This window comes from Nycticebus coucang, chromosome 1 (genome assembly GCF_027406575.1).
Source record: "Nycticebus coucang isolate mNycCou1 chromosome 1, mNycCou1.pri, whole genome shotgun sequence".
Taxonomy (NCBI): domain Eukaryota; kingdom Metazoa; phylum Chordata; class Mammalia; order Primates; family Lorisidae; genus Nycticebus; species Nycticebus coucang.
This window is the reverse complement of record NC_069780.1, coordinates 92,328,313-92,616,670: the sequence shown is the minus strand read 5'-3', so window position 1 is coordinate 92,616,670 and position 288,358 is coordinate 92,328,313. Positions and strand designations below refer to the sequence as shown.

Below are 288,358 nucleotides of genomic sequence, written 5' to 3'. Positions count from 1 at the left end.
TCTCCAAAGATATGGAAGTCCAAACTCCTGTTATTTGTGAACGTGACGTTATTTGAAAAGTGGATCTTTGCAGATACAAGTTCTCAAGATATGAGGATCTCGAGACTAGACCACCTTATATTGTGTTGAGTCCTGTACGTAAGGACCAGCCTCCTTATGTGAGACAAAGGAAGAGGAGACAGAGATGCGAAGCAGAAGGTGTGTGAAGAAGGAGGCAGAGACTGGCATTGTGCTGCCACGAGCCAAGACGTGGAAGGAGTGACAGGAAGTGGGGAGAGACAAGGAGGGATTCTTCTCTAGAGCTTTTGGAGAGAGCATGGCCTGGCTGACACCTTGATTTTTGCCTTCTGGCTTCCTAGAACTGAGAGTGAATAAATTTCTGTTATATTAAAGCCACTCAGTTTGTGGTAATGTGCTATGGCAGTCCTAGGAAATGAATACAGCCACCTTCCTAGGAAATTTCTCTTTGGGGAAGGAGTGTCAAATTATGGCTGCACATAAGGGTTTTGGCCTCAGGCAGACTTGCATATGAAATCACTCTGATAAAGAATAACTGATTGGGTTACATTACTAACCTCACTAAGCTTCAGGTTTCTTTTTCTTTTTCTGTTAGGGTAATAATGTTTACCTTATAGGATTGTGATAAAAATTCAATGAGACAGTCATGGAAAATGGCTGCATGTGGTGAGAGCTCAGTGAGTGCTGGTTTTATTGTTCTTTTAAAACTCCTGCTCCCCTCGAAACTAAGTGGGCAGTGCCTGTGGCTCAAAGGAGTAGGGCACAGGCCCCATATACCAGAGGTGGTGTGTTCAAACCCAGCCCTGGCCAAAAACTGCAAAAATAAATAAATAAATAAATAAATAAATAAAAAACAACAAAACTAAGTGACCCCTTTTTTGTATGTTTTGATAGCACCTGTTATAGTCTTCATTACTCTATAACCCTTTGTTTGTTTACACATCTTTTCCCTCAGCTGCCTATAAGCTCATTAAAAGCAGAGCGCTGTCTCAGTCCTGGTCATCTATGAGGGTGGTGCCACCATGGTGCTTTTCAGGAGGTCCCAGTACAGCAGTATGAAAGTGTAACAAGGTGCCTCATGGATGTTATTCTGTGACCTGCCAGTGCTCTATAGCAGTTGATCCCAAACTTTTTCATACTAGGGACCAGTTTCATGAAAGACAATTTTTCCACAGGGGATGATTTTGGGATGATTCTAACACATTACATTAATTGTGCACTTTATTTCTATTGTTATTATACTGTGATATATAATGAAATAATTATTCAACTTACCATAATGAGAATCAGTGGGAGCCCTGAGCTTGTTTTCCTGAAACTAGACAGTCCCATCTGGGGGTGACGGGAGACAGTGATGCCTGAAGTGTGTTGCTTATGTCTAGGCTACTCTGTAATCTCATTTTGGTTGCTGTCTCTGCAGAATACCCTGCTTCACAAAGATAGGATGCTGGAAATGGAAGCCAGCTTTTCAGTGCTTTTGTGGCAATCTCAGGATATCCCACCTTGACTTTGATGAGGAATGTATGGAGATTTGAAGTTGTCTCAAATGTACTTTTAAGCCCACTGTCATTGCCGATCTCAAGCAGTCGATCCTCTTCTAGCACAAAGTTGATTTACCTGTCTTATTCACAAATGGGTGTTGGATCCATTCCTTCCCAGACTAGAGCTCTTCTGTGGTTGGGAAGTGATGCTCAAACTCCTTTGGAAGCTGAGATGGGTGACTATGAGGAAGAAGATCCAGCTCTTCTCTTTCAAAATCTCTGCTAATGTTTGAAACATTTCAGAACTCACAGTGTTCACTGGTCACCCCCATAATTCCAGTTTGGCTTTGAATGCAGACACTTCATTTCCCGACTTGAATGCAGTTGCTCTCCCCTGACAGATTAAGTTCATTTACCAGGTTGAGTATGTTACACAAGTAAACAAGTTTTGCAAACTAATCTGTGTCACAGAAATGTGCTGCCGGTGGTGACTGTTTTTCTAAAAAAAAAAATCTCTGGAGCAGTTCTCATAACTCAAAAGTTACGGCTGGTGATCAACATTTAGAAACCATCTCACTTCTGCATGTAAGGCATGCGTGTTCTGCGGCCATCTCTTTACAGAGATGTGCAAACAGACGTGAGTTAAGGGGATGAACTTTCATGTGGCTGATAATTTTAATCATATTCTACAAATCATTGATTAGCTTAGAGAACATATTTTAGCTGGTCAGAATTTTTTTATGCTGATAGTGCCATAGACTCATAGTCAGAAGCGACCTCCCTGACCCAAGTAGTGAAACCAGAACGTCGTCTAATCATGGCAGCCGATCTGTCTGCACATTTACTAACACAACATGACTAATTCAGTTTTCTTGACATGCCAGTCAAAGACTTGAATAGCTCTGCAGCTATGGTGTTGGTTGGCAACAAAAGGGCACACAGCATATTCTCATGTGCATTCTCCTGAAAACATGTCACACACAAACAGCACTGTTGCCTTGTTGTCAACATCGGTAGACTCATCAACCTGGATTGTGTTGGATCCACAACACAGTGACTCACTAATCCTCTCTGATTATTGTCCTCAATGTCCTCTGGTATTTCATTAATTCATCTTGTTACAGTGCTAATCAAAAGAGGAACACATGCCACCTTTTGAACTTCACCTTTCCCTAAAAGTTCACAGCAAATGTCCTTGGCAGCAGGCAGGACCAACTGTTCACCAGCAGGAAAGGGCTTCTCCACTTCACCAGTGCAGTTAGCTACTGAGAGTGATGCTCTCAGGGCAGACATGTCTGATGCAGTGGTAGCCTTCAAGAATTGCTTCTGTTCTTCATGTTCATGCTTTTTTTTTTCTTTTAATACTTTATTCACATTTCCTTAGTGTTTTGTTTTTTTTTTTTTTGGCTGGGGCCGGGTTTGAACCCACCACTTCCAGCATATGGGGCCAGCGCCCTACCTCTTTGAGCCACAGGCACTGCCCATGTTCATGCTTTTATCTTTTGAAAAACTCCAGAGATTTTTGTTCTAATGCAGTGTGCTTGTTCTTCACATGATGAAGCAGTTTTGAAGTTTCATGGCTTTATTGGATAGCGGGTCATCACATATTATAAAAGGTGGGCATGGAGAATGTGAATCACCTGGTATAATGAACTTGTAACTTAAGTAGCACTCTCAGTATTTTCTTTAAAATGCAGTTCACTTTGTTGGCAGTCTTAGAGTCTTCTGCTGTCTCATCATTGTGTCTTTCCCCCTTTTCAAAGAATTTTTCTATTTTTGCCAGAGTTAGTGTGTGGGCTGACCTGGACTATGACTAAGACAAGCCTGCAGCACAGGAAAGAGGTGTGGATGGAAGTGGGAAATTAAATAATGGGCAGGCCACACCCCACCTGAAATAAGCAGCTGTACAATTGCAGCACATCAACTCACTTGCCACTATACAGCTCGCCACCAGGTGCCGCTTAACTGTCACTTGCCACTCCCTGATAGGGCTTTGATGTGAGCCTGCACGCAACTGATTTATTATGATCTTTGTGCAGTGAAACTTCTCTGCTAATGATGATCTGTATTTGCAGCTGCTCCCCAGTACTAGTATCACTGTGTCAGCTTCAGCACAGTGTATTGGGCCTTAGATTCTTATAAGGACTTGCAACCTAGATCCTTCATTGTGCAGTTTACAGTACAGTTCATGCATCTATGAGACTTTAATGCTGCTCATGTGATAAGATGTGGAACTCAGACAGTGATTTAAGCATCCAGAGCAGCTGCAAATACAGGTGAAGCTTCCCTTGCTCCCACTGCTCGCCTACTGCTATGTGGCTCAGTTCCTAACAGGCCATGGATGGGTGCCAGAGTTCTATAGGATTCAGGTCTACAGGGCTGATGGGAAAATTCTTGCAACTTATACACAGAAGAAACAGCAATTAGTTCATATAAATGTATTTTTTATTGACCCTATTCATTGTTGCAAACCAGTGCAGGGCAGGGGAGTGAACCAGAGTGGAATTGTTGGGGACTGAGATAAATACAGCACAAGAGAAGACACAGAGACAAAAGTTGGGATTGGGAGGTCTGACTGAGCTGATGGCTGCAGCTAACACCAAAGCACAAAATCAACTTTATTTTATAATATCTCGACAGGGTTCTCTACAGGGAAGTAGCATAGACGATATGGGGAAGTAGCATAAACAAAATACATACAGCATGATTAGAAAATGTAAAAGACTTGAGTAAAGACGAATCATCTTGTTAATGGTTTTTGCTCAGCTTTGTTAACATATGACAAGAAGTAAGAAGGGAAAGATCACAAGGATCTCTGCATAGTTCTTGAAAATTAACTAGACAAAGAAAGAACTACATGACTTCTGGCAGAGGGATAATGAAGAAAGAAATATGGTTGTTTTGAGAATGGAGGAGAAGTAGTTGGGGGTTCATTCCCTGAGTGTTCCCCAGGCTGTGGGGGCCATGCAGCCTCATGGTCCACTGTCCACAATTCATGACCCTCCTTGAGAATTTCTTGCTCTTCAAAGTCCACACTAAAATTCCCTCCTCCCTTCTCTGGCCAACCCAGTCCCTTTCTGGTGTACTTTGTGTATGTTTTTACTATGACTACTTCCCTTACAGCACTGAATAGTCCATAGGTACTTGTTTCTGGGCTATGGACTGTGGACAAGGTCCACGTATTATTCATCTTTGTATCCTCAGTGCCTGACAAGGTGCTTGAGCATGTAATAGGCAACAAGGAATATTTCATGAATGAATCAACAAATGATTGAATAGGATCTTTTTGTTCACAGGTGATTAAAAAAAGGATCCTGAGATAGTCAGTTGTTCACCCATGATTTATTTGAAAATTTGGAGTCAGAATCCAAAACTCCTAAATGCCAACTTTTATGCTTGCTTTACTAAATTGAAAAGCAAATACTTTTTTGAATTCAACATCAATTCTAATTCTTACTTGATGTTTTACACCCCCCCTACCCACAGCAAAGTTAATCCTTCACCACTTCCTAGGTATGAGCCAGTGAAACATGAGCACAGAGGAATTGCAAAGCCTGAATTGTTTGTCACGGGCTAAATTGCTCTCTTCCCACGAGGTTGCTTTCCCACTTAAATCATAATTCATGTGCTATCCTATCTTGATTTAGGCTTCAAGGAATGTCAAACATTTTTTATTAGAGGCCGCATAATGCAACCAATTTATAGAATGGCATTGGGTATAATAATCTCTTCCATAAGGCTAGTCCCACAGAGGGAAGGATGCTGTCATGATACTCTGATGAAAGCTAATTATTTCTCCCTTCCTTAATCCTTCTTCCACCATGCCAAAGAATGACGACTATCAGGAGATTGCCAGCTGGACCACTCTCCTCCTTCACGCAGATACTGACTGTCAAGAACTTTATTTACCACCAAGATGGAAAGTATCTTTCTTCCTGCCTTAGGGCTTCCACATATATTTTTGACAGCCTTTACTTTATCAAAGAAATTTTGTTAAAACTGTAGCTTTCCTTACTGTGGTTGAATATCAAATTTTAGATACAGAAGGATCTCCTTAATGCCAACTTAAAAGAAAATTTAAGGCCAAATTAGAGAAGATTTATGCTTCTGAAAGGCCATTAGTGCTATAAAGATGACCATGGCATTCCTTCAGCAGGATTTCATTAACACTGAATTTTCACCAGACACCACAGTTATTTTAGGACATTAGCTGGTATACATACCACAAGCATGTCAGGTAACAGATATGCAGTATTTATTACATATATCATATGTAATATGTATGTGTTACGACCATTGAAGGAGAGTCACTATCTATGGCTTTTCTCTGCCTTTTCTTGAAATAAAGCAGAGGTTTTGTGCCATGGCTGCACCTTAGAAATATCTGTAGAGCTTTTTTAAAAAACCCTGATAATTGGGCCCCATTCTAGCCCAATTAAATCAGAGTACCCACGTATGAGGTCCTGGCATGGTACCTTAAAAGCTCCTTACATCATTCTATTGTGCTAAAGCCACAATTCAAACTTTTAGCCAGAAGCCACATTATGGGGCTGACACAGTCTCCAGAAATACATTTGAAACAGCATCGCATGACCTTCCACTGTCAACAGGCTACCCAAATGGTTATAAATTGTGTTCATTTGCATCAGTACTCTCCCTGCTCTCCCCTGCAAACTCCTTCCCCAAGGCATCATTTCCAAACAAGTTCAAAATGCCAATTTAACTGAAAGGTCAAATCAAAGTAAGACCAGGGTGAACAGATGAGCCTGTGCTGTGGCCAGAACAGTGTCGAGCCTGAAATCAATGACAGTGACACAGCAGAAGTATTTTAGGTAGACCGAAGTTTGATTTTTAAAATTTCAGCTGCTCTTGCCTCAGCCTAGTCTGATTGTCAGGGCTGTCCTTGTGCACTTCCCACATTGCTATACTTTTCACTGATGCTTCTGCTTAATTGGTTGCATCTTCCTTGCAGTTTGCACCAAAGGCAAAGATACTAGGAAAAACCTTCAATATGTCCTGAACCAGTCAATATGGAGAGAGAATCTTTACGATCAAGTCAAGCTCTTTCTCCCAGCTATGAACCTGTGCACCAGGCCCACAGCACTCCATAAAAGCCAGGGCGCATTGCTCAGGCCTGTGGTGTCTGGTGACCTGAAAGAAGGATTGGGGCTATTTTCTTTTTAAAATTCACTCCTTGTTCTGACTCAAGTAGGCAGACAGCAGCTGTGGCGAAACTTCTATTTGTTCCTTGGTTCTTTCATTCCCTCCTGGGCCATCTTGTAAATTGGCAGTTATAAGTAATGACAAAGAGGCCCTCTCAAGGTTGGCAGGTGTGATGAGCAGGTAACATGCTGGCACATCACCTTCAGTAAAACAATCTCTCTGCTGAGGTGGGGAAAAAGCTCCCCTCCTTCATCTGTGCTCCCCAGCATGTACTGAAATCTCAGTCTCTCTTTACTATGTGCCTTGGACCTTGGTTTGATTTAATCTCATAGCTGCCTCTACTTTCTTGGTTTATAAAACATCTGAGCTGTTTAAAAGGAAGTAGAGTGAGCTGGCATACATACTGACCTCATTTTGGTAAGTGAAATCACTAGCTGGTGAAAAACATAATCTACCATGATGGAAAGAGCCACTAATGAACATCAGACCCTGGAGGGATAGAATTTGGTCCCCAAATTTAACAAGCCAGGGCTAAATCCATTGATATCTTACTGAGGAAAAAACCCAACTGTTTTATGGAGTAATTGTATTTTTTAAGTTGAGCCCACTTCATCAAATTGTCATCTATTTAAATTTAGTGAAAATAGGTACGGTGGCTCACACCTGTAGTCCTAGCATTCTAGGAGGCAGAGGCAGGAGGATTGCTTAAACCCAGGAGTTTGAGACCAGCCTGGGCAAGAGCAAAATCCTGTCTCTATTAAAAATAAAAAAAACTACCCAGGCATTGTGGCAGGTGCCTGTAGTCTCAACTCCTAGGGATGGTGAGGCAAGAAGATTGCTTGAACTCAGGAGTTTGAGGTTGCTGTGAGCTAGGCTAATGCCACAGCACTGTACCCAGGGCAACAGAGTAAGACCCTGTCTCAAAAAATAAACAAATTAATTAATTACTATTGTAAAATAGATCTGTTATTTATTTGTATTAGATTATTTTGCTCTATTTTATGAGGGCATCAGTGGTGACTTGTATAGATTTTAATCTGGTTTTCACACAGTTCATTTCTCGCATGTCAGGGATCAGTAACTGATATTCTGGGCTATTGAAAAAAATAAATTTAAATTGATAAAGGTCTTTGGCTTGAGAGTATTATAATTAAATGCCTTATTCTTTTTTTTTCTTTTTAGTAGTTATTGGTCCTGATGGTTTGTTTTGTTTTGTATTGAGTTAACATTAAGGTTGTATTTCTGTCACTAAATGCAATAATAAATTTTCTTTATCAACTCCTGGAAAAGATAATTTCATATTCATGAACTTAGATTATAATAGCTTTCTAAAGCAATATGGATTAAAAGGCAAGGTTCATAATTCTTGACTTGTTATTGAAAACAGCTAAATATAGTTTTACTCCTATCATATTGTTAGGGAGTCTTAATCCAGTGATGACTCACCTACAGACAGTGAATGAGTCAAACTTCTTTTGAAACATTGTGTTTGATCATCTTAGAATAATTTGACTATTTTATTTTTATTTACTTATTTATTTATTTTTTGAAACAGTCTCATTTTGTCATTTTCATCAGAGTGCCCAAAATCTTGGGCTCAAGTGATTCTCTTGTCTCAGCCTCCCAAGTGGCTAGGACTATAGGCACCTGCCACAACGCCCGGCTATTTTAGAGACAGGGGTCTTTCTGTTGTTCAGGCTGGTCTTGAACCCCTGAGCTCAGGTGATGCATCTGCCTTGGCCTCCCAAAGTGCTGGGAGTACAGGTGTGAGCCACCCTGCCTGGTCTAATTTGACTATTTTAGAAATGAGATGGGCTATGTGGATTGCTTGTGGTATAACCTTGGGAGTCTTTTCTGCCTCTGGCAGAATGGGATTCATCTGGAAAGCTTATATAAAGGACAATTAGCAGAATGTGCCCAAGGAATGGTGCCTCTGGTGCACAGATTGGATTGCTTTGTTACTTTTTAAAATAATAATAAAGTCCTCTAGTATTAGACATGTGGAATAATGGCCAATGATTCATTGCTTTGAAAATGGAAAGGACTCAAATCCATCTTAGCCTGTGGCTTTCTCTTTGTATTGTAATGCATGTCATCTGGCATTTCCAGTTATTATATTTGTTAATGAAAAGTCATCTCTGGGTGGTGACTGTGGCTCAAAGGAGTAGCGTGCTGGCCCTATAAGCCAGAGGTGGCAGGTTCAAACCCAGCCCCACCCAAAAACTGCAATAAAAAAAAAAAATTCTTCTCTTTGCGGTCTTTTTCTTGCCATTAGCAGCTCACTTCCAATTCTTGGAAGCAACATGGAAAGTAGAAAAGCCATGTCAAGGTTAGGGCCTAGGCTTATTTTTGGCTCATAACGAAGAATCCTGAATTTTTTTGGAAAAACTGTTGTGTTTCAGAAAATTATTTCAACATCATTGATAAACGAGTCTGTCAAGGGAAATTCCCTTATTTAGTGTTCAGCTCTCTGTTAAAGAGTGAGCCAAGAGTGTCACTGCTTTTGGTTCAGAGTCTGTGGGTTGCTTGTGGCATTGGTCTGGGTTGGTATGGATAAACAGGGTGGACTTTTGGGTATTGAGACTCAGGACATTTCAATCTAGCATGGCCAGGAATAAAAGGAATCAGCTGCTACTTGAAATAGCAGTTATAAGCAACATCTTCCAGACATTGCAATATGCAGTAACTTATTGAAAGCTGAAGTTGGAGATAGTGGTGTCTTTCATAATGGAGTGTTATTTTTGCTCCCATTTAGAGACATTTTCTCTTTTCTTTTGGGGAGCTAAATTTCCTTCCACCTCAAGTAATTATTCTATTCTCTTGGTCCCAGAAATGACAGTATCACACAAGCTGGGATGTTAAGTGTCTTTTGTGGATGTCAAATATAATAATGGAATGAAAACTCCGTTCTCCTAAGTGATGCAACAGAGAACATGAGATCCTAGAATCTGATGGAAGCCATGGTTCTTGGCTAATGAAGGTAGCCATTCCAGAAGATGTCTAATAATAAAGCAGACATTCAAAGAACAACAGGGTAGTGGTGGGTAATGGTGGAGTGAGTGACTTGCAGACATATCTAGAGAAATTCAAACCCTGGTCTAGTTATTGAAGTTAAAATGTACCACTTCCATGTCTGTGTGTGTGTTTTTTTATTTTAACAAACATGAGTCAGTTAACTTTCCCATTTGGTTTACATTATTTCAACTATGGAATACATATGTGTATATATATATTTCCACATAGTATACACAAGCTCTCTCTCTCTATATATGTATACACACACACACATATGCACACACATATATGTACACGTGCATACAGAAGCTAAAGTTATTTTGCTTACCTATTGTCTTATTTCAGCACCTAGACCTCATAACTTCATAGGTGTTTTACAAATAGCATCAGTATTTGTGCTTTGCTTTAATTGACAAATAATAATTTTATATGTTTATATGCTGCAATGTAATATTTTGATGTGTGTATATATATTATAGAATAATTAAATTAAACTAATTGATATAGGTATCACCTTACATACTTATAGTTTTTTTGCAGTGAGAACATTTTAATTTATTCTTCAAGCAATTTTGAAATATATAGTACATTATTATTTTTATTTCAGTTTAATGTGAGGGTACAAACAACTAGGTTATGATATTTGCCTTTGATAGGTAGAGTCCTTCTTGTTGTTGTGTCCCACACCCCCAAAGTGTGCCATATATCCTTACATTGTGCCCATTAATTTGGAGCACACCGATCCCCTCCACTCCTCCCATATTCCCCCTCCCTTGATCTCTCTACTCCCAACTTGAATTGAAATGAGTTTTTCTGTTATTTGGTCATGTATTAGATTATCTACTGGCTTCATATTAGCATGGAGCACATTGGATATTTGTTTTTGCTTTCTTGTGATACTTTACTAAGGAGAATGTGTTTCAACTTCATCCAGGTTAACACAAAAGATTTAGTCTCTATCTTTCTCATGGCTGACTAATATTCCATAGTATAAATATACCACAATTTGTTAATTCATTCCTGGGTTGATGGGCATTTATATTATTTCCTCGTCTTGGCGATTGTAAATTGAGCTGTGATAAACAATCTAGTGCAAATGTCTTTATGATAGAATGATGTTTTTCTTCTGGGTAGATATCTAGTAGTGGATTGTGGGATCACATGGGAGGTCTAATTGGAATTCTCTGAGAATTCTCCATACTTCCTTCTGAAGAGGCTGAATTAGTTTGCAGTATCACCAACAATGTAAGTGTTCCCCTCCAAATCTGTGCCAGCATCTGCAACTTTGGGACTTTGTGATATGGGCCATTCTCGCTGGGGTTAGGCAATTATCTCAAGGTGGTTTTGATTTTCACTTCTCTGATGATTAGGGATGATGAGCATTTGTATTTTTTCTTTTTGCAATTTCTGGCCAGGGCTGGGTTTGAACCTGCCACCTCTGGCATATGGGGCTGGCGCCCTACTCCTTTGAGCCACAGTCACTGCCCACATTTTTTTTTTTTTTAACAGTACATTATTATTAACTATAGTCACCATGCTGTGCAATAATAGAGCACTCAGATTTATCTCTCCTGCCTATTTAGTTTTTACCATTTGATCCATCGCTTCTCTCTCTACAGCCTCTGGCAACTACAATTTTACTCCCTATTTCTGTAAGTTCAACTTTTTTAGATTGCATTTGTCTGTTATGCCTGTTTTATTTCACTTAGTAGAGTGTGCTCCAGATTCATTGATATTTTTCTCAAATGACAGAATTTCCTTCTTTCTCAAAGCTGAATAGTATTCCATTGTGTATATACAACACTCCCTGTATGTGTTCATTTGCTGTTCACCTATGTTGCTTCCATATCTCAACTATTTGTGAATAATATCACAATAATGCTGAACATGGGAGTGCAGCTATTTCTACAACACACTGTTTTCAATTCCTTTGAATATATTCCTAGAAGTGAGATTTCTGGATCATATTGTAATTCTATAATATTTTTAGCTTTTCCAAGGAACCTCCATATTATTTTCCCATAATGACTTTGCTAATTTACATTCTCATGCATTCAGTTTTGAATCCTTATACAATCTAGTGACCTTTCTGTGACTTAAATTCTTTTACTTAGTCTGTACATTTTATTAGGCTATAGTTAGACTTATTAAAACAACTTTGGCTAGGCATTTAGGTCTTTTCTATGAACACCAAATGTATTCAAAATTAATTTCTCCCTGATAATTGGAAACACGAATTAGGAATGTTTTCATTAAGCTTTGTTTTTTGCATATTAAGCTAATTGGATGAACTCTGACATAGAATATTTGTCTAAAGATGTTTCTGTATCACCTCAGAACTCTGTGATGGTTCCAAATGCAAGCATAAAAGAGGCAGCAGTTCTACTAAGTATGTGTAAATTAAAGGCAAATGAAATTAACTTGAATCCTGATTATTTTACCTGAAATATGAGTTGACCCAAAATATGCTATGCATAGTTTTTCTATAGCTGAAAAATTCATAATAATTTTCAAATTTGGAATAGTTTGAAGGAGGACGATTATGAATTTCAATTCAGTTTTTCTTATTTTGGTTATGAACATATGTAACCCAGTGTCAATTTTTACGTTTCCAGTGTCTGAAAGAAAAGAAAACCATTATAGTTGACAAGCTACGCCTACTAAACAGGATTTGGTGGGAGGGAAGTTAAATACTCTTGTGAAATCTCCTCAAATGTCACTGGGGTATGGGTAGCTAAAATTCTCTGCCTTAAACATTTTTTTTTCCTCTAAGAGTTGCAGTAGCATGCTGGTGAAATATGGGCCCTGGAAATATTTGAAGCCACTTGCACAATAAATATAGGATATAACAACATTGGGATCTTTAAATATGAGGTTTTAAATAGATTTAAAAATAGCTGCCTATATTAGAATTTAAATAATAATACAGCTGCCTGTATTCTAGGTCTCCTGCAGTGCTGACTGTTCTTTTGAGGGACAGTTGATAGAACAGAGATGTTTACAGGACAGCCTAGGAACGCATACCCAGAGCATGAGCAGGAAACTTAAAGGGTAGATGAATACATAGCATTATTTTCTAAGCACTTGGCACCTTCACAGTAGATTTCTATGAGCAAAGAAATGGTTGCAATTGTAAATGACTTTAATGTGTATCATGGTTAGTTGAAACTTTAACCTTACTACAAGATACATAGGTGAATATATATTATTTTCTAAAGTTGACATGATTTGAACCAAACCATTTACTGTCATCAATTTGTCATCACAACTTAAATGGTGGTCCTGAAGTCCTTCCTTGTTTATTGATATGGTTTCACTGCAAGCCTGGAATTTTCAGTTCAGAAAGTTCACATCCCATTTGATCCTGCAGTCCCATTACTAGGTATCTATTCAGAAGAAAAAAAATCATTTTATCATAAGCACATTTGCACTGTAATGTTTATAGCAGCTCAATTCACAGTCACAAAGTTGTGGACACAATCCAAGTGCCATTAACTCATGAATGGATTAATAAATTGTGGCATATGTATACAATGGAATATTATTCAGCCATAAAAAGATGGAGACTTTATATCTTTTTTATTTACCTGGATGGATTTGGAGAACATTCTCCTAAGTAAAATATCTCAAGAATGAAAAAGCAAGCATCCCATGCATGCAATACTAAGCTGAAAGTGATAGATCAACAACTACAGGCTTATACAAGAAAAAAATAATTAAATCCAAGATGGGGGGAAGGGGAGAGGGAGTTTGGTAAGTGCCTCCCTTATGGCATGCTTCCTGGGTGAAGGGCCCAACTGAAACTCAGGCTATACCTTACAAATGCAGAAAATGTAACCTATTCATATGTACCCTCATATCTTATATTAATATGAAATTTAAAAGATTAAAAAAGAAAGTTCACACAGTCTGGTTTGAAGCAGGGATAAATCCTGACTTTTTTTTCCCCAAGACAATTTAAATCAACATCAGAAAACAACTGATTTAGTTATTTAGTTGATTTAGTTGTCATATTTATCAAAGCAAATTAAAAGAAAGATTTATAAAATTATGAAGAAATATTTTGAAATAATTTATCAAAGCCAGCCATAAACATTAAGAAATATGGCGGCACCTGTGGCTCAGTGAGTAGGGCACTGGCCCCATATGCCGAGGGTGGCGGGTTCAAACCCAGCCCCGGCCAAACTGCAACAAAAAAAATAGCCGGGCGTTGTGGCGGGCGCCTGTAGTCCCAGCTGCTTGGGAGGCTGAGGCAAGAGAATTGCTCTAAGCCCAAGACTTAGAGGTTGCTGTGAGCCGTGTGACGCCACGGCACTCTACCGAGGGTGGTACAGTGAGACTCTGTCTCTACAAAAAAAAAAAAAAAAAAAGAAATATTTTATCCATGACATATTTTAAAACATCAGGGAAAACTGTTACTAAAACTAACTTATTCCAACTAAAAATGCTTTATTCTAAATATTTTCTTCAGCAATAAAAATGTTCATTTTATAAAGAGAAATTTTGTTTAAAAATTTAAAATCTTGGGTATACTGGATGCTTGCTTTTCCATTCTTGGAATACTTTACTTAGGAGTGTATTCTCCAGATCCTTAGTAGGTGAACAACTACATACCCACACAAAAGAAAAATACATTTAAATTTAAGAAGTGGGGAGGTGGGAGGGGGAGTGGTAAGTGCTCAGCTAACAGGCACGATGTAGGGGTATGCCGCACACCTCCTGGGTGAAGGGCTCAATTGCAACTTGTACTTTACCTAACAGATGGAAACAATATAACCCAATTGTATGTACCCTTATATCAATTTTAATTTTAATTTTAAAAAGAAACAATTAAAATCCTTTAATCGTGCGTGAAACATACTTTTTATTAACAAAAATTGGCTAATATGTTGAAACAAGGGATTATGTAGACAATTTTAGTTTTCACTATTCCAGTCTTAGATGTAATTATCGAAAGACTAAAAATAAAAGACTAAATAGTCCTCTTTTTTCTCTGACAAATCGTTTACTTATGATGAATGACCAATGTTTCAAAAAGAAGCATTCATTTCAAACTATAGAAGCATTTACTGCTGTTACAACCAGAGTGCCACATCCACAGCAGTTGGTTGACCTATTGTGTTCTCTTGCCCAGGTCACTTGGGAAGATTTTCTTTACCATAGGACCTCAGCCTCTTGAAATTCACCTTAGTTGGTATCATAGAGCCATTTAATCCCCATGTCACTTGTGGCTTGTTGCCATGAGAGATTTCCTTTCTGCCCTACACATTGAAACTGAGAGGCACCAGCAAAGGCTGGGGTAGAGAATGAGGGGGTGAGGGGGAAAGAGAGGAGGCTACTTCTTCGGGCAGGAGTTGAAGCTGTGTTCAAAGCTGGGAAATTGGTCTGGAGGGGAAGCAAAGACAGGATGGACATGCCAAATGATCAGGCTTAGTGGAGTCTCACATACTATAACAGGACTACCATTAGAGGTTTAGGTGAGCAGGTTATGGGATGTTGAGCAGGGCCAGGAGCAGCTACTGGGAACCTAGTTTGGAAATATCAGCATATAGCAACCTGAAATCTAGAATTTGGATAAACTTAAATCCTAGGCAGGGAATTTCATCCTTGAAAATGGAATCTGGGTAATCTAAGAGTCACGGAGGCCCTGGGTCCTGCTCAGGAAGTCCATACTGCACTGGGATGTGGGAAAGGGCCCTATGAGGGGTAACTTAGACAATCCAGAGCTGTTATGCGCTTCCTATGCCCTGAAGGTGCTGGATTATTCCCAATTTTGGCTGACAGCTTAAAAATGGTATCACGGATGCTAGTAATGGGAACTGAGACTCACCCAGGCCTCCCATATGCTCAGCACTGATGTAAGTACTGCACAGGTGGAGCTCATTCACTCTCACCACACTTCTGCGAGGCAGGGTCTATCTTTACCTACGTTTTACAGAAGAATAAATGAAGGCGAAGCAACCTGCTCATTGGTACACAGCTAGTAAGTAGTGGTGCCCAGGTTCAAACCAGCAGCCTTGTGTGTGTGTGTGTTTCAGAGCCCATGCTTATGGCTACTTTGCCATGAGTTATTACAGCACTATTTATCATATCACTGTCGCCTGCTGTCCCAGGTTGGGATTTCTGAAAGCAGACTCTGAGATGGAGCTCAGTATGCAGAGTTATTAGGGAGGCCTCTGAGAAGAGGGAAAAATCAGCCTATGGGAAGCTCTGGAGCAAAACGGCCCAAGGGAGTTGTCCCGTGTTGGATTGAAATGGCCAGACCTGCCTCAGGAAGACCATGATCTTGGGCAAGGCAGCCCTCTACAGCCTGACTGCTGCCACCACTCCCGGGTTCTAGGACTTTCTTAAGGGGCATTCGCTCTGGACAGCACATCTCTGTGTTCATAACAAGCACACTTCTGTTTTCTGAAAATATCTAAGAAACATTATTTAAGCTTTATTCTGCTACTCCTTCCCCTTCTTCAAGCCACCTTAAATCCCAGTTGGCTCAACACAGTGCTGGTTTACACTATGTTCCCACAATACTTAATAGCTTCCCCTTTTACTCTTAAAAGTATCTTGGTTGGATGTATTTTGCCTTCTAGATGATCTTCTGTTCCTTCTTGTTCCTCTGCTATGATTTTTTAATTTAATTTCCAGAAATATTTTTTCATAGACATAAACCAAAGGCCCTGACTCTGTTTACAGAATCTTTCAAAGATAAAACAATGATCAGATCTGCCGTTATTCATCTAATGTGATAAGCATGTTACTGAGAGAAAAATTTGAAGTTTGAAAACCGCAGCTAATTATCTTTTCTTATACTAACACGAATGGGATCTCTACTACTAAGGATAAGTTTTCTTCAGTCTTATAAGATACAGTATAGGAATGGAAGAAAAAGTATCCAATGTACTCAGTCCTACTACGAAGCTAATCTATAGCTTTCATATGAAGGCTATACCCCAACTATAGCACAAGACTATGGGGAAAGGGCCAAGGAAGGGGAAGGGAGGGGGGAAGTCAAGGTGGAGGGAGGGTAATGGATGGGGCCACACCTAGGGTACATCTCAGAATGGGTACAGGTGAAACCTACTAAATGCAGAATACAAATGTCTACATACAATAACTAAGAAAATGCCACGAAAGCTACGTTGAACAGTTTAATGAGATTATTTCAGATTGTATATGAAACCAGCACATTGTACCCCTTGATTGCACAAATGTACACAGCTATGATTTAACAATAAAAAATAAATAAATAAAATAAAATTATGAAACAAAAAAAATAAATTAACCTCTGTGGTTGTAGGACCGTGGGGGTAAGAATGTCTATCATTACACATCTGATCTGTTGGTGAATGGGTCACGTAGACTCGTGTTGATCAGGGCAGAACTCACATGGTGACCACAGTCCTCTTCCTGCTTTTCTGCCATCTGTGCTCCCAACATCCCTACCATCAGGTTCAGAATGTGCTTTATAATCTCCCGTGAGCACTGGTAGCTCTCAGGGAGGAGCAAGGTTAGCTGTGGAATATTCTTATCTGTCCATTCTAGCTCATTGTCATGGAGACCCTTTCCCTTGCTTCTCCAGCAACTACCAACCGTTCTACTCCAGTGGTTTGTGAACCACAGGCTCTCTGTATCCCAATGACCATGGGATGTAGGCTGCCTCCCTGGAACTGGATGGGACATGAGGGGTTGATGGGGAAGTGGAGGAATATCACCTGTAGGAATCTGTCATTGCTCTGCCTGCTCCAAAGTTTGGATTATGACAGAAAAATAATGGTATATAATTATTTGCACTTCTCACTTATCCATGACTCTCTAGCATGAGATACATTTCTACAAAATTGAGAACGACAATTTTGTCAGAAGATATGGGTTATTGCATTAACTCATTGTAAGAGCTATTAACTTGAACTCTGAGGATTCCTTAACATATTAGAAGTACCAAAACTCATCAACATAAGTAATAATAGGTGTGTATGAAAATAACATGATTTGATTTGATGAAAGTGTGCTACCACCTCTGTACCATGCCTTACATGTATAAGAAATGCCATGGTTATAAAACCATTCACATTACATTAAATGATTTACATTAAATGAGTATATTTCCCTAGAGTCAGTTTATTCTAAACAACTGTACATTATTTATATATAGTTTATATAATATATATATATTTTTAGATACAACGAAAAGGACCAGCACTTAGACTATTAACATAGTAAGATGGTGTTAATCTACCACTTCTCTTTTCTTCTTCCCCATCCAGGGATCTCTGGATCTGTGTGATAACTATTGGGAACTGCACCATGTTTAGTGACTTTATTTTCTTAGGGCTTTCTGGCAGACAGGATGTGCAGCAGGGTCTGTTTTTACTATTCCTCTTGGTTCATGGTGTAACTGTGGTTGCCAACCTCGGGATGATCCTGCTGATCCAGATGGACCCCAGACTTCACACACCCAAGTATTATTTTCTGAGCAATCTGTCTTTCTGTGACATCTGCTACTCCTCCACTGTCTTTCCCAAGATGCTGACTGATTTCTTATCTAAGCAAAAGAGGATTCCCTACAATGCATGTGCTGTTCAGATGTATTTTTTCGGGGCCTTTGCAGATGTGGAATGTCTCATGTTGGCTGTCATGGCCTATGACCGTTATGTTGCCATTTGCAGCCCACTTCTTTAAAGGATCACCATGGCTGGGAGGTTATGTACCCAGCTGGTGGGCACTGCCTAGTTTGTTGGCCTGGTGGATTTGGCAATCCATACCTGCTGCACATTTAGATCGTCATTCTGTAGTTCCAATGTCATCAACCACTTTTTCTGTGACATCCCGTCCTTGCTGGCCCTGTCTAGCTCAGACACGTCTGTGAACGAGATAGTGATGTTCTCTTTCATCAGCTGCATTGTGGGCTTCAGCATTGTCACTGTGCTTCTCTCCTACAGCAACATTGTAGCTGCCATCCTCAGAATAAACTCCGCAGAGGGAAGATGCAGAGCCTTCTCCACCTGCGCCTCCCACTTGACGGCCATGGCTCTGTTTCATGGCACGCTCCTGTTCATGTATTTCTGACCCAGCTCCAGTTACTCCATGGACACAGATAAGATGGCCTCTGTCTTCTACACAGTTGTCATACCTATGTTAAATCCACTCATCTACAGCTTGAGGAATAAGGATGTGAAAGATGTGCTGAAAAAAGCAATAATCACTAAGTTATGTTCTGGATGAAACTATGATGTCCATTTAAAAATACTAAGACAGTTTGAGAGTTGAATTTCACCTGCTTTGACCTGAATTCCTGTAGTCTCACTGTAACCTTCAAGGTATTTTCAGTTACTTGCTTTGCACCTAAATCATGTGTAGGGTACAAAATTATTGGTTTTAGTCTTCTCTGTTTTGCCGAGAGAGGTCTTTTATAATTCCCTTTTCTATTCATAAGTATGTCCCAGATTATTATGGATCATAGCAAACCTTCTTCCCACATGAGCCTCCCTAAATTTACAATGCAAGGGTGTATTTCAAAATAACTAAGAGTAAATTATAAATGTCTCACCACAAAAAACAAGTGAGGTGATGGTTATGTTAATCAGTTTGATTTAAGCATTCTACATTCTATATCAAATAATCATATTGTGCCCCATAAATGTATGCAGTTATTATTTAATTAAAAATTAAATTAAAAAATAAAAGAAGGCAATACACTGATAATCAAACCAAAGAAATGAAAAGGTTGCTTCTAATTAGTAGCAAACTGGGTGTTCTATGACAGCCTATCTACCAAAGTACTTTGGGGTTAAGGGTAGATAATCCTTAGAAGGACTTGGCAATATAATAGTGTAATACAAATTCATTTCATGGAGTGAAAGTAGAGTCTAGGGAAGGAGATGTAAAAAGAAAAATGGGTTTAATAATCACAGTTGCTCAGATAAAGGCTCAGAGACACAAACATAGTCTGGTTTGTGTTCTTGCTCGATAATATCATTACCACGTAAATGTTCAACACAGCACTTTGAAGTAAATAAGCAGTAAATAAGTGAGGAAGAATAAATAAGGAATCTCTTGCTCTTTTAAACTCAAAGTTCCATACAAGAAAGGTCCTTGTATTGTTTGTCATTATTTCTGCTTTATTACCTATCATGTTTGGGTCCAGGTTGACATTCAAAAGTAATTATTCAATAAGTAAATCAATGTCCTTAACAAAAATTATGCAAAAAGGAGGCTTTGTAAAATTGCCAGAAGAATCCCTTTACTGTGTTTTATTTTAGTATTTCCACCTCATGTGAAATACATCAATACCTCTTGCCTTTTGACCTAGTTTTGAAGTAAGTTATCAGGGACAGAGATCATTTGACGTAAAGAACATCTCCTCGTGGACCCACTGTTCCTCACCAGAGTGCTTTGATTATGTCAGCAGATGTCCCCAGGATCAGCGGTCCCAGAGCTTTACTGAACCCCATACTCTGAGAGTAAGTCTGTGTGCTCCCCTTTTTGTCCTTATTCTGGTGAACAGGTGCAGTGCTGTCGACAACTATCCAGCACTGCACCAGGAAGTCAGCAGTGAAGAATTAGGGCCTTCTGCAAAGGCTGCTGGAAAAGGGGCCTCAATCTCCCTCAGTCTCCCTTGATGAGGTCATAGGATTATACCATTGTAACATTTAATGTCATTCAAAATTAAAAAAAATGAAATTCCCAAGTGATATAGGGTAAGTTGTAAAGTAAGAGTTATTAACATAAGTATATGTTCAGTGGAAAAAACATGAAGAACAAGTTGTATTTACATTACTCTATCATTTATAATTATCAATATTGCTTCTCTGTGTAACTATGAAATAAACTGGAATTGTAGTCTAAACAAAATGTTAAAAGTGGTCATCTCTTAATGGTTGGGTGTTAGAAAATCCTATAATAAATCTCAATAATTGAATTAAAAAAAAGATACAGTATAGGGATGACTCTTAAAATTTCTTAAGACTGGTCACATGAATAGAATAAGATTTGCTGCAATTTTTTTTTTTTTGAGACATAGTCTCACTATGCCACCCTTGGTAGAGTGCCATGGCGTCATAGCTCACAGCAACCTCAAACTCTTGGTCTTAAAGTGATTCTCTTGCCTCAGCCTCCCAGGTGGCTGGCACTACAGGCACCTGCCACAATGCCTGGCTATTTTTTTTTGTTGAAGTTGTCATTATCGTTTAGCAAGCCCAGGCCAGGTTTGAACCCACCAGCCCTGGTGTATGTGGTTGGCACCCTAACCACTGAGCTATAGGCTCCAAGCCTGCTGCAATATTTTTATGGCAATTTTGCTTTAAGAGTGGAATGAATGAAATATCTTCAGTTCTCCTAAATCTGCATTTAAATGAAGTGATATCAACATGAAAATCTGAATTTTGCTAAGGCACCTCTCCTATCCCATATCCTTTATCTTGAAACCAAAGCATCTTCACCATTTCTCCTTCAATTATTTTTGTGAATTTTAAGAGACTGTCTGTCCCCTATGACCTGAAAAATAAGTGCCTACACTTCCTTCTGCTATGGCCTCTTGTCTAAATTCCTTTGCTCACAAGCCATTAGAAAGTGGTATCTGAGCTTGGTGCCTGTAGCTTAGTGGTTAGGGCCCTGGCCACATACCCCGGGGCTGGCAGGTTCGAACCCCGCCTGGGCCTGCTAAACAACAATGACAACTACAACCAAAAAATAGCCATGTATTATGGCGGGAGCCTGTAGTCCCAGCTACTTGGGAGGCTCAGGCAAGAGAATCACTTAAGCCCAAGAGTTTGAGGTTGCTATGACGCCATGGCACTCTACCAAGGGCAACATAGTAAGACTATCTCCAAAAAAAAAAAAAAAAAAAGAAAGTGGTATCTGGCTGCCAAATGCTAATGGCCAGCACCACGGCTGCTTCTCTGACAATCCTCTCTGCAGGCTCAGGCTCCCTCTGTCTCAGGCACCTACCACCTCCTGGCCCTCACTTGGATCTGGGAAGTTGCCCCTCCCTCTCTCAGGGCTGGCTTAGGTGCAGCACTGATGGAGATCGAGTGTCCTTGAGACAGGCCTGCTTGCTCACACACCTTGGTCATAGTGGGCCACTTCTAACTCTCTGAGTGGGGCTGAGGGCACACCACAGGTTGTCCCTGTCCTCTTGCTGCTTCTCAGATTTGGTCCAGACATCTAAACACAAAATATGAAAGTTGATATTTGCCCCAGACATATTAATTAATTAAATATATGCTTGGAAGTTCACTAATCCATCAGTTTATCAAATACTAAGATATAATTTTTGAAAAGTTATATCGGTAAATCTTTTAGTGAGCACATGTTTAAAATTCTGAGACTTTTTTTAAACTTGTAAATGGTATGGAATGACAGAGCTGATTACACACACACATAGAGAGGGAGAGAGGAGGAGAGAAGAGGAGGGAAAGGAGAGGGGTGTGGAAAATGCTGAAATAGGAATGTTAATGTCCTGCAGGACAATGCAGTGATAAACCTTGGGTTATCTTTTCTAATAAAAATTATTTCTATCTTCTTTGGACAAAAATAATTTGCAGTTTATCCATTTTCTACCAGCAACATCTAATTTTTCAAAGTTTGAGTCCTAATATCTAGTAGGGCTAGGTTCAAACCCATCAGCCTCCGTGTATGTGGCTGGTGCCGTAACTACTGTGCTACAGGCACAAAGTCAGAATTCTAATTTTTGTTCGTTAGTTCTATGACTTTAAGTAACATACTTCAACAAGGGTTCATTGCTTTATCTCAGAAATGAAAATAATCAGGTGTTATGGGCTGAATTATATTCTCCCTCTTCAAACATATACTTTTTTGGGGGGTGGGGGGACAGAGGAGTCTCACTCTGTCACCCTGAGTAGAGTGCCATGGCTTCATAACTCATAACCACCTTAAACTCTTGGGCTCAGCTTCTTAAGTAGCTGGAACTACAAGTGCCTTCCATGATGTCTGGCCAGTTTTTCTATTTTTTAGTAGAGACAGGAGTCTTGCTCTTGCTCAGACTGGTCTTGAACTCCTGAATTTAAGAAATCCACCTGCCTTGGCCTCCCAGAGTGCTGGGATTATAGGAGTGATCACTGTGGCTGGCCTCTTCAAATTTATATGTTAAAGTCCTAACCTCAGAACGTGCCTATATTTAGAGATAGTATCGTTAAAGATGAGATCCTTAGGGTGGATCCTCCAATAGGACTGGGTTTCACAAAAAGAGGAAATTTAGACACAGACATGGACAGAGGGAAAATGATGTGAAGCCTGAGGATGAACATGGTGATCTAGCCGCCAAAGAGAGAGCCTTGGTACAAACGCTTCCTTCACAACGCTCAGAAGGAAATGACCCTGCCAATAGCTTGACTTTTAGCCTTTGAAGCTCTGAGAAGGTAAATTTGTGTTGGGTGAACCACCCAATCTGTGTACTTTGTTGTAGCAGCCTTAGCAAACTAATTCATCAGCAATGACATCAAGATGGTAAGTAACCTGCAGGTTAATAGCCAGAACCTGTGCCTGTACTGATTATTGTTATGGTAGCGGTTGAATATTGAATATTTTGAACACTTTGAATATTACACCTGATAATTTCTACCATGTAGACCCTTTTAAGTTACCTGGCCCAGTACCTACCATATTATAGGCACTCAATACATTATATTAATAGAATTTATAATTTTATTGTTACTGTTTAGGTTGTCAGTCACAATAAACTTAGGCCAAATAACATATCTTTCCCCAAGTGATCATCTGAGGAAACTAAATTTATAGTGTACAATAGGGTGGTTTACACAAGAATGGAAGAATTGAAAAAAGATGAGAGTATTTCTTAGGTTATAACTAGGATATAGCGTTCACGTGAAGGTCCTACATTAGTTTCATAATAAGGGTGAGTACATTGGGTACTTTTTCTTCCATTCTTGAGACACTTTACTAAGAAGAATATGTTCCAGCTCCATCCATGTAAACATGAAAGAGGTAAAGTCTCCATCTTTCTTTAAGGCTGCATAATATTCCATGGTGTACATATACCACAATTTATTGATCCATTCGTGGATCAATGGGCACTTGGGCTTTTTCCATGACTTAGCAATTAAGAATAGGGCTGCAATAAATATTCTGATACAAATATCTTTGTTATGGTGTGATTTTTGGTCTTCTGGGTATATGCCCAGTAGGGGGATTACAGGATTGAATGGCAGATCTATTTTTAGATCTCTAAGTGTTCTCCAAACATCTTCCCAAAAGGAATGTATTAATTTGCATTCCCACCAGCAGTGCAAAAGTGTTCCCTTTTCTCCACATCCACGCCAACATCTCTGGTCTTGGGATTTTGGGATTACACCTGTGGTGCATCTTACAAGGGTATACGTGAATCCTAGTAAATGTGGAATGTAAAGGTCTTAGCAAAATAACTAAGAAAATACTACAAAAGCTATGTTAACTAATGTGATGAAAATGTGTCAAACGATCTATGAACCAAGTGTATGGTGCCCCACGATCATACTAATGTATACAGCTATGGTTTAATAATAAAAAAAAAAAGATGAGAGTATTTGATAAGCCATATGCCAACTGGATATTTATTTGTTTGTCTTTTTAATAAGCAGCACCACTGATATCACAGGAAAGACCATCTTTGAAAATTTTAACTCTGTACTTCTATGTGAAAACTTCAAGAGCATTAAGTAAGAAAGTATTAGCTCTCCAGAGAATAGGACCTTCTTTCATGAGAATAGGAGCCCCAATTGTGCAATAGGAGAATAACTTGGTTTGCATTACATTTTTGGCAAGACCATATGTTTCTGAAAAACATTCCCAGTTCCGCATGTGGATAACTACATGGCACATGGCAAATGCCAGCCATTATTGTCTTAAAGCACTTTCAGAATGTTAACTAAAAATGAAAGTGTTTTCTAAGTGTGTATACTTTGTACACAGAAATATTAGAAACAATGTAATTATATGCAATGTAATATAATTGTGATCATAAAACTATTCCCACTTCCAGCGCTGGAGGGAAAATGAGCTTTGCTAATCTCATGTTTGATATGGCAGCAACTTTTGCCAATTGGCTTTTTTCCAGAACTGTTACTTGTTAATGTTCTTAAATGTGATGCTATCATCACTGTCTAATAACAGAACATTCTGCTGTGATACAAAGTGTTTAAACTGAACTGAGAAAAAACACACTGCCCCGACTTTTGAACTATTTTATTTTTTTTCTGTAGAGGAGAAGAAATGAACCAAGTCATAATTACTAGTTATTTATTTAAGTATGTATAATGAGCTATACTGGTGATCTCACACTGGTGATCAAAGGCAAGAGTTGCTCATTAAGACAATTTGAATTCAGTTTTCTCAGTGAAAAGGAAGTTTTACTAAATCTTAGGCTGCTTCCATTAACCCACATTTGGACACATATTTACCTTTTCAAAATTTTATCTTATTTCTTATATTTTTATATGACTCAAATAGGAAATAAATTCTTAGGTAGGTTCCACTCTTGTAATAGCTTTCTTTGGTCTGCATTATTTAGCTGTTGAGAAAAATAATTGTCCATAAAAATCTTCAAAGTTCTGGCATAATGTAAATGTCAAATATGTATTTAGATGAGGACTTTCAAACTTTTTTTTGGTTTTGTGGTTTTCCTGCAGAACTGTCCCCCCCCTTTTTTTTTTTTTAAAGAAGTATACATTACAGTATTTCAAATGATTGCTAATGTTGACTCAAATTTACCTAATTACCTTTCTTTTTCGCATGAGTCATGTTAATTTTTCATAATGGCAGGTATCTATCTCTGCCTCCTAAGTATTTTGCTAAATCTAGGTCCTGTGTTTTCCATACTACAGGAGTATCTTGTGAAAATCACAGAAAATTAAACTTGCTGATGTGCCATTCAGTTGATACTCCATAGAATTATATTAAAAATCTGTCTTCAATGATTACTTTCTCAGAGGTCATAGCTCCCAGCTTTTGTAATGCATACCATCAAATATTTTTTTCTGTTTACTTGGTAAAATAATATATTTCAGATCCTAGAGATAAGATATAGCTTATTGAGGCCAACTTGATCAGACAGATAAAAGCAATTCAGGTGCATATATGGATATATTTCAAAGTGATTGGTTTATATTCAGACAAAACATTAAGAAACTGCATTTATCCAACTGTTCCCAGCAGGGACAGGACACAATACACACAGGACTAATAGAAGTGGTGTAAATCAAACAATCCAGGAATGACAGCATCACACTTACAGGGAACAAAAGGTGCCTATTGATTGAATGACTCTAAAATAGTATCAATTTTGCACATATTAAAGAATTAAAGAATTACATGTAAAATCTCAAATAATTAAAAAATCTATGAAAAAGAAACATGAACACACTTTTTTAAATTTTTTTTTTATTTCAAATTAATATGAGGGTACAAATTTTTAGGTTACATTGTTCTCACTTCCAGGGTAAAGTTCCATTTGTAAAAGAGCCCCTCACCCAGGGGGCGTGTCATACATCCTCACAATGTGCACAGTAGGTGAGATCCGCCTCATGCCCTCCTTTCTTCTGCCAATAGTCCTACCCCCTCCCGCCTCCCTCTACCTCCATACTGGACTATATTTGTGTTCTATTGTTCATAGGAGCATGTAATTGTTTATATATTGATTTCATATTACTATGGAGTACATTGGATATTTATTTTTCTATTCTTGCAATATTTTACTAAGAGGAATGTATTTCAACTCCATTCAAGTAAATGTAAAAGATGTAAAGACTCCATCTTTTTTAATTGCTGAATGGAATTCCATGGTACACATATACCACAGTTTGTTGATCTATTCATGGGTTGATCTATTCATGGGTTTGTTGATCTATTCTTGGGTTGCTTCCACAACTTGGAAATTATGAATTGAGCTGCAATAAACATTCTGGTGCAAATGTCTTTGTGATAAAATAATTTTTGTCCTTTTGAGTAGATACCTAGTAATGGGATTACAGGATCAAATGGAAGGTCTACTTTTAGATCTTTAAAGATTCTTCATACTTCTCTCCAAAAAGGCTGTATTAGTTTGCAATCCCACCAACAGTGTAGAAGTGTTTCCTTTTCTCCACATCCACACCACAATCTGGGGTTTTGGGGCTTTGGGATGTGGGCTAATCCTACTGGGGTTAATTGATATCTTAGAGTGGTTTTGATTTGCATTTCTCTGATGATTAAAGGCAATGAGCATTTTTTCATGTGTTTGTTGACCATTTATCTGTCATCTTCAGAGAAGTTTCTGTTCAAATCTCTTGCCCACTTATAGAGAGGGTTGTTTGCACTTTTCTTATTGTTTAATTGGAGTTCTCTGTAAAAAGAGTCTAGTTATCAGGCCTTTGTCAGATTCATAACATGCAAAAATCTTCTCCCATTCTGAGGGCTGTTTGCACTGTTTGTGGTACCCTTAGCTGTGCAAAAGCTTTTTAGCTTGATCAAATCACAGTTATTTATTTCTGGTGTTGCTGCAATTGCTAGAGGGATCTTCCTCATAAAGTTTTTTTCCCAGGCCAATATCTTCAATTATTTTCCCCACACTCTCTTCTAGAATTTTTTTTTTTTTTTTGTAGAGACAGAGTTTCTACTTTATTGCCCTTGGTAGAGTGCCGTGGCCTCACACAGCTCACAGCAACCTCCAACTCCTAGGCTTAGGCGATTCTCCTGCCTCAGCCTCCCGAGTAGCTGGGACTACAGGCGCCCACCACAACGCCCGGCTATTTTCTTTTTGTTGTTGCAGTTTGGCCAGGGCTGGGCTCGAACCCACCACCCTCAGTATATGGGGCCGGCGCCCTGCTCACTGAGCCACAGGCGCCGCCCTCTTCTAGAATTTTTATGGTTTGTGTCTTAAATTTAAATCAATTTAAATCAACAAGAATCAATTTCTGTCAAGGTGAGAGGTGTGCATCCAGTTTTAGTTCTCTACCCGTGGATAACCAATTCTCCCAGCACCATTTGTTAAATAAGGACTCTTTTCTCCAGTGCATGTTTTTTTTTGTTTTTTTTTTTTTTTGTAGAGACAGAGTCTCACTGTACCGCCCTCGGATAGAGTGCCGTGGCATCACACGGCTCACAGCAACCTCTAACTCTTGGGCTTACGCGATTCTCTTGCCTCAGCCTCCCGAGCAGCTGGGACCACAGGCGCCCGCCACAACGCCCGGCTATTTTTTGGTTGCAGTTTGGCCGGGGCTGGGTTTGAACCCGCCACCCTCGGCATATGGAGCCAGCGCCCTACTCACTGAGCCACAGGCGCCGCCCCTCCAGTGCATGTTTTTGTTAGGCTTATTGAAGATCAAATGAGGACGTATGGCTGGGTTCATCTCTAGATTCTCTTTTCTATTCCATAGATCTACATCTCTATTTTTGTGTATTTATACTACAAGTATAGCCTTGTAGTATAACCTGAAATCTGGCAATATGATGCCTCCAGATGTGTTTTTATTTCTAAGAACTGTATTTGCTATTTGAGTTTTTTCTGGTTCCATACAAATTGAAGTACTATTTCTTCAAGTTCTTTAAAGTATGGCATTGGTGCTTTGATGGGGATTGCATTAAATCTATAGATTGCTTTGGGTAGTATGGACCTTTTAACAATGTTGGTTCTTCCCAGCCATGAGCATGGTGTGTTGTTCCATTTGTTGGCATCTTCTGCTATTTCCTTTCTCAAAGTTTCATAATTCTCTTTATAGAGATCTTTCACATCTTTTGTTAGATATATTCCCAGGTATTTCATATTCTATGGGCATACTTCTTAAATGTATCAAAACTATAAACTGATTATAGAACAGTCCTGCCATTAGGGCTCAGAAATATTTTGAATTTCTGCATGACTCTTCTTGTCTGAAGTAGTTATAGTATATTCATCTATAATGGGAAAAGAATTTTTTTTAATGAAGGGATCCAATTTTGAGTCATAATTACAAAGATCTACTAAGCTTAAATACTTAGCAGCTTTTTTGCAGATATAACATTGAAAGTATTTCCTTCCCACTATTTACTTTTGAACTCTTAAGGCTTAGTTAAAATGACATAGCTAAAATACAGTCCACTCTATCATTCAAATGGGAATTACCACAACATTCTAATTGTAAGAACTAATTGTAAGAACATATAAAACTAACAAAAATGTTCCCTTTCAGCATCCAAATAATGTGGATATAAGTAACTTACCTTTTTTCCCCCCCGACAGAGTCTCAAGCTGACACCCTGGGTAGAGTGCTGTGGCATCACAGCTCACAGCAACCTCAAACTCTTGGGCTTAAGTGAATCTCTTGCCTCAGCCTCCCAAGTATTTGGGTCTACAGCTGTCTCCCATAATGCCTGGCTATTTTTTTTGTTGCAGTTGTCATTGTTGTTTTAGCTGGCCCAGGCAAGTTTTGAACCCACCAGCCTTGGTGTATGTGGCTGGCACTCTACCCACTGAGCTACAGGTGCTGCCCAAAATAACTTACTTTTTCACTGGAGCTTTAACATTCTATTTTTTTTTCCAATTACAGATAAAGTACTGGTAAAATAAGCAATGGTGTAGCATTGCAATGGAATACTCGGAAGCTCCCTGAAAATAATAGAGTAGATCTTTATGTCCAGTATGAAAGCAAATGACAGGTTAATATATATTGTCTCACTAACGGTTTAAGCAAAGTTTAAAAATACTCCTCTTTCTACAACATTTAACTTTGAGTATTCTAACATTTTTCTAGAAGAAAATCTAGCAATCTCTAATGAAAGGTTGGGGAAAATTTCCCTTTTAATTTTCTATTCTTTTGTAATGTTTAGTTTTTTTTTACTTATGTTGATGTTTTATTACTTTTTCTTTTCTTTTTTTTTTTATTGTTGGGGATTCATTGAGGGTACAATAAGCCAGGTTACACTGATTGCATTTGTTAGGTAAAGTCCCTCTTGCAATCATGTCTTGCCCCCATAAAGTGTGACACACACCAACGCCCCACCCCACACCCTCCGTCCCTCTTTCTGCTTCCCCCCCCAACCTTAATTGTCATTAATTGTCCTCATATCAAAATTGAGTACATAGGATTCATGCTTCTCCATTCTTGTGATGCTTTACTAAGAATAATGTCTTCTACTTCCATCCAGGTTAATACGAAGGATGTAAAGTCTCCATTTTTTTTTTAATAGCTGAATAGTATTCCATGGTATACAAATACCACAGCTTGTTAATGTATTCCTGGGTTGGTGGGCATTTAGGCTGTTTCCACATTTTGGCGATTGTAAATTGAGCTGCAATAAACAGTCTAGTACAAGTGTCCTTATGATAAAAGGATTTTTTTCCTTCTGGGTAGATGCCCAGTAATGGGATTGCAGGATCAAATGGGAGGTCTAGCTTGAGTGCTTTGAGGTTTCTCCATACTTCCTTCCAGAAAGGTTGTACTAGTTTGCAGTCCCACCAGCAGTGTAAAAGTGTTCCCTTCTCTCCACATCCACGCCAGCATCTGCAGTTTTGAGATTTTGTGATGTGGGCCATTCTCGCTGGGGTTAGATGATATCTCAGGGTTGTTTTGATTTGCATTTCTCTAATATATAGAGATGATGAACATTTTTTCATGTGTTTGTTAGCCATTTGTCTGTCGTCTTTAGAGAAAGTTCTATTCATGTCTCTTGCCCATTGATATAAGGGATTGTTGGCTTTTTTCATGTGGATTAATTTGAGTTCTCTATAGATCCTAGTCACCAAGCTTTTGTCTGATTCAAAATATGCAACTAACGTTTCCCACTGTGTAGGTTGTCTATTTGCTTTGGTTGTTGTCTCCTTAGCTGTACAGAAGCTTTTCAGTTTAATGAAGTCCCATTTGTTTATTTTTGTTGTTGCAATTGCCATGGCAGTCTTGTTCATGAAGTGATTCCCCAGGCCAATATCTTCCAGTGTTTTTCCTATGCTTTCTTTGAGAATTTTTATTGTTTCATGCCTTAAATTTAAGTCCTTTATCCATCTTGAATCAATTTTTGTGAGTGGGGAAAGGTGTGGGTCCAGTTTCAGTCTTTTACATGTGGATATCCAGTTCTCCCAACACCATTTATTGAATAGGGAGTCTTTCCCCCAAGGTATGTTCTTGTTTGGTTTATCGAAGATTAGGTGGTTTTAAGATGTTAGTTTCATTTCCTGGATTTCTATTTGATTCTAAGTGTCTATGTCTCTATTTTTGTGCCAGTACCATGCTGTCTTGATCACTATGGCTTTATAGTGCAGCCTAAAATCTGGTATGCTGATGCCCCCAGCTTTATTCTTATTACTAAGAACTGCCTTAGCTATATGGGTTTTTTTCTGGTTCCATACAAAACGCAGAATCATTTTTTCCAAATCTTGAAAGTACGATGTTGGTATTTTGATAGGAATGGCATTGAATAGGTAGATTGCTTTGGGAAGTATAGGCATTTTAACAATGTTTATTCTTCCCATCCTTGAGCATGGTATGTTCTTCCATTTGTTAAAATCTTCTGCTATTTCCTTTCTGAGGTTTTCATAATTTTCTTTATAGAGGTCCTTCACCTCCTTTTTAGGTATATTCCTAAGTATTTCATTTTCTTTGAAACTATTGTGAAGGGAGTTGTGTCTTTAATTAGCTTCTCATCTTGACTGTTATTGGTGTATACAAAGGCTACTGACTTGTGGACATTGATTTTATATCCTGAAACATTACTCTATTTTTTGATGGCTTCTAGGAGTCTTGTGGTTGAGTCTGATGTTTTATTTCTCTAACTTAAAAGATGAATTTGGCTTTTAAAGGTCAGTAGCTGCTCTTGGATCTTCTTTTCTCAAAGTTGTGCCCTGGGTTGGGAGATTTTAAACAACACATATTTAACCTAAACCAGGTCACACAAAAAGCAGAAGATATTTTCTCATTTTTAAAAATCTTTTATTCCTGCTTTTCTCTATGGGTTGGCTTTGGTCCAGTTCTTCCAATGTTGTGAGGGAGACAGCTGCTGATGTGCTTAGGTGCATACTCATAGCTTCACCACAAAGGTACAAGGAGCTCTTCTCTAGTCACAGTGAAGAATGAGGGTTATCCCAGCCTGTGTCACTGGCCAAAGTTCTGGACCAATTACTGATATGAGGAGTGTTTGTGGCAAAGGCAAAACAACTAGAGCATAAGAGGGCTGCTTTTTTTCCCAGAGAAGTGACAGGTACAGAAAAGGCAAAATCCTAAACATATACACATAAGCACTATTTGGGAATTGTATTTAGATTTGGAGTGATGGGTAAAGTGTAAATTCATTTAAAGGTGCTAAAAATCAGCAATTATTTCTGATTTGTCATTATAGATTGTCATTTATACAGTGATTTTGGTCATTATAAATTTTTGTTATAGATTTTTTTCAGACATTGAATGCCAAGAAATAAATCCCTTTTTGTAGGAGGGAATAAACATTTTTATTAGCATAAGAAATGTCTTCATGTCTGAAACTGGACCTGTGCCTCTCACCACTGACAAAAAATGACTCTTGCTGGATAAAAGATTTAAATTTCAGACATGAAATAATAAAAAGTATAGAAAAGAGTATGGGGAAAAAGGCCGAAAATATTGGCATGGGAAAAGATTTTAAGAGAAAGACCCTGTGGCAAATGCAGCAACATCAAAAACAAATAAATGAGACTTGATCAAGCTAAAAGGCTTCTGCAAAGCTAATAGTACCACAGCTAAAGCAGACAGACGGCTTTGTCAGAGCAAAGATTTTTTCATGTTATGAATATCACAAAGACGGCTTTGTCAGAGCAAAGATTTTTTCATGTTATGAATATCACAAAGGTCTGGTAAGTAGAATCTACAGAGAATTAAAATTAATCAACAAGAAAAGAGCAAACAACCCCACTTATAAGTGGGCAAGAGACATGAACAGACCTCTCTGAAGATGACAGACGAATGGCAAACAAACACAGGAAAAAATGCTCACCATCTTTAATCATCAGAGAAATGCAAATAAAAAACACACTGAGATATCATCTAACCCCATTGACATTACCCACATCACAAAATCCCAAACCTGAAGATGCCAGCATGGATGTGGAGAGAAAGACGCATTTCTACACAGCAAGTAGGATTGCAAACTAATACAACCTGTATGGAAAGAAGGAAGGAGAATTGTTAAAGAACTAAAAATCAAACTTCCATTTGATACTGCAATTCCATTACTAGTTATCTACCTGGAAGAACAAAAATCATTTTACCACAAAGACATTTGCATTAGAATGTTTACTGCTGCTTAATTCACAATTCCCAAGTCATGGAAACAACCCAAATGCCCATCAATTCATGAATGGATTAGCTGTTGTATATGTATACCAGGGAGTCCTATTCAGCTGTAAGAGAAGATGGAGAGTTTACATCTTTTATGTTTACCTGGATCAAGTTGAAACACATTTTTCTTAGTAAAGTATCTCAAGAATACATATAAGAATACATATATATATACATATATATGTAAATATATATAACTAAATATAAAAAATATATATAAATAAAAATGCAGTGTACTCAATACTAATATGAAACCAATGTATAGACAACTAAGCACTCACAGGAATGATGAAATACAATTATATTCTAGCAAGGGGGAAGGGAAATGGAAGAGGGGAAAGGGATAAGGAGGGAGGGAGATTGGTGGGATCTCACCTAATTGCACAATGTGAGGGTGTTCAGCAGGGCCCTGGGTTAAGAGCTCAATTACAACTTGAACCTTATGTTATAATGGAAAACAATGTAACTGAAAAATTTGAATCCTCATATTAATTTGAAATAAAAATAAAAAAAGAGAAAGAAATGTCTTCCTGTTACAGGACTTGAGACCACTGGTTGAGATTTGAACTAGATCCTTGGCACTACAGAAAAGTGGGTACAGATCAAGGAGAGAATTGGGCAGTAGAAAGTAGAGAAGTTGAAAACTGCCAATTATGGGGACAGAGAAGAGGAAAGAGTAAAAATTACATTGTATTAATATCCTGGTAGTTATTTTAAGGACTTCATAATGAAGCAAGAGTGCCAATATATATGATAGGGAAATACCAAATGTAGTAAGGGCTTTTGTCTTTCTGCTTTCTATTTCACTCAATATACTTATGCTGAAATGATACAACCATGTAAAAGTCAGTGTGGGATTGGTGAACATAGGGAGAAGCGAGCAGAATAGGCAGACAAGAGCAGGACTTTTGTATTTAGATTTGGTTTCTGCAAAGAGCATTTTCTGTAGCAAATGCTTGATAGAATCAAAATGTTTTTGGAAGAGCAATACTGAGAAGATTCCACTGGCCTCCAAAGGCAAGAAAGAGTGATTTAATATTGATTCTGCATCCTGGTGCTGCTGTTTTCGTTAGATAGTGAGAAACTACACTTAGACTCTGAGTAAACTGAGGTGTTCAGAGAGATAGAAGAGGATTGCAGGTCAGATGTTATATCTGAAAAGTATTTTCCACAGTAAGAAACCTCACCACCATCATGAACAACACAAACATTTTGTGAACTCCTACTGTCTGACATAGCTCGGAGGTTTCTGGTATGAATTTGAATTACCGTTAGTTTGCAAGAAGGAAATTTATTAAGGGGAAATATGCTATCAGCCTCTGCTTCCTAATATAGCTTAGTAAATATATAGCCCAGGTATATTTACCTGGGCTATATATTATGGTTGAGTCAATGTTTAATATTTGCTGGCCCAAAGAGAGAGCCATCATATTGGAGCACATCCTAATAAAAGATGTCTTTTGTGACCGTCTAATCTGGGCTCTAGAATTTCCTTTGAAAACAGCATGTTCAGTCTTTTCTTGACAGATTCTTTAAAGAAATGTTTATTTTAGGATTTCAATGAAAGCAAAAGGCAGGGGAGGCAGGCCCGTAGCATTAAGGAAGGAAGAGTGAGCAAAGGGGAAACAGAAGGAAGGAGGGAAAGAAGAGGGTGAGGTGTGGATGGCGACCAAGGAGAGTTTCCTGGCACTGGAGAGATGAGCCAGTTGGAACCTTTGGGAAAGAAACCTCTTAGAATCTGTTAAGTGAAATAAACCAGGCACAAAAAGACAATTATCCTTGATCTCACTTGTACTACATACATAAGAATCTAAAAAAGTAGAAGTCAATAGAAGCAGAAGGCAGAGTGGTGGTTACCAGTGGCTGGGTGGGGGGAGAGTGTAAGGGGAGATGCTGCTCGCAGGGAATATAGTCCCAGAAAATCAAACAAACAAAAGTAAGTGTACCGTAGAACACAGAAAATGACAACCAATCAAAAGCCATCTGAAATTGTGATGGGCCTGCTATTAGAGCCAGGACAAAATTAGAAGTCACTGCTCAAGTGTAAGTTTTCCTCAAATCCCGCAAAGATGCTTGAGATAAAGGCTGTGGCTGAGCTTGTGTGAAATGGGCTGCCAGGGACCGGCAGGGCTTTCTCACAGCAATTCTTTGGGCTGTTATTCTGATGTTTCCAGCAAGTTTGAACTGTCCTGGAAGTTGGCCAGCATGACTAAGGCTGAGGGAAAGGAGCAAAAGAAGAAACAAAAATGTTAAGAAAATATGCATCACAAAAGTCAAACAATTGAAAGAAGGTAAAAGGAGTAAACAGGTGCTCTGGTAAACTAGAGCAAAATCATTTGGAAAATTATGGAGCTTTTAGAAGAACCCACCCAGGTTTCTCCTTTGGATATTATGACAGGATTATTTAAAGAAGTCTAACCATGTGGAAGAATCATGCTAGTTCTTATCTCAGTACTGTAGTAACTTCTAGTCTGTAGAAGTTTGTTGGTGTTATTTTAAATTATTTTACATTATCATTTATTATGCTACCAGTTCTTTATAACTGACTTAATCACTTGCTCTTTTGCAGTTTATGCATTGGAATGAAAATATCCTGTGGAGAAAAGTGACTTTATATTATGAGCTCTCTCTATATATTTATTTATTAATATTATTTCAAGATCGCACTTTTTTATTGTTTGACATTGAAGGTATGAAGAATTAGGTTACACTGATTGAATTTGTTCAGTAAAGTTTCTCTTATCATTGTGTCCCTTCTCCAGGAGGCGTGCCATACACTGGTAACCCCACATACCCTCTCTCCTTCCCTCTCCTCATTTTCTTATTCCCACCCCACCCCCCTACCCCCATATTAGCTCATCTACTGCCTTCATACTATAATGGAGTACATTGGAGTCTGGTTTCTCCATTCTTGTGATGCTTTACTAAGAAAAATGTATTCCAACTCAATCTAGGTTAATACAAAAGATATAAAGTCTCTTTCTTTTTTAATGGCTAAATAGTATTCCATGGTATACCTATACCACAGATTGTTAATCCATTTCTTGGTTGGTGGGCATTTAGGTTGTTTCCACATTTTGGCGATTGTAAACTGAGCTGTGATAAACTGTCTAGTGCAAGTGTCCTTATGATAAAAGGATTTTTTTTCCTTCTGAGTAGATGCCCAGTAATGGGATTGCAGGATCAAATGGGAGATCTAATTTAAGTTCTTTCAGGATTCTTCATACTTCCTTCCAAAAAAGTTGTATTAGTTTGCAATCCTACCAGCAGTGTAAAAGTGTTCCCTTCTTGCCACATCCACATCAGCATCTGCAGCTTTGAGACTTTGTGATGTGGGCTACTTTTATTCGGGTTAGGTGATATTTCAGGGTGATTCTGATTTGCATTTCTCTGAATATTAGGATGATGAGTATTTTTTTATGTTTGTTACCCATTCATCTGTCTTCCTTGAGAAGTCTCTATCCATGTCTCAGCTGATTGCACAACAACCAAGCGCTGAAAGGGTTAGGGACTAAAGCCAGTAAAGGGTTCTGCTTGGTATAATTATACCCATGAAAAGAACTGTTACTGCGAGTGGGGAAATTGGGAGTGAAGGAAAATCCGTGCCCCACCCACACTGAGCGGGTGGGACTCTGACAACCCAACCATTCAGGTGGCCATTGCGTCACGGGGGGGGGCGGCATCGGAGGCTCCAGCGGGGCTGCATAGGGGCACAAGGTTGTCCCCACCGCGCTGTGGGTAGGGGTTTGAATTGTTCCTGATGCCTCAGGTCTTGTCCTAGGCGCTCCCAGTCACAGGGGGTGAGTTGGCCCGTTCCAAAAACCAAGGGGCGGCCTCTGCCACCGCCTTCACAAAAACCTTAGCAGTTTTATCCTTTAAAGGGGTACCATTACGTTTTAGCAGTTCTTGTAGAGGGGCTTGAAGCCGCACTTGGTATGTTTCATTACCCATCTTTGTTCAATTGTCTAACGGCCGTTCTTGTCTTTCACAAGCTCAAGGACACACAAACAAAACAAAAGACAAAGTAACACAAACAGACATAATCAACACGACACTAGGCTAACACTACACTAAACTACTTCCCGCCACTGTTGTCGTGGCAAATGCCCTCTGCGCAGACCCCCGCTTTGGTCGTGGGTATAACCACCACTCTTATCGGTAAATATCCCTGTGCAGACCCCTGCGCAGACCCCCGCTCTAGTCGGGCCTGAATTCCCCCCACCAGATGTAGTGGGCTTCCCCCTGCTGTGGTCACAGGCGATTGACTCACGGAGCTGCTGACTTGGGAATTCCCGGGTTTCGGCACCACTTGTCAGGGTCGCAGGGCCGCTGACCAGCAGGGACGAGGACACCAACGGAGAAGTTGCAGCTGCTTTATTGTTGGGGTGTTATGGCTCTCTTTCTTTTCCAGCACAGCAACCCTCCCCTGCACGGCAAGCTCTCTGATTATATATCCTTCCCACATCCTCCACCCATGCATCCAGTGTATACACCCCGGGACTTTCCAGGCATTCCACCTATGGGCGTTTTAGGGGCCAAAAGCTCAGCAGTTGCTAGGGAAAGGACTTAAGATCAGGTTGCTCTACAAGGCACATGGTAGCTACTGCGTCATCTGTCTCTGGGAAGCATAGCTCTCAACAGGTTAGGTTTCTACATTCCTCCACCATGTAGGGCCATCGTCATCTTTCAGGCTCCTCCACAATTAAGTATTGTTTTTTCAAGATCTTTAAAGTATGACAGTGGAGCTTTAATAAGGATTGCATTAAAATTATATATTGCTTTGGGTAGTATGGACATTTTAACGATGTTGAATCTTCCCAGCCATGAGCATGGTATGTTTTTCCATTTGTTAACCTTTTCAGCTATTTCTTTTCTTAGAGATTCATAGTTCACTTTATAGAGATCTTTCACGTCCTTTGTTAGATAAACTCCCAAATATTTCATCTTCTTTGACACTACTCTGAATGGGATAGAGTCCTTAATTGTTTTTTCAACTTGACTATTGTTGGTATATATAAAGGCTACCGATTTATGAATGTTGATTTTGTAACCTTAGATGCTGCTGTATTCCTTGATCACTTTTAAGAGTTTTGTAGTGGAATCCCTAGTGTTTTCCAGATATACAATCATATCATCTACGAAGAGCAAAAGTTTGATCTCTTCTGACCCTATATGGATACCCTTGATTGCCTTTTCTTCCTTAATTGTGGTAGCTAAAACTTCCATTGCAAAGTTAAAGAGCAATGGAGACAATGGGCAACCTTGTCTGGTTCCTGATCTGAGTGGAAATGATTCCAATTTAAGTTCATTCAATATGATATTGGCTGTGGGTTTGCTGTAGATGGCCTTTATCAGTTTAAGAAATGTCCCTTCTATACCAATTTTCTAAAGTGTTTTGACCATGAAGGTATGCTGGATATTATCAAAAGCTTTTATTGCATCAGTTGAGAGAATCATATGGTCTTTGTTTTTTAATTTGTTTATGTGCTGAAGTATACTTACAGATTTACGTATATTGAACCAGCCTTGAGACCCTGGGATAAAACCGACTTGGTCATGATGTATAATTTGTTTGATGTGTTGCTGGATTCTGTTTGTTAGGATCTTGTTGAATATTTTTGCATCTATATTCATTAGTGAAATTGGTGTATAATTTTCTTTTCTTGTTGGGTCTTTTCCTGGTTTGGGGATCAGTGTGATGTTTGCTTCATAGAACATGTTGGGTAGTCTTTCTTCTTTTTCTACCTTTTGGAACAGGTTGAGTAATATAGGTACTAATTCCTCTTTAAAGGTTTGGTAGATTCTAACGTGAAACCATTTGGTCCTGGGCTTTTCTTTTTAAGGAGGTTTTGTATGGTTGATGCGATGATTTCAGAACTTGATATGGACCTGTTCAATATTTCCACTTGATTCTGGTTAAGTCTTGGAAGGTGAAGTGCTTCCAAGTATTTTTCAATTTCCTTCAGATTTTTATATTTCTGAGAATAACTTTTCTTGTAATATTCATTACAGATTTTTTGAATTTCTGAGGAGTGTGTTGTTATTTCATCTTTGTCATTTCTGATCGATAAGATAAGAGATTTTACTCTTTTTTTCCTGATTAGGTTGGCCAAAGGTTTATCTATTTTTTTGACCTTTTCATGAAACCAACTTTTTGATTTATTGATATGTTGTACAATTTTTTTATTTTCAATTTCATTTAATTTTGCTCTAATTTTGGTTATTTCTTTTCTTCTACTGGGTTTGGGGTTTGAATGTTCTTACTGTTCTAGTTACTTGAGATGTCCCATTAAGTTGTTAACTTCCCCTCTTTCTGTTCTCTTGATGAAGGCTTGCAGTGCTATAAATTTCCCTTTTAGGACTGCCTTTGTCGTATCCCAGAGGTTCTGATAATTCGTGTCTTCATTCTCATTTTGTTCCCCAAATTTGGCAATTTCCTTCTTAATTTCATCTCTGACCCAGCCATCATTCATCATAACGTTATTTAACTTCCATGTTTTTGTATGAGTATGCAGATTCCTGTTGTTATTCAGCTCAACTTTTATTCCATGGTGGTCCGAGAAGATGCAAGGAATAATATCTATTCCTTTAAATTTACTGAGGTTAGACTTGTGACCTAAGATGTGATCGATTTTGAAGTAAGTTCCGTGGGCTGATGAGAAGTATGTGTATTGAGTTTTGTTGGGATGAAATGTTCTGTGGATGTCTGCTAGATCCAAATATTGGATGGTTAGGTTTAAATCTAAAATTTCTTTGCTTAGCTTCTTATTAGAGGATCAATCCAACACTGCCAAGGGAGTGTTGAAATCTCCGACTATTATGGAGCTGGAGGAAATCAAGTTTCTCAGGTGTGTTAGTGTTTCTCTTATAAATTCAGGTGCATTGTGGTTGGGTGCATAGATATTAATAATTGAAATCTCATCATATTGAGTATTACCCTTAACAAATATGAAGTGACCATTCTTATCCTTCCTTGCTTTTGTTGGTTTAGAGCCTATTGTATCTGCAAATAAAATTGCAGCACCTGCTTTTTTCTGATTACCATTTGTGTGAAATATGGATGACCATCCTTTCAACCTGAGACTATATTTGTCTTTTAAGGTAAGATGTGGTTCTTGTATGCAACAAATATCTGGCTTGAGTTTTTGTATCCAGTCAGCTAACCTGTGCCTCTTTAGAGGACAGTTTAAGCCGTTCACATTAATGGAGAATATTGATAAGTCAGGTCAAATTTTGGGTGTCGAGTTTTTCAAAAGTCCAGTGGACATTTTTAATCCTTTCGCCAGTGTGGAAGTTGGAGTTTGATCAAGAGTTTCTGAGTGAGTTTACTTTTGTGGTAGAGGATTGGGTTGGTCATTATGGAGGATAGGTCTGAGAATATCCTGAGGAGCTGGTTTCGTTATGGTGAATTTCTTCAACATATGATTGTCATTAAAGTATTTAATTTTTCCATCATAAATGAAACTCAGTTTAGCTGGATACAGGATGGGAGGTTGAAAGTTATTTTGCTTTAGGAGATTAAAAGTCGATGATCACCCTCTTCTGGCTTGAAAAGTTTCAGCCGAGAAATCTACAGTCATTCTAATATTCTTACCTTTGTAGGTAATTGCTTTCTTTCATCTGGCTGCTTTGAGAATTTTCTCCTTCATATTAACTTCAGTGAAGTTAATTATGATATGCCTGTGGGATGTCTTATTGGTGTTGAGTCGTGCTGGGGTTCTGAAGCTGTCTGCTATGAATTTCAGAATTTCTAGGCATGTTTGGAAAATTCTGTTTCATAGTTTCATGGAGAAGAGCCTCTGTGCCTATCGAGGCCACTTCATCACTTTCAGGGATTCCAATGAGGTGGATGTTAGCCTTCTTCGAATTGTCCCAGAGCTCTCTGAGAGAATGATCCGTTTTTGCTCTCCATTTCTCTTCCTCTTTGAGAGTTTGGGAGCATTCAAAGGCTTTGTCTTCAATGTCAGAAATCCTTTCTTCTTGCTCCACTCTGTTACTGAGTGATTCTACTGTATTTTTCAGATGTTGGAGGGCTGCAAATTCTTGCTTCAGTGTGTCTAAGTCTTTGGTGGTTTTGTCTTAAATTCGTTAAATGCTTGAGCCAAGTTTTGAGTTTCTCCTCGAATTCCTAATTCCAACTTTTGAATTGCTGCTCAACGTTCTAATTCCAAATGTTCCTTTACTTTATTAATCCTTTTTGCAATCCAAATTCTGAATTCGATTTCTGACATCTCAGCCAGTTGTTTGTGAATGGGATCTTCAATTACATCTGCCATATCTTTCCTTGGGAGTGTTGATCTATTCTGGTTATTCATGTTATCAGAGTTTTTCTGCTGATTCCATTCCATGATTGTTTTACTACCTTTGATTTTTTCCCTGAAGCTTTGTTGAGGACCCGACAGTGATGTGGCCTGAGAAACTGGGGCCCTGCTTGGTGTAATGGGGCTAAGTGGTTCTGTCTTGTTTTCAGCTGGTTTACGTTTGACCCAAGTGAAACAGTTACTCTGGGTTGAAGTTCAGGGGATCATTGCTGGCCTCCTCTGGTTGCCTAGGGAGATAGGTGGTGTGGCTTCAGAATATCCGGGAGAAGACAGTTCTTGCTTCGAGCCTCAGGGAACTGTTGCTCTGGTGTGGTTCCCTTTCAGCTGACTGTCCTCTCCTCGCTCCCATGCCCCAGAGTCAGCACTGACCAGCTGCAGTTTGGGCACTGTCCACACCCCTTGGGAAATCACCCAAGAATCGGGACTCCTGGGGGACAGGCTCCAGACCTCAGAGTGAGAGTGGAGGGGAGTGCTGGAAGCTCAGAACTCAGCAATTCACTTTTTTTGAGAGAATTGATGAGCCCAGTTAAATTCTATTCATCTTATTTTGTGAAAATCCATTGTATACTTTTATCCTTTGCACTATTGTGGAAGCTATGTTTTTATTTTTATTTTTATTTTTTTATTAAATCATAGCTGTGTACATTAATGCGATCATGGGGCACCATATACTGGTTTTATGGGCCATTTGACACATTTTCATCATACTGGTTAACATAGCCTTCCTGGAATTTTCTTAGTTATTGTGTTAAGACATTAACATTCTACATTTACTAAGTTTCACATATACCCTTGTAAGATGCACCATAGGTGTAACCCCACCAATCACCCTCCTTCTGCCCACCTACTCCCTCTTCCCCTTTCCCATATGCTTAGATTATAACTGGGTTATAGCTTTCATGTGAAAGCCATAAATTAGTTTCATAGTAGGGCTGAGTACATTGGATACTTTTTCTTTCATTCTTGAGATACTTTACTAAGAAGAATATGTTCCAGTTCCATCCACGTAAACATGAAAGAGGTAAAGTCTCTATCTTTCTTTAAGAATACTTAGAGATCCAAAAATAGACCTGCCATTCAATCCTATAATTCCTCTACTAGGCATATACCCAGAAGACCAAAAATCACATCATAAGAAAGATATTTGTACCAGAATGTTTATTGCAGCCCAATTCATAATTGCTAAGTCATGGAAAAAGCCCAAATGGTCATTGATCCACGAATAGATTAATAAATTGTGGTATATGTACACCTTGGAATATTATGCAGCCTTAAAGGATGCTATGTTTTGTCCTTCAGCTTCTGGGTGTTTATTTTGCTGGTGGCACATTGTAATGATCAGTGTGGAGAATAGGTCTAAGTATTTTCTGTTGAGCTAGTCTTGTGGAAGATTTTCTCTGTGTTTGCATATCTGCAAAAGATTTATTTTTCCATCACTTTTGAAGCTTAGTTTAGCAGGATAGAGAATTCTGGCCTGAAAATTGTTTTGTTTGAGGATATTGAAGTTGTATGATCATGCTTTTCTGGCTTGTAAAGTTTCAGTTGAAAAGTCTGCTGTACCCAATGGCTCTTTCCCTATAGGTAAGTTAGTGCTTACTCTTGGCTGGTTGCAGAATTTTCTCTTTTATCTTGACTTTAGGCAGGTTCATTGCAATGTGTTTTGGAGAAGCTCTGGTTGAGTCGAGATGACCCAGGGTTCAATGTCCTTCTAAAAGGAGTGTGTCAGGATCTTTAGTAAAACTTGGGAAGTTTTCATTTATGATAGTCTCCAGTAGGGCTTCCATTCCTTTGGGACAATCTTCTTTCTCTTCAATGATAACTATTAGTCATATGTTTGAACATTGCATGAAGTCTTGCAGTTCTCTAAGTGACTATTCTGCTTTCTCTCTCCTCCTTTCTATCTTTTTAGCTAGGTGGTTTAACTTTAGAACTTTATTCTCTATTTCTGAGGTTCTTTCTTCTCCATGGTATAATCTATTCTTGATAGTTTCTACCACATGCTTATATTCCCTGAATGTCTCCTTCATTTCTTAAGCTTTGCTATATCCTTTCTATATTCTACATATCTGTCATCCATCTTTTGGTTCTGTCCTTCCAATTTCTTGTCCATTCCTTTTATTATCTTTATCATCCGTATTTTAAATTCCCTTTCTGTCAAGTTTCTTAATTCTTTATTTTGAAGTCTTCTGTAGTAGCTGCCTCATGGTCCCTTGTTGGATTTCCTCTGTTCTTGTTTTTCATGTTGACTGCATTTTTCTGTTTGTTCCTCCTCATGTATTCTTTCTTCTTTTTCATCTCCTTGTCCTCCTTCTCACTTCTTCATTTCCTTCAAATCACTTTATCTCAGAACTTAAGTGTTGAAATCGCCTTTTTGTATAAGGCCAAAAGGAAGAGAAGGGTAAATAGCAAACAGGGATAAACAAAAGGAAAAGAAAGAAAGAAGAAAAAAGAAACAAAGAGAAAAGTAAAAGAAAAAGATAAAAAGGAAGGAGGATGAAATAAAAGAATTGAGGAATAGTAGAGCAGGAGGATAGGAAGAGAGAATGATAAACAAAAATGATATTTACACTAGAAAAATGAAGGAAAAAAAGAAAAATTTATGGGAAAAAGCTGAATTTAAAAGAAGAAAAAAAAAAACCCCAAACCAAAACAAAGCACTATATATATTTTGATGAATTTATAGGCAAGAGTGATAGGAGAAATGGTATTGATCAGCATGTTGCTAAGACTGTGCCTGTAATTCAAGGGTTTCGAGGGGCTGGGCTGGGTTGTTTCCTTGAATTCAGGAGCTTTTTGCCAGCCTGAGCTAAGCCAGACTCTATGTCTGCCCAAAATAGGAAGAGAAAGAAATGGGCAAAAACAAAAACAAGAATGAAAAAATAAACAAAAATGGAAAAGAAAAAGAAAAATGCTGCAGTGTGGATTTACCAGTGCTGTCTTCTAAGGGCCAAAGGTAGAAGGGCTCCCTAGACCATTATCTCTTAGCCTCCTTAAGCCAGATTACTGCAGTTACCTCCCAGTCAGACCAAAGGCATACCACCCCATCACTCAGAGAAAAAAGAAAAAATAATAATAAAATAATAAAAATAAGAAGTGAGAATGAAAATTAAAAATACATTTTATCAGGGGGAGTGAGATGGCAGATGAGTAACAGCTTCTTTGCAGCTGGGGGTGCTGAGATTGCAGAGAGAAGATTCCAGGCACTTCTGGCTTGTGGGCTCTGCCCAGAAACATCCCTTTGGGGATGAGGGAGACAGTAAGAGACTTCTGGACCCCAGAAGGAAGACAAAAGCAGTGGAGAAGTGGCAAGTGGTTAGGTTCAGTCTGAGGCTGTGTCTGCCGGGGCTGTAGCTACAAGAACATTGAGATTCCCTGCATGTTTTTTTTTTGTTGTTGTTTGTTTTGTTTTTTTTTTGGACTTGGGTACTTGGTTGAATTACCTTGGGAGAATGTGGGCAAGAGTGTGGGTGACTTTAAGCATCATCCAGGGTCCATGACTGAGTCGCTGGACTAGAATGGAGCGAACAGTGTTCAGCTGTGAGCCACGCACATCCAGTGTGAGAGAGCTGCAATGGCTCTGCCTTCAGGGTCACAGAGTGAGGCCCAGGCTGGGAGACCTTGGATGAGTGATCTAATGATTGTGAATAGGGCCAATGGCTAGGACTGAGATGGAATGGAAGAGCAGAGCTTTCAGTGTTCAGCAGTAGGACAACTGCCTTGTAGCTTTGGCCCTCAGAGGCATAGAGTGAGGCTGGTTTTGGTGCACCTGATAAGTGGGCAGCCACTTCAGGAGAGATCCAAGCAACATGTGCTGTTCTGGGAAAGCCTCTGCTTAGCCAAGGTTAATGGTTTAAAGTGTTTTTTAAATGGTCCGAGGAGAGATTCAGGTTCTCAGCCCAGTTGGGATTTGAGGGCAAAGAAGTCAGCAGAGGCCTCATGTCTCCATCTTATAGAGCTATATCAGCAATGTGATTAGAATCTCATATCCCAGAAGATTATCTGTTGCCCCAAATTAAGCAATATTGGCTCCGAACCTATAGCACAGTGGTTATGGTGCCAGGCACAGGCACCAAGGTTGGCAGGTTTGAGTCCTGCCTAGGCCAGCTAAACAACAATGACAACTGCAACAAGAAAATAGCCAGGCATTGCAGTGGGTGCCTGTAGTCTTAGCTACTTGGGAGGCTGAGGTAAGACAATCACTGATGCCACAGCTCACAGCTTTGAGGGTGACATAGTGAGACTCTGTCTCAAAAAACAAAAAAAAATTCAGCAAGATATATATATAATGCTTTGTTTTGGTTTTGGGTTTTTTCTCTCTTTTTTTTTTTTATTTCAGCTTTTTTTCCCTGTAGATTTTTTTTCTTCACTTATAATTTCTTTCTTCAATAAATATAATTTTTCATTGATGCCTTCTTCAATAATAAGAACTTTATTTTTTCTAGTGTTTCTGCCCCTGTTATTTGGTTCCCCCCCATTTTATCCTGTAAGGTTTTCTGTTTGTTTGTTTTGGTTTGATTTGTACTATTTTTGTCTTTTGTCTCTCTTTGGTGAATGTGGGGTACTATGTTTGCTCAGACTAACAAAGAGCTGCTGACCTCAAGGAACCAACTAACCCAGCACCCCCAGAGGTTGGGAGTTTTTAAGGAGTGGGTCAAAGTACCCTAATGTACACATTTATTACTCCTCTCTCCCTCTTTCTTTGCCTCTCTCCTTTTTTGTCAATATTCCCTTTTACTCACCCCCTCTCCTTTCTCTTTTTTCTTTTTTTCAAATCATTTTTTCCTTTTTTCTTCTTCAATCTTCTTATACTTTTAGTTCTGTACTAAAAGGACTCATCAAAACCTCGGGTCAGAGGCATGGTAACTTAAAGAACAAGAGTAAGTGAAAGGAAAATTAGGGCAAGGAAACAGATAAAAGAAAAACTCATGAGGAAGAAATAGCAGAAAAATCCTGGAAACATGAAAAACCAGTCCAGAGCAACCCCTCCAAGGCAATATGAAGTAGCTACTGCAGAGGAGTCCACCAAAAAATTTTTTTAGAAATGACAGAAGAGGAATTTAAAAAGTGGATGCTGAAAACAATAAAGAAAATTGCTGAGAAAGTGGAAAATAACCAAATGGAAATCCAAAAACAGAATCAAATAAGAGATGAACAATATGAAGAATATAGAAAGGATACAGCAGAGCTGAAGGAATTGAAGCAGTCAATTAGGGAACTTAAAGATATAGTAGAAAGTATCAATAACACATTAGACCATGCAGAAGAAAGAAACTCAGAGATACAGGACAATGCTCTTGAGATAACTCAGATAGTTAAATAGGTAGAAAAAAGAGAGAGAAAGCAGAATGTTCACTGACAGAATTATGGGACTTTATGAAGCATACAAACATATGAGTTATAGGTATCTGCAGGAAACCCACCTAGCCTCAAAAGACAAATTAAAACCCAGAGTTAAGGGTTGGAAGAAAAATTTTCAGGCAAACGAAATTCAGAAGAAAAGAAGGGTTGCAATCTTATTTTCAGATACATGTAGATTTAAAAGCAACTAAAGTAAAAAAAGATAAAAATGGGCACTTCATATTGGTCAAGGGAAAAATACAAGAAGACATTTTGATTCTAAATAAATACTTATGCACCCAACTTAAATGCTCCCAGATTTTTGAAACAGACCTAAATTAGTCTGAGCAATATGATATCCTGTAACACCATAATAACAGGGGACTTTAATACTCCTCTTACAGAGCTGTACACATCCTCTAAATAGAAATTAAACAAACATAAGTGACTTAAGTGAGATTATAGAACAACTGTGCTTGATAGACATATATAGAACACTCCATCCCAAAGCTAAAGAATATTCATTCCTCTCATTGGCCCATGGAACATTCACCAAATTTGATCAGATCCTAGGACCTAAAACAGACCTCAGCAGAATCAAAATAATTGAAATTTTACCTTGTATCTTCTCAGACCACAAGGCAGTAAAGGTGGAACTCAACTCCAAGAAAAACATTCAACCCCACACAAAGGCATGGTAATTAAACAACTTTATTTATGTTGAATGATAGTCGGGTGTAGGAAGACGTAAAAGAGGAAATTATTAACTTCCTTTAGCATAACAGCAATGAAGACATAATGTACCAAAACCTGTGGGATATAGCAAAAGCAGTACTGAGAGGAAATTTTATTGCTTTAGTGCCTACATCCAAAAAATAGAAAGAGATCGCATCAACAAACTCATAAGCCATATTATGGAATTGGAAAAAAAGATCAATCTAAGCCTAAACCCAGCAGAATAAAAGAAATATCGAAAATTAAATCAGAGGTTAATGAAATTGAAAACAAAGGAATCATTCAGAAAATTAATGAAACAAGAAGTTGGCTTTTTGAAACAATAAATAAAATAGATAAACCTTTGGCCAGACTAAAGAAATAGAAAAGCAAAATCTCTAGTAACCTCAATCAGAAATGATAAAGGGGAACTAACAACAAAGCCGCTGAGATACAAAAGATTATCTCTGAATACTACCAGAAACTCTATGCCCAGAAATTTGACAATGTGAAGGAAATGGATCAATATTTGTAATCACAACCTCTTCCTAGCCAGGAAGAAATAGATCTCCTAAACAGACAATTTCAAGTACTGAGATCAAAGAAACAATAACAAATTTCCCAACAACAACAACAACAAAAATGCCCTAGTCCGGATGGCTTCACACCAGAATTCTATCAAACCTTCAAAGAAGAGCTTATTCCCATATTGCAGAAATTATTCCAAAAAATTGAGGAGGAAGGAATCTTTCCCAACACATTCTATGAAGCAGACATCACGCTGATACCAGAACCAGGAAAAGACCCAACTCAAAAGGAGAAATTTGGACCAATTTCACTAACGAATATACATGCAAAAATCCTCAAAAAAATCCTAGCCAATAGATTACAGCTTATCATCAAAAAAAATCATACATCATCATCAAGTAGGTTTCATCCTGGGGATGCAAGGCTGATATGCAAGTCCATAAACATTATTCACCATATCAACAGAAGCAAAAGCAAAGACCATATGATCTTCTCAATAGATGCAGAGAAAGCATTCAATAAAATCCAACATTCTTTTCTAATTAGAACACTGAAGAGTGTAGGTGTGGGTGGCACATTTCTTAAACTACTGATTGAAGCCATCTATGACAAACCCACAGCTAATATTTTACTGAATGGAGTAAAACTGAAAGCTTTTTTACCTAGATCTGGAACCAGACAAGATTGTCCTCTATCGACACTACTATTCAACATAGTGCTGGAAGTTCTAACAACACAATCAGGCAAGAGAAGGACATAAAGGAATCCAAATGGGAGCAGAGGAGGTCAAACTCTCCCTCTTTGCTGATGATATGATCTTACCATCAGAGAACACAAAAGACTCAACCACAGAACTCCTGGAAATGATAAAAAATACAGTAATGTCTCAGGATATAAAATCAATGTCCACAAGTTGGTAGCCTTTGTATACACCAGTAACAGCCAGGATGAGAGGCTAATTAAGGACACAGCCCCTTTACCATAGCGCCAAAGAAAAGGAAATACCTAGGAATATGCCTAACAAAAAAAGTGAAGAACCTCTATAAAGCAAATTATGAAACCCTAAGAAAAGAAATAGCAGAAGATATTAACAAATGGAAGAACATACATTCTACTATGCTCATAGCTGGGAAGAATCAACATTGTTAAGATGTCTATACTTCCCAAAGCAATCTACAGATTCAATGCCATCCCTATTAAAATACCAACATCAAATTCACCCACTCTTCCAACCTTTCCACTCAATGCACAGCTTCCCCCGAACACTGAAAGTTGTGGAAATGCTTCCTCCTATCCCTGGATGTCTGTGGGTGGGCCAGCTGAGTCAGACCTCCACAGCTCTGGATCACATAACTATCTCTTGCATACCACCACCTCATTGTGCTCCTGGAGTTGTTATCTTTTTTCTCTAGTCGTACTATGAGAGCTTAGCTGAACACTCTCTCTGGTCTGCTATCTTGCTCTGCCCCCTATGTGGGAAAGATGAGAAAAGTAAAAAGCTCCATTTAAATAATGACTTAAAATGGGGTCCTATTTAGAACAAAGGAAATTAAGAATAAAAAAGGAAGAATTATCTCTTTTAAGGTGAAAATTGTACTTTGGTTCAAAAGTGGTAGAGTACATTAATCTTTTTTAACATTATTGGTTATTTCTTATAATAGAATAATATCTTTCTTTCTCAAAACAAAATAATATTAAAATACTTCTATTTTTTCACTTTCATGGTTTTAATCTTCAAGATACTGGTAATTATCAGACATTCTGAATTTTAAACTAATTTTTAAAGAGTTCTCTTATTTTGACTACAGAGAATACTAACTACTGGAAATAGCAATTTCTGTCTTATGAATATTGTCACTTTTTAAAAGAAATGACTTGTTAAAAAGAGTAATCATAGAATTGAAGGTTGAAATAAAAATGCCAAACACTAGTATTTTGGAACCACTGTATTCTTACTCGTACTAAATAGAAATGTAAAATAATTTTTTAAAAATTATCAAACAATTCATTGCTTTTATAAACCCTTTTAAAAATTTTAATCATTATCTTAACTGATATCGTCGTGATATATTTTTCCAAAATAAGTTCAAAGTGAAAATTTAAATTTTGTTTAGTGAACTATTAAAGAGTAACAGTTAAGTCAGAGTTCATAAATAGTGAAGAATTCCTAAAGATTTGGAGAAAAATATTGTTGGACAGAATAGTAATTGGGTGGAAAGGGTAAATTATGTCAAAATGAAAAGATGTATTTATTAGAAGTAAAGAGCTAAAAAGTATTTCCTTCTGTTAAGTAGTATGACTGGGACTTTTTACTTGGCTGGGACTTGAACATGGCTTTTATCCTGGAACTGTAAAATGAATTTGAGGGATTGCCTCCTCTTAAATGTTAAGGAATAGTTGGAGAATTTTTGGATTGTTTCTTTAAATGTTTGGTAGAATTTAGCAGGGAAACTCTCAGGTCTTGGGCTTTTCTTTTTTGTTTTTCCCCAGAAAGTTACTTTATTTTATTTATTTTTTTAATAAGAAATCCACTTTATTTATTTATTTATTTATTTTTGAGACAGAGCCTCAAGCTGTCACCCTGGGGAGAGTGTCGCAGCATCACAGCTCACAGCAACCTCCAACTCCTGGGCTCAAGTGATTCTCCTGCCTCTGCCTCCCAAGGAGCTGGGATTACAGGTGCTCGGCACAAGGCCTGGCTATTATTATTATTTTTTATTGTTAAATCATAGCTGTGTACATTAGTGCAATCAAGGGGTACAATGTGCTGGTTTCATATACAATCTGAAATATTCTCATTGAACTTTTCAACGTAGCCTTCATGGCATTTTCTTAGTTATTGTATGTAGACATTCCTATTCTGCCTTTAGTAAGTTTCACCTGTACCAATTCTAAGATGCACCGGTATTGGGCTTTTCTTCAATGGAAGACTTTTTATTAATGATTCAATTTCTTCATTTGTTATTGGTCTGTTTATATTTTCTAGTTATTCATAATTTAATGTTGGTAGATTGTATGTAGCCAGCAATTTGCCCATTTTTAATGTAATCAAGTTTCTGGGTGTATAATAGTCTCTTATGATCCTTCGTATTTCTGTGGTAACAGTTGTAATGTCTCTTTTTTCATCTCTGATTTTATGTATTTGAATGTTCACGCTTTCTCTCTTAGTCTAGCTAAATGCTTGGTGATTTTGCTAGTACTTTCCAAAAGCCAACTCTTCATCAACCTTTTGAATTTCTTTTAAGTGTCCATTTCTTTTTCTGCTCTAAGCTTTATTTATTATTTTAAATGTTATTTAATTATATTTATTTATTATTAAATCATAGCTGTATACATTAATGCGAGCATGGGGCACCATATGCTGGTTTTATAGACCATTTGACATATTTTCATAACACTGGTTAACATAGCCTTTCTGGCATTTTCTTAGTTATTGTGTTAAGACATTTATATTCTACATTTACTAAGTTTCACATGTACCCTTGTAAGATGCACAGTAGGCCTAATCCTACCAATCACTCTCCCTCCACCCATCCTCCCTACTCCTTTTCCTCCCTCTCCCCCTTCCCCATATTCTTAGGTTGTAACTGAGTTATAGCTTTCATGTGAAAGCCATAAATTAGTTTCATAGTAGGGCTGAGTACATGGATACATTTTCTTCCATTCTTGAGATACTTTACCAAGAAGAATATGTTCTAGCTCCATCCATGTAAACATGAAACAGGTAAAGTCTCCATCTTTCTTTAAGGCTGCATGTATTTAAGGCTCCATGGTGTACATATACCACAATTCATTAATCCATTCGTGGATCGATGGGCACTTGGGCATTTTCCATGACTTACCAATTATGAATAGGGCTGCAATAAACATTCTGGTACAAATATCTTTGTTATATATATTTTTTACCACAATTAATTAATCCATTCATGGATTGAAGGGCACTTGTGCTTTTTCAATGACTTAGCAATTATGAATTGGGCTGCAGTAAACATTCTGGTGAAAATATCTTTCTTATAATGTGATTTTTGGTCTTCTGGGTATATACCTAGTAGAGGAATTATAGGATTGAATGGCAGATCTATTTTTAGATCTCTAAGTGTTCTCCAAACATCTTTACAAAAGGAATATATTAATTTGCATTCCCACTAGCAGTGAAGAAGTGTTCCCTTTTCTCCACATCCATGCCAATATCACTGGTATTGGGATTTTGTGATATGGGCTAATCTTACTGGAGTTAAATGATATCTCAAAGTAGTTTTGATTTGCATTTCTCTGATGATTAAAGATGATGAGCATTTTTCATATGTCTATAGGCTGTGTGCCTGTCTTCTTCAGAGAAGTTTCTCTTCAAGTCCCTTGCCCAGCCTGTGATGGGATCACTTGTTCTTTTCTTGCTAATACATTTGAGTTCTCTGTGGATTCTGGTTATTAAACTTTTGTTGGAGACATAACATGCAAATATCTTCTCCCATTCTGAGGGCTGTCTGCTTGCTTTACTTACTGTTTTCCTGGCTGTGTACAACCTTTTGAGTTTGATCAGGTCCCAGTAGTGTATTTTTGAAGCTGCTTCAATTGCCTGGGGGTCCTCCACATAAAATACTCACCCAGACTGATTTCTTTAAAAGTTTTCCCTGCACTCTCTTCATGTCTTAAGTTTAAATCTTTAATCCAGTGAGTCTATCTTAGTTAATGGTGAATGGTGTGGGTCCAGTTTCAGTCTTCTACAGGTTGTCAGCCAGTTCACTTAGCACCATTTGTTAAATAGGGAATCTTTCCCCCACTGAATGTTTTTAATTGGCTTGTCAAAAATCAAATAACGGTAAATAGCTGGGTTCATCTCTTGGTTCTCTATTTTGTTCCAGACATTTACTTCTCTGTTTTTGTGCCAGTACCATGCTGTTTTGATCACTATCAATTTATAATATAGTCTGAGGTCCGTTTGCATGATTCCACGTCCTTTGTTTTGATTTCTCAGTAATGTTTGGGCTATTCGAGGTTTTCTCTTATTCCATATAAAATGAAGTATTATTTTTTCAAGATCTTTAAAGTATGACAGGGGAGCTTTAATAGGGATTGCATTAAAATTTTATATTGCTTTGGGTAGTATGGGCATTTAAACAATGTTGATTCTTCCCAGCCATGAGCATGGTATATGTTTCCATTTGTTAACATTTTCAGCTATTTCTTTTCTTAGAGTTTCATAGTTCTCTTTATAGAGATCGTTCACGTTCTTTGTTAGATAAACTCCCAAATATTTAATCTTCTTTGGCACTACTGTGAATGGAATAGAGTCCTTAAATATTTTTTCAGCTTGACTATTCTTAGTATATATAAAGGCTACCAATTTATGAATGTTGATTTTGTAACCTAAGATGCTGCTGTATTACTTGATCAATTCTAAGAGTTTTGTAGTAGAATCCCTGGTGTTTTCCATATATGCAATTATATCATCTGCGAAGAGTGAAAGTTTTATCTCTTCTGACCCTATATGGATACCCTTGATCGCTTTTTCTTCCCTTATGGCAATGGCTAAAACTTCCATTTCAATGTTAAAGAGCAGTGGAGACAATGGGCAACCTTGTCTGGTTCTTGATCTGAGTGGAAATGATTTCAATTTAACTCCATTCAATACGATATTGGCTGTGGGTTTACTGGAGATGGCCTTTATCAGTTTAAGAAATGTTTCTTCCATACCAATTTTCTTAAGTGTTCTGATCATGAAGGGATGCAGGATATTATCAAAAGATTTTTCTACATCAATTGAGAGAATCATATGGTCTTTGTTTTTAATTTGTTTATGTGCTGAATTATATTTATAGATTTACGTATATTGAACCAGCCTTTAGACCCAGGGATAAAACTGACTTGGTCGTGATGTATAATTTGTTTGATGTGTTGCTGGATTCTGTTTGTTAGGATCTTGTTGAATATTTTTGCATCTATATTCATTAGTGATACTGGTCTATAATTTTCTTTACTCGTTGGGTCTTTTCCTGATTTGGGGATCAGGGTGATGTTTGCTTGATGGAACGTGTTGGGTAGTCTTCTTTCTTTTTCTATATTTTGGAACAGGTTGAGTAATATAGGTACTAATTCCTCTTTAAATGTTTGGTAGAATTCTGATGTGAAGCCATTTGGTCTTCGGCTGTTCTTTTTAGGGAGATTTTTTATGGCTGATGCTATTTCAGAACTTGATAAAGGCCTGTTCAAAATTTCCACTTGATTCTGGCTAAGTCTTGGAAGGTGACATGCTTCCAAGTGTTTGTCAATTTCCTTCAGAGATTCATATTTCTGAGTATAAAGTTTCTTGTAATATTCATTAAGGATTTTTGGAATTTCAGAGGTGTCTATTATTTCGTCTTTACCATTTCTGATTGATGAAATGAGAGATTTTACTCTTTTTGTCCTACTTAGGTTAGCCAAAGTTTATCTTATCGACCTTTAAAAAAAAACAACTTTTTGATTTATTGATCTGTCGTATAATTCTTTTGTTTTCCATTTCATTTAATTCTTCTGTAATTTTGGTTATGTTTTTTCTTCTACTTGGTTTGGGGTTGGAGTGTTCTTCCCTTTCCAGTTGCTTGAGAAGTCCCATTAAGTTGTTAACCTCCTCTCTTTTCGTTCTTTTGAAGAAGGCTTACAGTGCTATAAATTTCCCTCTTAGGACTGCCTTTGTGGTATCCCAGACATCCTGATAATTCGTGTCTGCATTGTCATTTTGTTAAAAATCACATCATAACAAAGAAATTTGTGCCAGAATGTTTATTGCAGCCCAACTCATAATTGCTAAGTCATGGAAAAAGCCCAAGTGCCCATCGATCCACGAATGGATTAATAAATTGTGGTATATGTACACCATGGAATATTATGCAGCCTTAAAGAAAGATGGAGACTTTACCTCTTTTATGTTTACATGGATGGAACTGGAAAATATTCTTAGTAAAGTATCTCATGAATGGAAAAAAAGTACCCAATGTACTCACCCCTACTATGAAACAAATTTAGGGCTCTCACATGAAAGCTATAACCCAGTTACAACCTAAGAATAGGGGGAAGGGGGAAAGGGAGGGGAGGGAGGGAGGATGTGGGTAGAAGGAGGGGGACCAGTGGGATCACACCTGTGGTGCATCTTACAAGGATATATGTGAAACTTAGTAAATGTAGAATGTAAGTGTCTTAGCCGAATAACTGAAAAACACCAGGAAGGCTATGTCAATCAGTGTGATGAAAATGTGTCAAACGGTTCATGAAGCTAATGTGTGATGCCCCTTGATCATATCAATGTACACAGCTATGATTTAAAAAAAAAAAAAAGACAATTTCCTTCTTAATCTCATCTCTGACCTAGCTATCATTCAGCATAAGGTTATTTACCTTCCATGTTTTTGTATGAGAATGCAGAATTCTGTTGTTACTGAGTTCAACTTTTATTCCATGATGGTCCGAGAAGATGCAAGGAATAATTTCTATTCCTTTAAATTTACTGAGGTTAGACTTGTGACCTAAGATGTGATCGATTTTGGAGTATTGTCTGCGGGCTGATGAGAAGTATGAGTATTGAATTTTGTTGGGATGAAATCTTCTGTAGATTTCTGCTAAATCCAAATGTTGGTTGGTTAGGTTTCAGTTTAAAATTTCTTTGCTCAGCTTCTTATTGGAGGATCTATATAACCCTGCCAAAGGAGTGTTGAAATCTCCAACTTATATGGAGCTGGAGGAACAAGTCTGTTAGAGTTTCTCTTATAAATTGGGGTGTATTCTGGTTGGATGCATAGATATTAATAATTGCAATCTCATCATATTAAGTATTACCCTTAAGAAATATGAAGTGACCATTCTTATCCTTCCTTACTTTTGATGGTTTAAAGTCTATTGTATCTGCAAATAGAATTGCAACACCTGCTTTTTTCGGATTATCATTTGCCTGAAATGTGGACAACCATCCTTTCACCCTGAATCTGTATTTATCTTTTAAGGTAAGATGTGATTCTTGTATGCAGCAAATATCTAGCCTTAGTTTTTGTATTCAGTCAGCCAACCTGTGCCTCTTTAGAGGACAGTTTTAGCCGCACATTAATGGAGAATATCGATAAATCTGGTAATATTTTGAGTGTCGAGTTTTTTGAAAGTTCAGTGCACATTTTTAATCCTTTCACCACTTTGGAGGTTGGAGTTTGATCAAAAATTTCTGAGTGAGTTTACTTTTGTGGTAGAGGATTGTGCTGCTCATTATGGAGGATAGGTCTGAGAATATCCTGAAGAGCTCATTTGGTTATGGCAAGTTTCTTGAACATGTGAATGTCATTAAAGTACTTAATTTCTCCATCATAAATGAAACTCACTTTAGCTGGATACAGGTTGAATAGTATTTTGCTTTAGGAGATTAAAAGTCAATGACCACCCTTTCTGGCTTAAAACGTTTCTGAAGAGAGACCTGAAGTCATTTTAATATTCTTCCCTTTGTAGGTTATGGTTTTCTTATGTCATGCTGCTTTCAGAATTTTCTCCTTCATATTAACTTTAGTGAAGTTAATTATGATGTGCATGGGGGATGCCTTATTTAGCTTTGGTCATGCTGGGGTTCTGAAACTGTCTGGTAGCTGAATTTCAGAATCTCTTGCATGTCTTGAAAATTCTCTTTCATAATTTCATGGAGAAGGGCCTCTGTGCCTTTCGAAGCCACTTCATCACTTTCAGGGATTCCAATTAGGTGGATATTAGCCTTCTTTGAATTATCCCAGAGTTCTCTGTGAGAATGATCTGTTTTACTCTCAATTTCTTGCCGCACCCTCGGCACCAAGCCGCAGCGAGGTGGCGCTGTCCGCGTTGTAAAACGAATGGTTAGGAGGTCTGTGCTCCCCGGAGCGAAGCCCCCAGCACCCCCAGTGTGCGCAGCGACAGAAATGTTGCCCAGCATACTGTTTTTTGACGCAGAATACCTAAAGGGTATGGCTTAGTAACTTATATGTTATGTTGAATGCTTGTTTGTCCTGTCTAAGTAATCAATAATGAACATAGTGATTTACTGATCCAGATTAAACACAGCAAGAATGGCTGTGTCAGACTCAGTGGCTCCAAGTAAGCCTGGTCAACAGCACGTCCCTACCATAAATGTCAGTGACTTGAGACAATGCAGGCACGGCAAACAAGATGTTCCAACACGACATGCACTATCACCACCTGCAGTAAAACTTTACTTAGAAAAACATCTTGCTTCACTAATTTTCGTATGTAATACAAATCAATAGAGTAGTTTAATGTTTGACAAACAATTAATTATAAATCAAAGTATAGTTACTAATAAAAGTAAAAATATATAGAAAATATATATAGAAGTAGTCAAGCATTATACGTAAAAGAATATGTTCAGCTGTTTTTAAAAGAAATTATAAGAAACTGAGAAAAATTGCAGAGCTAAAAGAAGTCACAAGCCTTGACATTCCTAGATAAGAGGAAATAACCAGGTGTTACTGATAAACCACCGCCCTCCGGAGAGCAAAACCTTGAAAAGATAAACCACCTCCCTCCGGAGAGCAAAACCTTGAAAACATGTAATGCATAATAAACCGCATATGCAGACACAAAGATAATCTACAAGCATAAGCAGAATAAAGATTACATTGTTTAAACCTTGAAAAGAAAATGTATAAATACCAACATATACTCTCAGTAAAATTTACAGCTGCTTACTTCACCAAGTGCTGTGTGCAGTCTGTCATTTATCCTGCGTCGACCTCTCAACCAACCTGTACCGTTCACCCTGAGCACCCTCGGACTGAGGCCCATCGACCGGCGGTCCGCGGCAATTTCTCTTCCTCTTTGAGAGTTTGGGAGCTTTCAAAGGGTTTGTCTTCAATGTCAGAAATCTTTCTTCTGCTTGGTTCACTCTGTTAGTGAGGGATTCTACTGCATTTTTCAGATTTTTCAGGACTGCAAATTCTTGCTTCAATGTGTCAAAATCTTTGATGGTTTTATCTTTAAATTCCTTGAATTCTTAAGACTGCTTTTGAATTTCTCCTCGAATTTCTAATCCACCTTTTGAATTGCTCTCGAATTTCTAATTCCAAATTTTCCGAGGAGGCGGAGCATGATGGCGGACAGGATGGACGTGTAGCCCACCTCTCCCAAGCCACCAGGTGAGAGGAAAGGCGGTCTGGACCTTCCCTGTGTGTGGATTATTGGAGTGGACAGACAGCTGGAGACGCCCAGCGAACTGGCGGTTTGCTATATATGAGGGGTAATTTAAAATCACAGACTCTGTTGTAGAGAATCTTCCCTGCTCAGCCGTGCCGGCCAGCAGGCCTCTCACCCATGGAGGTCAGCAGCTTGTAAATGCTGACAAAACCCAATTGACAAGTAATTAATCCTGAACTGAGGGAGGCATCCGAAAGGAGAGCCACTCAAAACCACAGGGAGCTGGGCAAACGGTTGGACAATTGAAGGGAAGGGATCCTGCCCGGGAAACAGACATTTTGAACTACCCAAAAGGGCGGGCACCTTTCCCCCAGGTGTTGGAGGGGGCTGGCAGTTCAGACTGCGCAGCGAACTGGCGGCCGCCCATCCAAAACTCTAAATCATAAAACTCAGAATAAATCCCACAAGCACTCCAACCATGGAACGGCTTGAAGCCTAGGACCTGGCTTTGGCTTCTGGGGCCGGAGCAATTGAAGGCACGGACCGGTTTTGGCTGCTGAAGCCCCGGGAACCAGCTACAGGAGACACAGCGCAAACTCAGCACCACTCCCCTTATGGCCGATTGCAGTCGCCAGTTTGCGGGGGAACCTGGGAGCAGACTGGAGGGACTTAGGAAGCGTGGACACCTGCACTGAGTGGGAGGGTTGGTCGCAAGTGCTGTCGGAGGAGAACAGCCGAGGTTGCACAATTCTTAGGCGACAAACTTTTACAGAAACTCCAAAATGGCGATCGGCCATGAAAGGTGGTTACCATGGTAACGGTATAAACTATAAACCAGGTATAAGTCTCAAAACCACCCACAGCGCCACCTGGTGTCCAAAAGTATATTGCAGTATGAATATATTCCTACGAAAGTTGATCCCTACAGCAGACATATAGACACTTATAGGTATATTTCTACCACAGAATATTTTTGCAGTTGGTGCCTTTTTTTTTTTTTTTGGTTTTCATGGGGTTTTTTTTTTCGCTTGTTTGTTTTTTTGCTGTTGTTTTGTTTTTGTCTGATTTTTCCTCACCATTTTCTTAGAGGAGATTTCGATAATTTATTATTATTACATTTTATATAGATATATTTTTTATTTCTATGTCTTCTAATTTTATTTTTTTTTCTTGTTTTTTTTTTGTTGGGCATTCATTGAGGGTACAATAAACCAGTTACACTGATTACAATTGTAAGGTAAAGTCCCCCTTGCAATCGTGTCTTGCCCCCATAAAGTGTGACACACACTAAGGCCTCACCCACCTCCCTCCATCCCTCTTTCTGCTTCCCCCCCACATAACCTTAATTGTCATTAATTGTCCTCATATCAAGATTGAGTACATAGGATTCATGCTTCTCCATTCTTGTGATGCTTTACTAAGAATAATGTCTTCCACTACCATCCAGGTTAATACGAACGATGTGAAGTCTCCATTTTTTTTAATGGTTGAATAGTATTCCATGGTATACATATACCACAGCTTGTTAATCCATTCCTGGGTTGGTGGGCATTTAGGCTGTTTCCACATTTTGGCGATTGTAAATTGAGCTGCAATAAACAGTCTAGTACAAGTGTCCTTATGATAAAAGGATTTTTTTCCTTCTGGGTAGATGCCCAGTAATGGGATTGCAGGATCGAATGGGAGGTCTAGGTTGAGTGCTTTGAGGTTTCTCCATACTTCCTTCCAGAAGAGTTGTACTAGTTTGCAGTCTCACCAGCAGTGTAAAAGTGTTCCCTTCTCTCCACATCCACGCCAGCATCTGCAGTTTTGAGATTTTGTGATGTGGGCCATTCTCACGGGGTTAGATGATATCTCAGGGATGTTTTGATTTGCATTTCTCTAATATATAGAGATGATGAACATTTTTTCATGTGTTTGTTAGCCATTCGTCTGTCGTCTTTAGAGAAAGTTCTATTCATGTCTCTTGCCCATTGATATAAGGGATTGTTGGCTTTTTTCATGTGGATTAATTTGAGTTCTCTATAGATCCTACTTATCAAGCTTTTGTCTGATTGAAAATAAGCAAATATCCTTTCCCATTGTGTGGGTTGTCTCTTTGCTTTGGTTATTGTCTCCTTAGCTGTACAGAAGGTTTTCAGTTTAATGAAGTCCCATTTGTTTATTTTTGTTGTTGTTGCCATTACCATGGCAGTCTTCTTCATGAAGTCTTCCCCCAGGCCAATATCTTTCAGTGTTTTTCCTATGCTTTCTTTGAGGATTTTTATTGTTTCATGTCTTAAATTTAAGTCCTTTATCCATCTTGAGTCAATTTTTGTGAGGGGGGAAAGGTGTGGGTCCAGTTTCAGTCTTTTACATGTAGACATCCAGTTCTCCCAACACCATTTATTGAATAGGGAGTCTTTCCCCCAAGGTAAGTTCTTGTTCGGTTTATCGAAGATTAGGTGGTTGTAAGATGTTAGTTTCATTTCTTGGTGTTCAATTCGATTCCAAGTGTCTATGTCTCTGTTTTTCTGCCAGTACCATGCTGTCTTGAGCACTATGGCTTTGTAGTACAGACTAAAATCTGGTATGCTGATGCCCCCAGCTTTGTTTTTGTTACTAAGAACTGCCTTAGCTATACAGGGTTTTTTTCCGGTTCCATACAAAACGCAGAATCATTTTTTCCAAATCTTGAAAGTACGATGTAGGTACTTTGATAGGAATGTCATTGAATAGGTAGATTGCTTTGGGAAGTATAGGCATTTTAACAATGTTGATTCTTCCCATCCATGAGCATGGTATGTTCTTCCATTTGTTAATATCCTCTGCTATTTCCTTTCTGAGGATTTCATAGTTTTCTTTATAGAGGTCCTTCACCACCTTCGTTAGGTATATTCCTAGGTATTTCATTTTCTTTGAAACTATGGTGAAGGGAGTTGTGTCCTTAATTAGCTTCTCATCTTGACTGTTATTGGTGTATACAAAGGCTACTGACTTGGGGACATTGATTTTATATCCTGAAACATTACTGTATTTTTTGATGACTTCTAGGAGTCTTGTGGTTGAGTCTTTGGGGTTCTCTAAGTATAAGATCATGTCTTCAGGAAAGAGGGAGAGTTTGACCTCCTCTGCTCCCATTTGGATTCCCTTTACTTCCTTGTCTTGCCTAATTGTATTGGCTAGAACTTCCAGCACTATGTTGAATAGTAAAGGTGACAGAGGACAACCTTGTCTGGTTCCAGTTCTAAGAGGAAAAGCTTTCAGTTTTACTCCATTCAGTAAAATACTAGCTGTGGGTTTGTCATAGATAGCTTCAATCAGTTTTAGAAATGTGCCACCTATGCCTATACTCTTCAGTGTTCTAATTAGAAAAGGATGCTGGATTTTATCAAATGCTTTTTCTGCATCTATTGAGAGGATCATGTGATCTTTATTTTTGCCTCTGTTAATATGGTGGATAATGTTTATGGACTTGCGTATGTTAAACCAGCCCTGCATCCCTGGGATGAAGCCTACTTGATCATGATGAATGACTTTTTTGATGATAAGCTGTAATCTATTGGCTAGGATTTTGTTGAGAATTTTTCCATCTATATTCATGAGTGAGATTGGTCTGAAATTCTCCTTTTTGTTTGGGTCTTTTCCTGGCTTTGGTATCAGGGTGATGTTTGCTTCATAAAATATGTTGGGGAAGATTCCTTCTTCCTCAATATTTTGGAATAATTTCTGCAGTACAGGAATAAGCTCTTCCTTGAAGGTTTGATAGAATTCTGGTGTGAAGCCATCTTGACCAGGGCGTTTTTTAGTCGGAAGCTTTTTTATTGTTTCTTTGATCTCAGTGCTTGAAATTGGTCTGTTCAAGAACTTTATTTCTTCCTGGCTAAGTCTAGGGAGAGGGTGTGATTCCAAATATTGATCCATTTCCTTCACATTGTCAAATTTCTGGGCATTGTGTTTCTGGTAGTATTCAGAGATGATCTCTTGTATCTCTGTGGCATCAGATGTTATTTCCCCTTTATCGTTTCTGATTGAGGTTACTAGAGATTTTACTTTTCTATTTCTAGTTAGTCTGGCGAATGGTTTATCTATTTTATTTATTTTTTCAAAAAACCAACTCCTTGTTTCATTAATTTTCTGAATGATTCTTTTGTTTTCAATTTCATTGATCTCTAATTTGATTTTGGATATTTCTTTTCTTCTACTGAGTTTAGGCTTAGATTGTTCTTCTTTTTCCAATTCCATAAGATCTCTTGTGAGATTGTTGATGTGCTCTCTTTCTGTTTTTCGAATGTAGGCATCTAAAGCGATGAATTTTCCTCTCAAAACTGCTTTTGCAGTATCCGACAGGTTTGGTAGCTTGTGTCTTCATTGTTGTTATGCTCAAGGAAGTTAATGATTTCCTGTTTTATTTCTTCCTGCACCCACTGTTATTCAACAGAAGATTGTTTAATTTCCATGCCTTTGGGTTGGGTCGAGCATTTTTGTTAGAGTTGAGTTCCACCTTTAGTGCCTTATGGTCTGAAAAGATACAAGGTAAAATGTCAATTCTTTTGATTCTGTTGATATTTGTTTTGTGTCCCAAGATATGATCAATTTTGGAGAATGTTCCATGGGGTGATGAGAAGAATGTATATTCTTAGTCTTTGGGGTGGAGTGTTCTATATGCATCTATCAAGCATAGTTGTTCTAGGGTTTCATTTAAATCTCTTATATCTTTGTTTAATTTCTGTTTAGAGGATCTGTCCAGCTCTGTAAGAGGTGTGCTAAAGTCTCCTGTTATGATGGTATTATCAGATATCATATTGCTCAGACTGAGTAAGGTCTGCTTCAAGAATCTGGGAGCATTTTAATTGGGTGCATAAATATTTAGAATTGAAATATCTTCTTGTTGTAGTTTTCCCTTGACCAATATAAAGTGACCATCTTTGTCTTTTTTCACTTTAGTTGCTTTAAATCCACATGTATCTGAAAATAAGATTGCAACTCCTCTTTTCTTCTGAATTCCATTTGCCTGAAAAATTGTCTTCCAACCCTTGACTCAGAGCTTTCATTTGTCTTTTGAAGCTAGGTGTGTTTCTTGCAGACAGGAAATGGATGGCTTGTGTTTTTTAATGCAGTCAGCCAATCTATGTCTCTTCAGTGGGGAATTCAAGCCATTAACATTTATTGAGATAATTGATAAGTGTGGTAGTATTCTATTCGTCTTATTTGGTGAGAGTCCATTGCTTAGTTTTATCTTTTTCATCAGTGTGGAGGTTAGGTTCTGTCCTTTGATTTCTGATTTCTTACTTTGCTGCTGATCCATTGTGGTGGTCAGTGTGCAAAACAGGTTGAAGTGTTTCCTGTAGAGCTGGTCTTGTTGTGGCGAATTTCCTCAATGTTTGTGTATCTGTAAATGATTTGATTTCTCCATCAATTTTGAAGCTTAGCTTAGCAGGGTACAGAATTCTGTGCTGAAAATTGTTCTGTTTAAGTAGATTAAAGGTAGATGACCATTGTCTTCTTGCTTGGAAAGTTTCATTAGAGAAGTCTGCGGTCACTGTGATGGATTTGCCCCTGTAGGTCAATTGGCGCTTACTCCTGGTAGCTTGCAGAATCTTTTCTTTTGTCTTGACTTTGGACAGGTTCATCACAATGTGTCTTGGAGAAGCTCGGTTAGAGTTGAGGCGACCTGGGGTCCGATATCCCTCTGAAAGCAGTGCGTCAGAATCTTTGGTGACGTTTGGGAAATTTTCTTTTACAATATTCTGTAGTATGGCTTCCATTCCTCTGGGGCATTCTTCTTCCCCTTCTGGAATTCCTATAACTCGTATGTTGGAACGCTTCATAAAGTCCCATAATTCTGACAGTGAATGTTCTGCTTTCTCTCTCTTCTTTTCTGCCTCTTTTACTATCTTAATTATCTCAAAAACTTTGTCTTCTACCTCTGAAATTCTTTCTTCTGCCTGGTCTAACCTGTTGCTGATACTTTCCATTGCATCTTTAAGTTCCCTGATTTACTGTTTCATTTCCTTCAGCTCTGCTATATCCTTTTTATATTCTTCATATTGTTCATCTCTGATTTGATTCTGTTTTTGGATTTCCTTTTGGTTATTTTCCACTTTATTAGTAGTTTCCTTCATTGTTTCCATCATTTCTTCATTGTTTTCAACATGTGTATTCTAAATTCCCTTTCTTTGATTCCTAAGATTTCTGTATAGGTGGAATCCTCTACAGTAGCTACCTCATTGTCCCTTCTAATTTTAAATTCTTCTTTCTTCTCACTTAACATTCCTTCTAACACCACTTTTTTCTCTCTTTTTTTTTCTTTTCTTTCAATTATTTTACGATTATCACTGTTTTTATTGCAGTTGTTCTTATATTGCTGTTGTCGTGGCTATTGCTTGTATGTTTATGTGTTTCCATCTATCTCTGTATCTATGTGCCCATGTGCCTGGTAACCTTTGTATCTTTTTATTTGTTCATTTGGACTCAATGAGCTTGGGGTTATGATCTGTAACCCTGAGCTCCTAACACCCCCCTCCACTCTCACTCCATGATCTGGAGACCTGCCCCCTCAGGAGTCCAGATTCTTGGCTGAACTCTCAAGAATTATAGACAGGAGCTGGACTGCAGCTGGCCAGTGCTGACACTGTAGCAAAGGAGCGAGAAGACAACGGTCAGCTGAGAGGGAATTATACTGGAGCGGTGGTTCCCTGAGGTGCAGAGCAACAGCCATCTTCAGCAATAACAAGGCCCACCCCCAGATATCCCATAGCCTCTCCTCCTGTCTTCCTGGGCAACCAGATGAGGCTGAGCATCTTCTCAGATGGCAACTACCTTGGAACAGACCTGGGACGGAAACACAGGCCCCGTGAGTAAAGGGTTTTCCTGAGACGATACCTACCTGGGTGGAACACGGGGACTAGAAAACACATCCACAGAGCTGGGAAACTCCTAGGGTGGGGCTGATCCAGAGAACCACTCTACTGAGCCTAAGACGCACCTGGCCCTTAGGGGATCACCAGCCTATAGACAAAGGAGGCCAAGAGGCTACAGCCAACATCTGATCGTGCTGCGAATACAAACCCGCAGGACTAAAGACAGGGCCTGAGACACAGGTTCTGGGAACTCAAATAAGCCTCTTCTCTGCAGAGGAATCTGGCAAGGTCAGAAACAAACTCCCACAGGGTTGTTCCCTTCACCCAGTAACATAAACCAAGGGTGGGGCTGGAACTGAGTGAACACCGCCAGCCTCCATCAAGCGCCCGAGGTTGACAGGCCACACCACTCCCCACTGGATAAAGACAGAGAATAGTGGCCTAGTCAAGCAGACATAGACTACCCTGTGACTTAGGCAGGTGCAAACCCGTGGAGTATCTGCTTACTGCAGACAACTGACTGGGTCACAGCCCTGTGCGGCTAGCAGAGACTGGGTGTGACAGAGCTGCAAGGTGGGGAAGGAGGCATCATTCTTCCCAGACTCATCTATTTACTGGTGGCTCTTCCCGACTCCACGCAGCACTGGAGCAAGCCTTTCAGAGCAGCCACCAGACCCCTGTGACCCTGTTCCCAGGGACCTCTTGAACTCTCCCACCGAGGCCGCTGCTGACTGAGACAATTGACTTGGACCTTTTAAACTGAGTCACTCACCTGGGGACTATCCAGGTGGTGCCCTGGGTGTGTGATTGTAGGAAGGTTTGATTTTCCTTTTCCATTTGTTGCCTGTGGTGGGTGGGGTGACTTAATTGCTGGTATTTCTCCACAGCAGAGACTTCAACCCAGAGTAACTGTTTCACTAGGGTCACATAGAAACCAGCTGAAAACAAGTCAGAACCACTTAGCCTCTCTACACCAAACAGGGCCCCAGTTTCTCAGGCCACAGCACTGTACGGGTCCTCGACAAAACACCAGAGGAAAATCAAAGGGAGAAAAACAATCAAGGGGCGGAATCAGCGGAAAAACTCTGGTAACATGAATAACCAGAATAGATCAACCCCCCCAAGGAAAGATACGGCAGATGTAATTGAAGATCCCATTCACAAACAACTGGCTGAGATGTCAGAAATCGAATTCAGAATCTGGATGGCAAACAAGATTAACAAAATGGAATTAGGAATTCGTGGAGAAATTCAAAAGCTGTCTCAAAAATTTAACGAATTTAAAGACAAAACCACGAAAGACTTAGACACACTGAAACAAGAATATGCAGTCCTCAAAGATGTGAAAAATACAGTGGGATCCCTTAGCAACAGAATGGACCAAGAAGAAGAAAGGATCTCTGACATCGAAGATAAAGCATTTGAATGCCCCCAAACTCTCAAAGAGGAAGAGAAATGGAGAGCAAAAATGGATCACTCACTCAGAGAGCTCTGGGATAACCCGTAGAAGGCAAATATCCGTCTCATAGGAATTCCTGAAACAGATGAAGTGGCCTCACTGGGCGCAGAGGCCTTTCTGCATGAAATTATGAAAGAGAATTTTCCAGACATGCCTAGAGAACCTGAAATTCAGATAGCAGATAGCTTCAGAACCCCAGCACGACTCAACCCTAATAAGACATCCCCCAGGCATATCATAATTAACTTCACTAAAGTTAATATGAAGGAGAAAATTCTCAAAGCTGCCAGGAGAAAGAAATCTATTACCTTCAAAGGGAAGAACATTAGAATGACTGCAGATCTCTCTGCTGAAACTTTTCAAGCCAGAAGAGGGTGGTCATCAACGTTTAATCTCCTTAAGCAAAATAACTTTCAACCCTGGATCTTGTAGTGAGATAAACTGAGTTTCATTTACGACGGAGAAATTAAATACTTTAATGACATACATATGCTAAAGAAATTTGCCATAACTAAACCAGCTCTTCAGGATATTCTCAGACCTATCCTCCATAATAACCAACCCAATCCTCTACTACAAAAGTAAACTCACTCAGAAACTTCTGATCAAACTCTAACTTCCACAATGGCAAAAGGATTAAAAATGCCCACTGGACTTTCAAAAAACTCAATAACCCAAATTTCACCAAACTTATCAATGCTCTCCATTAATGTGAATGGCTTAAACTAACCTCTAAAGAGACATAGGTTAGCTGACTGGATACAAAAACTCAGGCCAGACATTTGTTGCATACAAGAGTCACATCTTAACTTAAAAGACAAATACAGACTCAGGGTGAAAGGATGGTCATCCATATTTCAGGCAAATGGTATCCAGAAAAAAGCAGGAGTTGCAATTTTATTTGCGGACACAATAGGCTTTAAACCAACAAAAGTAAGGAAGGACAAAAATGGTCACTTCATATTTGTTAAGGGTAAGACTCAATATGATGAGATTTCAATTATTAATATCTATGCACCCAACCAGAATGCACCTCAATTTATAAGAGAAACTCTAACAGACATGAGCAACTTGATTTCCTCCAACTCTATAATTGTTGGAGATTTTAACATTCCTTTGGTAGTGCTGGATCGATCCTCCAACAAAAAGCTGAGTAAAGAAATTCTTGATTTAAATCTAACCATCCAGCATTTAGATTTAGCTGACATCTACAGAACATTTCATCCCAACAAAACTGAATACACATACTTCTCATCAGCCCACGGAACTTACTCCAGAATCGATCACATCTTAGGTCACAAGTCTAACCTCAGCAAATTTAAAGGAATAGAAATTATTCCATGCATCTTCACGGACCATCATGGAATAAAACTTGAGATGAGTAACAACAGGAATCTGCATATACATACAAAAACATGGAAGTTAAATAACCTTATGATGAATGATAGCTGGGTCAGAGATGAGATCAAGAAGGAAATTACCAAATTTCTGGAAAAAAACGACATTGAAGACACGAACTATCCGAACCTCTGGGACACAGCAAAGGCAGTTCTAAGAGGGAAATTTATAGCACTGCAAGCCTTCCTCAGGAGAATGGAAAAAGAGGAAGTAAGCAACTTAATGGAACATCTCAAGAGACTGGAAATGGAAGAACAATCCAACCCCAAATCCAGTAAAAGAAAAGAAATAACCAAAATCAGAGCAGAACTAAATGAAATTGAAAACAAAAGAATAATACAACAGATCAATAAATCAAAAAGCTGGTTTTTTGAAAAGGTCAACAAAATAGATAAACCTTTGGCCAACCTAATCAGGAAAAAAAGAGTAAAATCTCTAATCTCATCAATCAGAAATAACAAAGATGAAATAACAACAGACTCCTCAGAAATCCAAAAAATCCTTAATGAATATTACAAGAAACTATACTCTCAGAAATGCGAAAATCTGAAGGAAATCAACCGTTACTTGGAAACACGTCACCTTCCAAGATTTAATCAAAAACAAGTAGAAATATTGAACAGGCCCATATCAAGTTCAGAAATATCATCAACCATACAAAATCTCCCCAAAAAGAAAAGCCCGGGACCAGATGGTTTCACGTCAGAATTCTACCAAACCTTTAAAGAGGAACTAGTACCTATACTACTCAACCTGTTCCAAAAGGTAGAAAAAGAAGGAAGACTACCCAACACATTCTATGAAGCAAACATCACCCTGATCCCCAAACCAGAAAAGACCCAACAAGAAAAGAAAATTATAGACCAATATCACTAATGAATATAGATGCAAAAATATTCAACAAGATTCTAACAAACAGAATCCAGCAACATATCTAACAAATCATACATCATGACCAAGTCGGTTTTATCCCAGGGTCTCAAGGCTGCTTCAATATACGTAAATCTATAAATGTAATCCAGCACATAAATTAAAAAACAAAGACCATATGATTCTCTCAATCGATGCAGAAAAAGCTTTTGATAACATCCAACATCCATTCATGATTAGAACACTTAAGAAAATTGGTATAGAAGGGACATTTCTTAAACTGATAGAGGCCATCTACGGCAAACCCACAGCCAATATCATATTGAATGGAGTTAAATTGGAATCATTTCCACTTAGATCTGGAACCAGACAAGGCTGCCCATTGTCTCCATTGCTCTTTAACATTGTAATGGAAGTTTTAGCCATTGCCATTAGGGAAGAAAAGGCGATCAAGGGTATCCACACAGGGTCAGAAGAGATGAAACTTTCACTCTTCGCAGATGATATGATTGTATATCTGGAAAATACTAGGGACTCTACTACAAAACTCTTAGAAGTGATTAAGGAATACAGCAGTGTCTCAGGTTACAAAATCAACATTCATAAATCTGTAGCCTTTATATATACCAACAATAGTCAAGTTGAAAAAACAATTAAGGACTCTATCCCATTCACAGTAGTGCCAAAGAAGATGAAATACTTGGGAGTTTATCTAACAAAGGACGTGAAAGATCTATATAAAGAGAACTATGAAACTCTAAGAAAGGAGATAGCTGAGAATGTTAACAAATGGAAAAATATACCATGCTCATGGTTGGGAAGAATCAACATTGTTAAAATGTCCATAGTACCCAAAGCAATATATAATTTCAACGCAATCCCCATTAAAGCTCCACTGTCATACTTTAAAGATCTTGAAAAAATAATTCTTTGTTTTATATGGAATCAGAAAAAAACTCAAATAGCCAAGACAATACTCAGAAATAAAAACAAAGCAGGAGGAATCACGCTACCAGACCTCAGACTATACTACAAATCGATAGTGATCAAAACAGTATGGTACTGGCACAAAAACAGAGAAGTAGATGTCTGGAACAGAATAGAGAACCAAGAGATGAATTCAGCTACTTACCATTATTTAATCTTTGACAAGCCAATTAAAAACATTGAGTGGGGAAAAGATTCCCTATTTAACAAATGGTGCTGGGTGAACTGGCTGGCAACCTGTAGAAGACTGAAACTGGACCCACATCTCTCACCATTAACCAAGATAGACTCTCACTGGATTAAAGATTTAAACCTAAGACATGAAACTATAAAAATACTAGAAGAGAGTGTAGGGAAAACCCTTGAAGAAATTGGGTTGGGCGAGTTTTTTATGAGAAAGACCCCCCGGGCAATTGAAGCTGCTTCAAAAATACACTATTGGGACTTGATCAAACTAAAAAGCTTCTGCACAGCCAAGAACACAGTAAGTAAAGCAAGCAAACAGCCTTCAGAATGGGAGAAGATATTCGCAGGTTATGTCTCCGACAAAGGTTTAATAACCAGAATCCACAGAGAACTCAAATGCATTAGCAAGAAAAGAACAAGGGATCCCATTGCAGGCTGGGCAAGGGACTTGAAGAGAAACTTCTCTGAAGAAGACAGGCGCATGGCCTTCAGACATATGAAAAAATGTTTATCATCTTTAATCATCAGAGAAATGCAAATCAAAACTACTTTGAGATATCATCTGACTCCAGTGAGACTAGCCTATATCACAAAATCCCAAGACCAGAGATGTTGGCGTGGATATGGAGAAAAGGGAACACTTTTGCACTGCTGGTGTGAATGCAAATTAATACATTCCTTTTGGAAAGAGATATGGAGAACACTTAAAGATCTAAAAATAGATCTGCCATTCAATCCTGTAATCCCCCTACTGGGCATATACCCAGAAGACCAAAAATCACACCATGACAAAGATATCTGTATCAGAATATTTATTGCAGCCCTATTCATAATTGCTAAGTCATGGAAAAAGCCCAAGTGCCCATCGATCCACGAATGGATCAAGAAATTGTGGTATATGTACACCATGGAATATTATGCAGCCTTAAAGAAAGATGGAGACCTTACCTCTTTCATGTTTACATGGATGGAGCTGGAACACATTCTTCTTAGTAAAGTGTCTCAAGAATGGAAGAAAAAGTACCCAATGTACTCACCCTTATTATGAAACTAATGTAGGACCTTCACATGAAAGCTATATCCCAGTTATAACCTAAGAATAGGGAGAAAGGGGAAAGGGAGGGGAGGGAGGGGGAAGAAGGGGGATTAATGGGATTACACCTGCGGTGCATCTTACAAGGGTATATGTGAATCCTAGTAAATGTGGAATGTAAAGGTCTTAGCAAAATAACTAAGAAAATGCTACAAAAGCTTTGTTAACTAATGTGATGAAAATGTGTCAAATGATATATGAACCAAGTGTATGGTGCCCCATGATCATACTAATGTACACAGCTATGGTTTAATAAAAAAATAAAAAAAAAACAAAAACAAATTTTCCTCAATTCTATTAATCTGTTTGCAATCCAAATTCTGAATTCGATTTCTGTCATCTTGGCTATCTGTTTATGAATGGGAACATCAGTTACACCTGCCATATCTTTCCTTTGGGGAGTTGATGTACTCTTGTTATTCATTTTACCAGAATTTTTCTGCTGGTTCCACCCCATGATTATTTTATACCATTTGACTTTTCCCCTGTAGCTTTTCCGAGGACCCCTACAGTGCTACAGCCTGAGAAACTGCAGACCTGTTTGGTGTGGTGGGGCTAAGTGGCTCTGTCTTGTTTTCAGCTGGTCTCTGTCTGACCCTAGTGAAACAGTTACTCTGGGTTGAACTCTCGGCTGTGGAGAAATACCAGCAATTATGTCACCCCGCCAATCACAGGCAACAATTGGAAAAGGAAAATCAAACCTTCCTACAACCACACACCCAGGGCACCACTTGGATCTTCCTCAGGCAATTAGCCCAGTTCAAAAGGTCCAAATCAATTGTCTCAGTCAGCACCTGTCTCAGGTGGGAGAGGTTAAAAGGTCTGTGGCAACTGGAACACAGGGGTCTGGTGACTACTCTGATATGGCTTGCTGCAGTGCTCCATGGAGTCAGGAGAAGCCACCCAGCAAATAGATCAGTCTGGGAAGGTTGATACCTCCTTCCCCACCATGCACCTCTTTCACACCAGCACTGATAGTCCTGCAGGGCTTTGACCCAGTTGCCTGTAGTGAATAGAGACTCCAGTGGTTTGCACCTGCCTGAATCACAAGGAGATCTATTTCTGCTCAGCCAGGCCAGTATGCGCTGCTTCTACCTAGCAGGGGGAGGTGAGGCCTGACAACCTCAGGCACTTATTGGAGGCTGGGGGGTGTTCTCTCTGTTCCTGCCCCGCCCCTGATTGATGTTACTGACAGAACACAACAGAACAACTTTGCAGGAATTTGTTTCTGTCCCTGCTAAATTCCCCTGCAGAAGAGAAGCTGTTTTGAGCTCCCAGAGCCTGTGTCTCAGGCTCTGTCTTTGCTCCTGCAGGTTTGTATTCGGTTAGTTGTCAGTTCTAGCCTCCTGTCTTCCTTTGTCTATAGGCTGATGATCCCCTGAGGGCCGGGTGCATCTTAGGCTCAGTAAAGCTGTCCTCTGGGTCATCCCCATCCTGGGAACTTCCCGGGTCTGTGAGCGCGTTTCTAGTCCCCACACTCCACCCAGGCTGGTACCGCCTCAGGCAAAGCCTTTTCTCACAGGACCTGCGTTTCCATCCCGGATATGTTCTGTGGTGGTTGCCACCTGAGTAGATGCCCGGCTTCCTCTGGTTGCCCAGGCATACAGGGGTGTTGCTTCAGAATATTCGGGAGTGAGCTGTATTGTTGCTAAAAGATGGCTGCTGTTGTGTGCTTCAGGGCACTGCTGCTCCGGTGTAATTCCCTTCCAGCCAACCATCCTCTCTTCACTTCTGTGCCCCAGAGTCAGCACTGACCAGCTGCAGTTTAGGTCCTGTCCACACTCCTCGAGAAATCACCCAAGAATCTGGACTCCTGGGAGACAGGAGTCCAGTCCTCAGAGTGAGAGTGGAGGTGAGTGCTGGGAGCTCAGAGTTGTAGGTAGGGAACATATACAGTTTTATGCCTGGCAGGAGAATGCCGTGGCACCCTAGTAGGGGAGGTAGGTCCAGTTTTTAGAGGATCTCTCCCGTGGAGTGTAGTGGGAGGAACTTTGAACTCTGCTTGTTTGTTTGTGGGGCACTCCCAGCCATTCTCATGGGGGAGGAGACTCCCGTTTGCTTGGCAATGGATTTTGTACCTTTTGTTTGTATCTTTGGGGTCACAGCTCGCCTCAGCAGGGTTGATGTGTGTTCTTCAAACTTCTCTCTTGGTGCAGCTCAAATCCACCAGGTTCCTTGCTAAATTTCTGTCCTTTATCTCTCCTTCTGGACAGGAGCCTCTCTGGAAAGCTGGCTTCAGTCAGCCATTTTGTCTCCACCTCCTTCTTCCCCCTAGCTCTTTAAGGCACATCAATAAGTTGTTTACTAAAAAAAAATTTTTTTTGAGACAGAGTCACAAACTGATGTCCCAGGCTGTAGTACTGTGGCATTATAGCTCCCAGTAACCTCAAACTGCTTCTCTCAAGGCATTCTCTTGCCTCATCCTTCTAAGTAACCATGACAACAGGTGCTTGACACAATGCTAGGCTAGTTTTTTCTATTTTTAGTAGAGATAAGGTCTTGCTCAGGCTGGTCTTGAACTACTGAGTTCAAGGCATCCTCCAATCTTGGCCTCCCAGAGTGCTAGAATTATAGGCTCGAGCAGTATGTTTGGCTAAAAACAAACAAAAAAAGTTTTTGATGGAAACATTGATGGCTTCAACATTCCCTCTTAGAACTGCTTTTGCTGTGATTCCACAGGTTTTAATACAATGTGTTTGCATTGTTTTTTGTCTTTAGGAAATTTTTGTTTTCCTTTTAATTTGTTCGATGACATCATGTTACGTGTAATAAGGCAGACATAGAAAGACAAATGCATAATCTTACTAATCTATGGAATTTTTAGAAAAAAAATAGTTTGTATTACAGAAGGAGAGCACATTATAATGGCTACCAGAGACTGAGTGGAGGAGGGAGGGGAGGTTGGGCAACTAGTATGAAGGTTCAATTAAATATCAGGAATACATCCTAGTGTTCTCCTGCACAGTGGGGTGATTATGGTTAAAATGTCTAGAAGGAAGGCTTTTGCATGTTCTTACCACAAAGAAATAATGAGTGCATGAGGCAATGGATACGCTAACTACCTTGATTCAATCCTTGTATAACAGAGATATGTACTGAATTATCAAACTTTGACTTTTAGTTATGTACAATTATAATTTGCCAATTAAAAATTAACTAAAAAATTAAAAACACGGCTTTTATAAATGCATAGTCTAACACTTTAATTCATTGCCAGTGGCCTATAAATATTTTCCTCACTTCTGATAATAAATTTTGTTTCAAAAAATTGTCCAACAGCTCTAATTTAACATTGAAACTAAATATTGAAATAAACTAATGCATGACTTAATGCCTCACTTAGGATTTTCTATTTATGTATTTAAATTCTTCACATGGGAATTGTACTAGGGTACTTTTAAAATTCATTTCTTTAACAGATTTGTATTGAGATCTACCAACTATATGGACTGTTCTCTGCTAAATACTAACCACACAACAGAAGCAGTTCACTATTTTCGTTAATCTTACAGTTTACTGTGGGAGATAGATATTGATCAAACACAGTTGATCCTCATTATCTGCAGCTTCCATATCTGCAAATTCACTTACTTGCTTTTGTTACCATTTCCACACATGTTCAGAATGGCAAAAATTTGAGTTGCTTGATGCTTATATTTCCAGATGAGGTCAGAGAAGGCAATGCTCTGCCTCCTTGGTTGCGCTGTCATACTGTAAACAAATATTCTTTTCATGGTTTACTAGTACCAAATTTACTTTATTTTCATGATATACAAATATGTTTTTTAGAAGCACTGCTGATAATAGTAATAATCATCAAGACTGTGGCTAGAAGCAGCCTGAACAGGCCACTCTCACAGAGAAGCCTGAATGTAGTGAGTAAATATTCAACTTCAGATTAATCATTTAGAACAGAGCATCGTGAATCAGAAGAGAGGTGACAGGAGGCACCCAAAGTGAAAGAGGCAGCCTGCTCTGTGGTTTGGAGGGAAGACAACCACACATGAAGGAAAGGCATAGAGGGGAGAATCTAGGGACTCCACACTCCCCGACAATTACTGCTATCCAACCTGTAGGAGGGATGCTGTACTGCAGAAGGCTTCAGGACTGAGGTTAGGGATCTGTTTAGAGACTCTGCAGAGGCATCACTCCAGAAAGAGAGCACAGCAATGACCCACTGCATACCCTGGGTGCTGTAGCTGATGCCGTTTTAACGTTCTAGACCCAGGGGCAATACCTGTGGCTCATTGGATAGGGCACCAGCCCCAGCCCCATATATTGATGGTTCACGTTCCAACTCTGCCCCTGCCAAACTGCAAAAAAAAAAAAAAAAAAAAAAAATCTCTATACCCAGAATGCTGCATCTACCTGGGGGTCAGACCTGTTGCTGATACCTCTCCATCACCCCTGCCAGTCTAAGGTAGCAGGTGGAAGGAGGGAGGTTGGGCAATCTAGTGAGTCCTGTAGGGAGATGCCATGCACCACCAGTGCAGCTGGGGGCCTGGGAAATCTGACAATCCCTGAAGCCTGTCATTGTGGGTAGAGTTGCAGTCAATTAAGAATCTGGTTGACAAAAGCTGCAGTGAAAGTTTCAGTCTGTGCAGCTCTGAAGCCAGAGCAGGCCAACAATCACCAACACCTGAAGGTGTAGAGAATTGCACTTAAGCCAGTGCCCAGCCAACAAATGCAGCTGCCTAAGGATCTGAACAGAGTAGTTCAGTTCTCAAAGCAGAGTGAGCTGACAATCACTTACCAATAGGCACGAGTGGGATTACACTCAAGCCATGGGAGCGAACAAATACTGATGCCCCCAGGTCTAACCTCGAGGGCAGTGTAAGATGACAATCACTGCCACCTGCAGGCATGGGTTACACTAAAACATGTGAACAGCTGACAGGCCATGCAGGCCATCAAATGCTGCTGCCAAAGGATGTGAGTGGGGCTACCATCAAGCTGAGTGAGGCAGATCCCAAACCAGTGCAGCCAGATAATCACCACCACTCATGAGCATAGGTGGGGGTTGTGCTCAATCTAGTGCTGGCTGACAAATGCTACTGGCTGCAGATCTGAGTGGAGGAACTCTCAAGTTGGCTTTGTCTGAGTTACCATTGCTGACAGACTAGGTGAGACATTTACTTACTCTGCAATGTAGGAACTGACAGTGGCACTAGAGGGAACAGTGAGGCAGGAGAGCCAGGGGACCAACAGGGTTAAATGTTCATTATACATCCACACATTTCAAGCCAGGTCAGTCCTCCAGAGTAGGGCACAAATGCACTATGCATGGAGCTTTCCTTCTTTAAACTAAGTAAGAGAGTTCCCAGCAGAGTACAAGTGAACTGCAAGCTTATCCATCTTGAGCTGAGAGAAGAGATATCAGAGAAGAAGGAACCAGAGTAAGAACTATGGTGACATGAAAAGAGAAGCTGTTTTGACCTGGAAAGGAACACATTAGGTTTCCAACTAAAAACCCCAACCTACAGGAAATTGTAGAAATATCAGAGATGCGTTTCAGATTATAGAAGACAAATAAGATAAATGGGATTGATGAAAAAGTTGAAATCTACCACAAGGAAGCCAAAAATTGTTTTGGGACATTAATTAAAAAAACATTAAAGAGATAGACAACATAAGAAAAATATAACAGAATTTATAGAAACAAGTTATTTAAGGAATTTCAAAGTACAGCAGAAAGCCTCAAAAACATGCTAGACCAAGCAGAAGAAAGAATTTCAGAGCTTAAAGGCAAGCTTTTTGGACTAATCCAGTCAGTCAAAGATGCATAAAAAAGAATGAGCAGTGACTCACAGAAGTATGAATTTATGCAAAGTGGGACTATATAAGAACTTTAGGCATCTCTGAGGGAGAAGAAAAAGCAAAAAACATAAAAAACGTATTCAGGGAATTATTAAGGAAAAGTTCCCTGGTATCACCAGAAATTCAGATATTCAGGCCTAAGATGATCACTGCACACCAGGAAGATTCACAGTAAATAGAACATCTCCAAGACACATTGCCATCAGCCTGGCAACAGTCAAAATGATGGAGAAAATTGTACAAGCTGCAAGATGAAAAAAACAGCCAACCTACAAAAGAAATCTCATCCAACAAACTGCAGACTTCTTAGCAGAGACCTTTTAAGCAAGAAGGGATTGGGCCCTATTTTTAGTCTTAAACAGAACGACTGCCAGCCAAGAATTTTGTATCCTACAAAAATAGTTTCATAATTGATGGAGAAATAAAGACTTTTCTAGACAAGCAAAAACTAAGAGAATTTGTCACTACTAGACCTGTCCTAAAGGAAATAGTCAAAACTGCATTATATATGGAACAACGAAATAGATACCCACCAGTGTAAAAACAACTAAAAATCAAAGCTCACAGCTACAACAAAACAATAGCACAAGAGTAAAGACAGAACAGCAAAGTATCATCCAAAATAATGAACAGATCAATATCCTACATATAAATACAAATGCTGAATGTGAATGATCTGAGTACGCTACTTAAAAGTCATAGACTGGCCGAATGTATGAAAAAACATATTCTAAGCAGATGTCTCAGAGAAACAAATCTAAGGACTTGTAAGGACTTGCAGAGACTCAAGGTAAAGACATGGAAATAAATATTCCACACAAATATAAACCAAAAATGAGAAGATGTAGCTATTCTTATATCAGATAAAATAGACAATAAATCAACAATGGTAAGAAAAGACAAAGATAGACATTTAATAAGGGCAAAGAAAACAATTCAACAAGAAAACACACCAATCCTAAATACAGGGATACCAAAAAATGTATACACAATTTAAGAGACCTTGGTGGAAGAAAAAAACAATCATTTCCAAAATGTGTATGAGGTGCAGGTATAATGGATATACATAACATGTCTGTATACACTTGATCAGTAATGGTACCTTCAATTCAACTTTAAAAAGTAATACATAGACAACTTCTCTTTAAAAAGTATATACATTTTTTGGGCACCCTCTGCATATGTGTCCCTAACAGGAGTTACTCTCTGTGTATGTGTCTCTAACAGGAGCACCCTCTGTGTATGTGTCCCTAACAGGAGCTCTGTGTATGTGTCCCTAATTCTACTAGAATTAAGCAAAGCAATAAATAGTAGCATTGTAATAACTAAGGTGTCCAATACTCATTGACATAATTAGACAGATCATTGAATGATAAAATCAATAAAGAAGAACTGAGCTTAAATAGGTCTCTAGAATAAATGGACCTAGGAGACATTTACAGAACATTCTACCCTAAACTACTGAATATACATTCTTCTTATTAGCACATGGGACATTTTTCAAGATTGAGCATATCTTAAGTCACAAAACAAGTCTCGGCAAATTCAAAAAAATTAAAATACCATGTTTCTTCTCAGACCACAGTGTAATAAAAAAAGGAATCAATTTCAAGATAAACACTCAAGCCTACACAAATTCATGGAAATAAAACAGTCTGCTGCTGAATGATCCCTGGCTCAGGATAAAATTTAAATGGGAATCAAAAGATTCCTTGAACTGAACAACAAAGTAGATGCAGCATGCAAAATCTATGAGATACAGTAAAAGCATTCCGCAGGGGAAAATTTATAGCCTTAAATGCCTACATTAAAAAGATAGAAAGATCACAAATAAACAATTAAAGTCACATACTAAGAAGCTAGATGAAGAAGAGCAAACCAAACCCACAGCAAGCAAGAGAGAAATATTATAACAAAGCTCAAAGCAGAACTAAATGAAATGGAAACCAAAAAATGTAAATATATAGGATCAACAACAAAAAAGTTTGGTTCTTTGAAAAGATAAATAAAATCAATAGATTATTAGTCAGATTAATTAGAATCAGAAGAGAAAAAACTCAAATAAGTTCAATCAATAATGAAAAAGGAGACATTACAACTGTTATCACAGAAATACAAAATGTCATCTGTGAATACTACCAAAATCCCTATGCACAAAAACTAGAAAACAGAGAAGAAATATATAAATTCCTGGAAATACAGCACCTCCTAAATCTGTATCAGAAAAGAATAGAAATTCTGAACAGAACAATAATGAGAACTAAGATTAAAGCTGTCATTAAAAAAATCTCCTAACCAAAAAAGCCCAGGACAGATGGATTCACAGCTAAATTTTACCAGACCTACAAAAAAGAATTGATACTTTTTCTACAAAAAAAAAATTCACAGCATCCAGAAGAAGGGAGTCCTTCCTAACTCATTCTATGAAGCCTGTATCACCTTGATATCAAAGATAGAAAAGGATACAACAAAAAATGAAAACTACAGACCAAGAGCTATTTTGCACATTAATGTAAAATCCTCAACACAATACTAGCAAACTGAATTCAACAGCACCTCTAAAAGATACTACACAATGATCAACTGGGGTTCATTCTAGGTATCCAGAGACAGTTTACCATATGTAAATCAATAAATGTGATTTGTTTCATAAACAGAGGCAAAATCAATGATCATATGATTATCTTAATAGATAAAAAAAGCATTTGATAAAATCCAGAACCCTTAACTGATAAAAACCCTCAAACAACTAGGTAAAGAAACATATCTCAAAATTATAAAAGCCACATATGACAAATCCACAAACATTGTACTGAAAAGTTGAAATCATTTCTTCTAAAAACTGGTAAAACACAAGGGTGCCCACTGTCACCACTTCTATTTAACATAATACTGGAAGTCCTACGCAGAACAATCTGTCAAGAAAAAGAAATAAAATATATTCAAATAGGGAAAGAGGAGCTGATAATATGATCTTGTAGTTAGAAGACCCTAGAGACTTGAACAAAAGATTCTCTACAGTTGATAAATAAATTCAACAAAGTCTCAGAAATTACCAGAATTTCTATATACTAGCCATAGTGAAGCTGAAAGTGACATTGAAGACTTAATATCTTTACAATAAAGACAAAGAAAATAATATATTTAGGAATATACTTAACCACAAAGGTGAAAGGCCAACTACCAGAAGTAGTGATAAAAGAAATCATAAATGACACAAGCAAATGGAAAAACATTCCATGCTTATGGATTTGTAGAATCAACATTGTTAAATATCCACATAGCTCCAAATGATTTACAGATTCAACACAACCCCCACCAAAATACTGACATCACATTTTACAGATCTAGAAAAAATAATCCCTAGTCTCATTTGAAACTAGAAAAGAGCCCATATAGCCAAAGCAATCTTAAGCAAAAAGAAGAAATCGGTATGCATCACACTACCTGACTTCAAATTATACTATAAGGGTGGTACTGATATAAAAGTGGAGACAGAGATTGGATTGATGGAATAGAATGAAAAATCCAGAAAGAAAATCATTTACCTACAATCAACTGATCTTTGATAAAGCAGATGACATATACTGAGGAAGGGAAGCCCCATTCAATAAATTGTTAAGGGAAAACTGAATAGCCATAAGAAGAATATAGAAATAGGATGGGTATCTTTCTCCATATACAGAAATTAATTCAAGATGGAATATAGGCTTCCAGGTAAGGCATAAAAACATAAAAATTCTAGAAAAAAATGTAGGGCAAACTCTTCCAGACATTGGCCTAGGCAAAGAACTTATGACTAAGATTCAAAATACAAATACAGCAACAACAAACATAAATAAATGGAACTTAATTAAATTTAAAAGCTTGTTCACAAAAAAGAAAATAGCCAACAGAGTTTAAAAAAGAGTTGATATTCAATGGGTGAAATATTCACAAAATACATCCAGTTAATATCCAAAACCTACAAAGAACTCAAATAAATCAGTCTGAAATAATCCCATGAAAAACGGGCAAAAGATATGAACAGAAATTTGTCAAAGAAGACAGACAAGTGGCCAAGAAACATATGAAACAATACTCAACACCACTAATCATCAGGGAAGTATAAGTTGAAAGGATAATGAGATCCCATCTTACCCTGTCAGAATGGCCATTACTAAAAAGTCAAAACAAACAACCAACCAAAAAACCCTATACATTTGGGCATGAATGCAGAGAAACAGGAACTAATCTGTTGGGAATGCAAGTTAGTGCAGTTTACTCAAAGAAATAAATGTAGACCTACCATTTGATCCAACAATCCCACAACTGGGAAAGTAATTTTATCAAAAAGACACCTGCAATGAAATGTTCATTGCAGCACAATTCACAATATCAAAAAGGTGGAGTCAATACAAGAATCCATTAATTCACAACAGAATAAAGAAAATGTTATTTACATATACCATGGAGTACTACTCAGATGTAAAAAGGAATGAATTAAGGTCTTTTGCAACAATTTGGATGGAACTGGAGACCATTATCCTATGTGAAGTATCCAAGGAATCGAGAAACAAATACTACATGCACTCTTTAATAATTGGGAACTAAATGATGGGATACACAGAACCAAGTGATGCAAAGGACATTAGAAACCAAGAAGGGGGATGTTTAGAGGGTGTGTTAGGTAAAAACTTCAGTTACAGTGAACATTACTCTAGTGATGGTCACAGTAAAAGTCCTGACTTTACAGCCTAGGATTTGGCCCTGGACCAAAAGCGTGGGTTTCATATGGTGGTAGATGTGCTCCACAAGTGCACTGTGGCTTCTACCTACACTGCACTCTCTTTTTAGTTTTGTCAGCATAGACACTTGTCTCCCAAGATAAATTCACAAATCTTTTCCTGCCTACCCCCAAGCAACATGCTGTTTGTGATCCAGCAACAGAGCTCTGTTCTCTGATTTCTCAACTCTAATTCCTGGATGTAACAGGGAGAACTGTGCTTTTCCTGAATTGTGGCAAGTATGAGGAGACCCTTTGTAGACCCTTCTCCACTCAGACTCTTCTCCTCCTCCTTCCATTACCCTAATCACAGCTGCAGACATAGCTGTGGCAATACCCATGTGAGTCATCATGGATACTCCAAGGAATGATTGAGCCAGGGCCCTCAGGAGTGCTGGCATTGGTCAGAGGTACATCATTTAGTTTGTTTGGCGAGATCATGTGTTCCTGGATACTTTTGATATTTGTGGATGTTCATGATGTCTGGATGTCAAAGAGTTAGGTATTTATTTTAATTTTCACAGTCTGGGCTTATTTGAACCCATCCTTCTTGAGAAGGCTTTCAAAGAGAACTGAGTGTTGTATTTTAAGTCTTTGGACCCTTCAGCTGTATTGGCACTGAGTGTGTCCCAAGCCAAGTAATGTTGTGACTCTTGCAGACTCCTGGTAGTACTGCCTTGGTGGGCATAAACAAGATATGGGAGAATTCCCTGGATTACCAGGCAAAGCCTCTCACTCTTTTCTTCACTCTTTGTGTTGAGCTGCTCTCATTGGATGAGGAGTGACACGGGCACTGCCTTGTGGCTGTCACAGCTGAGACTGCACCAGGACACACCTGAAGTCAGCCCAGTCTCAGCCAAAGCCCATGGTGACTGCTGCCTGGCTACCTCTGATATTTACTCAAAGACAAAAGGCACTTTAATAAACAGGTGGTGAGTCTTGCCAGGACTGGGGCCTTCTCTACAGGTTACAGCTAGAAATCCCTTCTAGAAACTAAGATCTGAAATCATGAGTTTCCAAAAAAAAAATTAAATTATCAGTTTCAAGACTCTGCTTGGTACTTCATTTCAGTATGGCTGAGCTGGTACCCAAGTTGCAAGACAGAGTCCTCTGAACCTCCCCCTTTCTTTTCCTCACGTGTAAGAAGACTCTTCCTGCGCTGTATTGCCTGTTGCTGGGTGTGGATGATACAGACACTGCCATGGCTGCAATTACTGATGTTTCACTGGATCACATGCCCCACAAGTCCACTGGCTCAAAGCCAATATGGCCCCAGGAAATGCTGAAAGACTGTAGCCTTTGTGTCCTGACTACCTTACAAGCTTATTTTAGGCCCGAGGTTACTTTCTGTCAGACAGTGGTGGGGATAGCCAGAGCTCCAGCTTTAGGGCAGAGGATTTCCCTTTGGGCAGGCTTGCCTAAATGCTCCCTCCATGGATTCAGGCAGAATACTACCCTGTACTGTGCTCCTCTAGGACAGGGTAGCCCTGAGTTCCAGTGCAAAGTCCCAAAATGGCTTTACTGTCCTTCCCCTGGGGCCACAGATTTTCTTTCCACTTGGCACACTGGCGTAGGTAATGCAAGACAATCTCTTCTCCCTGCCTTCAGTGCCTTCTTCCTTGGTGTAATGTTAAAACCAAGTACTGTGATTGCTCACTTGAGTTTTGATTCTTCTGAAAATACACGGATACTTGTTGAATTTGTGTTTGTGCAGGGGGATGATGATTAGAGGCTTCTCTATTCTGCCATGAAGCTACCCCCCACACACACCATTCCTCTCTCATTGTATTTTAAGAACATAGATCAAATCCTGTTGCAGCAAGTGAATGGGTTTGTCTAAATGCCTTTTTTTTTTTTCCTAAATGCCTTTTCTTTTCTTTCTTTTTTTTTGCAGTTTTTGGCCAGGGGTGGGTTTGAACCCGCCACCTCCAGGACAATGGGGCCTGCACCCTACCCCCTGGAACCACAGGTGCTGCCCTCTAAATGCCCTTTTTAAAGGAAAAATGAATGTTTTTATTTTTCTTATTTTTTATTGACATAAAAGATAACTTGCTTAAAGTAATTACAGTAATAATGTATTGGTTGGTTACAGCACATGGATAAGTGAAATGAATAAATGCTTTCACTGGCAGTTTGCTTGGCAGCATATTCTTTGATTTCCCATAGTGGCCATTCAATACCTTTGCCATGCTTCTCCCCAATTTCCTTCTAGCCTCTTTTTTCTCATTCTTGTCCAATGGCCTGGCCCTGAGAGGACACCAGATGGGCGTTACCTCAGTTACCTGAACCTACACCTGTCCTTTTCCTTTTCCTCTAGACTCAGAGGATGCCAGGTCCCTCTTCTTATGAATTTGTTGCTGCATCCTTAGTCTCCAGAATTTTTCTCCTTATTGTATTCTCCAGCTCTTCTCTCTGACTTATTGACCTTCTCTAACTCTGCTTATCAGTAAAATGGGGGCAATAAAAACTAATTTACAAATGAGATCAAACAGAGAACCTATCTAAATGTTAATTTTTACTATAAAGGACTATGTATCTTCAAGAAATTGTGTTTATAGTCCAGGTGTTTAAATGTGGATAGATTTTACTGACTTCCTTAAGGCATCCCATATATATATATATGATTTTGGCCTTTGAAATGCCTACATAAAACATATAAAAATAAATTTATAAACATAAACCAGGGAAGAAAAAGAAAATTAAGTGAGTGCCAAATGGTAAGAGGGAACTGCTGAGAAAGACATTTAAAAGTTTGTAGAGATTTATTTACTGGATCATCATTTTAGATTCTTTTTACTCTCTACTTCCCCCTGCCCATAAGATGATACTTTCTTCTCCAGAGCTAATCAGAAGAATGTTTGATTTATAAATATACATATTTTAAAATTGGTAAAAATTGATGTATTGTCAGGTTTAAATTAGTAAATTGATACAGCGTTATGAATGAACAACAGGACATAAAAACGCTTTTGAGCACTATTCTGAAGCATTACAGATGCTTTTTCTGGACTAGCTGCTTATTTCCTAAATAGATTTATCTGATACCTTTTCTCATTTAATAAAAGGACGAATTGGAAAAATATGAACAGATTGTGATAACCAAAAATAAATGAACTTGACAACCTGGAAGAGAAGAAATTGCCAATAGACTAAATAATAATGTAGAAGAACTTTGGTATGCCCAATTTGTGTATGAGTAAGAAATAAAATTTTTGACATTTAAGTTTAGAACAAGCTGCCTGGAAGTGGATTTAAAAAATTAACATTTTTAATATACTAAAATATATATACTAAAAATAATGTTTTCCTTTAATATGTAATCAAATATATCTTACCTAATAATTTAAAATATCCTTTTTCAAACTAATTTAGGGTTTTCACATGAAAGCTATAACCCAGTTACAACCTAAGAATAGGGGGAAGGGGGAGAGGGAGGGGAGGGAGGGGGGAGGTGGGTAGAGGGAAGGGGATTGGTGGGATTACACCAGGGGTGCATCTTACAAGGGTATATGTGAAACTTGGTAAATGGTCTGTAAAGCTAGTGAATGATGCCCCATGATCATATCAATGTACACAGCTATGATTTAATAAAAATAAATAAATAAAAAAATATATCCTTTTTCTTTCTTTCTTGCTCTTTATATTTCTTTCTTTATTCCTTTATTTCAAAAATACATAGTATTTTGATGAGGATAACTATGAAGACTATATCCTATCTATTTCTACTTCATATTACTCATAAAAGTGACCATTTTAATCTTTCTTAAATGTATTGATTATAATGATATCTCTGAAAATGGAATCATCATCTGTTTAGAAAACTGCCATTTTATGTTTTTTTATTACCTGTTTAACCTTTGGCAACTTACTTAAATCTCTAAGCCTCACATGCCTTATCTATAAGAAGAAAATAACAATTTAAGAATGTTGTGATAGTCAAAATGAAATAATGTATCTGACAATGTGTTAAAAACTATAAATTTTTTAAACTATACAAAATAAGATCTTTTACTCATAAGTTTTACATGTTATCATTTCCCCACTCTAATCTTCTGGCATGGTATATTACACCTCCAGGCTATTAAGCTTTTATTTTTCATTCACATATTTGGCATTGTGTAGAAAAGTCCCAGCAACCATAAGCCAATTAAGCATGAATCTACTTAAGTGTTTAAGTAAAATTCTTAAAAATACGGTCCAGTATCTCTGTATTGTAAATAAAGAAACAAATATACAGAGAAGTAAAGGGAAAAACCCAAGGACAAACAAATAGCTTCTTGTAGGATCAGGATTTAGGGCTCAGGTGTTCTGAATCCCTCTTACTGATAAATATTTTGCTACTCCATATTGTCTGCCTTTTCATAGGATAGGAATGGAAACCAGTGCCTATTGACATAGCGACTTAATAATCTAGTATTTTATGTAGGTTTTCTAAAGAACAAACATTTGTTACATAATTGTGGCTGGGAATAGGTATTTAAAGATAGAGCATAATTGTTGCCCTTCAGCAATCACAATGTAATAGAGAAAGAAATATGTATGAAAAGTACTGTAATAAACTGGGATGTGTGCCTTAATGGAAATACTTACAAAAGGACCACTGACAATACTGGAAGAGAAAGCAGAGAAGTCATGGTCAAGGTAGATTTCCAAAAAAGGAGATATTTGATTAAGTTGAAGAGTAGTTTTCCGCGTGTGTGTGTGTGTGTGTGTGTGTGTATGTGTGTGTGTGTGTGTGTGTGTAGGTGGAGTAAGAGGATTGGAAGGAAATGACTGAAAGAGAACAACCCAGATACAAAAGGGCAACGTGTAAAGGGAGAGGGGGATCAGAAAGTTTTCATGTGTTCGTGAAATAGCAGGCAGCTTGGTTGTCCTGGGCACAGGGCATGAGGAGGGTCAGCAGAGAGGACTTTGGACACTAGAGGAGGTAGAGCCCACTAGTTAGGATACAGGGAATCAAGACTGAAGGCCTGCACAGCCATGTGGCACTCATACGGTGAAAGCCAGTAGGAAGCTATGCATGAGTTTGGTGGAGGGTGATTGGCCTCCCTTGTGTATTTTTGTTTGTCTTGTTTTGGTTTTCAGTGTTAAAAAAACATCCTGGAGTAAAATGGAAGAAGAATTATAGAGGTAAAAATTGGAGTGGGAAAGCAAGTTAGGAGACTATTGAGAGAAATGACAGGGACTTGATCTGAAGCAGTGACAACAGAGATGAGAGAAGAGATGACAAAAATGATAAAGGCAGGTATTGACATCCCCGTGATGCAGCTGAACAGATTGGTGCGTGGAAAGCTAAGTCATTAGCCCACGATTACACATCCAGAAAGGAAAAAAATCAAGACTGAAACACTGGTCTCTATTGATTCCAATGCCAGGGTCACCTTATAATCTGTATTCCCTTGGGAGGGAGGGTGCTAGGTTCACCTACCATGGGGACCACTGTCTTAATCACTCAAAGGCACTTAATAACTTGGGAGGTGCGGTCAAAGACAACACTATTTCTCATGTGCTATGTGTCCTGTGTCCTTACGCTGAAGTCTTAGTTCAGGTATTTTACTTTAGTAATTTCGTTTTCTTTTTTGACAAAACTGCTACAGGAGTACATTCTACCTCCTTTTTGAAAATGCTGTTACTAATGATCAAATAGTAACTTTGAGTCAATCTGAGTCCCTAAGGGAAAAAAAGAAAATGTATTTTCAAATGCCTGCCTTCATTTTTTTTTTAGTTCTCTCATGATTTTTATTTATTTTTTATTTTTTATTTTTCTTATTAAATCATAGCTGTGTACATTAATGAGATCATGGGGCATCATACACTGGTTTTATAGACTGTTTGACACATTTTCATCACACTGGTTAACATAGCCTTCCTGGAATTTTCTTAGTTATTGTGCTAAGACATTTACATTCTACATTTACTAAGTTTCACATATAATCTTGTAAGATGCACTGCAGGTGTAATCTCACCAATCACCCTCCCTCCGCCCCCTCCCCCCTCCCTCCCCTCCCTTTCCCCCTTCCCCTATTCTTAGATTATAACTGGGTTATAGCTTTCATGTGAAAGCCATAAATTAGTTTCATAGTAGGGCTGAGTACATTGGATACTTTTTCTTCCATTCTTGAGATACGTTACTAAGAAGAATATATTCTAGCTCCATCCACGTAAACATGAAAGAGGTAAAGTCTCCATCTTTCTTTAAGGCTGCATAATATTCTATGGTGTACATATACCACAATTTATTAATCCATTGGTGGATTGATGGGTACTTGAGCTTTTTCCATGAATTAGAAATTATGAATTGGGCTACAATAAACATTCTGGTACAAATATCTTTGTTATAATGTGATTTTTGGTCTTCTGTATATATACCTAGTAGAGGAATTATAGGATTGAATGGCAGATCTATTTTTAGATCTCTACGTGTTCTCCAAACAACTTTCCAAAAGAAATGTATTAATTTGCATTCCCACCAGCAGTATAGAAGTGTTCCCATTTCTCCACTTCCACGCCAACATGTCTGGTCTTGGGATTTTGTGATATAGACTAATCTTACTGGAGTTAGATGATATCTCAAAGTAGTTTTGATTTGCATTTCTCTGATGATTAAAGATGATGAGCATTTTTTCATATGTCTGTAGGCCGTGCGCCTGTCTTCTTCGGAGAAGTTTCTGTTCAAGTCCCTTGCCCAGCCTACAATGGGATCACTTGTTCCTTTCTTGCTTATACATTTGCGTTCTCTGTGGATTCTGGTTATTAAACCTTTGTTGGAGACATAACTTGCAAGTATTTTCTCCCATTCTGAGGGCGTTTGCTTGCTTTACTTATTGTGTTCTTGGCTGTTCAGAACCTTTGAATTTTGATCAGGTCCCAGTAGTGTATTTTTGAAGCTGCTTCAATTGCCCAGGGGTCCTCCTCATAAAATATTCACCCAGACTGATTATTTCAAGGGTTTTCCCTGCACACTCTTCAAGTATTCTTAGAGTTTCATGTCTTAAGTTTAAATCTTTAATCCAGTGAGAGTCTATCTTAGTTAATGGTGAAAGGTGTGGGTTCAGTTTTAGTCTTCTACAGGTTGCCATCCAGTTCACCCAGCACCATTTGTTAAATAGGGAATCTTTTCCCCACTCAATGTTTTTAATTGGCTTGTCAAAGATCAAATAACAGTAAGTAGCTGGATTCATCTCTTGGTTCTCTATTCTGTTCCAGACATCTACTTCTGTTTTTGTGCCAGTATCATGCTGTTTTGATCACTATCAATTGATAGTATAGTCTGAGGTCTGATAGTGTGATTCCTCCTGCTTTGTTTTTATTTCTGAGTAATGTCTTCATTATTCGAGGTTTTCTCTGATTCCATATAAAATGAAATATTATTTTTTCAAGATCTTTAAAGTATGACAGTGGAGCTTTAATAGGGATTGCATTCAAATTATATATTGCTTTGGGTAGTATGGACATTTTAACAATGTTGATTCTTCCCAGCCATGAGCATGGTATGTTTTTCCATTTGTTAACATTTTCAGCTATTTCTTTTCTTAGAGTTTCATAGTTCTCTTTATAGAAATCTTTCACGTCCTTTGCTAGATAAACTTCCAAATATTTCATCTTCTTTAGCAGTACTGTGACTGGGATAGAGTCCTTAACTGTTTTTTCAGCTTGACTATTGTTGGTATATATAAAGGCTACTGATTTATGAATGTTGATTTTGTAACCTGAAACGCTGCTGTATTCCTTGATCATTTCTAAGAGTTTTGTAGTAGAATCCCTGGTGTTTTCCAGGTATAAAATCATATCATCTGCAAAGACCAAAAGTTTGATCTCTTCTGACCCTATATAAATACCCTTGATTGCTTTTTCTTCCCTAAGTGCAGTGGTTAAAAATTCCATTACAATGTTAAAGAGCAGTGGAGACAATGGGCAGCCTTGTCTAGTTCCCGATCTGAGTGGAAATGATTTCAATTTAACTCCATTCCATACTATTGGCTGTGGGTTTGCTGTAGACGGCCTGTATCAGTTTAAGAAATGTCCCTTCTATACCAATTTTCTTGAGTGTTCTGATCATAAAGAGATGCTAGATATTATTAAAATCTTTTTCTGCATCAATTGAGAGAATCATATGGTCTTTGTTTTTTAATTTGTTTATGTTCTGAAGTATACTTACAGATTTACATATATTGAACCAGCCTTGGGACACTGGGATAAAACCGAGTTGGTCATGATGTATAATTTGTTTGATGTGTTGCTGGATTCTGTTTGTTAGGATCTTGTTGAATATTTTTGCATCTATATTCATTAGTGATATTAGTCTATAATTTTTTTTTTTTCTTCTTGGGTCTTTTCCTGGTTTGGGGATCAGGATGATGTTTGCTTCTTAGAACATGTTGGGTAGTCTTCCTTCTTTTTCTACCTTTGGAACAGGTTGAGTAATATAGGTACTAATTCCTCTTAAAAGGTTTGGTAGAATTCTGACATGAAACAATCTGGTCCCGGGCTTTTCTTTTTAGGGGCATTTTGTATGGTTGATGCTATTTCAGAATGTGATATGGGCCTGTTCAACATTTCCACTTGATTCTGGCTAAGTCTTGGAAGGTGACATGCTTCCAAGTATTGGTAAATTTCCTTCAGATTTTCATATTTCTGAGAATCAAGTTTCTTGTAATGTTCATTAAAGATTTTTTGAATTTATGAGGAGTCTGTTGTTATTTTGTCTTTGTCGTTTCTGATTAATGAGATTAGAGATTTTACTCTTTTTTTCCTGGTTAAGTTAGCCAAAAGTTTGTCTATTTTATTGACCTTTTCAAAAAACCAACTTTTTGATTTATTGATATGTTGTATAATTCTTTTGTTTTCAATTTTATTTAATTCTACTCTAATTTTGATGATTTCTTTTCTTCTACTGGGTTTGGGGTTGGAATGTTCTTCCTTTTCCAGTTGCTTGAGATGTCCCATTAAGTTGTTAGCTTCCTCTGTTTCTGTTCTCTTAAGGAAGACTTGCAGTCATATAAATTTCTCTCTTAGGACTGCCTTTGTGGTATCCCAGAGGTTCTGACAATTCTTGTCTTCATTGTCATTTTGTTCCAAAAATTTGTTCCTTCTTAATCTCATTTCTGATCCAACTATCATTCAGCATAAGGTTATTTAACTTCCAAGTTTTTGTATGAGTATGCAGATTCCTGTTGTTACAGACTTCAACTTTTATTCCATGGTGGTCCACGAAGATGCAAGGAATAATTTCTATTCCTTCAAATTTACTGAGGTTAGACTGTTAAGATGTGATCGATTTTGGAGCATGTTCCGTGGGCTGATGAGAAGTATGTGTATTCAGTTTTTTTGGGATGAAATGTTCTGTAGATGTCTGCTAGATCCAAATATTGGATGGTTAGGTTTAAATCTAACATTTCTTTGCTCAGCTTCTTATTTGAGGATTGATCCAACACTCCCAAAGGATTGTTGAAATCTCCAACTATTATGGAGCTGGAGGAAATCAAGTTGCTCAGTCTGTTAGAATTTTTCTTATAAATCGAGGTGCATTCTGGTTGGGTGCATAGAAATTAATAATTGAAATCTAGTCATATTGCATAGTACTCTTACGAAATATGAAGTGACCATTCTTATCCTTCTTTACTTTTGTTGTTTTAAAGCCTATTGTATCTGCGAATATAATTGCAACACCTGATTTTTCCTGATTACCATTTGCCTGAAATATGGACGACCATCCTTTCACCTTGAGTCTATATTTGTCTTTTAAGGTAAGATGTAACTCTTGTATGCAGCAAATATCTGGCCTGAGTTTTTGTATACAGTCAGCTAAACTGTGCCTCTTTAGAGGACAGTTTGAGCTGTTCACATTAATGGAGAATATTGATAAGTCTGGTACAATTTTGGGTATCGAGTTTTTCGAAAGTCCAGTGGACATTTTTAATCCTTTTGCCACTGTGGAAGTTGGTGTTTGATCAAAAGTTTCTGAGTGAGTTTACTTTTGTGGTAGAGGATTGGGCTGGTCATTATGGAGGATAGGTCTGAGAATATTCTGAAGAGCTGGTTTGGTTATGGCAATATTCTTGAACATATGAATGTCATTAAAGTATTTAATTTCTCCATCATAAATGAAACTCAGTTTAGCTGGATACAGGATCCGGGGTTGAAAGTTATTTTGCTTTAGGAGATTAAAAGTCTATGACCACCCTCTTTTGGCTTGAAAAGTTTCAGCAGGAGATCTGCAGTCATTGTAATATTTTTCTCTTTGTAGGTAATGGATTTCTTACACCTGGGTGCTTTCAGAATATTCTCCTTCATATTAACTTTATTGAATTTAATTACTATATGCCTGGGGAATGTCTTATTTGGATTGAGTCGTGCTGGGGTTCTGAAAGCGTCTGCTATCTGAATTTTGGAATCTCTTGGCATGTCTGGAAAATTTCATAATTTCCTGGATAGGTGCCTCTGTGCCTTCAAGGCCACTTCATCACTTTCAGTGATTCTAATGAGGCGGATATTAGCCTTCTTCAAATTTCCCAGAGATCTCTGAGAGAATGATCCGTTTTAGCTCTCAATTTCTCTTCCTTTTTGAGAGTTTGGGAGCATTCAATGGCTTTGTCTTCAAAGTCGAAATCCTTTCTTCTGCTTGCTTCACTCTGTTACTGAGGGATTCTACTGTATTTTTCAGATTTTTGAGGGCTATGAATTCTTGCTTCAGTGTGTCAAAATCTTTGGTGGTTTTGTCTTTAAATTCGTTTAATTCTTGAGACAGCTTTTGAATTTCTCCTCCAATTTCTAATTCCGACTTTTGAATTGCTGCTCAAATTTCTAATTCCAAATTTTCCTCAATTCCATTAATCTTGTTTTCAATCCAAATTCTGAATTTGATTTCTGACATCTTCGGCCAGCTGTTTATGAATGGGATCTTCAGTTACGTCTGCCATTATCTTTCCTTGGGTGGGGGGGTTGATCTATTCTGGTTATGTATATTACCAGAGTTTTTCAGCTGATTCTGCCTCATGATTGTTTTACACCATTTGATTTTTTCCCTGGAGCATTGTCGAGGACCCGTACAGTGCTCTGGCCTGAGAAACTGGGGACCTGCTTGGTGTGGTGGGGCTGTTTCTGTGTTGTTTTCAGGTGGTTCTGTTCAACCCTAGTGAAACAGTTACCCTGGGTTGAAGTCTCAGCTGTGGAGAGATACCAGCAATTAAGTCACCTCGCCCCCCAGAGCAACAATTGGAAAAGGAAAATCAAACTTCCCAAACCAAAAGGTCCAAATGTATTGTCTGAGTCAATACCTGTCTCAGGTGGGAGAGTTTAAAAGGTCTCTGGCAACTGGATCGCAGGGGTCTGGTGTCTACTTAGATATGGCTTGCTCCAGTGCTCCATAGAGTCAGGAGGACCCACTCAGCAAATAGATCAGTCTAGGAAGGTTGATGCCTCCTTCCCCATCTTCTACCTCTGTCACACACAGTCACTGATAGTCCCGCAGGGCTGTGACCCAGTTGCCTGTAGTGAACATATACTGCAGGGGTTTGCATGTGCCTGAATTACAAGGAAATCTCTTTCTGCTCAGCTAGGCCCCTGCAATCTACCTCTATCTAGCAGGGGGAGGTGGGGCCTGACAACCTCGGGCACTTGATGGAGGCTGGAGAGTGTTCACTCAGTTCCAGCCCCACCCCGATTGATGTTACTTACAGAACACAACAGAACAACTTTGTGGGAATTTGTTTCTGTCCCTGCTTAATTCCCCTGCAGAAGAGAAGCTGTTTTGAGTTCCCAGAGTCTGCACCTCAGGCCCTGTCTTTGCTCTTGCAGGTTTGTATCTGGTTAGCTGTCAGTTCTAGCCTCCTGTCTTACTTTGTCTGTAGGTTGATGTTCCCCTGAGGGCCGGGTGTGTCTTAGGCTCAGTAAAGTGGTCTTCTGGGTCAGCCCCACCATGGGAACTTCCCATCTCTGCACATGCATTTCTAGTCCCCACACTCAACCAGGCTGGTACCACCTCAGGAAAAACCTTTACTCACGGAGCCTGCATTTCTGTCCCAGATCCGTGGTAGTTGCCACCTGAGTAGATGCCGGCCTCCTCTAGTTGCCCAGGGAGACATGGGATGTGACTTCAGAATATCCAGGAGTGAGCCTTATTTTTGCCAAAAGACGGTTGCTTCTCTCAGCCTTGGGGCACCCGCCGCTCTGGTGTGGTTCCCTCTCAGCCAACCATCCTCTCCTCACTCCCGTGCCATAGAGTCAGCACAGACCAGCTGCATTCTAGGCCCTGTCCACACCCCTTGGAAAATCACCCAAGAATCTGGATTCCTGGGACAGGCCTCCAGACCTCAGAGTGAGAGTGGAGGGGTGTGCTGGGAGCTCTGAGTTGCAGGTAGAGTATATATACAGTTTTATACAGTTTTATGACTGGCAGGAGAATGCCATGGCACCCTAATAGGGGAGGTAGGTACAGTTTTTAGAGGGTCTCCCCCGTTGAGTGTAATGGGAGGACCTTTGAACTCTGCTCGTTTGTTTGTGGGGCACTCTGAGCTGTTCTCATGAGGGAGGGACTCCTGTCTGCTTGGTGATGGATTTTGTACCTTATGTTTGTATCCTTGGGGTCAGAGCTTACCTCAGCCGGGTTGATGTGCATTCTTCAACCTTCTCTCTTGTTGCAGCTCTAATCCACCAGGTTACTTGGTAAATTTCTGTCCTTTAACTCTCCTTCTGGATGGGAGCCTCCTGTGAATGTTATTGAGTGCCTATTCTGTGAGTAAACACCACATTACCTCCTCAGGAGATGAAATCTCCCAATAGCAGCTAGAGCCCAGAACCGTTTGCCTTCATTTTTTAACAGACCAGAGTGGTAGAATTATTTCATTTGTCAAACTCTTCCCTTTTCCTTCCTTTCTCTCTATTTTTTCTATCTTTTTTCCTTTCTTTTTCACTCTTTTTCTCTTTTCATCTTTTTGTTTTACTTTCAGAGTAGTGGCAAATAATCTATAAAGATAATACAGGTTAAAAGTAGTTGATACAAATTTTAGTAAAACCAAAACCTTGGATAGTACTTGGAATTAAAAAAAATTTTTTTTCATGTAAATGAAATTTAAAATGTACTGCTTAATACATCTAATCTCTAATAAAATATGTAGATTGTGAGTTTTTATTCCCTTTACTTGAATATTAATCTTAAAATAAGAATATCACACTTAGAACTCATGCAGAGTTTTGTAAATGTAAAGTAGAACTTTAATTGATAGAAGATCATATCATGATTCTTTGAATCCCCGAGACTAATTACCTACTGAGGAAGAAATTCAGGTACCTTACTTGGGGGCTGTTGCCCGGGATTGAAGATCTGTGGCTGAGAGAAGATGGATGACTTAAGCCAGCTTTCCACAGAGGCTCCCATCCAGAAGGAGAGTTAAAGGACAGAAATTTACCAAGTAACCTGGTGGGATTAGAGCTACACCAAGAGAGAAGTTTGAAGAACGCAAATCAACCCTGCTGAGGAGAGCTGCAACCCCAAGGATACAAATAAAAGGTACAAAATCTATCATCAAGTGGACGCGAGTCCCCTCCTCCATGAGAACAACTTGGAGTGCCCCACAAACAAATGAACAGAGTTCAAAAGTCCTCCAACTAAACTCCACGGGAAAGACCATCTAAAAACTGGACCTACCTCCCCTACTAGGTGCCACGGCATTCTCCTGCCAGGCATAAAACTGTATAAAACTGAATATATTCGCTACCTGCAACTCAGAGCCCCCACACTCCCCTCCACTCTCACTCTGAGGTCTGGAGGCCTGTCCCCCAGGAGTCCAGATTCTTGGGAGATTTCTCATGGGGTGTGGACAGGGCCTACACTGTAACTGATCAGTGCTGATTCTGTGGCATGGGAGTGAGGAGAGGATGGTTGGGTGATAGGGAACCATGCCGGAGGGGCGGTGCCCAGATGCTCAGAACATGAGCCATTTTGGGCAACAATAGGGCTCACTCCTGGTTATTCTGAAGTGACACCCCCTGTCTCCCTGGGCAACTAGAGGAGGCCGGGCATCTTCTCAGGTGACAACCATTATGGAACAGATCTGGGACTGAAATGCAGGCCCTGTTAGTAAAGGGCTTGTCTGAGGCGGTAATGGCCTGGGTGGAGCACGGGCCTAGAAAATGCACGTGCAGAGCTGGGAAATTCCCAGGCTGGGGCTGACCCAGAGGACAGCTTTACTGACCCTAAGATGCACCTGGCCCTCAGGGGATCATTAGCCTATAGACAAAGGAAACAGGAGGCTAGAACTGACCCCAAACCATGCTGCAAATACAAGCCTGCAGGAACAAAGACAGGGCATGAGGCACAGGTTCTGGGAACTCAAAACAACTTCTCTTCTGCAGCTGAATTTATCAGGAACAGAAACAAATGCCCAAAAAGTTGTTCTGTTCTGTCAGTAACATCAATCAGGGGCAGGGCTGGAACTGAGAAAACCGCCCCAAGCCTCCATCAAGCGCCTGAGGTTGTCAGGCTTCACCTCCTGCTGCTGGATAGGTTGTCAGACTTCACCTCACAGTGCAGCAGCCTGGCTGAGCAGACATAGATGTCTTTGTGATTCAGGCAGGTGCAAACCCCTGGAGTATCTGCTCACTGGAGGCAACTGGGTCATAGCCCTGTGGGGCTATCAGTGACTGGGTGTGACAGAGGTGCATGGTAGGAAAGGAGGCATCAACCTTCCCATACTAATTTATTTGTAGGGTGGGTCCTCCTGACTTTATGTAGCACTGGAGCAAGTCATATTTGAGTTGTCACCAGACCCCTATGATCCAGTTGCCAGAGACCTTTTAAACTCTCCCACCTGAGACAGGTGCTGACTGAGACAATTGATTTGGACCTTTTGAACTGAGCCAATTGCCCGAGCACTATCCAAATTGTTCCCTGGGTGTGTGCTTGTAGGAAGGTTTGATTTTCCTTTTCCAATTGTTCCCTGTGGGGGGTGGGGTGACTTAATTGTTGCTATTTCTCCGCAGCTGAGACGTCAACCCAGATTAACTGTTTCACTAGGGTTGGACAGAGACCAGCTGAAAACAAGACAGAACCACTTAGCCCCACCACACAAAACAGGTCTGAAGTTTCTCAGGCTGTAGTACTGTACCGGTCCTCGAAAAAGCTCCAGGGGAAAAGTCATACGGTGTAAAATAATCATGGGTTGGAATCAATTGGGAAACTCTTGTAACATGAATAACTAAAAGAGATCAATCTCCCCAAGGAAAGATATGGCAGATGTAACTGAAGATCCCATTCATAAACTGCTGGCTGAGATGTCAGAAATTGAATTCAGAATTTGGATTGCAAACAAGATTAATGGAATGGAAGAGTATTTGGAATTAGAAATTTGAGCAGCAATTCAAAAGTTGGAATTAGAAATTTGAGGAGAAATCAAAAATTGTCCAAAGAATTTAAAGACAAAACCACCAAAAATTTTGATGCACTAAAGCAAGAATTTGCAGCCCTCAAAAATGAAAAATACAGTAGAATCCCTCAGTAACTGAGTGCAGCAAGCAAAAGAAAAGATTTCTGACATTGAAGACAAAGCTTTTGAATGCTCCTAAACAATCGAGGAGGAAGAGAAATGGAGAGCAAAAATGGATCATTCTCTCAGACAACACTGGGATAATTTGAAGAAGGCTAATATCTACCTCACTGGAATCCCTGAAAGTGATGAAATTGCCTTGCAATGCGCAGAGACCCTTCTCCATGAAATTATGAAAGAGAATTTTCCAGACATGCTAAGAAATTCTAAAATTCAGATAGCAGACAAGTAGAGAACCCCAGCATGACTCAGTTCGAATACGACATCCCCCAGGCAAATCATAATTAACTTCATTAAAGTTAATATGAGGGGAAAAATTCTGAAAGAAGCCAGATGTAAGAAATCCATTACCTACAAAGGGAAGAATATTAGAATGATTGCACATCTCTCTCCTGAAAATTTTCAAGCCAAAAGAGGTTGGTCATAGACTTTTAATCTCCTAAAACAAAATAACTTTCAACTCCACATCCTGTATCCAGCTAAACTGAGTTTCATTTACGATGCAGAAATTAAATACTTTAATGACTTTCATATGTTGAAGAAATTTGCCATAACCAAACAAGCTCTTCAGGATATTCTCAGACCTATCCGCCATAATGACCAGCACAATCCTCTACAACAAAAGTAAACTTACTCAGAAACTTTTGATCAAACTCCAACTTTCACAGTGGCGAAAAGATTAAAAATGTCCACTGGACTTTTGAAAAACTCGGTACCCAAAATTGTACCAGACTTATCAATATTCTCCATTAAAGTGAATGGCTTAAACTGTCCTCTAAAGAGGCACAGGTTAGCTGACTAAATACAAAAACTCAGGCCAGATATTTGCTGCATACAAGAGTCACATCTTACCTTAAAAGACAAATATAGACTCAAGGTGAAAGGATGGTCGTCCATATTTCAGGCAAATGGTAATCAGGAAAAAGCAGGTGTTGCAATTCTATTTGTAGACACAATGGGCTTTAAACCAACAAAACTAAGAAAGGATAAGAATGGTCACTTCATATTTTGTAAGGGTAATACTCAATATGATGAGATTTCAATTATTAATTTCTATGCACCCAACCAGAATGCACCTCAATTTATAAGAGAAATTCTAACAGACATGAACAACTTGATTTCCTCCAGCTCCACAATAGTCAGAGATTTCAACATTCCTTTGGCAGTGTTGGATAGATTCTCCAAAAAGAGGCTGAGGAAAGAGATTTTAGATTTAAACCTAACCATCCAACATTTGGATTTAGCAGACATCTACAGAACATTTCATCCCAACAAAACTGAATACACATACTTCTCATCAGCCCACGGAACGTACTCCAAAATCAATCTCATCTTAGGTCACAAGTCTAACCTCAGGAAATTTAAAGGAATAGAAATTATTCCTTTCATCTTCTCAGACCACCATGGAATAAAAGTTGAACTCATTAACCACAGGAATCTGCATACTCATACAAAAACTTGGAAGTTAAATAACCTTATGCTGAATGATAGCTGGATCGAAGATGAGATTAAGAAGGAAATTGCTACATATTTGGAACAAAACGACAATGAAGACACAAATTATCAGAACCTCTGGGATAGGGCAAAGGCAGTCCTAAGAGGGAAATTTATAGCACCACAAGCTTTTCCCAAGAGAACAGAAAGAGAGGAGTTAACAACTTAGGGGAACATCTCAAGCAACTGGAAAAGGAAAAACATTCCATCCCCAAACCCAGTAGAAGAAAAGAAATAACCAAAATTAGGGGAGAATTAAATGAAATTGAAAACAAAAGAATTATACAACAATCAATAAATCAAAAAGTTGGTTTTTAGAAAAGGTCAATAAAATAGATAAATCTTTGGTTAACCTAACCAGGAAAAAAAGAGTAAATTCTCTAATTTCATCAATCAGAAATGACAAAGACGAAATAGCAACAGACTTCTCAGAAATTCAAAAAATCCTTAATTAATATTACAAGAAACTTTATTTTCAGAAATGTAAAAATCTGAAGGAAATTGACCAATATCTGGAATCACGTCACCTTCCATGATTTAGCCAGAATCAAGTGGAAATATTGAGCAGGCCATTATCAAGTTCTGAAATAGCATCAACCATACGAAATCTCACTAAAAAGAAAAGCCTGGGACCAGAGGGCTTCACATCACAATTCTACCAAACCTTTAAAGAGGAACTAGTACCTATATTACCCAACCTGTTCCAAAATATAGAAAAAGAAGGAAGACTGCCCAACATGTTCCATGATGCAAAAATCACCCTGATTCCCAAACCAGGAAAAGACCCAACAAGAAAAGAGAATTATAGACCAATATCACTAATGAATATAGATGCGAAAATATTCAACAAGATCCTAACAAACAGAATCCAGGAACACATCAAAGAAATTATACATCATGACCAATTCTGTTCTATCCCAGGGTCTCAAGGCTGGTTCATTATATCTAAATCTATAAGTATAATTCAGCACATAAACAAATTAAAAAACAAAGACCATATGATTCTCTCAACTTATGCAGAATAAGCTTTTAATAATATCCAGCATACCTTCATGTTCAGAACACTTTAGAAAATTGGTATAGAAGGGACATTTCTTAAACTGATAGAGGCCATCTACAGCAAACTCATAGCCAATATCATCTTGAATGGAGTTAAATTGAAATAATTTTCCACTCAGATGAGGAACCAGACATGGCTGCCCGTTGTCTCCATTGCTCTTCAACATTGTAATGGAAGTTTTAGCCACTGCAGTTAGGGAAGAAAAGGCATTCAAGGGTATCCATATAGGGTCAGAAGAGATCAAACTTTCGCTCTTTGCAGATGATATGATTGTATATCTGGAAAACACCAGGGATTCTACTACAAAACTCTTAGAAGTGATCAAGGAATACAGCAGCATCCCAGGTTACAAAATCAACATTCATAAATCAATAGCCTTTATATATACCAACAATAGTCAAGCTGAAAAAACAGTTGAGGACTCTGTTCCATTCACAGTAGTGCCAAAGAAGATGAAATATCTGGGAGTTTATCTAACAAAGGATGTGAAAGTTCTCTATAAAGAGAACTATGAACCTCTAAGAAAAGAAATAGCTGAAAATGTTAACAAATGGAAAAATATTCATGCTCATGGCTGGGAAGAATCAACATTGTTAAAATGTACGTACTACCCAAAGCAATATACAATTTTAATGCAATCCCTATTAAAGCTCCACTGTCATACTTTAAAGATCTTGAAAAAATAATATTTCATTTTATATGGAATCAGAAAAAACCTTGAATAGCCAAGACATTACTCAGAAATAAAAACAAAGCAGGAGGAATCACACTACCAGATCTCAGACTATACTATAAATCGATAGTGAGCAAAAGAGTATGGTATTGACACAAAAACAGAGAAGTAGATGTCTGGAACAGAATAGAGAACCAAGAGATGAATCCAGCTACTTACCGTTATATGTTATTTGATCTTTGACAAGCCAATTAAAAACGTTCAGTGGGGAAAATATTCCCTATTTAACAAATGGTGCTGGGCGAATTGACTGACAACCTGTAGAATACTGATACTGGACCCACTACTTTCACCATTAACTAAGATAGACTCTCACTTGATTAAAGATTTAAACTTATGCCATGAAACTATTAAAATACTAGAAGAGAGTGCAGGGAAAACCCTTGAAGAAATCAGTCTGGGTAAGTATTTTATGAGGAGGACCCCCCCAGGCAATTGAAGCAGCTTCAAAAATATACTACTTAGACCTTATCAAACTCAAAAGCTGCTGTACAGCCAAGAACACAGTAAGTAAAGCAAGCAAACAGTCCTCTGAATGGGAGAAGATATTAGCAGGTTATGTCTCTGACAAAGGTTTAATGGCCAGAATCCACAGAGAACTCCAATGTATAAGCAAGAAAAGAACAAGGGATCCCATTGCATGCTGGGCAAGGGACTTGAAGCGAAACTTCTCTAAAGAAGACAGGCGCATGGCCTACAGACATATGAAAAAATGGTCATTATCCTTAATCATCAGAGAAATGCAAATGAAAACTACTTTGATATATCATCTAACTCCAGTAAGATTAGCCCATATCATAAAATCCCAAGACCAGAGATGTTGGCGTGGATGTGGAGAAAAGGGAACACTTCTACACTGCTGGTGGGAATGCAAATTAATATATTCCTTTTGGAACAGTGTTTGGAGAACACTTAGAGATCTAGAAATAGATCTGCCATTCAATTCTATAATTCCTCTACCTAGATATATACCCAGAAGACCAAAAATCACATTATAACAAAAATATTTGTACCAGAATGTTTATTGCAGCCCAGTTCATAATTGCTAAGTCATGGAAAAAGCCCAATTGCCCATCGATCTACGAATGGATTAATAAATTGTGGTACATGTACACTGTGGAATATTATGCAGCCTTAAAGAAAGATGGAGACTTTACCTCTTTTATGTTTACATGGATGGAGCTGGAACATATTCTTCTTAGTAAAGTATCTCATGAAGGGAAGAAAAAATATCCAATGTACTCAGCCCTACTATGAAACTTATTTATGGCTTTCATATTAAAGCTATAACCACTTATAACCTAAGAATATGGGGAAGGGGGAGAGGCAGGCAGGGAGGTGAGAGGATGGGCAGAGGGTGGGTAACTGGTGGGATTACATCTGTGGTGCATCTTACAAGGGTACATGTGAAACTTAGTAAATGTAGAATATAAATGTCTTAACACAATAATTAAGAAAATTCCAGGAAGCCGGGCGGTGCCTGTGGCTCAGTGAGTAGGGTGCCGGCCCCATATGCTGAGGGTGGCAGGTTCAAACCCAGCCCCGGCCAAACTGCAACAAAAAAATAGCCGGGTGCTGTGGCGGGCACCTGTAGTCCCAGCTACTCGGGAGGCTGAGGCAAGAGAATCGCTTAAGCCCAGGAGCTGAAGGTTGCTGTGAGCTGTGTGATGCCACGGCACCCTACCAAGGGCCATAAAGTGAGACTCTGTCTCTACAAAAAAAAAAAAAAAAAAGAAAAGAAAATTCCAGGAAGCCTATGTTAACCAGTGTGATGAAAATGTGTCAAACGGTCTATAAAACCAGTGTATGTTGCCCCATGATCGCATTAATGTACACAGCTATGATTTAATAATAAAAAAAATTTTTTCTTTGAAAAAAATATAAAAAAGAAGATCGTATCATCAGCAAAAGTGATATGCTGACTTCCTTTTCTTGATCTGGATACTCTGTATTTCTTTTTCTTGCCATATGCTCTGGCTAGCACTTCCAGTACTATGTTGAATACAAGTGGTGACGGTGGGCACCGTGTCTTATGCCAGGTCTTAGGAGAATGTTTTCAACTTTTCTGCATTCAGAATGATGTTGGCTGTGGGTTTCTTATGTATGGCTCTCATAATTTTAAAGTATGTTCCTTCTATGTCTAGTTTGTTGAGGATTATTTCCCATTAAAGGATGCTGGGTGGTAGGGGCACCTGTGGCTCAGTGAGTAGGGTGCTGGCCCCATATATCAAGGGTTGTGGGTTCAAACCTGGTGCTGGCCAAACTGGAAGAACAACAGAAAAAGCCAGGCGTTGTGGTGGGCGCCTGTAGTCCCAGCTACTTGGGAGACTGAGGCAAGAGAATCGCCTAAGCCCACGAGCTGGAGGTTGCTGTAAGCTTTGATGCCATGGCAGTCTACTGTGTGTGACAAAGTGAGACCGTTTCTTAAACAAAAAACAAGAAAGGGTGCTGGATTTTTTTTACTTTTTTCTACATCTATTGAGATGATCATAAGATTTTTTCTTTTGCTTCTGTTTATGTAGTGAATCACGTTTATTGATTTGTGTATCATTTATTGACTCATTCTTGTGTCCTTGGGATGAAACCCACTTGATCATTGTCGTTTATTTTTTGAGGTGCTGTTGAATTTGGTTTGCTAGTATTTTACTTAGGATTTTTACATCTATGTTTATAAGGTATATTGGTCTATAGTTTTCTTTTTTTGTTGTGTCCTTTCCTGGCTTTGGTATTAAGGTGATACTTGATTCATAAAATGAGTTGGGGAGGATTCCCTCCTTTTCAATGTTATGAAATAATTTCTGTACTATGACTGCTGGGTGTTTGTAGGTTTGGTAGAATATGGCTGTCAATCCATCTGATCTGGAGCTTTTTAAGTTGTTGGAAGATTTTTTATTACTGCTTTGATCTTGCTGCTTTTTATTGTTCTGTTCAGGAGTTCTAGTTCCTCCGGACTGAGCAGTGGGAGGTTATGTATTTTCAGGAACTTGCCTATTTTCTATGTTTTCTAGTTTTTATGTGTAGAAATTTTCCAAGTATTCATGGATGACTTTTTGGTATTAATTATACTATCTCTTTCTTCATTTCTGTTTGAGCTTATTTGGTTCTCCCTTCTTCTGTTCCTGGGCTATTTAAGAAGAGGTCTTCTAGTTTGTTTAGCTTCTCAAAGAGTGGGTCACTTACTTTTTTATTTTATTTTATTTTTATTTTTTAGAGACAGAGTCTCACTTTATCACCATTGGTAGAATGCTGTGGTGTCACAGATCACAGCAACCTTCAACTCCTAGGCTTAAGTGATTCTCTTGCCTCAGCCTCCTGACTAGCTGGGACTGCAGGCACCTGCCACAACACCCAGCTATTTTTTTACTGCAGTTTGGCCAGGGCTGGGTTCAAACCTACCACCCTAGGTATATGGGGCCAGTGCTCTACCCAATGAGCCACAGGCGCCACCCAGGTCTTACTTTGGACAGTAAGAAGGAGTTTAGGAGATTGTAAAAACAGAGTCAGTGGTTATAAGCTGATTGAAGACAAATTTGACAAAAACTTCCCGGTGTTCTCAGGTACAAATAAATAATACTTTGTGTCTGTATTACTCAGGATTCTCAGGAGAGGGGGAGAGAGAGAGAGAGAGAAAGAGAGAGAGGGTGTACATGGAGAGAGAGAGAGCTTTTTATTTATTTTAAGGAATTGGCTTATGTGACTGTGGATACTTGCTTGTCCCCAAATCTGTAGTGAAGTAGCTGGCAAGCTAGAGTCCCAAGAAAGGGTTTCAGTTTGAATTCAAAGGCAGTCTGTTGGCAGAATTCATTCCTGCTTGGGGAAGGCCAGTCTTTCTAGTAAGCCCTTCAACTGACTGACTGGGGTCCACCATATTATACAGGATAATCTGTTTTAATCAAATCCGCTAATTTAAATGCTGACCTGAGCCAGAAATATCTTCACAGAAACATCCAGAATATTATTTACTAAAAATCTGGGCACTATGGTCCAGCCAAGTTGGTTACATAAAGGTAACAATCACTCCATCGCCAAAGAACGATTTGAGCATTAAATGATTTAATACATGTAATATACTTAGGACATTGTCTGACACATAACATTCATTAAATGCTAACTTCTATTAGCATTATTGATGTTTCCAAGCAGTCACATTGCTAAAGTATTATTGGAAAAAAATGAGTATTGTTTCACAGCTTGTATAATAAATATTTCTTAAAAGAAGAAATGCTTCTACTGTTAAAATGATGAGACATTTTGAGTGATCATGAAAAACAGCAAACATGATGTAGAGAAGTGCTTCCCAGCAAATTGCTGCATGTTTTCATTCAAATTGAAACTTTGCAAAGAGAAATACACTTATGTATCTATACCAAGGGAAATATTGGAATTTTTTTCTTTTACATTGCTTTCCGTGGCACATTTTAGAGATACAACTGTTTACTTTCCAGTGGTTAGAAAAGCTCGATTCTTCAAAAATGATTAGGAAAAGTGGCTTGATTCCTGTTAAAGTGAAGTTTGTTCTTTCTCTTTCTTTCTTCTTTTTGGTACTTCCGGGAAATACACATAAAATAGAGTCCCGTCTGGTAAGACCTTAGGAACAACATAGTTACTTTATTCAAACTTAGTTCAAGTGGAGAAGTTCATTACAACCAACAAAGTCACGAAAAATATTCAATTGCCAAGTGGATTTGGCTTCCTACCAAATAAATCATTCATGAGAGCGCAAGGTTACTACTTTGCCTTCCCTCTCTACACCTACTTCCTGTTAGGGTTCTTAACTCCGTGGCTTTTGCTGCTTGTACACTGATCTAACAGCTAGAGCCTAACATTCAGCCATCAGTAATCTCCTCTCAGACAGTGATGATTCTCCCCTTTTTCATTAATTGTGAATTCTCTCAAAGCTTTTTAAAAAGAAATAATGACTCGTAAGTAACTCTATACTCAGATTCCTTAATAAATCTCTTTTCCTAAAAAACTTTTCTGACTTTCCTTTTAGTTTGAAACGGTTTGAAATTACCATCTTTTATTATGAATCCCCTATAGCCTTTGAGTTGGGTTCTTTCCCCATGAATCATATGGGGCTGTGTTTCATATGTCTTGGGTAACTACACTTCAACTCTTGATTCTGTTTTAATCAAATCCACTAATTTAAATGCTCCTTTCCTGTTCACTGCCCCAGCCAACGGTCTTTCACTGCATTAAGACATTTCTATCCCTGAGAAGCTAATTCTCATTCAAGAGGATCTCACATTACCTCTTAATTTCCATTATAGTTGAAGGCCATTTGATGAGAGCAATATTTCACACAAAGCAACATTCTTTGTTGAATATCCAACCTCCTGGGATGTATAGGGTACCTATAGGATATAGGTAACTATGTACTCAGTTTGTCTGGGAGCCTTTAAAGAAGGTCTCTTGGTGAAGCAGGATCCCTCATTAGTACACTGAATATGATAAGAGCTCTTGGTTTCTCACCCTGATCCTCCTAACTGGGTTGGTGTATCCATCCCCCAGTTGATCAACCTGTTGTCTACTAAGGACGTATAGCTATGGGCTGTTTTTTTCTCTGGAGATTTTCCCTTACCATTAGAAGCCACCTAGCTTAAAAATTCCTGGGTACTTATTCCTGACTCAGGAGTGGTATGCTGCCATAGCCAATGGCTGATCAACATGCAGGACTAAATCCCAGCTGCCCCACCTAAAGCTGGGACTGCTGTGCGGTGCCATGCGGACTCCAGAACTCCTTATGGGTTACACTGAAGACAGTCTCCAACCAAACCACATCTTTGCCTAGCTTTTTCCCTCTCTCTGCTTCCTCACTACCTTCAGGTTCCTCCTGAAAGCACTCTCTTAGAATCACTTGCCTAAGAGTGCACTCCTCAACTTACACAACTAGCATATGCGACCTCAAGCAGAGGAAGGAGTTTTTTTTGCAAGATTTGATATATTTCAATTTTTTTAAAAAAGCATTCAAACAGTCATAATGGAGAAAAATCAGAATGTTGACTTTTTGTCAAGTGAATTTCACATTGTTTTTGTTGTAAATAACAGTGGGCAGGGCACCTAATCTCGAGTGCTCTTAGAGTGCTTACTCTACATATCTCAAGCAAGCATTGTGAGTGGGAAAGAATGTCTGTTGCATGCACCATTTTGTTTAATGTTCATTCAAAGATGCATGCCTCTGTGGATTCATGAACTGGAAAACACATACAAATCATATAATTCACAAATGTAAGTATGTGAAATCTCATAACTACTAATGATCTTCCAAAAGAAGTGCATCAGTGAGTTGTTGCTAGGTGACAGTTCCATATCCATTAAAGGCATTTTGCACTTGGCCACTCTAGGAGAAAATTCTAAGGTGGGAGGTGTGGTATCTTCCACATATTAAAAGAAGGTCCAGGATCCAGCCAGAGCTGTGAGCATGTTTTGCTGGGTGTTCTTTCTTGAAAACTTACCTCAAGGGCACGAAAGAAAGTTTATTCTCCAAAGGCAGTAGAATTCTAATTGACCATGGAACTGTTCAAATTAGGAAATCCTCTTCAGTTTTGTATAACCCAGAGCCATGTCTGTCTACACTCATATCTCACATGTAAGGCCCCTACTCTCATCTGTGCAGGGCATACTCTCTATTTATAAAAGTGACACCTTCCTTGTTCTCTTGCATATTCTATGATTCTGCATTGATTGATGGGTTTTAAACCCCATCTCAGGGCCACCTCTAAACCTTCTCATGTGGCCTTGGAATTTGGATTCACTTGATTTGATTCCCTGTTCCTTCTCTTCCTATTCCTCTTCCCTGGCTCCTCAAAGGAACTCCTACAGATGAATAACATGCTCCGACATATTCCAGGGTGAGGGCACCAGCAATGTCTCATTCTCAGGCATACCACTTCCTCACAGACAAGGTCTTCAATGTATTCTTAAAATAGAATAAAATAAATAAAACACAAGAGAAGCCACCAATTAAATGGGAGGCTTTCCACTGCCCAGGGTCCAAACAGATTAAGCCCTTAAATTCTCCACCTTGCTTCAGCTACTGTGAGATTCCCGGGATGAAGGGTGAGATGCTTTCTTGAACCTCTTGATTGACTTTACCCATCAATTGAAGGTTTTTTTTATCAGGGGAACACTAGCTTAAAAAAAATGCCCTCTGTCTGTGTTGGAATTATTAGAGCTCTGAGAACAGGGTCAAAATTCTTGCACAGGTAGATATTATTTATATTCTGCAAATGAAGATGTGGTAGTTTAGGGAGGTTAAGATATTAAGTGACATATCTGGATACAAATCTGTATGTGTCTGACAGCCAAGTCTTTCACTTATCACCCCCATTTTTACTGTCCTCTGACTACTCACATTAGCTCAGAAACTTCAATTTGCATAACATTCTTGGTGGCTTATAATATTTACCATCCCACAGTTTCCATGGGTCAGGAGACTGGTCATGGCTTAGCTGTCTCCTTGCTCAGATTCTTGAAATCTGCAGTCAAGGTGTGAACTGGGGTTTGTTTCTTTCTAGAGCCTGGTGTGCTCTTGCAAGCCATTCAGATAATTAATTCCCTTGCAGCTGTATGGCTGAGAGCCTTGGCTTTTTACTGACTATCAGCTGTGGTCCTCCCATATGGTTCTTTACCTAGGTGTTCACAATCTAGAAGCCAGTGGCTTTTCAAAGGGCAGAGGAATGCCCCTTTCCAAGGTGCTTTGATGGAGTTGCATCCATAACCTAATCAAAGACACAATGTCTTGCCCTGCTGGCACATTCTATCTATTAGAAGCAAGGCACAGGGCCTGACTACACTGAAGGGGTGGAGATCACATAGGCGGGTGGATTATTGCATGTCACCTTAGGGTGTCTCTGCCACACCCCCTTAGCAAATTTCCCACAGGGCTGCAGGTGAAGGTTAGAAAAACAGTGCAGAGCACAATAGACAAAGCTTTACTGCAGTTGTTAGTTCCAGATGCCATTTTCCTCCCCATCTATGAAGTGGGGGAGGATATTATTTATCTATTTTTCTGGGGCAGAGTGACAATTTGGCCATAAAATGCTTTGACACCCAGGATGAAAGGCTCTTTGTAAAGCCAAAGTATGGTGTTTTTTTTCCCCCCACAAAGAAAAATATAGAAAGAAGTCATCTGTTGCTAGGGAAACCACAACCTTTCACTATGCTTATTTAGAAAAGAGACATATTCAAGACTCTTCACTGTAGGAAGAGAGATTGTACTTTATGTGGTGAGAATAAACAAGGAAGAAAAATATCATTGTTCTCAAAAAAAATCCATTATCTTGTATCTTGCTAAAAATGTTTTATTCTCCAGGGTTCAATTTGAAATTCACTGTCCCCTGTCCCCACCTTGTGCCATTTTTGTCTTGCTTGCACGTGAAACTTCTTTTGAGGTCAGCAGAATCTTTGGGTCTGGGCAAAACATGAGAAGCTGAAGGGACACTGGACAGACTAGCCAAAAACCCTTCCAGCATGGCCTGGCTAAGAGGCTGTGGATCCCTCCCTTCTGTCCTCACTGTGTCTGGGCACTAAGTCAAGACAGATACTCTTCATACATCAGCAGGCTTCTTCTATTACTGCTTAAATGACTGTTTTTGTGCAGATACTATAGTTTAATTCATAGTTTGAAAAAGCAATTCTATTTTCAGGTGTCTTAAATTTCAGCTAAGATGGTTTGATGCAGTTTGACTCCAAACACTGCTTACATGAACCCTTTAGCTCCTAGTCCCTCCTTTGTAACTTAGTAGGGTGCTTCCTCTTTCTGGTACGCAAGGTCACTGCCACAGCCCTTCAACTTGCTGGACTCACTCACTGTTATCTCTCCAAATGGAGTGGAACTGCTATTCAAAATCTCTTCAGGGATATTTCACTTGTGAAGGTGTGGAGGAGAGATAGGATAGGACAAGGATGAAATAATTATAGAGTTTTCTATAGAAATACCATTATCTAACAATGGTGTTGCGTGGTATCCATGAACCCCAATTAGTCTCCTCAAAACTTCCTATTCTGATTCTGTGAAGGGTATCACTTAAAGTCTAGAGATGAAGAGAAAAGGCGTCTGAAAATTGAGGAAAATGTTATTTTGAATTGGCCCTTGTGCCACTGATTCTTCTGCTGTTAGTTGTTGTTGGGGAAAAAAAAAAATTCCAAGTGGATTTTATGTCTTTTCTTCCTAGGTAAGAAACAATTTAAGGTTTTCTCCCCTAGCCCAAAAGGACCACAGTCAGTGAGGGGGTGGGGAAACAGACATGGACTCAAGAATTCAAGTAATCCGAAACCCATCTGCTGAGTAAGCAGATCATCAAAGAGGGTTAGCATTCAGTGTGAACTATGGATTGTTCACCAATAAAAAGGATAAGTATCAGAGTTCTTCTAGTTGTCTCAGATGTCCTCTTCACATATATCTTTGCTCTGTGAGCCTGGACCTTTGTGACCTGTTCTCATGGGACAATATTTGATTCATTATTGTGGTGCCTACAGTAAAGATTGTTAATTCGAGTTGTTAACCTTCTTCTTGGAAAAATCTCAAATGATTGCAGCCATAGATAAAACTGATCTTATGCTGAATATTACAAATTTAACACAAATAAACACCAGTAAAAATTCAGGTTTTGGTTCAATATAAAAAAGTTAAAATGCAACATTTAAAACAGTGGTATGAATTATTATTTTGCTATAGTCGTGTGTGTGACACTGAGAGTGGACTGTATGAATTAGATTTCTAATTACCATTCAACCTTAACAGAAATTAAATTTATAACTTTCTATTGGAAAAAGCCATTTTAAACCCTAAATCCGCCCACTGAGGAAGTGTTACATGAGGTCATGCATGTGAATTGCTGGAAACTATGCAGAAAAATTTTATCTAGGGAATATAAAAAGGATAAGGTTGTTAAAAAAGTAAACAAGCCACAGTACTCCCTAATTTTTGATATTATTATACTAATAATTTAGAAATCAAATATTTTGGTTAGAAGCTAGGAGTAAAAAATGCTAATATTCTTCTAATTATAAGTTATGGGCAGCATAATATGTTGCTAATAGCACCACACATTTTGTTGGTATTCAGTAGTAAAAGAAAAAAATTAAAACCACTCAGCTTGACATGCTTGCATACCAATAAGGCAGAGCTGTTTTTAAGCTCTTCTTCAAAAATGAACCTGACAGGCTACCCAAAAAATATTTACTACATTCTCGCCCTCATAGATGCTGCTGGGAGATAAAAGGCATCAAAAGGGAAATGAAATGGATAGGAAGAGCAAACATAATTGGGGACACTTAACTGTGGTTAGCCTGTTCTTCCCGGATGTTACAGGGTCTAGTGGCTTGCAGTGCTAAATTGACCCATGAGCTTATTGGAGTCTATCAGCTCAGTATTTTAGATACATTCACAATTTATATTACCCTCAAGGAGAAGTAATTTCATAAACTAGAAAAGAGAATTGTAGATTTGTTTGAGAAAAATATCTTCAAACATCAAAGTAAGCTTAATGCCATATTGCACAAAAAATTTCTTTTTTCTTTTCAAAATGGTTGGAAGTTGACATAATCATTTGATTAATTGGAAATCATTTAATTATCCAGGATCAGGCCATGGTCATGATCTGCAGATTTAGCTGTTACAGGATTTAAAAATTAGATTCAATCAAGGTTTGTGGTCAGCGTATTCTAAAAGTAAATAATTCTGCATATTTTCAATCAGACAAAAGCTTGATAACCAGGATCTATAGAGAACTCAAATTAATCCACATGAAAAAAGCCAACAATCCCTTATATCAATGGGCAAGAGACATGAATAGAACTTTCTCTAAAGACGACAGACGAATGGCTAACAAACACATGAAAAAATGTTCATCATCTCTATATATTAGAGAAATGCAAATCAAAACAACCCTGAGATATCATCTAACCCCAGTGAGAATGGCCCACATCACAAAATCTCAAAACTGCAGATGCTGGCGTGGATGTGGAAAGAAGGGAACACTTTTACACTGCTGGTGGGACTGCAAACTAGTACAACCTTTCTGGAAGGAAGTATGGAGAAACCTCAAAGCACTCAACCTAGACCTCCCATTCGATCCTGCAATCCCATTACTGGGCATCTACCCAGAAGGAAAAAAATCCTTTTATCATAAAGACACTTGTACTAGACTGTTTATTGCAGCTCAATTTACAATTGCCAAAATGTGGAAACAGCCTAAATGCCCACCAACCCAGGAATGGATTAACAAGCTGTGGTATATGTATACCATGGAATACTATTCAGCCATTAAAAAAAATAGAGACTTTACATCCTTCGTATTAACCTGGATGGAAGTGGAAGACATTATTCTTAGTAAAGCATCACAAAAATGGAGAAGCATGAATCCTATGTACTCAATCTTGATATGAGGACAATTAATGACAATTAAGTTTATGGGGGGGTGAAGCAGAAAGAGGGATGGAGGGAGGAGGGTGGGGCCTTAGTGTGTGTCACACTTTATGGGGGCAAGACATGATTGCAAGAGGGACTTTACCTAACAATTGCAATCAGTGTAACTGGCTTATTGTACCCTCAATGAATCCCCAACAATAAAAAAAAAAAAAAAAAAAAAAAAGAAAGCAGAGGAGAAGATCTTTGTAATCTTAGAGTTGGCAAAGATTTCTAAAATAAAACACACAAAACACAGGCCATAAAAGAAAAAATTAATAAACTAGACTTTATCATAAAAAAAAAAAAAGTAAATGATTCTGTACTCTGCCTAACCTCATCCACACTGCTGCCTATGGGCTTGCCTTATAAATATTTTCAATAGAAATTAAGTGTTAAAATGGTGGAAAAGTTTCACATATAGGAGACTAGAGTGTTTCCTAATCTTTTACATTGGCCAGATAATGTGATGTGACTTGTTGCTACCCAGGGGAGTGATATAATTAGAGATTCCTTATCTCTGCTTTATTTTGCTGTGTGAAAGATAAGCATAGATGACACCAGATCATACTTTTCAAATCTACATTTCCTTTGAATAATATAAATTTAGACATAACATTTTATCATTGAAAGTCACCCTAGCAATCAACAAATGCTGGATCTAAGACCTAAAGAGGTGAAGAAATTGGCCTAAAGTCATAAAGCTGAGACAAAAGGGAAGGTTTTCTGGTTTCTAGCTCAGTGTATTTACAGTGCCCCACCAAGGCATCAGAAAGAGTTTTGATTATGTCAAATAATATAAAATTATTATGTGGTCCATAAGAATAATAAAATACTATTATATTCCACTTTGGGGATAGAGGGAAGTGAGGGGAGATTGGGGGAGGAGGATGTGTGACAGAAGGAGGGAGGGCATGAGGTGAGATCTCACCTAATGTTCACATCATGAGGGTGTATAACATGCCCACTGGGTGAGGAGCTCTTCTACACATGGAACTTTACCTTGGAAGTGAGAACAATGTAACCTAAATATTGTACTCTCATTAATTTGAATAAAGTTTAAAAATAAAATAAAACAAAATAACTATGAGGTGATTTTCAGGACTCTGTGAATTTTCATAGGACATGTTTTCCAAATGATTATAGAAGCTTATGGTACCCCCTTCTGCTTTTAGAGAAATGATAATATCTGTATCCGTTATTAACTTCTCCTTGCTTCCACAGTAAGTGACAAACAAAAGAGCACAAGCTGTCAGTATCTCCATTTATAAGAAACATAAAATAGTTTTAAAAGTCTCAGTAGGGAAGTGATAAGTTGAACTAGCATCAGCGTGGTGGCTCCACTTTCTCCACTTAGATGTGTTAATAATTGGTTACTTACTTCCACAGCCAGAATCTTTCATAGTCCCATAAATGTTACACCATAGTAAAACATTATGCAATTGACCCTGCAGACCCAAGATGATTAAGCAGTGATTTAAGTATTTTTTTTTTACTAAGATTAGCATATTAGAAATGCATTTGGTTGGAACTCAGTGTCTCTTCAGTGAATTGTTTTAATAACAGACACCAAAATTATGCAGTAGCCCATGGTCACTTGGGGCTAAGTGAATGGCACCAATGCCAAGCATTCCAGCCTGTACTTTTTCTTGAAATCACAAACACATCATAGACAGTTAGAACATGAGTTCATGTTTGCCTTGTCAGGTAGACTTTGACCATCTGGCACATAAAAGTTGGTAGGCTAGAAATAAGTAATATTGGGTAGAACCACTAAATGCAACAGAAGAGCTACCCTAACTCCTGCTTTTCCTTCTCAATCAGTAGTTCTTTTAGGAACTACTTTGTAAGAACTTTATTGTTTGTCCCTGACAGCCTCAGGCCATGTTGTTTTAGCTACAGATCCCAGCTACTGTCTGACTCAGACTTGTTTAGTGTTAGTCACTTGGATGCCCAGTAACCATGAAATCTACTCTTATTTATTTACATGACTGACTGAAGTTAGCTGCACAGTGGATGAAGTGATATACAGGCATGAAAACCAACACGAAAAGCCAGTGGTTTGGAAACCACTCTAAACATTTGACTATTCACACGTCTCTTTTTAATTGCTATGTTTTTCCCCTATTACCTCATGATCATATCTATGACACAATATTTGTGGATTTTAACCCCAATAAACAAGATTTTTTTTTTTTTGACAGAGTCTCACTTTATCGCCCTTGGTAGAGTGCCATGGCATCACAGCTCACAGCAACCTCAAACTCCTGGGCTTAGAAGATTCTCTTGCCTCAGCCTCCTGAATATCTGGGACTACAGGTGCCAGCCAGAATTTCTGGCTATTTTTTTGTTGCAGTTTGGCCAAAGTCAGGTTTGAACCCCCCCCCCCCCCAGTATATGGGGCCAGCACCCTACCCACTGAGCCACAGGGGCTTCCTACCCCCCGATAAACAAGATTTTAAAGAAGTAAGTAGAGATTGGTAGACCATTTTCTTCTTAGTTTGGTCACCTTAATGCTGTCACTTGGTCCACTGCAAGAATGTACGTCAGATCTTGAAACTTGGTATCTGTCTACTACCTCACCTAGATAACAATTTTCTCTGCTTGTTTTTGTGATTTGTAAACTTTTTTCATAAAGGGCTAAAGAGCAAATGTTTTAAACTTTGAAGGGCATGTGGTTTCTGTCACAACCAGTAACTACTACTATAGTGCAAAAATAGCCCTTGACAATAGGCAAACAAACAAATGCAGCTGTGTTCCAGGGACAACTTACAAAATCACATGGCAGGTTGGGTTTGGCCCTCAAATTATCATTATGCTAACTCTAGATTATAATCAACTATATGAGATGAGAAAATTTCTTTAAAATAACCCCTGACATTTCAAGGTCTTTTCGATGGACTCTTGGGAGAAGGATTCTACAGAATGAGTTCTGCCAAAACAACAATTTGTAAATTCATTTCATTCATGGTATTCATGTATGTGAATTAAGTATGTATATTAAGATTAGTTGGTGGGAAGTAAAAGGAAAAACTACTATTATTTTTTTCATTTAACAAATTATAGAAGAGTCTAGGAGTAACTCTTGCCAAGATTACAACATAAATATAACTGATTTTTCAATGTCAAAATCTAGAAGTGATCAATTTAGATCACTACAGTCTGGAAGTCTACTAAATGGAATTTATTATCCAGCTCATTAATTTAAGAATTGGCTAGTGTTGCAAGAACTTCTCTAGATATTGAAATTCTTGTTTGCATGTTGGCCAATAGAAAGATAATTTATCATTTGAATTGACTTCTTAGATTTTGAGGGAAAAAAAAAAAACCCTAATGAGAATTTCTATTTCTGGGATATGCTATTTTTCATCTGAATTTAATGCTAAAAGTTTATAATGTTAAGAGTGACATCAGCAAGATGGCAGAATAGGTATGTTGAGTGTTTGTCCCATCACCGAAACCTAAATTAAACAATCATCCTCACACCAAAGAAGTGTTTTCACAAAGTGAAGGAATCCAGGCCAGAGCTTAAAGCTTCTAGGTAGAGCACAGAAGAAAAGATGTATTGAAGAGGATAGGAAGGAGAGTTTTACATTATTAGCATCACCTTTCCCACAAACCCAGTTAGTGCAGAGTGGAGATAGCTTCTCTCTGCATAGGGGAAGGAGAGAGAAGTGAGCATCCAAATTTGCCACAGACTCAACCTTAATGCTCGATCGGCCCTGTGTCCCCAGGCTCCAGGTTGACCTGTATGGACCCTGACTCCAGCCCCACCCCAGCACTAAGCTAGCTCTTGTAGCCCCAGATTTCAGGCCCACTACGGTGCCAGGCTCAAAATTGGCTCTTGTTAAGGATTCAGGCTTGTCCCATGACCGCAGGTTCTAGGCCAGAACCCATGGAATGAAGACCTAGGCCTGTCCCCATGGACTCAAGTTCTAGACATGCCTCAATACTCAGCTGGTCTTGCAGACTCCCATGGCCTGCCCTAGGATCATATCTGCCCTCATAGACCTAGGATTCAGACCTGCAGTCTGGGAACCCAGCTCTAAGCACCATTCCCACAGATCCATGCTGTGGCCTATCACTATGGATCTAGGCACGAGGTTCACTCCATTGTCTCCCAGCTCCTATGGACCTGGGATTCAGGCATATACCTGAGGATCCAAGCTCTAGGCCTTCCCCAGAAGAATGGGTGCCTGACCAACCCATGTGGACCCAAGATCACAACCTTTTCCAGTGGACCCAGGTAACAGCCTAGTCCTGGGGACTCAGATGCTAGATCTACCTGATCACTGACCCAGGCACAAGGTCAGCAAGGTCAGTCAAAGACCCTAGCAGCAAGCCCACTTGTGGATTCTACTAGAATTTCTCGATGGACTAAGCAGTGATGGAAGGGCTTTTCTTGCCAAATCCAATCTGTAAAAGTTAGAAGAGGAGCCTACTTCTTCAAATGTGCAGACACCAACTCAAAGCCACAAGGATCACAAATAATCAGGGAAGCATGAGATTACCAAAGGAACAAAATAAAGGGTCAACTGTAACTGACCCTTAAAAAAAGGAGATCTGAAAACTGTATGAGAAATGATTCAAAATAATCATTTTAAAGAAGTTCAGTGAAGTACAAGAGAAAATAGAAAACTAAATTAAATCACGCAGATAATACATGACCAAAATTAAAAGTTGAAGGAGATAGGAACCATGAAAAAGGACCAAATAGAAATTTTGGAGCTGAAGAACACAATGACTAAACTGAAAAGTGAGATATCATCTCACACTGGTTAGGATGGCTATTATCACAAAGGCAAAAGATAAGAAGTATTGTCAAAGTTGTGGAGACAAGGGAACTCTTTTGCACTGTTGGTGGGGGTGTAAATTAGTACAGCTATTATGAAAAATAGTGTGAAGCTTCCTCAAAAAATTAAAAAAAACAAAACTACCGTATTATCCAGCAATTCTACATTTGAATATATATTCAAAGGAAATGAAATAACCATCTGGAAGAGACATCTGCACTCTCATCATTACTGCAGCATCATTTACAATAGCCAGGATAGAGACACAACCTAAATGTCCACTGGTGGATGAATGGATGAGAAAATGTGTATATGAGCAAAGGGATATCATTCAGACTTAAAAAACAAGGAAATCCTTCCATATATGACAACATAGGTGAGCCTGGAGGACAATATGCTAGGTGAAACAAGCCAGATACAGAAACAGAAATATTACACGATCTCAGTTATATGTGGAATCTAAAGTCCAACTCATGGAAGCAAAGAGTAGGACATTCGCCAGTATCTGGGAATTAGGGGAAATGGGAAGATATTGGGCAAAATGTACAAAGTTTCAATTATGGCATATGAGTAAGGTCTGTACATCTGTAGTGTTCTGTACAGTGTAGTGGGTATAGTTAATAATAATATCTCATTTCATATGGTGAAATATGCTGAGAGTAGAATGTTCTCACCACACACACACATGCAAATTACACAAATGGAATGAAGTGCAGTGATCAACTTGATGGTGATAATCATTTCATGATGTACTTATATATCAAAACATCACCTTGTACACTTAAGATAAATATAATTTTTATTTGCCACTTGTTTCGCATAAAAATGAAAGGCTGTGAATTTATAATGCTATTGGGTTTATTAAATAAGCATTAGTCAACTAAATTGCTTAAGGACAATCAGGCAGTCTGCCAAATTAAAAAAAAAAACAACTAACATTAAATATAAGAAAAGGTTTGGCATATTCTACATGATATTTTATGAATATTTTATTTGGGTTTTTGGTCTGTGCTTAGGGGAACCCAACTTATTACGTTATTTTACATCTAGAACATAAGTAAGGGTATACTGTAATATAATTTTCTTTAAAAATAAAATCAATTTTAATGTTAATGTTTTTTCAAATATATTAATTCTTGACTTTTATAACTGGTAATTATTTGCATCATGTAGAAGGTTGTTGTGAGGATCAGACAGAATGTACATGTAGCTCTCACTTTTTGTTTTAGCATTTCCTTATAACATTTCTCATTAATTGAAGATAATATGTTGTAATTTTTTTTGTTACTTTATTATTAATTTTTATTAAATCATAACTTTGTACATTGATGCATTTATGGGGTTCAGGGTACTGCTTTGATACACAATGTGAAATGTTTACATTGAACTAAGTGACATATCCATTACAATTATATTCATTTCTTAATATTTTTGAAATGTACCATTGCATCATGTGCATTAGGTGAGGTTCCCCCAAATACCTTTCCTCCATCCATCCCCCCCGTCCTCTCCCCTCTCTCTCTTATTCCCTTCTAGTTTCTGGACTATAGTTGTGTTTTGCCATTCATTCGACTAGGTAGGTGATTATATATTGATTTCATAGTAGTATTGATTATATTGGATACTTTTTTCCCCATTCTTGAGATACTTTACAAGAAGAATATGTTCCGCTCTATCCCAGTAAACATAAAAGATGTGAATTCACCATCTCTTTTATGGCTGCATAGTATTCCATGGTTAATTTGTTAATCCATTCATGGGTTGATGGGCACTTGGGCTGTTTCCATGTCTTGGCTATTATGAATTGGGCTGCAATAAATATTCTGGTGCAAAAGTCTTTGTTGTAAAATAATTTTTGATCATCTGGGTATATATTTATTACAGGAATTGCAGGATCAAATGGTATGTTTACTTCTAGTTCCTTGAGAAGTTCTCTTTTGGAACTTCTTTCCAAAAACATTGTATTAGCTAGCATTCCCACCAGCAGTGTAGAAGCACTCCCTTCTCTCCACATCCACGCCACCATCTGTAGTTTTGGGATTTTGTGATGTGGGCTAATCTTAAGGGAGTTAGATGATATCTCAAAGTAGTTTTGATTTGCATTTCTCTGATGATTAAGGATGACGAGCATTTTTTCATGTGTTTGTAGGCCGTGTGCCTATTTTCATCAGAGAATTTTCTGTTCAGTCTCTTACCCACATAGAAATGGGGTTATATATTCTTTTCGTATTGACTAGTTTGAATTCTCTGTAGATTCTAGTTATCAGACCTTTGTTGGAAGAATAACCTGCAAAAATTTTCTCCCATTCTGAAGGCTGTCTATTTTGTTTACTTACTATGCTCTAGGCTGTGCAAAAGCTTTTTAGTTTGATCAGATCCCAGTAATGTATTTTTGTTGCTTCAATTGCCCAGGGGGTCCTCATCATAAAATATTCTCCCAGGCCAATTTCTTCAAGTGTTTTCCCTGTACTCTCTTCTAGTATTTTTTATAGTTTCATTTCTTAAGTTTAAATCTTTTATCCAGTGAGAATCAATTTTTGTTAATGGTGAGAGATGGAGGTCCAGTTTCAGCCTTCTACAGGTCGCCAGCCAGTTCACCCAGCACCATTTGTTAAATAGGGAGTCTTTCCCCCACTGAATGTTTTTTTTTGTATATTTATTTATTTTTTTTTATTAAATCATAGCTGTGTACATTAATGTGATCATGGGGCACCATACACTAGTTTCATAGACCGTTTGACACATTTCCATCACACTGGTTAACATAGCCTTCCTGGCATTTTCCTAGTTATTGTGCTAAGACATTTACATTCCACATTTACTAAGTTTCACATATACTCTAGTAAGATGCACCTCAGATGTAATCTCACTAATCCCCCTCCCTCTGCGCACATCCCCCCTCCCTCCCCTCACTTTCCCCTTCCCCCTATTCTTAGGTTGTAACTGGGTTATAGCTTTCATGTGAAAGCCATAAATTAGTTTTGTAGTAGGGCTGAGTACATTGGGTAGTTTTTCTTCCATTCTTGAGATACTTTACTACGAAGAATATGTTCCAGCTCCATCCATGTAAACATGAAAGACGTAAAGTCTCCATCTTTCTTTAAGGCTTCATAATATTCCCTGGTTTACATATACCACAATTTATTAATCCATTTATGGATCGATGGGCACTTCGGCATTTTCCATGACTTAGCAATTATGAATAGGGCTGCAGTAAATATTCTGGTACAAATATCTTTGTTATGATGTGATTTGTTGTCTTCTGGGTATATGCCTAGTAGAGGAATTATAGGATTGAATGGCAAATCTATTTTTAGATCTCTAAGTGTTCTCCAAATATCATTAGAAAAGGAATGTTTAATTTGCATTCCCACCAGCAGTGTAGAAGTGTTCCCTTTTCTCCACAACCAAGCCAACATCTTTGGTCTTGGGATTTTGTGATATGGGCTAATCTTACTGGAGTTAGATGATATCTCAAAGTAGTTTTGATTTGCATTTCTCAGATGATTAAAGCTGATGAGCATTTTTTCGTAGGTCTATAGGCTGTGCACCTGTCTTCTTCAGAGAAGTTTCTCTTCAAGTCCCTTGCCCAGCCTGTGATGGAATCACTTGTTCTTTTCTTGCTAATGCGTTTAAGTTCTCTGTGGATTCTGGTTATTAAACCTTTGTCGGAGACATAACCTGCAAATATCTTCTCCCATTCTGAGGGCTGTATGCTTGCTTTACTTACAGTGTTGTTGGCTGTGCAGAAGATTTTTAGTTTGATCAGGTCCCAGTTGTGTATTTTTGAAGTTGCTTCAATTGACTGGAGGGGTCCTCCTCATAAAATACTCGCCCAGACCGATTTCTTCAAGGGTTTTCCTTGCACTCTCTTCTAGTGTTTTTATAGTTTCATGCCTTAAGTTTAAACCTTTAATCCAGTGAAAGTCTATCTTAGTTAATGGTGAAAGGTGTGGCTCCAGTTTCACTCTTCTGCAGGTTGCCAGCCAGTTCACCCAGCACTATTTGTTAAATAGGGAATCTTTTCCCCACTGAAAGTTTTTAATTGGCTTGTCAAATATTAAATAAAGGCAAGCAGCTGAATTCATCTCTTGGTTCCCTATTCTGTTCCAGACATCTACTCTGTTTTTGTGCCACTATTATGCTGCTTTGATCACTATCAATTTGTAGTATAGTCTGAGGTCTTGTAGCATGATTACTCCTGCTTTGTTGTTATTTCTGAGTAATGTCTTGGCTATTTTAGTTTTTTTCTGATTCCATATAAAATGAAGTAACGTTTTTTTAAGATCTTTAAAGTATGACAGTGGAGCTTTAGGAGGGATTGCATTAAAATTATATATTGCTTTGGGTACTATGGACATTTTAACAATATTGATTCGTCCCAGCCATGAGCATGGTATGTTTTTCCATTTGTTAACATTTTCAGCTATTTCTTTCTTAGACTTTCACAGTTCTCTTTGTAAAGATCTTTCACATCCTTTGTTAGATAAACACCCAAATATTTCATCTTCTTTGGCACTACTGTGAATGGGATAGAGTCCTTAACTGTTTTTTCACCTTCACTATTGTTGGTATATATAAAGGCTACCGATTTATGAATGTTGATTTTGTAACCTGAGACACTGCTGTATTCCTTGATCACTTCTAAGAGTTTTGTAGTGGAATCACTGGTGTTTTCCAGATATGCCATCACATCATCTGCAAAGAGCGAAAGTTTGATATCTTCTGATCCTATATGGATACCCTTGATTGCCTCTTCTTCCCTAATTGCGGTGGCTAAAACTTCCATTACAAGGTTAAAGAGCAGTGAAGACAAAGGGCAGCCTTGTCTGGTTCCTGATCAGAGTGGAAATGATTTCAATTTAACTCCATTCAATATGATATTGGCTGTAGGTTTGCTGTAGATGGCCTCTATCAGTTTAAGAAATGTCCCTTTTATATCAATTTTCTTAAGTGTTCTGATCATGAAGGATGCTGGATATTATCAAAAGCTTTTTCTACATCAATTGAGAGAATCATATGGTCTTTATTTTTTAATTTGTTTATGTGCTGAATTATACTTATAGATTTACGGATATTGAACCAGCCTTGAGACCCTGGGATAAAACCCACTTGGTAATGATGTATAATTTGTTTGATGTGTAGCTGGATTCTGTTTGTTAGAATCTTGTTGAATATTTTTGCATCTATATTCATTAGTGATAGTGGTCTACAATTATCTTTTCTTCTTGGGTCTTTTCCTGGTTTGGGGATCAGGGTGATGTTTACTTCATAGAATGTGTTGGGTAGTCTTCCTTCTTTTTCTACCTTTTGGAACAGGTTGAGTAATATAGGTGTTAATTCCTCTTTAAAAGTTTGGTAGAATTCTTATGTGAAACCATCTGTTCCCAGGCTTTTATTTTTAGGGAGGTTGTGTATGGTTGATGCTATTTCAGAAATTGATATGGGCTAGTTCAACATTTCCACTTGATTCTGGTTAAGTCTTTGAAGGTGATGTACTTCCAAATATTCTTCAATTTCCTTCAGATTTTCATATTTCTGAGAATAAAGTTTCTTGTAATATTCATTAAGGATTTTTTGAATTTCTGAGGAGTCTGTTGTTATTTCGTCTTTGTCGTTTCTGATTGATGAGATTAGAGATTTTACTCTTTTTTTCCTGATTAGGTTGGCCAAAGATTTATCTATTTCATTGACCTTTACAAAAACCAACTTTTTGATTCATTGATCTGTTGTACAATTTTTTCATTTTTCAATTTCATTCAATTCTGCTCTTATTTTGGTTCTTTCTTTTCTTCTACTGGGTTTGGGGTTGAAATGTTTTTTCTTTTCCAGTTGCTTGAGATGTCCCATTAAGTTGTTATGTTCCCTTCTTTCCATTCTTTTGAGGAAGGCTTGCATTGCTATAAATTTCCCTCTTAGGACTGCTTTGGGTATACCAGAGGTTCTGATAATTCGTGTGTTCATTGTCGTTTTGTTCCAAAAATTTGCCAATTTCCTTCTTAATCTCATCTCTGACCCAGCTATCATTCAGCAAAAGGTTATTTAACTTCCATGTTTTTGTATGAGTATGCATATTTCTGTTGTTACTGAGCTCAACATTTATTCCATGGTGGTCCGAGAAGATGCAAGGAATAATATCTATTCCTTTAATTTTACTGAGGTTAGACTTGTGACCTAAGATGTGATTGATTTTGGAGTATGTTTTGTGGGCTGATGAGAAGTATGTGTATTTAGTTTTGTTGGGATGAAATGTTCTGTAGATGTCTGCTAAATCCAAATGTTGGATGGTTACATTTCAATCTAAAATTTCTCTGCTCAGCTTCTTATTGAAGGATCTATCCAACCCTGCCAAAGGAGTGTTGAAATCTCTGACTATTATGGAGCTGGAGGAAATCACGTGGCTCATGTCTGTTAGAGTTTCTCTGATAAATTAAGGTGCATTCTGGTTGGGTGCATAGATATTAAAAATTGCAATCTCATCGTAATTAGTATAACCTTTAAGAAATATGAAGTGACCATTCCTTATCATTCCTTACTTTTATTGGTTTAAAGCCTATTATATCTACAAATAAAATTGGAACACTTGCTTTTTTCTGATTACAATTTGCCTGAAATATGGAAGACCATCCTTTCATCCTAAGTCTATATTTGTCTTTTAAGGTAAGATGTGACTCTTCTATGCAACAATTATCTGTCCTGAGTTTTTTTTTTTTTTTTTTTTTTTTTTGTGATTTTTGGCCGGGGCTGGGTTTGAACCCACCACCTCTGGCATATGGGACCAGCGCCCTACTCCTTGAGCCACAGGTGCTGCCCTGTCCTGAGTTTTTGTATCCAGTCAGCTAACCTGTGCCTCTTTAGAGGACAGTTTAAGCTGTTCACATTAATGGAAAATATTGATAAGCCTGGTAAAATTTTGGTTATCGAGTTTTTCAAAAGTCCAGTGGACATTTTTAATCCTTTTGCCAGTGCAGAAGTTGAAGTTTTATCAAAAGTTTCTGAGTGAGTTTACTTTTCTGGTAGAGGAATGGGTTGGTCATTATGGAGGATGGGTCTGAGAGTATTCTGAAGAGCTCATTTGGTTATGGCAAATTTCATAAACATGTGAATGTCATTAAAGTATTTAATTTCTCCATCATAAATGAAACTCAATTTAGCGGGATACAGGATCTGGGGTTGAAATTTATTTTGCTTTAGGAGATTAAAAGTTGATCGGGGGGGGAGGAGACAAGATGGCTGACTGAAGCCAGCTTTCCACAGAGGCTCCCATCCACAAGGAGAGTTAAAGGACAAAAATTCAGCAAGTAACCTGGTGGATTTCAGCTTCTCTAAGAGAGAAGGTTGTAGAACGCACGTCAACACCACTGAGGTGAGCAGCAACCACAAGGATACAAACAAAAGGTAAAAAATCCATCACCAAGAGGATGGGAGTCCACTCCCCCATGAGAATGGCTCAGAGTTCCCCTCAAACAACCAGTCAGAGTTCAAAGGTCCTCCCACTACACTCCACAGGAGAGACCCTCTAAAAACTGGACCTACCTCCCTTACTAGGGTGCTACAGCATCCTCCTGCCAGGCATAAAACTGTATAAACTGTATATAGTCTCTACCTGGAAATTTGAGCCCCCAGCACTCCCCTTCACTCACACTGGGGTCTGGAGGCCAGTCCCAGTCATTCAGCGGAGAGGGGACTGCAACGGAGTGGTAGTTACCTGAGGCATAGTGCAACAGCCGTATTTTGGTGACAATACGGCCAAGTATAAAACTGTGTAGAACTCTGTGTGTTCTCTGCTCGCAACCCTAGGATCCCGGTGCTCCCCGCACTCCCCACTGTTCTCGCTCAAAGGTCTGGAGGCCTGTTCCCCGGGGGTCCAGACTCTTGGGCGATTGCTCGAAGGGTGTAGACAGTGCTGGGCTGCAGCTGGTCAGTGCAGACTCTGGGGTATGGGAGCGGAGAGAGGAAAGTTGGCTGGAGGGGAGCTACACTGGAGCAGCTGTTGCCTGAGCCATAAAGCAGCAGCCCTCTTTTGCTAGCAATACAGCTCACTACCAAATATTCTGAAGCCACACCCCCTGTCTCTCTGGGCAACCAGAGACTCTGAGTTCACCTGAGGCAACTCCAACTTGCAAAGCGGGGAAACTCCCAGGGCGGGGCTGACCCAGAGGTCCTCTTTACTAAACCTAAGACGCACCTGGCTCTCAGGGGATCATCAGCCTATAGACAATACAAGAGCAAAGACAAACTGATTTCGTGCTCAATTCAGCTTCTCTTCTGCAGGGGAACCACAGACTTGTTCTGTTCTGTTCTGTCAGTAACATTAATCAGGGGCGAGACTGAACCTGATTGAAAACCCCTCAACATTCATCAAGCACCTGAGGTTGTCAGGCCTCACCTCCTCCTGCTGGAGAGAGGCAGAGCGCAGCGGCCTGGCAGACTTCCTTGTGATTCAGGCAAGTACAAACTCCTGGAGTACTGATTCAATACAGGCAACTGAGTCAGCCAACTGCAGGGTTATCAGTGACTGGATGTGAAGTGGTGCAAGGTGGGGAAGGAGGCAGCAACCTTCCCAGACTGATTTATTGGCTGGGTGGCTTCTCCTGACTCCATGCAGCACTGGAGCAAGCCACAACAGAGTAGTCACCAGACCCCTGTGATCCAGTTACCAGAGACCTCTTAAACTCTCTCACCCGAGACAGGTGCAGACTAAGACAATTGATTTGGATCTTTTTGAACTGAACCAATCGCCTGAGGACAAATCAGGTGGTGCCCTGGGTGCACGGTGGTAGGAAGGTTTGATTTTTCTTTTCAAACTGTTTGCCGGTAGGGGGCGGGGTGACTTAATTGCTGATATTTCTCCACAGCTGAGACTTCAATCCAAAGTATCTGTTTCACTAGGGTGGAACAGAAACCAGCTGAAAACAAGACAGAACCACTTAGCCTCACCACACCAGACAGGTCCCCAGTATCTCAGGCCACAACACAGTCCAGGCCCTCGACAAAGCCCCAGGGGAAAAAATCAGAGGGAGTAAAACAATCATGGGGAGGAATCAGCGGGAAAACTCTGGTAACATGAATAACCAGAATAGATCAACACCCCCCCTAAGGAAAGATATGGCAGATGCAATTGAAGATCCAATTCATAAACAACTGCTTGATGTCAGAAATCGAATTCAGAATTTGGATTGCAGACAAGATTAACAAAGTGGAATTAGGAATTTGAGGAGAAATTCAAAAGTTGTCTCAAGAATTTAACAAATTTACAGACAAAACCACCAAAGACGTAGACATACTGAAGCAAGAATTTGCAGCCCTCAAAGATATGAAAAACACAGTAGAATCCCTCAGCAACTGAATGGAGCAAGCAGAAGAAAGAATTTCTGACATCGAAGATAAAGCCTTTGAACGCTCCCAAACTCTCACAGAGGAAGAGAAATGGAGAGCAAAAATGGATCATTCTCTCAGAGAGCTCTGGGATAATTCAAAGAAGGTGAATATCCGAATCATAGGAGTTCCAGAAACAGATGAAGTGTCCTCGCTGGGCACAGAGGCCCTTCTGCATGAAATTATGAAAGAGAATTTTCCAGACATGCCTAGAGATTCTGAAATTCAGATAACAGACAGCTTCAGAACCCCAGCACGACTCAATCCCAATACGACATCCCCAAGGCATATCATAATTAACTTCACTACAGTTAATATGAAGGAGAAAATCCTTAAAGCTCCCAGGAGAAAGAAAACCATTACCTTCAAAGAGAAGAATATTAGAATGACTGCAGATCTCTCTGCTGAAAATTTTCAAGCCAGAAGATGGTGGTCACTGACTTTTAATCCCCTAGAGCAAAATAACTTTCAACCCCGGATCTTGTATCGAACTAAACTAGTTTCATTCATTATGGAGAAATTAAATACTTTAATGACATTCGTATGTTGAAGAAATTTGCCATAACCAAACCAGATTTTCAGGATATTCTCAGACCTATCCTCAATAATGACCAACCCAATCCTATACCAAAAAAGTAAACTCACTCAGAAACTTCGGATCAAACTACAATTTCCATACTGGCGAAAGGATTAAACATGCCCACTGGACTTTTGAAAAACTCGATACCCAAAACTTCACCAGACTTATCAATATTATCCATTAATGTGAATGGCTTAAACTGTCCTTTAAAGAGGCATAGGTCAGCTGATTGAATTCAAAAACTCAGGCCAGAAATCTGTTGCATACAAGAGTCACATCTTAACTCAAAAGACAAATACAGACTCAGGGTGAAAGGTTGGTCATCCATATTTCAGGCAAATGGTAATCAGAAAAAAGCAGGTTTTGCAATTTTATTTGCAGATACAATAGGCTTTAAACCAACAAAAGTAAGGAAGGACAAGAATGGTCACTTCATTTTTGTTGAGGGTAATACTCAATATGATGAGATCTCAATTATGAATATCTATGTACCCAACCAGAATGCACCTCAATTTATAAGAGAAACTCTAACAGACATGAGCAACTTGATTTCCTCCAGCTCCATAATAGAGATTTCAACACTCCTTTGGCAGTGTTGGATCAATCCTCCAACAAGAAGTTGAGCAAAGAAAACTTAGATTTAAACCTAACCATCCAACATTTGGATTTAGCAGACATCTACAGAACATTTCATCCCAAGAAAACTGAATACACATACTTCTCATCAGCCCATGAAACTTACTCTAAAATTGATCTCATCTTAGGTCACAAGTCTAACCTCAGTAAATTTAAAGGAATAGAAATTATTCCATGCATCTTCTCGGACCACCATGGAATAAAACTTGAGATGAGTAACAACAGGAATCTGCATACTCATACAAAAACATGGAAGTTAAATAACCTTATGCTGAATGATAGCTGGGTCAGAGATGAGATTAAGAAAGATCGCCAATTTTTTGGAACAAAACAATAAAGACACGAACTATCAGAAACTCTGGGACACCAAAGGACATTTATAAGAGGGAAATTTATAGCCCTGAAAGCTTTCCTCAAGAGAACGGAAAGAGAGGAAGTTAACAACTTAACGGAACATCTCAAGCAACTGGAAAGGGAAGAACATTCCAACCCCAAACCCAGTAGAAGAAAAGAAATAACCAAAATTAGAGCAGAACTAAATGAAATTGAAAACAAAAGAATAATATAACAGATCAATAAATCAAAAAGCTGGTTTTTCAAAAAGCTCAATAAAATAGATAAATCTTTGGCCAACCTAATCAAGAAAAAAAAGTAAAGTCTCTAATTTCATCAATCAGAAACAACAAAAACAAAATAACAACAGACTCCTCAGAAATCAAAAAAATCCTTAATGAATATTACAAGAAACTTTATTCTCAGAAATATTAAAATCTGAAGGAAATTGACCAATGCTTGGAAGCACATCACCTTCTAGGACTTAGCCAGAATCAAGTGGAAATGTTGAACAGGCTCATATCAAGTTCGGAAATAGCCTCAACCATACAAAACCTCCCTAAAAAGAAAAGCCTGGGACCAGATGGTTTCACATCTGAATTCTACCAAACCTTTAAAGAGGAATTAGTACCTATGTTACTCAAACTGTTCCAAAAGGTAGAAAAAGAAGGAAGACTACCCAACACGTTCTATGAAGCAAACATCACCCTGATCTGCAAACCAGGAAAAGACTCAACAAGAAAAGAAAATTATAGACCAATATCACTAATGAATACAGATGCAAAAATATTCAGCAAGATCCTAACAAACAGAATCCAGCTACACATCAAATTATACATCATGACCAAGTCGGTTTTATCCCAGGGTCTCAAGGCTGGTTCAATATACATAAATCTATAAATGTAATTCAGCACATAAACAAATTAAAAAACAAAGACCATATGATTCTCTCAATCGAAGCAGAAAAAGCTTTTGATAATATCCACCATCCCTTCATGATCAGAACACCTAAGAAAATTGGTATAGAAGGGACATTTCTTAAACTGATAGAGGCCATCTACAGCAAACCCACAGCCAATATCATATTGAATGGAGTTAAATTGGAATCATTTCCACTCTGATCAGGAGCCAGACAAGGCTGCCCATTGTCTCCATTGCTTTTTAACATTGTTATGGAAGTTTTAGCCACTGCAATTAGGGAAGAAAAGGCGATCAGTGTATCCATATAGGGTCAGAAGAGATCAAACTTTCGCTCTTCGCGGATGATATGATAGTATATCTGGAAAACACTAGGGACTCTACTACAAAACTTTTAGAAGTGGTCAAGGAATACAGCAGCGCCTCATGTTACAAAATCAACATTCATAAATCGGTAGCTTTTATATATACCAACAACAGTCAAGTTGAAAAAACAGTTAAGGTCTCTATCCCATTCACAGTAGTGCCAAAGAAGATGAAATATTTGGGAATTTATCCAACAAAGGGCATGAAAGATCTTCATAAAGAGAACTATGAAACTCTGAGAAAAGAAATAGCTGAAAATATTAACAAATGGAAAAACATACCATGCTCATGGCTGGGAAGAATCAATATTGTTAAAATGTCTATACTACACAAAGCAATATATATTTTCAATGCAATCCCTATTAAAGCTCCACTGTCATACTTTAAAGATCTTGCAAAAACAATACTTCGTTTTATATGGAATGAGGAAAAACCTCAAATAGCCAAGACATTACTCAGAAATAAAAACAAAGCAGGAGGAATTACACTACCAGACCTTAGACTATACTACAGATCGATAGTGATCAAAACAGCATGGTATTGGCACAAAAACAGAGAAGTAGATGTCTGGAACAGAATAGAGAACCAAGAGATTCATCCAGCTACTTACTGTTATTTAATCTTTGACAAGCCAATTAAAACATTCAGTGGGGAAAAGATTCACTATTTAACAAATGGTGCTGGGTGAACTGGCTGGCAACTTGTAGAAGACTGAAAGTGGACCCACACCTTTCACCATTAACTAAGATAGACTCTCACTGGATCAAAGATTTAAACTTAGGCGGAGCATGATGGCGGACAGGACGGACGTGTAGCCCAACTCTCCCAAACCACCAGGTGAGAGGAAAGGCAGTCTGGACCTTCCCTGTGTGTATTACTGGAGTGGACAGACAGCTGGAAACGCCCAGCGAACTGGCGGTTTGCTATATATGAGGGGTAATTTAAAATCACAGAATCTGCTGTAGTTATTCTTCCCTGCTCGGCGTGCCAGCCAGCAGGCCCCTCCCCTATGGAGGTCAGCAGCTTGTAAATGCTGACAAAATCCAATTGACAAATAATTAATCCTGAACTGAGGGAGGCATCCGAAAGGAGAGCCACTCAAAACAACGGAGAGCTGGGCAAACTGTTGGACAATTGAAGGGAAGGGATCCTGCCCCAGGAAACAGACATTTTGAACTACCCAAAAGGGCAGGCACCTTTCCCCCAGGTGTTGGAGGGGGCCAGCCTTTCAGGCTGCGCGGCGAACTGGCGGGCACCCATCCAAAAGGGAAACTCTAAACCATAGAACTCAGAATAAATCCCCAGAGCGCTCCAACCACGGGAACCAGCTTGAAGCCTAGGACCCAGCTTTGGCTTCTGGAGCCACAAAGCTACTGAAGCCGCAGGAACCAACTACAGGAGATAGAGCCGCAAGCCTGCAAACAACCGCGGGAACTCAGCACCACTCCCGTTATGGCCGATTGCAGTCACCAGTTTGTGGGGTAACCTGGGAACAGAGTGGAGGGACTTAGGAAGCATGGACACCTGCACTGAGTGGGAAGGTCGGTCGCAAGAGCTGTCTGGAAAAGAACAGCCGAGGTTGCACAATTTTTAGGCAACAAACTTTAACGGAAACTCCAAAATGGCGATCGGCCATGGAAGGTGGTTACCATGGTAACGGTATACACTGTAAATCAGGTATAAGTAAAGGAACCACTCACAGCGCCACCTGGTGTCCTGAAAGTATATTGCAGTATGAATATATTCATACGAAATTTGATCCCTACAGCAGACATATAGACAAATATAGGTATATTTCTACACACAAGAATATTTTTGTAGTTGGTACCTTTTTTTCTTTTGTTTTCTTTTGTTTTGTTTTGGTTTTCCTAGGGCTTTTTTTGTTATTGTTGTTTTGTTTTTGTCTGTTTTTTCCTCACCAATTTCTTAGAGGAGATTTCTGTAATTTTTTATTATTACATTTATATAGATATATTTTTTATTTCTATGTCTTCTAATTTTAATTTCTTCTTTCTTCTCATTTAACCTTCCTTCTAACACCACTTTTTTCTCTCTTTTTTCCTTTCTTTCAATTATTCTACGATTATCACTATTTTTATTGCTTGTTCTTATAGCAATAAGTTGTTGCTTAACAATATATTGTAATATATTGTAATATAAGTTGTTCTTATATTGCTGTTGTCATGGCTGTTGCCTGTATGTCTATGTGTTTCCATCTGTCTCTGAATCTATGGGCCCATGTGCCTGGTAATCTTTCTATCTGTTTATTTGTTCATTTGGTCTCAATGAGCTTGGTGTTACGACCTGCAACTCTGAGCTCCTAACACTCCCCTCCACTCTCACTCCGTGATCTGGAGACCTTCCCCCCCAGGATTCCAGATTCTTGGGTGAACTCTTGAGAGGTGTAGACAGGACCTGGACTGCTGCTGGCCAGTGCTGACTTTGTAGCAAAGGAGCGAGAAGACAACGGTCACATGAGAGGGAATTACACTGGAGCGGTGGTGCAGCACCGCACCCGAGGTGCAGAGCAATAGCCGTCTTCAGCAATAACAAGGCCCACCCCCCAGATATCCCATAGCCTCTCCTCCTGTCTTCCTGGGCAACCAGATGAGGCTGAGCATCTTCTCAGATGGCAACCACCATAGAACAGACCTGGGACTGAAACACAGGCCCCATGAGTAAAGGGTTTTCCTGAGACGGTACTGACCTGGATGGAATACGGGGACTAGAAAACACACCTGCAGAGCCAGGAAACTCCCAGGGTGGGGCTGATCCAGAGGACCACTCTACTGAGCCTAAGACACACCTGGCCCTTATGGGATCACCAGCCTATAGACAAAGGAGGCCAAGAGGCTACAGCCAACAACTGACTGTGCTGCGAATACAAACTGGCAGGACTAAAGACAGGGCCTGAGGCACAGGTTCTGGGAACTCAAATCAGCCTCTCCTCTGCAGAGGAATCTGGCAAGGTCAGAAACAAACTTCCACAGGGTTGTTCCCTTCACGCAGTAACACAAACTAAGAGTGGGGTTGGAACTGAGTGAACACCTCCAACCTCCATCAAGTGCCCGAGTTTGACAGGCCACACCACCCCCTGCTGGATAAAGACAGAGAATAGCAGCCTAGTCGAGCAGACAAAGACTACCCTGTGACTTAGGCAGGTGCAAACCCCTGGAGTATCTGCTTACTGCAGACAACTAACTGGGTCACAGCCCTGTGGGGCTAGCAGCGACTGGGTGTGACAGAACTGAAAGGTGGGGAAGGAAGCATCAATCTTCCCAGACTGATCTATTTACTGGTGGCTCTTCCTAACTCCACGCACCACTGGAGCAAGCCATTTTAGAGCAATCACCAGACCGCTGTGATCTAGTTCACAGGGACCTCTAGAACTCTCCCACCCAAGGCAGCTGTTGACTGAGACAATTGATGTAGACCTTTTGAACTGAGCCACTCACCTGGGGACTATCCAGGTGGTGCCCTGGGTGTGTGGTTGTAGGAAGGTTTGATTTTCCTTTTCCATTTGTTGCCTGTGGTGGGTGGGGTGACTTAATTGCTGGTATTTCTCCACAGCTGAGACTTCAACCCAGAGTAACTGTTTCACTAGGGTCACATAGAAACCAGCTGAATACAAGACAGAACCACTTAGCCCCTCTACACCAAAAAGGGCCCCGGTTTCTCAGGCCACAGCACTGTACGGGTCCTCGACAAAACACCAGAGGAAAATCAAAGGGAGTAAAACACTCATGGGGCAGAATCAGCAGAAAAACTCTGGTAAAATGAATAACCAGAATACATCAACCCCCCCCCCCCACCAAGGAAAGATACGGCAGAACTAATTGAAGATCCCATTCACAAACAACTGGCTGAGATGTCAGAAATCGAATTCAGAATTTGGATGGCAAACAAGATTAACAAAATGGAATTAGGAATTCGTGGAGAAATTTAAAAGCTGTCTCAAGAATTTAACGAATTTAAAGACTTAGACACACTGAAACAAGAATTTGCAGCCTTCAAAGATATGAAAAAGACAGTAGCAATTCCCTTAGCAACAGAATGAACCAAGCAGAAGAAAGAATTTCTGACATCGAAGATAAAGCCTTTGAACGCTCCCAAACTCTCACAGAGGAAGAGAAATGGAGAGCAAAAATGGATCACTCACTCAGAGAGCTCTGGGATAACTTGAAGAAGGCAAATATCCAACTCATAGGAATTCCTGAAACAGATGAAGTGGCGTCACTGGGTTCAGAGGGCCTTCTACATGAAATTATGAAAGAGAATTTTCCAGACATGCCTAGAGAACCTGAAATTCAGATAGCAGATAGCTTCAGTACACCAGCATGACTCAACCCCAATAAGACATCCCCAAGGCATATCATAATTAACTTCACTAAAGGTAATATGAAGGAGAAAATTCTCAAAGTGGACAGGCAAAAGAAATCTATTACCTTCAAAGTGAAGAACATTAGAATCACTGCAGATCTCTCTGCTGAAACTTTTCAAGCCAGAAGAGGGTTTTCATCAACGTTCAATCTCCTCAAGCAAAATAACTTTCAACCCCGGATCTTGTACCCAGCTAAACTGAGTTTCATTTATGACAGAGAAATTAAATACTTTAATGACTACATATGCTAAAGAAATTTGCCATAACCCGGCCATGTGACCTCATGGCAAGTAACTTTGCTTCTCTCTGCCCCAGTTTATTTAGATTTACAAAAGAAATATTAATAGGAACATCCCAATTAAATTAAATGATTTAGAAACATGCTGTGAATGTAGAAAGATAACAATAAATGTATACTTGGACCATTAAAAAAAAAAAAAGAAAAGAAATTTGCCATAACCAAACCAGCTCTTCAGGATATTCTCAGACCTATCCTCCATAATAACCAACCCAATCCTCTACTACAAAAATAAACTCACTCAGAAACTTCTGATCAAACTCCAACTTCCAAAATGGCAAAAGGATTAAAAATGCCCACTGAACTTTCAAAAAACTCAATACCCCAAATTTCACCAAACTTATCAATTCTCTCCATTAATGTGAAAGGCTTAAACTGCCCTCTAAAGAGACATAGGTTAGCTGACTGGATACAAAAACTCGGGCCAGACATTTGTTGCATACAAGAGTCACATCTTAACTTAAAAGACAAATACAGACTCAGGATGAAAGGATGGTCATCCATATTTCAGGCAAATGGTAATCAGAAAAAAGCAGGAGTTGCAATTTTATTTGTGGATACAATAGGTTTTAAACCAACAAAAGTAAGGAAGGACAAAAATGGTCACTTCATATTTGTTAAGGGTAAGACTCAATATGATGAGATTTCAATTATTAATATCTATGCACCCAACCAGAATGCACCTCAATTTATAAGAGAAACTCTAACAGACATGAGCAACTTGATTTCCTCCAACTCTATAATAGTCAGAGATTTTAATACTCCTTTGGCAGTGATGGATCGATCCTCCAACAAAAAACTGAGTAAAGAAATTCTAGATTGAAATCTAACCATCCAGCATTTAGATTTAGCAGACATCTACAGAACATTTCATCCCAACAAAACTGAATACATATACTTCTCATCAGCCCACGGAACTTACTCCAGAATTGATCACATCTTAGGTCACAAGTCTAACCTCAGTAAATTTAAAGGAATAGAAATTATTCCATGCATCTTCTCGGACCATCATGTAATAAAACTTGAGATGAGTAACAACAGGAATCTGAATACACATACAAAAACATGGAAGTTAAATAACCTTATGCTGAATGATAGCCGGGTCAGAGATGAGATCAAGAAGGAAATTGCCAAATTTTTGGAACAAAACGACAATGAAGACATGAACTATCAGAACCTCCGGGACACTGCAAAGGCAGTTCTAAGAGGGAAATTTATATCACTGCAAGCCTTCCTCAGGAGAACGGAAAGAGAGGAAGTAAGCAACTTAATGGGACATCTCAAGAGACTGGAAATGGAAGAACACTCCAACCCCAAATCCAGTAGAAGAAAAGAAATAACCAAAATCAGAGCAGAACTAAATGAAATTGAAAACAAAAGAATAATACAACAGATCAATAAATCAAAAAGCTGGTTTTTTGAAAAGGTCAACAAAATAGATAAACCGTTGGCCAACCTAATAAGGAAAAAAAGAGTAAAATCTCTAATCTCATCAATCAGAAACAGCAAAGAAGAAATAACAACAGACTCCTCAGAAATCCAAAAAATCCTTAATGAATACTACAAGAAACTTTACTCTCAGAAATACGAAAATCTGAAGGAAATTGACCATTACTTGGAAGCACTTCACCTTCCAAGACTTAACCAAAATAAGTGCAAATGTTGAACAGACCCATATCAAGTTCGGAAATGACATCAACCATACAAAATCTCACCAAAAAGAAAAGCCCGGGACCAGACAGTTTTACATCAGAATTCTATCAAACCTTTAAAGAGGAATTAGTACCTATATTACTCAACCTGTTCCAAAAGGTAGAAAAAGAAGGAAGACTACCCAATACATTCTATGAAGCAAACATCACCCTGGTCCCCAAAGCAGGAAAAGACCCAACAAGACAAGAAAATTATAGACCAATATCACTAATGAATATAGATGCAAAAATATTTAACAAGATTCTAACAAACAGAATCCAGCAACATTTCAAACAAATCATACATCATGACCAAGTCAGTTTTATCCCAGGGTCTCAAGTCTGGTTCAATATACGTAAATCTATAAATGTAATTCAGCACATACACAAATTAAAAAACAAAGACCATATGATTCTCTCAATCGATGAAGTAAAAGCTTTTGATAACATCCAACATCCCTTCATGATCAGAACACTTAAGAAAGTTGGTATAGGAGGGACATTTCTTAAACTGATAGAGACCATCTACAGCAAACCCACAGCCAATATCATATTGAATGGAGTTAAATTGGAATCATTTCCACTCAGATCAGGAACCAGACAAGGCTGCCCACTGTTTCCATTGCTCTTTAACATTGTAATGGAAGTTTTAGCCACTGCAAATAGGGAAGAAAAGGCGATCAAGGGTATCCACATAGGGTTAGAAGAGATCAAACTTTCGCTCTTCGCAGCTGATGTGATTGTATATATGGAAAATACTAGGGACTCTACTATAAAACTTTTAGAATTGATCAAGGAATACAGCAGTGTCTCAGGTTACAAAATGAACATTCATAAATCGGTAGCCTTTATATATACCAAAAATAGTCAAGTTAAAAAAACAATTAAGGACTCTATCCCAATCACAGTAGTGTCAAAGAAGATGAAATACTTGGGAGTTTATCTAACAAAGGACGTGAAAGATCTATATAAAGAGAACTATGAAACTCTAAGAAAAGAGATAGCTGAGAATGTTAACAAATGAAAAAATATACCATGCTCATCGTTGGGAAGAATCCATTGTTAAAATGTCCATACTACCCAAAGCAATATATAATTTCAACGCAAACCCCATTAAAGCTCCACTGTCATACTTTAAAGATCTTGAAAAAATAATACTTTGTTTTATATGGAATCAGAAAAAACCTCGAATAGCCAAGACATTACTCAAAATTAAAAACAAAGCAGGAGTTCACGATACCAGACCTCAGACTATACTACAAATCGATAGTGATCAAAACAGCATGGTACTGGCACAAAAACAGAGAAGTAGATGTCTGGAACAGAATAGAGAACCAAGAGATGAATCCAGCTACTTCCCATTATTTGATCTTTGACAAACCAATTAAAAACATTCAGTGGGGAATAGATTCCGTATTTAACAAATGGTGCTGGGTGAACTGGCTGGCAACATACAGAAGACTGAAACTGGACCCACACCTTTCATCATTAAGATAGACTCTCACTGGACATGAAACTATAAAAATACCAGTAGAGAGTATCGGGAAAACCGTTGAAGAAATCGGCCTTGGCAAATATTTTATGAGGAGGACCCCCCGGCAACTGAAGCAGCTTCAAAAATGCACTACTGGGACCTGATCAAACTCAAAAGCTTCTGCACAGACAAGAACACAGTAAGTAAAGCAAGCAAACCGCCCTCAGAATAGGAGAAGATATTTGCAGGTTATGTCCCCTACAAAGGATTTATTTTTTATTTTATTTATATTTTTTTTAATTTTTTTTTTTTATTGTTGGGGATTCATTGAGGGTACAATAAGCCAGGTTACACTGATTGCATTTGTTAGGTAACATCCCTCTTGCAATCGTGTCTTGCCCCCAGAAAGTGTGACACACACCAGGGCCCCACCACCCTCCCTCCATCCCTCTTTCTTCTTCCCCCCCATAACCTTAATTGTCATTAATTGTCCTCATATCCTCATAGGACTCATGCTTCTCCATTCTTGTGATGCTTTGCTAAGAATAATGTCTTCCACATCCATCAGGTTAATATGAAGGATGTAAAGTCTCCATTCTTTATAATGGCTGAGTAGTATTCCATGGTATAAATATACCACAGCTTGTTAATCCATTCCTGGGTTGGTGGGCATTTAGGCTGTTTCCACATTTTGGCAATTGTAAATTGAGCTGCAATAAACAGTCCAGTACAAGTGTCCTTATGATAAAAGGATTTTTTTCCTTCTGGGTAGATGCCCAGTAATGGGATTGCAGGATCAAATGGGAGGTCTAGCTTGAGTGCTTTGAGGTTTCTCCATACATCCTTCCAGAAAGGTTGTACTAGTTTGCAGTCCCACCAGCAGTGTAAAAGTGTTCCCTTCTCTTCACATCCACGCCAGCATCTGCAGTTTTGAGACTTTGTGATGTGCGCAATTCTCGCTGGGGTTAGATGATATCTCAGGGTTGTTTTGATTTGCATTTCTCTAATATATAGAGATGATGAACATTTTTTCATGTGTTTGTTAGCCATTCGTCTGTCGTCTTTAGAGAAAGTTCTATTCATGTCTCTTGCCCATTGATACGGGATTGTTGGCTTTTTTCATGTGGATTAATTTGAGTTCTCTATAGATCCTAGTTATCAAGTTTTTGTCTGATTGAAAATATGCAAATATCCTTTCCCATTGTGTAGGTTGTCTCTTTGCTTTGGTTATTGTCTCCTTAGCTGTACAGAAGCTTTTCAGTTTAATGAAGTCCCATTTGTTTATTTTTGTTGTTGCAATTGCCATGGCAGTCTTCTTCATGAAGTCTTCCCCCAGGCCAATATCTTCCAGTGTTTTTCCTATGCTTTCTTGGAGGATTTTTATTGTTTCATGCCTTAAATTTAAGTCCTTTATCCATCTTGAATCAATTTTTGTGAGTGGGGAAAGGTGTGGGTCCAGTTTCAGTCTTATACATGTAGACATCCAGTTCTCCCAACACCATTTATGGAATAGGGGGTATTTCCCCCAAGGTATGTTCTTGTTTTGTTTATCGAAGATTAGGTGGTTGTAAGATGTTAGTTTCATTTCTTAGTTTTCAATTTGATTCCAAGTGTCTATGTCTCTGTTTTTGTGCCAGTACTATGCTGTCTTGAGCACTCTGGCTTTGTAGTACACACTAAAATCTGGTATGCTGATGCCCCCAGCTTAATTTTTATTACCAAGAACTGCCTTCGCTATACGGGGTTTTTTCCAGTTCCATACAAAACGCAGAATCATTTTTTCCAAATCTTGAAAGTACGATGTTGGTATTTTGATAGGAAAGCATAGAATAGGTAGACTGCTTTGGGAAGAATAGACATTTTAACAATGTTGATTCTTCCCCTCCATGAGCATGGTACGTTCTTCCATTTGTTAATATCCTCTGCTATTTCCTTTCTGAGGATTTCGTAGTTTTCTTTATAGAGGTTCTTCACCTCCTTCTTCAGGTATATTCCTAGGTATTTCATTTTCTTTGAAACTATGGTGAAGGGAGTTGTGTCCTTAATTAGCTGCTCATCTTGACTGTTATTGGTGTATACAAAGGCTACTGACTTGTGCATATTGAGTTTATAGCCTGAACCATTACTGTACTTTTTGATGACTTCTAGGAGTCTTGTGGTTGAGTCTTTGGGGTTCTCTACGTATAAGATCATGTGGTCAGCAAAGGGGGAGAGTTTGACCTCCTCTGCTCCCATTTGGATTCCCTTTATTTCCTTGTTTTGCCTAATTGTATTGGCCGGAACTTCCAGCACTATGTTGAATAGTAAAGGTGACAGAGGACAACCTTGTCTGATTCCAGTTCTAAGAGGAAAAGCTTTCAGTTTTACTCCATTCAGTAAAATATTGGCTGTGGGTTTGTCATAGATAGCTTCAATCAGTTTTAGAAATGTACCACCTATGCCTATACTCTTCAGTGTTCTAATTAGAAAAGGATGCTTGATTTTATCAAATGCTTTTTCTGCATGTATTGAGAGGATCATGTCATCTTTATTTTTGCCTCTGTTAATATGGTGGATAATGTTTATGGACTTGCGTATGTTAAACCAGCCTTGCATCCCTGGGATGAAGCCTACTTGATCATGATGAATGACTTTTTTGATGATAAGCTGTAATCTATTGGCTAGGATTTTGTTGAGAATTTTTACATCTATATTCATGAGTGAGATTGGTCTGAAATTCTCCTTCTTGTTCGGGTCTTTTCCTGGTTTTGGTATCAGGGTGATGTTTGCTTCATAGAATGTGTTGGGGAAGATTCCTTTTTCCTCAATTTTTTGGAATAATTTCTGCAGTACAGGAATAAACTCTTCCTTGAAGGTTTGATAGAATTCTGGAGTGAAGCCATCTGGACCAGGGCATTTTTTGGTTGGAAGATTTTTTATTGTTTCTTTGATCTCAGTGCTTGAAATTGGTCTGTTCAGGAGCTCTATTTCTTCCTGGCTGAGTCTAGGGAGAGGGTGTGATTCCAAATATTGATCCATTTCCTTCAACTTGTCAAATTTCTGGGCATAGAGTTTCTGGTAGTATTCAGAGATGATCTCTTCTATCTCTGTGGGATCAGTTGTTATTTCCCCTTTATCATTTCTGATTGAGGTTACTAGAGATTTTACTTTTCTATTCCTCATTAGTCTGGCCAATGTTTTATCTATTTTGTTTATTTTTTCAAAAAACCAACTCCTTGTTTCATTAATTTTCTGAATGATTCTTTTGTTTTCAATTTCATTGATCTCTGATTTGATTTTGGATATTTCTTTTCTTCTACTGAGTTTAGGCTTAGAGTCTTCTTTTTCCAATTCCATAAGATCTCTTGTGAGATTGTTGATGTGCTCTCTTTCTGTTTTTTGAATGTAGGCATCTAAAGCGATGAAGTTTCCTCTCAATACTGCTTTTGCAGTATCCCACAGGTTTGGGTAGCTTGTGTCTTCATTTTTGTTATGCTCAAGGAAGTTAATGATTTCTTGTTTTATTTCTTCCTGCACCCATCTGTTATTCAACAGAAGATTGTTTAATTTCCGTGACTTTGGGTGGGGTCGAGTGTTTTTCTTAGAGTTGAGTTCCACCTTTAGTGTCTTATGGTCTGAGAAGATACAAGGTAAAATTTCAATTCTTTTGATTCTGTTGATATTTGTTTTGTGTCCCAGGATATGATCAATTTTGGAGAATGTTCCATGGGGTGATGAGAAGAATGTATATTCTTTATCTTTGGGGTGGAGTGTTCTATATGCATCTATCAAGCACAGTTGTTCTAGGGTCTCATTTAAATCTCTTATATCTTTGTTTAATTTCTGTTTAGAGGATCTGTCCAGATCTGTAAGAGGAGTGTTAAAGTCCCCTGTTATGATGGTATTATCAGATATCATATTGCTCAGACTGAGTAAGGTCTGTTTCAAGAATCTGGGAGCATTTTAATTGGGTGCAAAAATGTTTAGAATTGAAAGGCCTTCTTGTTGTATTTTTCCCTTGACCAATATAAAGTGACCATCTTTGTCTTTTTTGACTTTAGTTGCTTTAAATCCACATGTATGTGAAAATAAGATTGCAACTCCTCTTTTCTTCTGAATTCCATTTGCCTGAAAAATTGTCTTCCAACCCTTGACTCGGAGCTTTAATTTGTCTTTTGAAGCCAGGTGTGTTTCTTGCAGACAGCAAATGGATGGCTTGTGTTTTTTAATCCAGTCAGACAATATATGTCTCTTCAGTGGGGAATTCAAGCCATTAACATTTATTGAGATAATTCATAAGTGCGGTAGTATTCTATTCATCTTATTTTGTGAGAGTCCATTGCTTCGTTTTATCTTTTGCATCAGTGTGGAGGTTAAGTTCTGTCCTTTAATTTCTGAGTTCTTACTTTCCTGCTGATCCATTGTGGTGGTCAGTGTGCAGAACAGGTTGAAATATTTCCTGTAGAGCTGGTCTTGTTGTGGCGAATTTCCTCAATGTTTGTATATCCATAAATGATTTGATTTCTCCATCAATTTTTAAGCTTAGCTTAGCAGGGTACAGAATTCTGGGCTGGAAATTGTTCCGTTTAAGTAGATTAAAGGTAGATGACCATTGTCTTCTTGCTTGGAAAGTTTCATTAGAGAAGTCTGCGGTCACTCTGATGGATTTGCCCCTGTAGGTCAACTGGCACTTACTCCTGGCAGCTTGCAGAATCTTTTCTTTAGTCTTGACTTGCTGTTTTGATCACTATCGATCTGTAGTATAGTCTAAGGTCTGGTAGTGTAATTCCTCCTGCTTTGTTTTTATTTCTGAGTAATGTCTTGGCTATTTGAGGTTTTTCCTCATTCCATATAAAAGGAAGTATTGTTTTTGCAAGATCTTTAAAGTATGACAGTGGAGCTTTAATAGGGATTGCATTGAAAATATATATTGCTTTGTGTAGTATAGACATTTTAACAATATTGATTCTTCCCAGCCATGAGCATGGTATGTTTTTCCATTTGTTAATATTTTCAGCTATTTCTTTTCTCAGAGTTTCATAGTTCTCTTTATGAAGATCTTTCATGCCCTTTGTTGGATAAATTCCCAAATATTTCATCTTCTTTGGCACTACTGTGAATGGGATAGAGACCTTAACTGTTTTTTCAACTTGACTGTTGTTGGTATATATAAAAGCTACCGATTTATGAATGTTGATTTTGTAACATGAGGCGCTGCTGTATTCCTTGACCACTTCTAAAAGTTTTGTAGTAGAGTCCCTAGTGTTTTCCAGATATACTATCATATCATCCGCGAAGAGCGAAAGTTTGATCTCTTCTGACCCTATATGGATACACTGATCGCCTTTTCTTCCCTAATTGCAGTGGCTAAAACTTCCATAACAATGTTAAAAAGCAATGGAGACAATGGGCAGCCTTGTCTGGCTCCTGATCAGAGTGGAAATGATTCCAATTTAACTCCATTCAATATGATATTGGCTGTGGGTTTGCTGTAGATGGCCTCTATCAGTTTAAGAAATGTCCCTTCTATACCAATTTTCTTAGGTGTTCTGATCATGAAGGGATGGTGGATATTATCAAAAGCTTTTTCTGCTTCGATTGAGAGAATCATATGGTCTTTGTTTTTTAATTTGTTTATGTGCTGAATTACATTTATAGATTTATGTATATTGAACCAGCCTTGAGACCCTGGGATAAAACCGACTTGGTCATGATGTATAATTTGATGTGTAGCTGGATTCTGTTTGTTAGGATCTTGCTGAATATTTTTGCATCTGTATTCATTAGTGATATTGGTCTATAATTTTCTTTTCTTGTTGAGTCTTTTCCTGGTTTGCAGATCAGGGTGATGTTTGCTTCATAGAACGTGTTGGGTAGTCTTCCTTCTTTTTCTACCTTTTGGAACAGTTTGAGTAACATAGGTACTAATTCCTCTTTAAAGGTTTGGTAGAATTCAGATGTGAAACCATCTGGTCCCAGGCTTTTCTTTTTAGGGAGGTTTTGTATGGTTGAGGCTATTTCCGAACTTGATATGAGCCTGTTCAACATTTCCACTTGATTCTGGCTAAGTCCTAGAAGGTGATGTGCTTCCAAGCATTGGTCAATTTCCTTCAGATTTTAATATTTCTGAGAATAAAGTTTCTTGTAATATTCATTAAGGATTTTTTTGATTTCTGAGGAGTCTGTTGTTATTTTGTTTTTGTTGTTTCTGATTGATGAAATTAGAGACTTTACTTTTTTTTCTTGATTAGGTTGGCCAAAGATTTATCTATTTTATTGAGCTTTTTGAAAAACCAGCTTTTTGATTTATTGATCTGTTATATTATTCTTTTGTTTTCAATTTCATTTAGTTCTGCTCTAATTTTGGTTATTTCTTTTCTTCTACTGGGTTTGGGGTTGGAATGTTCTTCCCTTTCCAGTTGCTTGAGATGTTCCGTTAAGTTGTTAACTTCCTCTCTTTCCGTTCTCTTGAGGAAAGCTTTCAGGGCTATAAATTTCCCTCTTATAAATGTCCTTTGGTGTCCCAGAGTTTCTGATAGTTCGTGTCTTTATTGTTTTGTTCCAAAAAATTGGCGATCTTTCTTAATCTCATCTCTGACCCAGCTATCATTCAGCATAAGGTTATTTAACTTCCATGTTTTTGTATGAGTATGCAGATTCCTGTTGTTACTCATCTCAAGTTTTATTCCATGGTGGTCCGAGAAGATGCATGGAATAATTTCTATTCCTTTAAATTTACTGAGGTTAGACTTGTGACCTAAGATGAGATCAATTTTAGAGTAAGTTTCATGGGCTGATGAGAAGTATGTGTATTCAGTTTTGTTGGGATGAAATGTTCTGTAGATGTCTGCTAAATCCAAATGTTGGATGGTTAGGTTTAAATCTAAGTTTTCTTTGCTCAACTTCTTGTTGGAGGATTGATCCAACACTGCCAAAGGAGTGTTGAAATCTCTATTATGGAGCTGGAGGAAATCAAGTTGCTCATGTCTGTTAGAGTTTCTCTTATAAATTGAGGTGCATTCTGGTTGGGTGCATAGATATTCATAATTGAGATCTCATCATATTGAGTATTACCCTCAACAAAAATGAAGTGACCATTCTTGTCCTTCCTTACTTTTGTTGGTTTAAAGCCTATTGTATCTGCAAATAAAATTGCAAAACCTGCTTTTTTCTGATTACCATTTGCCTGAAATATGGATGACCAACCTTTCACCCTGAGTCTGTATTTGTCTTTTGAGTTAAGATGTGACTCTTGTATGCAACAGATTTCTGGCCTGAGTTTTTGAATTCAATCAGCTGACCTATGCCTCTTTAAAGGACAGTTTAAGCCATTCACATTAATGGATAATATTGATAAGTCTGGTGAAGTTTTGGGTATCGAGTTTTTCAAAAGTCCAGTGGGCATGTTTAATCCTTTCGCCAGTATGGAAATTGTAGTTTGATCCGAAGTTTCTGAGTGAGTTTACTTTTTTGGTATAGGATTGGGTTGGTCATTATTGAGGATAGGTCTGAGAATATCCTGAAAATCTGGTTTGGTTATGGCAAATTTCTTCAACATACGAATGTCATTAAAGTATTTAATTTCTCCATAATGAATGAAACTAGTTTAGTTCGATACAAGATCCGGGGTTGAAAGTTATTTTGCTCTAGGGGATTAAAAGTCAGTGACCACCATCTTCTGGCTTGAAAATTTTCAGCAGAGAGATCTGCAGTCATTCTAATATTCTTCTCTTTGAAGGTAATGGTTTTCTTTCTCCTGGGAGCTTTAAGGATTTTCTCCTTCATATTAACTGTAGTGAAGTTAATTATGATATGCCTTGGGGATGTCGTATTGGGATTGAGTCGTGCTGGGGTTCTGAAGCTGTCTGTTATCTGAATTTCAGAATCTCTAGGCATGTCTGGAAAATTCTCTTTCATAATTTCATGCAGAAGGGCCTCTGTGCCCAGCGAGGACACTTCATCTGTTTCTGGAACTCCTATGATTCGGATATTCACCTTCTTTGAATTATCCCAGAGCTCTCTGAGAGAATGATCCATTTTTGCTCTCCATTTCTCTTCCTCTGTGAGAGTTTGGGAGCGTTCAAAGGCTTTATCTTCGATGTCAGAAATTCTTTCTTCTGCTTGCTCCATTCAGTTGCTGAGGGATTCTACTGTGTTTTTCATATCTTTGAGGGCTGCAAATTCTTGCTTCAGTATGTCTACGTCTTTGGTGGTTTTGTCTGTAAATTTGTTAAATTCTTGAGACAACTTTTGAATTTCTCCTCAAATTCCTAATTCCACTTTGTTAATCTTGTCTGCAATCCAAATTCTGAATTCGATTTCTGACATCAAGCAGTTGTTTATGAATTGGATCTTCAATTGCATCTGCCATATCTTTCCTTAGGGGGGGGTGTTGATCTATTCTGGTTATTCATGTTACCAGAGTTTTCCCGCTGATTCCTCCCCATGATTGTTTTACTCCCTCTGATTTTTTCCCCTGGGGCTTTGTCGAGGGCCTGGACTGTGTTGTGGCCTGAGATACTGGGGACCTGTCTGGTGTGGTGAGGCTAAGTGGTTCTGTCTTGTTTTCAGCTGGTTTCTGTTCCACCCTAGTGAAACAGATACTTTGGATTGAAGTCTCAGCTGTGGAGAAATATCAGCAATTAAGTCACCCCGCCCCCTACCGGCAAACAGTTTGAAAAGAAAAATCAAACCTTCCTACCACCGTGCACCCAGGGCACCACCTGATTTGTCCTCAGGCGATTGGTTCAGTTCAAAAAGATCCAAATCAATTGTCTTAGTCTGCACCTGTCTCGGGTGAGAGAGTTTAAGAGGTCTCTGGTAACTGGATCACAGGGGTCTGGTGACTACTCTGTTGTGGCTTGCTCCAGTGCTGCATGGAGTCAGGAGAAGCCACCCAGCCAATAAATCAGTCTGGGAAGGTTGCTGCCTCCTTCCCCACCTTGCACCACTTCACATCCAGTCACTGATAGCCCTGCAGTTGGCTGACTCAGTTGCCTGTATTGAATCAGTACTCCAGGAGTTTGTACTTGCCTGAATCACAAGGAAGTCTGCCAGGCCGCTGCGCTCTGCCTCTCTCCAGCAGGAGGAGGTGAGGCCTGACAACCTCAGGCGCTTGATGAATGTTGAGGGGTTTTCAATCAGGTTCAGTCTCGCCCCTGATTAATGTTACTGACAGAACAGAACAGAACAAGTCTGTGGTTCCCCTGCAGAAGAGAAGCTGAATTGAGCACGAAATCAGTTTGTCTTTGCTCTTGTATTGTCTATAGGCTGATGATCCCCTGAGAGCCAGGTGCGTCTTAGGTTTAGTAAAGAGGACCTCTGGGTCAGCCCCGCCCTGGGAGTTTCCCCGCTTTGCAAGTTGGAGTTACCTCAGGTGAACTCAGAGTCTCTGGTTGCCCAGAGAGACAGGGGGTGTGGCTTCAGAATATTTGGTAGTGAGCTGTATTGCTAGCAAAAGAGGGCTGCTGCTTTATGGCTCAGGCAACAGCTGCTCCAGTGTAGCTCCCCTCCAGCCAACTTTCCTCTCTCCGCTCCCATACCCCAGAGTCTGCACTGACCAGCTGCAGCCCAGCACTGTCTACACCCTTCGAGCAATTGCCCAAGAGTCTGGACCCCCGGGGAACAGGCCTCCAGACCTTTGAGCGAGAACAGTGGGGAGTGCGGGGAGCACCGGGATCCTAGGGTTGCGAGCAGAGAACACACAGAGTTCTACACAGTTTTATACTTGGCCGTATTGTCACCAAAATACGGCTGTTGCACTATGCCTCAGGTAACTGCCACTCCGTTGCAGTCCCCTCTCCGCTGAACGACTGGGACTGGCCTCCAGACCCCAGTGTGAGTGAAGGGGAGTGCTGGGGGCTCAAATTTCCAGGTAGAGACTATATACAGTTTATACAGTTTTATGCCTGGCAGGAGGATGCTGTAGCACCCTAGTAAGGGAGGTAGGTCCAGTTTTTAGAGGGTCTCTCCTGTGGAGTGTAGTGGGAGGACCTTTGAACTCTGACTGGTTGTTTGAGGGGAACTCTGAGCCATTCTCATGGGGGAGTGGACTCCCATCCTCTTGGTGATGGATTTTTTACCTTTTGTTTGTATCCTTGTGGTTGCTGCTCACCTCAGTGGTGTTGACGTGCGTTCTACAACCTTCTCTCTTAGAGAAGCTGAAATCCACCAGGTTACTTGCTGAATTTTTGTCCTTTAACTCTCCTTGTGGATGGGAGCCTCTGTGGAAAGCTGGCTTCAGTCAGCCATCTTGTCTCCTCCCCCCCCGATCAACTTTTAATCTCCTAAAGCAAAATAAATTTCAACCCCAGATCCTGTATCCCGCTAAATTGAGTTTCATTTATGATGGAGAAATTAAATACTTTAATGACATTCACATGTTTATGAAATTTGCCATAACCAAATGAGCTCTTCAGAATACTCTCAGACCCATCCTCCATAATGACCAACCCATTCCTCTACCAGAAAAGTAAACTCACTCAGAAACTTTTGATAAAACTTCAACTTCTGCACTGGCAAAAGGATTAAAAATGTCCACTGGACTTTTGAAAAACTCGATAACCAAAATTTTACCAGGCTTATCAATATTTTCCATTAATGTGAACAGCTTAAACTGTCCTCTAAAGAGGCACAGGTTAGCTGACTGGATACAAAAACTCAGGACAGGGCAGCACCTGTGGCTCAAGGAGTAGGGCGCTGGTCCCATATGCCAGAGGTGGTGGGTTCAAACCCAGCCCCGGCCAAAAATCACAAAAAAAAAAAAAAAAAAAAAAAAAACTCAGGACAGATAATTGTTGCATAGAAGAGTCACATCTTACCTTAAAAGACAAATATAGACTTAGGATGAAAGGATGGTCTTCCATATTTCAGGCAAATTGTAATCAGAAAAAAGCAAGTGTTCCAATTTTATTTGTAGATATAATAGGCTTTAAACCAATAAAAGTAAGGAATGATAAGGAATGGTCACTTCATATTTCTTAAAGGTTATACTAATTACGATGAGATTGCAATTTTTAATATCTATGCACCCAACCAGAATGCACCTTAATTTATCAGAGAAACTCTAACAGACATGAGCCACGTGATTTCCTCCAGCTCCATAATAGTCAGAGATTTCAACACTCCTTTGGCAGGGTTGGATAGATCCTTCAATAAGAAGCTGAGCAGAGAAATTTTAGATTGAAATGTAACCATCCAACATTTGGATTTAGCAGACATCTACAGAACATTTCATCCCAACAAAACTAAATACACATACTTCTCATCAGCCCACAAAACATACTCCAAAATCAATCACATCTTAGGTCACAAGTCTAACCTCAGTAAAATTAAAGGAATAGATATTATTCCTTGCATCTTCTCGGACCACCATGGAATAAATGTTGAGCTCAGTAACAACAGAAATATGCATACTCATACAAAAACATGGAAGTTAAATAACCTTTTGCTGAATGATAGCTGGGTCAGAGATGAGATTAAGAAGGAAATTGGCAAATTTTTGGAACAAAACGACAATGAACACACGAATTATCAGAACCTCTGGTATACCCAAAGCAGTCCTAAGAGGGAAATTTATAGCAATGCAAGCCTTCCTCAAAAGAATGGAAAGAAGGGAACATAACAACTTAATGGGACATCTCAAGCAACTGGAAAAGAAAAAACATTTCAACCCCAAACCCAGTAGAAGAAAAGAAAGAACCAAAATAAGAGCAGAATTGAATGAAATTGAAAAATGAAAAAATTGTACAACAGATCAATGAATCAAAAAGTTGGTTTTTGTAAAGGTCAATGAAATAGATAAATCTTTGGCCAACCTAATCAGGAAAAAAAGAGTAAAATCTCTAATCTCATCAATCAGAAACGACAAAGACGAAATAACAACAGACTCCTCAGAAATTCAAAAAATCCTTAATGAATATTACAAGAAACTTTATTCTCAGAAATATGAAAATCTGAAGGAAATTGAAGAATATTTGGAAGTACATCACCTTCAAAGACTTAACCAGAATCAAGTGGAAATGTTGAACTAGCCCATATCAATTTCTGAAATAGCATCAACCATACACAACCTCCCTAAAAATAAAAGCCTGGGAACAGATGGTTTCACATAAGAATTCTACCAAACTTTTAAAGAGGAATTAACACCTATATTACTCAACCTGTTCCAAAAGGTAGAAAAAGAAGGAAGACTACCCAACACATTCTATGAAGTAAACATCACCCTGATCCCCAAACCAGGAAAAGACCCAAGAAGAAAAGATAATTGTAGACCACTATCACTAATGAATATAGATGCAAAAATATTCAACAAGATTCTAACAAACAGAATCCAGCTACACATCAAACAAATTATACATCATTACCAAGTGGGTTTTATCCCAGGGTCTCAAGGCTGGTTCAATATCCGTAAATCTATAAGTATAATTCAGCACATAAACAAATTAAAAAATAAAGACCATATGATTCTCTCAATTGATGTAGAAAAAGCTTTTGATAATATCCAGCATCCTTCATGATCAGAACACTTAAGAAAATTGATATAAAAGGGACATTTCTTAAACTGATAGAGGCCATCTACAGCAAACCTACAGCCAATATCATATTGAATGGAGTTAAATTGAAATCATTTCCACTCTGATCAGGAACCAGACAAGGCTGCCCTTTGTCTTCACTGCTCTTTAACCTTGTAATGGAAGTTTTAGCCACCGCAATTAGGGAAGAAGAGGCAATCAAGGGTATCCATATAGGATCAGAAGATATCAAACTTTCGCTCTTTGCAGATGATGTGATGGCATATCTGGAAAACACCAGTGATTCCACTACAAAACTCTTAGAAGTGATCAAGGAATACAGCAGTGTCTCAGGTTACAAAATCAACATTCATAAATCGGTAGCCTTTATATATACCAACAATAGTGAAGGTGAAAAAACAGTTAAGGACTCTATCCCATTCACAGTAGTGCCAAAGAAGATGAAATATTTGGGTGTTTATCTAACAAAGGATGTGAAAGATCTTTACAAAGAGAACTGTGAAAGTCTAAGAAAGAAATAGCTGAAAATGTTAACAAATGGAAAAACATACCATGCTCATGGCTGGGACGAATCAATATTGTTAAAATGTCCATAGTACCCAAAGCAATATATAATTTTAATGCAATCCCTCCTAAAGCTCCACTGTCATACTTTAAAGATCTTAAAAAAACGTTACTTCATTTTATATGGAATCAGAAAAAAACTAAAATAGCCAAGACATTACTCAGAAATAACAACAAAGCAGGAGTAATCATGCTACAAGACCTCAGACTATACTACAAATTGATAGTGATCAAAGCAGCATAATAGTGGCACAAAAACAGAGTAGATGTCTGGAACAGAATAGGGAACCAAGAGATGAATTCAGCTGCTTGCCTTTATTTAATATTTGACAAGCCAATTAAAAACTTTCAGTGGGGAAAAGATTCCCTATTTAACAAATAGTGCTGGGTGAACTGGCTGGCAACCTGCAGAAGAGTGAAACTGGAGCCACACCTTTCACCATTAACTAAGATAGACTTTCACTGGATTAAAGGTTTAAACTTAAGGCATGAAACTATAAAAACACTAGAAGAGAGTGCAAGGAAAACCCTTGAAGAAATCGGTCTGGGCGAGTATTTTATGAGGAGGACCCCTCCAGTCAATTGAAGCAACTTCAAAAATACACAACTGGGACCTGATCAAACTAAAAATCTTCTGCACAGCCAACAACACTGTAAGTAAAGCAAGCATACAGCCCTCAGAATGGGAGAAGATATTTGCAGGTTATGTCTCCGACAAAGGTTTAATAACCAGAATCCACAGAGAACTTAAACGCATTAGCAAGAAAAGAACAAGTGATTCCATCACAGGCTGGGCAAGGGACTTGAAGAGAAACTTCTCTGAAGAAGACAGGTGCACAGCCTATAGACCTACGAAAAAATGCTCATCAGCTTTAATCATCTGAGAAATGCAAATCAAAACTACTTTGAGATATCATCTAACTCCAGTAAGATTAGCCCATATCACAAAATCCCAAGACCAAAGATGTTGGCTTGGTTGTGGAGAAAAGGGAACACTTCTACACTGCTGGTGGGAATGCAAATTAAACATTCCTTTTCTAATGATATTTGGAGAACACTTAGAGATCTAAAAATAGATTTGCCATTCAATCCTATAATTCCTCTACTAGGCATATACCCAGAAGACAACAAATCACATCATAACAAAGATATTTGTACCAGAATATTTACTGCAGCCCTATTCATAATTGCTAAGTCATGGAAAATGCCGAAGTGCCCATCGATCCATAAATGGATTAATAAATTGTGGTATATGTAAACCAGGGAATATTATGAAGCCTTAAAGAAAGATGGAGACTTTACCTCTTTCATGTTTACATGGATGGAGCTGAAACATATTCTTTTTAATAAAGTATCTCAAGAATTGAAGAAAAAGTATCCAATGTACTCAGCCCTACTATGAAACTAATTTATGGCTTTCACATGAAAACTATAACCCAGTTACAACCTAAAAATAGGGGGAAGGGGGAAAGGGAGGGAAGGGAGGGAAAGGAGGGTAGAGGTGGGCAGATGGAGGGGGATTCATGGGATTACACCTGCGGTGCATCTTACAATGTTATATGTGAAACTCAGTAAATGTGGAAAGTAAATGTCTTCACACAATAACTAAGAAAATGCCAGGAAGGGTTTGTTAACCTGTGTGATGAAAATGTGTCAAGTGGTCTATGAAACCAGTGTATCATTCCCCCTGATCACATTAATGTACACAGCTATGATTTAATATAAAAAATTTAAAAAAGTAAATAAATCGAGGTGCATTCTGTTTGGGTGCATAAATGTCAATAATTTAAATCTCATCATGTTGAGTGTTGCCCTTAACAAGTAAGAAGTGACCATCATTGTCTTTTCTTACTTTGACTGGTTTAAAGCCTATTGTATCTATGAATAAAATTGCAACACCTGCTTTTTTCTGATGTTCATTTGCCTGAATTATAGATTACCATACCTTCACCCTGAGTCTATGTTTATCTTTTAAGGTAAGGTGAGATTCTTGAATGCAGTATATGTCTGGCCTGAGTTTTTGTATCCAGTCAGTCAACCTGTGTCTTTTTAGAGGGCAGTTTAAGCCATTCACATTTATTGAGAGTAATGATAAACCAGGCAGAATTTGGGGTATTGAGTTTTTCAATCATCCGTTGGACATTTTTAATCCTTTCACCACTATGGAAGTTAGAATTTGATCAAAAGTTTCTGAGTGATTTTACTTTGGTAGTGGAGGATTGTGTTGTTCATTATGGAGGATAGGTCTGAGACTATCCTGAACAGCTGGTTTAGTTAAGGCAAATTTCTTCAACATGTGAATGTCATTAAAGTATTTAATTTCTCCATCATAGATGAAACTCAGTTTAGCTGTGTATAGTATCCTGAGTTGAAAGTTATTTTGTTTAAGGAGATTAAAGGTTGATGACCACCCTCTTGTAGCTTGAAACGTTTCAGCAGAGAGATCTGCATTATTCTAATGTTCTTCCCTTTGTGTGTAATGGTTTTCTTCTGTCTTACATCTTTCAGAATTTTCTCCTTCATATTAACTTTAGCAAAATTAATTTTAATGTGTCTATGAGAATTTTTATTTGGGTTGAGTTGTGCTGGTGTTCTAAAACTGTCTGCTATCTGAATTTCAGAATCTCTGGGCATGTCTGGAAAATTCTCTTTATTTCGTGAAGCAAAGCATCTGTATCCTTCGCAGCAATCTCATCACTTTCAGGTATTCCTATAAGGCGAATATTAGACTTCTTCGAATTTTCCCAGAGCTCTCTGAGAGAATGATCCTATTTTTTTCTCCACTTTTTTTCCTCTTTGAGGGTTTGGAAGCGTTCGAAAGCTTTGTCTTCAATGTCGGAGATCTTTTCTTCTGCCTGCTCCATTCTGTTACTGAGGGATTCTACTGTATTTTTTAGATCTTTGAGGGCTGCAAATTCTTGTTTTAATGTATAAAAATCTTTGGTCATTTTGTCTTTAAATTCCTTGCATTCTTGAGACATCTTTCGAATTTCTGCTTTAAATTCTAATTTCATCATTTCCTTCATGTTGTTGATCTTATTTGCTATCCAAATTCTGAACTCAATTTCTGACATCTCAGCCATTCATTTGTGAATAGGATCTTGTGCTGTGTCTGCTTTATCATTTCTTGGGGAAGTTGATCTGCTCTGATTGTTCATGTTGCCAGAGTTTTTCCACTGATTCCACCTCATGGTTGTTTTTCACTTTTGAGTGGGTGTTCTGGTAAGGTGAGATTGGATTGGGGTTTCCTGGAGTTGTGGTTAACCAGCCCTTTGTTAAAGGATGTGGGACTGATGACTGCAACTTTTTCCACTTTAGTTTTGCAAAGGACCTGTACAGTATTACAGTCTGAGGCTGGGGAAACCTGCTTGGTGTGGTGGGGTTAGCTGGCTCAGTCTTGTATTCAACTGGTTCTTGTCCAATCCTGGTGGATCAGTGCTTCTGGTGAAGTCTTAGCTGTGAGGAAATACAAGGAATTGAGAAACCCCACCTCCCCAGACAACAACTGGAATGGGAAAATCGACCCTTCCTATTATTGCACAACCAGGGTATCACCTGAGAGGGTCCTTGGGTAATTGTCCCAAGTTAGGGGTTCTGAACCAATTGAGCCAGTCAGTACAAACTCTCAGGTGTGAGAGCTTGAAAGGTCTCCAGCAGCTAGATGCAGAGGTCTACTGGCTGGTCAGATTTGGCTCTCTCCAGTGTTCTATTGAGTCAGAAAGGCCCGCCCGGTAGCACAGTAGGACCAGGGGGCTGAGTCTCTTTCTCCAATTTGTTCCTTTTTCATACCCAATCACTGGTGTCCCCATAGGGCTGCAGTCCTGCTCCCTCCAATAATGGGAAGTGCCAGGGTTTAGCACCTGTCAGAGTCAAAGGAAGGTTAATGTCCCTGAGGCCCGGCCACTGCCTTCAGCTACCAGTCAGCTGGGGGAGCTGAGGCCTGCCTGCCTCGGGTGTTCAATAGCCATTGGCAAGTGTTCCACTTGGGCTCAGTCTAATCCTGGGGGTACCAGGCCAGCAAATGCTTATGTCTCTCAACCACCGTGCCTTTGCCCCTGCCTTTCTGCAGCACCAGTATCCCTATATAGTGGGCTCTGGTTTCCTCTGGTAGTGCACAGAGTTCGAGGTGTGTTTCTCCAAGATTAGACCCTGGCGTGATCACTCTATTGTTGCTGGATCTTTGTGGGAAGTGCCCCTTCACAGCTCCTCTGCCACTGTTAAAGCCAGAGAATTCTGTCTATAGGAGCAGCTCCAAGAGCATGCTGCACATGGATATGGCAGCAGGAGTACGCTGCACACAATTCTGGCAGTGTCCAGTGCCCAGTGACTACAGTAAGGAAAATGCTACTCCACTGACGATTCTGGTTGGGCAGGGCCCTGGCATGGAAGCAGGGCAGGCCAGTTTGCGGCCTTAGCTGGTCTCTGGCTTGGTGGGGTCCTGTGCGCGGTCTCACCGTGTCTTTGGTGTGGCCTTGGTGGGTCTCCAGGGGGTGCAGTGCAGTGTGTGGCCTCAACAGGTCTCTTGCTGGGTGGGGCATGGCACGTGGCCTCAGTGAGTCTTTGGCTGGGCAGGGCATGGCCTCAGCTGGTCTTTGGCTGAGTGGGGCACAGTGCATGGCTTAGGACTCATGGCATGGCTTGGAGACAGGGAGGGTGGAGGCAGGAGCAGGCACAGGGCTTCAGGTAGGGCTGGGCACTTGGTCAGGCAGGCTGGGAGGGGGAGGCACTGGTCATAAGCCTCCTCCCTCAGTCTCTGCAGGGGTTAGGGATCTGGTTTATCCTGAAGATTGTTGTCTTGGAGTTGCAGCTTGTCTCATCAGGGGGTGACCTGGAGTTATCTCACTTCTCTCTCTGCTGGGCTCCCTGTCTTCAGCTTAATTGGATGTTTTCTGGATGTTATTCTTCTCTCTGGATAGGAGTTTCTGTTGGAGGCTGTTTCCAGTTGGCCACCTTGTCCCAAATCCTCTCTGTCAATTTTAAAGCTTAGCTTAGGGGATATAGAATTCTGGGCTGGAAATTTTTCTGTTTAAGTAGATGAAAGGTAGATGAACATTGTCTTCTGGCTTTGAAAGTTTCATTAGAGAAGTCTAAAGTCACCCTGATGGATTTGCACCTGTAGGCTAATTGGTGCTTCCTCCTGCCAACTTGAAAAATCTTTTCTTTTGTTTTGACTTTGGACAGGTTTATCACAGTGTGTCTAGAAGAAGCTCTATTAGAGTTGAGGAGACCCAGGGTGTGAGTTCCCTCTGAAAGGAATGTGTCAGAATGTTTGGTTATATTTGGGAAATTTTCATTTATAATGTTCTCTAGTATAGCTTCCATTCCCCTGGGGCATTCTTCTTCCTCTTCTGGGATACCTATAACTCATATGTTTGAACACTTCATAAAGTCACATAATTCTGTCAGTGAACATTCTGATTTCTGTCTCTTCTTTTCTGCCTCTTTAACTACCTGACTTATTTTAAAGAGCTTTGTCCTCTACCTCTGAGATTCTTTTTTCTGCATGTTCCAATCTGTTGTTGATACTTTCTATCGCATCTTTAAGTTCCCTAATTGACTACTTCAATTCCTTCAGCTTTGCTATAGCCTTTCTATAGTCTTCATATCGCTCATCTCTTATTTGATTCTGTTTTTGGATTTCCTTTTGGTTATTTTCTACATTCTCAGCAATTTACTTCCTTGTTTTCATCATCTGTACTTTAAATTCCCCTTCTGTCATTTCTAACATTTCTTTATATGTGGACTCCTCTACAGTAGCTACGTCATGGTCCCTTGTGAGAAAGGTTGGGAGGGGGTTTGCTCTGAAATGATTTTTCAAGTTGCCAGAATTTTTCTGCTGCTTCTTTTTCATGAATGTTTTCTTTTATCTGTTTTCTTGCCCTAATTTTCCTTTCGCTTCCTCTTTCTCTTTAAGTTACCATGCCTCTGACCTAAGGTTTTGACATGTGCTTTTGGTACAGGACTAAAAAGATAAGAAGATTGAAGAAGAAGAAGAAGGGAAAAAAGACTTAAAAAAAGAAATAAGAGAAAGGAGAGGGGGTCAGTGAAAGGGAATATTGAAAAAAAGAAGAGAGGCACAGAAAGAGGGAGACAGGAGTAATATTGGTGTATAGTACAATACTTTGACCCAATCTTAAAAAAAAAACAAAAAAAAAACCCAAAAACCCTGGGGCTGTTGGGCTGGGTGGTTCTCTTGAGGTCAGCAGCTCTTTGCCAGCCTGTTCAGACACAGTACCCCACCTCCACCAAGTAGAGAGAAAAGAAAAAAATACTACAAACCAAACCAAACCAAACCAAACCAAACCAAACCAAACTAAAACCTTACAGGATAAAATTGGGGGAAAAAAACAAATAATAGGGGCAGAAACACTAGGAAAAAATGAAGTTCTAATTGTTAAAGAAGGCAACAATGGAAAATTGTATTTAAACTAGGAAAATGAAAAAAGAAAAGAAAGAAAAAGTGAAAAAAGAAAAAAAGGAAAAAGAAAAATCTGGAAGGAAAAAGTTGAAATTAAAAAAAAGCTGAATATTTTCTGGGCAATAGATGATCTTCTGGGGTATGAGATGTTAATCACAATGGTGATACAGCTGTATGAGATGGAGAGTAGAGGCCTCTGCTGATTTCTCAAACCCTACTGCAGGGGTCCTCAAACTTTTTTTTTGGCCGGGGCTGGGTTTGAACCCGCCACCTCTGGCATATGGGACTGGCGCCCTACCCGCTGAGCCACAGGCGCTGCCCAGGGGTCCTCAAACATTTTAAACAGGGGGACAGTTCACTGTCCCTCAGACCATTGGAGGGCCGGAATATAGTTAAAAAAAAAAACAAAAACTATGAACAAATTCCTATTCACACTGCACATATTTTATTTTGAAGTAAAAAAAACAAAATGGGAACAAATACGATCACACTGCCTCATGTTGCCTGCAGGCCGCAGTTTGAGGACCCCTGTCCTACAGGGTTAAGAGCCTATTTTTTTCCTCAGCCTGCTTATCTCTATGCCCCTGAGGGCCAAGGCTGTAATCTGCCAAACACTAAAATCTCCGCATCTCAGTCCCTGTCTTTGGGCTGTTTAGACCCTGGATTACTAGCCCAAGTTCTCCTGGCCCAATCCTCTTGCTGTGACCCTGAGGGCAGAGCCCGCAGGGGCAGTTGTCTCACAATGGCTGCCCATGCTCTATGACCCTGAGGATGGAGCCTGAAGGGGCAATTATCTTACTATGGCTGAGTGGGCAGCCCACAGCCAAACAATATTAGCTCCATTCTGACTCAGTGGCTTAGTCCGGGGCCCTAGACAATGCTTAAAGTCATCATCACTCTCACCTCAGTTCTACCAAGATAGCTCAACCGAGTGCCCAAGTCCAAAAAAACAAAACAGCTCACAGGTAAGGCCTTTCCTACTTGTAATCTTGCTATTGTTGTAGTTACAGCTGTGGGTGGTCTCTAACCAAACGAATGCACACTACCACTTTCCAGTTCTCCACTGCTTTTGTCTTCCTCGTGGGGTCCAGAAGTCATTCACTGTCTCCCTGTGTCTCCAAAGGGATGTTTCTGGGCAGATCCCACTATCTAGAGATACCTGGAGTCTTCTCTCCCCAATCTCACCATGCCCGGTTGCAAGGAAGCTGTTACTCGGCTGCCATCTTGCTCCTCTCTTCCTTCCTTCCTCCTTCCCTTCCTTCTTTCCATCATTCCTTCCTTCCCTTCCCTTCCCTCCTCTCTCCTCCTCTCCCTCCCTCCCTCCTTTCTTTCTTTCTTTTTCTTTCTTGCTTTTTAAAACAGAGTCTCATTCTGGTGCCCTGAGTGCCACAGTCTCATAGCTTACAGTAACCTCAAGGTCTTGGGCTCAAGCAATCTTCTTGCCTCACTTTTTCTATTTATAGTAGAGACAGGGTCTTGCTATTGCTCAAGCTGGTCTTGAACTCCTGAGATAAATCCATCCACCTCAATCTCCCAGAGTCCTAGGATCAGAGGTGTGAACCACTGTATCCAGACCATTCTGTAGTTTTGTTGTTCAGTTGTGTCATTTCCTGGCTTTGGTATCAACATAGTATTGGCTTCTCAGAAAGTGTTGTGTAGGGTTTCTTCCTCCTCAATGTTATGGAAAATTTCTGTAGTGTAGGTTTAAGTTCCTCTTTGTAAGTTTGGCAACATTCAGGTCCAAAACTGTCTGGTCTAGAACTTGTTTTAGTTGGAAGATTTTTTTATTGATGCTTCATTTTCAGTGTTTAATACTGGTCTGTTCATGAGTTCTATTTCTTCCCGATTTAGACTGAGGATGTGTTTCCAAGAATTAGTCCATTTCCTCTACATTTTTAAGTTTATGGGCATAAAGATTTTTATATTATTCTGAGATGATGTTTTATATTCCTGTGACATTCATTGTAAATTCTCCTTTTTTTGTTTTTAATTGATCTTATTATAGTCCTTTCTTTTATTTTTTAAGTTAATTTAGTGAGAGATTAACAATTTTATTTATTTATTTTAGCTTCTAGGTGGGAATACAATGAGGTTCCATCTTGAAATATCATTGATATTAAAATTTTGTTTTAAATGAAATCATTAAATAGCAACTAAATTTTAATGATTATTTTACACTTTTAAATTTTTGACTATTGTATAAATAAGCTACGGTGAAGCAACTGAGAAATGACTTCTATAGACTTCTTCACAATGAACAATTACCAAGTGCAGAAGAATCTTTGTGTTAGAGGATAGTTTGAGAAAGTTTCATCCTGTCCTGTGTGTAGGCCATTCACACAATTTGTGGCTGGATTAAATGCCACCACTGCAGAGGAGCTTTCAGAGACCTTAACATTCCCATCTGTTAAGGCTTTGAACTGTGTGATCTTTTTATATAGGCTTACTTTCAAGTTAGTCTATAATCTATTAATAAATTTAGATATGCTACTGAATATACACATTCTAGTCCTTTTACTGTATGATGTTTTTATTATTAAGCATTTTAACATATTCAGGTTAAGATACATGCTACTATATATTTTATGATGACAAAACATAAGTGATGTTTTATGAAGAACTGAATGAACACTTATATATCTTCAACTCATCACTACTTTTGCCATTTTACCAGGGGTCTTCAAAAGTTTATGGGAACTGTGTATTATGAAAAAACTATACACAGATTTCAAATTTTTGTACCAAAATAAACTCATATTGACTTGTTGTAATACATCTGAACAGGATATAATTTAAAGCACTAAGAAGAATAAGGCATCAGTTTGAAAAGAGTCTCTATTCAGAGTGATGTGAATTCTACTAAAATTGAAGGAAGAACACACATTAATTTTATGGTGAACCTTGGGTGAATGTTGAAATCATAGATGCTTTATGAAAAGCTTGTGAGGATTCAAGATTTCTGGCAATAGGAGGCAGAGCATGATGGCAGACAGGAAAGATGTTTAGCTCAGCTCTCTTGGAACAACAGGTGAGAGTGAGTGGGCTAGATCATTCCCAGCATGGAATATTGGTGTGGTGTGGTGTGGCAGTTCAGGGTGTGCAGCAAGGTGGCAGATTACTGGACTTGGAGTGTAATCTGGAGATGCAGAGACAGCCAGGCAACTTTTTGCACTGTGGGTGCTGCTTGGCAGGTGGCAGTGGCAACCAGCCCCCTCAAAGAGGATTACAATTCCAAGTTTGTGGAGAAACTGGGTGTTGTGTGCAAAGACTGGTGAAGTGTGGACTCCCGACTGGAATTTGGTGACCAGAGTGGGGTTCCATCTGGAATGCCACCACTGTGGTTAAGCAACAGGAGAGACACTCATACAGGAAAGATCCTGGATAGGAAGCAGCCATTGTTTTAAAATTCAGAAGATGGTGATCTCCACAGGCATCTTTCTGTGCAGGAGAGGCAGGGTGATTTGAGTTTCACCTGCAGACAGTCCTCCTACATTTGGAAGAGGACCAGGGTAACCCGCACTTCATGGGAACTGTTGCAGGGAGAATTTGTGAAACCTGCATGTGAAGATTTTTTGAAATTTGTGGAATCAACAGTTCAGCAGGATCTAAGCAACAAGTGGGTAACCAGGCAACCACCAGGAGCAATCTAAGCTGGGAAGCAAGTAAAAACCTGGGAACCACTCATGGCATCGCCTGGTGTCCAGAAAGTATAAAGCAATATAAATATATTTCTACTAAAGCCAATCACAATGGCATATATATAGTAATATGCATATATATATATATATATAAAATATATATCTTTTTTAATGCTCTTTTTCTTGCTTTTTGGGTGTTTTTTCCTTTTTTCTTTCTTACAGGAGTTGTTAATTTTTAAAAATTATTATTATTATTTTCTTTTTTTTCCTCTTCTTCCCTTTTTCTTATGGTTGCTGAGAGTGTTTACTTTAGGCTGTTTGAGTCTTTTTGTTTGTTTTTGTTTGTTTGTTTCTGTGTCTGTTTGTTTGTTTGTTTTATTTCAATGTGTCTTGTGTTTTGCTAAATCCTTGGGTCCACTATTTTCCTAACTCCAATTTTTGTTCTTTTTTATTTTTTGCAGTTTTTGGCTGGGGCTAGGTTTGAACCTGCCATCTCCAGCATATGGAGTCGTCACCCTACTCATTTGAGCCACAGGCTCCACCCTCCCTAACTCCAATTTTTACATTCAACAAGAGCAAATGGCAGTGGGGGAAGATGACCGACTGGAACCAGCTTTCAACAGAAGCTCCCATCTAGAGGGAGAGATAATGGCCTGAAAGAACCCAGCACAGCTGAAGGGCAGGAGCTGAGTTGAGAGAAGAGATTGACAATTATATGTTTTCTCTGCTGAGGCAAGCTGTGACTCCAAGGAAAAAAAATTCAGGTACAGAACACATCCCAAAGAGGACGTGTGTCCATCTCTTCCCCCAAGAGAGTTGCTTGCTTGCTGTGGGATCTCTACTAGGAAGCAGTGAACTGAGGTCCTTTTCTCTCACCCCATGGGAGCAAGTTGCTAGAGGCTGGGGCTCCTTCTCTAGAGAGTCCCTGGATGAGCCTGGGCATTCTCTTGTCTGGCATAAAGGTTGAACAAATATTTTCACTACCTCTTTGAACTCCTAGTCCATCCTTCTCCCCACTACCTCGTGATCTAGAAGCCCAACCCCTGACAAGACCAGAATGTCCACAGTTCTTTGATAGGACTGGACATTGCATAGACTGTGGCAGCACAGCTATGCTGTAACAGTGAATCTGGTAGCAGTGCTGAAAAGCACAGTGGGGAAGGTATCTGGCATGGCTTTGAGAAAGTGCAATTCAGCAGTGGGCAGAGGCTTTGTGGGTGGGCCTTTCTGATTCCACAGAGCACCAGAGTGAGTTACACTTGAGTTGTCAGTGGACCCCCACTGTCTGATTGCTGGAGACCTTTTGAACTCTTCCACTTAATCTGCATTTGTGTTGACTGGGACAATTGGTTTGGAACTCTTGACCTGGGCCAATCACCTGGGGACCCACCAAGGTTGTACCCTGGTTGTGTTGTTGTGGGAGTATGGGATTCTCCTTTTCCAGTTGTTCCCTGTGGGGAACAGGATACCTTAGTTGCTTATATGTCTCCACAGTGGGGATTTCAACCGAAAGCCACTGATTCGCTGATTGGACAAAGACTAGTTGAATACAGGACAGAGCCACTTAGCCCCATCACACCAAACAGGTCCTCAGAGTTTCAGGCTGTAGTACTGAATAAAAGCTTTGTAAAGCTCTAGGGGAAAAGCTGCAATCATCAGTCCTAGTTCTTTGGTAAAGGGCTGGTTAATTACAACTCCAGGAGTCCTCAGTTCAATTTCACCTTACCAGCTTCTCTAACCAAACAGTGAAAAATAATCACTGGGCAGAATCAGTAGAAAAATCTGGCAACATGAATAATCAAAGTAGATCAACTATCCCAAGAATGACAAAGGAGACACAACAGAAGATCCCATTCATAAATAAATGGCTGAGATGTCAGAATCAAATTCAGAATTTGGATCACAAATAAGATTAATAGAATGGAGGTAAAGTTGGAAGTAGAAATTCAAGGACTATTCAAAAATTGTCTCAAGAATTCAATGAATTCAAACACAAAAATCACCAAAGATTTTGACACATTAAGGCTAGAGCTTGCAGCCTCAAAGATTTGAGAAATACAGTAGAATCCCTCAGTAACAGAATGGAGCAAGCTGAAGAAATGATCTCTAACATGAAAGACAAAGCTTTTGAAAGCTCCCAAATGCTCAAAGAGAAAAAGAAGTGGAGAGCAAAAACAGATCATTCCCTGAGAGAATTGTGGGACCACTCCAAAAAAGCAAACATTCACCTTATAGGAATCTCTGAAAGAGAAGAGGATGTTCCAAAAGGCACAGATAATCTACTCCAAGAGATAATCGAGGAGAACTTCCCATGCATAGTAAGAGATACTGAAATTCAGATAGGAGAAAATTTCAGAACTCCAGCAGGATTCAATCTAAATAAAACGTCTCCTAGACACATTGTACTTAACTTCACCAAAATTAATATGAAGAAGAATATCCTGAAAGCAGCCAGATGTAAGAAAATTGTAATCTACAAAGGGAGGAATATTAGAATAACAGCAGATCTTTCTGTTGAAAGATTTTAAGCTAGAAGAAGATGGTCATCAACTTTCAGTCTCCTAAAACAAAACAACTTTCAGCCCAGGATCCTGTATCCAGCTAAATTGAGTTTCATTTATGACAGAGAAGTCAAATATTTTAATGACATACACCAGTTGAAGAAATTTGCCATAACTAAACCAGCTCATCAGGATATTCTTGGACCCATCCTTCATAATGAGCAGCACAATGCTCTACCACCAAAGTAAACTGACTGAGAAATTATTGACCAAAACTGAAGTTCCATAGTGGTGAAAGGATTAAAAATGTCCACTGGACTTTTGAAAAACTTGATACCGAGAATACCGGGCTTATCAATACTCTCAATTAATGTAAATTGTTTAAATTTTCCTTTTAAGAGGCACAGGTTGGATGACTGGATACAAAAACTCTGGCCAGATATCTGCTACATACAAGAATCTCATCTTGCTTTAAAAGATAAATATAGACTTACGGTGAAGGGATGGACATCTGTAACCAGGCAAATGGAAATCAGAAAAAAGCAGGTGTTGTAATTTTATTTGCAGATACATTAGGCTTTAAATTAATACAAGTAAGGAAAGAAAAGTATGGTCAGTTCATATTTGTTAAGGGAAACACTCAACACAAGGAGATTTCAATTATTTTTATTTATGTGCCCAATCGGAATGCTCTTCAATTTATAAGGGAGACCCTAGCAGCCATGCACAATTCGATATCTTCCAGCACCATAATACTCAGAGATTTTAACACCCCTTTGTCAGTTTTGGATAGATTTTCCAATAAGAAAGTACGCACAGAAATTTTGGACTTAAACTTTACCATGCAACAATTGAATTTAACAGACATCTACAGAACATTTCATCCTAAAAAAACTGAATACACATTCTTCTCATCAGCCCATGGAACAGCCTCCAAAATTGATCACATCTTAGGTCACAAGTGTACCCTCAGCAAATTTAAAGAAATAGAACTTATTTCTTGTATTTTCTCTGATCATCATGGAATAAAAGTTGAACTCACCAATAACAGAAACTTGCATACTCATACAAAGACATGGAAAGTACATAACCTTATGATGAATGATAGATGGGTCATAGATGAAATTAAGTAGGAAATTGCCAAATTTTTGGAACACAACAATAATGAAGGCATGAATAATCAGAACCTGTGGGATACTGCAAAGAGGGAAATTTATAGCATTGCAATCCTTCTTCAAGAGAATGGAAAGAGAGGAAGTCAATGAATTAATAAGATATTTCAAGCAACTGGAAAAGGAAGAAAATTACAGCCCCAAACTCAGAAGAAGTAAAGAAATAACTAAAACTAGAGCAGAATCAAATGAAATTGAAAACAAAAGAATTATTCAAAAGATCAATGAATCAAAAAGTTGTTTTTTTGAAAATTTTAACAAAATTGATAAACCTTTGGCCAACCTAACCAAAAATAGAAAATTAAAATCCCTAATATCACCAATCAGAAATGACAAAAGCAAAATAACAACTGACACCTCAGAAATTCAAAGAATCCTTAATGAACACGACAAAAAACTCTATTCTCAGAAATGTGAACATCTGAAAGAAATTGACCAATACTTGCTAGCACGCCAATCAGGCAAGAGAAGGCAATCAAGTGTATACAAATAGAGTCAGAGGAGACCAAACTTTCACTCTTTGCAGGTGACATGATTTTATACCTGGAAAACCCCAGGGACTCAATTATAAAACTCTTAGAAGTGATCAAGGAACACAGTAGCATCTCAGGATACAAAATCAATAGTAACAAATCAATAGCTTTTATATATATCTCTAACAGTCAAGCTGAAAAAACAGTCAAGGATTCTATTTCTTTTACTGTAGTACCAAAGAAGATGAAATATTGGGAATTTACTTAACAAAGGACGTGAAAGATCTCTATAAAGAGAATTATGAAATTGTGAGACAAGAAATAGCTGAAGATGTTAGCAAACAGAAAAACATACATGGTCATGGCTAGGAAGAATCAACATTGTTAAAATATCCATATTACCCAAAGCAATATACAAATTTAATGCAATGCTTATTAAAACACCACTGTCATACTTTTAAGATCCTGAAAAAATAATACTTGGTTTTATGGAATCAGAAAAAAACCTTGAATAGCCAAGACATTACTCAGAAATAAAAACAACACAGGAGAAATCACACTACCAGACCTCAGAGTATACTGTAAATCGATAGTGATCAAAACAGCATGGTATTGGCACAAAACCAGAGAAGTAGATGTATGGTACAGAATACAGAACCAAGAGATGAACCCAGCTATTTACCATTATTTGATCTTTGACAAGCCAATTAAAAACACTCAGTGTGGAAAAGATTCCCTATTTAACAAATGGTGCTGGGTGAACTGGTTGGCAACCTGTAGAAGACTGAAACTGGACCCACGTCTTTCACCATTAACTAAGATAGACTCTCACTGGATTAAAGATTTACACTTAAGACATGAAACTATAAAGATTCTTGGAGAGAATGCAGGAGAAACAAGTGAAGAAATTGAGCTGGGACAATACTTTACGAGGAGGACCTCCCTCACCCTCCCCAGCAATTGAAGCAATACGAAAAATACATTACTGGGATCTGATCAAACTAAAACACTTCTGCACAGCCAAGAACACAGTAAATAAAGCAAGCAGACAGCCCTCAGAATGGGAGAGGATATTTGCAGGGTATGTTTCTGACAAAGGTTTGATAACCAGAACCCACAGAGAATCTTATTAATAAGAAAAGAACAAGTAATCCCATTTCATTGTGGGCAAGGACTTGAACAGAAGCTTCTCTGAAGATGATAGGTGCATGGTCTACAGACACATGAAAGAATGCGCATCATCCTTAATCATCAGAGAAATGCAAATCAAAACCACTTTGAGACATCATCTAATTCCCTTAAGACTGGACCACCTAACAAAATCCCAAAATTATAGACGTTGGTGTGGATGTGGAGAAAAGGGAACACTTCTGGACTGTTGTGTGAGTGCAAGCTAATATGTCCCTTATGGAAAGATGTATGGAGAGTACTGAGGGAACTAAAAGTAGACCTTCCATTTGACCCTGCAATTCCTCTACTAGGTATATATCCAAAGGGCCAATAATCACTTCATAACAAAGATACTTATACCAGATTGTTCATTGCAGCTTAATTCATAATAGCCAAGTCATGGAAGAAGCCCAAGTACCCATCAACCCATGAATGGATTAATAAATTGTGGTATATGTATACCATGGAATATTATACAGCCTGAAAAAAATATGGAGACTTTACCTCTTTTACATTTACATGGATGGAGCTGGAACATATCTTAATAAAGTATCTCAAGAATGGAAGAAAAAATATCCAATGTACTCAGTGCTATTATGAAACCAATTTACAATCACTCACACTTTCATATAAGTCTAGATCACAACTATGGCCCAAGATGAAGGAGGGAGGAGGGGAGGGATGGGAAGGAGGTCAGATCAAGGGAGAGTGAACAGAGGAATCACACCTATGGGCCATAATGCAAGGGTACACATCAGATGTATTACTACAGATTATAAATATCTTAACACAATAATTAAGTAAAAGAGATGAGGCAAATATTAACCAGTGTGATGTAAGCATTCCTAATTCTATATGAAATCATCACATTGTACCCCATGAATGCATTAATGTATACATGATGTATGTGTTTACAATTTAATAAAATGTTGGCTGTTAAAATAATAAATAAATAAAATACAAATAAATAAAATAAAAAGTAGACCTGCCATTCTATCCTGCAATTCCTCTACTAGATATATATCCAAGAAATAAAAAATCACTTTATAACAAAGATATTTGCACCAGATTGTTCATTGTAGCTCAATTCATAATAGCCAAGTCATGGAAGAAGCCTGAGTGCCCATCGAGCCATGAATGGATTGACAAATTATGGTATATGTACACCATGTAATATTATGCAGCCTGAAAAAAGGATGAAGACTTTACCTCTTTTACATTTACATGGATGGAGCTGGAACATATACTACTTAATAAAGTATTTCAAGAATGGAAAAAAAAATACAATGTACTCAGTGCTGTTATGAAACCAATTTACAATCACTCACACTTTCATGTAAGAATAGATCACAACAATGGCCCAAGATGAAGGAGGGAGGAGGGGGGCTGGGAGGGGAGAGGGGAGGTTAGATCGAGGGAGGATGAATGAAGAGATCACACCTATAATGCATAATATAAGGGTACATATCAGATCTATTACTATAGAGTATAAATGTCTTAACACAATAATTAAGTAAAAGAGATGAGGTAAATATTAACCAGTGTGATGTAAGCATTCCTAATTCTATATGATATCAGCACATTTTACCCCATAAATGCACTAATGTATACATGATGTATGTGTTTATGATTTAATAAAAAAAATCGGCTGTTTAAAAAAAATAATAAAATAAAATAAATAAAATAAAAGTAGACCTGCATTCAATACTGCAATTCCTCTACTAGGTATATATCCAACAAACCAAAAATCACTTTACAACAAAGATATTTACACCAGATTGTTCATTGCAGCTCCATTCATAATAATCAAGTCATGGAAGAAGCCCAAGTGCCCATCGACCCACTAATGGGTTAATAAATTGTGGTATATGTATACCATGGAATATTATGGAGCCTTTAAGAAAGATGGAGACTTTACTTCTTTTACATTTACATGATGGAGCTGGAACATATCCTACTTAGTAAAGTATCCCAAGAATAGAAAAAAATAAGTATCCAATATACTCATCACTATTATGAAACCAATTTACAATCATGCACACTTTCATATGAAGATAGATCACAACTACGGCCCAGAAGAAGGAGGGAGGAGGGGGGATGGCAGGGAATGGGGGAGGTCAGATGGAGGGAGAGTGAATTGTGGGACTACACCAATGGTGCATATTGGAAGAGTACAGGTAAGGTCTAATAAGTATAGAGTATAAATGTCTTAACACAATAATTAAGTAAATGAGGTGAGGTATATATTAACTAGTGTGATGCAAGGATTCCAAATTGTATATGAAATCAGCACATTGTACTCCATAAATGCCTTAATGTATACATGATCTGTGTGTGATGACTTAATAAAATAAAATGAAAAATAAAACCCTCCTTTCTGGATCGTGAAAAAAAAAAAAGAAAGAAAATCTTGTGAGGATAATACTGTAAAAGGATAGATGAGTAATCGCAGAAGCAATAGCCAACACCATAAATATTTTAGCTTATTCAACTTACATAATTCTGACTGAAAAATTAAAGTTAGCAAACTTTGTACTCAATGGGTACTACAATCATTGTGCCCAGATCAGCTGCAGACAAAAGCAGAGTATTCAATGGAAATTTTTAAAAAGTAGGATCAAGATTCTGACACATTTCTTTGAAGAAGTGTAACAGGAGATGAAACAGCTTTACCAGTATGATCCTGAAGTCAAAGAAAAATCAAAGCAATAGCTACTAAGAGGTAGAAGTGGTCCATTCAAAGCAAAAGCAGACTGGCCAAGAGAAAAGGTCATGGTAACAGCACTGTGAGCTGCTTAAGGTGTTTTGCTTGACATTCTGGAAGGCCAAACAAAGAATGAGAACATCTGCTTATTATAATAGTGCTTTGAGAAAGTTAACCAAAAGCTTTAGCAGATATTTACCAAGGAATTCTCTTATTCATGCCTCTCATTAAACAAGGATGATTTTATAAGAGTTTTCATGGGAAATAATTAAGCATATATCTTACAGTTTGGATTTGTCTCCTTTTGACTTTTTATATTTCCTGACTTAAAAAAATCTTTAAACAGTACCCATTTTTAAAGTTAATAATATAGAAAGATGGTGGCCGAGTAACAGTTTCCCTGCAACTGGGAACAGCGAGTCTGGGGACACAAGACTCTAGGCATCTCTGGACGGTGGGATCTGCCTATAATCATCTCTCTGAGGATACAGGGAGCCAGCAAGGGACTTCTGGACCCCAAGAGGAGGAAAAAAACAGTGGAAAACTGGCAAGTGGTTGCGTGTGTTCGATCGACCTAATCACGCCAGCAAACGTACGTACAAGCAGCAGTGAGACTGCAAACTGGAAAGGCCTTACCTGTGAACCATTTCAGTGTTCTTGGACTTGGCACTCTGTTGAACTGCCTTGGGGAGAGCTTGAGAAGGAGTGTGGAGAACTTTGGGCATTGCCTGGGGCCCCAGACTGCGCCACTGAGCTGGGCGCAGGAAGCCATTGTGAAAGAACTGCCCCAGCAAGCTCTGCACTCAGGGTCTCAGAGCAAGGATTGGGCGGGTCAAAGTAACCTACTAACTGAGCAGCCTAAAGGTGGGGACTGAGCTGCCTTACAGCCTTAATCCTTCGGGGCAGAGTGAGACAGTTTTGGCACACTGGAGCCTTGGGCTGTTGCCCTGGGTAGAGTGCTGTGACATCACAGCTCATAGCACTCTCAAACTCCTGGGCTTGGCACTGCCCACACATCCATAAGAGCTGTGCAGCAATCCCTGAACAGTGACCTGCACCAACCGGGCCTCCACATTCCCTGACCAGGAACTATGGGAGCCACGCAACCCTGCGTCCTCTCTCCTGTGTCCCAGCTTCCACACTAGCCGGTTCATCTGGAAAGGGACTCTGGTAGCTGCGTGCCCTTTGGAGCCCTCCCTGCATCTGCACAGAGCTCTTCTCCTGGCCGGAGACTACTGAAGCCTTGGGTTGTCTGTGCCAAAGCCACTGGGCCCCTGGCACTCCCAGAACTGTGTGTACCACCCCCAGCCCTGTTGCTGGATCCGGTTGTGTCACAAACTGGAGCTGTTTCCACAACCAGAACTCCCTAGCTAGAGCAGCTCCACAGGAACTACACAGGGTCACTCCCTACAAAGATCCAGCAACAATAGAGTGATCCCACTGGGGTCTAATCTTGGAGAGACACCTCCCCAACTCTGAGGAAAGACAGAGGCAATGGTGAAAAACAATCATGAGGCAAAATCAACAGAAAAACTCTGACAATACGAATAATCAGAGTAGATCAACTCCCCCAAGGATCAATGGGGCAGAAACAGCACAAGACCCCATGCACAAACAAATAGCTGAGATGTAAGAAATTGAATTCGGGATCTGGATAGCAAATAAGATCGAATTAGAATTCCAAAAGTTATCTCAAGAATTCAACGGATTCAAAGACCAAATGACCAAAGATTTCAACACATTGAGACAAGAAGTTGCATCCCTCAAAGATCTGAGAAACACAGTAGAATCCCTCAGAAACAGAATGGAGCAAGCAGAAGAAAGGATTTCTGACATTGAAGACAAAGCTTTCGAACGCTCCCAAACCCTCAAAGAAGAAGAGAAATGGAGAGCAAAAATAGACCACTCTCTCAGAGAGCTCTCAGATAATTTGAAGAAAACCAATATTCGTCTTATGGGGATCCCTGAAAGTGATAAAGTGGCTTCACAAGGCACAGAGTCTCTTCTGCATAAGATTATGAAGGAGAACTTTCCAGACATGCCAAGAGATTCTGAAATTCAGACAGCAGACAGTTTCAGAACTCCAGCACGACTCAACCCAAATAAGACATCCCCCAGACAAATCATAATCAATTTCACTAAGTTAATATGAAGGAGAAAATTCTGAAAGCTGCCAGACGAAAGAAAACCATTACCTACAAGGGGAAGAATATCAGAATAACTGCAGATCTCTCTGCTGAAACCTTTCAAGCTATAAGAGGATGGGCATCGACTTTTAATCTCCTAAAACAAAATAACTTTCAACCAAGGATCTTGTACCCAGCTAAACTGAGCTTCATTTATGATGGAGAAATTAAATACTTCAATGACATTCACATATTGAAGAAATTTGCCACAACTAAACCAGCTCTCCAGGACATTCTGAGACCTATCCTCCATAAAGACCAGTGTAATTCTCCACCACAAAAGTCAACCCACCCAAAAAATTTTGATCCAATTCCATCTTCCACAGTCACAAAAGGATTAAAAATGTCCACTGGTCTCTCCAAAGGCTTATCAATACTCTCAATTAATGTGAATGGTTTAAATTGTCCTCTAAAGAGGCATAGGTTGGCGGACTGGATACAAAAACTCAAGCCAGATATCTGCTGCATCCAAGAATCGCATCTTACATTAAAAGACAAATATAGACTCAAGGTGAAGGGATGGTCATCTATATTCCAGGCAAATGGAAAGCAGAAAAAAGCAGGCATTGCAATCCTGTTCGCAGATGTAATAGGCTTTAAACCAACCAAAATAATTAAGGATAAGGATGGACACTTCATGTTTGCTAAAAGTAATACTCAATATGATGAGATCTCAATTATCAATATTTATGCACCCAACCACAACGCACCTCAATTTATAAGAGAAACTCTAACAGACATGAGCAACTGGATTTCCTCCTCTTCCATAGTAGTTGGAGATTTTAACACCCCTTTAGCAGTCCTGGATAGTTCCTCCAAAAGAAGCTAAGCAAAGAAATTTTAGATTTTAACTCAACCATTCAACATCTGGACTTAACAGACATCTACAGAACATTTCATCCCAAAAAAACTGAATACACATTCTTCTCATCAGCCCACGGAACATACTCCAAAATCGACCACATCCTAGGCCACAAATCTAACCTCAGCAAATTCAAAAAAATAAAAATTATTCCTTGCATCTTCTCAGACCATCATGGAATCAAAGTTGAACTAAATAACAACAGGAACCTGCATACCCACACAAAAACATGGAAGCTAAACAACCTTATGCTGAAGGATACATGGGTTATAGATGAGATTAAGAAGGAAATCACCATATTTTCGAACAAAGCAACAATCAAGACACAAATTACCACAACCTCTGGGATACTGCAAAGGCAGTCCTAAGAGGAAAATTTATAGCACTGCAAGCATTCCTCAAGAAAATGGAAAGAGAGGAAGTCAATAACTTAATGGAACATCTCAAGCAGGTGGAAGAAGAAGAACACTTCAACCCCAAACGCAGCAGAAGAAAAGAAATAACCAAAATCAGAACAGAATTAAATGAAATTGAAAACAAAAGAACTATACACCAGATCAAGAAATCCAAAAGCTGGTTTTTTGAAAAGATCAATAAAATAGATAAACCTTTGGCCAACCTAACCAGGAAAAAAAGAGTAAAATCTCTAATTTCATCAATCAGAAATGGTAAGATGAAATAACAACAGACCCCTCAGAAATTCAAACAATCCTTAACGAATACTACAAGAAACTCTACTCTCACAAATATGAAAATCTGAAAGAAATTGACCAATACCTCGAAGCACACCACCTACCAAGACTTAGCCAGAACGAAGTGGAAATGTTGAACAGGCCTATATCAAGTTCTGAAATAGCATCAACTATACAAAATCTCCCTAAAAAGAAAAGCCCAGGACCAGATGGCTTTATGTCAGAATTCTAGCAAACATTTAAAAAAGAACTAGTACCTATTCTACTAAACCTTTTCCAAAATACAGAAAAAGAAGGAATATTACCCAGCACATTCTACAAAGGAAACATCATCTTGATTCCCAAACCAGGGAAAGACCCAACAAGAAAAGAAAATTATAGACCAATATCACTAATGAATATAGATGCTAAAATACTCAATAAGAACCTAACGAACAGACTCCAAGAATACATCAAAAAAATTATAAACCATGACCAAGTCGGATTTATCCCAGGGTCTCAAGGCTGGTTCAATATACGTAAATCTATAAATGTAATTCAACACATAAACAAACTTAAAAATAAAGACCATATGATTCTTTCAACTGATGCAGAAAAAACTTTTGATAATATCCAGCATTCCTTCATGATCAGAGTACTTAAGAAAATTGGTATAGAATGGACATTTCTTTTTTTTTTTTGAATTTTTATAGCAGCTTTATTCATAATTACACACACATGAAATGGAAATAATAGAAGTCTCCCAGATAGCAATGAATAAACAAATTTTGGAAGATGCATACAAAGGGCTCCTACTCAGCAATGGAAAAGAAGGTGCTACTTTTATGTGTTTGAAATCGAACACATAATGCCAAGTAAAATCTAAGTTCTCTATAATTCCATTTGTATGTCCTTCTGCAAAAGGCAAAACTATGGAAACACAGAATAGATCTGTGGTTACCAGGGGCTTCCAGTTGGGAGAGGGGTTCACTACAAAAGGGCCTAAGAGAACTTTCAGGAATGGTAGAAATGTTCCATATCTTCATTGTAGTGGTAGTCACATGACTGTATGCATTTGTCAAAACTCACCCAACTAAGTTCTAGAAGAAGGCCAATTTTACTGTATATAATACATACCTTAACACTCCTGACTTTTTTTTTTTTTATTGTTGGGGATTCACTGAGGGTACAATTAGCCAAGTTACACTAATTGCAATGGTTAGGTAAAGTCCCTCTTGCAATCATGTCTTGCCCCCATAAAGTGTGACACACACCAAGGCCCAACCCCCTCCCTCCGTCCCTTTTTCTACTCCGCACCATAACCTTAATTGTCATTAATTGTCCTCATATCAAAATTGAGTACATAGGATTCATGCTTCTCCATTCTTGTGATGCTTTACTAAGAATAATGTCTTCCACTTCCATACAGGTTAATACAAAGGATGTACAGTTTCCATTATTTTTAATGGCTGAATAGTATTCCATGGTATACATATACCACAGCTTGTTAATCCATTCCTGGGTTGGTGGGCATTTAGGCTGTTTCCACATTTTGGCGATTGTAAATTGAGCTGCAATAAACAGTCTAGTACAAATGTCCTTATGATAAAAGGATTTTTTTTCCTTCTGGGTAGATGCCCAGTAACGGGATTGCAGGATCGAATGGGAGGTCTAGCTTGAGTGCTTTGAAATTTCTCCATACTTCCTTCCAGAAAGGTTGTACTAGTTTGCAGTCGCACCAGCAGTGTAAAAGTGTTCCCTTCTCTCCACATCCACGCCGGCATCTGCAGTTTTGAGATTTTGTGATGTGGGCCATTCTCACTGGGGTTAGATGATATCTCAGGGTTGTTTTGATTTGCATTTCTCTAATATATAGAGATGATGAGCATTTTTTCATGTGTTTGTTAGCCATTCGTCTGTCATCTTTAGAGAAAGTTCTATTCATGTATCTTGCCCATTGATATATGGGATTGTTGGCTTTTTTCATGTGGATTAATTTGAGTTCTCTATAGATCCTAGTTATCAAGCTTTAGTCTGATTGAAAATATGCAAATATCCTTTCCCATTGTGTAGGTTGTCTCTTTGCTTTGGTTATTGTCTCCTTAGCTGTACAGAAGCTTTTCAGTTTAATGAAGTCCCATTTGTTTATTTTTGTTGTTGTTGCAATTGCCACGGCAGTCTTCTTCATGAAGTCTTTCCCCAGACCAATATCTTCCAGTGTTATTCCTATGCTTTCTTGGAGGATTTTTGTTTCATGCCTTAAATTTAAGTCCTTTATCCATCTTGAATCAATTTTTGTGAGTGGGGAAAGGTGTGGGTCCAGTTTCAGTCTTTTACATGTAGATATCCAGATCTCCCAACACCATTTATTGAATAGGGAGTCTTTCCCCCAAGGTATGTTCTTGTTTGGTTTATCGAAGATTAGGTGGTTGTAAGATGTTAGTTTCATTTCTTGGTTTTCAATTCGATTCCAAGTGTCTATGTCTCGGTTTTTGTGCCAGTACCACTCTGTCTTGACCACTATGGCTTTGTAGTACAGACTAAAATCTGGTATGCTGATGCCCCCAGCTTTATTTTTGTTACAGAGAACTGCCTTAGCTATACGGGGTTTTTTCTGGTTCCATACAAAACGCAGAATCATTTTTTCCAAATCTTGAATGTACGATGTTGGTATTTTGATAGGAATGGCATTGAATAGGTAGATTGCTTTGGGAAGTATAGATATTTTAACAATGTTAATTCTTCCCATCCATGAGCATGCTATTTTCTTCCATTTGTTAATATCCTCTGCTATTTCCTTTCTGAGGATTTCATAGTTTTTTTTACAGACGTCCTTCACCTCCTTCGTTAGGTATATTCCTAGGTATTTCATTTTCTTTGAAACTATGGTGAAGGGAGTTGTGTCCATAATTAGCTTCTCATCTTGACTGTTATTGGTGTATACAAAGCCTACTGACTTGTGGACATTGATTTTATATCCTGAAACATTACTGTATTTTTTGATGACTTCTAGGAGTCTTGTGGTTGAGTCTTTGGGGTTCTCTAAGTAGAAGATCATGTCATGAGCAAAGAGGGAGAGTTTGACCTCCTCTGCTTCCATTTGGATTCCCTTATTTCCTTGTCTTGCCTAATTGTATTGACTAGAACTTCCAGTACTGTGTTGAATAGTAAAGGTGACAGAGGACAACCTTGTCTGGTTCCAGTTCTAAGAGTTAAAGCTTTCAGTTTTACTCCATTCAGTAAAATATTGGCTGTGGGTTTGTCATAGATAGCTTCCATCAGTTTTAGAAATGTGCCACCTATGCCCATAATCTTCAGTGTTCTAATTAGAAAAGGATGCTGGATTTTATCAAATGCTTTTTCTGCATCTGTTGAGAGGATCATGTGATCTTTATTTTTGCCTCTGTTAATATGGTGGATAACGTTTATGGACTTGCGTATGTTAAACCAGCCTTGCATCCCTGGGATGAAGCCTACTTGATCATGATGAATGACTTTTTTGATGATAAGCTGTAATCTACTGGCTAGGATTTTGTTGAGAATTTTTGCATCTACCTTCATGAGTGAGATTTGTCTGAAATTCTCCTTTTTGTTTGGGTCTTTTCCTGGTTTAGGTATCAGGGTGATGTTTGCTTCATAGAATGTGCTGGGGAAGATTCCTTCTTCCTCAATTTTTTGGAATAATTTCTGCAGTACAGGAATAAGCTCTTCCTTGAAGGTTTGATAGAATTCTGGAGTGAAGCCATCTGGACCAGGGCATTTTTTAGTTGGAAGATTTTTTATTGTTTCTTTGATCTCAGTGCTTGAAATTGGTCTGTTCAGGAGCTCTATTTCTTCCTGGCTGAGTCTAGGGAGAGGGTGTGATTCCAAATATTGATCCATTTCCTTCACATTGTGAAATTTCTGGGCAAAGAGTTTCTGATAGTATTCAGAGATGATCTCTTGTATCTCTGTGGGATCAGTTGTTATTTCCCTTTTATCATTTCTGATTGAGGTTACTAGAGATTTTACTTTTCTATTCCTCATTAGTCTGGCCAATGGTTTATCTATTTTGTTTATTTTTTCAAAAAACCAACTCCTTGTTTCATTAATTTTCTGAATGATTCTTTTGTTTTCAATTTCATTGATCTCTGATTTGATTTTGGATATTTCTTTTCTTCTACTGAGTTTAGGCTTAGATTGTTCTTCTTTTTCCAATTCCATAGGATCTCCTGTGAGATTGTTGATGTGCTCTCTTTCTGTTTTTAAAATGTAGGCATGTAAAGCGATGAATTTTCCTCTGAAAACTGATTTTGCAGTATTCCACAGGTTTTGGTAGCTTGTGTCTTCATTGTTGTTATGCTCAAGGAAGTTAATGATTTCGTATTTTCTTTCTTCATGCAGCCATCTGTTATTCAACAGAAGATTGTTTAATTTCCATGCCTTTGGGTGGGGTCGAGCATTTTTGTTAGAGTTGAGTTCCACCTTTAGTGCCTTATGGTCTGAGAAGATACAAGATAAAATTTCAATTCTTTTGATTCTGTTGATATTTGTTTTGTGTCCCAGGATATGATCAATTATGGAGAATGTTCCATGGGATGATGAGAAGAATGTATATTCTTTATCTTTGGGGTTGTGTGTTCTATATGCGTCTATCAAGCACAGTTGTTCTAGGGTCTCATTTTAATCTCTTATATGTTTGTTTAATTTCTGTTTAGAGGATCTGTCCAGCTCTGCAAGAGGAGTGTTAAAGTCCCCTGTTATGATGGTATTATCAGATATCATATTGCTCAGACTGAGTAAGGTCTGTTTCAAGAATCTCGGAGCATTTAAATTGGGTGCATAAATATTTAGAGTTGCAATGTCTTCTTGTTGCATTTTTGCCTTGACCAATATAAAGTGACCATCTTTGTCTTTTTTGACACTAGTTGTTTAAATCCACATGTACCTGAAAATAAGATTGCAACTCCTCTTTTCCTCTGAATTCCATTTGCCTGAAAAATTGTCTTCCAACCCTTCTCGGAGCTTTAATTTGTCTTTTGAAGCCAGATGTGTTTCTTGCAGACAGGAAATGGATGGCTTGTTTTTTTTAATGCATTTAGCCAATCTATGTCTCTTCAGTGGGGAATTCAAGCCATTAACATTTATTGAGATAATTGATAAATGCGGCAGTATTCTATTCGTCTTATTTTGTGAGAGTCCATTGCTTAGTTTTATCTTTTGCATCAGTGTGGAGGTTAGGTTCTGTCCTTTAATTTCTGAGTTCCTACTTTGCTGCTGATCCATTGTGCAGAACAGGTTGAAGTATTTCCTATAGAGCTGGTCTTGTTGTGGTGAATTTCCTCAATGTTTGTATATCTGTAAATGATTTGATTTCTCTGTCAATTTTTAAGCTTAGTTTAGCAGGGTACAGAATTCTGGGCTGGAAATTGTTCCGTTTAAGTAGATTAAAGGTAGATGACCATTGTCTTCTTGCTTGGAAAGTTTCATTAGGGAATTCTGCAGTCACTCTGATGGATTTCCCCCTTTAGGTCAACTGGCGCATACTCCTGGCAGCTTCCAGAATCTTTTTTTTGTCTGTGTCTTGGAGAAGCTCGTTTAAAGTTGAGGTGACCAACCATACAAGGCTGCCCATTGTCTTCATTGCTTTTCAACATTGTAATGGAAGTTTTAGCCACTGCAATTAGGGAAGAAAAGGCTATCAAGTGTATCCATATATGGTCAGAAGAGATCAAACTTTCGTTCTTTGCAGATGATATGATTGTGCATCTGGAAAACACTAGGGACTCTACTACAAAACTCCTAGAAGTGATCAAGGAATACAGCAGCGTCTTAGGTTACAAAATCAACATCCATAAATCGGTAGCCTTTATATACACCAACAATAGTCAAGTTGAAAAAGCAGTCAAGAACTCTAACCCATTCACAGTAGTGCCAAAGAAGATGAAATATTTGGGAATTTACCTAACAAAAGACGTGAAAGATCTCTATAAAGAGAACCATGAAACTCTATGAAAAGAAATAGCTGAAAATGTTAACAAATGGAAAAACATACCATGCTCATGACTGGGAAGAATCAACATTATCAAAATGTCCATACTACCCAAAGCAATATATAATTTCAACGCACTGCCTATTAAAGCTCCACTGTCATATTTTAAGGATCTTGAAAAAATAATACTTCGTTTTGTATGGAATCAGAAAAAACCTCGAATAGCCAGGACATTACTCAGAAATAAAAACAAAACAGGAGGAATCACACTACCAGACCTCAGACTTTACTACAGATCGATAGTGATCAAAACAGCATGGTACTGGCACAAAAACAGAGAAGTAGATATCTGGAACAGAATAGAGAACCAAGAGATGAATCCAGCTACTTAGCGCTATTTGATTTTTGACAAGCCAATTAAAAACATTCAGTGGGGGAAAAGATTCCCTATTTAACAAATGGTGCTGGGTGAACTGCCTGGCAACCTGCAGAAGACTGAAATTGGACCCGCACTTTTCACCATTAACTAAGATAGACTCTCATTGGATTAAAGATTTAAACTTAAGACATGAAACCATAAAAATACTAGAGGAGAGTGCAGGGAAAACCCTTGAAGAAATTGGTCTGGGTGAGTATTTTATGAGGAGAACCCCCCGGGCAATTGAAGTAGCTTCAAAAATACACTACTGGGACTTGGTCAAACTAAAACACTTCTGCACAGCCAAGAACACAGTAAGTAAAGCAAACAAACAGCCCTCAGAATGGGAGAAGATATTTGCAGTGTATATCTCTGACAAAGGTTTAATAACCAGAATCCACAGATAACTCAAACGCATCAGCAAGAAAAAAACAAGGGATCCCATCGCAGTCTGGGCAAGGGATTTGAAGAGAAACTTCTCTGAAGAAGACAGGCACACAGCCTTCAGACATATGAAAAAATACTCATCATCTTTAATCATCAGAGAAATGCAAATCAAAACTACTTTGAGATATCATCTAACTCCAGTGAGACTAGCCTATATCACAAAATCTCAAGACCAGAGATGTTGGTGTGGATGTGGAGAAAAGGGAACACTTCTGCACTGCTGGTGGGAATGCAAATTAATACATTCCTTTTGGAAAGAGATATGGAGAACACTCAGAGATCTAAAAATAGATCTGCCATTCAATCCTGTAATTCCTCTGCTGGGCATATACCCAGAAGACCAAAAATCACAACATAACAAAGATATTTGTACCAGAAAGTTTATTGCAGCCCAATTCATAATTGCTAAGTCTTGGAAGAAGCCCAAGTGCCCATCAATCCACGAATGGATTAAGAATTTGTGGTATATCTACACCATGGAATATTATGTAGCCTTAAAGAAAGATGGAGACTTTACCTCTTTCATGTTTACATGGATGGAGCTGGAACCTATTCTTCTTAGTAAAGTATCTCAAGAATGGAAGAAAAAGTACCCAATGTACTCAGCCCTACTATGAAACTAATTTGGGGCTCTCACATGAAAGCTATAACCCATTTACAACCTAAAAATAGGGGGAACTGGGAACGGGAGGGGAGGGTGAGGAGTGGTGGGTAGAGGGAGGTAGATCGATGGGATCATACCTGTGGTGCATCTTACAGGGGTATTTCAAAACTTCGTAAATGTAGAATGTAAATGTTTTGGTACAGTAACTGAGATAATGCCAGGAAGGCTATGTTAACCATTGTGAATAAAATGTGTCAAATGGTCTATGAAGCGAATGTATGATGCCCCATGATCATATCAATGTATACAGTTATGATTTAATAAAAAAGAATAGAGTTGAGGCAATCAGGGGTCCAATATCCCTCTGAAAGCAGTGTGTCAGAATCTTTGGTGATATTTGGGAAATTTTCTTTTATAATATTCTCTAGTATGGCTTCCATTCCTCTGGGGCATTTTTCTTCCCCTTCTGGGATTCCTATAACTCGTATGTTGGAACGCTTCATAAAGTCCCATAATTCTGACCGTGAACGTTCTGCTTTATATCTCTTCTTTTCTGCCTCTTTTACTATCTGAGTTATGTCAATAACTTTGTCTTCTACCTCTGAAATTCTTACTTCTGCATGGTCTAACCTGTTGTTGATACTTTCCATTGCATCCTTAAGTTCCCTAATTGACTGTTTCAGTTCCTTAGCTCTGCTATATCCTTTTTATATTCTTCATATTGTTCATCTCTTATTTGATTCTGTTTTTGTATTTCCTTTTGGTTATTTTCCACTTTATTAGTAGTTTCCTTCATTGTTTCCATCATTTCTTTCATTGTTTTCAACATGTGTATTCTAAATTCCCTTTCTGTCATTCCTAACATTTCTTTATAGGTGGAATCCTCTGCAGTAACTACCTCATGGTCCCTTGGCAGGGTTGTTCTGGACTGTTTCTTCATGTTGCCTGGAGTTTTGTGCTGATTCTTCCTCATGAGTGATTTCTTTTATCTGTTTCCTTGCCCTAATTTTCCTTTCACTTCCTCTTGCTCTTTAAGTTCTCGTGCTTGTGGACTAAGGGTTACAGGACGAGAAGTGTGAGAAGGTTGAAGAGCAAAAAAGGGATGAAAGAAAGGAGGACCAAGTGATAAGAAAAAAAAAGAAAAATGGAGAAAGGAGAGGGGGTGGGTAAAAGGAATATTGAGAAAAAGAAGAGAGGCACAGAAAGAGGGAGACATAACAATATAGGTGTACAGTAGGGTACTTTGACACATACTTAACAAAATCTCCACCTTTTGGGGGTGCCCAGTTAGGTGGTTCCCTTGAGGTCAGCAGCTCTTTGCTAACCTGATCAGAGACAGTAACCCACCTCCACCAAGTAGAGAAGAAAGACAAAAATACTATAAATCAAACCAAAACAAGCAAACAGAAAACTTTACGACATAAAATTGGGTGAAAAACCAAATAATAGTGGTAGAAACACTAGCAGAAATGAAGTTCCTGTTATTGAAAAAGGCAGCAATGGGAAATTATAATTAAACTAGAAAAATTGAGAAAGAGAAATGATCTGTATGGAAAAGGTTGAAATTAAAAAAGAAAAACAACATCAAAACAAACAAACAAAAAAAAACAACCAAACCAAAAACAAAACAAACAAACAAAAAAAAAAAAAACAGAAACAAAACCAAAGCAGTATGTATATGTCATTGAATATTGTCTGGGCAACTCGTGGTCTTCTGGGGTCTGAGATGTTAATCACAGTTCTGATACCACTGGAGGCTGCTGATTTCTCAAACCCCAGCAAGTAGACACCTTAAATCTCTCTTCAGCCCACTTAAAAGGCACTTTGAACTTGTAAACTTGCTGAGCAAAAGCTTTCCCAGGAAAGTGCTTGTCACTGGAATCACTGTGAAGTGGCTATCCCTTACCCAGTGTGCCAAAAACAGTCTCACTCTGCCCCTGAGGGTTAGGGCTGCAAGGTGGCTCAGACCCCACCCTTAGGCTACTTGGTCACTGGGTTACCAGCTCCCACCCAACTCTAGCTCTGCGACCCTGAGGGCGGAGCTTGCCGGGGCATATCACTCACAATGGCTCCCTATGACCCACAGCCAAACACTATTAGCTCCGTCTGGCTCAGCGGCTCAGACTGGGACCCTAGACAATGCCTAAAGTTCACCGCACTCCCGCTCAGGCTCTCCCCAAGGCAGTTCAGCTGAGTGCCAAGTCCAAAGACACCAAAACAGTTCACAGGCAAGGCCTTTCCGGTTTGCAGTCTCACTGCTACTGAACTTACAGTTGCGGGCGGGTTTAGACAGATTGAACACATGTGACCACTTGCCATTTTTCCACTGTTTTAGTCCTCCTCTTGAGGTCCAGAAGTCTCTCGCTGACTCCCTGTATCCTCACAGGGGTGATGATAGGCAGATCCCACCAGCCATAGATGCCTGGAGTCCTATCTCCCCAGACTCACGGTGCCCAGATGCAAGGAAGCTGTTACTCGGCCACCATCTTTCTCCGCCTCCAGAATGGACATTTCTTAAACTAATAGAGGCCATCTACAGCAAACTCACAGCCAATATCATATTGAATGGAGTTAAATTGGAATCATTTCCACTTAGATCAGGAACCAGGCAAGGTTGCCCATTGTCTTCATTGCTCTTTAACATTGTAATGGAAGTTTTAGCCATTGCAATTAGGGAAGAAAAGGCGATCAAGGGTATCCACATAGGGTCAGAAGAGATCAAATTTTCACTCTTTGCAGATGATATGATCGTATATCTGGAAAACACTAGGGATTCTACTACAAAACTTTGAGAAGTGATCAAGGAATATAGTAATGTCTCAGGCTACAAAATCAACACCCATAAATCTGTAGCCTTTATATATAACAACAATAACCAAGCTAAAAAAACAGTCAAGGATTCTACTCCTTTCACAATAATACCAAAGAAGATGAAATATTTGGGAGTATACCTAACAAAGGACGTGAAAGATCGCTACAAAGAAAACTATGAAACTTTAAGAAAAGAAAGCTGAAGATGTTAACAGATGGAAAAACATACCATGCTCATGGCTGGGAAGAATCAACATTGTTAAAATGTCCATATTGCCCAAAGCAGTATATAATTTTAATGCAATTCCTATTATAGCTCCATGGTCATACTTTAAAGATCTTGAAAAAATAATACTTCGTTTTATATGGAATCAGAAAAAACCTTGAATAGCCAAAACATTACTGAGCAATAAAAACAAAGCAGGAGGAATCACTCTACCAGACCTGAGACTGTACTATAAATCCATAGTGATCAAAACAGCATGGTACTGGCACAAAAGCAGAGAATAGATGTCTGGAACAGAATAGAGAACCAAGAGATGGATCCAGCTACTTACCGTTATTTGATCTTTGACATGCCAATTAAAAACATTCAGTGGAAAAAAGATTCCCTATTTAACAAATGGTGCTGGGTAAACTGGCTGGCAACCTGTAGAAGATTAAAACTGGACCCACACCTTTCACCATTAACCAAGATAGACTTCACTGGATCAAAGATTTAAAGTTAAGACATGAAACTATAAAAATACTTGAAGAAAGTGCAGGGAAAACTCTTGAAGGAATTGGCCTGCGTGAATATTTTATGAGGAGGACTCCCCAGGCAATTGAAGCAGTATCAAAAATACACTACTGGGACCTGATCAAACTAAAAAGCTTCTGCACAGCCAAGAACATAGTGAGTAAAGCAAGCAGACAGCCCTCAGAATGGGAGAAAATATTTGCAGGTTATACCTCCGATAAAGGTCTAATAACCAGAATCCACAGAGAATTCAAATGTATTAACAAGAAAAGAACATGTGACCCCATGTCAAGGTGGACAAGGGACTTGAAGAGAAACTTCTCTAAAGAAGACCGACACAAGATCTACAAACACGTGAAAAAAAGCTCAACATCCTTGATCTTCAGAGAAATGCAAATCAAAACTACTCTGAGATATCACCTAACCCCAGTAAGAGTAGCTCACATAACAAAATCCCAAAACCAGAGATGTTGGCGTGGATGTGGAGGAAAGGGCACACGTCTACACTGCTGGTCTGAATGCCCACTAATACGTTCCTTCTGGAAGGATGTTTGGAGAACACTTAGAGACCTAAAAATAGATCTGCCATTCGATCCTGTAATTCCTTTACTAGGTTTATACCCAGAAGACCAAAAGTCACAATATACCAAAGACATCTGTACCAGAATGTTTATTGCAGCCCAATTCATAATTGCTAAGTCATGGAAGAAGCCCAACTGCACATTGACCCACGAATGGACTAGCAAATTTTGGTACATGTATACCACGGAATGCTATGCAGCCTTAAATAAAGATGGAGACTTTACCTCTTTCATGTTTATATGGATGGAGCTGGAACATATTCTTCTTAGCAAAGTATCTCAGGAATGGAAGAAAAAGTATCCAATGTACTCAGCCCCTTTATGAAGCTAAATTATAGCTTTCACATGAAGACTATAACCCAACTATAGCACAAGACTATGGGGAAAGGGCCAAGGAAGGGGAAGGGAGGGGGGAGGTTTTGGTGGAGGAAGGGTAATGGGTGGGGCCACATCTATGGTGCATCTTAGAATGGGTACAGGCGATTGCACTAATGTACACAGCTATGATTTAACAATGAAAAAAAGTTAATAATATAAAAAAGATTTCATTAACATAGTTAAATGCCAGACCCTCAGTTCTTTGGAGATGGACTAAATAGCAGGCATCATCACTCACAAAATCTTAAGACCAGAGATGTTGGCGTGGATGTGGAGAAAAGGGAGCACTTCTACCCTGCTGGTGGGAATGCAAATTAATACATTCCTTTGGAAAGATGTTTGGTGAACACTTAGAGATCTAAAATTAGAACTGCCATTCAATCCTATAATTCCTCTACTAGGCATTTATCCAGAAGACACATAACAAATAACATATCTTTGTTATCACATCATAACAAAGATATTTGTACCAGAATGTTTATTGCAGCCCAATTCATAATTGCTAAGTCATGGAAAATGCCCAAGTGCCCATCGATCCACGAATGAATTAATAAATTGTGGTATATGTACACCATGGAATATTATGCAGCCTTAAAGAAAGATGGAGACTTTACGTTTTTCATGTTTACATGGATGGAGCTGGAACATATTCTTCTTAGTAAAGTATCTCAAGAATGAAAAAAAAAGTATCCAATGTACTCAGCCCTCCTATGAAATTAATTTATGGGTTTCACATGAAAGCTATAACCGAATTATAACCCAGGAATAGGTGGAAGGGGGAAAGGGAGGGGAGGGAGGTGGGTGGAGAGAGAGCGATCAGTGGGATTGCACCTAAAGTGCATCTTACAAGTGCATGAACTAAGAAAAATATGTTCCAGCTGCATCCAGATAAACATAAAATATGTAAAGTCCCCATATTTTTATGGCTGCATAGTATTCCATGGTATACATATACCACTTCTTTCCAAAAAATCATATTAGCTTGCATTCCCCCCAGCAGTGTACAAGCATTCCCTTCTGTCTGCATCCATGCCAACATCTGTAGTTTTGGGATTTTGTAATGTGGGCTAATCTTATGGGAGTTAGATGATGTCTCAAAGTGGTTTTGATTTGCATTTCTCTGATGATTGAGGATGATGAGCATTTTTTTCATGTGTTTGTAGGCCATGAGGTTGTCTTCATCAGAGAACTTTCTGTTCAAGTCTCTTGCCCACATAGTTTGAGTTCTCTGTAGATTCTAGTTATCAGACTTTCATCAGAAGCATAACCTGCAAAAATCTTCTTCCATTCTGAAGGTTGTCTGTTTACTTTACTTACTGTGCTCTTGGCTGTGCAAAAGCGTTTTAGTTTGATCAGATCCCAGTAATGTATTTTTGGTGTTGCTTCAATTGCCTGGGGGTTCCTCCTCGTAAAATATTGTCCCAGGCCAATTTCTTCAAGTGTTTTCCCCACACTCTCTTCTAGTATTTTGATAGTTTCATGTCTTAAGTTTAACTCTTTTATACAGTGAGAATCAATTTTTGTTAATGGTGAAAGGTGAGGGTCCAGTTTCAGCCTTCTGCAGGTCACCAGCCAGTTCACCCAGCAGTATTTGTTAAGTAGAAAATTTTTACCCTAATGAATTTTTTTGAGAGGCTTAACAAAGTTAAAATGATGATAAGTGTCTGGGTTCATCTCTTGGTTATCCATTCTGTTCCATAAATCTACCTCTATGTTTTTGTGCCAGTACCATGCTGCTTTGATCACTATAGATTTATAGTACAGACTGAGGTGCGGTAACATGATGCCATGATACCTCCTGATTTGTTTCTGTTTCTGAGTAATATATTGTCTATTCGAGGTTTTTTGCTGATTCCACATAAAATGATGTACTGTTTTTTCAAGCTCTTTCAAGTATGACAATGGTGCTTTAATAGGGATTGCATTAAATCTGTAGATTGCTTTGGGTAGTATGGACATTTTAACAATGTTGATTCTTCCCGGCCATGAGCATGGTATGTTTTTCCATTTCTTAACATCTTCAGCTATTTCTTTTCTCAGGGTTTTTTTTTTTTTTTTTTTTTTGTAGAGACAGAGTCTCACTTTATGGCCCTCGGTAGAGTGCCATGGCCTCACACAGCTCACAGCAACCTCCAACTCCTGGGCTTAAGCAATTCTCTTGCCTCAGCCTCCCAAGTAGCTGGGACTACAGGTGCCCGCCACAATGCCTGGCTATTTCCTGGTTGCAGTTTGGCCGGGGCCGGGTTTGAACCCCGCCCGCCAACCTCGGTATATGGGGCCGGCGCCCTACCAACTGAGCCACAGGCGCCGCCCTCTCAGGGTTTTATAGTTCTTTTTATAGAGATATTTCACATCCTTTGCTAGATAAATTCCCAGATATTTCATCTTCTTTGGCACTACTGTAAAAGGAATGAAGTCCTTGACTATATTTTCAGCTTGACTATTGTTGGCATATATAACAGCTACTGATTTGTAAGCATTGATTTTGTATCCTGAGACACTGCTGTATTCCTTGATCGCTTCTAAGAGTTTGTAGTTGAATCCCTGGGATTTTCCAGGTATAGGATCATACCATCTGCGAAGAGGGAGAGTTTAATCTCCTCTGACCTTATTTAAATACCATCACAATGGGGATCAGGGTTTTAATGTGTGAATTTGGTAGGGGACATATTTTGGTTCATAGTACATACACACACTTGTATGCAGATATATTTGTACATGAATCATGTGATAAAAATTGTTATTTTTTGCTTAAATAATTTTAACAAGTAATTTTCATTGTGTAAACAATACATTAACAAGAACATTAAGTGAAATCTGAAACAATTAAAATCACTAAAATAATGTTACCCAAATAGTTTTGTTTGTTAATATTCTATTCCAATACTTTTTCATATGAAAATCTATTTTTCATCATTGTAATTATAGTGCACAAATTACTTTAAACCCATGTTTAAAAAATTGACATTGGTGTATTTGTGATACATTTCTTATGATTTTAATAATTTGCAATATCATAAATTGAAAGTATGTAGAGTATATTTTTATTTACTCCTGGTGATAGCTGATTTTTTTTCTTACTTATGACTTGGAATTTGATTATAAGATTCATTACTTACTAGAAGAAGTAGTATGAAAATACTCGCATATTCTCACAAGCATTCTCTTACTAGCTATATGACTATAAGTTCAGAACTTAATTATACTACATTTTTCTCATTTGTAAAGTATATCAAAATAATACACCTATCTTTTTCTCATGACAAATGTTAAGTCCTTATACCTTTCTCCAGTATAAAGGACATGCTTAATAAATGATTATTGAATAAATAAAACTATTAACAAATTCATATTTATAATGTCTAACTATTTAAAATTTTAGACATGAGGATAAATCAACATTGGATTATTGGAGACCTGTAAACTTAACTATCAACCAAAAGATATTGCATTTCTTTTTGTAAAAAAAGAAAAATCCAATCTATGGCAGTTGTTTTTCTTTTTTTGATAGTACTATAGTAACAGATGAATAGACTGGGCATGGACGACTCAACTTTACCCATTAATGAGAAACTTCCATCGACTCAGTTGATTGCTGACAGCTATTTTCTGAATATTTACAGAAGACAGTGAATGGATGACCTACATAAAATATCATTCGTGAGAAGATGTCATTTAATGCAGTAGACCATGAAAAGTTTACTATATTTATCAAAAAAAAAAAAAAATAACACTCCCAGGGCTTTATCTTTGCTGATGATAAAAAAGAAAGTCTGTATGCCTAAAACACTGACATGCCAGACAGATGGATGTCCTATTTCAAAGTTCTCTTGCACAAGCTATGAAGAACAGCATTAGCTGACCCTCAGGGTATGATTGACTTTGCTATACAGAGTAGCAAGAGTGACCTGAATTCCACATCCATAAGTGAGACTTATGACATGATTGGAAAAGGCAAAAAGCAAAAAATTCATTAAATGCTAATAGAATCCTTAATGAAAATATCATAAGGATACAACATGTACCCATCCATGTACACATGTATGTATATGGATGCATTTGATTGTTGCTTTGACAGAAGAAAAAACCTTTGGTGTATGACTGTTTCTGATTCACAAGTGACCAAAAATTATGAGGAAAAACATATTTTAAAATCATAGCCTTATCCCTTTTTTTTGATACTTCTAATAATCCTGAAAAATTTCCCTACTGTTTATCTCATTGAGAAGAAAGCCTGAGTAGGTTGGATTTATGCATAATCATTTTCTGATTGAATAAAATTTTATGTTCCTCTGCAACCATCCAAGAGATACTGGGATTCCTTCCAGGCATATCCTAGCCTTCATTAATTTTAAGGACACCTTAAACTATGTAGATCATAGTTACTTAAGAAGAATTCTTGTACCATAAGGACAAATAAATTTTCTATTGGTTACCCAGGCACTCGATTCTATTCCAAAAATCACAGGGTATGGTTTCTGAAATTCTGAGAACTGATACTAAATTGAACACATTCTAGAATGTAGTGATATAGCTTAGGAATAGTTTATGTAAAAAATATTTCAGTATATTATTTATCATTTTTTTCCCTGCTGGAGTTGAAGTAATAAAATAAGACTTGAATAATACCATTTCCAGCTTAAAGAAAATCAGAAATAAAAGTAGAAATTGTATAGTTTTAAATCATATCTTGTATAGTTTTAAAACTCTAGTCCTATATTCAGAGAACTTGGGAAAATGAAAAGGAAAATTTATTTCACATGGAGATTTTGGGTGCATAGAATGTTAAGTTTTAATGGAACCTGGGAATCATGAGTCCCACCACATTGAAAGACCATCTTTACTATCACCCATATTATTTCGTTGTATGATCATTTATCCAACCTTTCCCTTGCTATCCTAGGCAGTCCCACAATTGGAAAGGTTGTTAGGTTAGGGAAGAGGGCAAACAGGTGGCAAAGCAGGTAGAGGAAGTGGCTGAAGGTGAAGAGTGGAAATCAATCAGAATGAAGAAAAGAAAGCAATATTAGATATTTGTGGTGAGAAACTTTTCTCTGGTCAAGCACAGTAGGGAATGCCTAGTGACCTTTACTGACTTGGAGCTCATCATCATCTAATTAGCATTACTGTTTTGACCCTTGCGAGTTTTTTTTTGTTGTGAAGGATCTGGGAAAACACATCATAGAAAGGAAATTGTTATATAACCCCAGTGTGTTATGTAACCTGTTATACAAGCATAACATCTACCTGTCCGTCAACAAATGGCAGGAAATAGCAACCAATCCCACCCAGGAGAGATGCTGAACAAACTAGCGAGCATATGAAAGACTTTGGGGTCTTCTTTACTTGTGGAGAGCAACCTGTCTATCCCTCTGAGATTTACTTCAGCTTTGCTGCATGTGTGAGATTGCTTTGTATTTGTGGTCACTCCATCACTGGCTTGACTTGGTACCAGTACTCATTTCTGACACTGGGGACTGAAGACCAGAGAACACCCTAACAGATCTGGTTGCGGGAATCACTTATATGGAGACAAAAAAAAAAAAGAAATGTCTGAAATGCTCACTAGTTGTTCCTAGATTTATCTCCTAATAGGAGAGAATATTTGTCTCTCTTTTTCCTTGAAGCCCTTTTTATATAGATATTTTAGGAGAACTATTATGCTTTTTTCCTCAATGTTTTCTTGCTCAGCTAAGCAAAATTACATACACAAGCTTTGTAGTCCAGCTGAGATAAAATTGCTCTTTGTGCCTTCCTATTTGTGTGATCTTACTGAACCTTTCCAAATCTTAGTCTCTGTTTCTATAAAATTATTACAAAGGGACTGACCTTGTTCATCTCTAAGAATTAAACAACAAGGCTTTCAACAGCTCTTAGCTACTTTTTATTTTCTTCAACCATCCCTGTGTAATGTAAATCCTATGAGCTACAATAAAGCCAGATAAGTTTGATTTGAATTCTTTTTTGATGTATTTTTTTAAAAGGTTAAGTGTTTAATTTTTGTAAATTTCTGGAAATGGAGGTTGACTGAGTGTGTGTTTGTGGTGCAGTTATGTTTCTCTGGCAACTCAGGCTCTGGCATTTTGTCTCCATCAATGTTTTACTTTCTGTTTTGCGGGTCGTGGCACTTCCTTTATTGATCCTGGACTTAATTTAAACAAGAAATTCTCTCTCTATTTGATTGTGTGAATTCACATACATACACATACCTATTTCAAATCTCTGAACATGCAGCAACTTTAATAAAGTGTTGGGAAATTAGAAGGGCTTTACTTTGTAACACATGAAAACTTAAAATTGACTATCATTTTATTCTAAAAGATTTTTGGTTTCATTCAGCCACGTGTCTTTTTGCCACCTCTCTTTTCTTGCTCTCAGGAGCAAAACCGCCAAAATTCCTGGAGATATTTTTTCCTCATTAGAATGATCTGAATCTAATTCATGAGACTTAATGCTTAGCATCTAAGAATACTAGTGATAGGTTTGTTTCTAATTAATAAATTCCTTTTGAAGGGGAACCTATTCCTTTTTAAGGGTTTGATCACAAAATAATAGTCCTACCTAGAGCTTCCCGCCTTTCCAATTTGAGAAGGCAATGTAGCTATTTATGGAAGATCTTTAAACAAGAGCAGTTTTTTTTTTTTTTTGTAGAGACAGAGTCTCACCCTATGGCCCTCGGTAGAGTGCCATGGCCTCACACAGCTCACAGCAACCTCCAACTCCTGGGCTCAAGGCGATTCTCTTGCCTCAGCCTCCCGAGTAGCTGGGACTACGGGCACCCGCCCCAACGCCCGGCTATTTTTTGGTTGCAGTTTGGCTGGGGCCGGGTTTGAACCCACCACCCTCAGTATATGGGGCCGGCGCCTTACCGACTGAGCCACAGGCGCCGCCCACAAGAGCAGTTTTTATTACTTTGAAATCACTTGCAGATGTTATTCAATATCTTTGCAGTTGCCATAAGATCAAAACTAAGATATGGCACTTATTACAGCCATCTGTTTAATGTTTTTTTAAGAAACTTCATCATTCCAGTTTTTTCATGATTATTTTTGTGACTCCAAATCCCTGCAAAGGTGAATGTTTAAAACTGTTGTCTTCCTCATAAGTACCTCATAAGTACCTAAGTACTTACTTCTTGGGTACTTGGCATAATATTTGTCACATGGTGGAGTTTCAATCAATGTTGCTTACATGAATGAAAGAACATAATTTTTAAGATGCATTAGAGAATAAAAATGCATTCTTTAATTTATTTTTAGATATGGAAGCCAGGACCTTAATATTTACATGAGGTGCCAAGCTTTCAAAAACTAAAACCACAGTGTAGTTAAGGAATATTTTGGGTATTGGTTGAGATTTCTTTCTACTACTCACATTAGAATAACAACTATTGATGAAGAATAGAACTGGAGTAATGCTATCATTTTGACAAATGTAGATAGAATTTTTACAAGACCTTTCGGTTAGATTTAAACACAAAACTGCTTCTCCCCCAGTCAAAGCTCAAAGGCCTATTAGCATAAAGGTCTGAGGGAGTGAACACTGGAGCAAGGCTGCCTGAGCTCAAATCTCAGCCCTGTTCCTCCTAAGTCATTTATTTCTGGGCAAGCTGCATGCCTCTCATTTCTTCAGCACTTTGCTTAGAAAACACAGGTTATAATGTACCCACCCTCTTGTGTTATTTAATATTTCTAAAGCTCTTAAAACAGCACCCTTTCTTTCCCACTCCTTTTTCTTCCCTCCCTCTCTTTCTCTTTCTCTTTTGTACTTTCTGTACTTCTCTCTCTCCACTCTTCCTTCCTTCCTTCCTTCCTTCCTTCCTTCCTTCCTTCCTTCCTTTCTTTCTTTCTTTCTCTTTCTTTCTTTCTTTTGTTTGTTTTAATGTGGTGGCCCCTCAATGATTGCTTTTTTCTATAATAATTTTCTACTCTATATTAGGTTGAAACAGGCAATTGGTTGTAATAATTTTTATTTCTGGCCTGCAAAGAGGCCTTCAGAAAGAAAATATGATGAATCTAAATAAGCAGGGAAACATAGTTAAAGTCATGCCCAGTTGATGTTTAAACTATTATTTAGGTTATCCTTTATTTTCTACATGGAACTCTTTTAAAAAATTCCATGCTGAGCAGCACTGTGGTAGCTATACACTGTTATTTATGCTATTTTGTATTATTTCTTTTAAGATATCTTTTTTTCACATTTCAACAAGTCTGAAACTGGGATGCATTTTTATAAATCTATAGCACTGGTAACAGGCATCAGACATATAAATCATTGAGTAGTTGTCATTGTTCATGTGTGCATGAATTTTGTTATAGCTGTTGATACTGTTCTCCAGGCACTGGAGTTATATGCATTGCCAATACTACACAATTTAATTATGATTTTAAATATCTGAAATATATTAATCTATGATGTGGCATTAAAATTTAAAGTTATAGAGAAAGGCAAGATACAGGGCAGTGTGATCTAATTTTGATATTAATGATGCAAATATTCATTATTGTAAGAATAACTGGGCGCGCTGGACTCTTCGTCGGGTAGGCGGTTGCATCTACGCGCGCACCCTTTATCCCGCTTCGCCGGAGAGCCCAGTCCAATCAGTAAGATAAGAAATGAAGCCCTGAGGGGAGACAAGATGGCGGACTGAAGCCAGCTTTCAACAAAGGCTCCCGTCCAGAAGGAGAGTTAAGGGACAGGAATTTAGTAAGTATCCTGGTGGACTTGAGCCTCACCAAGAGAGAAGGCTGAAGAACGCACATCAACACCGCTGAGGCAAGTTGTGATCACAAGGACGCAAACAAAAGGTACAAAATCCACCACCAAGCGGACGGGAGTCCCCCTCCCCAATGAGACCGGCTCTAGAGCCCCATAATTGAACAAGCGGGCAGAAATTAAAGGACCTCCCACTACACTCCACGGGAGAGACCTTCTAAAAACTGGACCTACCTCACCTACTGGGGTGCCGTGGCGTTCTCCTGCCGGACATAGGGCTGAATAAAACTTTGGGAATCCTTTGCTGGCAACCCTGAATCCCCGGCGCTCCCCTCCCGCCCACTGAGGTCTGGAGGCCTGTCCCCCAGGACTTCGGATCCTTGGGTGATTTCTCAAGGGGAGTGGACAGTCCCCTTGAGTGCGACTGGTCAGCATTGACTCTGAGGCGCGCCGAGTGAGGAGAGGGCACTGGGCTGAGGGGGAGTCACGCCTCGCGGCACTTCCTTGCGGTGCAGTGCAGCAACCCTCCCCAGGCATACGGGGCCCAAGACTGAATCAGACTCTGGCCTCCCCGCTGAGAGCTGAGAACCCCTACTCTCACTCGAGGTCTGAGGGCCTATCCCCCAGGAGTTTGGCTCCTTGGGTGATTTCTCGAGGGGAGTGCACAGTGCCTGAGCTGCGTCAGGTCAGCGCTGACTCTGGGACACGTGAGCGAGGAGAGGGCACTCTGCTGAGGGGAAATCAAGCCTTGGCGGCACTTCCCTGCGGTGCAGTGCAGGAGCCCTCCCCGGACCGTAGTATTGCGTGAAACTGAATGAAACTCTAGCTTCCCCCCGCCCCACTCCCAATCGGGGTCTGGGGGCCCATCCCCCAAGAGTTCTGATTCTTGGGGGATCTCTTAAGGGGTGTGGACCCAGCACAAACTGCGGCCGCTCAGTGCTGACTCTGGGGCGGGGACAGAGGAGAAAAGGGTCGCCTGAGTGCCCACACCAGAGCAGCAGTGCCCTGGAGGTAGATCAACAGCCGTTTTTTCTTTAACGGCAGAACACTCACTTCTGGATATTCTGAGGCCACACCCCCTGTCTCCCTGGGCAACCAGAGGAGGCCACCGGTGACACGGCTCACAAACCCAGAAGCCTCCAGGGCGGGGCCGACCCAGAGAGGTGTTCAGACGCAATTCCCCAGCAGCAAAGACGTTTGAACTCAAAACAGCCCGTCTCCTGTAGGTGACGACAGGAACAGAGACAGAACCTCACAAAGTTGTCTGTTCTGTTCTGTTCTGTTAGCAGCATGCATCAGGGACGGGGCTAAGCCTGAGTGAACACCTCCTTCCCATCACCTGCATCAAACACTCAAAGATGTCAGGCCCCATCTCCTCCTGCTAGATAGCGGCAGTCTGCGGGGGCCTGGCAGACTTCCTTGCGATTCAGGCAGGTGCAAACCCCTGGAGTGTCTGTTCACTGCAGGCAACTGGGTTTGCCATCTGCAGAGATACCAGTGACTGGGTCCGATGGAGGGGCAAAGTGGGGAAGGAGACGTCAACCTTCCCAGACTGCTCTGTTTGCTGGGTGGCTCCTCCTGACTCCATGCTGCACTGGGGTGAGCTGTGTCAGAGGAGTCACCAGGCCCCTGTGATCCAGTTCCCAGAGACCTCTTGAACCCTTCCACCCGAGACAAGTGCTGATTGAGACAGCTGATTCGGACCTTTTGAACTGGGCTAATAGACTGAGAACTCTTCAGGCGGTGCCCTGGGTGTGCGATTGTAGGAAGGTTTGATTCTCCTTTTCCAACTGGGGCCAGAGGTGGGCAGGCGGGGTGACTTAATTGCTGATTTTTCCGAACAGCTGAGACTTCAAGCCAGAGTAGAAGTTGCAATAGGATCGAACAGAAACCAGCTGAAAACAAGACAGAACCACTTTGCTCCACCACACCAGACAGGGCCCCAGTTTCTCAGGCCACAACACTGTACGGGCCCTCGATAAAACCCCAGGGGAAAAACCAAAGGGAGTAAACCATGGGGCGGAATCAGCGGAAAAACTCTGGTAACATGAATAACCAGAATAGATCAACTCCCCCAAGAAAAGATACGGCAGATGTGATTGAAGATCCCATTCATAAACAACTGGCTGAGATGTCAGAAGTCGAATTCAGAATTTGGTTTGCAGACAAGATTAATAAAATGGAATTAGGAATTCGAGGAGAAATTCAAAAATTGTCTCAAGAATTTAACGAATTTAAAGACAAAACCACCAAAGACTTAGACACACTGAAACAAGAACTTACAGCCCTCAAAGATATGAAAAATACAGTAGAATCCCTCAGTAACAGAATGGAGCAAGCAGAAGAAAGGATTTCTGACATTGAAGATAAAGTCTTCGAATGCTCCCAATCTCTCAAAGAGGAAGAGAAATGGAGAGCAAAAACGGATCACTCACTCAGAGAGCTCTCAGATAATTCGAAAAAAAACAACATAAGGGTTATAGGAATTTCGGAGAATGATGAAGTAGCTGCCAAGGACACAGAGGCCCTTCTACATGAAATTATGAAAGAAAATTTTCCAGACATGCCTAGAGAATCTGAAATTCAGATAGCAGACAGCTTCAGAACCCCAGCACGATTCAACCCCAATAAGCCATCTCCCAGACATATCATAATTAGCTTCACTAAAGTTAACCTGAAGGAGAAGATTCTCAAAGCAGCCCGGCGAAAGAAAACTATAACGTACAAAGGTAAGAATATTAGAATAACTGCAGATCTCTCTGCTGAAACTTTTCAAGCAAGAAGAGGCTGGTCATCAACTTTTAATCTCCTAAAGCAAAAAAACTTTCAACCCAGGATCTTGTATCCAGCTAAACTGAGTTTCATCTATGATGGAGAAATTAAATACTTCAATGACATTCATATGTTGAAAAAATTTGCCATAAGAAACCAGCTCTTCAGGATATTCTCAGACCTATCCTCCACAATGACCAACCCAATCCTATACCACAAAAGTAAACTCACTCAGAAACTTCAGATCAAACTCCAACTTCCACACTGGCAAAAGGATTAAAAATGTCCACTGGACCTTTGAAAAACTCGATACCCAAAATTTCACCAGACTTATCAATACTCTCCATCAATGTGAATGGCTTAAACTGTCCTCTAAAGAGGCATAGGTTAGCTGACTGGATACAAAAACTCAAGCCAGATATTTGTTGCATACAAGAGTCACATCTCAACTTAAAAGACAAATACAGACTCAGGGTGAAAGGATGGTCATCCATATTTCAGGCAAATGGTAATCAGAAAAAAGCAGGTGTTGCAATTTTATTTGCAGATACAGTAGGCTTTAAACCATCAAAAGTAAGGAAGGACAAGAACGGTCACTTCATATTTGTTAAGGGTAATACTCAATATGACGAGATCTCAATTATTAATATCTATGCACCCAACCAGAATGCACCTCAATTTATAAGAGAAACTCTAACAGACATGAGTAACTTGATTTCCTCCAGCTCCATAATCGTTGGAGATTTCAACACTCCCTTGGCAGTGTTGGATCGATCCTCCAGAAAGAAGCTGAGCAAAGAAATCTTAGATTTAAACCTAACCATCCAATATTTAGATTTAGCAGACATCTACAGAACATTTCATCCCAACAAAACTAAATACACATACTTCTCATCAGCCCACGGAACTTACTCCAAAATTGATCACATTTTAGGTCACAAGTCTAACCTCAGTAAATTTAAAGGAATAGAAATTATTCCATGCATCTTCTCGGACCATCATGGAATAAAACTTGAATTGAGTAACAACAGGAATCTGCATACCCATACAAAAACATGGAAGTTAAATAACCTTATGCTGAATGATAGCTGGGTCAGAGATGAGATTAAGAAAGAAATCACCAATTTTTTGGAACAAAATGACAATGAAGACACAAGCTATCAGAACCTCCGGGACACTGCAAAGGCAATTCTAAGAGGGAAATTTATAGCACTGCAAGCCTTCCTCAAGAGAACAGAAAGAGAGGAAGTTAACAACTTAATGGGACATCTCACGCAACTGGAAAAGGAAGAACATTCCAACACCAAACCCAGTAGAAGAAAAGAAATAACCAAAATTAGAGCAGAATTAAATGAAATTGAAAACAAAAGAATAATACAACAGATCAATAAATCAAAAAGCTGGTTTTTTGAAAAGGTCAATAAAATACATAAACCTCTGGCCAACCTAATCAGGAAAAAAAGAGTAAAATCTCTAATATCATCAATCAGAAACAACAAAGACGAAATAACCACAGACTCATCAGAAATCCAAAAAATCCTTAATGAATATTACAAGAAACTTTATTCTCAGAAATATGAAAATCTGAAGGAAATAGACCGATACTTGGAAGCACGCCACCTTCCAAGACTTAACCAGAATCAAGTGGAAATGTTGAACAGACCCATATCAAGTTCAGAAATAGCATCAACTACACAAAACCTCCCTAAAAAGAAAAGCCCGGGACCAGATGGTTTCACGTCAGAATTCTACCAAACCTTTAAAGAGGAATTAGTACCTATATTACTCAACCTGTTCCAAAATGTAGAAAAAGAAGGAAGACTACCCAACACGTTCTATGAAGCAAATATCACCCTGATCCCCAAACCAGGAAAAGACCCAACAAGAAAAGAAAATTATAGACCAATATCACTAATGAATATAGATGCAAAAATATTCAACAAGATCCTAACAAACAGAATCCAACAACACATCAAACAAATTATACATCATGACCAAGTTGGTTTTATCCCAGTGTCTCAAGGCTGGTTCAATATACGTAAATCTATAAATGTAATTCAGCACATAAACAAATTAAAAAACAAAGACCATATGATTCTCTCAATTGATGCAGAAAAAGCTTTTGATAATATCCAGCATCCCTTCATGATCAGAACACTCAAGAAAATTGGTCTAGAAGGGACTTTTCTTAAACTGATAGAGGCTATCTACAGCAAACCCACAGCCAATATCATATTGAATGGAGTTAAATTGGAATCATTTCCACTCAGATCAGGAACCAGACAAGGCTGCCCATTGTCTCCATTGCTTTTCAACATTGTAATGGAAGTTTTAGCCACCGCAATTAGGGAAGAAAAGGTGATCAAGGGTATCCATATAGGGTCAGAAGAGATCAAACTCTCGCTCTTCGCAGATGATATGATTGTGTATCTGGAAAACACTAGGGACTCTACTACAAAACTCCTAGAAGTGATCAAGGAATACAGCAGCGTCTAAGGTTACAAAATCAACATTCATAAATCGGTAGCCTTTATATACACCAACAACAGTCAAATTGAAAAAGCAGTTAAGGACTCTATCCCATTCACAGTAGTGCCAAAGAAGATGAAATATTTGGGAATTTACCTAACAAAAGACGTGAAAGATCTCTATAAAGAGAACTATGAAACTCTAAGAAAAGAAATAGCTGAAAATGTTAACAAATGGAAAAACATACCATGCTCATGGCTAGGAAGAATCAACATTATCAAAATGTCCATACTACCCAAAGCAATATATACTTTCAACGCACTCCCTATTAAAGCTCCACTGTCATATTTTAAAGATCTTGAAAAAACATTACTTCGTTTTATATGGAATCAGAAAAAACCTCGAATAGCCAAGACATTACTCAGAAATAAAAACAAAACAGGAGGAATCACACTACCAGACCTCAGACTTTACTACAAATCGATAGTGATCAAAACAGCATGGTATTGGCACAAAGGCAGAGAAGTAGATATCTGGAATAGAATAGAGAACCAAGAGATGAATCCAGCTACTTACCGCTATTTGATTTTTGACAAGCCAATTAAAAACATTCAGTGGGGAAAAGATTCCCTATTTAACAAATGGTGCTGGGTGAACTGGCTGGCAACCTGCAGAAGACTGAAATTGGACCCACACCTTTCACCATTAACGAAGATAGACTCTCATTGGATTAAAGATTTAAACTTAAGACATGAAACTATAAAAATACTAGAGGAGAATGCAGGGAAAACCCTTGAAGAAATTGGTCTGGGTGAGTATTTCATGAGGAGAACCCCCCGGGCAATTGAAGCAGCTTCAAAAATACACTACTGGGACTTGATCAAACTAAAAAGCTTCTGCACAGCTAAGAACACAGTAAGCAGAGCAAGCAGACAGCCCTCAGAATGGGAGAAGATATTTGCAGGGTATAACTCTGACAAAGGTTTAATAACCAGAATCCACAGAGAACTCAAACGCATCAGCAAGAAAAAAACAAGGGATCCCATCGCAGGCTGGGCAAGGGATTTGAAGAGAAACTTCTCTGAAGAAGACAGGCGCGCGGCCTTCAGACATATGAAAAAATTCTCATCATCTTTAATCATCAGAGAAATGCAAATCAAAACTACTTTGAGATATCATCTAACTCCAATGAGACTAGCCTATATCACAAAATCTCAAGACCAGAGATGTTGGCGTGGATGCGGAGAAAAGGGAATACTTCTGCACTGCTGGTGGGAATGCAAATTAATACATTCCTTCTGGAAAGATATATGGAGAACACTCAGAGATCTAAAAATAGATCTGCCATTCAATCCTGTAATTCCTCTGCTGGGCATATACCCAGAAGACCAAAAATCACAACATAACAAAGATATTTGTACCAGAATGTTTATTTTAGCCCAATTCATGATAGCTAAGTCATGGAAAAAGCCCAAGTGCCCATCGATCCACGAATGGATTAATAAATTGTGGTATATGTATACCATGGAATACTATGCAGCCTTAAAGAAAGATGGAGACTTTACCTCTTTCATGTTTACATGGATGGAGCTGGAACATATTCTTCTTAGTAAAGTATCCCAAGAATGGAAGAAAAAATACCCAATGTACACAGCCCTACTATGAAACTAATTTGGGACTCTCACATGAAAGCTATAACCCAGCTACAACTTAACAATAGGGGGAAGTGGGAAAGGGGGGGGTGGGTAGAGGGAGGGGAATCGGTGGGATCACACCTGTGGTGCATATTACAGGGGTATTTGCGAAACTTGGTAAATGTAGAATGTAAATGTTTTGGCACAGTAACTGAGATAACGCCGGAAAGGCTATGTTAACCACTGTGATAAAAATGTGTCAAATGGTTTATGAAGTGAGTGTATGATGCCCCATAATCATATCATTGTATACAGTTATGATTTAATAAAAAATTAAAAAAAAAAAAAAGAATAACTACAATTCCAGCAAATCTAAGTGCTTTGTGGCAATTGACAGGGTACAGAAAATGCTACTTAAAAATATGGCAAATTAACATTCCCTTCTTTTCTTTCTCTCCTGAAGCAGGCTATGAAACATGGAGAAGTCAATACTTGACTTTCTCTCTCCTTTTTTCCCTGAACACCCGCATGTGACAAGGATCCTGCCCTATACTTGGAGGGGAAGTAGTGTCACACACAGAGGCCAAGAAGAATCTGACCAAACGAGAGCTTGCAAAATCCACTGTAGTTTATTACCACTGAATCACATTCTTTTGTTCTCCAGTACCAGTTTTGCATGACTAGCCATAGAAAATACAGTTTTCTCTGGGTCTTTATTTCAGAAGGTTCTCATTTCATGTAAAATTTTATTAAATAGTTTTTAGGCTATTCTCTTATTAATCTGTCTTTTGTTATGGAGGTCTCAGTCATGAAACTGTGATGGGTAAAAAAAAAAATATTACTTTTTCTCCTCTGGAAAAGAAAAAGAGTAGGCACTCACAAAAAGATAAAGCCATATTTTATTACTGAAGTATTTTCAGAATGATTGTATCTTTCATCAAGTGATGAAACTAAAGGGAAGAGAAACTATTGAAATCTTAAGATAATATTTTCTTAATGTTTCAAAACAAAGAGAGCTTGGTATGATAAAAGAACTATTTCAGTAAGTATGAAACAAAAAATATTCTAAATGAAAAATAAAACTCTATTTTACAGTATAACTAGTACTATTTATTTTTTAAAAATAGTACATAAAGTAATGATTTATCATAAAATTAGTATTTTCTTAGATTCATTGAAGTAAGGTAAAATATTTTTTATTTGGTCAATAATTGCAATGGATTTTAGCTTGTTCAAGAATCTGCTATGTTTCTCAGGGCTGCCAAAGAAAGTATCACTAACTGGGTAGCTCAAAACAACAGCAGTGTATGTCTTTACAGTTTTGAAGGCTAGAAGCCCCAAATCAAGGTGTTATTAGTGACATGCTCCCTTGAAACCTGTACAAGAGAAAGCCTCTTTGCCTGTTCCTAGTTTCTCATGGTGGCTATTAATTATTTGTATTCTTAGGCATGTAGAAAGGAGGTCTGACAATTTCATGAACTTGTCACTGTGCCCTTACATTGGCAACACTGTACAGACAGCTGAGTAAAGGTTCATAAACTTGGTATATCAGGGTCTCACAGCTGTATTCTTATCAATGTGTGGTGGTGTCTTGTGTGGAGTTCATTATTATTGTTGCATGTTTTTGTGTTCTGTCATGAGAATGTCAGAGCTTGAATTAGAGCAATAAACAAATATTTGTAAATTTCTTGTTAAACTTGGCAAGAGTGGAAGCGAAATCAGGGACATGTTAGTCCAAGTTTATGGGGATGATGCCATGAAGAAAACGACAGTGTACAAATAAATTAAACATTTTTCTGAGGGGAGAGAAAGTGTCATTGATGAAGAGAGGGCAGGGTGGCCAGTAATAATCAGAACTGATGAAATATCAAAAAAATTCATTGAATTGTGCTTCAAAATAATTGGCTGTGAGGAGCATAGAAGACCAGGAAAATCTTAACTGAAAATTTTGGCCAACAACACATGGCTCTTGCATCACGACAATGCACCAGCTCATATGGCATTATGAGAGAGTTTTTAGCCAGTAAAGAAGTAGCTGCATTGGAACAACCTCCTCACTCACCTGATCTGAACTTTGGTGACTTTTTTCTTCATCTAAAGATAAAGGAAATATTGAAAGGAAGACATTTTGATGATATTTAGGACATCGGGAGTAATATGATAATAGCTTTGATGGCCATTCCAGAAGAAGAGCTCCAAATTGCTTTGAAAGGTTAATTAGGTGCTGGTGACATAACTTCCCAAAGAGGAAGATGTGGCCAGGTGTGGTGGCTCATGCCTGTTATCCCAGCACTCTGGGAGGCCAAGCCAGGTGGATTGCCTGAGCTCACAGGTTAAAGACCACCCTGAGCCAGAACAAGACCCCATCTCTAAAAATAGCTAGGCATAGTGGAGGGCGTCTGTAGTCCCAGTTGCCTAATGCCGCAGCCCTTTAATACAGTTTCTGTGGGTCATGACCCACAGGTTGAGAACCACTGTTCTAAGCAGATATCCTAGAGAGGCCAAGGGAGCTCAGAAGTAGATCCTCCTTAGTCTAGTCTCCCCTGAGACCACCGCCAGAACCTAAATTTCAGGCTGGTAAAACCCTGAAGCAGAGAACCAGATAAGCTGTCCCTAGATTTCTGACCCATAGAAATTATAAAACAGGGCGGCGCCTGTGGCTCAGTTGGTAAGGCGCCAGCCCCATATACCGAGGGTGATGGGTTCAAACCCGGCCCCGGCCAAACTGCAACCAAAAAATAGCCGGATGTTGTGGCGGGCGCCTGTAGTCCCAGCTACTCGGGAGGCTGAGGCAAGAGAATCGCTTAAGCCCAGGAGTTGGAGGTTGCTGTGAGCTATGTGAGGCCACGGCACTCTACCGAGGGCCATAAAAGTGAGACCCTGTCTCTACAAAAAAAAAAAAAAAGAAACTATAAAACATAATATAAACATATCTTGTTTTAAGTGGCTACATTTGTGATTACTTGTTATGCAGCAATATAAAAGTAGTACAAAGTAGAGAATTATGAGCTTCTCAGAATGGTTGTAAGAAGTAAATAATGGTGCACACAAAAGACTTGGCAGAGGCTCTGCCATATTGTAGGCACTGATCTTAAACTAGTTCCCACACACTTTCTCTGCATCCAGAATATTTCTGGAAGTTCTAGTCACTCTAACTTAAAACTAAGCCAATATATAAAACAATGAAGAAAGGGTCCTGTATAAAAATTAAGTGTAGTAACATGTGGCTAATTTTAATAGCAGTAAAACAAAATTCAAAGGAAGATTGGGCAAGAAATTAGCAGATATTAATAAGATGGTCATTTATTTATAGGATAATTATTCTCAGTTAAACCTATTATCAAGTTCCTATGCTAAAGACATTAAAATTTAGGAAGCTCCAGAATATCATACCATCATTGAATGGCTTCACTTCTTGATGAACTTAAGAGTTCCCTGTACAAAACAGAGCTGAGGTTTCATTGAAATCTGTCTGAAACTATTCCTTTGATTTGCTGCTTATATGTGTGTGTCAAGGTAGAAATAATTAATGTGAAATGTTCCCAGAAGTTTTGTAACTTTTAACAGAATCCAGATTCTAATACTTACTTTGAATCTCTCATAATTTTCTAGGTATAGCCGTATAATAGAAAGTGTATATATTCTGTGTAGTTTTAAAAATTATGTGTTTGATGATAGCAAGATATGAAGTGATTTCAACAACAAATTCAGACATTATGTCTTCATTTATGGGGCTTTGCCTCCACCAATATGTAGCAACTTGGGCCCACAGTTGTCATTAAATTCATTCATACAACATGTATTTTAAGTATAATGTTAAAGCATATATTTTTATTTCTTTTAAATCTAGTCCTATGCAAATAGCAGCCCCACCATGCCACTGAGTCTATTATGAAATGCAAAGTTTTTACTGGATTTGAACATAATTATCTATACATTGGCATTTTTAAATCCATTTTATTACAAGTCTAAAACAATTAATGACATACAATCACTACTCTTCCAGAGAGCTTGTAATCCAATCTTTTCCAAACTGCATTTCATAAAATGTTCTTTCATATGTTCTGTGTACAAAATAAGGAGAATTTCAAAGGCAAAAATCAAGAATTTTGACACGTGGTAAGGTGCATTCCAAGAAAGGTATATATTATGCAGATTTTTAAGACATTGAAACACAGTTTCCCTTTTTCAAGGATCACCTAGTAACATATACCCTGAAACTAGAATTTATCCATGCCCTGTGCCTCTCAGAGGAGAATCCTCCTCATGTACTGTACTTACATACATGTTTCTTTCCCACACTCCATCAATTACTTTTACAATGTCCTCTACTTTTCCTAAATTCTCAACTACATCAACTATTTTACAGTTGGACCTAAGAAACTGATACCCTCAAATACGGCACTGAGATATGCTAAACTGAAGAAGCCTCACATCCTCCTCATGGCTATCTCTCTACGCTCTCCACCTAACCCACAGGATGAAGTTGTTGCCTAAAGTTCTCTTATCTCCCCAGAGTCCAGAGCCCACAAAGAAGAAAACAATTGCCTCTGGTCTCTTCCCTGAGTTTTCATTAACTGAACTCAGATGCAAGAAGAAACACTGCAGTCTGTCTAACGAGCTGTGCAGACTTTTGTCTCAAACTATTGTGGGCTCTATGGGCCCATCAGATTGTGGCTCAGGCTTGTGGATGTTCTTTCAGCCCATTGAATTGCCCTAAAAATCATTTACTACTCCCCTAAGATTGTCCATGCTTTCCTAATCTCCTTTTCTTCTAGGAAGCATGTGTAACCATCTGTACCTTATTGTACGGCATGGTAGTCATTCTGTGATTTTCCCCTGTGCATGCTAATAATGTCATATGTCATTTCTCCTATTAATCTGCCTTTTGTCACTTCAATTTCAGCAAACCTTCAAAGAATGAAGGGTAAGTTTTTCTTTGGTCCCACCCTATCCATTCTCCAATGATTTTCCCCCAGTAAATATGTTTTGTTTATTCATTTTTATTCATCTTTATTTATTTGCTTTTAATTGGCAAAAACATTCTATATATTTATAGTGTACAACATAATGTCGATATATGGATTCACTGTGGAATGGCTAAATAAAGTTAACATATCTATTTCCTCACATATTTATCATTCTTTAGTGGTAAGAATGTTTAAAATTTTTACCATTAGCCATTAGGAAGCATATGGTAACTTCCCTTACTATGTTTTCCCTTTCTGAGGGTTTAGTTACTCAAAGTCAACCATGTCTTTAAAATATTCAATAGAAAATTCATGAAGGTAATAGATGAACTAATACATGGTGGGGGGGTCATTTGGGGAATGAGGAAGAGGAGAGAAGGAAGGGGGATGGGGGTCATGGTGTATGGCACACCTCTTGGGGGTGAGACACAATTATAAGAGGGACTTTACCTAATAAATGCAATCAGTGTAACCTAATTCTTTGTATCTTCAATGAATCCCAAGCAATAAAAAAAGAGGGGAAAAAAGAAAATTAAAAAAATAAGCAGTTTATAAATTTTAAATTGTGTGAAGTTCTGAGCAGTGTGATAAAATCTCTTTCCATCTGCTTTGTCCCACCTGAGCTGGAATCCTCCCTTTGTCCAGCATATCCATAGTGTAGACACTACCCTCCCATTAGCTATCAGTGTTTGCTCTCAGCATCCAACCATCAACAGCATCATGGCTCAGGGATCCAAAATTACCCAAAGCTGATGCTCTTCTTTCTGCTGTATCCTCAGAAGGTCAATGGCATTCTAATATTACATCACAGTGCCAATGTCATTCATCCTCACTTCATCTCATTATGTAGGTATTTCATCATCTTACATAATCACAAGAAGAAAGTTGAGTACAAAAAGGTATTTGGAGAGAAACACCACATTCACATCACTGTAATTACAGTATATTGTTATTTGTTCTATTTTACTATTATTATTATTGTTCATCTCTTACTGTGCCTAATTTATAAAGTAAACTTTATCATGGTGTATGTGCATAGGAAAATGCATAGTATAGACTTGGGAGAGAAAGAAGAAGATGGCCCACGAGAGGCAACTTTAGCAAAAAGCTCCTGACCAGAAGGAGAGATTCTGGACAGATTTGGCCTCTGAAACCGAAGGAGGGGAGCTGAGATAGGAAAGAACATAGACAAGTACAAATCATCTTGGCTGTGGCAACTTGTGACTCCAAGGAAGAGCATCCTAGGGAATAAATTCCAGGTACAAAGCCCAGCACCACAAGGATGAGAGACCTCCCTCCCCTAAGTGGAAGGCTCACTGCACGCTCTCTGCAAGCAAGCAGGAGACAAAAGACCTCTCATTTTACCCCATGGATGAAAGCCACAAAATACTGGGCATCCTCCCACAGAGTAGTCCCACCTGTGAGCCGAGGGATCATTCTGAACACCATAAAAATGAACAAGTACTCTCCCTGCAATACTGAACTTCAGCACACCCTTCCCCCCTTGTCCAGTGGTCTGAAAGTCTGCCCCCTGATCAGCCCAGAGTGTTTGGCCATTCCCTAGGAGGTCTGGGCATTGTATGGACAGAAATGCAGAAACAGTGACTTGAGTGGAGGCAGGGGAGTACAGGAAGAGAGGGACTTTGGGAGAGAGAATCACAACCAACATAGCCCTGTGGAAAGTAGCACAGACTCCCCACCTTTAAACTTTCAAGAGCTGCCACAGGCAGGCTCATTCCCATTGGGACATTCAGTGGTAAAGCCACTGACAATGAGTTGGGACTTTAATGGGCAGGGAGCTGACCCTCATTTGGACTTCCAAGGGCGGAGCCACTGGTTCCTGGTTTGGAATTTCAAGGGTGGAGCTGAGGACACCAGGTTTGGACTGTCAAAGGTGGAGCCATGGGCACCTGGTTTGGACTTCCAAGGACGTGGCCACTGACACCAAGTTTGGATTTTAATGTGTGGAGCTGCTGACACACAGTTTAGACTTTCAAGGGTGGAGCTACTGGTGCTCTGGCTGCTGATGCCAGGTTTGGACTTTCAAGGGTGGGTAAACTGAGGCCAAGATTAGACTTACAATGGTGGAGGTGTTGATGCCTTTGTCATGACTGTGTCTAGTGATCTTTCCTGAATTGGTGGTCCACCAGAGGTTACCAGGCTCCATCCCTTTGTGTATGCTGGTTGGAACTGTCTGTGGATTTCCACTATTAGGATATTGGAGACCCTTTGAGCTCTCCCTATTGAGCAGTGATTGTACTATCTGGGTCAATCTGTTTTGAACTCTAGACCTGGGCTGTCTATCCAGGATCCCTCCAAGGTTGAGTGCCAGTTATTTTAAAAAGGGAAAGGACTGAATCTCCTTCACAAGCTGCTGGTGGTGGGGGGAAGGGCAGCACAGTTACTTGTGTCTCTCCCCAAATGAAATTCCAGCCTAATACCTCAGCTCCTTAAGATTGGGTACAGGTGACTGATTTTAGGTCAGAGCCAAGTTGTGCTCTCTTACTAATCAGGTCTTCAGAGTCTTAGGCTACAGCTCTGAAAGAGACTTTTGTAAGACTGTAGGGGAAAACCCATAGTCACAAGCCCCAGCCCATTGGTTAAGGGTGGATTAGCTCTACTTCCTGGGGCCCCCAATCCAATCTTACCCCTACCACTTTAAATAGCCAAACTGCAGAAAATACTCATGGGGCAGAACCAGGGGAAGAACTCTGGCAACATAAATAATCATACTAGATCAAGGAATCTAGTTATCCCCAAGGAATGACAAAGGAGATAAAACAGAAGATGCCATCGAAAGACAAATGACTGAAATGTCAGAAATAGAATTCAGAAACGGATGGCAAATAAGATCAATGGAATGGAAGAAAAGTTAGAAATGATTCAAAGAGTAATTCAAAGTTGTCTTAAGAAATAAATGAATTCAGGTGGCGCCTGTGGCTCAGTGAGTAGGGCACCGGCCCCATATGCCGAGGGTGGCAGGTTCAAACCCAGCCCAGGCCAAACTGCAAAAACAAAAAAAATAGCCGGCCGTTGTGGTGGGCGCCTGTAGTCCCAGCTTTTCTGGAGGCTGAGGCAAGAGAATCGCGTAAGCCTAAGAGTTAGAGGTTGCTGTGAGCCGTGTGACACCACGGCACTCTACCCGAGGGTGGTACAGTGAGACTCTGTCTCTACAAAAAAAAAAAAAAGAAAGAAAGAAATGAATTCAAAGACAAAATCTCCAAGGATATGGACATGATGAGAAAAGAAATAGCAGAGCTCAAGGAAAAAAAAAAGTTATTCAAGGATCTTTATAATACTGTATAATCCTTCAGTAATAGAGTTACTAGACCAGGCAGAAGAAAGATCTCTGAAGTTGAAGACAAAGCTTTTGAATGCTCCCAAATGGTCAAAGAGGCAGAGAAATGGAAAGCAAAAACTGATCATTCCCTGAGAGAGTTGTGTGCCCAACCCAAAAGAGCAAACATTCTTCTGATAGGAATTCCTGAAAGTGAATAGTATGGTCCTAAAGGCACAGATGCTCTACTCCAAGATATAATGGAGGAGAATTTCCCAACCATGGCAAGAGATACAGAAATTCAGATAGTAGTTTCAGAACCATAAAGCATCTCCTAGACACATTGTAATTAACTTTGCCAAAGTTAATATGAAGGAGAAAATTCTGTAAGCAGCCAGACATAAGAAAACCATTACCTACAAAGGGATAAATATTAGAATGACTGCAGATCTCTCAGCTGAAACCTTTCAAGCCAGAAGAGGATGGTCATCAGCCTTCAGTCTCCTAAAACAAAAGAATTTTCAGCCCAGGATCCCGTACCCAGCTAACTGAGTTTCATTTGTGATGGAGAAATCCAATACTTCACTGACACGCATGTTGAGGAAATTTGCTATAACTAAACCAGATCTCCAGGATATTCTCAGACCCATTTTCCACAATGACCAGCACAATGCCTTACTACTAAAGTAAACTCATCCAGAAATTATTGAACAAAACCAAACTCCCACAATGGTGAAAGGATTAAAAATGTCCATCAGACTTTTGAAAAACTTAACACCTAAAATGTTACCATGCCTATCAATTCTCTCAATTAACGTGAATGGCTTAAATTGTCCACTAAAGAAGCAAAGGTTGGCTGGACTGGATACAGAAACTCAGACCAGATATCTGCTGCTCACACAAATCTTATCTTACCTTAAATGATAAAAATAGACTCAGGGTGAAGGGATGGACATCAATAATACAGACAAATGGAAATCAGAAAAAAGCAGCAGTTGCAATTCTATTTGCAGGCATAATTGTCTTTAAACCAAGAAAAATAAAGAAAGATAAGGATGATAACTACATATTTGTCAAGGGAAACACCCAAAATGAAGAGATTTCTATCATTAACATTTATGCACCCTACCACAATGCTCCTCAATTTATAAAGCAAACCCTAATTGAGATGAACAACTTGATATCTTCCTGCACTATAGTAGTGGGAGGTTTTAACAGCCCTTTGACAGTTTTGGATAGATCCTCCAAGAAGGAACTAAACAAATATATAATGGACTTAAACTTGAAGCTAGAACAAATGGACTAACAGACCTATAGAGCAATTCATCCTAATAAAACTGAATATACATTCTTCTCATCAGCCCATGGATCATCCTCCAAAATTGACCAGATCTTAGGACACAAGTCTAACCTCAGCAAATTTAAAAGTATAGAAATTATTCCTTGTGTCTTCTCAAACCACCATGGAATAATTGAACTTGACAGCAACTGGAATCTTCATACTAAAAGTCATGAAAACTAGCTGGCTCAAAGACAAGATTAAGAAGGAAATCACCAAATTTTTCTAACAAAATGATAATGAAGACACTAATTATCAAAACCTGTGAGACACTGCAAAGGCAGTCCTAAGAGAGAAATTTATAGCATTGGAAGCCTTCATCAAGAAAACAGAAAGAGAAGGAGCCAACAACTTAATGGGTCACCTCAAGCAAGTAGAAAAGGAAGATAAAAACAACCCAAAACCCAGCAGAAGAAAAGAAGTAACTAAATTAGGGCAGAATGAAATGAAATTGAAAACAAAAGAATCATTCAGAGGATCAATGAAACAAAATTCTGCTTTTTTGAAAAGATTAATAAAATTGATAATACTTTTGCCAACCTAAGCAGAAACAGAAAAGTAAAATCTCTAATGTCATCTATCAAATGATAAAGGAGAAAGAACAACATAAACCTTAGAAATTCAAAAAAATACTAAATGATTACTACAAAAAAATCTGTTCCCAGAAATATCAATATCTGAAGGAAATGGACCAATGTATGGTAGCATGCCACCTTCCTAGACTTAGCCAGAAAAAATTAGAAATCTTGAATAGGTCTGTATTAATCACTGAAATAGCTTCAACTATACAAAATCTCCCCCCCAAAATGTCCAGGACCAGATTGCTTCGCATTCAAATTCTATCAAACCTTTCAAGAGGAACTAGTACCTATATTATACAATTTTTTTCAAAGCATAGAAAAAGAAGGAATACTTCCCAACACATTCTATGAAGCAAACGTCATCCTGATCCCCAAACCAGGAAAGGAACCAACAAACAAAGAAAATTGTAGACCAATATCATTAATGAATATCAATGCAAAAATATTCAATAAAATCCTAGCAAACAGAATCCAACAAAACATTAAAAAATTATATATCATGGTCAAGTTGATTTTATTCCAGAGTTACAAGGTTGGTTCAACATATGCAAATCTATAAATATAATACATCACATCAATAAAATAAAAAACAAAGACCATGTGAGTCTCTCAATAGGTGCACAAAAAGCTTTTGATAATATCAAGCATCCTTTCATGATCAGAACACTTAAGACAACAGGCATAGATGGGACATTTCTTCAACTGATAGAGGTCATCTACAGCAAACCCACAGCCAATATCACATTGAATGGAGTAAAATTGAAACATTTCCATTCAAATCAGGAACTAGGCAAAGATTCCCACCGTCTCCACTGCTATTCAACATAGTAATGAAAGTTTTGGCCAACACAATCAGACAAGAGAAGATGATCAAGGCTATCCAAATAGGGTCAGAAGAGTTCAAACTCTCACTCTTTGCAGATGGTATGATCCTATACCTGGAAAATCCCAGGGACTCAACTACAAAACTCTTAGAAGTGATCTAGGAATATAGCAGTGTCTCAGGATACCAAATCAATACTTACAAATCAGTAGCCAATATATATATGCCAACAATAGTCAAGCTGAAAGTATAGGACTTTATTACTTTTACAGTAGTGCCAAAAAGATGAAATATCTGGGAATTTACTTTACAAAAAATGTAAAAGATCTTTGTAAAAAGAATTATAAAACTCTGAGAGAAGAAATACCTGAACGTTGTTAGCAAATGGAAAAATATACTATGCTCATGGCTGGGAAGAATCAACATTGTTAAAATGTCCATACTACCCAAAGCAATCTACATATTTAATGCAATTCCTATTAAAGCACCATTGTCATACTTTAAAAAGGTTGAAATTATAGTGCTTCATTTTATATGGAATCAGAAAAAAAAAAACTCAAATAGCCAATACATTACTGAAAAGTAACAAATCAGGAGGTATCACATTACCAGACTTCAGGCTATACTATAAATCTATACTGAGCAAAGCAGGATGATACTGGCACAAAAACAGAGAAGAAGATGTATGGAAGAGAATAGAGAACAAAGAGATGAACCCAGCTACTTATTGTCATTTGATCTTTGATAAGCCTATCAAAAAACATATTTCAGGGAAAGACTCCCTATTTAAAAAATGGTGTTGGGTGAACTAGCTGGCAACATGTGGAAGACTGAAACTGGACTCCCACCTTTCACCATTAACAAAAATTGATTCTCACTGGATAAAAGATTTCAACTTAAGACATGAAACTGTCAAAATACTAGAAGAGAATGCAGGGAAAACACTTGAAAAAATCAGCCTGGGAGAATATTTTATAAGGAGGATCCCCTGGGCAATTGAAGCAACACCAAAAATATATTACTGGGATTGGATCAAACTAAAAAGTTTCTGCACAGTCAAGAGCGCAGTAAGTAAAACAAACAGACAACCTTTAGAATGGGAAAATATTTTTGTGGGTTATGCTTTCGACAAAGTTGTGATAACTAGAATCCATAGAGAACTCAAACTAATCAATAAGAAAAGAACAAATAACCTCATTGTTATTTGTCTGTAGCACATGGCCTACAGACAAATGAGAAAATGGTCATTATCTTTAATCATCAGAGAAATGCAAATCAAAACCACTTTGAGATGGTAACTCATCTAACTCCAGTAAGAGTAGACCACATCACAAAATCACAAAACTACAGATGTCGGTGTGGATGCAGAGAGAAGGGAACACTTCTACACTGCTGGTGGGAATGCAGATAATATGACCTTTTTGGAAAGAAGTTTGGAGAACACTCGAGGAACTAAAAGTAGACCTATCGTTTGATCCTGTAATAACTCTACTAGGTATATACCCAGATGATCAAAAATCATTTGACAACAAAGACATTTGCACCAGAATGTTTATTGCAACCCAGTTCATAATTGCCAAGACATGGAAACAGCCCAAGAGCCCATCGACCCATGAATGGATTAACAAATCTTGGTATATGTACACCATGGAATTCTATACAGTCATAAAAAAGATGTTGAATTCACATCTTTTATGTTTCCTGGATGGACCTGGAACATATTCTTCTTAGCAAAGTATCTCAAGAATGGAAGAAAAAGTATCCAATGTAGTCAATACTACTGTGAAATCAATATATAAGCACCTACACATTCACATGAATGGTAAAACATAACTATAGTCTAGAAGGTAGAAGGGAAGAGAAGAGAGGGGGAAGGGAAGAGGGAGTTGGGAAATTTTTGTAGAAATCAAAAAATATATAGGCATCATTATTTTAGTAACTTGTACACTACATTTCTTCTTTATCTTGAATCTATCTATTGGGTTTATTTTAATTTTCAAAAGGAACATTTTAACTTCGCAATTCTTTTCTTGGTCATGGAATAAACATATTCTCGTTTTATATATGTATTATGTTATTAAATGACTCTGAGGTACTAATTTTTTTAAGTTCTCTTCTATCCCCTGCAGTATGCTTTTTTAAGTTTAAAATTGAGTCCTTTTTAAGTTTGAAAATTTTCTTTCATGTTCAAGGCATTTTCTTGAATGCTTGATAGTTCTCATTTGTTTATAAAAGACTGAGACAAAACAAAAAGTTTATTTGGGGATGATTTATTGGACTGGTATTTTGATGGTTAGGTTTAACTTTAAGATGTTTTCTTGCCAACCTGATGTGATGAAACACCTTCTTCTAACTGGAAATGTTGGGACCATGTTGCCCAGATCAGGTTCCCAGAATCCAGAGGGTCATTCATTTCTACTTCATTTGGAGAAAAAACTTTGCGTTTTTGTGCTTTGGTTTCTTCGTCTGACACAGCGTGTTAAACAATTTGGGAAGCTGTTGGGAAAGTAATGTTTGTGTGTCTTGTAAAAATACAAATATTTGTATATACAACATATTTGTAATGATAAGTTTACATAGTAAAAAATTTGAAGGTCATTTTTTATAACAATATGTTTAATTCAAGAATAAAAGTGATTGAAGCATTAGGCTTTCCTTGGACATTGCATTAAATGGACAGTTAAATTGACTTAATTATGTTATCTTAATTATGTGGGAGGTAGGTAGGCTAATCTCTCCACAGCCTCCCAATTTCATGGTTAAGCACACAGGTGGGCCATACCTGCTGCTCCTCCCAGATCACTGAAAAATGTCAACAGCCCACCTAAGAGAGAAGGTTGGAGGCAACTCAGTGAGGAGAAGTCAATGCATGAGGGATCAGCAGAATAGGTGGGTTGAGACCTTTGAACACTGATTAGCAGTTTAGATGATGAAAGGGATGGCACACCTGCTTTCCCCCTCCTGTTTTCTAAATATATATTATTAGATCATTCCAGACATTCCTTTATCCTAAGTTACAGATTATCCCCACTTTCCTGGGAGCTGAGCTTTCCCTCTAATCCTATTTATTGAGTATAATAAAAGACCCCTGAGAGATTGGATCAGTGCTGCACTGCCTCAATCTGCCACTCAGTGCATGTCAACAATGTATGCCTCTCCAGGCCTCTCAGACTTTATGCATTATGTTGGTGTGGCGTCTCCCTGTCAGCCCCCGGCCTGTGTTGGGGTCCCCCAGGAACCCAAATTTACACATTCATAAGTGAGAAATTTAGATATGTACAAGAATAAAAGAATAAAAATTCATTTTCATATTAAAACAAATGTAAAATATTTGTCATTAAATAAAATTACTCTAAAACAGTGTTATATCCTGTTCAACATAGTTGTATGTTAAGCTCCTTTTTTTCAAGAGAATAATTTGAATTTCAAAAGTATGAGAGAGTTAGTAACACAGTGCTCTATCCAAAATGTAAATCAGCAGAATTCTGTGGCAGTACTAACCATGCTAGAATATCAGGACACAAATGAGTAATCTGGCTAATTCTCCATGGATTGTAAGAAAGACCTTTTCTATGGATATTATCTAGTTTCAGTCACCTTATACTCAGCAAATACTTCATGCAAATAATCTACAAGGCAGTTTAAAAATAATAAATGATAAATTTTTATTTATTGTAAAAACTTAATTGCTACTTTTCAGAGAGCTTTTGTAAATTCGTTATAACAAAAACCAATTTACTGTGCAAAGGATTTTCTCAACTTATTTTGTTAGGCAAAAATAATTAAAATATACAGGAAAGTTCATTTTACATATATCATCTGCCTCACTCCCCAATCCTCCTGTTTATCTGCTTTTATCTCTGAGAGAATCATATGAAATTAAAGAGAAAAATGGCTTAGCAGTTAGAGTCTCTAACATTTCCTAATTGTGGACCTGAGCAAGTTAATTTCTCAGTCTTGACTTGTCACCTATGCAAAGAACGCAACAATGAACTCATTGGGTTGTTGTGAAAAGTAAAATAGCATATGTACCGGTGGTGACATTGTGATAAATATGCAATACAGTCTTGAAAATATAGTTTCTTGGCACATGGTGCCTCCTGCGGAGCCGTGAGGTGTCTGCAAGGGAAACCACCTCTACTCCTAATCCCCCACCTGCAGAAGAGGAGAAAACAGAATCTAATCAGGAGGTTGCTAACCCAGAACACTAGATTAAACATCCTCTACAGAACAGATGGGCGCTCTGGATTTTTAAAAATGATAAAAGCAAAACTTGGCAAGCAAACCTTTGGCTGATCTCTAAGTTTGATACTGTTGAAGACTTTTGGGCTCTGTATAACTATATCCAATTGTCTAGTAATTTAATGCCTGGCTGTGACTACTCACTTTTTAAGGATGGTATTGAGCCTATGTGGGAAGACGAAAAAAACAAACGGGGAGGACGATTGCTAATTACATTGAACAACCAGCAGAGATGAAGTGACCTCGATCGCTTTTGGCTGGAGATACTGCTGTGCCTTACTGGAGAATCTTTTGATGACTACAGTGATGATGTATGTGGAGCTGTTGTTAATGTTAGAGCTAAAGGTGATAAGATAGCAATATGGACTGCTGAATGTGAAACCAGAAAAGCTGTTACACATATAGGGAGGGTATATAAGTAAAGTTTAGGATTTCCTCCAAGGATGGTAATTGGTTATCAGTCCCATGCAGACACAGCTACTAAGAGGGGCTCCACCACTAAAAATAGGTTTGTTGTTTAAGAAGACACCTTCTGAGCATTCTCATAGGAGACTGTGTCAAGCAATCAAGATTTGGGAGCTGAACCAAAGCCTCTTCAAAAGCAGAGTGGACTGCATTTAAATTTGATTTCCATCTAAATGTTGCTAAGATATAAGAGAAGTCTCATTCATCTTTGTCTTGTACTTCTGTGTTCATATTTTTTTTTTTTTAATTTTGGTTAGAGTGTCCACTATCCCAGTCAAAGAATTACAGTACACATTGTCCCCAGAATCCATAAATGTGTACCTGGCCCACTCTGTAATAGTTCAGTAGAATTACCATTACAAAGACATTTTACCCATCCACAATATTCAAAAGACAATTTGCATTTCTATACTTTACAAGAAAAAAGTTCTGTTTATGTTCCATTGGATGCAGGAGCATATTTTGCTGGTTTGAAAGAGTATGATGCATACAGTTTTCTAGCAATTTTCTTTGTTTCTTTTTACAGCAGTGTCTTTGCTGTACTTCTGCCGATGGCTGCTAGATTTTAATTTATTTGTTTCCCTACTTGATAACATTAGTGATTCTGATTTCAGTTTTTCATTTGTTTTGCTTTTGTTTTTTCCTCATGTAACATTGGTGAAGGATCCAGGAATATGACACAAAGCTGGAATACACATTAATTTTGTGCATTCTTTGGTAATTTTTTTGTTTTTTGTAACTATCAAGCTTTGCTACAAATTTATGCATTTCATTCAAATCAGTAATCTATGTTTGTGTGATTTCCTAAACATAATTGTGGATTATTAAAAAAATATAACATCATAATTACCTTCCTAACTAGAATTAGTATGTCTGTTTTTGTATCTTTTTGCTGCATTTTAACACTTTGTATTACTTAGGTTATTTTGCTTTGGTTAAAAATGGCTCAAGTAGAAAAGCGGTCCCATTCATTTTAAGACAGTGTACAAAACTGTAAACAAAATGTGTACAGTGAATTGTCAAAAAAAAAAAGAGAAAATATAATTTCTTTTCTAGTCTAAATTTTACACTTCCTTTGATAGGAAGTGTAAAATTTAGACTAGAAAGTCTAAATTTTAGAAATCTGGATGATTTCTCATATTCCAGTTGACCTTTGGTTAAGCTTTTTGCAAAGTTTTTTTTTCCAGCTTTTTATACAATTTCTTTCCTATCTTAATCCCTAATTAGGTTATTTAGATCTTTCAGAAAACCTATCCTTCCAGCGCTGAGATCTCTTAACCATGCAAGACTCAACCACTCTTCTATGGGCAATTTTTCTTTGTGAGAGCAGCCAAAATCAGAGTTACATGAAGCATTAGAGTATTCAGTGGCAGGGAACTTAAAAGAAACTTTTTATGTTCTCCAATGTGCTTAAAAAATATTTGGAAAGCTAATTTTCATTTCAGGGCATTGCTAACCCACTCTTGATTCTTCTGAGAATAATTTCTTAGTTTATAGATTATCCTTGCCCTTTATTTCTCCTCCCTATTTTGTCTGCCTCTTGGCTATTTTTTACAGCTCATTAGTATCTCCATCAGAGGATGGGAAATGGAAATAAAAGAAGATGAAGCTCAAACTCAGTACCTCTGCAACATAAAATGGACCTTCAGGGATGAAAGAAAATTCAACTGGTTGGCTGTGGGGATCTTAATGACTGAATTATACTGACTATTTGATTTCAGACTGTTATCCCACGGTGCTTGTCAGCTACTCAAACTCAATTTTCTTTTTGAAATGGATGGTAGGTACTTATTACTAAGGTGATATCCATCAGCCACCCAGGCCATCAAGCACGCTGAGTGCTTGTCTTGCTCTTTGGTGGGTAAGATGCCCCCGCATAGCTTTTAGCCTCATCCTGTTCTGTAAACTGGTTCACTTACCTATTCTCATTCCTCATCTGCTATTATGACTTGGCATCTCCTGGCAACTTCAAATTTAGGGGGAATCAGTTTGATCCACTGACATCCTAGTAGCCAATATAGCTAATAGCTTCAAGGACAGAGGGAGCATGAGTCCACACACTTTTGGGGCTGAAATGAAGGTAAGATTGGTTTGTATTATTGGATGATCTGTTCTGCCAATAAGGCTTGGCTATCAGTAGCTTTCAATTTTTTTTCCTAGGAGTTTTTTTTTTTTAATATAAATGTGATAGTCCTTGTCAAAAATATAACCTTGACAAAAAAAATTGACTTGCTTTTCAAAATGTCAGTTTATTGCAACCACTTACACCATCCACAATTAGCTTGCTATTATAACGTAAAACCTTTTATTCACAGATTTGGTTTTGGAATTGGGGATTTCAAATCATTATGCTTTAAATTCTCTTTAGCATGAGAATTAAGAATCAGATGTAGCTGGCAGAAACGTGTATAAATAAGTTATTGTCTAAAAGTAGCACTAAACTCTTGGTCAGAGTGCTTTTCCAATGATTAACAATATAGATTTTAATAAAACTTCTGTAACACTGATAGCAACTAAAATGTTGCTTTTAATTCAGCATCTCTGAGTGAGTCTTTCCCCCATAGTAACAGAACAGAAAGGCCCAAGAAACGCCTACTCAGACATTCACTGGATATTTTAGCTGTCTGTGGCTTGCTTAATAATTGTTTATTACAGTTTGCAAATCTTATTCAGGTTCTAAAAAAGGTCTGCTTGAAAATTTAGTATTAAATATTAGAATCTCAAACATTCCCCATCAGTTCAAATTGCCTCAATTCTCATCTAAATTTTGGAAATGACTCTAGTAAGAAAAAGTTAAGCTTGATGGAGAAACTGTGGTAAAGTTTTCTGGGCAGGCTCATTTTTTCGGTAGTTAGATTGAAAACATTTATGACAGAACATGCTGACAAGGCTAGGAAGAAAAGGGAGGGTCTAAAAAAAAAAAGGTGGAGAATTTACATGAAAGGCAAGAAACGAGAGAGCTGTAGTGTCCTGAATTCAGAGCAGTATTGATGCACTCTATGTCCTGAAGTATGAAAGGAAGATAAGCTGGTTGCTGACAAGTCTGATCTCTGAATACTTCTTTTATTATTCTTATTTTTGTTAAGAATTAGATTAAAAAGGAAATGTGTGAGATAAGTTGGCATAGCATAACATTTATTTCACACCCATTACTGGGTTTCTAGAAACTGGCTGAAAGATTTGAAAGGGCAAGTCATCCTATGTTTGAGGAGTAATGAGCTGGACTTTGGGATGCCGTGATGGAGGACAATAATCCCATTGTGAAAACTTAAGGTAAGAGTAAAACTAATTAGCTCTTCTCCAACTGTGGGAGGCTAAAGTGAGAGAACTCAAAGGGGTACCTAGGCAGGGGGCATGGACTTCAGAGTGGTACAAGGAAGGGAAGATCTTTCCTAGTACCAAATTTTCGTATTTATGTCTCAAACAAAGATGGCTGAAAACAACAACAACAAAAAAGGTACATTTTTCCATCTTGAGCATTAAATTGAGATCTTAGGTTGCTTTTAAAAATGAAATCTAGGGAAAGTAAGTCTCTTATCAGGTAAACAGCCAGACTGTAATGATTATTTAGAAGAGTTAGAAAGAGAATGTTCTCTCTACTCAGTGTGACCTTTTTCATTTATTAAGCTGTTTATCTGCATGCTTTAAAAAGTTTTTTAAAGAAACTTTTCTTTTTAACTACGTGAGTAAATATCTTTGTAGTCTTCATTAATTGATTGTTAAAGTCACATTCACAGTGCTATGCCTTGCATTTGCAAAGGTCAGGAATGTTTTGCACATGAATGGCAAGGGGGGGCATGATTCTATAAATAATATTTCTAATTTCAAAAGGGCACATGGAAAGGAAAAAATTCATCTTTGTACTGCATTTGTCTCACACACATCATATGCTTTTGTAAATTAGTCCAACATATCCTATAATATGCTCTTCTTAATGCTGACATTTCCCCCTCTTTAATGTGGATTTTACTGTAACTGGCTTAGAAGAAAACAGTACCCTTCCTGTAGCTCAGCAATTAATATTCATCTGATTAGGGAAATCATTGGGATCAAGAGACTTTTAAAGTTGAGAGAAATGTTAAAGACTAGCTCAAATGCCTTTTTTTGCTAAAGGAGACATGGAGACCAGGCATGTCATATGACTTGTTCTGGTAAGAAAATGAGTTATGACAGAATGGACTTAGGACTCAGGTACCTTGGTTCCCAATTCTGTGCTCTTTGGTAACATAAGATCTAAGTGCTCTCAGACTCACTTTGTTTAGATCAGTGGTTCTTAACCTTCTTAATGCCAAAATGTATTTTCATTGTTAAAAAGGGGTTTCAACCCACAGGTTGAGAACCACTGCTTTAGATGAAAGGTCTTCACAAAGCTTACTCTGAAAAACAAAGTTCTAGTTAGAATTTATTTTGTTTTATTTATATTTTATTTAAAATGAAGATCTACTTTAAATAAAATATTAATAAATTTTATTGATAAAAATAAATTTTACTTGCAAAAATAAAAATAAGTACAGAAAGGTGTCAAATAATACATGTAGAGTTGATAAATTACCACACAGTAAACTCATTTATGGAACTAATAAACAAATAAATAAATAGAATATTGCTCAAACCCCAGAAATCTTTTCCTGGGTGATTTTCTGGTCACTACCATTATCTTTTCCTCCAAACAATCACAATCATATGTGATTTTTATCACAAATACGGAGTATGGATTTTTGTCTGTTTTTGAATTTTATATATCAATACAGTATAATCTCCATAGTTGACCACCTACCTACATTAACCTCCTCGTTAAGTTGACTTAATTTTCATAGACCACATGCACCACATGTACGTATCAGTACAGTAGGTCCAGATGCTTCTGTTGACCACCTCTCTGTGTTGGCCAGTTTGTTACAATCCCTTTGGGTGGTCAACTTACAGAGATCCTACTATATATTTTCTTCTATGGATGGCTTCTTTTCACTCAAAGTTTTATTTGTAAAGTTTCTTAGTGTTGTTTTATATAATTTGTTTCTTTTCATTGGTGTGTGGTCTTCCTTTGTATGAATGTGCCACTGTTTACTTATCTGTTCTAATATTGATGAACAATTGAGTTGCTCCTACCTTGAACTACAAGTCGAGTATCCCCTATCCAAAATGCTTGGAACCAAATGAGTTATTCATATATTGGGAATGGTACCCAAGTCTAAACATGAAATTCACTTGTGTTTCATATCCACTTTATACACATAGCCTGAAGGTAATTTTATACAATATTTAACATAATTTTTTTGCATGAAACAAAGTTTTAACTGTAACTTACCACATGAGGTCAGGTGTGGAATTTTCCAATTGTGGTTAAAGAGTTTGGAGTTCAGAGCATTCAGGTTTCAGATTTTGAGGTTGGGAATGCTCAACCTGCATTATAAACAATACTTCCACGAACCTTCTTGTTCTTGTGTTCAGATGCACATATGTATGATAATGCTTGGGCAATTCCTGAGAGTGGAATAAGGTACCAAGGCATGTGTACCTTTGCTAGACATGATCAGCTTTCCAAAATGCTATGACTCTTTATACTCCCAACAGTAGTGTATAACTTGCACCACATTCAGACCAAAGCTTGGTAGTATCAGACATTTAAATTTTATTTTTAATTGGCATAATAGTTGCACATATTTATTAGATTAAAAAGTGAAATTTTGATATATGCATACAATGTCTGATGATCAAGTCAGGGTGATTAGCATGTCATCTCAAACATTTATCATTTCTTAATGTTGCAACATTCCATATCCTCTCTTCTAGCTATTTGAAAATATAATGAATTATTGTTAGCTATAACTACCCTACAATGCCAGACAACACTAGAGCTTATTCCTCCTTTCCAGCTGTGATTTTGTATCTATTGGAACCTCTCCATATCCCCTTAGCTCCCCAAAGCCTTCCCAGACGCTGAGATTCACAGTCCAACTTTTTTAGCATCAACATTTGAGTGAGAACAAGTGTAAGAGTTTCCCCTTGAGTTGCTCCTACCTTGAACTACAAGTCGAATATCCCCTATCCATAAACAGAATGTAAGAGTTTCCCCTTCCTCTGCAAGTATTTGTTATTTTTTGGATAATAACTATTCTAACAGGAGTGCTATGACTGGGATTTTGATTTGCATTTACTTGTTGATTTTTTTAAGGTGCCTGTTGGCCATTTGCATTGTTTTTTCCAGGAGTGTCTATTCATTTTATTCGATGATTTTTATATCAGGCTATTTATTTCTTCATTGTTGACCAATTAAAATTACTTGCATATTCTGGATATTACTTTCTTGTTAGATGAATATTTTCTCTTATTATGCACATTGGCTTTTCATCTATTAATTTTTTTACTTTGCTGTACAGAAGATTTTTGTTTGCTATAATCCTATTTGTCTATTTTTGCTTTTGTTGTCTGGGTTTTTGAAGTTTCATACATAAAATCTTTGTCCAGACCAATGTTTGGACATTGAAACATTTCTCCTAAATTTTCTTGTAGTAGATTTATAGCTTTACATCTTATGTTTAAGTGTTTAGTCCATTATAAGTGAATTTTTTATGTGGTGAGGGAGAGGGGTCTAGTTTCATTCTTCTGGACATGAATATTGAGTTTTCCTAGCACCATTTGTTAAAGAGACTGTTATTTCCACATGTACGCACTTGACTTTTTTTTTTAAAGTCAGTTGGCTGTAAACATATGGATTTGTTTCAAGGATATCTATTCTGTTCCATTGGTCTATATGTCTGCATTTATGTCACTATGACACCTTTTTAATTACTATAGATTTGTAGTATATTTTAATGTCAGGCACTATGATGCTTTCAGCTTTGTTCTTATTTTCCAATATTGTTTTGGCTATTAAGAGTCTTTTGTGGCTTCATGTAAATTTTAGGATTTCCTTTATATTCCTTTGAAGAATAGATTACTGTAGATTGCTTTGAATTGTATAGTCCTTTTTGACAATATTAATTCTCCAGTCCATGGACATGGGTTATTTTTGTATATTTTCACATCTTTTTCGATTTTTTTCAACAGTATTTTGTGGTTTTTATTGTGGTGAACTTTCATTTCCTTGGTTAAATTAATTCTTAGATATTTTATTTTTTATAGCTATTATAAATAAGGTTATTTTCTTAATTTTTTTTTTAGTTAGCTTATAATTGGCTTACAGACATGCTAGTAATTTTTTATACTGACTTTCTTTTCTGAAACGTCACTGAATTTATTTATCAGTTTTGAAAGATTTTTGGTGAAGCCTCCTTCAGGTTTTTCTAAATATAAGATAATGTCATCTGCAAACAGTGGCAATTTAGATCCCTTTGTTTCTTTCTTTTGCCTAATTGCTCTGGTTGTCTTCCAGTGCTATGTTGAATAAGTATGTTGAAAGTAAGTAGGGATCCTTGACTTAGAGAAAAGCTTTCAATTCCCCACATTCAAGTATGATGTTAGCTGTGGGTTTGTTATATATGGCTTTTACTGTGTTGAGGTGTGGTCCTTTTATATTTAATTTGTTGAGAGTTAGTTTCATGAAGGAATGTAGCCTTTGATCAAATGTGTTTTTCTGAATCGATTAAAGTGATCATGTGATGTATCATTCTTGTGATGTATCAAATTTATTAATTTGCAAATTTATTAAATTGCATGCAATTATCCCTGGGATGAATCCCACTTCATCATGAGCTTCTGGATTTAGGTTGCTAGTTTTTTTTTTCAGAATTTTTGCATTTATTTTTATTAGAAATATTGGCTTGCAGCTTTCTTTCTTCCTTTTTCTTTGTTATTATTGTCTTTTTCTGGATTTAGTATCAGGGTAATGCTGTCCTTATAAAACGAGTCTGTAAGTATTTCCTTCTCTTCAAGTTTTTAGAATAGTTTGTAAAGAATTGGCGGTTGTTGGGTGGCGCCTGTGGCTCAGTCAGTAAGGCGCCAGCCCCATATACCGAGGGTGGCGGGTTCAAACCCGGCCCCGGCTGAACTGCAACCAAAAAAAAAAATAGCCGGGCGTTGTGGCAGGCGCCTGTAGTCCCAGCTACTCGGGAGGCTGAGGCAAGAGAATCGCTTAAGCCCAGGAGTTGGAGGTTGCTGTGAGCTATGTGATGCCATGGCACTCTACCGAGGGCCATAAAGTGAGACTCTGTCTCTACAAAAAAAAAAAAAAAAAAAAGAATTGGTGGTTGTTTTTCTTTAAAAGTTTGTCAGATGTCTTTATTTCTGGTTCTTTAATCTGTTCCATTGGTCTATGTCTCTACTTTTGTGTCAATATGATGCTATTTTGGTTACTATAGCCTTGTAGTATAATTTTATATCAGGTAATGTGATGCCTCCAGGTTTGTTCTTTTTCCTAAGACTTCTTTGGCTATTTGGACTCTTTTTCAATTCCAAATGAAACATAGAATTACTTTTTCCTACAAATAACTGATCTTTGGCAAACCAGATAACTATATACACTGGAGAAATGAAGCTCTATGTAGTAAACAGTGTTGCAAAAACTGGATAGCCACATGCAGAAGAATGAGACACAAATCCTATCTTTTGCCACTTAAAAAAATTAATTCAAGATGGATTAAAGACATAAATGTAAGGCATGAAATCATAAAACTTCTAGAATAAAACATAGTAAAAACTCTTCTAAATATTAGCCTAAGAAAAAAATTTATAACCCCAAAGGCAAATATAGCAACAACAACAAATAAGTAAGTTGAACTTAATTATATCAAAAAGCTTCTGCACAGCAAAGGAAATAATCAAGAGAGTGTATAAACAAACTTTAGAATTGGAGAAAACATTAGCAAACTATATATTTGGTATAGGACTAATATCCAGAATCTACAAATAACTCAAAGAAATTAGCAAGAAAAATACAAACAACACCATTACAAAGCAGACAAAAGATAAAAAAAAAAAAACCCAAAATGGAGTTTTTTCAAAAGAAGATAAGACAAATGTCCAACAAACATAAGAAAAAATGCTCAACATCACTAATCATCAGGAAATACAAATTAAAACCACAATGAGATACCACCTTACCTCTGTGAGAATGGCCATTAATAAAAAATTTTAAAAAATAGGTGCTGGCATGGATGCAGAGAGAAAGGATGACATACGCTGTTGGTAGAACTGCACATTAGGACAAACTCCATGGAAAACTCTATGAAGATTCCTCGAAGAAATAAATGCACTATTTGACCCAGCAATTCTATTACTGTGTATCTCCCCCCCAAAAATAATTCATCATATCAAAAAGACTCCTGCACTTGTATGTTTAACACAGCACAATTCATCATTATGAAGATGTAGAATCAACCTAAATGCCCGTCAATTCTCAAGTGGATTAAGAAAATGTGGTATGTGTATGTCACAGCATCTTACTAAGCCCTAAAAAGAAATGAAATTATGTCTTTTGCAGCAACTTGGAGACTAAGCAAATATCTCAAGAATGGAAAAAAAAAAATAAAACCCTCCACATACACCTGGTCATAATTGGGGATTAAATGAGGAGTATATATAGGGACCAAGAGATGTAAAGTTCATTAGAAACCAAGAAAGGCAGACAGTGGAAGGGGTTGAGAGGGAAAAACTTAACTATTGGTGCAATGAAAACTATTCTGGTGATGGACACACAAAACCCCCAATTTAAGCATCATTCAAGGTATCCATCTAACAAAAACATTTGTATCTCATTAATATTTTGAAATTAAAAAACTGGTATAATTCAGCAGTGAATCATTTTGAGATCTTTGTTGGGAAAATTTTTATTATGGATTCAATTTTATTACTTATTATTGGTCAGTTCAACTTTTTTATTTCTTCATGGTTCAATCTTAGTAGATTGTATGTGTCCAGGAATTTATTTCCTCTATCTTTCCAACACGTCAGAGTTTAGTTGTTCATAGTAAATAATCTGTAATGATCCTTTGTACTTCTGTGGTATTATGATGTGTACTTTTTTATTCCTGATTTTATTTATTTCGGTCTTTTCTCTTTTTTCTCGATCTAGCTATTGGTTTGTCAATTTTATTTATCTTTTCAAAAATCCAGTTCATTCAGGAGCATGTTTAATTCAATGTATTTGTAGTTTCCAGAATTTCTTTTGTTATTGATATCTAGTTTTATTCCATTCTGTTCTGAAAAGATACTTAGTATAATTTAAACTTTTAAAAAATTGTTGATACTGATTATGACCTAATACATGGCTATCCTGGGTGATGTTCCATGTGATCATGAGAAGAATGTATATTCTACAACTGTTGGGTGAAATGTTCTCTAAGTGTTAGTTAGGTCCACACAGTCCATGGTACAACTTAAGTTTAATATTTCTGGCTTGATGATCTTTCCAATGATGAGAATAATAGCTCTAATAATATTTGCTTTGTGTATCTGGGTCGCACAATGTTGGGGGTTTATAAATACATACCCATGCACAATTGTTTTGTTATCTTATTACATTGATCCCTTTATCATTACATAAACTTTTTTGTCTCTTTTTACATTTTTTGTCTTAAAGCCTATTTTATCTGATGTTAATATGCTTAGTCACACTTGTTTTTGTTTTTTATTCATGATGAACATCTTTTTTCATTCTCTCTCTTTCAGTCTTTGTGTGTGCTTACAGGTGAAGTAAATTTCTGGCAGGGAGTATACAGTTGATTCTTGGCTTTTTTACTCCATTAGGCCAGTCTATAGCTTTTACATAGGGGAATTGAAACTGTTTACATTCCAGATTTTATTGATAGATACGGACTTAGCCATTTTGTTAATTGTTTTCAGATCACCATGCATTTCTTCACTTCTTTCTCCCTTTCTTATAATTTACTTTGTGGTTTGGTGGTGTTCTGTAATAATAAAGGATTCTCCTCTCTGTCTCATTTGTGTATCTGTTGTACCAATGAGTTTTATCCTTTCCTGTTTTATTGTGTTTATGTTTATTTTATTTATTATCTTTTTGCTTGCAGATATGGGACTCTCTTAAGCATTTCTTGCGGACCCAATCTAGTAATGACAAATTTATTTAGCATTTGGTCATTTGGGAAAAACTTTATTTCTCTTTCCTTCTGCAGGACAATTTTGCTAGGTATAGTCATTTTCACTGTAAGTTATTTTCTTTCAGCATTTTGATTATGACATCTAATTTTCTCCTGGCCATAGTATTTACGGCTGAGAAATACTTAAGTATGATTAGTATTCCCTTATTTGTAATTTGATACTTTTCTTTTGATGGCTTTAGAATGCTCTTTTTGTTTTGACTTTTGACAGTTTGAGTATAAACTGTCTTGGAGAGGATATCTTTTGGGTTGAATCTGTTCGGCAATCTTTGAGCTGTCTGGATGTAGACATCTATATTTTTCTAAAGACTTGGTATGTTTTCAGCTATAATAATATTAAATAGGTTTTTAACATCTTTCCTCATCTCCTTTCCTTCTGAAACTTCCAAAATGCAAAAATTTATTTGCTTAATGGTGCCCTGTAAGTCTCACAGCCTTTTTTCATTTTTTTTAAAAAAAGTATTATTTGTTTTTATGTGACTAGTTTATTTGAAGTGACCTGTCTTCAAGGTCAGATATTTTTTATCTAGTCTATTATTGAACCTCTCTATTGTATATTTTATATAATTCATCAATTTCTTCGATTCTAATATTTTTGTTTGGTTCTTGTTTATAGTATCTACCTCTTGGTTGAATTTTTCATTCAGATCATGAGATTTTTCATACTTTCTTTGTATTGTCTCTCTGTGTTCTCTAGTACCTCAGTGAGTTTCCTAAGGTTTAGCATTTTGAAATTTTTTTCAAGCATTTCATAGATTTCCTATCCTTGGAGTCTGTTACAAGGGCTAGGCTTTTTCTAGAGAAAAATTGTGACTTTTGAAGGCATCATATTTGCTTGCTTTTAAAATGTTTCTTGTGTCCCTATATTAGTATCTAGTGAAACAGTTGCTGCTTCTAATTTTATGGAGTAGCTTTTTTAGAAAAACACAAATTTCTCTAGATGTATTCAATCATGTTGTTTTTTAGATATTGTGCTTTGGCTTTGTTTCTGGTTGGATGCAATGGTGTAGTTTCCACATATCTTTGGCTGTAATCATCAGCAGTGAATGCCTCAGTGACTTAGGCTCTTTTGCAGAGGCTGTGGTATGGCTTTGCTAGAGGTGAGTTGCATCAGGTGTGTTTGTTCTTGGGCCCTGGAGGTGGGAAGGGAAGCTGTGCTGGTCAGACAGTGGGGCCACTCTTATTGATAGGTACTAGGTGGGCTAATCTTTGAGCTCCAGTGGTGCCCATGCAAATGTGTGGCAGTTTTGACTTTGGAGCGTCAAGGTTCCCAGTGGTGGATGGTTATGGGAAGATTCCTGAGCCATTGGGTGGAGAACTTGGCATTTCGGTTGATGGAGTAAATGAGATTGCCAGTGGCAATGAGCCTTGGGTAGGTTTGTCCTCAGGAGACTGGGGAGTGCATGGGTATATATCATCTCCACCATTGTAGTGGGTGGGGGCACCTGTGACAGTGGGCTCTAATTGGGAAGTTCTAAGGCCCCTGGAGGGTTTTTGGGCAACTAGTGTCTCTACTGCTAGAGTGAGAAAGATTGCTGGTAGTGGCTGGCCCAGGTGGGACCAAGTAGACCAGTCTCTGGGCTCCTAGAGATGGCATCTGGCTACTCTGCAGCTAAAATAGGTAGGATCCCTGGTGGTACTGGACCTCACATGAGCCAGTCCTGAGGCCTCTGACGTGGTTGCACCAGCATATGATGAATCTGCTGGAAAGTGGGAGGGACCAATGACAGTGTCAGGTCTAAGGAGATCCAGTGTTTAGACCCCTGGGTGGTGATACAGGGCACCTGGTGGCCTTATTAGGCCTTTATTAGTCAGCTTTCAGGGTCTGGGAAGCTCACACATCAGCTATCTTCTGTATTAGGGGTGCTTCATGGGCTCAGATGCCAGGTTCACAGCTGTACCATTGGCTATAGCTGGAGTCATGGCCCTGTGGCACTCTACGTGAGCATGGTGGGATGACTGCAGAGGCCCAGGAATGTGTAGACATAGGGGCTAGTCACCCTCTGAGCAGGATGTACTCTGGCAATGATTATGACCTCAAAATAGGACTGTGATGCAGTAGCTAGGATCCTGGACAGAATGGGTGGAGCCTAGTATGAGCTCCTTCTCTGGAGTAACACAGTCCTGTGGGCTTCATGCAGCTCCTTACACTGGGTTCAGGGCCTGTGATGATTGTAGGGCTCTTCTCAAGCTAGGATTGCAAGTGTTCATGGGGGGGATGTGGGTAATGGAGACCTCTTGCTTGCCTTTCCTCTTGGCTGTGAACCAATCTCAACTTAGTGCTTCATTTTCTTTTCTATGGAGTTGTGATGAATTTCTGTGCCTCAGAGCACTTTGTCACTTTCTTGCTGTCTTCTAGGATTCTCCCAGGGACACTCTACTTGAGGCATAGTTATCCATGTTCTGTGGAGGACCTCTACTCAGCCACCTTGATGATGTCAACCTTACCAGAAAAATTTTAATATTATCTATTCTGGTGCATGAATGGTGGGGTCTTGTGGGTATGAGTGGCTTTTTTCTGGGGTTAAATTAGATCAAACACTTTTAAAATATTGCTTATTGGCCTTTTTATGTTTTTCCTTTTTGAAGTCTTTTGAACACTTTCTCTTTGCTGTCTACATTTTCTTTATTGATTAGTGTCCTCTTCTGTTCATGATGCTATAAGAAAATATGATAGACTGGGTAAGACTATAAGCAACAGAAGTCTGTTTACTCATAGTTTCGGAGGCTGTTGAGTCCATGATCAGGACACAGCAGATTCAGTGTCTGCTGAGGCCTCCTTTTTTGGCTCATACGTGGGAACTTCTTTCTGTCTGCACACATGGTGGAAGGGCATATTTCCATATACTGGAAATATTCTCCAGTGGAAGGCATGAAATGCTCTTCAGTGAAATGTTCCTCAGTGCTCCTTCTATAAGGGCACTCATCATCTAGTCACCTCTCAAATGGACAACTTCCTAATACACGTGGGTGTACTATCACCATGAGGGTGAGGATTTCAACATGAATTTGGGAGGTACATGAATATTCAGATGATAACAATTGGAAAGAATTCTTTATGCATTCTGGATAAATTATTTGCTAGCCGAGTATATTATAAGTATGTTCTAGACTGTTGCTTGCCTTTATACTGTCTTAATTATGTGCTTTGATGAATAGAAGTTCCTAATTTTAGCATAGTATAATTTATCAATGTTTTCTTTTATAACTCTAGTATAAAAATATACTTGCTTACTTTCAGAGGCTTGAATATTCTCTAGTTATTGTTTCTGATTTTTTGTTACATCTTTGCTGTTCTTCTAATCTACTATCATATGTCCATATATGGATGTATTTCAAGACTTCCTATCCTATTTCTTTGGTTTATTCATTTATTCATGTTTCAATACATTACTAATTTAATTTCTCCCTGTTCAAGAGTTTTGAAACTCCTATTAGTTATATGTTGGATCCTTTCATTTCATACCCAATCTATTTCTCCATGGAGTTGAAGTTCTTTTGAAGTTGCCCTCAAAATACTTATATTGTCTTTCAGATCATGTCCTATTATTATGAGGTTTTTAATAGCATTAATATTTGCTGCTTATTCACTATCACTTATAATTTTGTTTCTTTGGTAAGTGTTGATTATACACTCATCTTTAGTGAGAATTTTTTTTTTTCTGTGATAATTCCTCATGAAAAGACAACATTCCTCCAGAGAAGTTTAGACTTTGTGTTTGTTTGTTATCTTTTGTATCATTAGTCTGGAGTCCATTTTTATATAAAATCTCTGCTTTTTGGATCATATGCCAATGCAAACACAAAATTTTTGCTAGTTTCAGGCTCAATAGTTTTCAGTGGTTTTGGTTTTACTTAGAAACCATTGAAATTCTGTCCTTCATCAAAGAGAATGGAATGAAAGTCATGTGTTTCTGTTGATAATGTACATGAAATATTTCAAAAAAACGTGCAGCACAAATATAAAATGTTGTCATTGCTTTTTTAAAAATTTTTTTTTTATTGTTAAATCATAGCTGTGTACATTAGTGCAATCGCCTGTACCCATTCTAAGATGCACTATAGATGTGGCCCCACCTGTCACTCTCCCTCCACCAAAACCTCCCCCCTCCCTTCCCCTTCCTTGGCCCTTTCCCCATAGTCTTGTGCTATAATTGGGTTATAGTCTTCATGTGAAAGCTATAATTTAGCTTCATAGTAGGGCTGAGTACATTGGATACTTTTTCTTCCATTCCTGAGATACTTTGCTAAGAAGAATATGTTCCAGCTCCATCCATGTAAACATGAAAGAGGTAAAGTCTCCATCTTTCTTAGGCTGCATAGTATTCCATGGTATACATGTACCACAATTTGCTAGTCCATTCGTGGGTCGATGGGCACTTGGGCTTCTTCCATGACTTAGCAATTATGAATTGGGCTGCAATAAACATTCTGGTACAGATGTCTTTGGTATATTGTGACTTTTGGTCTTCTGGGTATAAACCTAGTAAAGGAATTACAGGATCGAATGGCAGGTCTATTTTTAGGTCTCTAAGTATTCTCCAAACATCCTTCCAGAAGGAATGTATTAGTGGGCATTCCCACCAGCAGTGTAGAAGTGTGCCCTTTCCTCCACGTCCATGCCAACATCTCTGGTTTTGGGATTTTATTATGTGGGCTACTCTTACTGGGGTTAGGTGGTATCTCAGAGTAGTTTTGATTTGCATTTCTCTGATGATTAAGGATGATGAGCTTTTTTCCATGTGTTTGTAGATCTTGCGTCAGTCCTCTTTAGAGAAGTTTCTCTTCAAGTCCCTTGCCCACCCTGACATGGGGTCACATGTTCTTTTCTTGTTAATACATTTGAGTTCTCTGTGGATTCTGGTTATTAGACCTTTATCGGAGGTATAACCTGCAAATATTTTCTCCCATTCTGAGGGCTGTCTGCTTGCTTTACTCACTATGTTCTTGGCTGTGCAGAAGCTTTTTAGTTTGATCAGGTCCCAGTAGTGTATTTTTGATACTGCTTCAATTGCCTGGGGAGTCCTCCTCATAAAATATTCACCCAGGCCGATTCCTTCAAGAGTTTTCCCTGCACTTTCTTCAAGTATTTTTATAGTTTCATGTCTTAAGTTTAAATCTTTTATCCAGTGAGAGTCTATCTTAGTTAATGGTGAAAGGTGTGGGTCCAGTTTTAATCTTCTACAGGTTGCCAGCCAGTTTACCCAGCACCATTTGTTAAATAGGGAATGTTTTCCCCACTGACTGTTTTTAATTGGCTTGTCAAAGATCAAATAATGGTAAGTTATCTCTTGGTTCTCTATTCTGTTCCAGACATCTACTTCTCTGCTTTTGTGCCAGTACCATGCTGTTTTGATCACTATGGATTTATAGTACAGTCTCAGGTCTAGTAGCGTGATTCCTCCTGCTTTGTTTTTATTGCTCAATAATGTTTTGGCTATTCGAGATTTTTTCTGATTCCATATAAAACAAAGTATTATTTTTTCAAGTTCTTTAAAGTATGACAATGGAGCTATAATAGGAATTGCATTAAAGTTATATAATGCTTCAGGCAGTATGGATATTTTAACAATGTTGATTCTTCCCAGCCATGAGCATGGTATGTTTTTCCATCTGTTAACATCTTCAGCTATTTCTTTTCTTAAAGTTTCATAGTTCTCTTTGTAGAGAACTTTCACGTCCTTTGTTAGGTATACTCCCAAATATTTCATCTTCTTTGGCACTACTGTGAAAGGAATAGAGTCCTTGACTGTTTGTTCGGCTTGGTTATTGTTGGTATATATAAAGGGTACAGATTTATGGATGTTGATTTTGTAGCCTGAGACATTGCTATATTCCTTGATCACTTCTAAAAGTTTTATAGTAGAATCCCTAGTGTTTTCTAGATATACGATCATATCATCTGCGAAGAGTGAAAGTTTGATTTCTTCTGACCCTGTGTGGATACCCTTGATCGCCTTTTCTTCCCTAATTACAATGGCTAAAACTTCTATTACAATGTTAAAGAGCAATGGAGACAATGGGCAACTTTGCCTGGTTCCTGATCTAAGTGGAAATGATTTCAATTTAACTCCATTCAATATGATATTGGCTGTGGGTTTGCTGTAGATGGCCTCTATTAGTTTAAGAAATGTCCCTTCTATACCAATTTTCTTAAGTGCTCTGATCATGAAGGGATGCTGGATATTATCAAAAGCTTTTTCTGCATCAATTGGAAGAATCATATGGTCTTTATTTTTAAGTTTGTTTATGTGTTGAATTACATTTATAGATTTACATATATTGAACCAGCCTTGAGACCCTGGAATAAATCCGACTTGGTCATGGTTTATAATTTTTTTGATGTGTTCTTGGATTCTGTTTGTTAGGATCTTATTGTGTATTTTAGCATCTATATTCATTAGTGATATTGGTCTTTAATTTTGTTTTCTTGTTGGGTCTTTCCCTGGTTTGAGGATCAAGGTGATGTTTGCTTCATAGAATGTGCTGGGTAATATTTCTTCTTTTTCTATATTTTGGAAGAGGTTTAGTAGTATAGGTACTAGTTCTTCTTTAAATGTTTGGTAGAATTCTGACGTAAAGCCATCCGGTCATGGGCTTTTCTTTTTAGGGAGATTTTGTATAGTTGATGCTATTTCAGAACTTGATATAGGCCTGTTCAACATGTCCACTTTGTTCTGGCTAAGTCTTGGTAGGTGGCATGCTTCCAGCTATTGGTTGATTTCTTTCAGATTTTCATATTTGTGAGAGTAGAGTTTCTTGTAGTATTCGTTAAGGATTGTTTAAATTTCTGAGGGGTCTGTTGTTATTTCATCATTACCATTTCTGATTGATGAAATTAGAGATTTTACTCTTTTTTTCCTGGTTAGGTTGGCCAAAGGTTTATCTATTTTATTGATCTTTTCAAAAAACCAGCTTTTGGATTTATTGATCTGTATAATTCTTTGTTTCCAATTTCATTTAATTCTGCTCTGATTTTGGTTATTTCTTTTCTTCTGCTGCGTTTGGGGTTGAATTGTTCTTCTTTCTCCAGTTGCTTGAGATGTTCCATTAAGTTATTGACTTCCTCTCTTTCCGTTTTCTTGAGGAAGGCTTGCAGTTCTTTAAATTTCCCTCTTAGTACTACCTTTGCAGTATCCCGGAGGTTCTGGTAATTCATGTCTTGATTATTGTTTTGTTCCAAAAATATGGTGATTTCCTTCTTAATCTCATCTATAACCCATGTATCCTTCAGCATAAGGTTGTTTAGCTTCCATGTTTTTGTGTGGGTATGCAGGTTCCTGTTATTTAGTTCAACTTTTATTCCATGATGGTCTGAGAAGATCCAAGGAATAATTTCTATTTTTTTAAATTGCTGAGGTTAGATTTGTGGCCTAGGATGTGGTCGATTTTGGAGTATGTTCCATGGGCTGATGAGAAAAATGTGTATTCAGTTTTTTTGGGATGAAATGTTCTGTAGATGTCTGTTAAATCCAGATTTTGAATGGTTGAGTTTAAATCTAAAATTTCTTTGCTTAGCTTCTTTTTGGAGGATCTATCCAGGACTGCTAAAGGGGTGTTAAAATCTCCAACTACTATGAAAGTGGAGGAAATCGAGTTGCTCATGTCTGTTAGAGTTTCTCTTATAAATTGAGGTGCATTGTGGTTGGGTGCACAAATATTAATAATTGAGATCTCATCATATCGAGTATTACCTTTAACAAATATGAAGTGTCCATCCTTATCCTTAATTATTTTGTTTGGTTTAAAGCCTATTGCATCTGCGAACAGTATTGTAATGCCTGCTTTCTTCTGCTTTCCATTTGCCTGGAATATAGATGACCATCCCTTCACCTTGAGTCTATATCTGTCTTTTAATGTAAGATGCAATTCTTGGATGCAGCAGATATCTGGCTTGAGTTTTTGTATCCAGTCCGCCAACCTATGCCTCTTTAGAGGACAATTTAAACCATTCACATTAATTGAGAGTATTGATAAGCCTTTCGAGAAAGCGGTGGATATTTTTAATCCTTTTGTGACTGTGGAAGTTGGAATTGGATCAAAAATTTTTTGGGTGGGTTGACTTTTGTGGTGGAGAATTACACTGGTCTTTATGGAGGATAGGTCTAAGAATGTCCTGGAGAGCTGGTTTAGTTGTGGCAAATTTCTTCAATATGTGAATGTCATTGAAGTATTTAATTTCTCCATCATAAATGAAGCTCAGTTTAGCTGGGTACAGGATCCTGGGTTGAAAGTTATTTTGTTTTAGGAGATTAAAAGTCAATGACCATCCTCTTCTAGCTTGAAAGGTTTCAGCAGAGAGATCTGCAGTTTTTCTGATATTGTTCCCCTTGTTGGTAATGGTTTTCTTTTGTCTGGGAGCTTTCAGAATTTTCTCCTTCATATTAACTTCAGTGAAATTGATTATGATGTGTCTGGGGGATGTCTTATTGGGGTTCAGTCATGCTGGAGTTCTGAAACTGTCTGCTATCTGAATTTCAGAATCTCTTGGCATGCCTGGAACATTCTCCTTCATAATCTCATGGAGAAGAGACTCTGTGCCTTGTGAAGCCACTTCGTCACTTTCGGGGATCCCTATAAGACGAATATTGGTTTTCTTCAAATTATCCGAGAGCTCTCTGAGAGAGTGGTTTGTTTTTGCTCTCCATTTCTCTTCTTCTTTGAGGGTTTGGGAGCATTCAATAGCTTTGTCTTCAATGTCAGAAATCCTTTCTTCTGCTTGTTCCATTCTGTTACTGAGGGATTCTACTGTGTTTCTCAGATCTTTGAGGGATGCAACTTCTTGTCACAATGTGTTGAAATCTTTGGTCATTTGGTCTTTGAATCCATTGAATTCTTGATATAACTTTTGGAATTCTAATTCGATCTTATTTGCTATCCAGATCATTAATTCAATTTCGTTTTTTTAATTTTTTTTATTAAGTCATAACTGTATACATTGATATGATCATGGGGCATCATACACTCGCTTCATAGACCATTTGACACATTTTCATTTCTGACATCTCAGCTATTTGTTTGTGCATGGGGTCTTGTGCTGTTTCTGCCCCATTGATCCTTGGGGGAGTTGATCTATTCTTTTTATTCATATTGCCAGAGTTTTTCTGTTGATTTCACCTCATGATTTTTTTCACTTTTGCCTCTGGCTGTCCTCAGAGTTGGAGAGGTGTCTCTCCAAGATTAGACCCCAGTGGGATCTCTGTATTGTTGCTGGATCTTTGTAGGGAGTGACCCTGTGTAGTTCCTTTGGGGCTGCTCTAGCTAGGGAGTTCTGGTTGTGGAAACAGCTCCAGTTTGTGACACAACCAGATCCAGCAACATGACTGGGGGTGGTGCGCATGGTTCTGGGAGTGCCAGGCGCCCAGTGACTTTGGCACAGAGAGCCCAAGGCTCCAGCAGTCTCTGGCCAGGAGAAGAGCTCTGCGCAGAGGCAGGGAGGGCTCCAAAGGGCACACAGGTACCAGAGTCCCTGTCCAGATGAACAGGCTAGTGTAGAAGCTGGGAGGACACAGGAGGGACGTCGCAGGGTTGCGTGGCTCCTGCAGTTCTTGGTCAGGGAATGTGGAGGCCCGGTAGGTGCGGGTCACCAGTTATGGGTCACTGCACAGCTCTTATGGAGGTCTGGGCAGCACCAAGCCCAGGAGTTTGAGGTTGCTATGAGCTGTGACGTCACGGCACTCTACCCAGGGGAACAGCCCAAGGCTCCAGTGTGCCAAAACCGTCTCACTCTGCCCCTAAGGATTAAGGCTGTAAGGCAGCTCAGTCCCCGCCTTTAGGCTGCTCAGTCAGTAGGTTACTTTGACCCGCCCAATCCTTGCTCTGGGACCCTGAGGGCGGATCTTGCCAGGGCAGTTCTTTCACAATGGCTTCCTGTGCCCAGCTCAGTGGCTCAGTCTGGGGCCCCAGACAATGCCCAAAGTTCTCCACACTCCTTCTCAAGCTCTCCCCAAGGCAGTTCAACTGAATGTCAAGTCCAAGAACAATGAAACAGTTCAGAGTTAAGGCCTTTCTGGTTTGCAGTCCCACTGCTGCTCGTACTTATGTTTGCTGGCATGATTAGGTCGATCGAACACACGCAACCACTTGTCAGTTTTCCATTGTTTTTGTCTCCTCTTGGGGTCCAAAAGTCCCTTGCTGGCTCCCTGTATCCTCAAAGGGATGATTATAGGCAGATCCCACTGGCCAGAGATGCCTGGAGTCTTGTCTCCCAGACTCACTGTTCCCAGTTGCAGGGAAGCTGTTACTCGGCCGCCATCTTTAATCTCCCACGGTCATTGCTTTTTATTTTATGTGAAAGTGCTATTCATGTATTTTTAGTACAAATAAACTTTATAATACTTAATAGTGACAACTATTATTATAACACTTTTAATAACAAACTCAAAGTCTAATGCATAAACTATGAGAGTAAATCTTCTTTTCCTTTCTCTGGTAGTCTGTCCACAGAATATTGACACTGAAAACCCCTATTATTTTGCTTTTGCCCTGTTATAGTTGGAATAAGTCCTCCAAAACACATGTGGAAACTTAGTCCTCAATGTGGTAGCACTGAGAGGTGGGGCCCTTGAGAAGAGATCAGATTGTGAGGGCTCTGTCCTAATGAATGGATTAATTTATTTGTAGATTAATCAATTAGTGGGCTAATAGCTGAACAAGTTAACATGGGAAGGGAAGTAGTGGCTTTATTAAACAAGCCAAAGACTTGAGCTAGCACATGAGCAGGCTCAGCCCCAGGTCATGTGGCACCCTGTGTTACCTCTGGACTGTGCAGAGTGCCTACCAAGAAAGCTGTCATGAGATGTGACTCTTTGATATTAGAATTCTACATAACTATAAGATGTGAATTCCTTTTATTTGTAAATTACTCAGCTTCAGCTATTCTTTTATTAGCAGCAGGAAATGAACTAAGATATACCCTATTTATATTAGACTTTTATCTTTTCTGTCTGTCCCCTTCCCTCTCTCTTTTTCCCTCCTAATAATAGAACAAACACTCTACCAGGCCTCAGAGCCTGATGCACAAATGTAAGCCATTTCAGTGACTATGTACTCAGCAGACCAGATGAGTCGGAAAGGCTTTCATCCTCCTGCCCTGTCACTAGCTGCTGGGGATCTAATTCTCATTATGTACCCCTAAAGGCAAATACACAGTGCTCTGTGAATCAGAGACTGTTATTAGGAATGGTAAGAAAGATTCTAGGTTTAGCAAAGCAGCAGATAATGAGTGAAAAAAAATCAAGGAAAGCAGTGTTGGAGTTAATTTATCTTTGTTAAGAAACTTCGTTGCAGAAATATTGGCAGCATTGGACATGAGAGTCTAGCTAAGGATCAAAGGAAGAAATTCCTATTTTTATTACCTTCAGGAAAATAGGGACTAAAAATGAATTGGATAAAAAAAAAAAAAAAAAAAAAAAGCACTCCAGGAAGATAGCCAGTGAATAATGAATATAGGTATTTTTCCATACATATATACACATATATGTAAAATATACCTAAAATATATATGGTGGATATGACAATTAAATTTGCAAACTTGCCACTGTGCACTTACCTTGGCAGGACTGCGCAAACAATTCAGTAAGGTTTCATAACCTTGGCATTACAGTCTCTCACAGCTGTATTTGTATCAATGTGTGGTGGTATCTTGTTGTGTGGAGTTTATTATTGTTGTTGAGTGTTTTTCTGTGCTGTTGCAAGAATGTCAGAGCTTGAATTAGAGCAATGAATAAACATTCATTAAATTTCTTATTTTTAATTTTTAAAATTTTTTTGTTAAATCATAACTTTGTACATTGATGCATTTATAGGGTTCAGTGTATTGCTTCGATATACAGTGTGAATGCTTACACTGAACTAAGTAACACATCCATCACAATTATACTTATTTCTTAGTAGTTTTGAAATGTAAGTATGGCAAGAATGGAAGTGAAATCAGAGACATGTTAGTCCTAGTTTGTGGGAATAATACCATAAAGAAAATAGTATCATACAAATCTATTAAATACTCTGAGGGGAGAGAAAGCGTCACTGATGAAAAGAGATCAGGGTGGCCAGTGACAAGCAGAACTGATGCAAACATTGCAAAAATCCCTTTACTGTGCATCAAAATTGTTGGCTGACTGTGAGAAGCATAGCAGACCAAGTAAACAGCAATGGAGAAACAGGAAAATCTTGGTATGAGAAAGGTGTGAGCAAAAAAGGTCCTTAAACAGCTCACCAATGAACAAAAACAAAGGAGAGTGGAGGTTTGCCAAGACTGTTTGAAGAGGCAAGATGAAGTTTGGGGCCATGTTATTACTGGTGATGACATTTGAGTGCACTAATACGACCATGAAACAAAGTGTCAAAGTGCACTTGTGGAAGTCAGCCAATTCTCCATCAGTCCAAATAAAGAATCAGAATGATGTTGATAACTTTTCTGATGTCATAGGGATTGTTCATTATGAATTTGTACTAACTGGACAAAGAGTTAACTAACCAACTTTACTATTTGAAAGTGCTGAAAGGGTTGCATGAAAAAGACAGATAAAAGTGACCCCAACTTTTCACTAACTCACGGCTTTTTCATCATGATAATGTACCACCTCACACTGCATGGTCTGTGAGGAAGTTTTTAGCCAGTAAACAAATAACTATATTGGCCCCCTATATGTTCCTTTTCTCTTTACTTGAAGATAAAGGAAATATTGAAGTGACAACATTTTGATGACATTCAGGACCATCAAGGATAATACATGAGTAAAAGAATTCCAAAATTGCTTTGAAGGGTGGACTAGGCACTTACTCACCAATTTGCACCCCCCCACACACAAACACTGACTTTTCTATTTACTCAAAGATAAAGAAAATTTTGAAAGAAAGATATTTTGATGATATGCAGTGCTTCAAGGGTAATATGAAGATGGTTCTGATGGCCATTCCAGAAAAAGAGTTCCAAAACAGCTTTGAAGGGTGGACTTGGGCCTGGCCTTGGTGCATATATCCCCAAGGGGCTTATTACGGGGTACTTTGAAGGTGATTGCCGTGATATTCTGCAATGAGGTATGTAGCACTTTCTCTAGGATGAGTTCGCAAACTTAATTGTCAGACCTCATATATTTGATTCTCAAAGAAATGTGTGTCAAAATTATGAGCATATTCTCTGAAAGCAGATGTTTGTGTTCTTCTGCCTAAGAATTTTGGAGCCTGAATTTTTGTTTTTTAGTGGCAAAGAAACATGTTGTTGAAAATGTTTAGCATTCTCCAAGTTTTTCATGTTTTTTAATTAAGATTTCATAGCATAGCATCAGCTAGACTTGTCATAGTTCTGAGAATTACAGCAGATCCACCCATATCCTAGAATCTGATTTTGTCAGGCGGGTTAAGGTAATCATTATGACCATAGAAATGCTGTACTTTACTCATGCAAGTTCTGTGTAGGGTAATTTGTGTCCACTTCTGTGTGGGTTCAGGTGGGTGGGCAGTTCTGTGTAATCCACGTGGACTAATGATGAGTATTAGTAGATCTTAAAATAATATTTAGCAAGTTGTTTTCATAGGTAGTAAGAATGGTGTTCCATGGCAAAAATAAAAAGTTATATGACCATTCTCCTACTAGTTCTAATATTATAATATAGAAAAGTAGTGGTTTTAGGGAAGAAGTGATGGGAAAAAAATATATGTCAAATATTGAATTTTATGGTAAAGCATTTGAAATGCTGGTTTTTATTTACTAAATCCTATACCATGATTTTTGTGAGTTAACATTATAAACACGATGGTTGGTAAAAATAAGAATATAATGAATAATTATATTCACTAACTATAAATATAAATACTGGGAAGTGCAATATACAAGAATAAGAAATTCTACATTGAGCTAAGGATCTGGTTTATGCTTAAGTCTGGAATTTTCCCTCTGCCAGTTAATGCTGAAGGTCTTATTGTGTGGAGAGACAAACTGTTGATATCAAGAGTGTCGCTTTTTCTGAATGATCTCATAACACTGTAACTTCCAGGTCAATTACAAGTTCCCTGGGTCATTAGTTCCAGAAATATTGTCTTTGTTGGTCTCCCTCCTGGCACTGTGGGTAGTGTCTAAACTATGGACATGTATGACTTACTCAACTCTTTTGCTCATATTCTTAACAAAAGATTTTTGAAAAAGAAGTTTTATTATTAGGAAAACACTAAAATAAATATAAATTCTGCCAGCAGAAAAGCATATAGAAGCTGAAATACGTCATGTCACCTCATGGCCACAGTGTCGTCGTCTTTCTTCTCACCTTCAGCATCTTTAGAGTTGAAATTTTTTTGGTCCTAGTATGCCACTGATCTTAGAAAGATATGCATGACCTAACCCTGGCTATAGTAACTCATTTTTATGTTAACCAACACTTTGAAATGTTTACATATTTTCCACTTGATTCTGTCCTCTTCAGTTGATGATGGTTTTGTATTTTGTTTTGTTCAGTTTTGCCATTTTATGTTTGTTATCAGTGTAAGAGATTTAAGCTAAAGCTAGGTCTGACAAACTGGGAAAAGTAATTAGATGTGGCAGAGAATGGGACTCTTGACTTGGAGTCTGCTATACCCGTGTGCATATGGGCCCGTTGGTACTGATGCTTTCTCCTGAGGCACAGGAGTGTAAGAATTTGTCTTACTGAAGAAAAGAGAGATGTTAACATTTTCATTGGATATAACCTTTTCTTTGTGACTGAAAGGCTTTAGTTTTCTCAGCCTTTTTTATGATGGTAATGGTTACAACTTCTACACACTGATAATAATATTATTCATAACACTATTATCGAGTGTCACCAGTGCAGTGACGATTACTGAACGTTCACTATGTGCCAGCAGTTCCCCTAATCCTTTTTTAAGTCCTTTTCTCAGCCCAGTCTCCCAAAGACCCATACCTGCATATTTAACTAAACATCCCCTTTTGGATGTTTTGAAGGCATCTTGCTCATCTTCAGATTCAGACCTTTATGCTCCTATATTTCTGGGTGAGTGTGTCTCCTCATCTCCTCAGTCTCAGATCTAGGCAGCATTTTTCACCCGATGTTCTCCCCATCTTGACTGATCAAGCAACAAGCCCCAGTTTATTGTCAGTTCTAGGTTACAAATAGCTGCACAGTGTTCTAGCCTTCTGCACAGCTGCCACATGCTGTGTACCTCACCTGTTCCACCACAAGATCTCCAATATTGGTGATCTTTTCACTTCTTTATAAAACACTCTTCTGTAGAATATCTTTCCATTCTGCCTCATCTGCTATCTGGACCTCATACTTGAGCCTTTCTGAACATTCAGATCTTAGTTTAGAAGACACTTCCTCAAGGAGGTCTTCCTGGTTCCTTAGACTAATTTTGGTAGCTCTAACATGGTCCCCAGTGCATTTATTTTCTTTTTTAACTCTGCACAATTATGTGCATTCTGACTATCTTCCCCACCAGATGTAGACACAGGCAGGCAGGAATGCACTAGACTTACTCTGCACCACGTTGCCATTGTCTGGCATAATGCAAATACTCATACACACTTAGTAAATGAATGAATGAATAAAACCTACACATGGACTTCTGTTCCAGGCCCTGGCTCTATACGCTTTGCCATTCTGTTTTTACACACATTTTGATTTAATTTTCATTTCACGAACATTCAGTCTTTGCCTCAGGGGCCCACAGGGAATACTTAAATATTCAATATAGACATTTACATTTTGTTTTCTGTTTAGGCACTATCTCAGTTTTTCCTAGTAATAAATTTTGCAGTCTCTTTTTGAAATACTTACTAAAAAGATCAGAGAGGAATGGACATTATTGAGAGAAGATGGTTAAAGCACATTCTAAATAGTGCTGGATCGTTCAAAGGCAAGTTAAAAATGTGCTTCAGGCAAATGATGTTGAATATTGACATTTTCTGAAAAGAATGAAATACTGTTTATGGAAAAAAAGTCAGAAATTTGTTTAACTTAATAAAACTCATCTTGATGTTTGTAATTGATTTTAGTTTAATTATATTAGAAGCACGATAATATTAAGATCACTAAAAGCTTTCACAGGACACCAGTTTTGAATACTACACTTAAAGATGTAAAATTTTCCACATTTTTTAAACCAGTGCTCTTGCATTTTTATAATAATAACTACCAAGCATAGATTTACATATATTATCTCTAATCATTTAATTCTGAAGGTAAGCTGTCATCCTCCCAGTTTGATAGATAAGGAAAGTGAGAGTTAGAATAGCCAGGTGAATAGCCAGGTCTGCCCAGCTCCATAGTCCATGTTCTTTCCAGCAGGTCATACGGGCTTACTCTGTGTGACTGGGGTTATGACTTCTCCCCATGGTATTCGTCCTAGTAAGATGATTCCAATGCTGAGTATGCAGCGAGATTGCATATATTGCTCCAATCTGCTTAAATTGGCTACTGTGCAAAACTGAAGCAAAACTCTAGCATCTCAATAGAAAATCTATATGTTCCAACAGAACGCCTGCAGGGAAGCAGGGGCTTTCTAATTTGGAACAATCATCCCAGCAGTTGAGTGTGGCAGGGATGCTTTGAGGAAATAGACAAGAATTTCAGTTGTAGTTGACAGAAGAGCTAAGATTTGTTGTAGAAACTAAGCATTTTCTTTAGAATCAGTTATTACGTGGATCTGAAGTCAGCAGTTAAATTTCTTTTATTCAGGGCCTGGTTATGCCACTAACTGCCTAAATGATGTTATTTAAGCAGAAACCAGTATTCAGTACTCCTAAAAGGATGGGGAAAGTTTGAGTAAATAAAATAGTGTCTGTGGTAAAACCAGTTTGGCCAATGAAGCATATTGAATAAATCCAATTTCCCTGAAAATGTTTCAAAGTGGCTACAAGGAACTGCGCAAATGCTATGACTGTAATTTGTGACAGACACTTCTCAAAGAGGCAGTCTACCTTAACTTTTTAGAATCTTTTGGCTTCCCTTCCTGAGGTGGCCCTGGAAGTACTAGGGGTCAGTGCCAGCTGCTTTCCTATGGTGGCAGTGGCCTGTCCCAGATGCCAGGAATGCTCATGCTGAGTTAGACTCGGTACAGTCTCAAGGACAATCAAATGTGTATATGTTGGTAGGAATTTCTAAAGCAATGTTATATAGAAAAAGTGGTATGAAGAGATAGATCATGTGGTAATTGAGTTGATGCAAATTGAATACTTAAGAACCAATGAGCCACATTTACCTCAAAATTAGAATAATAATGTTTTCCCTTGCTTTTAATTTACTAGAAAACCTCCCCTCTTACTTTCTTTCTTTTTTTTTTTTTTAAAGAGTCTACTGCATAATGTGTAAATCTAAGGCAGCCCTCTCCTTTTTAAGCCTCGCTCCTTCCCCCTAAGCTGATTACTCACCCCTACCCAGCTTTCCTCACGAATTCTCTTCCCTTAAACAGTACTTGACTGACTTTCCGGATGATGTCTTTTTGCCATTTCATGCGAATTTCAATGAGTCACAGTGACTATGCCTGTTACAACCGTTCAGGATACATCTAGTTTCATAATTATAAAGTCACCAATTTCCTCCATGTCGTGGATCATAAAGGCTCAAATGTGGCACATTAATTAGGCCAGGTATGCTTATCCTCTTGCAGGTCAATAATTTTTTCTCAGAGCAACTGTCCGTTCTATGGGAACCACTGGGGATCATATCTCTGACCCCATGGATGGATCATGTCACCACACATAAGGTGAGGCAAAGATTGCCACGTATCCCTGATACCCACCCTCCATTTCTTCCTCAGTATGAGGCTATGGATTCTGTGACTAAACTGAGAAAAAAGCCCAGGGCTGGCTGTTTTTCAGCCTTCCCTGTGCAAAGTGCAACGATGTGTCCAAATCTTTGTACTGTGGAGGTAGGGAGGGTGATAAGCTGGTGGGACCTTGCGTTCCTACAGGCCTGGGAAGGACAGCCCACCCCTGCACTGCTTGTCTCCAGACTTCTTCATGAAAAAGATGTTAACTCTTGCTTTGTTTAAGCTTCTATTATTCTGGATCATTGTTGTGTTGGTTTCACTTACAACTTATGTCTTCAGATTAGTATTCAAAATGATGAAAATAGCTGGGCACAATACTTAATAACTGAACATTCAGAATTACCAGTATTACTATTATTAATATTATTATATTTGAGATAGAGTCTCACTCTGTTGCCCAGGCTAGAGCCTCAGCTTTTCTCATAACAACCTCAGACTCCTGAACTCAAGTGATCCTCCTGCCTAGCCTTCCAAGTAGCTGGGAGTACAGGTGCCCGCCACAACATCTGGGGAGTTTTTCCTATTTTTAGTAGAGTTGGGGTCTCCCTCTTCCTCAGGCTGGTCTCAAACTCCTGAGCTCAAGTGATTTTCCTGCCTCAGCCTCCTAAAGTGCTAGGATTTTAGGTGTGAGCCAGTGCCTCTGGCCCAGAATTATTTTTTATATCAACAAAATTTCACAAATAATTGTTCAATGACATCTATTAAATTAAATTAAATTAAATAAGAACACACATCGTATACCTGTTAAGTAACAGGCACACAGTGCTCAATAGTAACTATGTTCTTTCTCCAGATATAGTAAAAAGCCAATGTGTTTCCTTTATAAAGCCCTATTTTGACTGTAAACATCATTACAAAGTGATATCATAGAGATTTTCTCTGACCTAAAATATGCCCTGTAAAAGCATTTATAAACCGATTAAATTAATCTCAAATAATTTTGTCTAAACACAGGAATTCTTTTATTTCAAAGTGGCAATTGTCTCCCGCTTTGGTACATGGTTATACTAGTGACTCAATGAACCATGCCTCCCAGTAGCCGCGCCCTTGGGCAGTGGTGGTCTGATGGCACCTTTGGTTTGTGATTTGATTTGCCCATTAAGACCTCAGCAAACATGTGGCAAGCAGAAGCTTGCTAGACAGTGCGCCCATAAAGTTCATGTGCAATTTAAAATATTGGACACCCTGTATGTTCACAGTCTGGAGCTTGTCTTTTTGGAATGCTACTGCCACTATTTGAGGAGGCTTGGACTAGCTGCCGTAAGATCACATGCTACATAGTAAGTTAGAAAATGGCTTTCCTGGGAAAGGAGGAAAAGGGTGAGACCTCCCCAGACCCCCGTCTTGGTGCCACCTTAATTTTGTCCCAAATGTTTCGCACACCGTACCAATCTACCAGTCAGAACTTAGTGAGCCAACTGCACAAGGATGTAGAAGACCCAGGTAGCTCAACAACAGGTACAATAGAGTCTTGAAGGTGAAAACAGCCTTTAGACTAATTATCATGTGGTCCACACACCCCCATGAGCTCTCAGAGAGACTCATGGGAGGTCCCATATGCAGTAAGACTCTGGTTCCAAGGTGACTTCTGGACCATAAGGTAGGGCCTGACCCAGGTGGCATAAGAGAGAAACACTGGGCACTTCACCTTACCTCTTTGCCTCTTTGCTTACTTGCCCTGCAAAGGCGGCCTGTTTGCTCTTTATAGCAAATGTATCCTGCTTTGTACACTTCCTTACTCTGTAAACCTTTCTTTTTCTTCTCCAATAAACATTGTTCCATGCTTGACTTACTTTGGAGTGTCTGGTCATTTTTTGACCAAGAGTACTCCAAGAAGATCCAGGCAGCTGCCTGAAACCCTGGCATTTTAGGACACAGGCAGCTGCCTTGAAACCCAACACACACGGAGAGAAGGGACTGGCTGTCTCAGCTGAGCTCAGCCCCTAGTCAACCTTCTCGTTGAAGACAGCTCTCAACATGAGTATGGTGAGATCAGCAAAAGAACCACCCACAGTGGTAATAAAATCATTACTATTTTGCATTAGTAAGTTTTGGGGTGATTTGTTACTCAGCCACATATAACAGATATATATACACACTTAAACCTCTTTTATTTGTCTAATGTACATGTATTTTTTTCATAGCAAGGGATAAAACACAAAGATAAATTATTTAACTTTTCCTTTTCTTCTTATACTTTGCATAACCAAGTAAACAAACTTCATTTTTTTTTACACGTTTAACAGCTAAAACTTGGAGACTATTGATTATTGAATTTGTGCTTTGGGTAAAGCTCTGAGAATATTATGACTTGTTATAAGACTATCCAATAATCATATTTTTAAATTATACAAAAAAATGTATCATAATAAGTTTTAAGATTTTATATTTAAATCACAGGCTTTAGAGCAGTGGTTCTCAACCCTCCTAATGCCGCGACCCTTTAATATAGTTCCTCATATTATGGTGACCACTCGACTATAAAATTATTTTCTTTTCTTTTCTTTTTTTTTTTTTTAAATCATAGCTGTGTACATTAACACTGGTTTTATAGACTGTTTGACACATTTCTATCACACTGGTTAACATGGCCTTCCTGGCATTTTCTTAGTTATTGTGTTAAGACATTTACATTCTACATTTACTAAGTTTCACATATACCCTTGTAAGATGCACTGCAGGTGTAATCCCACCAATCACCCTCCTTCCGCCCACATCTACCGTCGCTCCCCTCCCTTTCCCCCTTGCCCCTATTCTTAGGTTATAACTGGGTTATAGCTTTCATGTGAAAGCCATAAATTAGTTTCATAGTAGGGATGAGTACATTGAATACTTTTTCTTCCATTCTGAGATACTTTACTAAGAAGAATATGTTCCAGCTCCATCCACATAAACATGAAAGAGGTAAAGTCTCCATTTTTCTTTAAGGCTGCATAATATTCCATGGTGTACATATACCACAATTTATTAATCCATTAGGGAATTGATGGACACTTGGGCTTTTTCCATGACTTACCAATTATGAATTGGGCTGCAATAAACATAATAAAATATCTTTGTTATGATGTGATTTTTGGTCTTCTGGGTATATGCCTAGTAGAGGAATTATAGGATTGAATGGCAGATCTATTTTTAGATTTCTAAGTGTTTTCCAAACATCTTTCCAAAAGGAATGTATTAATTTGCATTGCCACCAGCAGTGTAGAAGTGTTCCCTTTTCTCCACATCCACGCCAACATCTCTGGTCTTGGGATTTTGTGATCAAGGAATACAGCAGCGTCTCAGGTTACAAAATCAACATTCATACATCAGTAGCCTTTATATATACCAACAATAGTCAACCTGAAAAAACAGTTAAAGAGCCTATTCCATTCACAGTAGTGCCAAAGAAGATGAAATATTTGGGAGTTTGTCTAACAAAGGATGTGAAAGATCTCTATAAAGAGAACTATGAAACTCTAAGAAAAGAAATAGCTGAAAATGTTAACAAATGGAAAAACATACCATGCTCATGGCTGGGAAGAATCAACTTTGTTAAAATGTCCATACTACCCAAAGCAATATACAATTTTAATGCAATCCCTATTAAAGTTCCACTGTCATACTTTAAAGGTCTTGAAAAAATAATACTTCGTTTTATATGGAATCAGAAAAAACCTCGAATAGCCAAAACATTACTCAGAAATAAAAACAAAGCAGGAGAAATCACACTACCAGACCTCAGACTATACTATAAATTGATAGTGATCAAAACAGCATGGTACTGGCACAAAAACAGAGAAGTAGATGTCTGGGACAGAATAGAGAACCAAGAGATGAATCCAGCTACTTAATGTTATTTGATCTTTGACAAGCCAATTAAAAACATTCAGTGGGGAAAAGATTCCCTATTTAACAAATGGTGCTGGAAACCTGGCGAGAAACCTGCAGAAGACTGAAACTGGACCCACACCTTTCACCATTAACTAAGATAGACTCTCACTGGATTAAAGATTTAAACTTAAGACATGAAACTATAAAAATACTAGAAGAGAGTGCAGGGAAAACCCTTGAAGAAATCAGTCTGGGTGAGTATTTCATGAGGAGGACCCCCTGGGCAATTGAAGCAGCTTCAAAAATACACTAGTGGGATCTGATTAAACTAAAAAGCTTCTGCACAGCCAAGAACACAGTAAGTAAAGTAAGCAAACAGCCATGAGAATGGGAGAAGACATTTGCAGGTTATGTCTCCGACAAAGGTTTAATAACCAGAATTCACAGAGAACTCAAACGTATAAGCAAGAAAAGAGCAAGTGATCCCATCGCAGGCTGGGTAAGGGATTTGAAGAGAAACTTCTTGAAGAAGACAGGTGCACAGCCTACAGACCTATGAAAAAATGCTCATCATCTTTAATCATCAGAGAAATGCAAATCAAAACTACTTCGTGATATCATCTAACTCCAGTAAGATTAGTCCATATCATAAAATTATTTTCGTTGCTACTTCATAACTGTAATTTTGCTGTTAGGAATTGTAATGTAAATATCTGATATGCAGGATGTATTTTCATTGTTACAAAGGGGTTGCAAACCACAGGTTGAGATCCGCTGCTTTACAGGAAACTAAAATTAAAGATGGGAGAGAGGGACAGAACAAGACAAAGAGAGAGGGAGAAATGAGATTGTTACTGTGGCTTTCTTTTTAAGAGGCAAATAACTAGGGAACCAATCATGCAACTCCCTAGGCTATTTGTACCCTATGTTGTTGATTCCATTTCCAGCAGATAGGATCAATTTGCAAACTAGTCCGAGTCAGGTTCACCATTTTCTTTTTTATTATGATAATTCTAGACTAATATTTCCTAAAGGTTTTGTCTTGAAGTGTCTTTTAGTTTATCTAAAAGCAAAATATAAATATTATATATTTAAGTGGTATTAATTACATTATTTTGAAATACCCATTCTTTTTTGGACTGTTAACTATCTCTAAAAGAAATGAAATCACTCCTAGTGAACATTTTTCCTCTGATGACTCCAATATATACTTTTATATATACTTTACTATATACTTTTATATCGTAAAGTATATTTTTATTACAATTTTGTTACTTGGCTAATTTATTTTATTTTGTTACTTGGCTAATTAATTTATTTTTTATTTATATACCAAGGATCGCTTTTACCTTCATAATATATTTGTAAATACTGAACCTAAAAGCCAGAACACCTGTAATCTAGACCCCGAGACAACAGTGTCTCATCACATGACCTACAAGCAAGCAATTTAACTTAATTAGTTTTCACTTTGACACGCTGAGTCAGTAATATCTTCTGTTTTCTTCACAAGATTTTTGAAAAGCCAAGCAAAATTATGTATATGAACAATTTAATTGGTATTAAGAATCCCTTGTTATATGAAGTAAACAAGAAAATACTATGAATTAACATTGAAAGGCTCATCCTTAAAATTGGTGCATCACAAATTTTTGACACTGTACCTTGAAGGTTATCTTATGGGTATAAACTGAGGAAAAACCATTTTAGTCTGTCAATGTATTTAAAAGAATATTATTGGGAAGCAAACAAAACCTAAAACTACTTCTGGAAAAGAACCAGGATGCAGTGACACATGGTAAGGGATCATATGCACAGTTCGGGAATTTTCCAATGTCAAAACTGAATTATTTGTCTTTAAGACGTGTTGGTTAACCAGGAAGTGAACCTTTTTCAAGGTGACACATGACCTACTTTGTCACATTCCAATTATATCTGATTTTTTGGGATAATAATGTATGTATATCTTGACATTTGCTAGATAAAATGCTCATCATTTCTTCTGAGCACTTGTTTGTAGCAAACACTTTGAAGAAAATCCTAGAATACACAGAAAACTATGTGGCAGACAATGTCATTTGCATACCATCAATCTTAGGCTTGACTTTAAAACATTACTGGAACCATTTGCATGGAAACAAGATCTTTGTCTTTTAAGAGTTTATCTCCTCCTGCTGCTGTTTATCTTATGCTGGATTATAACTTCAAGAGAGGAATAAACAGCAGGAACAGATGAACTCTTAAAGAGAAAGATCCTGTTTTTATGCACATACATCTAATAATTAAAACAGAGAAATAAGAGAGTTGTACATAAGTTCTCTACAAACACCCAATAGAGGTTTTCTAAACTAAAAAAGGCTTTCATGTTTTGATTTAAACGTCTGAAGTCAGTGGAGTTTGCATATGTTACTTTGATCTTTAAAACCCTATGGGGTCTTGGTGCTAGAGGCTTCTGATGAGACCTTTTAGATTCCCAGCAGTTTGTTTTTTTTTTTCTTGAAAGGGCTAAGAGGAACCTAAACCTAATTGTTTTCTCCCAGAGTTTAGTTTGCAAACATTTTTTATTTTGCAAAAAGATAATATGCAAAAAGAAAATAATAACAATCATAATACTATACTTATATAATAGATATAGTACTTTATATAGTACTTGATTAGCTATATAAATTAAAACATATTCCCAAAGAGTAACAGTTTTCAGCCTTTTAGAGGATGAGAATATATTTTTTGTTATTAAGTGATTTTAGGCTCCCCTCCACCTTATAACTGTTACATTTTAATTTATTCCAACTTTGCACAATGCACATTGTGTACATAGATTTTTGATCTTCTTTTAGTATCTATAATTTCCCGTTTCTCTTTTCAGAATAGCCCCCTCAGTTTGTCTTTGATGTGGTTACTTGATACCGCATTTCTGGTTGGCTCAGCTAGACTAGGGCTGGTGGATCCCACATGACTGCCTAGTGGGTGCTGGCTCATGGCTGGACTGCTGGCCAGTGTCCTACTTTGCTTCACATGTGTCCCTTGCTGTAGGGTTCTTGGGCTTGCTTCCTCATGGTTGGGTTCCAAGAGCTATTATTCCAAGAGACAGGAATGGAGGCTCTTGACCACTTAATGCCTGAGCCCAGAAATTAGCAAAGCATTATTTTTCCCAGATTCTATTGATTAGCAGTCATGAAGCTCTCCCACAGTCAAAGAGAGGGGTCATAAATCCCACCTCTTATAAGAAGATTGTCAGAATTTTCAGTAACCTTTGATGTTCTGCAGTTTCATTTTTAAAAATGAACCTGCCTTCAGATATTGGTACACAAGCTTTACTTCATCTTTCTAAGATCAGCGTCTTTTGCCAGACTTTGAGTCTAGTGGGTACAGCACACCACAGGGCCTGTTTTACTCCTTTGCTTTCTCCTGTGCTGGTACCTTTTCAGGACTGTTAAGGGCTCTGCAGGTACACCCACCACCACAGACCTGTGGCTAGGAACTCCTTCTCACAGGGCATCAGTGTATAGGGTGCTCCACATAGCAGTGACATTAGCCCTTGCTCCCTCTGGTTGAGATCTGTTAGGTTCGCCAAACTAACCCTATCTTAACTGAAAAGCCATCTGTGAGACTCTGTTACAGATCATAACTCAGATAAGGGAGACATGCTACAGACTTTTCACGTCCTTGCACCTCGAACCCATAAGAAATATGCTTCTACCACAAACCTCTGACACTCTGATAAGGAGAGCCGCCCCAGTGAGTCTTGATAATGGCTGCATGTCCTTGGCACCCTGATAAGAAAGACTATTCTGTAAAGCCAGCTGCTCTTCAGCCTACTATAAAAGAATTGCCTCCTTCCCTAACACTGCTGCCACTCTTTAGATCTCAGCCCACATGGGTCCAAAGCATAGAATAAGCTTCTCTACATGTTTGTTACATTTGGTCTTGTGTGTCTTGATCCTGCCCTCTTTTATGTGTAAGTGACCTTCAAGCCTTTGTGTGACTATCTCAGACCTTTTATAGCAACAACAGACAAAGAAGAAGAGGAGAGATTCCATAATAAAGCATGGAATCACTGAAGGGCTGTTGCTTCTGGTCCTCTCCTAAAATCTCTGTCTCCTGCACACAGGGGCATGACAAAAATCAGTTCTTTTTTATATATATTTTTCACACTTGTTGAGATTCCTTGTCACTCTTTTGTTACACCTTTTTACATAGCAATGGGGCTTACCTAAAGATGCTAAAAGGGAGCTCAAATTAAGATTACTGAAACCAGTATTCCAATTATTAAATAATTAGCTAGAAATCGTTCTGTTGCAGAAGGAAGACAAGACAGAGACCCCAGGCTGTCATCTTGGTGCTAACCACATTAATTTTTTCCCAAATGATTACTCTCACCTGGTGAGGAGGATCACCCTACCAATCTACCAATCAGAACTTGGTTTCCCAAATGCAAAATGATGTAGAAGACTCTCTAGCCTAACAGCAGGTACCATAGAGTCTTGAAGGTCACCTAGAACACCGTTAAGACTAATTATCATGTGGTTCATACCCACCATGGGCTCTCAGAGAGACTCATGGGAGGTTTCCCTGTGCAGCAAGACTCTAAGTCCAAGGTAACTTCTGAACCATGAGGCCTGACCCAGATAGTATAAAAAGGAGCCCCTGGCCATATGAAGGCCTCTTGGCCTCTTTGCTTCCTCTGTTAGTGGAGGCTCATTTGCTGTCTATGGCCAACGTATCTGACTCTGTAAATCTATATCTTGCTCTTACTGTGCTGACCTATCTTTCTCTTCCTCAAAAAATTTTGTTTCGTGCTTGCTTTACTTTGGGGTATCTGGTCATGTTTGACCAAGAGTGCTTAGGACCCAGGCAGCTGCCTGAAACCACGACATTTTGGGAGAAAGTCTTCTGGTCTTGAAACCCAAGAAATTTAGTGGAATATTGCTACTTGCTAGGTGTGAAGACTTATCATTTACTTCTTAAAACAAAAATTTTGTGGCTTAAGTACCCTACAGCTTGCATATGTAGTGATTGCTATTTCAGAAAACAGTATCACCTGGATATATGAATGACATGAGATAATGGATAACGTTTGCAAATAGCCTCTACTCCTTTTCCAAGTCCTTACCTACCTGGAGACTCTCTCCTGGACACATAATACATCTCTCCACTTGTCATCTCAGGCTTTATAAAGTCTCCAAACCTACCTCTTTCTCTTCTACTTTAACATACACTTTTTGAAGCTTGAGATATATGTGTATATGTAGTATATAGTATTCAATATGACTTAGGCTTATTCATGTTTAGTTGCAGGGAAAGAAGAAGATGAACTTAGTATCTCTAAAAATGACATTTTCCCCCCAAACTTTTTAAGTTGTGTCTTCTAAGAAGATTATGCCTTCTGAAACAGAAACAACCAGCCAGCCAGAACATCCTGAAAATATTATGCTTATCAATTAAATATGACTAAAAACAAGTTTCTAAGAATGACTTATTTTTATTTAACCAGTCATTTTTAGTTGTTCCTTCCATATTTTATTTTTTATGATAAGCAATGAAATATTTAGAAGCAAATTCATTTTCAATTGTCCCCTGGCCTGCAATTCTCACAGTGGGGCAATTTACGTTTTAATTTGCAAATTTTGACCTAAATACAGGACTATAGAAAGACATATATTTCTGTAATATCCTGGTGGATGTGCATGATCATAGCACAATCACATGACATCCTAAGAATGTGGATGTTGCTGCCACAGACATTGAAGATGTGTTTGTGAGTGGCAAAAACGGCACTTCACCCTGGCCCTGTCAGTCCAACCCCAGGGACATTTGATCTTTCCTTTCTATTCTGGAACATTACTTCACTGTATCATCAATTAGTTTACTGAAAGAAATGTACCATTTTTAAATTGAACCATTACTTAAATATAATGCTAAGAATAGAATAGTGTGTTACCGAGGATGCTAAATTTGCTAACATTTTGGGGCGTCACTCTTTCCTCTAGTCTTCCTTCTGTCCTAACCATTTCCTCTTTTGTTCATCATGGATGTACCAATTTTTCTTCCCTCTGTTACTCTTATACTCTGTTCACAGTTTGAGCAAACTGTTTTTGCCTGAACTTTTTTATTAATAACACAACTTTAGATAATAATCAGAACTTCACTAACCTAACACCTTCTGTAATCTGACTCCTAAAATAAGGGAATTTTAATGAGGGCACCTCTGGGTGACATAGAATTGGCTGTAGTAAGTAGAAAAAAAATTTCTTTTTCTAAAACCTTTACCAAATGAGCTACCTGATTGACCACTGGATATTAACAAAGTCCTGTGGTGTGAGACACCCAATTTAAGAGCAGTAATAATGAAAAGGTAAAGAAAGACTCCCTATGTCAACTATAAAAAAAATGAAATAAAAATGTTACCTCTAAGCTTTTATTATTTTGTTAACACTATCTTTTTCTAATTTAAAATTATTGGGTTTGAAAAGAGTAGTGAAGACTGAAGAGAACATATGATTACAGAATTATTCTTGGCTGCATATCTACAAAAAGGTTTCAGGAGCAAGTACTTGTTACTTCTGCAAAAAGCATTCTTGTTCTGTGGCAGGTCATAATCTGGTCATTTAACCCTACTTATTCTGTGATCTCCTACAGGGGTAACTCATAACTAAGTAGGTTTAAAATATGCATAACAGACACTTGCCTACTTTTTTCTTTCATTCCTTGGTAACTTTCTCCTTGCAATATAGTAGCTCTGTCAGCAAAGTGTTCTACAATGGTGTGATGGATAATTGTGTGTGTCACCTTGGGTAGGCCATGAGGTGCCCAAATAATTGCTTACACCTTCTTCTGATTATTTCTATGAAGATGTTTGCGGATGAGATTAACACTTAAATTGGTAGATTTATAGTAAAGCAGATTGCCCAGCATTATGTGGGTGGGCCTCATCCAATCAGTCGAAGGCCTAAATAAAACAAATCCTATCCCCAAAGCAAGATAGGATTCTTCAGAAGACTTACTTGGGCTTACTTGGATTTCATCTTCAACACTGGGTTTTCCAGGCTCAGGAAGATACTGCAGATAGCCTTTGGTCTGGAACTGAAACTTTGACTCTCTTGGGTCTCCCCCTTCTGGCATTCTATTACTATATTCTGTGCTTGCATATGATGGTGCTTATTATTTTCAAATATCTCAGAAATTGAAATAGGTCCTACTGTGGCTATTTAAAATTGTTTTACAGCATGCGTTAAATAGAGTTTATGACGTGAGTGGACTTTTCCTTTAAGAACTCAGAATTCAGCTTCAGGGGATGCTGGGAAATAAAGAAGGCTGGGTTGAACAGCTAGCATTACATTTTATATGTCTAAGGAGGCATAGAACTCAATTCTTCAGGGATCAATGGGTTTTCACTTGGTGTATTAGCTTCTTCAGTAAGATAGAGTGGGCCACATCTGAAGTAAGGTGGGTGGCAGAATGAAGGTTGTAGTAATAAGAGAAAAGTAATTACAGAACATCTACATTCTACATCACAATAATCACAAAACATGGATTCTACATCTTAGGCAGAGGATTACTGATAGCTACACATGATATAAACTCTTCACAAGTTACAATAGGGTCAGATAGAGCTACAGTCTGGCGGGGACAAGGACATTTACTGGTCGTTTTCATTAGAGCTGAGACAATTTGCTATAGGTTAAAGAAAAGCTGTGGTTTGAGAGAAGGGTGTGGTTAGGACCCACTCCCAACTGTGCTTTCAGTCTTGGCAGAACCATCAATGCCACGCTCCACCTATTGGCATGTAGGATCTATGGTCAGTACTGGATTAGGAATACATGGAGTTAATCCTGAAGGCTGACGATATAAATGCCTACAGCTAAGAAAAACTAGTGACGTCAGAAACTAAGGAGTGTAAAATAACTTCTTAAACTTCATCTAGTTCTTATCTAAAAATATTTATCTTCTTTGTCATTCCTCACATACATGAAAACCATGCTGCACATCTCTACTATAGACTCTGCAATTTATTTATTCATCAGATAATTATCGCACCTCTACAGTGTAATAGTCCCTGAGGATATGGGGCTCAACAAAACAGGCAGGCTCTCTGCCCTCACCAGCAACTCTTCTAAAGGTTGGCTAGAGATAACAAGCAAGGGAAGAAAATTTCTTAGTATGACAGACTTGTGAAGGAAATAAACTAGGTAAAGTGACAGCAGGTGGTGAGGTGAGGGCAGGAAAATCTGGGATCAATTTCGCTATACTGAGAAGCTTTTAAGGCCAGACCATGGTGGCAGACGGAGGATGGCTCTATGATGAAGTATCTCTGAGAATGTGGAGCCTGAGAGCATGGCGAGGAATCTGGGTTCTACTCTAAGTACTAAGGAAAGCTATTGGTAAGTGGTAGTGTGGCATTCTAAATAACATTACTAAAAGATCACTCTTTTGGAGGAAGATGCTGTTAAATCAGGGAAGATTGTTTGCCAGCTTTCTCTACTGTAAAGTTACTATTTTCTCCTTTCTAGGCACAGGTCTTTGTAAGTGGGTCACTAAGCTAAGCTCACACTCGATGGGAGGGATATTTAAGCTCCACCTCTTGGAGGAAGTTATTCCAAATATATTATTCAGTATTATTGGACACTACTTTTAAAAATTTTTTGTTACTATTATTATTTCTAAGATCTGGGGTCTGACTGTGCTGTCCAGGCTGGAGTGCAGTGGCTATTCACAGGTACAATCTCACTACTGATTAGCATGGAAGTTTTGAAGCACTATTTTATTTACTTATTTTAAATTTTTTTTTTTTTTTGTAGAGACAGAGTCTCACTTTACCGCCTTCCGTAGAGTGCCATGATGTCACAGGACTCACAACCTCTAGCTCTTGGGCTTCTGCGATTCTCCTGCCTCAGCCTCCCAAGCAGCTGGGACTACAGGCACCTGCCACAACGCCTGGCTATTTTTTGGTTGCAGTTCAGCCGGGGCTGGGTTTGAACCCACCACCCTCGGTATATGGGGCCAGTGCCCTACTCACTGAGCCACAGGCACCACCCATGTTTTTAAATTTCAGAATATTAGAGGGGTACACACGTTTTGGTTACATAATTTGCTTTTATACATTTTAAGTCAAAGCTATAAATGTATCCTTCACTCAGAATGTGTGAAGGCACTATTTTAAAGTGCTTTATGCGTGTTATTTATTTAAACCTTGTTACATTTCTGTGAGTTATGTGTGCTACTATCATCACTTTGAATTTACAGATGAAAAGAGGCTATGTAATTTTCTCAAGGTTATCTACCTAGATTTGATGCAGAGCATTTGGCTACACAAGGCATTTTATTAACTGCTATTGCTACTACTGTTCCCTGTAGAGCCCAATTCATTAAAAACAGCTTGGAAAACCAATTGATGAGGAAAGAGTGTAGACTTATGGTTCTTGTCTCAGTCCATTCAGGGTGCTATAACAAAATACCACTAACAGGGTGACTTATCAACAACAGAAATCTATATCTCACAGGTGTGGAGGTTGGAAAGTATAAGATCAAGGCACCAGCAGATTCAGTGTCTGGTGAAGACACAATTTCTGATAAGCCTGTATTGTGTATTCACATGATGGCAAAGGGGAACTCTGATCTCTTCAGCCCCATTTTAGGGCACTAATTCAATTCATGAGGAATCCACTCATGACACAATCATCTCCCAATGTCTTCATCTCCTAGTACTATAACATTGGTGATTAAGGGTCAACATATGAATTTTGGTGGATTATGGACAAACATTTAGTCCATACCAGTTCCTCATCTCATACCATTATGTCAATTATTGGGTGGTGGGTGGAATCTAGCGAATGTTGTATACATACTCAATGGAATACTATTGAACCATAAAAAGAAAGAAATTCTATCATTTGTGATAATGTGGATTATCCTGGAGGATATTATGCTAAGTGAAATAAGCCTGGCACAGAAAGACAAATATTGTATAATTTCACTCATATGTGGAATCAAAAAGATGATCTCACAGATGTAGAGAGTAAAATGGTAGTTACCAGAGGCTGAAGTGGTTGAGGAGATAGGAGGTTGGAGAGATATTGATCAAAGGATATATATGTACAGTTAGACGAGAGAAATAAGCCCAAGATACCTATTGTACAGCATGGTGACTATAGTTAATGATCATATATTAGAAAATGCTACGAGAGTGAATGCTGTGTTTTCACCACAAAATGGTAACTATTATTATGATGAGATAACACATATGTTAATTAGCTGGATTTAACTATTCCACAAAGTGTATATACTTCAAGACATTATGCATACCATAATAAGTTCATATATTTTATATGTCAATTAAAAATAAATTTGAAGTAAATGTAGAAAATATTCTATTTCTTGATGTGCCTTGCAATCTTTGAACTTCTGGCCACTATTTTTCTATGATCATCTATTTCCTTAAGTTTACAAAACCTAAAATTCTTAATGAAAATTTGATCACTTATAATCTTAAAGAGTTAAAAGAAAATATTGTTTGTAGCCAGGCATAATGGCTCATGCCTGTAATCCTAGCACTCTAGGAGGCCAAGGCAGGTGGATTGCCTGAGCTCACAGGTTCGAGACCAGCCTGAGCCAGAGTGAGCTCCTGTCTCTAAAAATAGCCAGGCATTGTGGTAAGTGCCTGTTGTCCCAGCTACTTGGGAGTCTGAGACAAGAGAATGCCATCAGCCCAAGAGTTTGAGGTTGCTGTGATCTGTGACTCCATGGCACTCTACCTGGGGGCAACAAAGTGAGACTCTATCTCAAAAATAATATATATATATATTGTTTGTACTTTCTTTTTAAAGTGATAAAAATGTTCTAAGGTTGATGTGGTAGTGGTTGTTCAACTCTGTAAAAATACTAAAAACCATTAAATTGAACACATTAAATTGGTAAATTATGTGATATGTGAATTATAGCTCAATAAATATGTTTAAAAAGAACAATTATTTAATTCTGTTGCAATATTACCAGCATGCAAGGTGTTTAGCCTTTGAACAGCATACCCTAGGGAGGAATGTGTTCACTTTGTACCCTCTCCTTTGCTCTTTGCCATCAGTATGCAGCTTTAGCCTTGGGAACCCTAAAGGTGACCATAGCTGCTAGCTAATGGTCTCCAATATGCCAGGCCCAGTACTATAAAGCAGACATTTATTTCATTTAATTTGCTAAGATATTTAGGTGTTAGTGACTCAGTTTTACAGACAACAAAACTTACTCTGAGAATAGTTAATGCTTTTGTCTAAATATTTGGGTTCCTCCAAAATTTTAAGCCTATTCTTCAATGTGATGGTATTTGGAAAAGGAATCTTTGGGAGGTAATTAGGGTAGGGGGGTGGCGCGCTCATGAATGGAATTGGTCCCCTTATAAAAGAGGCCCCAGAGAGCTTCTTGCTCTCTTTTCACCCTACATGGATACAACAACGAGCAGGAAGAGGGTGCTCATCAGAAATCCACCATGCTGATGCCCTGATCTTGGACTTCCCAGCTTCCAGAACTGTGAAAAATAAATTCCTTTGTTTAAACCAAAGATGTCTAAACTAAGACATTTAAATAATTTAAATAATTTAACCTCATGATCACCTCATGAGTGAATTAATAGAACCAGGAAATGAGCCAGATCTGGCTGGTGTCAAATATAATACTGTAAATTCCTATCTTCTACATGATACCCTTTTGTTGAGATATTTCCTTGTATTGAGATGGAAAATAGATTTAAATTATTGGAAACATTCCCTTGAAAGAGTCTTTTCCTCTGATAATCTTCTCCTCCTCTTGCTTCTCCTCCTTCCCCCCTTCCCTCCTTTTCTTCCTCTTCTTCTACTTCTTCCTCCTCCTCTTCATCCTCCTTTGTTTTTGGCTGAAAAGTAAAAGATAAGGAAGAACTTTGGAAACATGTAGAAACAGAATATGTAATTCAGAAGTAGTGGCAGTTTAATTAAATTCTGGCTTCTTTCGCAAGTTTTATAGAGGGAAAAGATATGGTCTTGGACTTTATTGTGCTGTAAAATCTTGATTTTAATTCCTAAGAATAGAATTCCTTTTTAAGGTTACCATCTGCCTGGTACTGGCTGAGAGTGGCCATAGATCATTCTACTTGTATATTGTGGAAAGGGAACTGAAGCAGAGGAAGTAATTTTTACTTTATTCATGGGTGAGGTGACTGTCCATTTTTTTTTTTTTAGGAATATTGTTCTCCCCACTATCTGTGAAGACCCTATCAAATTTCTTCACCACTTGAGGCTCACCAATTAATAAAATAAACACACCAAATCTTCATTAAATGCCTCCTATGTACATAGCACCATTGTACAGTATTGGGGCTATGGGTGACTGGAGTTTTGTATCAACCTGAAATTCTACCAGCCTGTTCACTTCCATAAATGCCCCCAAATAAACATATAATATAAATAAAAACTGTTGCCTTGAAAATAACATTTCAAGACAGATATTCTGCATCACCCCTGACTTTCAGCAAAAGCACTGCTTTATAGAGAAATTTTGGCATTACCATTGATGTGGAGGGTATTTTGGGAGAACCCAGGCTTTATGAAGTTTGGTCTTTTCCCTCAGTGAGTTTACCATCTAAATGAAGGGTAATTTTATAAACTTTGGAATGAGTAAATAGTAATAAAGTGTTACTGGGGAAAAAAAGCAGAAGATTCTACTTACTAAATGTAGAAATAAATGTCTTAACACAATAACTAAGAAAATGCCAAGAAGGCTATGTTAACCAGTTTGATGAAAATATTTCAAATTGTATATAAAACCAGTGCATGGTGCCCCATGATTGCATTAATGTACACAGCTATGATTTAATAAAAAAATTATTAAAAGGAAAAAAAAAAAGCAGAAGTATCACAAAGACAGTATGAATTCCAGAAGAATTCACAAGAGAATCCAAGGTGGAGAACCAGCCCCTGGAGCTCAAGGCCTAGATTTTGATCCTGGTTCTTGCTTGCTGCATATGTGACCCCCAGTTCAGTTTTCTTACCCATCCTATAAGATATTGTGAGGCCTAAATAAATTAGTACACTACAATGTGTAGAAAACTTCCTGTCAATGTGTCAGCTACCACTACTATTTCTAGAAGGAGGGCAACCTCAAGGGAGCTGCTGTGAACTGCATTTTCACAAAAGATTGGGGTTTAGATGGAAGGAATTTCTTGAATCAAGAGAATGTGTGTGAAAAAGCGTGTGGTGCTTGTTAACTGTAATGGTGCAGTGACTTTGTCTCTTGTGTGTCTCATCTAACCAGGGTTCCAGATAAAGGCTATTATCAACTATAGTCAATTCATACAGATGGGAGAGAGTTAGAAAATCATTTCCACTAAGCATTTTCACCATGATTTTTAATAATAACAAGGTTATTAAAGATAAGGGTTAACACAGAGCACTTACAATGGGCAAGATACTCTTTTTTTGTGCCTTATGTAAACAGATGATCTCACTTTATTTCAACAACTTTAAAAGGTAGCTTTATTTTTTAAATGGATCATTGAGAGGCACAAGGAGGTTAAGGAACTTGCCTATTGTCAGTCAGCCAGGAAGTGGTGGAGACAGTATTTGAATACATGAAACCAAGCTTTGGAGCTTTCATTGAATTTAATCTATTAATAGCGGTAAGAAATATGCTTATAATTATGTAGTATGGAGAGATGTTTTAAAACACACAGAATTTTAGTGCCTTTAAAATCATACCAGTGGGTACATGTGAAACTTAGTAAATGTAGAATATAAATGTCTTAATGCAATAACTAAGAAAATACCAGGAAGGCTATGTTAACCAGTGTGATGAAAATGTGTCAAACTGTTTATAAAACCAGTTTATGGTGTCCCATGATTGCATTAATGTACACAGCTATGATTTAATAATAATAATAAAAAAAAGAAAATCATGTCAGTTAGACTGCTTTCTGCTTTTTCTCTGGGTAAGCAAAGTCCTTGTATTGATAAGCTAGGAAACAAGAATGGACTAAACAATCTGATTCCAACCCTTTGAATCACATGTATACAGTTACAAAATTAGTAATATCCAAGATTAATTTTTCTATACTATTAAAAATCTCTTTAGTGTGCTACAATTGGTTAAAAAAACATATTGCATTTTACATACATTCACACGTGTACATACCCATTTCCATAAATAATCTTAAAAGTTGGCTTTGCCTCTTTCGTCTTCGCTGGACAAAGGATCTAGCCTACAAACAAGAGCATCAACTAGACATCTGAGGACCTTTCTAGAACTCTAATTCTTAGATTATATTAGCAACCTGAGGTAGGGAGGAGAGCCAACTCTGAATAATTTCCAGGAACATCACATACCATTTGCCATTTCATGATCTTGATTGAGAAAAAGGAAAAGCTATTTAGATGCAGTGGCTGTAGCTTTCACTAAGTAAACAAATAAAATTAATGGAGCACAGTGTGTGGCTCTAGATGTGTGTCTTTCCATCACAATGTCACATGTCATGAATGATACAGGGAGTTCTCTGCAAGATGTGGCAAACAGCAGAGCAATTTGTAATGCAAAATGTAGATTTTTCAGCAAGAGGTATTTTTGACCGGATAGAAATGATGATAGATCCTTAGATCTTTATAATGTTGATACTAGATTGCAAAGATTATCTTTTTAATAATAAGTAAGATGCTATCAATATTTGTCAAGAATGACATTTATTTACTCTTCATTATACACATACTAGTATACACTGTAAAAAATTAGAACCTAGACATATGGCTACGATGAACAGACTTCAGACTTTACAGGATAGAAATAAATGTATACCATTTCTCACAGTTTATTCTTGACATTTTAATTATGCAGAATTTCACTACCAGTTATTTTAAATATGTCTTCTTATATTTACTTAAAGGTCTAAGATAGTATTACCTCTTGACAGCTAATTGTCAGAATTACTTGGAAACATCTTTGTATAAAATTTTGGAACACATCTCTTTTAATTCAGTAGCTTTTTGTTTGGGCCCAGTAATCTGAATCCATATTATTGTGTGATCATTAAATTAAACATAATTTCCAGATTATTTCTTCTGTAAATGATCAAAAAGAGTTCCATAAACTATGGAACTTGAGCTCTATCTTCTCAAAGCCCATTGGCAGACTTACCAGGAGGAAAGTATAATATTTAGCTAGAGTGACCCATGAGCCAACTAATTTACTCATACTTTTAAAACTTAACTAGTGGTCAAAGAGGTTAAGTAAACAGCATATGTCAGCACAGCTGGTAGATACAGGAGTTTTGATTCTGACTCTTTCTATTATGTGAAAGTGCTTTTCTTGTGAAGCATTTGTTTTGGCCTTATAGAAAGGTAAACTAAAGGTAACTAAAGGTATCACTCAGAGATTTTGTAGATTTGGTTTCCGATAACCACAATAAATTGAGTCATATGAATTTTTTCATTTCCCAGTGTCTATAAAAGTTATGTTTACACTATAGTCTATTACTTGTGAAATAACATTATGTCTGAAAAAACAATGTAAATACATTTTTTTCAGATTAATGGGGGATACATACAATTAGGTTACATAGTTTGCTTTTGCAAGGTTAGAGTCAGGATTATAGTTTTGTCTTTTACCCAGAAAGTGTGAAATATACTTGTGCAAGGTACCTGTTGGGTGGGAAATTTACTCAATTCCTCCCCCCAAAACATTACTTGAACTTAATTGAGTTTTTCTCTCACCTGAGCATGTAGTTGTTAATCTACTGACTCTAATTAAGTATTGAGTACATGTGGTGCTTGTTTTTCCATTCTTGTGATACTTTGCTTAGTGTAGAATGTTCTCTAAATCCACTTGGTTTGTTACAAAAGTTGTGAAATCACCATCTTTTTATGGATGAATAATATTCCATGGTATACGTATACTACAGCTTATTAATACATTCATGTGTTGATGGGCACCCCATGTTGTTTCCACATCTTTGCAATTGTGAATAGTGCTGCTATGAACATTTGAGTGCAAAACTTTAAAAAGGCCTAATGCTAAAATATGCTAATGATCATCTGATCCTTCAGTGAGTCATAATCCTTTTGCTGGTGGAGGGTCTTGCCTTGGTGTTGATGGCTGCTGACTAATCAGGGTTGGTGAGGGTTGAGGTGGCTGTGGCAGCTTCTCAAAATGAGACAAAAATAAAGTTTGCCACATTATTGACTCTTCCTCTCATGAAAGATTTGTCTGTAACATGCAATGCTATTCCATAGCATTTTACCGATAGTAGAACTTCTTTCAAAATTGGAGTTAATCCTCTCAAACCCTACCACTGTCTTACCAACTAAATTTATATAATGTTCTAAAGCCTTTGTTGTCATTTTGACAATGTTCATGGCATCTTTACCAAGTGTAGATTCCATTTCAAGAAATCACTTTCTTTGCTCATTGAGGAGAAACAACTTATCATCTGTTCAAGTTTTATCACGAGATTGCGGTAATTCAGTCACATCTTTAGGCTTCCACTCTAATTCTAATTCTCTTGCTATTTCTGCTACATCTGCATTTACTTCCTCTGCCAAAGACTTTAACCTCTCAAGGTCATCCATGAGGGCTGGAATTGATTTCTTCCAAACATCTATTAATATTGGGATTTTGTCCTCTTCCCATTGTGAATGTCCTTACTGGCATCCTGAATGTTGAATTCTTTCTACTTTGCTCAGATCCATGAGAGGAATCACTATCTATTTTTTTCCTTTTTAAAAAATTATTAAATCATTAATACGATCATGGGGCACCATACACTAGTTTTATAGACTGTTTGACACATTTTCATCACACTGGTTGACATAGTCTTCCTGGCATTTTCTTAGTTATTGTGTTAAGACATTTACATTCTACATTTATACTAAGTTTCACATATGCCCTTGTAAGATGCACCGCAGATGTAATCCCACCAATCACCCTCCTATCTATTGCACTTACAGTGCTACAAAATGTAGTTTTTAGCTTTCATTTTTGTTGATGTATCATAGGTGTACATTTATTTGGAGTACATGTGATAATTTGATACATATATATTGTGTGTAATGATAAAATCAGGGTAATTGAGACATCCATCACTTCAACATTTTTGTTTGTTTGTTTATGCTGGGAATAATACAATTTTTCTCTTCTAGCAATTTTGAAATATACATTAAATTATTTTAACTATAATTTTCCTACTGTACTATCAAATACTAGAACTATTTCTTTCATCTAACTATATTTTTGTACTCTTGAACCAACTTCTCTTCATTCCCTCCCTTTTTCGCCCAGCCTACAGTGAGAAACTACCACTTCATTCTGCCTCCATGAAATGCTCTTTTAGCTCCCACATATGACTGGGAACATGCAATATTTGTCTTTCTGTGCCTGATGTCTTCACTTAACATAATATCCCCAGTTCCATCAATGTGGTTGTAAATGACAGAATTTTATTCTTTTTTTTTTTTTAGACGGAGTCTCAAGCTGTCACCCTGGGGAGAGTGCTCATAGCTCACAGCAACCTCCAACTCTTGGGCTCAAGTGATCCTCTTGCCTCAGTTTTTCTGTTTTTATTAGAGACAGGGTCTCATTTTTTGCTCAGGCTGGTCTCGAATTCATGAGTTCAAGCAATTCAACTGACTCGGCCTCACAGAGTGCTAGGATTATAGGCATGAGCCACCGCACTCTACCTGGAATTTTATTCTTTTTTATGGCTAACTAATATTCCATGTGTCTATTTCTTTATTCATTCTTGTGTTTATGGACACTGAGATTGATTCATTATCTTGGCTATTGTGATTAGTGCTTCAATAAACATGGGAGAGCAAATATCTTTTTGATATATTGATTTTCTTTCTTTCTTTCTTTTTTTTTTTTTTTACCTATATACCCAGGAGTTAGATTTCTGGATCATATGGTAGTTCTATTTTTGTTTTCCTGAGGAAACTCCTAATGTTTCCCATAGTGATTATACCACTTTGTATTCCCACGAACAGCACATGAGCATTTCCCTTCCTCCATATCGTTGCCAGCATTTTTTTTTTTTTTTTTTTAGTCTTTTGATAATAGCCATACTAAGTGGGGGATCTCATCGTGGTTTTAATTTGTATTTTCATGATGAATAGTGATGTTGAACATTTTTTCATATACCTGTTGTCCATTTGTATGTCTTCTTTTGAGAAGTGTTGATTCAGGTATTTTGCCTACTTGAAATGAGATATTATTTAATATTCTTTTTTTTCTTTTGCTATTGAGTTGTTTAAATTCCTTAGGTATTCTAATTGTTACTTCTTTCATGAATGGATCGTTTGCAAATTTTTTGTAGGCTGTCCCTTACTTTGTTAATTATCTACTTTGTTCTGCAGAATCTTTTTAGCTGATACAAACCAATTTGTCTATTTTTACTTTAGTTCTTTGTACTTTTGAGGTCTGACCCATAAAATCTTTGCTCCGAACAATGTTTATAGTATTCCTCCAATGTTTTATTTTAGTAGTATTAGAGTTTCTGGTCTTGAACTTAAGGCTTTGATCCATTTTCAGTCAATATTTTTTTTTTTTGAATCAGAATAAGTTTATTTTATTTTCATTATTAAATCATAGCTGTGTAGTTTTCAATATGTGATTCCATATTGTTTGTATATATGCAATCAAGGGGTACAATGTGCTGGTTTCATATACAATCTGAAATATTCTCATCAAACTGTTCAACGTAGACTTCATGGCATTTTCTTAGTTATTGTATGTAGACATTGGTATTCTGCCTTTAGTAAGTTTCACCTGTACCCATTGTGAGATGCACCCTGGGTGTGTCCCCACCCATTACCCTCCCTCCACCTTAACCTCCCCCTTCCCTTCCCCTTCCTTGGCTCTTTCCTCATAGTCTTGTGCTATAGTTGAGTTATAGCCTTCATGTGAAAGCTATAATTTAGCTTCACAGTAGGGCTGAGTACATTGGATACTTTTTCATCCACTCCTGAGATACTTTGCTAAGAAGAATATGTTCTAGCTCCATCCATGTAAGCATGAAAGAGGTAAAGTCTCTATATTTCTTTAAGGCTGCATAATATTCCATGGTATACATGTACCACAATTCGCTAGGCCATTCATGGGTCGATGGGCACTTGGGCTTCTTCCATGACTTAGCAATTATGAATTGGGCTGCAATAAACATTCTGGTACAGATGTCTTAGTTATATTGTGATTTTTGGTCTTCTGAGTATAAACCTAGTAAAGGAATTATAGGATCAAATGGCAGGTCTATTTTTAGGTCTCTAAGTATTCTCCAAACATCCTTCCAGGAGGAATGTATTAGTGGGCATTCCCACCAGCAGTGTAGAAGTGTGCCCTTTTCTCCACATCCATGCCAACATCTCTGGTTTGGGGATTTTGTTATGTGGGCTACTTTTACTGGGGTTAGGTGATATCTCAAAGTAGTTTTGATTTGCATTTCTCTGATGATTAAGGATGATGAGCTTTTTTTCACGTGTTTGTAGATTTTGTGTCTGTCTTCTTTAGAGAAGTTTCTCTTCAAGTCCCTTGCCCACCCTGAGATGGGATCACTTGTTCTTCTCTTGCTAATACATTTGAGTTTTCTATGGATTCTTGTTATTAGACCTTTATCAGAGGTATAACCTGCAAATATTTTCTCCCATTCTGAGGGCTGTCTGCTTGCTTTACTTACTATATTCTTGGCTGTGCAGAAGCTTTTTAGTTTGATCAGGTCCCAGTTGTGTATTTTTGATACTGCTTCAATTGCCTGGGGAGTCCTCCTCATAAAATATTTACCAGGCTGATTCCTTCAAGAGTTCTCCCTGCACTTTCTTCAAGTATTTTTATAGTTTCATGTCTTAAGTTTAAATGTTTTATCCAGCGAGAGTCTATCTTAGTTAATGGTGAAAGGTGTGGGTCCAGTTTCAATCTTCTACAGGTTGCCAGCCAGTTTACCCAGCACCATTTGTTAAATAGGGAATCTTTTCCCCACTGAATGTTTTTAATTGGCTTGTCAAAGATCAAATAACATTAAGTAGCTGGATTCATCTCTTGGTTCTCTATTCTGTTCCAGACATTAACTTCTCTGTTTTTGTGCCAATACCATGCTATTTTGATCACTATCGATTTATAGTACAGTCTGAGGTCTGGTAGTGTGATTCCTCCTGCTGTGTTTTTATTGCTGAGTAATATTTTGGCTATTCGAGGTTTTTTCTGATTCCATATAAAATGAAGTATTATTTTTTCAAGATCTTTAAAATATGACAATGGCGCTTTAATAGGAATTGCATTAAAATTGTATATTGCTTTGTGTAGTATAGACATTTTAACCATGTTGATTCTTCCCAGCCATGAGCATGGTATGTTTTTCCATCTGTTAACATCTTCAGCTTTCTTTTCTTAAAGTTTCATAGTTCTCTTTGTAGAGATCTTTCACGTCCTTTGTTAGGTATACTCCCAAATATTTCATCTTCTTTGGTACTATTGTGAAAGGAATAGAGTCCTTGACTGTTTTTTTCGGCTTGGTTATTGTTGGTATATATAAAGGGTACAGATTTATGGGTGTTGATTTTGTAGCCTGAGACATTGCTGTATTCCTTGATCACTTCTAAAAGTTTTGTAGTAGAATCCCTAGTGTTTTCCATTGCTCTTTAACATTGTAATGGAAGTTTTGGCCATTGCAATTAGGGAAGAAAAGGCGATCAAGGATATCCACACAGGGTCAGAAGAGATCAAACTTTCCCCCTTTGCAGATAATATGATTGTATATCTGGAAAACAGTCAATTTTTGTATATGCTGAAAGATGGGGATCTAGTTCCATTCTTCTGCATTTGGATATTCAGGTTTCCCAGCACCATTTATTAAAGAGACTGTCTTTTCCCCAGTGTATGTTCTTGGTGCTGTTGTCAAAAATGAGTTGGCTATCAGCATGTGGATTTATTTCTGCTTTCGTTATTCTGTTTCATTGGTCTATGTGTCTGTTTTTATGCCAGTACCATGCAGTTTTGCTTACCATAGCTTTGTGGTATCATTTGAAATCAGGTGCTATGTTTCCTCTAGCTTTGTTCCTTTTGCTTGATATTGCTTTGGCTATTCGGGCTCCTTTGTGATTCCATATTTTTTTTCTATTATTGTGAAGAATATCATTGATATTTTATTAGAGATTATATTGAGTTTGTAGATTGCCTTGGGTATAATAGATATTTGAACAATATTAATTCTTCTAATTCATATTTTTGTGTGTATTCTCTAAACTTATTTTGAGTTTTATAGGTTTATAATTTTTTCTGTAGAGCTATTCACTTCTTTGGTTAAATTTATATCTTGGTATTTTTTTGTAGCTATCATAAATGGGATTACTTTCTTAATTTCTTATTCAAGATGAACACTGTTAGTGTATAAAAAGAGAGCTGATTTTTTAATGTTGATTATGTAGCCTGAAACTTTACTGAATTTGTCAGTTAAAATTTTTTTTCAGTGGAATCTTTAAGTTTTTCTAAGTATAAGATCATATCACCTGAAAACAAGGATAATTTGAATTGTTCCTTTTCAAATTTCAGTGCCCTTTATTTCTTTCTCATGCCTAATTTCTCTTTTTAGGATTCTAGTACTATATTGAATAAAAGTGGAGAAATTGGACATCCTTATCTTGTTCCATTTCTTAGAGGAAAAGTTTTCAATTTTTACCTATTCCCTATGATATCCACTGTGACTTTATCATATGTAGCCTGTACTGAGGTATGTTCCTTCTATACCATATTTGCTATAAACTTTTTTCATGTGTGGATGCTGAATTTTATTGAGTGCTTTTTCGTCATTTATTGAAATTATTCATATGATTTTTGTTTGATTCTATTGCTATGATACATTTATTTATTTGCATATATTGAAACATTCTTAAATATCCCTAAGGTGAATCCCACTTGATCATGGTGAATGATCTTTTTAATGTGTTGTTGAATTTGGTTTACTAGGATTTTGTTAAAAATTTTACATGTATATTCATCATGGATAGTGCCTTCTGGCTTTCTTTTGTTGTTGTTGTTGTGTCTTTGTTTGTTTTGGGAATCAGGGTAATCCTGGCCTCACAAAATGTGTTTAGAAATATTCCCTCCTCTTCATTTTTTTCATATAATTTGTGTAGAATAAATATTAGTTCTTTAAATTTTTGATGAATTCTATAGTGAACCCACTGGTTCCTAGGCTTTTCTATGATCGGAGAATTTTTATAATACCTTCAACCTAATTACTCGTTATTGGCCTATTCAGGATTTCTGTTTCTTTATGGCTCAATCTTTGTAGGTTGTATGTATACAGGAATTGAACTATTTCTTGTAGGTTTTCAAATTTGGTGCCATATAGGTGTCATAATAAACTCGAATGATTTTTTTTTTAATTTTTGTGGTATCAGTTGTAATGTTTTGTTTTGTTTTTTTAATTTCAAAATATTATGGGGGTACAAATGTTTTTGGTCACATGTATGGATTTTGTTATACTTGAGTCAAGGTTATAACTGTGTGCATCACCCAGATAGTGTGCATTGTACCTTTTAGGTAGGTTTTTACCTGTCCATCTTTCTCCCTTCCAACTGCTTGATTTCTACTGAGTTTTACTTTCCTCTGTGCATATGTGTGATTATCAATTAGTTCTAGTTTAATAGCAAGTACATGAGGTGTTTGTTTTTCTATTCATTAGATAGTCCACTTAGGGTAATTGTCTTCAGGTCCATCCAACTTGTTACAAAAGCACTTAATTCATCTTTCTTCATGGCTGAGTAATATTCCTTTTTGTTAACCCACTCGTGAATTGATGGGCATAGGGTTGATTCCATATCTTTGCAATTGTGAATTGCAATAAGCATTCATTTGCAGGTGTATTTTTAATAAAATTACTTTTTTTCCCTTGGGTAAATACCCAGTAGTGGGATTGCTGGACCAAATGGTAAGTCTACTTCTAATTCTTTGGGGAATGTCCATGCTGTTTTCCATGGAGGTTGTGCTAATTTGTAGTCCCATGGACAGTGAGTGTTACTTTCTTTCTGTACCCATGCCAGCATCTCTTATTTTTGGACTTTTAAATAAAACTGTTCTAACAGGGGTAAGATGGTATCTCATTATAATTTCAATTTGTATTTCCTTGGTAATTAGTGAACATTTAATATTTCTCATATGTTTATAAAACATTTGTCTATCTTTTGATAAGCTTATATGTCTTTTGCCCCCGTTTTAATGGCATTATTTGTTTTTCCCTTGCTGATTTACTTGAGTTTTTTTAGATTTCTGGTTATTAGCCTTTTATTGGATACATTGCTTGTGGTATTTTCTCCTATTCTGTAGCTTATCTGTTTGCTCTGTGGATTATTTCTTTACCTATACAGAAGCTTTTTAATTTAATCAAGTTCCATTTATTTATTTTTGTTGTTGCCGTGATTGCCATAGGTATCTTCTTCCCACTTTTTTTGCCTAGGCTGATATCTAGAAGAATTTCCCCAACATTTTCTTCTAGAGTTCTTATAGTTCTGTGTTTTACATTTAAATCTTTACTCTATCTTGAATTAGTTTTTGTAAGTGGTGAGAGGTATGGATCCTGTTTCACACTGCTTGTGGCTATCTAGTTGTCCCAGCATCATTTATTGAATTGGACTTTTATCCCCAGTGTACATTGTTGTCTGCTTTGTCAAAGAGCAGTTGACTGTATGTGGATGATTTTATATCTAGGTTTTCTGTTCTGTTCCATTGGTCTATGCCTCTATTTTTGTACCAATGCCATAGCGTTTGGTTACTACAGCTTTATAATTTGAAGTCTGATAATGTAATGCCTCCAGATTTATTTTTTGCTTAATATTACTTTAGCTATTCAGGCTCTTTTCTGTTTCTAAACAAAGCTTAGAATTATTTTTTCTATATTTGTGAAATATGAGGGGGATTGCATTGAATCACTAAGTCCCTTTGGGTAGTATTGACATTTTAGCAATGTAGATTCTACTGATCCAAGAGCATGATATGTTTTTCCATTTGTGTTATCTGTGATTTCTTTCCTCAGTGTTTCTTAGCTCTCTTTGGAGAGATCTTTCACCTTTGGTTAAGTATATATATTACTAGGAAGATTCAATTACTTTGAAGCTATTAATGTTATTGAGTCTTTGAACTGATTCTTAGTTTGACTATTATTGGTGTGTAGAAATGCTACTGATTTGTGTACACTGATTTCGTGACCTAAGACTTTGATGAATTTATTTATCAATTCCAAGAGTCTTTTAGTGGAATCTTTGTGGTTTTCTATATATAAGAGTATATTGTCATCAAAAAAGCAATAGATTTGGCCCCTCTTTCCTGATTTAGATGTACTCAATTTCTTTCTCTTCTCTGATTATTCTGACTAGGACTTTAGCATTATGCTGAATAGAAGTGATGACAGTGGGCATTTTTGTATTGTTACAGTTCTTAGGGGGAATGCTTTCAACTTTCCCCCTTTCATTATGATGTTGGCTGTTGGTTTGTCATTTATGGTTTTTATAATCTTGAGATATATTCTATGCCTAATTTGTTGAGAGTTTTTATCATGAAAGGGTGCAGAATGTGTTAATGCTTTTTGTGGATCTATTTAGATGATCATATGTTTTTTGTTTTTGCTTTTGTTTATATGGTAAATCACATTTATTTATTCATTCACCCACTCTATGTCTTTTTTTATTTTTTATTGTTTGGGATTCATTGAGGGTACAAAGAATTAGGTTAGACTGAATGCATTTGTTAGATAAAGTCCCTCTTATAATTGTGTCCCACCCCCCAAAAGTGTACCATACACCATGACCCCCCATCCTCGTTCCCTCTCTCCATTTGCTCATTCCCCTACACCCCACCCTTGTATTAGCTCATTTTCTGCCTTCATATAGAGTACATTGGGTTCTTGCTTCTCCATTCTTAGGATGCTTTACTAAGAAGAATGTGTTCCACTTCCATCCAGGTTAGTACAAAAGATGTAAAGTCTACATCTTTTTGAGTGGCTGAAGAGTATTCCATGGTATACATATACCACAGCCTGTTAATCCATTCTAGGGTTGGTGGGCCTTTAGGTTGTTTCCACAATTTGGTAATTGTAAATTGAGCTGCTATCAACAGTCTAGTGCAAATGTCCTTATGATAAAATGTTGTTTTGTTTTTTTTTTCCTTCAGAATAGATGCCTAGTAATGGGATTGCAGGATCAAACGGGAGATCTAATTTGAGTTCTTTGAGGCTTCTCCATACTTTCTTCCAAAAAGATTGTATTACTTTGTAGTCCCACCAGCAGTGTAAAAGTGTTCCCTTCTCTCTAAATCCATGCCAGCATCTGCAGCTTTGAAACTTTGTGATGAAGGCCATTTTCACTGGGGTTAGGTGATACCTCAAGGTAGTTTTGATTTGCATTATTCTGATGATTAGGGGTGATGAGCATTTTTTCATGTTTGCAAGGCATTCGTCTGTAAGGTTCTATTCATCTCTTTTGCTCAGTGATATATGGGATTGTCGGGTCTTTTTTTTGTTGTTGATTAAGTTGAATTCCTGATAGATCCTACTTAATGTCTAATTCTAGTCTAATTCTGAAGACTGTTCACTTTGGTTGTTGTTTCTTTAATCTGTACAGAAACTTTTTAGTTAAGTTTAATTAACTTAACTAAGTTTAATCAAGTCCCATTTGTTTATGTTTGTTGTTGTTGCAATTGCCACGGAAGTCTTCTTCATACAATCTTTCCCCAGGCTGATATCTTTAAGTGTTTTTCCCACACTTTGAGCATTTTTATTGTTTCATGTCTTAGATTTAACACCTTTATCCATCTTTTTTTTTTTTTTTTTTTTTTTTTTTACCCATGCCAGAAGTTTAGAGCAAGAAATGTTTATTGACCATCTATATTATGGACTTCTGGGTGCAATTTTTGACTGTATTAATAGAACCCATAGCTCTGTGGCAATAACAGCAGTGAGCCCCCCCGCCCCTTTTTTCTTTTGCCCTCCATTTCTCTTTGTCCTCTGTGTCTGTTTCTCTCCATAAACAGTGGCCTGGACCAGCCAGTGAAACATAATTCTGAATCCTGCCCACAGTCTTTGGTGGTTTGGGATGAAAGGCCAGAGCCTGGAGAACCCCATGTTTGTTTTCAGGTTGTAAAGCAGGCTCTGGTGGAGCGATGAATGGTGAAGGCTCTCCTCTGGACAGAGCACGTTCGACGTTAGGTGACTGCTAACGAGGGATTTTGCTGAGGACAATGTTTGCTTTGCAGGCTTAATGACAGGGCTGGCTTTCTGGCACTGTTGCTATGGAAGAGATTCAGACAGAGGCCACTACGGACCTCTCCCTGGTATGGCTGGCATCCTAAGAACAGTTCCTTTGGGCTTGAGATTTAAGTGTGAGACACAGTCTTGTCAAGAATTTTAACCAAATGTCTCTGTGTGGTTTTGTCCTCTGGATAAAAGTGTGTGTTTGTTCAGCAGCAGCCATATCTCCTTGTCTCATTCTCTTAGATGATTAAATGGCTGTGAACTGTTTTGGTGTCTTTGACTTGGCACTCAGTTGAACTGCCTTGGGGAGGGCGGAGAACTTTGGCAGTTGTCTAGGGCCCCAGTCTGAGCCGCTGAGCCAGATGGAGCTAATAGTGTTTGGCTGTGGGCCACAGGGAGCCATTGTGAGTTTCCTTTATCCATCTTGAATCAATTTGTATAAGTGTTGAAAGGTCCAGTTTCAGGCTTTTACATGTGGTTATCTAGTTCTCCCAACACCATTTATTGAATAGGGATACTTATCCCCAGTGAATGTTCTTATTTGGTTTATTGGATATCAGTGGCTGTAAGATTTTAGTTTCATCTCCTGGATTTCTATTCAATTCCAGATGTCAATGTCTCCATTTTTGTGCCAACACTGTGCTATTTTTTTTATTATTTATCATTTTTTTAAATTAATATTGAATCATAGCTGTGTACATTAATGTTATCATGGGGCACCAAACATTGGTTTTATAAACAGTTTGACACATTTTCATCACACTGGTTAACATAGCCTTCCTGGCATTTTCTTAGTTATTGTGTTATGACAATTATATTCTACATTTACTAAGTTTCACATGTACCATTGTAAGATGCACCTCAGGTGTAATCACATCTATCACCCTCCCTCCGCACATCCTCTCCACTCCCCTCCCTTTCCTCCTTCCCCATATTCTTAGGTTATAACTGGGTTATAACTTTCATATGAAAGCCATACATTAGTTTCATAGTAGGGCTGAGTACATTGGATACTTTTTCTTCCATTCTTGAGATACTTTACTAAGAAGAATATGTTCCAGCTCCATCCATGTAAACATGAAAGAGGTAAAGTCTCCATCTTTGTTTAAGGCTGCATAATATTCCATGGTGTACATATACCACAGTTCATTAATCCATTCATGGATCGATGGGCACTTGGGTTTTTTCCATGACTTAGCAATTATGAATTGGGCTGAAATAAACATTCTGGTACAAATATCTTTGTTATAATGTGATTTTTGGTCTTCTGGGTATATACCTAGTAGAGGAATTATAGGATTGAATGGCAGATCAATTTTTAGATCTCTAAGTGTTCTTCAAACATCTTTCCACAAGGAATGTATTAATTTGCATTCCACCAAGAGTGTAGAAGTGTTCCCTTTTCTCCACATCCACGCCAACATCTCTGGTCTTGGAATTTTGTGATATGGGCTAATCTTACTGGAGTTAGATGATATCTCAAAGTAGTTTTGATTTGCTTTTCTCTGATGATTAAAGATGATGAGCATTTTTTCATATGTCTGTAGGCCATGCACCTGTCTTCTTCAGAGAACTTTCTCTTCAAGTCCCTTGCCCAGCCTGCGATGGGATCACTTGTTCTTTTCTTGCTTATATGTTTGAGTTCTCTGTGGATTCTGGTTATTAAACCTTTGTCAGAGATATAACCTGCAAATATCTTCTCCCATTCTGAGGGCTGTCTGCTTGCTTCACTTACTGTGTTCTTGGCTGTGCAGAAGCTTTTTAGTTTGATCAGGTCCCAGTAGTGTATTTCTGAAGCTGCTTCAATTGCCAGGGGGGTCATCATCATAAAATACTCGCCCAGACCGATTTCTTCATGGGTTTTCCCTACACTCTCTTCTAGTATTTTTATAGTTTCATGTCTTAAGTTTAAATCTTTAATCCAGTGAGAGTCTATCTTAGATAATGGTGAAAGGTCTGGGTCCAGTTTCAGTCTTCTGCAGGTTGTCAGCCAGTTCACCCAGCACCATTTGTTAAATAGGGAAGCTTTTCCCCACTGAACGTTTTTAATTGGCTTGTCAAAGATCACATAACGGTAAGTAGCTGGATTCATCTCTTGGTTCTCTATTCTGTTCCAGACATCTACTTCTCTGTCTTTGTGCCAGCACCATGCTGTTTTGATCACTATCGATTTATAGTATAGTCTGAGGTCTGGTGGCATGATTCCTCCTGCTGTTTTTATTTCTGAGTTATATCTTGGCTATTCGAGGTTTTTTCAGATTCTAAATAAAATGAAGTATTATTTTTTCAAGATCTTTAATGTATGACAGTAGAGATTAAATAGGGATTGCATTAAAATTGTATATTGCTATGGGTAGTATGAACATTTTAACAATGTTGAGTCTTTCCAGTGATGAGCATGGTATGTTTTTCCATTTGTTAACATTTTCAGCTATTTCTTTTCTTAGAGTTTTATAGTTATTTTTATACAGATTTCTCACGTCTTTTGTTAGATAAACTTCCAGATATTTCATTTTCTTTGGCACTACTATGAATGGGATAGAGTCCTTAACTGTTTTTTCAACTTGACTATTGTTGATATATATAAAGGCTACTGATTTATGAATGTTCATTTTGTAACCTGAGATGCTGCTGTATTCCTTGATCACTTCTAAGAGTTTTGTAGTAGAATACCTGATGTTTTCCAGATATACAATCATGTCATCTGTGAAGAGCGGAAGTTTGATTTCTTCTGACCCTATTTGGACTCCCTTGATCGCCTTTTCTTCCCTAAATGCGATGGCTAAAACTTCCTTTACAATGTTAAAGAGCAGTGGAAACAATGGGCAGCCTTGTCTGGTTCCTGATCTGAGTGGAAATGATTTCAGTTTAACTCCATTCAATACAATTTTGGCTGTGGGTTTGCTGTAGATGGCCTCTATCAGTTTAAGAAATGTCCCTTCTATACCAATTTTCTTAAGTGTTCTGATCATGAAGGGATGCTGGATATTATTAATAGCTTTTTCTGCATCAATTGAGAGAATTATATGCTCTTTGTTTTTTAATTTTTTTATGTGCTGCATTATACTTGTAGATTTACATATATTAAACCAGCCTTGAGACCCTAGGACTTGGTCATGATGTACAATTTGTTTGATAATTAGGATCTATAGAGAACTCAAATTAATCCACATGAAAAAAGCCAACAATCCCATATATCAATGGACAAGAGACATGAATAGAACCTTCTCTAAAGAAGACAGACGAATGGCTAACAAATATACGAAAAAATGTTCATCATCCCTATCTATTAGAGAAATGCAAATCAAAACCACGCCGAGATACCATCTAACTCCAGTGAGAATGGCCTACATCACAAAATCTCAAAACTGCAGATGTTGGCATGGATGTGGAGAGAAGGGAATACTTTTACACTGCTGGTGGGACTGCAAACTAGTACAACCTTTCTGGAAGGAAGTATGGAGAAACCTCAAAGCATGCAAGCTAGACCTCCCATTTGATCCTGCAATCCCATTACTGGGCATCTACCCAGAAGGAAAAAAATCCTTTTATCATAAGGACACTTGTACTAGACTGTTTATTGCAGCTCAATTTACAATCGCCAAAATGTGGAAACAGCCTAAATGCCCACCAACCCAGGAATGGATTAACAAGCTGTGGTATATGTATACCACGGAATACTATTCAGCTATTAAAATAATGGAGACTTTACATCCTTTGTATTAACCTGGATGGAAGTGGAAGACATTATTCTTAGTAAAGCATTACAAGAATGGAGAAGCATGAATCCTATGTACTCAATTTTGATATGAGGACAATTAACAACAGCTAAGGTCATGGTGGGGGTGGGGAAAGGGGAGAGCAGAGAGAGAAAGAAGGAGGGAGGGGTTGGGAAAAGAAGAGCAGAGAGAGGGAAGGAGGGAGGGGTGGGGAAAAGAGGAGCAGAGAGAGGGAAGGACGGAGTGTGGTGGGGCCTTGGTGTGTGCCACACCTTCTGGGGGCAAGACATGATTGCAGGAAGGAGTTTACCTAAAAAATGCAATCAGTGTAATCTGGCTTATTGTACCCTCAATGAATCCCCAACAATAAAAAAAAAAGATACTGTGTAAACAAAGCTGTTTCCACGGTTCAGGTGACGGCTGCAGCCATTAACTGCATCAGTCCTCCTAATGCCATCTTATCTCTCATCTGTTGTGTGTTTTGTTCTCATGTGTGTCCCTCTTGTTCATTTCCACCTTTCCACTCAGGTCAACTCTCCCTCCTCACTCCAGGTCATGAGAGGTCTCTCTTGAGTCTTGTGCTGTTTTGGGAGACTCTAGGATGATATAAATGAAGAAATTTTGGATTGGACAGAAAGAGGTTTTAGATGTTTAGAAAATAGTCAGGCTGGGGCCTGGAGGTTTTACCAATGCCAGGCTCCCAAGACTTCTCACATGCATGGCATATCCATAATAGTAAATGCCAAACTTTGGCTTGCAGTTTAAGAATCTCCATTTGATATAAAATATCTTTTCTTTATAAAATTATAGATTTTTCTTTTATTTCCATGATCTAATGACTTTCATTCTTTAGGTTTGAACAAATTTAAAATTTGCATATTTATATAATTACATAAGTAATAGGTATCAGACCAATTAAAATAAGATGAAAGTACATAGCACAAAAATATCTCCCTTCAATGTCATTTCTTCCTTCACATTCCATTATTAAACTTGGTATGTATTACGTTCGGTCTTTTCTATGAATATGCTTGTTTTGTTTTTTGTATACATGGGAAAATTTTATTCATGCTATTTGTTTATCCTATTTATTATTTTTAAAACATATTTATTTATTTATTCATTTATTTTATTTTATTTTATTTTGCTGTTTTTGACTGGGGCTAGGTTTGAACCCGTTACCTATGGTATATGGGGCCAGCACCCTACTCCTTTGAGCCACAGGCACTGCCTGATTCTATTTTTTTATTTTTTAATTTCAGGTTATTTTAGGATTCAACCAACCAGGTCACCATTTTTTTTTCTTTTGAGACAGATTGTCACTATGTCACCCTTAGTAGAGTGCTCACAGCACTCACAGCTCACAGCAACCTCAATCTCTTGGGCTTAAGCTATTCTCTTGCCTCAGCCTCCTGAGTAGCTGGGACTACAGGTGCCTGCCACAATGCTTGGCTATTTTTTGGTTGCAGTAGTCATTGTTGTTTAGCAGGCCTGAGACAGGCTCGAACCTGCCAGCTTTGGTGTATATGGCTGGCACCCTACTCACTGAGCTATGGGCGCTGAGCCTGATCATTTTTGAATATGTTATCATCCCCCTTGTAGTTGTGACCTGCACTCAAAAGGTGTACCATACACTCCTACCTTGTGACCTTTAATTGGGAGCACATCAATCCCCCTTGCTCTCCACTCTCTTGTTTCCCCTACCCCAACTTGAAGCTTGGATAGAATTAATTTTTTTCCTATGTGGACATGTGTTAGATCATCTACTGGTGTCATAATAAAATTGAGTACATTGAATACTTGGTTTTCCATGCTTGTGATACTTTACTAAGAAGAATGTGTTTCAGCTCCATCGAAGTTAATAGAAAAGATGTAAAATCACCATCTTTTCTTATGGCTGAGTAGTATTCCATGGTGTGTATATAACACAATTTGTTAATCCACTCCTGAGTTGATGGGCATTTAGGTTGTTTCCATGTCCTGATGATTGTAAATTGAGCTGTGATAAATATTCTAGTGTAAATGTCTTTATGATAAAATGATATTTTTTTTCTGGGTAGATGCTTAGTAGTGGGATTGCAGGGTCAAATGGAAGGTCTAATTTGAGTTCTCTGAGGACTCTCCATATTTCTTTCCAAAGAGGCTGTATTAGGTTTAAGTCCTACTGATAGTGTAAAACTGTTCCTCTCTCTCCACACCTGTGCCAGCATCTATATCTCTGGGACTTTGTGATGTGGGATATTCTTACTGGGGTTAAGTTATATCTCCTGGTGGTTTTGATTTGCATTTCTCTGATTAGAGATGATGAGCATTTTTTCATATATTTGTTCGGCATCTGTCTGTATTCCTCAGGGAAGATTCTGTTTATGTCTCTTATCCAATGATAGCTGGTATTATTTGCTCTTTTTTTGTTGATTAATTTGAGTTCTTTATAGATCCTAGTTATCAAGCCTTTGTCAGATTTGAAATATGCAAATATCTTTTCCCATTCTGAGGATTGTCTATTTGGCTTAATTGTTGTGTCTTTAGCTTTTCAAAAGCTTTTAAGTTTAATTAAGTCCCATTTGTTTATATTTGTTGTTGTTGCAATTGCCTCTGAAGTCTTCTGCAAAAAATCTTCCCTCAGGCTGACATCCTCAAGAATTTTTCCCACACTTTCTTCTGGGGGTTTTCATAGTTTTATGTCTTATATTTAAATCTTGTATTCATCCTGAGTCAATTTTTGTAACTGGTGAAAGGTGCAGGTCCAGTTTTGGTCTTTCACATGTCGTTATCCAGTTCTCCTAGCACCATTTATTGAATAGGGGTTCTTTTCCTCATTATATGCTTTTGTTTATTTTATCAATGACAAGATGGCTATAAGAAACTGCTTTCATCTCTTCATTTTTGATTCAGTTCCATAAGTCTATGTCTCTGTTTTTGTGCCAATACCATGTTGCTTTGATTTCTGTAGACTTGTAATATAACTTGAAGACTGGTCAAGTGTTGCCTCCAGCATTGTTTTTATTTCTAAAAATTACCTTGGCTTTATGGGTTTTTTTCTGGTTCCATACAAAATGAAGAACTATTTTTTTCAGTTCTTCAAAGTATGATGTTGGTATTTTAATGAGGATTACATTGAATCTATAGATTGCTTTAGGAAGTATAGACATTTTAACAATGTTGATTTCCCCCCAGCCCAGAGCATGATGTGTTCTTCCATTTGTTGAGGTCTTTTACTATTTATTTTCTTTAGGATATTTCTTTTGTTTGTTTTGGTTTTATTCATTTTTTAAGAAATTTTAAATAAATCTGTAATATGGCTAGATTTCAATCTTTATTTAGATTTTCATGAAAAATGTTATAATAGATATTGCTATACATATATTTGTGTATATTGGCTATATTTTTTGTAAGATCTACTCCTAGAGGTGGAATTGCTGGGCAAAAATATATCCACATTCTAAGTATAAAAGGATTTTTCCTGACCACTTTCTTTATAATACCATACAAAATTTTATCAGTCTTTTGAAGTTGTTCAATTTGTTATTACAAAATTTGGCATCTTATATTTACAATTTTGATTCCTTTGATTAGTAAAATGTTAAATATACTTGTACATTTTTCTATTTATAGATTATTTGCATTTTTCTCTGATAACTATTTAGAAATTTTCTCCATTTTAATTTTATAAGAGATCTTCACATAGCATGGAAATTTAGCCTTTATATGTTACAGAAATCACATTTATGTTGAAAATGTTTTCCCCCAATCTGTTGCTATTATTTTAAATTTGCTATACCATTTAAATTCATATATAATTAAATCCACTAATTTTCTTTTCTGACTACTAAGAATTATTTAAAAGAGATACTTTAGCTCAGAATTATGTTTTAAAATATTTTCCTATATTGAATTCTAATTATTTTTTGGTATTTGTTTTTCACATTTAGATATTTATTATATCTGGAATTTATTTTTTAAAATTCTATAAAATAAATATGTAACAATTTTCCTTCCATACATCTACATGCCCCCAACATCATTCTTTTAACATCCTGCTTTAAAAAATTATTAAACATATGTTTATGTATCTTTACATACATATACCATATATTTGTATGTGTATATACTATATACACTTGTATATAGTATATGTATGTATGTACATACAGATATATTTATGTATCTTTGTTTCACTGATATATAGTGTACTGTTTATACCAATACCATATTACTACTTTAATTAATGTATTTTATATTTCAATATATATGATAAAAGATACATTCCTATTTATGATCTTTTCTTTCTCACTTTTGGGAGTATTTTTCAACATTTAATTTTCTAGATGAATTTCAGAATCACAGATTTTAATGGATCTTCTTAGGAAGTATTAAAAATTCAACTGAGATTTTTTTTTTTTTTTGCATTGAATTTATAGGTCAGTTTAGAGAAGAATGTGTATCTTTATAATACTGAGTTTTCTTAACTATTGACTTAAGGGTTCATTTATGTCCCATAACTTTATATTTCTTATTATTTTTTTATGGGTATATTATCAAGAACAAGACTGGTTGAAAGTAATAGAGACTCAAAATAACAGTAGCTTAAACATGATAGGCATTTATTTCTTTCTCACATGAAAGTGTCCCACAAAATCTGATGTGATAGTTTTATCCCATAGAGTCTTCAGGGCCCAGATTCCTTCCACATTGTCCTGTTATGCTCCTTAAGATTTGAGATAACTCTTCAGGGCCCAGATTCCTTCCACATTGTCCTGTTATGCTCCTTAAGATTTGAGCAGAAGTCAGTTCTGCTCCTTAAGATTTGAGATAACTAGGAGTGCTGTGGCTATCTTATCTACAAAAACAAGATTGAAGAAATGATAAACAAGAGGCAGGCAAGAACATCTAGGTATATTACAAGGAAGGTGTTAGGAAGGTGTTACTCTGATACAGAGTAATTCCATTGATATTCCTTTTATATTCCATTGGCCAGAATAAGGTGTCACATGGCCATACCTAGAGGCAAGAGAACCTAAGAAGTACTGCCTTTATTCTGGTATCCTATGAGTCAGGAAAAAAGACTAGGACTTTATTAGTATGGAAGAAGACAAAAATGGACATTAGGGCACAACTAGCATTCACCATCACAGTAGGTACTTTTTAGTTTTTGTTGTTATTATGAACACATGTTCTTTGTCATGCATAATTTTCTCATACAACTTATGATTTTGTAAACAGAGAACAAATATTTTATAACTTGAGAAGTGGTATCCAAAAAATTCCATAAATGTAGGATTGCCTCATTGCAGAGTTCATACAATGACCAAAGTGAGCAGCTACAGAGTTATATGATTATAATTCGCTTTGATGCTAGCTGGGCAACACTTCAGGATTCTGTGCCGAGTAGGTTTTCCAGGATGCTGAGACAATTTAAGGAATACTTGGGTCAGATGGCAGCCCTTTTGTTCCCTCCATTCTATCAAGGATGGTCAGGCTGACAAAATCCTGGGAACAGAGAAACCCATCCTTATCTTCTCCTGCTCCTACAGTCTTGGTTGTTTTCAGTTTCCTGCCCAGCATCATTTTCTTTTCCACATGCCTGAAGGTGAAACTTTATCCCATCCCTCATTTATAACTGGGGCTCTGAGAAAGAAGATTATTATTTGTGTTAAGCACAAATTCCCATCAATGGGAAGCACATTATAGAAGTTTTTTTTTTAATAATAAATGCATGTTGTACTAAAAGTAGGCAAAAAGGTAAATATGAAAAGTAAGCACAATCGTATATCACTGCCTAAGTTGATAGGAGTATTGTTCTTTCTCCTCCTCCCCTTACTTCTTTATTTCCTTTTTCTGTTTTCCTGTAAACTTACAGGATGACTATGAGGTGTGGAGTAGGTTGATTTTCGCAGCTTTTCTGTTGAATCACAGTTCTGCTACCTAAAGTGTGCAAATCCTTCGTACATCATTAATCTCAACTACTGATCTTATAGCAATTGAACTCTACAAACAAGTTTCTGACCAAAGGAGATGTCCCCAGGCAAAGACAGTATTTTTACCTAGCACACCAAGTTTTCTTTAATCAAATGAAATCAAAACAAAAACAATCTGTGTTCTTAAGAGACGGATAAAATGGCTCAAAATGTGTTTGCACTGAAAAGAAAATAAATCACCTTTGAACACCTTTGACTTGCAAAATCTAAACTAATAACTAAGGGAAAATGCATAAAAAGTAGATAAAAGACTCAATTACACTTGTGGATAAATATTGTTTTTATCTAGTGCAGTGTATAGCACAGTGGTGAAGATCATGGTCTCAGTAGTTAAGCAGACCTGGTTTATATTTTTACCTTTACCCATTACAATCTGGCCTACATTATTTCTTCCTGCTAAAACTCAGATTTCTCATCTTTTGAGTAAATGTAATAACACTTTCCTGGCAGTGTAGTTGTAAGCATTAAATGAAACAATTTAAGCCAAGATTTTAGACCATAGTAAAATGATAAATATTAGCTATTACTACTACTAGCAATAGTAGTGCAATCACTACTATTGCTATATTTTGATTATTAATATTTGAAGTACTACTGTGTGAAGACTCTGTAGAGTCTTGTACTGTCAACTCTCTAGACTCCAAGGGATATAGGGCTAGATGTTAGTCCTTAGTATGCTCATAGTTTAGTTTGAGAGAATACATTCAACCAGTTATAATCATGTTTGATGGATAAAGGTATGATGGTTCTTGCTAAGATAGAAATAATTCTGTTTTTCTTATAATTGCTTCCAATTAATTACACTACCCTGATCCATGCCCCTTTTCAATATGATGCTGCCATGTCTACCATAATAGGTGGTATCTATTCTCATGGTCCTTGAACTTGGGTAGCCTTGAGATTTGTTTTGGCAAAATGATGCTATATGATTTGCAAAGCTAAGCTTTAGTACTTCTTGCTGCTTCTACTTTCACTCTCCTAGAACAATTCTGCAATTAAGTGAAGACTTTTTTCTCCTGGAGGATAAGAGTTTATGTGGGAGAGAACTAAGCCCTTAGGCAATATTCAGATACATGAGTGAACACATCTTGGATCATCTGGCCCGGCTGAGCTCTCAGATGACTGCAGCTAAGTGAGTGATCTCAGGAGAAACCAGGAGAGAAACCATCCAGTTGAGTGGAGCCCAAGTTGTTCACAAGCAGGCAAATGATTCTTGTGTTAAGCCACCAAGTTTGGGGGTGATTTATTACACAGCAATAGTTAACTGATCCAGTTTTATATATGATTCTCCTCTATAAACTCCTTTCATTTAAACAATTTGTAGGCCCAGGGTTGTGCTTGTGCACATTGCTTTAAAGAACATGTATGAGACCACGGGACTAGACATTTCATCTTATGCTTGCTAAGTTAACATCCAAATGGAGAGCTTTTCTTTTGGAAAGGAGGAAAGCTACAGCACACAGATGGTAAACAATATGATCTAAGAAAGAATGAAACAAATGTATATGTTTTGTAGATTTCTTCTTGAAATCCAATGAGAAAAATACATCAATATTCTTTTTTTATTTTTAAATTTTTAAAATTAAAACATAACTGTGTGCATTTACGGGGTACATACAAGGTGATGATTTCATATACAATGTGGAATGCTTATATCAAACTGATTAACATAACAATCACCTCACTTACTTATTTGTTGTGGTAAGACATTTATACTCTACTCTTAGTAGTTTTGAAATGTACCATTGCATTGTACACAATAGGTTAGGTCCCACCAAATACCCTCCCTCCTCCCACCTTCCTCCTTCCTCTTTACTCCCCTTCCCCCCGCTCCATCTTTCTGGACTATAGTTGTGTTTTATCATTCATATAAATGTGTAAGTTTCATAATAGTATTTAGTACATGGGATACTTTTTTTCCCCATTCTTGAGATACTTTATTAATAATAATGTTTCAGTTCCATCCAGGTAAACATAAAAGATGTAAAGTCTCCATCCTTTTTTATGGCTGCATAGTATTCCATGGTATACATATATCACAATTGTTAATCCAATCATGGGTCAATGGGTATTGGGGCTGCTTCCATGACTTGCAAATTATGAATTGGGTTTCAATAAACATTCTGGTGCAATAGTCTTTGTTGTGAAGTCATAGATTATAGATCATATTGTTTATCATCTGTGTGTGCATCTTTCCAGCTTTCCAAAAGAAAAGCTCTCCATTTGAATGTTAACTTAGCAAGCATAAGATGAAATGTATAGATTTTTTTTTTTTTTTTATTGTTGGGGATTCATTGAGGGTACAATAAGCCAGTTACACTGATTGCAATTGTTAGGTAAAGTCCCTCTTGCAATCATGTCTTGCCCCCATAAAATGTGACACACACTAAGGCCCCACCCTCCTCCCTCCATCCCTCTTTCTGCTTCCCCCGCCATAACCTTAATTGTCATTAATTGTCCTCATATCGAGATTGAGTACATAGGATTCATGCTTCTCCATTTTTGTGATGCTTTACTAAGAATAATGTCTTCCACTTCCATCCAGGTTAATACGAAGGATGTAAAGTCTCCATTTTTTTTAATGGCTGAATAGTATTCCATGGTATACATATACCACAGCTTGTTAATCCATTCCTGGGTTGGTGGGCATTTAGGCTGTTTCCACATTTTGGCAATGGTAAATTGAGCTGCAATAAACAGTCTAGTACAAGTGTCCTTATGATAAAAGGATTTTTTTCCTTCTGGGTAGATGCCCAGTAATGGGATTGCAGGATCGAATGGGAGGTCTAGGTTGAGTGCTTTGAGGTTTCTCCATACTTCCTTCCAGAAAGGTTGTACTAGTTTGCAGTCCCACCAGCAGTGTAAAAGTGATCCCTTCTCTCCACATCCACGCCAGCATCCGCAGTTTTGAGATTTTGTGATGTGGGCCATTCTCACTGGGGTTAGATGATATCTCAGGGTTGTTTTGATTTGCATTTCTCTAATATATAGAGATGATGAACATTTTTTCATGTGTTTGTTAGCCATTCGTCTGTCGTCTTTAGAGAAAGTTCTATTCATGTCTCTTGCCCATTGATATAAGGGATTGTTGGCTTTTTTCATGTGGATTAATTTGAGTTCTCTATAGATCCTGGTTATCAAGCTTTTGTCTGATTGAAAATATGCAAATATCCTTTCCCATTGTGTAGGTTGTCTCTTTGCTTTGGTTATTGTCTCCTTAGCTGTACAGAAGCTTTTCAGTTTAATGAAGTCCCATTTGTTTATTTTTGTTGTTGTTGCCATTGTCATGGCAGTCTTCTTCATGAAGTCTTCCCCCAGGCCAATATCTTCCAGTGTTTTTCCTATGCTTTCTTTGAGGATTTTCATTGTTTCATGCCTTAAATTTAAGTCCTTTATCCATCTTGAATCAATTTTTGTGAGTGGGGAAAGGTGTGGGTCCAGTTTCAGTCTTTTACATGTAGACATCCAGTTCTCCCAACACCATTTATTGAATAGGGAGTCTTTCCCCCAAGGTAAGTTCTTGTTTGGTTTATCAAAGATTAGGTGGTTGTAAGATGTTAGTTTCATTTCTTGGTGTTCAATTCGATTCCAAGTGTCTATGTCTCTGTTTTTGTGCCAGTACCATGCTGTCTTGAGCACTATGGCTTTGTAGTACAGACTAAAATCTGGTATGCTGATGCCCCCAGCTTTATTTTTGTTACTAAGAACTGCCTTAGCTATACGGGGTTTTTTCCGGTTCCATACAAAACGCAGAATCATTTTTTCCAAATCTTGAAAGTACGATGTAGGTACTTTGATAGGAATGGCATTGAATAGGTAGATTGCTTTGGGAAGTATAGACATTTTAACAATGTTGATTCTTCCCATCCATGAGCATGGTATGTTCTTCCATTTGTTAATATCCTCTGCTATTTCCTTTCTGAGGATTTCATAGTTTTCTTTATAGAGGTCCTTCACCTCCTTCGTTAGGTATATTCCTAGGTATTTCATTTTCTTTGAAACTATGGTGAAGGGAGTTGTGTCCTTAATTAGTTTCTCATCTTGACTGTTATTGGTGTATACAAAGGCTACTGACTTGTGGACATTGATTTTATATCCTGAAACATTACTGTATTTTCTGATGACTTCTAGGAGTCTTGTGGTTGAGTCTTTGGGGTTCTCTAAGTATAAGATGATGTCGTCAGCAAAGAGGGAGAGTTTGACCTCCTCTGCTCCCATTTGGATTCCCTTTATTTCCTTGTCTTACCTAATTGTATTGGCTAGAACTTCCAGCACTATGTTGAATAGTAAAGGTGACAGAGGACAACCTTGTCTGGTTCCAGTTCTAAGAGGAAAAGCGTTCAGTTTTACTCCATTCAGTAAAATATTGGCTGTGGGTTTGTCATAGATAGCTTCAATCAGTTTTAGAAATGTGCCACCTATGCCTATACTCTTCAGTGTTCTAATTAGAAAAGGATGCTGGATTTTATCAAATGCTTTTTCTGCATCTGTTGAGAGGATCATGTGATCTTTATTTTTGCCTCTGTTAATATGGTGGATAACGTTTATGGACTTGCGTATGTTAAACCAGCCTTGCATCCCTGGGATGAAGCCTACTTGATCATGATGAATGACTTTTTTGATGATAAGCTGTAATCTATTGGCTAGGATTTTGTTGAGAATTTTTCCGTCTATATTCATGAGTGAGATTGGTCTGAAATTCTCATTTTTGTTTGGGTCTTTTCCTGGTTTTGGTATCAGGGTGATGTTTGCTTCATAGAATGTGTTGGGGAAGATTCCTTCTTCCTCAGTTTTTTGGAATAATTTCTGCAGTACAGGAATAAGCTCTTCCTTGAAGGTTTGATAGAATTCTGGAGTGAAGCCATCTGGACCAGGGCATTTTTTAGTTGGAAGCTTTTTTATTGTTTCTTTGATCTCAGTGCTTGAAATTGGTCTGTTCAGGAGGTCTATTTCTTCCTGGCTAAGTCTAGGGAGAGGGTGTGATTCCAAATATTGATCCATTTCCTTCACATTGTCAAATATCTGGGCATAGAGTTTCTGGTAGTATTCAGAGATGATCTCTTGTATCTCTGTGGGATCAGTTGTTATTTCCCCTTTATCGTTTCTGATTGAGGTTATTAGAGATTTTACTTTTCTATTTCTAGTTAGTCTGGCCAATGGTTTATCTATTTTATTTATTTTTTCAAAAAACCAACTCCTTGTTTCA

General features: G+C 38.1%; 2 pseudogenes; both read left to right on the top strand.

Moving 5' to 3' along the window:
• Positions 1 to 17,491: 17,491 nt before the first annotated feature.
• On the top strand, positions 17,492 to 18,896 carry LOC128590636 (olfactory receptor-like protein OLF2; annotated as a pseudogene).
• Positions 18,897 to 75,676: 56,780 nt separating this feature from the next.
• On the top strand, positions 75,677 to 214,645 carry LOC128590632 (eukaryotic translation initiation factor 4E-like; annotated as a pseudogene).
• The last annotated feature ends 73,713 nt before the right edge of the window (positions 214,646 to 288,358 follow it).